This window comes from Cinclus cinclus, chromosome 6 (assembly GCF_963662255.1).
Source record: "Cinclus cinclus chromosome 6, bCinCin1.1, whole genome shotgun sequence".
Classification (NCBI taxonomy): Eukaryota; Metazoa; Chordata; class Aves; order Passeriformes; family Cinclidae; genus Cinclus; species Cinclus cinclus.
The window spans coordinates 59,861,112-60,104,904 of record NC_085051.1 but is presented as its reverse complement, the minus strand read 5'-3'; the positions used below and the strand labels follow the sequence as shown (position 1 = coordinate 60,104,904).

General features: G+C 49.4%; 16 protein-coding genes across 16 annotated transcripts; all 16 read right to left on the bottom strand.

The window, feature by feature from the left end:
* Nucleotides 1–24,557: 24,557 nt before the first annotated feature.
* LOC134045618 (inositol 1,4,5-trisphosphate receptor-interacting protein-like 1) lies at nucleotides 24,558–26,444 on the bottom strand. The gene is given in 3 exon segments (XM_062495441.1): nucleotides 24,558–26,306; nucleotides 26,308–26,358; nucleotides 26,361–26,444. Coding segments are annotated over 3 exon segments (1,884 nt in total).
* A 3,953-nt stretch (nucleotides 26,445–30,397) lies between these two features.
* LOC134045617 (inositol 1,4,5-trisphosphate receptor-interacting protein-like 1) lies at nucleotides 30,398–32,304 on the bottom strand. Its single transcript, XM_062495440.1, is given in 4 exon segments — nucleotides 30,398–31,647; nucleotides 31,650–32,142; nucleotides 32,144–32,195; nucleotides 32,228–32,304. Coding segments are annotated over 4 exon segments (1,872 nt in total).
* Nucleotides 32,305–36,258: 3,954 nt separating this feature from the next.
* Nucleotides 36,259–38,145, bottom strand: LOC134045616 (inositol 1,4,5-trisphosphate receptor-interacting protein-like 1). Its single transcript, XM_062495439.1, is given in 3 exon segments — nucleotides 36,259–38,007; nucleotides 38,009–38,059; nucleotides 38,062–38,145. Coding segments are annotated over 3 exon segments (1,884 nt in total).
* Nucleotides 38,146–42,098: 3,953 nt separating this feature from the next.
* On the bottom strand, nucleotides 42,099–44,005 carry LOC134045615 (inositol 1,4,5-trisphosphate receptor-interacting protein-like 1). Its single transcript, XM_062495438.1, is given in 4 exon segments — nucleotides 42,099–43,348; nucleotides 43,351–43,843; nucleotides 43,845–43,896; nucleotides 43,929–44,005. Coding segments are annotated over 4 exon segments (1,872 nt in total).
* Nucleotides 44,006–47,959: 3,954 nt separating this feature from the next.
* LOC134045614 (inositol 1,4,5-trisphosphate receptor-interacting protein-like 1) lies at nucleotides 47,960–49,846 on the bottom strand. The gene is given in 3 exon segments (XM_062495437.1): nucleotides 47,960–49,708; nucleotides 49,710–49,760; nucleotides 49,763–49,846. Coding segments are annotated over 3 exon segments (1,884 nt in total).
* Nucleotides 49,847–53,790: 3,944 nt separating this feature from the next.
* LOC134045613 (inositol 1,4,5-trisphosphate receptor-interacting protein-like 1) lies at nucleotides 53,791–55,455 on the bottom strand. Its single transcript, XM_062495436.1, has one exon. It carries the CDS (start codon nucleotides 55,453–55,455, stop codon nucleotides 53,791–53,793), a length of 1,665 nt encoding a protein of 554 aa, XP_062351420.1.
* A 4,199-nt stretch (nucleotides 55,456–59,654) lies between these two features.
* On the bottom strand, nucleotides 59,655–61,571 carry LOC134045612 (inositol 1,4,5-trisphosphate receptor-interacting protein-like 1). The gene is given in 3 exon segments (XM_062495434.1): nucleotides 59,655–61,403; nucleotides 61,405–61,456; nucleotides 61,495–61,571. Coding segments are annotated over 3 exon segments (1,878 nt in total).
* Nucleotides 61,572–65,524: 3,953 nt separating this feature from the next.
* On the bottom strand, nucleotides 65,525–67,440 carry LOC134045611 (inositol 1,4,5-trisphosphate receptor-interacting protein-like 1). The gene is given in 4 exon segments (XM_062495433.1): nucleotides 65,525–66,774; nucleotides 66,777–67,269; nucleotides 67,271–67,322; nucleotides 67,364–67,440. Coding segments are annotated over 4 exon segments (1,872 nt in total).
* A 3,952-nt stretch (nucleotides 67,441–71,392) lies between these two features.
* On the bottom strand, nucleotides 71,393–73,318 carry LOC134045610 (inositol 1,4,5-trisphosphate receptor-interacting protein-like 1). The gene is given in 3 exon segments (XM_062495432.1): nucleotides 71,393–73,141; nucleotides 73,143–73,194; nucleotides 73,242–73,318. Coding segments are annotated over 3 exon segments (1,878 nt in total).
* A 3,952-nt stretch (nucleotides 73,319–77,270) lies between these two features.
* LOC134045609 (inositol 1,4,5-trisphosphate receptor-interacting protein-like 1) lies at nucleotides 77,271–79,154 on the bottom strand. Its single transcript, XM_062495431.1, is given in 3 exon segments — nucleotides 77,271–79,019; nucleotides 79,021–79,071; nucleotides 79,074–79,154. Coding segments are annotated over 3 exon segments (1,881 nt in total).
* Nucleotides 79,155–83,118: 3,964 nt separating this feature from the next.
* LOC134045608 (inositol 1,4,5-trisphosphate receptor-interacting protein-like 1) lies at nucleotides 83,119–85,038 on the bottom strand. The gene is given in 3 exon segments (XM_062495430.1): nucleotides 83,119–84,867; nucleotides 84,869–84,920; nucleotides 84,962–85,038. Coding segments are annotated over 3 exon segments (1,878 nt in total).
* Nucleotides 85,039–88,992: 3,954 nt separating this feature from the next.
* Nucleotides 88,993–90,912, bottom strand: LOC134045607 (inositol 1,4,5-trisphosphate receptor-interacting protein-like 1). The gene is given in 3 exon segments (XM_062495429.1): nucleotides 88,993–90,741; nucleotides 90,743–90,794; nucleotides 90,836–90,912. Coding segments are annotated over 3 exon segments (1,878 nt in total).
* Nucleotides 90,913–94,866: 3,954 nt separating this feature from the next.
* On the bottom strand, nucleotides 94,867–96,531 carry LOC134045606 (inositol 1,4,5-trisphosphate receptor-interacting protein-like 1). The gene has a single exon (XM_062495428.1). The coding sequence runs from the start codon at nucleotides 96,529–96,531 to the stop codon at nucleotides 94,867–94,869; it is 1,665 nt and encodes a 554-aa protein (XP_062351412.1).
* A 4,224-nt stretch (nucleotides 96,532–100,755) lies between these two features.
* Nucleotides 100,756–102,416, bottom strand: LOC134045605 (inositol 1,4,5-trisphosphate receptor-interacting protein-like 1). The gene is given in 2 exon segments (XM_062495426.1): nucleotides 100,756–102,005; nucleotides 102,008–102,416. Coding segments are annotated over 2 exon segments (1,659 nt in total).
* A 4,195-nt stretch (nucleotides 102,417–106,611) lies between these two features.
* LOC134045604 (inositol 1,4,5-trisphosphate receptor-interacting protein-like 1) lies at nucleotides 106,612–108,272 on the bottom strand. The gene is given in 2 exon segments (XM_062495425.1): nucleotides 106,612–107,861; nucleotides 107,864–108,272. Coding segments are annotated over 2 exon segments (1,659 nt in total).
* A 4,176-nt stretch (nucleotides 108,273–112,448) lies between these two features.
* Nucleotides 112,449–114,335, bottom strand: LOC134045603 (inositol 1,4,5-trisphosphate receptor-interacting protein-like 1). Its single transcript, XM_062495424.1, is given in 3 exon segments — nucleotides 112,449–114,197; nucleotides 114,199–114,249; nucleotides 114,252–114,335. Coding segments are annotated over 3 exon segments (1,884 nt in total).
* Between the last annotated feature and the right edge of the window lie 129,458 nt (nucleotides 114,336–243,793).

The following is a 243,793-nucleotide window of genomic DNA, read 5'->3' as shown; positions in this document are numbered from 1 at the left end:
TCCCAGGATTTGCACCTGTGTGGAACAACTCCCCATCCCAACACAGCCTACAAGGGGCAGCCATGGATCAGCTCCAGGGTGCCAGTTCCCTCCCAGCACCCTTTCCCATGGGCTGAGGGTTGGTGTGGGAAGGAGAAGCTCCCAGAAACACACCCTGGCTTGCTGGGGTGGGGTCACCTGTTTATGAGACACCCCTCACCTCTTTTTGCAATGATCCCAGGAGGGAGGAGGGTAGAGTGATACTGCTGTCTTGGGGACAGCTGGATGGGCAGGGAGCTGATACCTGCACCTCTGCCAACACTGTGTGTGCAGCGTCCCCTCTGTGTGTGAAATGTGAAATGTCCCCACACAGCTGGGACAGGGTGCTGCTATGTGCCCACGAGCCAGATACACCCTACAGAACCATGGAATCGTTTAGGTTGGAAAAGACCTCCGAAACCGTCGAGTCCCCACCTTGTCACCTAGCCCAGAGAGCCATGTCCAGTCCTTCCTGGGACCTCTACAGGGATGGGGACACCAACATCTCCCTGGAGAGACCATTCCAATGCCTGACAAGCTTTTCTGTGAAAAAATTCTTCCTCATATCCAACCTAAGCCCTCTCTGGCACAATTTGTGGCCGTTTCCTCTTATACTGTCCCTGTTCCCTGGAGCAGATCCCAAATCCCCCCCGGCTGTCCCCTCCTGTCAGGGAGTTGTGCAGAGCCACAAGGTCCCCCCTGATCCTCCTTTGCTCCAGGCTCAGCCCCTTCCCAGCTCCCTCACCCTCTCCTGGTGCTCCAGCCCCTTCCCAGCTCTGTTCCCTTCCCTGGACACTCTCCAGCCCCTGAGTGTCTTGTTCTGAGTGACCCAAAACTGTCCCCAGGGCTGGAGGTGCCTCAGCAGTGCCAGCACAGGGGACAGTCACTGCCCTGCTCCTGTGGCCACACTGTGACTGGTACAAGCCAGGTGCCCTTGGCCTTCTTGCCTACCTGGGCATGCTCTGGCTCATGCTCAACCAGCACCTCCAGATCCTTTTCCAGTTTTCCAGCCTGGAGCAGTCCATGGGGTCGTTGTGACCAACAGCCAGACAGGGGCTGTAGCTGTGCTCTGTAGCCCCAGCCCCACCTGCACACCTTTCCCAGGGTAAAAACAGGGAAAAGGAGGTGACTGGATGTCACCTCTGCCTCTGACGTACCCTGTGCTGGCCTATGGTGGATGGGGGACTTTACCCCACCTAAAAAACAAGCTAGTGTGAGTGTCATGTACATTCTTGTGCACCCCTAAAAGTCTGTGTGTGTGTGATTCTCCTTTGGAATTTTCAGCAAAACCCCTCTCACAGCCCCACTGTCACTTATAGGGGGAGAAAAACCAGGGTACAGAGCATGTGTTCCCTAATTCCCGCTTCTCCCACACACCCTGCTTGTCTCCATCCTCCAGCCTGCAGTGACGAGGGGACTTCTGTGCATTGCATGGTGTTGGATGCCCAAAAATAGGTTTGTGCTCCACCTCCTACGTTCGCTTTCAGCCGGGGAATCCTGTTAATGGAGTGTGTTAAAACCCAGAGAGAGGCCAGACTGAGTTCAGGCTGCAAGGGGAGGTGAAGCTTTTAAAAATGTTCACTGCTGGCGTGGTGTTTCCCTGAGTCATTAAAATCCTGCTGAAATACTGCACGTGGATCCTTGGATGCATCAGCAGCGCTTTCCAACCCTGAAAGCTCCAAGAACATTGTGAAGTCAACCCAGGGAGTTCTGAGCATGCTTCTTCTACCTCTTCAAATGGAGAAAAGAGGGGAAAGAGAGGAGACAAACAAGGAGCAAGCAAGAAGCCAGGGAATGAGGCTGTGGAGTTTGACCCCATTGTTTTAGCAATGGGGACATGATCTGTTTGTTTAACTTATCTTTTGCATTTCTAATGAGCAGCACGAGGTAATCTCATGCTAAAGCCTTGTCCCAGATTTTTCTCCACAATGGGGAAGAAGGGAATATTCATTACATTGTAGATTGATTTTTAGACACAGATTGTAGGATTCTCATTTTTTATCCCCATTTCCATCAGTGCCAGTGTGATTTCAACATCTTTTCTCCTCTGACAAGTGTTTCACCCTACATGTCATCCTACTCAAATTCTCCCTCCTTTTTCTCCTTGTCTGAGATCAAGGGAAGATTTTTCCATATGAACAAGGGGCACTCCAAATGTTCTTTACCCATCTTATGTATTCTTTCAGATCATGGCATGGTTTGGGTTTGAAAGAACCTTAAAATCCATGCAGTTCCATCCCCTGCCGTGGGCAGGGACACCTTCCACTATCCCAACTTGCTCCAAGCTCCAGTGTTCAACCTGGCCTTGGACACTTCCAGGGATCCAGGGGCAGCCACAGATTCTCTGGGAATTCCATCCCAGCCCCTCCCCGCCCTCCCAGCCAGGAATTCCTTCCCAATATCCCACGCAAATCTCCCCTTTTCCAATTTGAAGCCATTCCCTGTATCCTGTCCCTCCATCCCTTGTCCCCAGGCCCTCTCCAGCTCTCCTGGAGCCCCTTTAGGTTCTGGAAGGGGCTCTGAGCTCTCCCTGAATCCTTCTCTTCTCCTGGATGAAGAACCTTAGACTTAACCGAGCACCAGATGTTCATCACAATCATCATCATCATCATCATCATCATCATCATCATCATCAAGCTGAACAACAGCACAGAGAGTTGTGATGTGACTGTTCTTCCCTGGAGACCTATGGGGACACATGGCCTCAAAACCCATTTATTAAAGGCAAATTAAGGGAACTCCAGAGCCTGGAGCCCCTTCTGAAGGATTTCTGATGGATTTCACTTTGATTTTGGGAGGTCTTGGCTGGGGTACAAATGATGTTGGAAGCCCAGACTTCTCTCATTTGAGCTAAAAAATGGACTATTTCCCCATTTTTCAGAGCTTCTGGCATCTCTGAGCTCACAGATGTGGAGGAGCTTGAAACTTTCTGGCATGACATGTGGCTCAGGTTCTGTCAGCACAGGGTTACATGAAATGAAAAATAAGACCAAAAGTATAAATTTCATTTACTATCAGGGGAGGAAATTTCCCTTTGAGTGGAATAAATGTGCAAGTTTTAAAGCCGAGTTACCTTTATTTTGAAAAGTCATTTAAAGAACACTGTGAATTTCCATGCAGGTCCCTTCCAACTCAGGATATTCTATCCTATGATTAAGAGTGGTGGATATTGGGATCCTTCTGTAATGAGACCTTCACAGAAGACTTCCATAGCTGTGTATATATATATCTATATATTATATATATATATATATATATATATATTTATATGCATCCATGTTTTCTCTCTGCAGAGTTTATACAGTTGTGAATTTCCTGGGAAAGAGGTAAGGAGGTCCATGAGAAGCTTCTCAGCATCTCCCTTTGTCCCAAGAGGAAAAGTAGTGAGAATGTGTGTAACTGAAAGAATAATGCACTGCACATCATCCCTGAATATCCACCAATTTTTAATGTTGCTTTTCAAAAAAAAAAAATATACAAGAAATGGACTCCTCCCTGGAGGGATTTAAAGTCCATATGGATGTGGCACTTGGGGACAGGGGTCAGTGGTGGCCTTGGCAGTGCTGGGGGAATGCTTGCACTCTGATCCCAGAGGGCTTTTCCAAACTTAGTGATTCCATGACTCTGAACTCATTTTGCCATCATTCTTCTCATTTTCCTCATCCCAGCACTTTGTTTACAAATAAACTGCTCTGCTAAGTGCAATTTTAAGTAGTGAAACTATTTACAGTTTGGGAACTCTCTCATGATGTGAGTCTTTTATTTTCCTGCAGCCCCTACGTAAAGCACAATGAATAGCACAAGAATATCTCATGAATAGCACAAGTGAAAGTGCTTGCAAGAGTCCATTAGGAACAGCCTCTATTCATTGATGAAGCCACTTTAAGATCTTTCCATTAGCTGTTTTTAAACCATTTGTTATGCACTCACATTGATTTTTTTCTATTTTTTTCCCCTCAAATCAGGGTTTCGCACAGCGCCGAGTCAACACCATTCCTGATAACAACTGTGCTTGTGAATTTATTAAAGAACAAGCTGAAGTTTGTTCTGTGACAACAGGAACCATTTGCAATGATAACTTCTGATTGCTGTTCCATTACTTCCCCACTCTCCATCTCCTTCTTAGCTGGTACAAACCACTTCATCATCCCAGGGTCAGGAGCAATGCTGGACGAGCCAGCCTGAAACTTTGTGGGCTTACCTGAGTCACGCTCTTCAAATATTGACTCAGTGATGTTATTCTTCTTGGAAATGGTTTCCTGGGCTGTTCATAAACTCTCACATTCCCACCTGGTGTGAGAACAAGAGCCAGCTCTGCAAAAGATGACACACATGTCCTTTAGACTCGCTGGCTTTGAAATGTTAGTTGTGCTTTTGATGTTCTTTTTTAAGTTGCTTGGGTAGAAAGAATTTCATCATCATTATATAATGTGGAAAGTACATTCAACTTTGTCCCAAATACAGGCAGGAAATATTTATAAAACACTTCTGCTTTTGTTTGTTTGTTTGTTTGTTTTGTTTTGTTTCACAGCTATCCAAATATATTTGGATACACAGAGAGTATTGGTAACTGGAATCTGCTAAAATATTGTTCATCAAATTAAGCAGAGGTCAAAACAATCTTTGCATACAATGTGATAATTTTCTGTGCAGAGAACAATTTACTGTGTGGCTGATTTAGAAGGGATGTTGGTCAACTGGTTTAAAAATCCCCTTTGTGAGTGTTTTCTTTGCTGCCAGACACGTGAGGCTTGTCTGTCTGTTTATTTTTTTCTTTTCCTTGAACACCAGCATTATTGGCACTGTTCTTAGGCCAAGGTCAAAGTGCCTTTTGCTGGCTCTGAAATGTTCTTCCAAAGACACAGATCTACATTGCTTTACTTCTGCTCCAAGCAGCAGCAGAATATCCCCCTTGATTTAAAGACAAGGATTAGGGGGCAAGGAGAGTGTCATTCCTGGGATATCAAATCCTGTCTTTCTCAGTGCAGCTTTGTTAAATTGTACAGGCTTTTTCTTCCTTCCTTCCCCACCCCCCACATTGTTCCAGGGCAAACAAAGGAAGAAAGCAATGATCCCTGACAGAAAATAATATTTACCCTTTCAGGCTTTGATCTGCTGAAATCCTGGTGTTAAGAGTTCACCTTTGTGTAGGTGAGGTTCATGGAAAGCCAGGCACAGAGAGATTCCTGGCAAAGGAAGGACTGAACTGGAGATGTGCTGCTGGTGTGGGCTCAGCCACCACTCCAGGCTCCTCCTTACCTCATCCTGGTTCTCCAGGGCTGTGGATTTTGTCCTTGGAGTAATGTAACCTGGCCAACATGACAAAATTGATGGGATAAAGGAAGAGTTTCTGACCATGAGCCCGGAAAATTATATTGTCAGAGAGATGTAGGATGTGAATTACTGCTCCCTCTTTTTCTTAAAAAAAAGTGGTCCTGCACTGTCCCACTGGAAAGAAGGGAACAGGGATGTGAAAAGTATAAAAGCTTCACGTGTGGGACTGCACTCAATCTTTTAGCTAGGACCCCTTGAGCATTTTTCTGAGGATTACTACAGAAAAGTTGGTTGCGAGGTAGGGTCACAGAGGTGGTTAAAATACCTCTCCCATAAATGGGATTGCAATCCAGATGCATGTCCTGCACCACGGGGTCACAGAATCCCAGACTGGTTCAGGTTGGAAGGGGCCACTGGAAATCCCCTGGTCCAAGCCCCCTGCTCAAGCAGGGCCACTCTTAGGATTCTGTCCAGGTGGCTCTTTGATATCTCCATGAGGGAGACTCCAGACCCTTTCTGGGCAACCTGTTCAGTGCTCTACCACTGCACAATAAAATTCTTCCTCGTATTCAGACGGAATTTTATGAGTACCATTCTCTTCAGCCTCTTGTCCTGTTGCTCAGCACCACTGAGAAGAGCCTGGTCCATCTCTGATCCCTTCAAACCCAGGCAGCTCTCTGCTCCTCCTCGCAGAGCACTGGGGTGTCCCATGTCCAGGGATGCCAGCAGCTGCTCTGTGATCAGGGTTAAGTGATCTCACTCCATCTCACTCCTAAGATATGTCCCTTCTTTCCAAACTGCTCTTCCAGGAGAGCTTTGTCACGTGTCTCTTGGCCCTGGGATTGGGGCAGTTGCCACGGTTAGAGGGGTTGCTATCACTGATTTATTTTCCTTGCTAGAGATGGTGAATAGATGGATGAAAATAATGAAGAAAAGGTGGTTCTGGTGTTTTCAACCAGTTGAAACAGGATGCAGAAATTCCTCAAAGCTTCACTTTTTTCAGGTCTTTCATTTAGCCAAAGCCCTTAAAATACAATCTGAAAGTAAACTTACTTATTTGCATTTTTGTTTCCCTTTTTGTTATTTTTATTTCCTGAGGAGATACTGAGAGTTTGGGCACAAAGGGGGCAAATAATTAGTTTTGTAGGTCCAAGAACAATTAATGAAGATGAAACAGATACTTTTTAAGGACAAAGGGAGAGGTGTTGTGTAACATTCCAGTCAGTTTGCTTGTGGACTTGAAGGGATCAAGGCTGGAAACAAAGGCTCTGTATTTTCAGTGCCAACCCCTAAGCCAGGAAACAAAGCACTGAGATCCTCCAGAGGAAACCATCCCAGAACTTTGGGAAAATGGGAAGCTGGCTCCCTTCTGTAGATGTTGAAGTGAAGAGTAAAAGCTCACTGTCTCTCCCACACATATTACTTGAAAAGGACACAACACCCACAGCAAGAGCTGGGAGCACCACAACGAAAAATAAAATCCCTTTTATTCTGCACAAAACCCTCTGTCTGAGGAGTGGCTGAGAAGCCACATGGTTACAAGTTGTGAAAAGCTCCTGCATGTAGAGATTAAAAAAGGAACAAATGAAAATTACTCCCTCATTCCCTAGGCACAGGGTTGGAATACACAGGGCCAGAGTGAGGAAGGTTTTGTAGGAGTGTGGGGCTATGTCAGAGTTCACAGCTGAGGCTCTTGAGAGAGGGGTCAGATGAAGAAAAATGACATTTTAATGCCCTCAGGGCCAAAGTCACAAGGTCTGGAAGGTTACACACAAATGGTTTGTGTCATAGTAACCCCCAAAAGCCCGTGCTGGAGTTGCAGGGCCATGGGAACACTTGGCATTAAAAGTGACTTTGAGGTCAGCGTGGTCACGTGTGAAATCCTGGCTTTGCTGCCCCTGGTGTGAGAATTTCCATTGATTTCAGCGAGGTTAAAAATTCACCTGCTCTCTGGGGTTCATCCTTTCCCTTCCCAAATGTTTATTATTGTCAATTGATCCCAATGCACTGGATGTATTTCTGGCTCAAACCTGCCATGACTGTTATGCACAATGAATCATAAGAGATATTAAATTTATCACCCAGCCCTCGTGGTACACTCTGTTCTAGGAAAGTATGGTAGCAATGCTCATCATCCCATCCTCGATGGAAGCACCGTGGGAAATATCTCCCAGCGTGAGACCAGCCCTGGAAATACTCTCATAAATCCAGGTATGACTTAAATACCGACTGAAATAGCCCCTGATTGAGAAGGCCTTTAAGTCTGCACGAATCTGCAGAGCTGAAGACATTTCAGTCTCTGTCAGGTGTCACCTGACAGCAGGTGAGTGACCCTGGATCATCTGGCACTGTCACACTGTCCCCAGGGAATGGCCTCGTGACTCCTGGTTTCAGAGCTGGAGTGGGAGCTTTGCTGCCTGTGGCTGCAGTTTGTCACTGTGCAGGAGGGTTGTGCAGCCAAAGCCACCGTGCTGTCATCTGTGCTGAGCTGCTGGATGGTCAGGTGTTGGCTGGGACTACATTGCAGATATAAATATTGTATCTGTTACATGGAGGTGTTTCCATCAAAAGCCTCCAACTCCTACAGGACACTCCAGTTTTGCTCTTTGATGAATATTCCAGCTGCTTTGTTCCACCTCCAGTGCCAATTTATTCACTTCTGTTCCACTGTTAAAAGGTCCCCTCTTTTATGTCATAGCTGGAAGATGGATTGAGCTGCAGTTTTGAGAGGGACTGAAGGCCAACTGTTCCCTCAGCCAGGCCAGTGGGGCAGGCAGGAGAGGTCATTTCTATTTATAGTAGAAGTTCTATTTTAGCAAGTAGTGAAGAGCCTGGCAAGGAAAGTCAGGAGAGGTGAGCTCCTTCCAGTTAAACTTATTTAACTTTCACATTTTCCAAGATCCTATGGGCTGAATTGAGGCAGTCTGTGCTCATATGGTATGCAGGGATGAAAAAGGAGAAAAAAAATTTAAAAAGAGAGAGAGCAAGCATCTGATGTGGAAAATCCTCCTGTGGTAGAAAGTCTGACTCTGGTAGGAAACCTGGTTGTGGTGGAAAACTTCCAAGGACTCAGATTATGGAAAAGGCCACTTGAGGAGATTTCCTCCCTGTTTCTTTGCAGAGGCAGACAATCATCTCACCACGGAACAAACCTTTTGCTTCCCATCAACTTGCATTCACTTCCATCTATGCACAGTCCCAGAATTTCTCATTTATATAATTGTGACATGCAAGAGTATTTCCAACACCTGCTGTCTATGAGGACATGCGTGGCCATTCAGAGGACTGAGTTCCTTCTGCTTCTGGCCCATGGATCTGTCCTGGGCTGGCATAAATGAAGTAAATAAAACCTTTCAGAGTATTTCCCTTCTTTAGTGGATTAAATCATACCCCAAAGTATCCCAAAGGCTTCCAAGGAAAGGCTGATTGTTGATTTAAACCCCAGGTCATGGTATCCCTCTCCCTGCAGGACTACATATGAGTTAGAAGCTTTCAGTCTTGTACATCATGTTTGTTCAGCAGGGTGGATCTGCAAACCAACGTTGTCTTTAATGATCATTTCCCTGCTCCCCAAAGAGGTGCTTGCTCAGGAAAACAGGCACCTGCCCTCTCAGATTGGCTCAGAACTGGTGTGGAATTTCAGGTGGGTGAGGGAGAAGCACGTGTTCAGTGTCACTCTCACTGCAGCCGATTTCACACCCTGATCTGAGGGTTTGTTTGTGCCACAGGACTTTTATCACTGGGTTGTTACCTGGGATTTGTGTTTCACGAGGGAGGTTCTGGTATCACAGTGCCACATCCAGAGCTGGTGTCAGCACTGCCATCAGCCTGATGAGGAGCAATGACAGATTTAGTGAAGTGAACGTCCTTATCCTGGCCATGGTGTCCTGTGCCTCGCTCTCTTTTCACACTGATTTTAAGCCAGCAGTTATTGGGGGGGGGGTGGGTGGGGGGAGAATAAAACCAAGATTACATTGTGTATTCCCAGCCCTCCTGGCCTGAGTGGGCAGCCAGGATCACAGGCTGTGATTTGGGGAGGTAAAGCAGAGTCAGACAAGGTGGATATGGTGCAGTTAGAGCTCTGTGGGCAGAGAAAACCCCAAGGAGAAAGGTCTACTTCTCCATCACTTTCTGTTCTTGTCCTCAAGAAAATGGGGAGAAGATTGGATCTTTCACTGCCTTGTACCTGATCCAGACCCCAGTAAGAGTCACTCAGCTAAAGGTTCTGCCCTTTCTGCCTTTTCTATGACCTGAACAAGGCTCAAAATGACACGCACAACTTCTCTTGCTCGAGGACAGCCCTTCCCCTCCTCAGGGGCAGTGCTGTGTCCAGCTCTGGGATCCCCAGCACAGGAAGGACATGGAGATATTGGAGTGAGTCCACCAAGGAGGACCAAAGGAATGGAGCAACTCTTCCACAAGGAAAGTCTGAGAGAATTTGGATTGTTCAGCCTGGAGAAGAGAAGGCTCCAGGGAGATCTTAGAGCCTCTTTCAGTGCCTAAAGTGGCTCCAGGAGAGCTGGAGATGGAACTTTGGACAAGAGCTTGAGGTGACAGGACACAGGGAATGAATTCCTACTGCCAGAGGGAAGAGATGGGATATTGGGAAGGAATTCTTCCCTGTGAGGGTGGGCAGGCCCTGGCACAGGGTGCCCAGAGCAGCTGTGGCTACTCCTGGATCCCTGGCATAGTCCGTGGCCAGGTTGGACACTGGGGCTTGGAGCAACCTGGGGTAATGGAAGGTGTCCCTGCCATGGCAGGGGATGGGACTGGATGGGCTTTAAGGTCCCTTCTAAGCCCCACCACTCTCAAATTCTAGGATTGCTACTGGTCTTGTGAATTTTTAAAAATTCTCCATCAATTCCATATGCTTCCCTTCTCTCCTTTCTCAAGGCCTAGGCAAAGCCAGCCAAGATTCTGCATTTTGCAACTGCGGTAACTTTTGTAATTGTTTTAGATGCTGGAAATGCAATACCCCAGGAAAGAGGCCAAAGCTAGCAGAAATGTGTCAGGTTTCAGGGCTGCTGATAAGATGGGGAAAGGATCTGTTTCCTTGGCAGCCAAATCATAAATGACAGCTGAAATCAAGCAGTGATTTCTATTTTTATTTATATATTCTCTTTACTTTATTGTACTTCCACCAAATCTTTTTTCTAGAAAAAAAGGAAGAGCCTATTGCAAGCATTGCCTGGGGAAAGGCAAGGATCTGGTCTTTTTCCATGGATTCTCTGTCAGTCACACACGGAAACTGCAAACACATTATTCCACCTCCTTTACTGGTCTCTTCATGGCAAACACTGGAGCAAAAGGCCTTTGACAATTTTTCCTCATTTTCTTGGTCTGCTCAAACTCATTTATTCCTAAACATTATTCATAAACATTATGCTTAGGGAAAACATCCCTCTGCCTTGTGACTTTCTCCAAGGGCTATGCTGCCTCCTTTTCCCTCACATCCATCTTTTCCTCACCTGTGGATGCTTCTGCTCATGGATGTTACTGGGGAACAAAAACCATCTCTGTGTCTCCTTGTCATCAACAAAGTACTCCCCTCAAAGCTCTGCTGCTCTTGGTTTTGGGGGTGGCCTCATCCCCTGATAAGAAGCTCAGCCCCTCTGGGGTCACACCATTTTGCTCACAGCAGACAGGGGAAGCTCTTTGTTACCACCTGTGCCTGTTATGAACTAGTCGATAGTGCTTGAAAGGAAAGATGCTTTGGCTTGAGGTGGATCCATTAGTGAACTTCTCTGAGGGTTTTATTCGGTCAAGGAAGCAGGAGCCTCTCCAGGAGCTTCTATGTGCTCTTGATTTATTTTATTTTACTCAGATGTTGGTACCTAAGGTGCCTCTGGCACCCTGAAGAGAGAATCACAGAATCCTAGAATTACAGAATCATAGAACCATGGAATTGTTTGGACTAGAAGAGACCTTAAAAAACATCTCGTTCCATCCCCTGCCATGGGGAGGGACACCTTCCACTAGCCCAGCTTGCTCCAGCCTGGTCTGGAACACTTCCAGGGATGGGAAGATGACATGGGAGATCTTTTTTCTTGCCTTCATCCAAGCTTGCTGTGGGTTTCCCTCCACCTTCACTGCAATAGTCAGAGCTGGCCCTTTGCAGTCATCCCTCATCCAGTGCCCTGGAGGCATGAAACTGGTGGAGGAAGGATTGCCCCACAAGCACCCAGCCCTCTCCTGCTCCCACTCCTGGAGGAGGGAGGGCTCCCCTGGGAGCTGGCAGGAACCAAGCTGGTCCTTGGAGCCAGGGACCAGAAGGACAGGGAAGTGCAAAGAGCAGACACAGCCACCTTGAAAACAGAGCAGCACAGATCACCCAAACCATCTCCATACAGCTTCCTCCTCCTTAACCCCACAGCAACCCACCATAACTACAAAGATGTCTCAAGGCAGTAAATTTTGGAAATTCAGCTTCCTTCAGGCTTGGTTTCAGCCTGGATTAACTCTTCTTTAAGATCTGAAATAGCTTTGTGTCAAATTTGATTTGTAAAGGTGGTGTTTATTTATTGCAGATCATTCTTTCCCCATTTTTTTGGCAACAACATAGCTGGTGATCCAGATATACCTGCTCAAATTATATCTAGAATGTTCAGAGGGCTTTAATAGCTCCTAATAAATATGATTATGTATGATTTAAAGGCCTTAACCAAGATAGAGAATCATTGTCCTGGGTGTGGTACCAAACAGAGAAGTGCAACCATTTTTGCTCCCCAAAATGTGCAAACTCCAAGGAGAAACTGGGAAAATCAAAGAAAATGAAGTGTTTAAACATAATGGAAAAGAATAAAGCAAAACACTAAATGATCATATGGTCTGTGGGAAGGCACATGGGGCTCTGACAGAGTCTGGATGTAAATCCAGATCAGAAGGCATCCCCAAGCCAAATAACAGCTGCTCCCTCTCCTACATCTGTCTTCAGGGCCTCTCTTATAGAAGGATTAGGGAAAAATCACCATGGTGAAAACACGGCTGCAAGAAAGGGCTGAGGAAAAGGGCTCGTGTCTCCTGCAGCTGTGCTCCTGCCTTGTCCTCTCCCCTCATGGCAGGAGGAGAACATTAATGCTGGGGAGGCAGGACATGGATGCACAGACCTTCCAACCAGCTCAGGCTGGAGGTTTGGTTGGTTTTGGTTGGAACTGTGTCCACGCTCCATGAAAAGCAAGCTCAGACACGTGTCAGTACAGCAGAGCTGGCTGCACTTCCATGGTAGATAAATAGTGATTGATAAAAAGCTGCCAATTGTTTAAATGACCGCCATAAGGAGTCTGTTCTATTTTTGTTTTATTTATTTGCGTTTTTTTTTAAATTGGAGTTTTCTAGTTTTTCTGCAGTAAGAGCATCCCAAGCATTTGGAACCCATCTGCAGCAACTGCACATCCAACATTGTCCAAAAGGATGGGATGGAGGGATCAGAGATTTAAGCTTCTTGTCCCCTGTGGCTCCTTACAATAGTCATTAAAAGCATGCTTTTCAAACTTATCCTGTGATGATGAGACACTGCTTTTTCCCCCATCCAATCTCCACATTTTCATTTCCAGATCTGCCCTTTGGCAGAAAGAACTACCCATGGAAAGACAGTCCTGCACCACTGTTGGTAAAATGCTGATTTTTTTCATGCCATGCAGCTTCTATGAAACAGGAAATATTACATCCTTTAGAAATCCATCTAGAAATTGTAGCAGTAGGGCTAATTATAAAAAATGGTCACTTTTCTGGGTCTCATATACAAATCTGCACTTTTTAGGGGTGCCTTTTTGTCTCTGCAGGAGTCTGACACTTTTAATGAAAGAAAAGAAATATACAAGCAATTAAAACCCTTCTTTTTGTGGAGTTTTTTCCCTAAAATAATCCATCCTAAAGAGACATCATGTACAGCATAAGATAATGAGAAATACACTGTAGTCCTGAGGAACTGGAATTGCACCTGAATCCTTGCTCTGCAAAGGGCAATGTAGATGTATTTCAGTGCAAAAATGGAATTTCTTGAAGGTCAATGACCATGGATAGAAATTATTTTATTAGGCAACGCTAATCAGGCTGAGGCTGGTCTAATCAAAGGTGTGAGGAGTCGGCTTTGGCTCTGCTTGGCAGCACAGAGTCCATTAATCCGAGCGCCAGAGATGCTGAAACATTCCTTCATACGTCATGAGCCAAGCCCTGCAGGTTGCCAAGAGCTGCCTCTGAATTTCATGGGAACTGGGGGTGTGTGGCACCTGGCAAGCCCCAGCTTGCTGTAAAAACCTCTTTGGAAAGGAAAGGGATTGCATCCCAGGGCCTGGTGCAGTAAACTGGCTGCGGCCTCGGCCAGCACGAGCCAGCACTGGGATCATGGTGTAGGGAAGCTCATAAAGCAGCATGGGGAACGTGCAGCTCGAGCTTTTACAGGCTGGAATTTCATTCACACAGCCCTGATCACATGGCTCTCTCTTCCATGGTTTTACAATCAAATTTTATGTCTCAGGAAAGTCTATTTTGCCCGGAGAAAGGAGGAGATTCCCCGCCACTGGTGCTGGAAAACATCCGTGCCTTTGCATATCCCTGCTGGGAAGCGGGCAGAGGTTCCCAGCAACTGCTGAGGCAGTGCCCAGACTTGGCATTGACTTGGAGAGCGCTGCAAGAGAGTTGAACTTGGTTAAGCTTTCACACCAAATCCAGAGAGAAAATGGGAAAAGGCAGATTTTCCCTCTGCCACCTGTTTAAGCTCTAAAGTCAAGATACACAAAGCCAAATATGCTGATGAGATGTGCACCCACATATTCCCACTGTGCTTGGTACTGCTGAGGTACCTCCAGTCTTGGGGCAGTTTTGGGTCCCTCATGACAGGACATTGAGGAGCTGGAGCATGTCTGGAGAAGGGAATGGAGCTGGGAAGAGTCTGGAGCCCCAGGAGAGGCTGAGGGAGCTGGGAAAGGGGCTCAGCCTGGAGAAAAGGAGGCTCAGGGGGGACCTTCTGGCTCTGTACAATTCCCTGACAGGAAGGGACAGCCAGGGGCTGTTGGACTCTACTCCCAGGGAACAGGGACAAGACAAGGGGAAACAACCCAAACTGCACCAGGGGAGGTTTAAATTCAATATCAGGAAAAATTTATTCATGGAAGGGTGTGTCCAGCCCTGGCAGAGGCTGCCCAGAGCAGTCGTGGTGTCTCCAACCATGGAAGGATTTAAAAGCTGTATGGATGTGGCATTTGGGGACATGGGTGAGTGGTGGCCTTTGCAGTGCTGGGGGGAATGGTTGGACTCCATGATCTCAGAGACCTTTTCCAACCCTAATAAGTCCATGATTTTGTCTTCCAAGAGGTTCCTCAGAGCTCACCAGCCCCTCAGCTCTGCAGGAGGGTAGCTCAGAAATTGCTGGAGCTGTTGTAGTGGCTGGAAATAAGCAGGAGAGGATGAGGTCTCATGGCCAAGACCAATGGTAGAACAAAAAAGCCAAAGGACAGAAATGCCCTTTGAAATCCTTTTGCTGGTATTTTGAGTTTTGAAGCTCATCCCTACAGGTGTTTTCCTGAAGCCAAATTCACTGGTGTTGTCATGAGGGTTTTTTCAGCCATTCCTGCAGCAAATCTTGCTTACCTGGCATCTGACCTCCTTTCTTAGCAGTGATTCTTATCTCTGGGTTGAGCAAAGCAGATGAAATATGATTTCATCTGCTTGGGAAGCAGGTAAGAAGGATAAGAAGAGATAAGAAGGAACTGGTTGGCCAGTGTGAGATGCAAAGGAGATTACAGGAACTTTGCATCACCCCTACACAAACAAGGTGGCTGATGAAGCCTGTGAGAAGCAATGATCAGGGCTCACCCCAGAATATCTGATGCACCTGATATGCATTTTGATGGGATCAAGTATCTGTGGGGTTTTTTTTGTTTGTTTGTTTGTTTATTTTTTGTTTTGTTTTGTTTTTGTGCGTGTGTGCATATTTTGATTATACACTAAAATATCAAAATAAAATCTTATTTGCCCTACTCTAGCCCCCATGAGCTGGACAATGACATTTCCTAGAACCACAGAGTGTCCTGACTTGGAAGGGACACACAAGGATCATTGAGTCCAACTCCTGGCCCTGCACAGGGCACACCAAGTGTCACACCATGTGCCTGAGAATGTTGTCCAAATGCAGAGAAGCTGTGGCAGCCTTGGGGCCATGACCACTTCCTCAGGGAGCCTGTTCAATGTCCAACCACCCTCTGTGTTGAGAAATTTGACCCAGTTCTGAAGACTTGTAACCCAGTCCAACTCTCTGGGGCATTAGAAGTCAGTTTAAGTGGCCTCTTCTTTCCTTACACATTTACTGCCCTATTTCAGCCAGTAGATCCCATTAATTTTATTGTTCTCACATCCCAGTTTTAAAGGGGAAAATGTTTGGAATTTATTGTTATCATATGATGTGAAGGTTTGACCCAAAATCTACTCGTATCAAGAATAAAAAGAAAGTGGCCTTTTCTGATCCGAGGACCTTGCACAACAAGCCATGAACATTTTGTAACAACAGCTGGTCCAGGGGTCCTGCCAGGACATGATCCTGGCTTGGCTTTTGAGAAGGAATTCTTGGCTCTGAGGCCCTGGTACAGATTGCCCAGAGAAGCCGTGGCTGCCCCTGGATCCCTGGAAGTGTGCCAGGCCAGGTTGGACAGGGCTTGGAGCAGCCTGGGACAGTGGAAGGTGTCCCTGCCCTTGGCAGGAGATGGGATGAGATGGGTTTAAAGATTCCTTGCAATCCAAGCCATTCTGTGATTCCATGACAAGGGAGCAGAGTATCGCGTGGTGTTTACTCACACTAGGTAATTTCTGGACCAGAGCAGTTTTTGGAACGTGCTTTGCTTTATGCCCAGAGCAGCTGTAGGTCCTGCTGACACTCTGAGTCACACTGAACAAGGCTGGGAAAATAAAAAAAATCTTGGTCCTGCTGCAAACCCAGCCAAACTCCCACCATCTTCCCCAGAGCCAGGATGTTACCCTGGGACTCTCTGTACTGCAAGCTGCTCCTTGCAGATGCACCTCTGATCTTCTTCAAAGCTCTGCTGGTTTTCCTGGGGCTGCAGATGGCTCTGGGATCTGCTGCTAGAGAATGGCTGGAGCAAGGGTTCAGAGGAAAGAGCCAACAAACAGAGAGGGGCTGCTGTGGCTACCCATTGTCTTTGCAGATCCTACATCCCTCCAGAGCCTCCCAGCCTGGGGGGTGGACAAGAGGGGAACCATCAGGAAGCAAGGGAAGACAGCAGCAAAATTCAAACCTGAGAGTGTTGCTGAACACTGCTTGAAATTCCCTGGAGATTTCAGGGATGATGAGGGATGTTAAACGCTCCCCCCTCCCTCGAAGTCCCCCTTTTAAAAACGTCACTATTTTCCACACAATGGAAAATAAAGTATCCTCTCTAATGCGTGGTGAAAAGGTCAAACCCACTGAAATTTGGGAATATAATGCTTCCGACCAGGGCTTGCCTGGGAAAAACATTTCCCAGAATTTTTTAACGTTACCAATCTTGGAAAAGTACTGCTTGAGCCATGAACGGCTGTAATCATGGGGTGGGGGGGGGAAGGAAGGCAGATTTCTTGTGTGACCACGAGATGGCAGCTGGAGCCTGGGAAGCCCTTTGCGGACACAGTAGCTGCTATGGAAAACCAAGTCATTTGCCAACCCCTTCCGCATCTGGGAATAAGCACCTGCACCGTGCTGGCTTTGAACGTTTTGTGTGGGTACTCCGAGCTCTGGAATATCTGATTACCCTTTTCATTTCCCTGCTCCTCTGAGCCTTCCTCAATTAGTCAGTATCAAATAAATGGTTTTAAGCAACATAATCCCTGCTGATATGAAACCAGCAGCGCATCTGGTCTAACACTGCTTTAGGATCCAGTCTGCTCTGACACCTAATTCACCAGAGCCAGACGTTCTGCCCGCCTCGTGCCATCACCACTCCTGCCTGCAATTTCTTCTGGAGCTGGACTTTAAATGGCTGATTATGTGTGACCACATCTTAGCAGCAGTTTAAGCAAGCCCTTGGATGCCCTTCATGCCTGCAATGCTATTTGCTTGGGCTCGGGCTCTGCAAAGCTCTGGAAGACATGCCCCACCAAGATTTGAGAGAGGATTCACAAGCAGTTGAAAAGCACCTTGATGAAAGCAGTGTGAAGCCTGAGGTTTCTCAGTCTTGTTAAGATCCTCACGGGGACGAGAGAAATGTGAACTGGAAAATGGCACTTTAGGGCAGAAATTAATTATCCTGGAGAAAGGAAGGAATGATCACTTACATAGGTGGATTTTAAGACTGTGGAAGAAACACATGGAGTGGTCAAGGTAGTAATTTGGAAATCCTGCTGTGAAGCCATTTGGTTTGGAGCCAGCCTACATGAGAAGTGTCAATGCACTTGGCTGCTTTCCCCAGAAGTGACAGATTGGTACGCTCCATCCCCACCTTCCCCAGCTGTTCTGCATATGCCAATGCTGCACGGGAATTCTGCCCTTTGCATAATGGAAAACATGCTAAAATGTCCAGATTTCTGCCTGTGGGAGATCTTCACATGGTGTTCAGCCATCACTGCCCATCTTTACTCCCTTCCAGCTCTGTAATTCCCCGTTGAGCTGTTGTTCTCCCAGCTGGGGAGTTGATAATCACAACAAAACTGAGCAATTTCTCAGCTGAGCCAGGTAACAGCACCTACCACTTCAGAACCACCTTAAAAAACAAAGGAAAATGGTATTCAGTTTGAAATTCCTGTTGTTGTGCTGGTTGGCACAACTGGAGCTAGAGGAAAATGGAATGATTGACGGAATGATCCCAAGCTAGGGCAGACCCACCCCCTAAAGCCTGGTACCCCCCCAAGATGGCCATGCTGCCCATGATATCTCCTGCTAGAAGAAAACATCCTTGCTCCTCTCCCCCTTTGCTTTCACATGCCATGAGGAGATATTCCCTAGGAACTCTCACGTTTTTCACAGCAGCAGGAGGGATTTCTTGGCAATTGGGAGGTGGTAGGAAGGAGTTGCAGGGGGAATGCTGAACAGAACAAGGAGGAAATTGTTACAGGCCATGGAAAAGGTGAAGAAACATCGCAATGATTTCTGCACTTTTCCAACAGTTTGGTTTGTGGGATGGGAGCTGCCACTGCTGCGGGTGAATTTTAGTGAGCTTTCCTCTTTTCGAAGAGCGTAAGCTGATTTTATAGGACAGGGGAACAAAGCCAGATCAGAGCTGTTCGACTCTCTTTTCCCTGACCCATTGTGAGTAATTTACAAAGGTTTAGACCAAGTTAAAGCAAAGATGAATTTCAGAGCCTGCGGGTTTATATTTTGCAGCTGCTTTTCTGAGGCCTGATCCAAGGACCAGCAACGTTACCAGAAACCTTCCCTCTGACATCAGAGGGCATTAGGATGGGATGTATGCATTTAGGAGAGGTTTTCTAATAATTTATTTAAATGCTGGAGAGAGAAGCAGTGATTCAAGTCAGGCTGAGAGTTCAAGATTAGCACTCAGGAAGAGTGCCAAGACCTGTGGATTTACATGTAGTTTGGAAATGGGGCACTAACCTTGGGAATGGTACAGTCCTCAGGAGGAAGGGACAATTCCATTCTCCCCTCATCTTCAAACCTTTTGTATCCCAATGACATCCCCTTGCTGTGCCTGGGGCTCTGTGGGCTCTCAGGAAGCAGATCATAGAATCATGGGATGTTTTGAGTTGGAAGGGACTTTAAAGACCCAACCCACTGCCATGGGCAGGGACACCTCCCACTGTCCCAGGTTGCTCCAGCCTGGCATTGAGCATTTCCAGGAATGGACAGACTCAGCTTCTCTGGGCACCCTGTGCCAGGGCCTCACCACCCTCACAGGGAAGAATTTCTTCCTAATCAGGTCTCACACTGATGGATTCATACTGTTCCAGTCCCACTGCTTTCAGAGCATTGTCCATAACCATCAACTGCCCATGGATGCAGACAAACTTCAGCCTCTGGAAATGGTTCACCTGTGCAACAGAATGCACTGGGTCTGTGTGTTTGATGTGAGACTGGTTTTGCAGCCAAGAGCTGGGATACCACTTGGTGTCCCATGCAGGAGAGGGAGGGAATTAAAAAACAGGAAAGTGGTCTTATAGATCACATCAGGGATCATGAACTGCAGAATTCGAAACCCAGGAAAGCTTTGATCTTAGAGTGTCTCCCTGCAGCAGAGCTGTTTGCAGGCTGCAGTGATGTCATTGGGAATGCCTGGCTTGCTGTGGGATGGGAAACTGGAAAGGGAACAGGTCTTTGTTGTGCTAAAATATACAGATCAAGTGACACTTTGGGGTCTCCCTCAGCAGCTCCTAAGCCTTCCTCCCCTGCTCAGTATGAGGCAAACCTGTTACATCACAGCAGCGCCTTTAGGTGAGAGCTCACAGGTGCACAGGGAGCTCCCAGCACAGCAAAACTGCTCCAGTTCTGCTCCTTCAGGGCAGATGCAGTGAGAGGATCAGTGGGAAGAGCTGTGGGCTGTAGCACCCCAATTATATGCTCTGCTAAAGAAGATCCAGTGTGAGACTGATGGAGTGCTTCATGGAAGTAGGCTTTGAACTAGGTGATCTTTAACATCTCTTCTAACCCAAACCATTCTGATTCTTTTTGCTTTCTTGTCCATGTAGTGTGGACAAAAACTTGGAAGATGTTCTGGCTTAAGACCAGGAGCAGGAAAAGAGTAGCTCCATCATTCAACCTGCTCTCTTGAGGCAGCTGAGATCTCTTCAGACATGAGTATCCATCTCTTCTTGGGATGTTGCTTCTGCAGCCTGGCTCAGGGAAGCACTTGCACAACGTGCCAGCCCATCCCTTGGCCCAGCTCACAGAATTTGGGCTGCTGTGGATCCTGTCTGACCAGGGTCAGGCTCACAGCTGTGCCACAGTTGTGCGGAGAACTTGGGATCATAAAAAGAGCTGAAAACTGGGACACCCCTGAGGGTTTGTTTCCACTGTCATCCCCAGCCATAAATTTGAGGGCTTTGATTTCTAAGTCCTATCCTCCAGATTTCTTTCTGGCAGATGTCTGGATCCTTTTCTCATTGCACTCTTTCAGTTTTGCAGTGCCTGGTCACAAATTCCTGTGCACGGCATGGGATGAGTTTGTAGATCTAGGGTTTGCACTGAGCACAAAGCAAGAGGCTGCTGAAACTGCACCAGTCAATTCCTTCTCTGAAGATGTGCCCATTGATGCCACTTCCCCATCTCTTTCCATGAGCAATAAATATAAAGATAAACCAGTGTTTTGTCTGCAGTGCCCACAGCCAGAGTGAGATTCTTGGTGTGGAAATGTCACCACTGTGACAGTCCTTCGACCTCCAGAGGACAGTGCACTCCTGCCATCTCATGGACACCTCATGAACAGGGCAGAATTCCTCAAAAGGAAGAGGGGATTATGATGATTTTTTCTTCAAATCTACTTCAACAGTTGAGAATTTAGCTAAGTATTAAACAGATTATTTTTTTTTCTTTTCTCCTTTTTGCAGGCTTTTGATTATGCAGTTTTCATAATGAACTCAGTGTGGTTGTTTCCGATTTGGCCCCGTAGCATCTGGCAGGGAGCCTCTGTCTGAATGTGAGACTTGCTGCATCCAGATTTGATTCCTTTTCCTTGGCACGGCTTTGCCTCCTGCTGATGGAAGCTTTAAAGAAAAAAAAAATACCATGACATCTGAAACACTGCCAAAAAACATCAACATGCTTTCTGGCTGCCATCTATTGTGCAATGCAAACCTCTTAAGATTTAATATTTCTAAAACCGTGGTGCACCTGTTTGCAAGAGAAACTACCTTGTCATATGATGACATGTTTTGCCAAATCACTTTAGTTTTTTTTTATTTATTAGCTTTAGAGTGTGAGTTCCCTCCCTTTCCTCTCTCTTTTTCCTCTCCACCCCAAATTTCTCCATGCAAAAATCCTTGTTCCAAGAATTGCTCTCTGTAAATATATGATGCATTTCTGCATTTCCCACCCTCTAGGTTTGACTATCCTTGTCTTCTACCTACAGTGAGAGCTGAAATGAGTGGGTGCATTTGTCTGGAAGACCCTGGTGCCTGCTGTACCCAATTTTGTACCAGATAAATCCTAGTTTGGCCCAACTGGGGGCTTGCCAGTGCCTGCAAGGTCACGTTGGTGCAATCAGCTCTTCACTACCCCTCACTGGACTGAAGAGGGCTCTGCTGTCTGGCCAAACCTCTCTGCCACAAAAAAAAGTTTCTTCTTCAGCCTGAGTTTATTTCAGTTGTTTTTCAAGGTAGATTTCAGCTCCATAGCTGTTTGGCTGGAATGGGAATCTGAGACAGAGCTGGATGTCACAGGTGGGCTTGGGTAAGCCAGGAGATCTTGGAGTGAAGGAGTCTCCTGAAAAACAAGTGGCATCACTTCATTTTGCTCCCACCTGATAGAACAAAGTATTGCTCAGTGATAATGTCTCACAAGTCGCCTTCCAGGTGTCACAGAAGTAAAGTGCTTTGCTCAGGTCACACTTGCTTGTTGCTGGTCTCGCTGTCACCAGAGCGAACACAGAGTGTGCTCACTTCAGAGATTATTCCTCAAAGACCTTCTCCTAGTTATCAGAAGAGTGGCAGAATGGTCTCACTTCTACCTCCCTTTGCCCAGTTGTTTTTCTGCTCTTCAGGGAGCAGAAGGGCTTGATTTCGAATCAGAACCATTTCAGCACAGTAGGTCTGGTTGCGTTCAGGAAGAACTTGCACAATCTAGATTTTGGAAGAGCACGTGTTATAGAAAGAGCAGCAAAGATGTTTTTCTCCTTCTCTGTGGTCTTTTTCTTGATCATTTGTCTAAAGTTTGCTGCCTTCTTCCTAATTTCCGGCGTATGCCCCCACATTTACACCCTATCTAGTTTGTGATTATTTAGCAAAATTCCTCCTGCCTCTCCTTCCTACCTGCCCCTGTAAGTCTCTGCGAGAGTTCTCATGTCATCTGCTTCAGCTCTCCTGGCCTTTTTTTCTCTTCTTCATTGCTTCTGTTGTGTAGATACTCCACAGCCCTGAGAGCAGGAGCAGGAACATCACTTCAGTAACAGTACAGAGGGGACACCCGTGCGCAGGAATACAGAACACCTTTCCAATCAGAAGGGATCTGCTGTGGCAAGGATCCCTCTGGTTTCTTCCTCCGTGGAGCAGTTCAGATACACAGTGTGGGCTAATGTAACCTCGGTATAATCGCCCTCATCCATCCTTGGGTTCCCCTTGAAGAGCTGCAGCCCCTGCATTCTGTCAGGGCCCCTGGGAAGGGGGATATTCCCAGAGGAGAGGTGCCTGCTGTGTCCCCATTGCCCCTGTGCCTTATGTCCTTATGTCCCTGCGTTCAGGGGGGCACAGACAGGATGGGGACGCCTGCCTGCCCCGTGTCCTGTCAGTCTGTCGGCTCTGTCCCAGGGCAGCTGGGCTGCGATTCTTGCCCTGTGTCCTCCTGTCTCTGCTCGCCCCGGGCTGTCCCTGCTGTGCCTGGGCAGCTGCCTCAGCCGTGAGGGATGCAGAGCTGCGGGAGCCCACGGCTCCGTGCCGGCCGCACTCCAGAGCTGCCTGCTCCTGCTGCCGGGGTCTGGGCGCCCGCCCTGTGCCCTCCCACCTCGAAGGCCGTGCCAGGCCCCTCTTGCTGCCCTCATGGTGGCGCTCCCGGCCCCAGGGCTGTCCCAGGGCTTCTCCAGGGATACCTTCCTGCGGCCATTCAGGGCCTGCGGGGCCCCAGCACAGGCCTGCAGTGGGGCTGTTTGCAAGGGCCTGCAGGGACAGCGCCGGAGCCGGCGGCTTCCCAGTGCCACAGGGAGGGCTTAGGCTGCAGATGAGGAGGACATTGTGGCCTCTGAGGCCGCTGAGGCCCTGGCCCACGCTGCCCAGGGAAGCTGCGGCTGCCCCATCCCTGGCAGTGCTCCAGGCCAGCCTGGCTGGGGCTTGGAGCAACCCGGCCCAGTGCAAGGTGTCCCTGTCCTTGGCAGCAGGGCTGAACAAGGCAATTTCTAAGGAGCCTTCCAAGCCAAGCCATTCAGTGACTGTGTGATGATCACAGGGGCCGGGGACAGCTGGGCTGCATTTCTGATTAGAACCAGTTCAGCACTGTCCGTTTGGTTGAGTTCAAGCCAAGAGCCCACGAGCCCAGATTCACTGTGAAAGGCTTTTACCAACACTGTGGGTTTGGCTGAGATCAAGAAAGATTTGCACAATCCTGATTCTACAACATTGTATTTTATTGAGACAAGATCCAAGCTGTTTCCAGGTTGCTGCTCATAAATGCACTAAGTAGAGAGCATTAATATGGGTCAGAACAGATAGCAACCCTAGATACGGCTTGACTTGTATGTCAAAATAAAATCCTATGTGTGATACATACGTATGATGTAGAATAGAAATTATATTGCTACAAGAATATGAAATGCCCACTGTATCTATATATTACACGTATGTTATATCTGTATGAATGCATCTGCTTGATGAAAACCCTTTCCGCCAAAAATATCGTGACACTTAATATGTGCTCTATTATTTTTATTATTATTATTTAAACTTAATTGTGGATTCAACTCTTTGGAATGATTTTTTATTGGGATAGAATAATTACGTATTTTCATGTGGGCTGTTGTTTATATTAGTATATGGTTTTGTTTTATTCTATTTTACTATATGTAATCATAAATAATGGAGCAACTCACTGGTATAAAATTTTTATTTATTATATAACTAGCTATGAAAAAATATCTAGATTCCTATATACAGAAAATTTCAGGTCAGCTCCAAGACACTTTGTCCATTGCTGGCCTAAATGTATCCTTTGTACAGACAAGGAGAGTCACGGTCCATTGACTGATGGCAGCCAAGCAGTGTTGATTTTTCCCCTTGGTCTTCTTCGCTCTGCTTCTTTTTCTGTCCCCCATTCCCGCTTCTTTCATACTGTAAATTTTGGCGCTTCCGAAAGGGCGGGAACAAGTGCGTGTTGCAGGTGGGGTTTGGTGACTTTGGCCCCGCAGGTACGGCATGTTCTGTGTTCACACGCATTCTTAGGAGTGGGGAAATTGCAGCAGGGCTGTATGTCAATGTGGGTGCCTTTTCTGGAGAATGAAATAATCCAAGGCGGCAGAATCAGCTGTCCTGTGGCTTTCCAGCTGTTGAGGAGGCAGGAGAGGCTGTGGGACCTTCAGCAGAGCCTTTGCAGCCTCTTCTCCTTACAGCACCAAATTAGTGCTATGAGGTGGCTCTGAGCTGCCAGCTGCGAGCAGCACGAGCACAGCTCTGTGCGTCAGTGCGTCCGTTCAGCGTTCAGCGAGAAGGATTCTTTGGAAGCACTTTCGCAGATCCCGGTACTCACTAACGGCCTGGGTGTGGGCGGCCGATTCCTCGGCCAGGCGATGGAAGAGATTGTATGTGTGACCCCTTTGAACATCTGGGGGTAAATGGATGTTGGGAGGCAGCCTCTGGTTCCCCACAATGAAGTGGTTGAGGTGTTTTGCTTGCACGCAAAAGCGCAGGCCCTCGTGGATATCCAGCAGGCGCCGCAGCAGATCTCTCCTGCGCCACTGCGACACGGGCACGACGTTGAGCAGGTGCATGACGATGGTCTTCATGCTGTAGGTGGAGAAGCTGAAGCCCAGCACAAGACGGGTGAAAAACTGCAGGCACTTGAGGTGCAAACTGTCAGGCGGGGCCTGCTTGGCGACGTGCTTGAAGAACTCAGTCTCTGCCACAGCATAGGTCTCGGGCCAGGTTGTGCTTTGGGTGTGGGCCTCTTTAGGCTGGCTGCTCACAAAGACGTCGGAGTCGCCTCTGCGCACCCCAAACAACACCTCAATCCTGAAGCTTTCCCTGCCATTGGTCACCTTGAATTGGCAGCAGCGTCTGGAGGGCAGCAGCGTTAAATGCCAATTGTGCGACTGCGGCAAAGCTGGCCAGATGGCTCTCACCAGCTGGTGGAACCAGCGGGCCGTTTTGTGCACATCGAGGTAGGAGTCGGTGCACAGGGTGTCTAGGAGGCTGGGATCCTGACTCCTCCTCAGCTCCTCCTCGGGCTGGTGCAGGAAGCACAGCACGTTCTCCCCCTGCTGCTCCTTGGTGCAGGTGCACTCCAGCTGCACGCGGACACGGAAGTTCCTCACCTGCCTGTGCTCTGCAGAGTCCAGCTCCAGGTGGAAGCTGTGGCCTCGGGGAGGAGTCATGGGTATGAGCACCTGGTACACAACATCCTGCTCACGGGGACTCCAACCTTCAAAGGCGCTGCCCACCCCGATGGCTTGGTGCAGGACTGGGTAGAAACTGTTTGATAAGACGTGTCCAAAGTAAACCGCATACTTATCCATCAGGTTCATTGTCCACTCGCAGCCAGCCTGCAGGTCCTGTACAGGCCACTGTATGCGTTGCATCACAGTTCTTCCAACGTTATCGTCCAAATCGTTGTCTCCTTCATAGGCCGCGATTGCAAGATCATTGTTTGCGGCATTTGCAGCCTCATTGACAACTGCGTTCTCAATATTATCTTCTCCATTTCCAGCAACGTTGCCGTCTTCCTGTACGTTACCATCACCATTGCCATCTTCCTCCCCATTCGCATCATCTTCTTCTTCTGCATTTCCAACATCCACTTCTTCATTTGCAAGCCCATTTCTGACCTCCTCTTTGTTTGCACCATTGTTTCCTTCTTCAGGCTCCTCTCTCCTCAGGCTCCTTTTGCACCCCATCAGCCACAGGACCAAGACAAGGAACAGGAGCACAGCAAGAGCCAAGAGCTGCAAGGACTGCTCCACTCCACTCTGCTTCAGGTCCAGCTGCTCCACCTGCCACTCCAGCCAAATCCTCTCCCATTCCATGTGCTTGGCATGCACTTCCATGCGCAGACGTGTTTCCTCATCTGGAACATCACCCACGAGCTGTGGGTACTGGATGAGGGTTTTCAAGAGCACGAAGAGCAATACCACGGAATTCATGGTCTGCGGGAGGATGGAGAGAAGGCCTTGAGTGGGGCTGTGAGGGAGGCAGCTAGCAGTGGGGGCAGCAGGGACGAGAATGCTCAGGGCTCTGGGGGCAGGAAGGACAGGGCCCCACACAGCTGGCAGGCAGCAAAAAGCCTGTCCCAATGCCCCAGCAGCAGCAGCAGCAGCAGCAGCATGACCTGCCCAAGGCTCTCCCATCAGGGGCTGTCCCTGCATGCAGGGGGAGAAGCCAGCCCCAGGTTCAGCGTTTCTGGCCTGGCCCTTGTGCCCAGCCCAGCCTCCCCACCATGTGTGCACTCACCGCTTGCTCAAGCAATGCAGGGCCAGCGTTGCCTGCTGCGGCCTTTTATAGCGGCCCCCATTGTGACACGTCCCGTGGTGTCACAGGTGTCACAGCACATCACAATCCAGCCAACCACACCCTTTGTCCCCGCCCTGGCTCAGCCACCCAGAGCGGCCCTGGTGTACTGCAAAAGGCTGCCTTTGACTCAATCTTTTTCAAAGAACTCCCACTGCTCTTTCCTTTGCATTGATTTTCATCTGCACTCCATTGGCATTCTCATAGATATCCATGTTTGAAGGCACCCATGAGGATCATTGAGTCTATGCTTTGGCACGTCATTGCTTGAGCTACACTTGAATCTTGGAGTCAGTGTGGTTGAAAAAGTCCCTGCAGATCATGCAGTCCACTGGCAAACTTAACACTGCCTACGCTCCAATCAGCCAGGAGCCCAGATGCCACATCCACATGCCATTTAAACATTTCTGAGCATGGGGACTCAGCCATTTCCCTAGGCAGCCTGTTCCCAAGCTTCATATTCTTTTGGTTGAAGGACTAATTTCCTAGAGATCCAATTGAAATCTGCCATGGCTCAACTTGAGGAAATTTTCCTCTGCTCATTTGGTGGCTTCCCTGGGCTAATACAACCACCCGCACGTAGCTAAAACCTCAATTCACGGCTCGTCTGCATTGTGTCAGGCCCTTGGGCTGAGAATCCAGCTCCTTTGAGAGGAGAGGAAGGTGGTGCATTTGCACTGGGCCTCCTTCCCACGGTCTCGTGGGACAAAATGGGTTGTTGGTGGGAGGAAGAGTTTCAGTTTGCCTGGAAGCATTTCCATGTGAGGAGAACCTTTGTGCCAAATCCATCAGCCAAGGGAATCCATGCCCTTGCAAGCAGAAGGGAAAATCAGTATTTTCCTGGTAGAAAATGGAAAGGTTTGGAGTGAAAGTCATTGCTGGAATGTCCCCTCCTGTGCGTGTGGGTTTTGCTAAGCTGCAAGGCCACACTGTGAAGAGGGGATCCCGGCAGACAAGAAATGCCCTCTTTGCTCTGGGGCTTTCCACGGCACCGGCAGCACAAGTGAGAGCCCTTCCTTGGCCTTTGCCTTTGGCAAGGCCCCAGTTTGTGCAAAGCCTGGATGGCCTGGGAAAGCAGCTCAGATTTACACTGCCCAGCCTGGAGGAGGGATGCCAGAGCAGACACAAGCTCCACAAGGTCCGAGTGCAGTCCAGCTTAGGCCGCAGCTTTCTGCCCTTGTGTCTCTGGAGCCTTGGAGGGGAAGGCTGCGTGGCTTGCAGTGACTTTGCCCAGCTCTCCTGCTCACAGCGCTGGGCACCCCAAGGCTGTTTGGTCTCAGCGCAGCCAAGAGCAGGAAGAAAGCCTCGCCTGGCTTTGCAGGCCCCTGAGATGAGCAAAGACGAGGAGTGTGCACAGAAGAGACCATCAGCACTGCACAGCCATGTCTCTCAGCCATCAGTCACAGAAAACTCAAACACTACTCTTTGGGTTTGAGGTTTGTCTTGTCCTTTTTTTTGCACCTTTTACCCCTCTAGGAAAACCTGTGGCGTGTATTCTGTGCTGGACACCTGGATTTGAACGGTCCCCTCTTGGTGCTGCCTAGATGGAACTCCAAATTGTGCCTTTGCTCCTCTCTTTGTTCTGTTACCAGGCGTCAGTCCGAGAGGTGGATGGGTTACATGATTTCCCTTTTCTCAGCTTGTGCTCAGGAGCTGGGAGAATCACTGCCCCCCCTCCCCTGCCCCAGCTTGACCCTAAAAGGGTTCTGCAGCAGGGGAAGGTGGCATGTTGCCAGTGGCTCAGCTGCCAGCACCGGTGCTAGCTGACATGGAAGGCTCTACTCTATTGCTTGAGCCAGTTTACAGCTGCCAGCACCTGGGCTGTGTGGTGCCCCACATTCATCGTGCCATCAAGTCAGAGTGCACAGACCCGACACTGGCAAGACCACCTGATCACCATGTCCCCAGGTGCCACATCTACACATTCCTGAAGCGTCTCAAGCAATGTCAATGGCACCAGTTCCATGGGCAGCCTGTGCCAGTGCTTGCCAACCCTTCTGGAGGAGAAATTTTTCCCTAATACCCAATCTAAGCCTCCCGTGGCGGAACTTGAGGCCATTCCCTCTTGTCGTGTCCCTTGTTTCCTGGGAGCAGAGCCTGAGCTGCACTAGCCCAGCCGTCGTGTCTGGGAGTTGCAGAGAGCGAGAAGGTTCCTCTCTGCTCCTGACAGTGACTGCGGCCACGTGTGTCCCTGCGGCCGTGCCCGGCACTGCTGTCCCTGCTGTCCCTGCTGTCCCTGGTGCCAGAGCCCTGCTGTCCCTGGGCAGGGCCGTTCCCTCCCCGGGCACAGCCCCATGAGGTGCTCCCTGCTGCGGCCCGGCCTGGCCCCAGGGAGGGCTTAGGCTGCAGATGGGGAGGACATTGTGGCCTCTGAGGCTGCTGAGGCCCTGGCCCACGCTGCCCAGGGAAGCTGCGGCTGCCCCATCCCTGGCAGTGCTCCAGGCCAGCCTGGCTGGGGCTTGGAGCAACCCGGCCCAGTGCAAGGTGTCCCTGTCCTTGGCAGCAGGGCTGAACAAGGCAATTTCTAAGGAGCCTTCCAAGCCAAGCCATTCAGTGACTGTGTGATGATCACAGGGGCCAGGGACAGCTGGGCTGCATTTCTGATTAGAACCAGTTCAGCACTGTCCGTTTGGTTGAGTTCAAGCCAAGAGCCCACGAGCCCAGATTCACTGTGAAAGGCTTTTACCAACACTGTGGGTCTGGCTGAGATCAAGAAAGATTTGCACAATCCTGATTCTGCAACATTGTATTTTATTGAGACAAGATCCAAGCTGTTTCCAGGTTGCTGCTCATAAATGCACTAAGTAGAGAGCATTAATATGGGTCAGAACAGATAGCAACCCTAGATACGGCTTGACTTGTATGTCAAAATAAAATCCTATGTGTGATACATACATATGATGTAGAATAGAAATTATATTGCTACAAGAATATGAAATGCCCACTGTATCTATATATTACACGTATGTTATATCTGTATGAATGCATCTGCTTGATGAAAACCCTTTCTGCCAAAAATATAGTGACACTTAATATGTGCTCTATTATTTTTATTATTATTATTTAAACTTAATTGTGGATTGAACTCTTTGGAATGATTTTTTATTGGGATAGAATAATTACGTATTTTCATGTGGGCTGTTGTTTATATTAGTATATGGTTTTGTTTTATTCTATTTTACTATATGTAATCATAAATAATGAAGCAACTCACTGGTATAAAATTTTTATTTATTATATAACTAGCTATGAAAAAATATCTAGATTCCTATATACAGAAAATTTCAGGTCAGCTCCAAGACACTTTGTCCATTGCTGGCCTAAATGTGTCCTTTGTACAGACAAGGAGAGTCACGGTCCATTGACTGATGGCAGCCAAGCAGTGTTGATTTTTCCCCTTGGTCTTCTTCGCTCTGCTTCTTTTTCTGTCCCCCATTCCCGCTTCTTTCATACTGTAAATTTTGGCGCTTCCGAAAGGGCGGGAACAAGTGCGTGTTGCAGGTGGGGTTTGGTGACTTTGGCCCCGCAGGTACGGCATGTTCTGTGTTCACACGCATTCTTAGGAGTGGGGAAATTGCAGCAGGGCTGTATGCCAATGTGGGTGCCTTTTCTGGAGAATGAAATAATCCAAGGCGGCAGAATCAGCTGTCCTGTGGCTTTCCAGCTGTTGAGGCGGCAGGAGAGGCTGTGGGACCTTCAGCAGAGCCTTTGCAGCCTCTTCTCCTTACAGCACCAAATTAGTGCCATGAGGTGGCTCTGTGCTGCCAGCTGCGAGCAGCACGAGCACAGCTCTGTGCGTCAGTGCGTCCGTTCAGCGTTCAGCGAGAAGGATTCTTTGGAAGCGCTTTTGCAGATCCCGGTACTCACTAACGGCCTGGGTGTGGGCGGCCGATTCCTCGGCCAGGCGATGGAAGAGATTGTATGTGTGACCCCTTTGAACATCTGGGGGTAAATGGATGTTGGGAGGCAGCCTCTGGTTCCCCACAATGAAGTGGTTGAGGTGTTTTGCTTGCACGCAAAAGCGCAGGCCCTCGTGGATATCCAGCAGGCGCCGCAGCAGATCTCTCCTGCGCCACTGCGACACGGGCACGACGTTGAGCAGGTGCATGACGATGGTCTTCATGCTGTAGGTGGAGAAGCTGAAGCCCAGCACAAGACGGGTGAAAAACTGCAGGCACTTGAGGTGCAAACTGTCAGGGGGGGCCTGCTTGGCGACGTGCTTGAAGAACTCAGTCTCTGCCACAGCATAGGTCTCGGGCCAGGTTGTGCTTTGGGTGTGGGCCTCTTTAGGCTGGCTGCTCACAAAGACGTCGGAGTCGCCTCTGCGCACCCCAAACAACACCTCAATCCTGAAGCTTTCCCTGCCATTGGTCACCTTGAATTGGCAGCAGCGTCTGGAGGGCAGCAGCGTTAAATGCCCATTGTGCGACTGCGGCAAAGCTGGCCAGATGGCTCTCACCAGCTGGTGGAACCAGCGGGCCGTTTTGTGCACATCGAGGTAGGAGTCGGTGCACAGGGTGTCTAGGAGGCTGGGATCCTGACTCCTCCTCAGCTCCTCCTCGGGCTGGTGCAGGAAGCACAGCACGTTCTCCCCCTGCTGCTCCTTGGTGCAGGTGCACTCCAGCTGCACGCGGACACGGAAGTTCCTCACCTGCCTGTGCTCTGCAGAGTCCAGCTCCAGGTGGAAGCTGTGGCCTCGGGGAGGAGTCATGGGTATGAGCACCTGGTACACAACATCCTGCTCACGGGGACTCCAACCTTCAAAGGCGCTGCCCACCCCGATGGCTTGGTGCAGGACTGGGTAGAAACTGTTTGATAAGACGTGTCCAAAGTAAACCGCATACTTATCCATCAGGTTCATTGTCCACTCGCAGCCAGCCTGCAGGTCCTGTACAGGCCACTGTATGCGTTGCATCACAGTTCTTCCAACGTTATCGTCCAAATCGTTGTCTTCTTCATAGGCCGCGATTGCAAGATCATTGTTTGCGGCATTTGCAGCCTCATTGACAACTGCGTTCTCAATATTATCTTCTCCATTTCCAGCAACGTTGCCGTCTTCCCATTACCATCACCATTGCCATCTTCCTCCCCATTCGCATCATCTTCTTCTTCTGCATTTCCAACATCCACTTCTTCATTTGCAAGCCCATTTCTGACCTCCTCTTTGTTTGCACCATTGTTTCCTTCTTCAGGCTCCTCTCTCCTCAGGCTCCTTTTGCACCCCATCAGCCACAGGACCAAGACAAGGAACAGGAGCACAGCAAGAGCCAAGAGCTGCAAGGACTGCTCCATTCCACTCTGCTTCAGGTCCAGCTGCTCCACCTGCCACTCCAGCCAAATCCTCTCCCATTCCATGTGCTTGGCATGCACTTCCATGTGCAGACGTGTTTCCTCATCTGGAACATCACCCACGAGCTGTGGGTACTGGATGAGGGTTTTCAAGAGCACGAAGAGCAATACCACGGAATTCATGGTCTGCGGGAGGATGGAGAGAAGGCCTTGAGTGGGGCTGTGAGGGAGGCAGCTAGCAGTGGGGGCAGCAGGGACGAGAATGCTCAGGGCTCCGGGGCCAGGAAGGACAGGGCCCCACACAGCTGGCAGGCAGCAAAAAGCCTGTCCCACTGCCCCAGCAGCAGAAGCAGCAGAAGCAGCAGCAGCAGCAGCAGCAGCAGCAGCATGACCTGCCCAAGGTTCTCCCATCAGGGGCTGTCCCTGCATGCAGGGGGAGAAGCCAGCCCCAGGTTCAGCGTTTCTGGCCTGGCCCTTGTGCCCAGCCCAGCCTCCCCACCACGTGTGCACTCACCGCTTGCTCAAGCAATGCAGGGCCAGCGTTGCCTGCTGCGGCCTTTTATAGCGGCCCCCATTGTGACACGTCCCGAGGTGTCACAGGTGTCACAGCACATCACAATCCAGCCAACCACACCCTTTGTCCCCGCCCTGGCTCAGCCACCCAGAGCGGCCCTGGTGTACTGCAAAAGGCTGCCTTTGACTCAATCTTTTTCAAAGAACTCCCACTGCTCTTTCCTTGGCATTGATTTTCATCTGCACTCCATTGGCATTCTCATAGATATCCATGTTAGAAGGCACCCATGAGGATCATTGAGTCTATGCTTTGGCACGACATTGCTTGAGCTACACTTGAATCTTGGAGTCAGTGTGGTTGAAAAAGTCCCTGCAGGTCACGCAGTCCACTGGCAAACTTAACACTGCCTACGCTCCAATCAGCCAGGTGCCCAGATGCCACATCCACATGCCATTTAAACATTTCTGAGCATGGGGACTCAGCCATTTCCCTAGGCAGCCTGTTCCCAAGCTTCATATTCTTTTGGTTGAAGGACTAATTTCCTAGAGATCCAATTGAAATCTGCCATGGCTCAACTTGAGGAAATTTTCCTCTGCTCATTTGGTGGCTTCCCTGGGCTAATACAACCACCCGCACGTAGCTAAAACCTCAATTCAGGGCTCGTCTGCATTGTGTCAGGCCCTTGGGCTGAGAATCCAGCTCCTTTGAGAGGAGAGAAAGGTGGTGCATTTGCACTGGGCCTCCTTCCCACGGTCTCGTGGGACAAAATGGGTTGTTGGTGGGAGGAAGAGTTTCAGTTTGCCTGGAAGCATTTCCATGTGAGGAGAACCTTTGTGCCAAATCCATCAGCCAAGGGAATCCATGCCCTTGCAAGCAGAAGGGAAAATCAGTATTTTCCTGGTAGAAAATGGAAAGGTTTGGAGTGAAAGTCATTGCTGGAATGTCCCCTCCTGTGCGTGTGGGTTTTGCTAAGCTGCAAGGCCAGACTGTGAAGAGGGGATCCCGGCAGACAAGAAATGCCCTCTTTGCTCTGGGGCTTTCCACGGCACCGGCAGCACAAGTGAGAGCCCTTCCTTGGCCTTTGCCTTTGGCAAGGCCCCAGTTTGTGCAAAGCCTGGATGGCCTGGGAAAGCAGCTCAGATTTACACTGCCCAGCCTGGAGGAGGGATGCCAGAGCAGACACAAGCTCCACAAGGTCCGAGTGCAGTCCAGCTTAGGCCGCAGCTTTCTGCCCTTGTGTCTCTGGAGCCTTGGAGGGGAAGGCTGCGTGGCTTGCAGTGACTTTGCCCAGCTCTCCTGCTCACAGCGCTGGGCACCCCAAGGCTGTTTGGTCTCAGCGCAGCCAAGAGCAGGAAGAAAGCCTCGCCTGGCTTTGCAGGCCCCTGAGATGAGCAAAGACGAGGAGTGTGCACAGAAGAGACCATCAGCACTGCACAGCCATGTCTCTCAGCCATCAGTCACAGAAAACTCAAACACTACTCTTTGGGTTTGAGGTTTGTCTTGTCCTTTTTTTTGCACCTTTTACCCCTCTAGGAAAACCTGTGGCGTGTATTCTGTGCTGGACACCTGGATTTGAACGGTCCCCTCTTGGTGCTGCCTAGATGGAACTCCAAATTGTGCCTTTGCTCCTCTCTTTGTTCTGTTGCCAGGCGTCAGTCCGAGAGGCAGATGGGTTACATGATTTCCCTTTTCTCAGCTTGTGCTCAGGAGCTGGGAGAATCACTGACCCCCCTCCCCTGCCCCAGCTTGACCCTAAAAGGGTTCTGCAGCAGGGGAAGGTGGCATGTTGCCAGTGGCTCAGCTGCCAGCACCGGTGCTAGCTGACATGGAAGGCTCTACTCTATGGCTTGAGCCAGTTTACAGCTGCCAGCACCTGGGCTGTGTGGTGCCCCACATTCATCGTGCCATCAAGTCAGAGTGCACAGACCTGACACTGGCAAGTCCACCTGATCACCATGTCCCCAAGTGCCACATCTACACATTCCTGAAGCGTCTCAAGCAATGTCAATGGCACCAGTTCCATGGGCAGCCTGTGCCAGTGCTTGCCAACCCTTCTGGAGGAGAAATTTTTCCCTAATACCCAATCTAAGCCTCCCGTGGCGGAACTTGAGGCCTTTCCCTCTTGTCGTGTCCCTTGTTTCCTGGGAGCAGAGCCTGAGCTGCACTAGCCCAGCCGTCGTGTCTGGGAGTTGCAGAGAGCGAGAAGGTTCCTCTCTGCTCCTGACAGTGACTGCGGCCACGTGTGTCCCTGCGGCCGTGCCCGGCACTGCTGTCCCTGCTGTCCCTGCTGTCCCTGGTGCCAGAGCCCTGCTGTCCCTGGGCAGGGCCGTTCCCTCCCCGGGCACAGCCCCATGAGGTGCTCCCTGCTGCGGCCCGGCCTGGCCCCAGGGAGGGCTTAGGCTGCAGATGGGGAGGACATTGTGGCCTCTGAGGCTGCTGAGGCCCTGGCCCACGCTGCCCAGGGAAGCTGCGGCTGCCCCATCCCTGGCAGTGCTCCAGGCCAGCCTGGCTGGGGCTTGGAGCAACCCGGCCCAGTGCAAGGTGTCCCTGTCCTTGGCAGCAGGGCTGAACAAGGCAATTTCTAAGGAGCCTTCCAAGCCAAGCCATTCAGTGACTGTGTGATGATCACAGGGGCCGGGGACAGCTGGGCTGCATTTCTGATTAGAACCAGTTCAGCACTGTCCGTTTGGTTGAGTTCAAGCCAAGAGCCCACGAGCCCAGATTCACTGTGAAAGGCTTTTACCAACACTGTGGGTCTGGCTGAGATCAAGAAAGATTTGCACAATCCTGATTCTGCAACATTGTATTTTATTGAGACAAGATCCAAGCTGTTTCCAGGTTGCTGCTCATAAATGCACTAAGTAGAGAGCATTAATATGGGTCAGAACAGATAGCAACCCTAGATACGGCTTGACTTGTATGTCAAAATAAAATCCTATGTGTGATACATACGTATGATGTAGAATAGAAATTATATTGCTACAAGAATATGAAATGCCCACTGTATCTATATATTACACGTATGTTATATCTGTATGAATGCATCTGCTTGATGAAAACCCTTTCCGCCAAAAATATCGTGACACTTAATATGTGCTCTATTATTTTTATTATTATTATTTAAACTTAATTGTGGATTCAACTCTTTGGAATGATTTTTTTATTGGGATAGAATAATTACGTATTTTCATGTGGGCTGTTGTTTATATTAGTATATGGTTTTGTTTTATTCTATTTTACTATATATAATCATAAATAATGAAGCAACTCACTGGTATAAAATTTTTATTTATTATATAACTAGCTATGAAAAAATATCTAGATTCCTATATACAGAAAATTTCAGGTCAGCTCCAAGACACTTTGTCCATTGCTGGCCTAAATGTGTCCTTTGTACAGACAAGGAGAGTCACGGTCCATTGACTGATGGCAGCCAAGCAGTGTTGATTTTTCCCCTTGGTCTTCTTCGCTCTGCTTCTTTTTCTGTCCCCCATTCCCGCTTCTTTCATACTGTAAATTTTGGCGCTTCCGAAAGGGCGGGAACAAGTGCGTGTTGCAGGTGGGGTTTGGTGACTTTGGCCCCGCAGGTACGGCATGTTCTGTGTTCACACGCATTCTTAGGAGTGGGGAAATTGCAGCAGGGCTGTATGCCAATGTGGGTGCCTTTTCTGGAGAATGAAATAATCCAAGGCGGCAGAATCAGCTGTCCTGTGGCTTTCCAGCTGTTGAGGCGGCAGGAGAGGCTGTGGGACCTTCAGCAGAGCCTTTGCAGCCTCTTCTCCTTACAGCACCAAATTAGTGCTATGAGGTGGCTCTGTGCTGCCAGCTGCGAGCAGCACGAGCACAGCTCTGTGCGTCAGTGCGTCCGTTCAGCGTTCAGGGAGAAGGATTCTTTGGAAGCCCTTTCGCAGATCCCGGTACTCACTAACGGCCTGGGTGTGGGCGGCCGATTCCTCGGCCAGGCGATGGAAGAGATTGTATGTGTGACCCCTTTGAACATCTGGGGGTAAATGGATGTTGGGAGGCAGCCTCTGGTTCCCCACAATGAAGTGGTTGAGGTGTTTTGCTTGCACGCAAAAGCGCAGGCCCTCGCGGATATCCAGCAGGCGCCGCAGCAGATCTCTCCTGCGCCACTGCGACACGGGCACGACGTTGAGCAGGTGCATGACGATGGTCTTCATGCTGTAGGTGGAGAAGCTGAAGCCCAGCACAAGACGGGTGAAAAACTGCAGGCACTTGAGGTGCAAACTGTCAGGCGGGGCCTGCTTGGCGACGTGCTTGAAGAACTCAGTCTCTGCCACAGCATAGGTCTCGGGCCAGGTTGTGCTTTGGGTGTGGGCCTCTTTAGGCTGGCTGCTCACAAAGACGTCGGAGTCGCCTCTGCGCACCCCAAACAACACCTCAATCCTGAAGCTTTCCCTGCCATTGGTCACCTGGAATTGGCAGCAGCGTCTGGAGGGCAGCAGCGTTAAATGCCAATTGTGTGACTGCGGCAAAGCTGGCCAGATGGCTCTCACCAGCTGGTGGAACCAGCGGGCCGTTTTGTGCACATCGAGGTAGGAGTCGGTGCACAGGGTGTCTAGGAGGCTGGGATCCTGACTCCTCCTCAGCTCCTCCTCGGGCTGGTGCAGGAAGCACAGCACGTTCTCCCCCTGCTGCTCCTTGGTGCAGGTGCACTCCAGCTGCACGCGGACACGGAAGTTCCTCACCTGCCTGTGCTCTGCAGAGTCCAGCTCCAGGTGGAAGCTGTGGCCTCGGGGAGGAGTCATGGGTATGAGCACCTGGTACACAACATCCTGCTCACGGGGACTCCAACCTTCAAAGGCGCTGCCCACCCCGATGGCTTGGTGCAGGACTGGGTAGAAACTGTTTGATAAGACGTGTCCAAAGTAAACCGCATACTTATCCATCAGGTTCATTGTCCACTCGCAGCCAGCCTGCAGGTCCTGTACAGGCCACTGTATGCGTTGCATCACAGTTCTTCCAACGTTATCGTCCAAATCGTTGTCTCCTTCATAGGCCGCGATTGCAAGATCATTGTTTGCGGCATTTGCAGCCTCATTGACAACTGCGTTCTCAATATTATCTTCTCCATTTCCAGCAACGTTGCCGTCTTCCTGTACGTTACCATCACCATTGCCATCTTCCTCCCCATTCGCATCATCTTCTTCTTCTGCATTTCCAACATCCACTTCTTCATTTGCAAGCCCATTTCTGACCTCCTCTTTGTTTGCACCATTGTTTCCTTCTTCAGGCTCCTCTCTCCTCAGGCTCCTTTTGCACCCCATCAGCCACAGGACCAAGACAAGGAACAGGAGCACAGCAAGAGCCAAGAGCTGCAAGGACTGCTCCACTCCACTCTGCTTCAGGTCCAGCTGCTCCACCTGCCACTCCAGCCAAATCCTCTCCCATTCCATGTGCTTGGCATGCACTTCCATGCGCAGACGTGTTTCCTCATCTGGAACATCACCCACGAGCTGTGGGTACTGGATGAGGGTTTTCAAGAGCACGAAGAGCAATACCACGGAATTCATGGTCTGCGGGAGGATGGAGAGAAGGCCTTGAGTGGGGCTGTGAGGGAGGCAGCTAGCAGTGGGGGCAGCAGGGACGAGAATGCTCAGGGCTCTGGGGGCAGGAAGGACAGGGCCCCACACAGCTGGCAGGCAGCAAAAAGCCTGTCCCAATGCCCCAGCAGCAGCAGCAGCAGCAGCAGCATGACCTGCCCAAGGCTCTCCCATCAGGGGCTGTCCCTGCATGCAGGGGGAGAAGCCAGCCCCAGGTTCAGCGTTTCTGGCCTGGCCCTTGTGCCCAGCCCAGCCTCCCCACCATGTGTGCACTCACCGCTTGCTCAAGCAATGCAGGGCCAGCGTTGCCTGCTGCGGCCTTTTATAGCGGCCCCCATTGTGACACGTCCCGTGGTGTCACAGGTGTCACAGCACATCACAATCCAGCCAACCACACCCTTTGTCCCCGCCCTGGCTCAGCCACCCAGAGCGGCCCTGGTGTACTGCAAAAGGCTGCCTTTGACTCAATCTTTTTCAAAGAACTCCCACTGCTCTTTCCTTTGCATTGATTTTCATCTGCACTCCATTGGCATTCTCATAGATATCCATGTTTGAAGGCACCCATGAGGATCATTGAGTCTATGCTTTGGCACGTCATTGCTTGAGCTACACTTGAATCTTGGAGTCAGTGTGGTTGAAAAAGTCCCTGCAGATCATGCAGTCCACTGGCAAACTTAACACTGCCTACGCTCCAATCAGCCAGGAGCCCAGATGCCACATCCACATGCCATTTAAACATTTCTGAGCATGGGGACTCAGCCATTTCCCTAGGCAGCCTGTTCCCAAGCTTCATATTCTTTTGGTTGAAGGACTAATTTCCTAGAGATCCAATTGAAATCTGCCATGGCTCAACTTGAGGAAATTTTCCTCTGCTCATTTGGTGGCTTCCCTGGGCTAATACAACCACCCGCACGTAGCTAAAACCTCAATTCACGGCTCGTCTGCATTGTGTCAGGCCCTTGGGCTGAGAATCCAGCTCCTTTGAGAGGAGAGAAAGGTGGTGCATTTGCACTGGGCCTCCTTCCCACGGTCTCGTGGGACAAAATGGGTTGTTGGTGGGAGGAAGAGTTTCAGTTTGCCTGGAAGCATTTCCATGTGAGGAGAACCTTTGTGCCAAATCCATCAGCCAAGGGAATCCATGCCCTTGCAAGCAGAAGGGAAAATCAGTATTTTCCTGGTAGAAAATGGAAAGGTTTGGAGTGAAAGTCATTGCTGGAATGTCCCCTCCTGTGCGTGTGGGTTTTGCTAAGCTGCAAGGCCACACTGTGAAGAGGGGATCCCGGCAGACAAGAAATGCCCTCTTTGCTCTGGGGCTTTCCACGGCACCGGCAGCACAAGTGAGAGCCCTTCCTTGGCCTTTGCCTTTGGCAAGGCCCCAGTTTGTGCAAAGCCTGGATGGCCTGGGAAAGCAGCTCAGATTTACACTGCCCAGCCTGGAGGAGGGATGCCAGAGCAGACACAAGCTCCACAAGGTCCGAGTGCAGTCCAGCTTAGGCCGCAGCTTTCTGCCCTTGTGTCTCTGGAGCCTTGGAGGGGAAGGCTGCGTGGCTTGCAGTGACTTTGCCCAGCTCTCCTGCTCACAGCGCTGGGCACCCCAAGGCTGTTTGGTCTCAGCGCAGCCAAGAGCAGGAAGAAAGCCTCGCCTGGCTTTGCAGGCCCCTGAGATGAGCAAAGACGAGGAGTGTGCACAGAAGAGACCATCAGCACTGCACAGCCATGTCTCTCAGCCATCAGTCACAGAAAACTCAAACACTACTCTTTGGGTTTGAGGTTTGTCTTGTCCTTTTTTTTGCACCTTTTACCCCTCTAGGAAAACCTGTGGCGTGTATTCTGTGCTGGACACCTGGATTTGAACGGTCCCCTCTTGGTGCTGCCTAGATGGAACTCCAAATTGTGCCTTTGCTCCTCTCTTTGTTCTGTTACCAGGCGTCAGTCCGAGAGGTGGATGGGTTACATGATTTCCCTTTTCTCAGCTTGTGCTCAGGAGCTGGGAGAATCACTGCCCCCCCTCCCCTGCCCCAGCTTGACCCTAAAAGGGTTCTGCAGCAGGGGAAGGTGGCATGTTGCCAGTGGCTCAGCTGCCAGCACCGGTGCTAGCTGACATGGAAGGCTCTACTCTATTGCTTGAGCCAGTTTACAGCTGCCAGCACCTGGGCTGTGTGGTGCCCCACATTCATCGTGCCATCAAGTCAGAGTGCACAGACCCGACACTGGCAAGACCACCTGATCACCATGTCCCCAGGTGCCACATCTACACATTCCTGAAGCGTCTCAAGCAATGTCAATGGCACCAGTTCCATGGGCAGCCTGTGCCAGTGCTTGCCAACCCTTCTGGAGGAGAAATTTTTCCCTAATACCCAATCTAAGCCTCCCGTGGCGGAACTTGAGGCCATTCCCTCTTGTCGTGTCCCTTGTTTCCTGGGAGCAGAGCCTGAGCTGCACTAGCCCAGCCGTCGTGTCTGGGAGTTGCAGAGAGCGAGAAGGTTCCTCTCTGCTCCTGACAGTGACTGCGGCCACGTGTGTCCCTGCGGCCGTGCCCGGCACTGCTGTCCCTGCTGTCCCTGCTGTCCCTGGTGCCAGAGCCCTGCTGTCCCTGGGCAGGGCCGTTCCCTCCCCGGGCACAGCCCCATGAGGTGCTCCCTGCTGCGGCCCGGCCTGGCCCCAGGGAGGGCTTAGGCTGCAGATGGGGAGGACATTGTGGCCTCTGAGGCTGCTGAGGCCCTGGCCCACGCTGCCCAGGGAAGCTGCGGCTGCCCCATCCCTGGCAGTGCTCCAGGCCAGCCTGGCTGGGGCTTGGAGCAACCCGGCCCAGTGCAAGGTGTCCCTGTCCTTGGCAGCAGGGCTGAACAAGGCAATTTCTAAGGAGCCTTCCAAGCCAAGCCATTCAGTGACTGTGTGATGATCACAGGGGCCAGGGACAGCTGGGCTGCATTTCTGATTAGAACCAGTTCAGCACTGTCCGTTTGGTTGAGTTCAAGCCAAGAGCCCACGAGCCCAGATTCACTGTGAAAGGCTTTTACCAACACTGTGGGTCTGGCTGAGATCAAGAAAGATTTGCACAATCCTGATTCTGCAACATTGTATTTTATTGAGACAAGATCCAAGCTGTTTCCAGGTTGCTGCTCATAAATGCACTAAGTAGAGAGCATTAATATGGGTCAGAACAGATAGCAACCCTAGATACGGCTTGACTTGTATGTCAAAATAAAATCCTATGTGTGATACATACATATGATGTAGAATAGAAATTATATTGCTACAAGAATATGAAATGCCCACTGTATCTATATATTACACGTATGTTATATCTGTATGAATGCATCTGCTTGATGAAAACCCTTTCTGCCAAAAATATAGTGACACTTAATATGTGCTCTATTATTTTTATTATTATTATTTAAACTTAATTGTGGATTGAACTCTTTGGAATGATTTTTTATTGGGATAGAATAATTACGTATTTTCATGTGGGCTGTTGTTTATATTAGTATATGGTTTTGTTTTATTCTATTTTACTATATGTAATCATAAATAATGAAGCAACTCACTGGTATAAAATTTTTATTTATTATATAACTAGCTATGAAAAAATATCTAGATTCCTATATACAGAAAATTTCAGGTCAGCTCCAAGACACTTTGTCCATTGCTGGCCTAAATGTGTCCTTTGTACAGACAAGGAGAGTCACGGTCCATTGACTGATGGCAGCCAAGCAGTGTTGATTTTTCCCCTTGGTCTTCTTCGCTCTGCTTCTTTTTCTGTCCCCCATTCCCGCTTCTTTCATACTGTAAATTTTGGCGCTTCCGAAAGGGCGGGAACAAGTGCGTGTTGCAGGTGGGGTTTGGTGACTTTGGCCCCGCAGGTACGGCATGTTCTGTGTTCACACGCATTCTTAGGAGTGGGGAAATTGCAGCAGGGCTGTATGCCAATGTGGGTGCCTTTTCTGGAGAATGAAATAATCCAAGGCGGCAGAATCAGCTGTCCTGTGGCTTTCCAGCTGTTGAGGCGGCAGGAGAGGCTGTGGGACCTTCAGCAGAGCCTTTGCAGCCTCTTCTCCTTACAGCACCAAATTAGTGCCATGAGGTGGCTCTGTGCTGCCAGCTGCGAGCAGCACGAGCACAGCTCTGTGCGTCAGTGCGTCCGTTCAGCGTTCAGCGAGAAGGATTCTTTGGAAGCGCTTTTGCAGATCCCGGTACTCACTAACGGCCTGGGTGTGGGCGGCCGATTCCTCGGCCAGGCGATGGAAGAGATTGTATGTGTGACCCCTTTGAACATCTGGGGGTAAATGGATGTTGGGAGGCAGCCTCTGGTTCCCCACAATGAAGTGGTTGAGGTGTTTTGCTTGCACGCAAAAGCGCAGGCCCTCGTGGATATCCAGCAGGCGCCGCAGCAGATCTCTCCTGCGCCACTGCGACACGGGCACGACGTTGAGCAGGTGCATGACGATGGTCTTCATGCTGTAGGTGGAGAAGCTGAAGCCCAGCACAAGACGGGTGAAAAACTGCAGGCACTTGAGGTGCAAACTGTCAGGGGGGGCCTGCTTGGCGACGTGCTTGAAGAACTCAGTCTCTGCCACAGCATAGGTCTCGGGCCAGGTTGTGCTTTGGGTGTGGGCCTCTTTAGGCTGGCTGCTCACAAAGACGTCGGAGTCGCCTCTGCGCACCCCAAACAACACCTCAATCCTGAAGCTTTCCCTGCCATTGGTCACCTTGAATTGGCAGCAGCGTCTGGAGGGCAGCAGCGTTAAATGCCCATTGTGCGACTGCGGCAAAGCTGGCCAGATGGCTCTCACCAGCTGGTGGAACCAGCGGGCCGTTTTGTGCACATCGAGGTAGGAGTCGGTGCACAGGGTGTCTAGGAGGCTGGGATCCTGACTCCTCCTCAGCTCCTCCTCGGGCTGGTGCAGGAAGCACAGCACGTTCTCCCCCTGCTGCTCCTTGGTGCAGGTGCACTCCAGCTGCACGCGGACACGGAAGTTCCTCACCTGCCTGTGCTCTGCAGAGTCCAGCTCCAGGTGGAAGCTGTGGCCTCGGGGAGGAGTCATGGGTATGAGCACCTGGTACACAACATCCTGCTCACGGGGACTCCAACCTTCAAAGGCGCTGCCCACCCCGATGGCTTGGTGCAGGACTGGGTAGAAACTGTTTGATAAGACGTGTCCAAAGTAAACCGCATACTTATCCATCAGGTTCATTGTCCACTCGCAGCCAGCCTGCAGGTCCTGTACAGGCCACTGTATGCGTTGCATCACAGTTCTTCCAACGTTATCGTCCAAATCGTTGTCTTCTTCATAGGCCGCGATTGCAAGATCATTGTTTGCGGCATTTGCAGCCTCATTGACAACTGCGTTCTCAATATTATCTTCTCCATTTCCAGCAACGTTGCCGTCTTCCCATTACCATCACCATTGCCATCTTCCTCCCCATTCGCATCATCTTCTTCTTCTGCATTTCCAACATCCACTTCTTCATTTGCAAGCCCATTTCTGACCTCCTCTTTGTTTGCACCATTGTTTCCTTCTTCAGGCTCCTCTCTCCTCAGGCTCCTTTTGCACCCCATCAGCCACAGGACCAAGACAAGGAACAGGAGCACAGCAAGAGCCAAGAGCTGCAAGGACTGCTCCATTCCACTCTGCTTCAGGTCCAGCTGCTCCACCTGCCACTCCAGCCAAATCCTCTCCCATTCCATGTGCTTGGCATGCACTTCCATGCGCAGACGTGTTTCCTCATCTGGAACATCACCCACGAGCTGTGGGTACTGGATGAGGGTTTTCAAGAGCACGAAGAGCAATACCACGGAATTCATGGTCTGCGGGAGGATGGAGAGAAGGCCTTGAGTGGGGCTGTGAGGGAGGCAGCTAGCAGTGGGGGCAGCAGGGACGAGAATGCTCAGGGCTCCGGGGCCAGGAAGGACAGGGCCCCACACAGCTGGCAGGCAGCAAAAAGCCTGTCCCACTGCCCCAGCAGCAGAAGCAGCAGAAGCAGCAGCAGCAGCAGCAGCAGCAGCAGCATGACCTGCCCAAGGTTCTCCCATCAGGGGCTGTCCCTGCATGCAGGGGGAGAAGCCAGCCCCAGGTTCAGCGTTTCTGGCCTGGCCCTTGTGCCCAGCCCAGCCTCCCCACCACGTGTGCACTCACCGCTTGCTCAAGCAATGCAGGGCCAGCGTTGCCTGCTGCGGCCTTTTATAGCGGCCCCCATTGTGACACGTCCCGAGGTGTCACAGGTGTCACAGCACATCACAATCCAGCCAACCACACCCTTTGTCCCCGCCCTGGCTCAGCCACCCAGAGCGGCCCTGGTGTACTGCAAAAGGCTGCCTTTGACTCAATCTTTTTCAAAGAACTCCCACTGCTCTTTCCTTTGCATTGATTTTCATCTGCACTCCATTGGCATTCTCATAGATATCCATGTTAGAAGGCACCCATGAGGATCATTGAGTCTATGCTTTGGCACGACATTGCTTGAGCTACACTTGAATCTTGGAGTCAGTGTGGTTGAAAAAGTCCCTGCAGGTCACGCAGTCCACTGGCAAACTTAACACTGCCTACGCTCCAATCAGCCAGGTGCCCAGATGCCACATCCACATGCCATTTAAACATTTCTGAGCATGGGGACTCAGCCATTTCCCTAGGCAGCCTGTTCCCAAGCTTCATATTCTTTTGGTTGAAGGACTAATTTCCTAGAGATCCAATTGAAATCTGCCATGGCTCAACTTGAGGAAATTTTCCTCTGCTCATTTGGTGGCTTCCCTGGGCTAATACAACCACCCGCACGTAGCTAAAACCTCAATTCAGGGCTCGTCTGCATTGTGTCAGGCCCTTGGGCTGAGAATCCAGCTCCTTTGAGAGGAGAGAAAGGTGGTGCATTTGCACTGGGCCTCCTTCCCACGGTCTCGTGGGACAAAATGGGTTGTTGGTGGGAGGAAGAGTTTCAGTTTGCCTGGAAGCATTTCCATGTGAGGAGAACCTTTGTGCCAAATCCATCAGCCAAGGGAATCCATGCCCTTGCAAGCAGAAGGGAAAATCAGTATTTTCCTGGTAGAAAATGGAAAGGTTTGGAGTGAAAGTCATTGCTGGAATGTCCCCTCCTGTGCGTGTGGGTTTTGCTAAGCTGCAAGGCCAGACTGTGAAGAGGGGATCCCGGCAGACAAGAAATGCCCTCTTTGCTCTGGGGCTTTCCACGGCACCGGCAGCACAAGTGAGAGCCCTTCCTTGGCCTTTGCCTTTGGCAAGGCCCCAGTTTGTGCAAAGCCTGGATGGCCTGGGAAAGCAGCTCAGATTTACACTGCCCAGCCTGGAGGAGGGATGCCAGAGCAGACACAAGCTCCACAAGGTCCGAGTGCAGTCCAGCTTAGGCCGCAGCTTTCTGCCCTTGTGTCTCTGGAGCCTTGGAGGGGAAGGCTGCGTGGCTTGCAGTGACTTTGCCCAGCTCTCCTGCTCACAGCGCTGGGCACCCCAAGGCTGTTTGGTCTCAGCGCAGCCAAGAGCAGGAAGAAAGCCTCGCCTGGCTTTGCAGGCCCCTGAGATGAGCAAAGACGAGGAGTGTGCACAGAAGAGACCATCAGCACTGCACAGCCATGTCTCTCAGCCATCAGTCACAGAAAACTCAAACACTACTCTTTGGGTTTGAGGTTTGTCTTGTCCTTTTTTTTGCACCTTTTACCCCTCTAGGAAAACCTGTGGCGTGTATTCTGTGCTGGACACCTGGATTTGAACGGTCCCCTCTTGGTGCTGCCTAGATGGAACTCCAAATTGTGCCTTTGCTCCTCTCTTTGTTCTGTTGCCAGGCGTCAGTCCGAGAGGCCGATGGGTTACATGATTTCCCTTTTCTCAGCTTGTGCTCAGGAGCTGGGAGAATCACTGACCCCCCTCCCCTGCCCCAGCTTGACCCTAAAAGGGTTCTGCAGCAGGGGAAGGTGGCATGTTGCCAGTGGCTCAGCTGCCAGCACCGGTGCTAGCTGACATGGAAGGCTCTACTCTATGGCTTGAGCCAGTTTACAGCTGCCAGCACCTGGGCTGTGTGGTGCCCCACATTCATCGTGCCATCAAGTCAGAGTGCACAGACCTGACACTGGCAAGTCCACCTGATCACCATGTCCCCAAGTGCCACATCTACACATTCCTGAAGCGTCTCAAGCAATGTCAATGGCACCAGTTCCATGGGCAGCCTGTGCCAGTGCTTGCCAACCCTTCTGGAGGAGAAATTTTTCCCTAATACCCAATCTAAGCCTCCCGTGGCGGAACTTGAGGCCTTTCCCTCTTGTCGTGTCCCTTGTTTCCTGGGAGCAGAGCCTGAGCTGCACTAGCCCAGCCGTCGTGTCTGGGAGTTGCAGAGAGCGAGAAGGTTCCTCTCTGCTCCTGACAGTGACTGCGGCCACGTGTGTCCCTGCGGCCGTGCCCGGCACTGCTGTCCCTGCTGTCCCTGCTGTCCCTGGTGCCAGAGCCCTGCTGTCCCTGGGCAGGGCCGTTCCCTCCCCGGGCACAGCCCCATGAGGTGCTCCCTGCTGCGGCCCGGCCTGGCCCCAGGGAGGGCTTAGGCTGCAGATGGGGAGGACATTGTGGCCTCTGAGGCTGCTGAGGCCCTGGCCCACGCTGCCCAGGGAAGCTGCGGCTGCCCCATCCCTGGCAGTGCTCCAGGCCAGCCTGGCTGGGGCTTGGAGCAACCCGGCCCAGTGCAAGGTGTCCCTGTCCTTGGCAGCAGGGCTGAACAAGGCAATTTCTAAGGAGCCTTCCAAGCCAAGCCATTCAGTGACTGTGTGATGATCACAGGGGCCGGGGACAGCTGGGCTGCATTTCTGATTAGAACCAGTTCAGCACTGTCCGTTTGGTTGAGTTCAAGCCAAGAGCCCACGAGCCCAGATTCACTGTGAAAGGCTTTTACCAACACTGTGGGTCTGGCTGAGATCAAGAAAGATTTGCACAATCCTGATTCTGCAACATTGTATTTTATTGAGACAAGATCCAAGCTGTTTCCAGGTTGCTGCTCATAAATGCACTAAGTAGAGAGCATTAATATGGGTCAGAACAGATAGCAACCCTAGATACGGCTTGACTTGTATGTCAAAATAAAATCCTATGTGTGATACATACGTATGATGTAGAATAGAAATTATATTGCTACAAGAATATGAAATGCCCACTGTATCTATATATTACACGTATGTTATATCTGTATGAATGCATCTGCTTGATGAAAACCCTTTCCGCCAAAAATATCGTGACACTTAATATGTGCTCTATTATTTTTATTATTATTATTTAAACTTAATTGTGGATTCAACTCTTTGGAATGATTTTTTTATTGGGATAGAATAATTACGTATTTTCATGTGGGCTGTTGTTTATATTAGTATATGGTTTTGTTTTATTCTATTTTACTATATATAATCATAAATAATGAAGCAACTCACTGGTATAAAATTTTTATTTATTATATAACTAGCTATGAAAAAATATCTAGATTCCTATATACAGAAAATTTCAGGTCAGCTCCAAGACACTTTGTCCATTGCTGGCCTAAATGTGTCCTTTGTACAGACAAGGAGAGTCACGGTCCATTGACTGATGGCAGCCAAGCAGTGTTGATTTTTCCCCTTGGTCTTCTTCGCTCTGCTTCTTTTTCTGTCCCCCATTCCCGCTTCTTTCATACTGTAAATTTTGGCGCTTCCGAAAGGGCGGGAACAAGTGCGTGTTGCAGGTGGGGTTTGGTGACTTTGGCCCCGCAGGTACGGCATGTTCTGTGTTCACACGCATTCTTAGGAGTGGGGAAATTGCAGCAGGGCTGTATGCCAATGTGGGTGCCTTTTCTGGAGAATGAAATAATCCAAGGCGGCAGAATCAGCTGTCCTGTGGCTTTCCAGCTGTTGAGGCGGCAGGAGAGGCTGTGGGACCTTCAGCAGAGCCTTTGCAGCCTCTTCTCCTTACAGCACCAAATTAGTGCCATGAGGTGGCTCTGTGCTGCCAGCTGCGAGCAGCACGAGCACAGCTCTGTGCGTCAGTGCGTCCGTTCAGCGTTCAGGGAGAAGGATTCTTTGGAAGCCCTTTCGCAGATCCCGGTACTCACTAACGGCCTGGGTGTGGGCGGCCGATTCCTCGGCCAGGCGATGGAAGAGATTGTATGTGTGACCCCTTTGAACATCTGGGGGTAAATGGATGTTGGGAGGCAGCCTCTGGTTCCCCACAATGAAGTGGTTGAGGTGTTTTGCTTGCACGCAAAAGCGCAGGCCCTCGCGGATATCCAGCAGGCGCCGCAGCAGATCTCTCCTGCGCCACTGCGACACGGGCACGACGTTGAGCAGGTGCATGACGATGGTCTTCATGCTGTAGGTGGAGAAGCTGAAGCCCAGCACAAGACGGGTGAAAAACTGCAGGCACTTGAGGTGCAAACTGTCAGGCGGGGCCTGCTTGGCGACGTGCTTGAAGAACTCAGTCTCTGCCACAGCATAGGTCTCGGGCCAGGTTGTGCTTTGGGTGTGGGCCTCTTTAGGCTGGCTGCTCACAAAGACGTCGGAGTCGCCTCTGCGCACCCCAAACAACACCTCAATCCTGAAGCTTTCCCTGCCATTGGTCACCTGGAATTGGCAGCAGCGTCTGGAGGGCAGCAGCGTTAAATGCCAATTGTGCGACTGCGGCAAAGCTGGCCAGATGGCTCTCACCAGCTGGTGGAACCAGCGGGCCGTTTTGTGCACATCGAGGTAGGAGTCGGTGCACAGGGTGTCTAGGAGGCTGGGATCCTGACTCCTCCTCAGCTCCTCCTCGGGCTGGTGCAGGAAGCACAGCACGTTCTCCCCCTGCTGCTCCTTGGTGCAGGTGCACTCCAGCTGCACGCGGACACGGAAGTTCCTCACCTGCCTGTGCTCTGCAGAGTCCAGCTCCAGGTGGAAGCTGTGGCCTCGGGGAGGAGTCATGGGTATGAGCACCTGGTACACAACATCCTGCTCACGGGGACTCCAACCTTCAAAGGCGCTGCCCACCCCGATGGCTTGGTGCAGGACTGGGTAGAAACTGTTTGATAAGACGTGTCCAAAGTAAACCGCATACTTATCCATCAGGTTCATTGTCCACTCGCAGCCAGCCTGCAGGTCCTGTACAGGCCACTGTATGCGTTGCATCACAGTTCTTCCAACGTTATCGTCCAAATCGTTGTCTCCTTCATAGGCCGCGATTGCAAGATCATTGTTTGCGGCATTTGCAGCCTCATTGACAACTGCGTTCTCAATATTATCTTCTCCATTTCCAGCAACGTTGCCGTCTTCCTGTACGTTACCATCACCATTGCCATCTTCCTCCCCATTCGCATCATCTTCTTCTTCTGCATTTCCAACATCCACTTCTTCATTTGCAAGCCCATTTCTGACCTCCTCTTTGTTTGCACCATTGTTTCCTTCTTCAGGCTCCTCTCTCCTCAGGCTCCTTTTGCACCCCATCAGCCACAGGACCAAGACAAGGAACAGGAGCACAGCAAGAGCCAAGAGCTGCAAGGACTGCTCCACTCCACTCTGCTTCAGGTCCAGCTGCTCCACCTGCCACTCCAGCCAAATCCTCTCCCATTCCATGTGCTTGGCATGCACTTCCATGCGCAGACGTGTTTCCTCATCTGGAACATCACCCACGAGCTGTAGGTACTGGATGAGGGTTTTCAAGAGCACGAAGAGCAATACCACGGAATTCATGGTCTGCAGGAGGATGGAGAGAAGGCCTTGAGTGGGGCTGTGAGGGAGGCAGCTAGCAGTGGGGGCAGCAGGGACGAGAATGCTCAGGGCTCTGGGGGCAGGAAGGACAGGGCCCCACACAGCTAGCAGGCAGCAAAAAGCCTGTCCCAATGCCCCAGCAGCAGCAGCAGCAGCAGCAGCATGACCTGCCCAAGGCTCTCCCATCAGGGGCTGTCCCTGCATGCAGGGGGAGAAGCCAGCCCCAGGTTCAGCGTTTCTGGCCTGGCCCTTGTGCCCAGCCCAGCCTCCCCACCATGTGTGCACTCACCGCTTGCTCAAGCAATGCAGGGCCAGCGTTGCCTGCTGCGGCCTTTTATAGCGGCCCCCATTGTGACACGTCCCGTGGTGTCACAGGTGTCACAGCACATCACAATCCAGCCAACCACACCCTTTGTCCCCGCCCTGGCTCAGCCACCCAGAGCGGCCCTGGTGTACTGCAAAAGGCTGCCTTTGACTCAATCTTTTTCAAAGAACTCCCACTGCTCTTTCCTTTGCATTGATTTTCATCTGCACTCCATTGGCATTCTCATAGATATCCATGTTTGAAGGCACCCATGAGGATCATTGAGTCTATGCTTTGGCACGTCATTGCTTGAGCTACACTTGAATCTTGGAGTCAGTGTGGTTGAAAAAGTCCCTGCAGATCATGCAGTCCACTGGCAAACTTAACACTGCCTACGCTCCAATCAGCCAGGAGCCCAGATGCCACATCCACATGCCATTTAAACATTTCTGAGCATGGGGACTCAGCCATTTCCCTAGGCAGCCTGTTCCCAAGCTTCATATTCTTTTGGTTGAAGGACTAATTTCCTAGAGATCCAATTGAAATCTGCCATGGCTCAACTTGAGGAAATTTTCCTCTGCTCATTTGGTGGCTTCCCTGGGCTAATACAACCACCCGCACGTAGCTAAAACCTCAATTCAGGGCTCGTCTGCATTGTGTCAGGCCCTTGGGCTGAGAATCCAGCTCCTTTGAGAGGAGAGAAAGGTGGTGCATTTGCACTGGGCCTCCTTCCCACGGTCTCGTGGGACAAAATGGGTTGTTGGTGGGAGGAAGAGTTTCAGTTTGCCTGGAAGCATTTCCATGTGAGGAGAACCTTTGTGCCAAATCCATCAGCCAAGGGAATCCATGCCCTTGCAAGCAGAAGGGAAAATCAGTATTTTCCTGGTAGAAAATGGAAAGGTTTGGAGTGAAAGTCATTGCTGGAATGTCCCCTCCTGTGCGTGTGGGTTTTGCTAAGCTGCAAGGCCAGACTGTGAAGAGGGGATCCCGGCAGACAAGAAATGCCCTCTTTGCTCTGGGGCTTTCCACGGCACCGGCAGCACAAGTGAGAGCCCTTCCTTGGCCTTTGCCTTTGGCAAGGCCCCAGTTTGTGCAAAGCCTGGATGGCCTGGGAAAGCAGCTCAGATTTACACTGCCCAGCCTGGAGGAGGGATGCCAGAGCAGACACAAGCTCCACAAGGTCCGAGTGCAGTCCAGCTTAGGCCGCAGCTTTCTGCCCTTGTGTCTCTGGAGCCTTGGAGGGGAAGGCTGCGTGGCTTGCAGTGACTTTGCCCAGCTCTCCTGCTCACAGCGCTGGGCACCCCAAGGCTGTTTGGTCTCAGCGCAGCCAAGAGCAGGAAGAAAGCCTCGCCTGGCTTTGCAGGCCCCTGAGATGAGCAAAGACGAGGAGTGTGCACAGAAGAGACCATCAGCACTGCACAGCCATGTCTCTCAGCCATCAGTCACAGAAAACTCAAACACTACTCTTTGGGTTTGAGGTTTGTCTTGTCCTTTTTTTTGCACCTTTTACCCCTCTAGGAAAACCTGTGGTGTGTATTCTGTGCTGGACACCTGGATTTGAACGATCCCCTCTTGGTGCTGCCTAGATGGAACTCCAAATTGTGCCTTTGCTCCTCTCTTTGTTCTGTTACCAGGCGTCAGTCCGAGAGGTGGATGGGTTACATGATTTCCCTTTTCTCAGCTTGTGCTCAGGAGCTGGGAGAATCACTGCCCCCCCTCCCCTGCCCCAGCTTGACCCTAAAAGGGTTCTGCAGCAGGGGAAGGTGGCATGTTGCCAGTGGCTCAGCTGCCAGCACCGGTGCTAGCTGACATGGAAGGCTCTACTCTATTGCTTGAGCCAGTTTACAGCTGCCAGCACCTGGGCTGTGTGGTGCCCCACATTCATCGTGCCATCAAGTCAGAGTGCACAGACCCGACACTGGCAAGACCACCTGATCACCATGTCCCCAGGTGCCACATCTACACATTCCTGAAGCGTCTCAAGCAATGTCAATGGCACCAGTTCCATGGGCAGCCTGTGCCAGTGCTTGCCAACCCTTCTGGAGGAGAAATTTTTCCCTAATACCCAATCTAAGCCTCCCGTGGCGGAACTTGAGGCCATTCCCTCTTGTCGTGTCCCTTGTTTCCTGGGAGCAGAGCCTGAGCTGCACTAGCCCAGCCGTCGTGTCTGGGAGTTGCAGAGAGCGAGAAGGTTCCTCTCTGCTCCTGACAGTGACTGCGGCCACGTGTGTCCCTGCGGCCGTGCCCGGCACTGCTGTCCCTGCTGTCCCTGGTGCCAGAGCCCTGCTGTCCCTGGGCAGGGCCGTTCCCTCCCCGGGCACAGCCCCATGAGGTGCTCCCTGCTGCGGCCCGGCCTGGCCCCAGGGAGGGCTTAGGCTGCAGATGGGGAGGACATTGTGGCCTCTGAGGCTGCTGAGGCCCTGGCCCACGCTGCCCAGGGAAGCTGCGGCTGCCCCATCCCTGGCAGTGCTCCAGGCCAGCCTGGCTGGGGCTTGGAGCAACCCGGCCCAGTGCAAGGTGTCCCTGTCCTTGGCAGCAGGGCTGAACAAGGCAATTTCTAAGGAGCCTTCCAAGCCAAGCCATTCAGTGACTGTGTGATGATCACAGGGGCCGGGGACAGCTGGGCTGCATTTCTGATTAGAACCAGTTCAGCACTGTCCGTTTGGTTGAGTTCAAGCCAAGAGCCCACGAGCCCAGATTCACTGTGAAAGGCTTTTACCAACACTGTGGGTCTGGCTGAGATCAAGAAAGATTTGCACAATCCTGATTCTGCAACATTGTATTTTATTGAGACAAGATCCAAGCTGTTTCCAGGTTGCTGCTCATAAATGCACTAAGTAGAGAGCATTAATATGGGTCAGAACAGATAGCAACCCTAGATACGGCTTGACTTGTATGTCAAAATAAAATCCTATGTGTGATACATACATATGATGTAGAATAGAAATTATATTGCTACAAGAATATGAAATGCCCACTGTATCTATATATTACACGTATGTTATATCTGTATGAATGCATCTGCTTGATGAAAACCCTTTCTGCCAAAAATATAGTGACACTTAATATGTGCTCTATTATTTTTATTATTATTATTTAAACTTAATTGTGGATTGAACTCTTTGGAATGATTTTTTATTGGGATAGAATAATTACGTATTTTCATGTGGGCTGTTGTTTATATTAGTATATGGTTTTGTTTTATTCTATTTTACTATATATAATCATAAATAATGAAGCAACTCACTGGTATAAAATTTTTATTTATTATATAACTAGCTATGAAAAAATATCTAGATTCCTATATACAGAAAATTTCAGGTCAGCTCCAAGACACTTTGTCCATTGCTGGCCTAAATGTGTCCTTTGTACAGACAAGGAGAGTCACGGTCCATTGACTGATGGCAGCCAAGCAGTGTTGATTTTTCCCCTTGGTCTTCTTCGCTCTGCTTCTTTTTCTGTCCCCCATTCCCGCTTCTTTCATACTGTAAATTTTGGCGCTTCCGAAAGGGCGGGAACAAGTGCGTGTTGCAGGTGGGGTTTGGTGACTTTGGCCCCGCAGGTACGGCATGTTCTGTGTTCACACGCATTCTTAGGAGTGGGGAAATTGCAGCAGGGCTGTATGCCAATGTGGGTGCCTTTTCTGGAGAATGAAATAATCCAAGGCGGCAGAATCAGCTGTCCTGTGGCTTTCCAGCTGTTGAGGCGGCAGGAGAGGCTGTGGGACCTTCAGCAGAGCCTTTGCAGCCTCTTCTCCTTACAGCACCAAATTAGTGCCATGAGGTGGCTCTGTGCTGCCAGCTGCGAGCAGCACGAGCACAGCTCTGTGCGTCAGTGCGTCCGTTCAGCGTTCAGCGAGAAGGATTCTTTGGAAGCGCTTTTGCAGATCCCGGTACTCACTAACGGCCTGGGTGTGGGCGGCCGATTCCTCGGCCAGGCGATGGAAGAGATTGTATGTGTGACCCCTTTGAACATCTGGGGGTAAATGGATGTTGGGAGGCAGCCTCTGGTTCCCCACAATGAAGTGGTTGAGGTGTTTTGCTTGCACGCAAAAGCGCAGGCCCTCGTGGATATCCAGCAGGCGCCGCAGCAGATCTCTCCTGCGCCACTGCGACACGGGCACGACGTTGAGCAGGTGCATGACGATGGTCTTCATGCTGTAGGTGGAGAAGCTGAAGCCCAGCACAAGACGGGTGAAAAACTGCAGGCACTTGAGGTGCAAACTGTCAGGGGGGGCCTGCTTGGCGACGTGCTTGAAGAACTCAGTCTCTGCCACAGCATAGGTCTCGGGCCAGGTTGTGCTTTGGGTGTGGGCCTCTTTAGGCTGGCTGCTCACAAAGACGTCGGAGTCGCCTCTGCGCACCCCAAACAACACCTCAATCCTGAAGCTTTCCCTGCCATTGGTCACCTTGAATTGGCAGCAGCGTCTGGAGGGCAGCAGCGTTAAATGCCCATTGTGCGACTGCGGCAAAGCTGGCCAGATGGCTCTCACCAGCTGGTGGAACCAGCGGGCCGTTTTGTGCACATCGAGGTAGGAGTCGGTGCACAGGGTGTCTAGGAGGCTGGGATCCTGACTCCTCCTCAGCTCCTCCTCGGGCTGGTGCAGGAAGCACAGCACGTTCTCCCCCTGCTGCTCCTTGGTGCAGGTGCACTCCAGCTGCACGCGGACACGGAAGTTCCTCACCTGCCTGTGCTCTGCAGAGTCCAGCTCCAGGTGGAAGCTGTGGCCTCGGGGAGGAGTCATGGGTATGAGCACCTGGTACACAACATCCTGCTCACGGGGACTCCAACCTTCAAAGGCGCTGCCCACCCCGATGGCTTGGTGCAGGACTGGGTAGAAACTGTTTGATAAGACGTGTCCAAAGTAAACCGCATACTTATCCATCAGGTTCATTGTCCACTCGCAGCCAGCCTGCAGGTCCTGTACAGGCCACTGTATGCGTTGCATCACAGTTCTTCCAACGTTATCGTCCAAATCGTTGTCTCCTTCATAGGCCGCGATTGCAAGATCATTGTTTGCGGCATTTGCAGCCTCATTGACAACTGCGTTCTCAATATTATCTTCTCCATTTCCAGCAACGTTGCCGTTTTCCTGTACGTTACCATCACCATTGCCATCTTCCTCCCCATTCGCATCATCTTCTTCTTCTGCATTTCCAACATCCACTTCTTCATTTGCAAGCCCATTTCTGACCTCCTCTTTGTTTGCACCATTGTTTCCTTCTTCAGGCTCCTCTCTCCTCAGGCTCTTTTTGCACCCCATCAGCCACAGGACCAAGACAAGGAACAGGAGCACAGCAAGAGCCAAGAGCTGCAAGGACTGCTCCACTCCACTCTGCTTCAGGTCCAGCTGCTCCACCTGCCACTCCAGCCAAATCCTCTCCCATTCCATGTGCTTGGCATGCACTTCCATGCGCAGACGTGTTTCCTCATCTGGAACATCACCCACGAGCTGTGGGTACTGGATGAGGGTTTTCAAGAGCACGAAGAGCAATACCACGGAATTCATGGTCTGCGGGAGGATGGAGAGAAGGCCTTGAGTGGGGCTGTGAGGGAGGTAGCTAGCAGTGGGGGCAGCAGGGACGAGAATGCTCAGGGCTCTGGGGGCAGGAAGGACAGGGCCCCACACAGCTGGCAGGCAGCAAAAAGCCTGTCCCACTGCCCCAGCAGCAGAAGCAGCAGAAGCAGCAGCAGCAGCAGCAGCAGCAGCAGCATGACCTGCCCAAGGTTCTCCCATCAGGGGCTGTCCCTGCATGCAGGGGGAGAAGCCAGCCCCAGGTTCAGCGTTTCTGGCCTGGCCCTTGTGCCCAGCCCAGCCTCCCCACCACGTGTGCACTCACCGCTTGCTCAAGCAATGCAGGGCCAGCGTTGCCTGCTGCGGCCTTTTATAGCGGCCCCCATTGTGACACGTCCCGAGGTGTCACAGGTGTCACAGCACATCACAATCCAGCCAACCACACCCTTTGTCCCCGCCCTGGCTCAGCCACCCAGAGCGGCCCTGGTGTACTGCAAATGCTCCCTTTGACTCAATCTTTTTCAAAGAACTCCCACTGCTCTTTCCTTGGCATTGATTTTCATCTGCACTTCATTGGCATTCTCATAGATATCCATGTTAGAAGGCACCCATGAGGATCATTGAGTCTATGCTTTGGCACGACATTGCTTGAGCTACACTTGAATCTTGGAGTCAGTGTGGTTGAAAAAGTCCCTGCAGATCATGCAGTCCACTGGCAAACTTAACACTGCCTGCGCTCCAATCAGCCAGGTGCCCAGATGCCACATCCACATGCCAATTCAACATTTCTGAGCATGGAGACTCAGCCATTTCCCTAGGCAGCCTGTTCCCAAGCTTCATATTCTTTTGGTTGAAGGACTAATTTCCTAGAGATCCAATTGAAATCTGCCATGGCTCAACTTGAGGAAATTTTCCTCTGCTCATTTGGTGGCTTCCCTGGGCTAATACAACCACCCGCACGTAGCTAAAACCTCAATTCAGGGCTCGTCTGCATTGTGTCAGGCCCTTGGGCTGAGAATCCAGCTCCTTTGAGAGGAGAGGAAGGTGGTGCATTTGCACTGGGCCTCCTTCCCACGGTCTCGTGGGACAAAATGGGTTGTTGGTGGGAGGAAGAGTTTCAGTTTGCCTGGAAGCATTTCCATGTGAGGAGAACCTTTGTGCCAAATCCATCAGCCAAGGGAATCCATGCCCTTGCAAGCAGAAGGGAAAATCAGTATTTTCCTGGTAGAAAATGGAAAGGTTTGGAGTGAAAGTCATTGCTGGAATGTCCCCTCCTGTGCGTGTGGGTTTTGCTAAGCTGCAAGGCCAGACTGTGAAGAGGGGATCCCGGCAGACAAGAAATGCCCTCTTTGCTCTGGGGCTTTCCACGGCACCGGCAGCACAAGTGAGAGCCCTTCCTTGGCCTTTGCCTTTGGCAAGGCCCCAGTTTGTGCAAAGCCTGGATGGCCTGGGAAAGCAGCTCAGATTTACACTGCCCAGCCTGGAGGAGGGATGCCAGAGCAGACACAAGCTCCACAAGGTCCGAGTGCAGTCCAGCTTAGGCCGCAGCTTTCTGCCCTTGTGTCTCTGGAGCCTTGGAGGGGAAGGCTGCGTGGCTTGCAGTGACTTTGCCCAGCTCTCCTGCTCACAGCGCTGGGCACCCCAAGGCTGTTTGGTCTCAGCGCAGCCAAGAGCAGGAAGAAAGCCTCGCCTGGCTTTGCAGGCCCCTGAGATGAGCAAAGACGAGGAGTGTGCACAGAAGAGACCATCAGCACTGCACAGCCATGTCTCTCAGCCATCAGTCACAGAAAACTCAAACACTACTCTTTGGGTTTGAGGTTTGTCTTGTCCTTTTTTTTGCACCTTTTACCCCTCTAGGAAAGCCTGTGGCGTGTATTCTGTGCTGGACACCTGGATTTGAACGGTCCCCTCTTGGTGCTGCCTAGATGGAACTCCAAATTGTGCCTTTGCTCCTCTCTTTGTTCTGTTGCCAGGCGTCAGTCCGAGAGGCGGATGGGTTACATGATTTCCCTTTTCTCAGCTTGTGCTCAGGAGCTGGGAGAATCACTGCCCCCCCTCCCCTGCCCCAGCTTGACCCTAAAAGGGTTCTGCAGCAGGGGAAGGTGGCATGTTGCCAGTGGCTCAGCTGCCAGCACCGGTGCTAGCTGACATGGAAGGCTCTACTCTATGGCTTGAGCCAGTTTACAGCTGCCAGCACCTGGGCTGTGTGGTGCCCCACATTCATCGTGCCATCAAGTCAGAGTGCACAGACCTGACACTGGCAAGTCCACCTGATCACCATGTCCCCAAGTGCCACATCTACACATTCCTGAAGCGTCTCAAGCAATGTCAATGGCACCAGTTCCATGGGCAGCCTGTGCCAGTGCTTGCCAACCCTTCTGGAGGAGAAATTTTTCCCTAATACCCAATCTAAGCCTCCCGTGGCGGAACTTGAGGCCTTTCCCTCTTGTCGTGTCCCTTGTTTCCTGGGAGCAGAGCCTGAGCTGCACTAGCCCAGCCGTCGTGTCTGGGAGTTGCAGAGAGCGAGAAGGTTCCTCTCTGCTCCTGACAGTGACTGCGGCCACGTGTGTCCCTGCGGCCGTGCCCGGCACTGCTGTCCCTGCTGTCCCTGCTGTCCCTGGTGCCAGAGCCCTGCTGTCCCTGGGCAGGGCCGTTCCCTCCCCGGGCACAGCCCCATGAGGTGCTCCCTGCTGCGGCCCGGCCTGGCCCCAGGGAGGGCTTAGGCTGCAGATGGGGAGGACATTGTGGCCTCTGAGGCTGCTGAGGCCCTGGCCCACGCTGCCCAGGGAAGCTGCGGCTGCCCCATCCCTGGCAGTGCTCCAGGCCAGCCTGGCTGGGGCTTGGAGCAACCCGGCCCAGTGCAAGGTGTCCCTGTCCTTGGCAGCAGGGCTGAACAAGGCAATTTCTAAGGAGCCTTCCAAGCCAAGCCATTCAGTGACTGTGTGATGATCACAGGGGCCGGGGACAGCTGGGCTGCATTTCTGATTAGAACCAGTTCAGCACTGTCCGTTTGGTTGAGTTCAAGCCAAGAGCCCACGAGCCCAGATTCACTGTGAAAGGCTTTTACCAACACTGTGGGTCTGGCTGAGATCAAGAAAGATTTGCACAATCCTGATTCTGCAACATTGTATTTTATTGAGACAAGATCCAAGCTGTTTCCAGGTTGCTGCTCATAAATGCACTAAGTAGAGAGCATTAATATGGGTCAGAACAGATAGCAACCCTAGATACGGCTTGACTTGTATGTCAAAATAAAATCCTATGTGTGATACATACGTATGATGTAGAATAGAAATTATATTGCTACAAGAATATGAAATGCCCACTGTATCTATATATTACACGTATGTTATATCTGTATGAATGCATCTGCTTGATGAAAACCCTTTCCGCCAAAAATATCGTGACACTTAATATGTGCTCTATTATTTTTATTATTATTATTTAAACTTAATTGTGGATTCAACTCTTTGGAATGATTTTTTTATTGGGATAGAATAATTACGTATTTTCATGTGGGCTGTTGTTTATATTAGTATATGGTTTTGTTTTATTCTATTTTACTATATATAATCATAAATAATGAAGCAACTCACTGGTATAAAATTTTTATTTATTATATAACTAGCTATGAAAAAATATCTAGATTCCTATATACAGAAAATTTCAGGTCAGCTCCAAGACACTTTGTCCATTGCTGGCCTAAATGTGTCCTTTGTACAGACAAGGAGAGTCACGGTCCATTGACTGATGGCAGCCAAGCAGTGTTGATTTTTCCCCTTGGTCTTCTTCGCTCTGCTTCTTTTTCTGTCCCCCATTCCCGCTTCTTTCATACTGTAAATTTTGGCGCTTCCGAAAGGGCGGGAACAAGTGCGTGTTGCAGGTGGGGTTTGGTGACTTTGGCCCCGCAGGTACGGCATGTTCTGTGTTCACACGCATTCTTAGGAGTGGGGAAATTGCAGCAGGGCTGTATGCCAATGTGGGTGCCTTTTCTGGAGAATGAAATAATCCAAGGCGGCAGAATCAGCTGTCCTGTGGCTTTCCAGCTGTTGAGGCGGCAGGAGAGGCTGTGGGACCTTCAGCAGAGCCTTTGCAGCCTCTTCTCCTTACAGCACCAAATTAGTGCCATGAGGTGGCTCTGTGCTGCCAGCTGCGAGCAGCACGAGCACAGCTCTGTGCGTCAGTGCGTCCGTTCAGCGTTCAGGGAGAAGGATTCTTTGGAAGCCCTTTCGCAGATCCCGGTACTCACTAACGGCCTGGGTGTGGGCGGCCGATTCCTCGGCCAGGCGATGGAAGAGATTGTATGTGTGACCCCTTTGAACATCTGGGGGTAAATGGATGTTGGGAGGCAGCCTCTGGTTCCCCACAATGAAGTGGTTGAGGTGTTTTGCTTGCACGCAAAAGCGCAGGCCCTCGCGGATATCCAGCAGGCGCCGCAGCAGATCTCTCCTGCGCCACTGCGACACGGGCACGACGTTGAGCAGGTGCATGACGATGGTCTTCATGCTGTAGGTGGAGAAGCTGAAGCCCAGCACAAGACGGGTGAAAAACTGCAGGCACTTGAGGTGCAAACTGTCAGGCGGGGCCTGCTTGGCGACGTGCTTGAAGAACTCAGTCTCTGCCACAGCATAGGTCTCGGGCCAGGTTGTGCTTTGGGTGTGGGCCTCTTTAGGCTGGCTGCTCACAAAGACGTCGGAGTCGCCTCTGCGCACCCCAAACAACACCTCAATCCTGAAGCTTTCCCTGCCATTGGTCACCTGGAATTGGCAGCAGCGTCTGGAGGGCAGCAGCGTTAAATGCCAATTGTGCGACTGCGGCAAAGCTGGCCAGATGGCTCTCACCAGCTGGTGGAACCAGCGGGCCGTTTTGTGCACATCGAGGTAGGAGTCGGTGCACAGGGTGTCTAGGAGGCTGGGATCCTGACTCCTCCTCAGCTCCTCCTCGGGCTGGTGCAGGAAGCACAGCACGTTCTCCCCCTGCTGCTCCTTGGTGCAGGTGCACTCCAGCTGCACGCGGACACGGAAGTTCCTCACCTGCCTGTGCTCTGCAGAGTCCAGCTCCAGGTGGAAGCTGTGGCCTCGGGGAGGAGTCATGGGTATGAGCACCTGGTACACAACATCCTGCTCACGGGGACTCCAACCTTCAAAGGCGCTGCCCACCCCGATGGCTTGGTGCAGGACTGGGTAGAAACTGTTTGATAAGACGTGTCCAAAGTAAACCGCATACTTATCCATCAGGTTCATTGTCCACTCGCAGCCAGCCTGCAGGTCCTGTACAGGCCACTGTATGCGTTGCATCACAGTTCTTCCAACGTTATCGTCCAAATCGTTGTCTTCTTCATAGGCTGCGATTGCAAGATCATTGTTTGCGGCATTTGCAGCCTCATTGACAACTGCGTTCTCAATATTATCTTCTCCATTTCCAGCAACGTTGCCGTCTTCCTGTACGTTACCATCACCATTGCCATCTTCCTCCCCATTCGCATCATCTTCTTCTTCTGCATTTCCAACATCCACTTCTTCATTTGCAAGCCCATTTCTGACCTCCTCTTTGTTTGCGCCATTCTTTCCTTCTTCAGGCTCCTCTCTCCTCAGGCTCCTTTTGCACCCCATCAGCCACAGGACCAAGACAAGGAACAGGAGCACAGCAAGAGCCAAGAGCTGCAAGGACTGCTCCACTCCACTCTGCTTCAGGTCCAGCTGCTCCACCTGCCACTCCAGCCGAATCCTCTCCCATTCCATGTGCTTGGCATGCACTTCCATGCGCAGACGTGTTTCCTCATCTGGAACATCACCCACGAGCTGTGGGTACTGGATGAGGGTTTTCAAGAGCACGAAGAGCAATACCACGGAATTCATGGTCTGCAGGAGGATGGAGAGAAGGCCTTGAGTGGGGCTGTGAGGGAGGCAGCTAGCAGTGGGGGCAGCAGGGACGAGAATGCTCAGGGCTCCGGGGCCAGGAAGGACAGGACCCCACACAGCTGGCAGGCAGCAAAAAGCCTGTCCCACTGCCCCAGCAGCAGCAGCAGCAGCAGCAGCAGCAGCAGCAGCAGCAGCAGCAGCAGCAGCATGACCTGCCCAAGGCTCTCCCATCAGGGGCTGTCCCTGCATGCAGGGGGAGAAGCCAGCCCCAGGTTCAGCGTTTCTGGCCTGGCCCTTGTGCCCAGCCCAGCCTCCCCACCACGTGTGCACTCACCGCTTGCTCAAGCAATGCAGGGCCAGCGTTGCCTGCTGCGGCCTTTTATAGCAGCCCCCATTGTGACACGTCCCGAGGTGTCACAGGTGTCACAGCACATCACAATCCAGCCAACCACACCCTTTGTCCCCGCCCTGGCTCAGCCACCCAGAGCGGCCCTGCTGTACTGCAAAAGGCTGCCTTTGTCTCAATCTTTTTCAAAGAACTCCCACTGCTCTTTCCTTGGCATTGATTTTCATCTGCACTTCATTGGCATTCTCATAGATATCCATGTTAGAAGGCACCCATGAGGATCATTGAGTCTATGCTTTGGCACGACATTGCTTGAGCTACACTTGAATCTTGGAGTCAGTGAGGTCGAAAAAGTCCCTGCAGATCACGCAGTCCACTGGCAAACTTAACACTGCCTGCGCTCCAATCAGCCAGGTGCCCAGATGCCACATCCACATGCCAATTCAACATTTCTGAGCATGGAGACTCAGCCATTTCCCTAGGCAGCCTGTTCCCAAGCTTCATATTCTTTTGGTTGAAGGACTAATTTCCTAGAGATCCAATTGAAATCTGCCATGGCTCAACTTGAGGAAATTTTCCTCTGCTCATTTGGTGGCTTCCCTGGGCTAATACAACCACCCGCACGTAGCTAAAACCTCAATTCAGGGCTCGTCTGCATTGTGTCAGGCCCTTGGGCTGAGAATCCAGCTCCTTTGAGAGGAGAGGAAGGTGGTGCATTTGCACTGGGCCTCCTTCCCACGGTCTCGTGGGACAAAATGGGTTGTTGGTGGGAGGAAGAGTTTCAGTTTGCCTGGAAGCATTTCCATGTGAGGAGAACCTTTGTGCCAAATCCATCAGCCAAGGGAATCCATGCCCTTGCAAGCAGAAGGGAAAATCAGTATTTTCCTGGTAGAAAATGGAAAGGTTTGGAGTGAAAGTCATTGCTGGAATGTCCCCTCCTGTGCGTGTGGGTTTTGCTAAGCTGCAAGGCCAGACTGTGAAGAGGGGATCCCGGCAGACAAGAAATGCCCTCTTTGCTCTGGGGCTTTCCACGGCACCGGCAGCACAAGTGAGAGCCCTTCCTTGGCCTTTGCCTTTGGCAAGGCCCCAGTTTGTGCAAAGCCTGGATGGCCTGGGAAAGCAGCTCAGATTTACACTGCCCAGCCTGGAGGAGGGATGCCAGAGCAGACACAAGCTCCACAAGGTCCGAGTGCAGTCCAGCTTAGGCCGCAGCTTTCTGCCCTTGTGTCTCTGGAGCCTTGGAGGGGAAGGCTGCGTGGCTTGCAGTGACTTTGCCCAGCTCTCCTGCTCACAGCTCTGGGCACCCCAAGGCTGTTTGGTCTCAGCGCAGCCAAGAGCAGGAAGAAAGCCTCGCCTGGCTTTGCAGGCCCCTGAGATGAGCAAAGACGAGGAGTGTGCACAGAAGAGACCATCAGCACTGCACAGCCATGTCTCTCAGCCATCAGTCACAGAAAACTCAAACACTACTCTTTGGGTTTGAGGTTTGTCTTGTCCTTTTTTTTGCACCTTTTACCCCTCTAGGAAAACCTGTGGTGTGTATTCTGTGCTGGACACCTGGATTTGAACGATCCCCTCTTGGTGCTGCCTAGATGGAACTCCAAATTGTGCCTTTGCTCCTCTCTTTGTTCTGTTACCAGGCGTCAGTCCGAGAGGCCGATGGGTTACATGATTTCCCTTTTCTCAGCTTGTGCTCAGGAGCTGGGAGAATCACTGCCCCCCCTCCCCTGCCCCAGCTTGACCCTAAAAGGGTTCTGCAGCAGGGGAAGGTGGCATGTTGCCAGTGGCTCAGCTGCCAGCACCGGTGCTAGCTGACATGGAAGGCTCTACTCTATGGCTTGAGCCAGTTTACAGCTGCCAGCACCTGGGCTGTGTGGTGCCCCACATTCATCGTGCCATCAAGTCAGAGTGCACAGACCTGACACTGGCAAGTCCACCTGATCACCATGTCCCCAAGTGCCACATCTACACATTCCTGAAGCGTCTCAAGCAATGTCAATGGCACCAGTTCCATGGGCAGCCTGTGCCAGTGCTTGCCAACCCTTCTGGAGGAGAAATTTTTCCCTAATACCCAATCTAAGCCTCCCGTGGCGGAACTTGAGGCCTTTCCCTCTTGTCGTGTCCCTTGTTTCCTGGGAGCAGAGCCTGAGCTGCACTAGCCCAGCCGTCGTGTCTGGGAGTTGCAGAGAGCGAGAAGGTTCCTCTCTGCTCCTGACAGTGACTGCGGCCACGTGTGTCCCTGCGGCCGTGCCCGGCACTGCTGTCCCTGCTGTCCCTGCTGTCCCTGGTGCCAGAGCCCTGCTGTCCCTGGGCAGGGCCGTTCCCTCCCCGGGCACAGCCCCATGAGGTGCTCCCTGCTGCGGCCCGGCCTGGCCCCAGGGAGGGCTTAGGCTGCAGATGGGGAGGACATTGTGGCCTCTGAGGCTGCTGAGGCCCTGGCCCACGCTGCCCAGGGAAGCTGCGGCTGCCCCATCCCTGGCAGTGCTCCAGGCCAGCCTGGCTGGGGCTTGGAGCAACCCGGCCCAGTGCAAGGTGTCCCTGTCCTTGGCAGCCGGGCTGAACAAGGCAATTTCTAAGGAGCCTTCCAAGCCAAGCCATTCAGTGACTGTGTGATGATCACAGGGGCCGGGGACAGCTGGGCTGCATTTCTGATTAGAACCAGTTCAGCACTGTCCGTTTGGTTGAGTTCAAGCCAAGAGCCCACGAGCCCCGATTCACTGTGAAAGGCTTTTACCAACACTGTGGGTTTGGCTGAGATCAAGAAAGATTTGCACAATCCTGATTCTGCAACATTGTATTTTATTGAGACAAGATCCAAGCTGTTTCCAGGTTGCTGCTCATAAATGCACTAAGTAGAGAGCATTAATATGGGTCAGAACAGATAGCAACCCTAGATACGGCTTGACTTGTATGTCAAAATAAAATCCTATGTGTGATACATACGTATGATGTAGAATAGAAATTATATTGCTACAAGAATATGAAATGCCCACTGTATCTATATATTACACGTATGTTATATCTGTATGAATGCATCTGCTTGATGAAAACCCTTTCCGCCAAAAATATCGTGACACTTAATATGTGCTCTATTATTTTTATTATTATTATTTAAACTTAATTGTGGATTGAACTCTTTGGAATGATTTTTTATTGGGATAGAATAATTACGTATTTTCATGTGGGCTGTTGTTTATATTAGTATATGGTTTTGTTTTATTCTATTTTACTATATATAATCATAAATAATGGAGCAACTCACTGGTATAAAATTTTTATTTATTATATAACTAGCTATGAAAAAATATCTAGATTCCTATATACAGAAAATTTCAGGTCAGCTCCAAGACACTTTGTCCATTGCTGGCCTAAATGTGTCCTTTGTACAGACAAGGAGAGTCACGGTCCATTGACTGATGGCAGCCAAGCAGTGTTGATTTTTCCCCTTGGTCTTCTTCGCTCTGCTTCTTTTTCTGTCCCCCATTCCCGCTTCTTTCATACTGTAAATTTTGGCGCTTCCGAAAGGGCGGGAACAAGTGCGTGTTGCAGGTGGGGTTTGGTGACTTTGGCCCCGCAGGTACGGCATGTTCTGTGTTCACACGCATTCTTAGGAGTGGGGAAATTGCAGCAGGGCTGTATGCCAATGTGGGTGCCTTTTCTGGAGAATGAAATAATCCAAGGCGGCAGAATCAGCTGTCCTGTGGCTTTCCAGCTGTTGAGGCGGCAGGAGAGGCTGTGGGACCTTCAGCAGAGCCTTTGCAGCCTCTTCTCCTTACAGCACCAAATTAGTGCTATGAGGTGGCTCTGTGCTGCCAGCTGCGAGCAGCACGAGCACAGCTCTGTGCGTCAGTGCGTCCGTTCAGCGTTCAGCGAGAAGGATTCTTTGGAAGCGCTTTCGCAGATCCCGGTACTCACTAACGGCCTGGGTGTGGGCGGCCGATTCCTCGGCCAGGCGATGGAAGAGATTGTATGTGTGACCCCTTTGAACATCTGGGGGTAAATGGATGTTGGGAGGCAGCCTCTGGTTCCCCACAATGAAGTGGTTGAGGTGTTTTGCTTGCACGCAAAAGCGCAGGCCCTCGTGGATATCCAGCAGGCGCCGCAGCAGATCTCTCCTGCGCCACTGCGACACGGGCACGACGTTGAGCAGGTGCATGACGATGGTCTTCATGCTGTAGGTGGAGAAGCTGAAGCCCAGCACAAGACGGGTGAAAAACTGCAGGCACTTGAGGTGCAAACTGTCAGGGGGGGCCTGCTTGGCGACGTGCTTGAAGAACTCAGTCTCTGCCACAGCATAGGTCTCGGGCCAGGTTGTGCTTTGGGTGTGGGCCTCTTTAGGCTGGCTGCTCACAAAGACGTCGGAGTCGCCTCTGCGCACCCCAAACAACACCTCAATCCTGAAGCTTTCCCTGCCATTGGTCACCTTGAATTGGCAGCAGCGTCTGGAGGGCAGCAGCGTTAAATGCCAATTGTGCGACTGCGGCAAAGCTGGCCAGATGGCTCTCACCAGCTGGTGGAACCAGCGGGCCGTTTTGTGCACATCGAGGTAGGAGTCGGTGCACAGGGTGTCTAGGAGGCTGGGATCCTGACTCCTCCTCAGCTCCTCCTCGGGCTGGTGCAGGAAGCACAGCACGTTCTCCCCCTGCTGCTCCTTGGTGCAGGTGCACTCCAGCTGCACGCGGACACGGAAGTTCCTCACCTGCCTGTGCTCTGCAGAGTCCAGCTCCAGGTGGAAGCTGTGGCCTCGGGGAGGAGTCATGGGTATGAGCACCTGGTACACAACATCCTGCTCACGGGGACTCCAACCTTCAAAGGCGCTGCCCACCCCGATGGCTTGGTGCAGGACTGGGTAGAAACTGTTTGATAAGACGTGTCCAAAGTAAACCGCATACTTATCCATCAGGTTCATTGTCCACTCGCAGCCAGCCTGCAGGTCCTGTACAGGCCACTGTATGCGTTGCATCAGAGTTCTTCCAACGTTATCGTCCAAATCGTTGTCTCCTTCATAGGCCGCGATTGCAAGATCATTGTTTGCGGCATTTGCAGCCTCATTGACAACTGCGTTCTCAATATTATCTTCTCCATTTCCTGCAACATTGCCATCTTCCCATTACCATAACCATTGCCATCTTCCTCCCCATTCGCATCATCTTCTTCTTCTGCATTTCCAACATCCACTTCTTCATTTGCAAGCCCATTTCTGACCTCCTCTTTGTTTGCACCATTGTTTCCTTCTTCAGGCTCCTCTCTCCTCAGGCTCCTTTTGCACCCCATCAGCCACAGGACCAAGACAAGGAACAGGAGCACAGCAAGAGCCAAGAGCTGCAAGGACTGCTCCACTCCACTCTGCTTCAGGTCCAGCTGCTCCACCTGCCACTCCAGCCGAATCCTCTCCCATTCCATGTGCTTGGCATGCACTTCCATGCGCAGACGTGTTTCCTCATCTGGAACATCACCCACGAGCTGTGGGTACTGGATGAGGGTTTTCAAGAGCACGAAGAGCAATACCACGGAATTCATGGTCTGCGGGAGGATGGAGAGAAGGCCTTGAGTGGGGCTGTGAGGGAGGCAGCTAGCAGTGGGGGCAGCAGGGACGAGAATGCTCAGGGCTCCGGGGCCAGGAAGGACAGGACCCCACACAGCTGGCAGGCAGCAAAAAGCCTGTCCCACTGCCCCAGCAGCAGCAGCAGCAGCAGCAGCAGAAGCAGCAGCAGCAGCAGCAGCAGCAGCAGTATGACCTGCCCAAGGTTCTCCCATCAGGGGCTGTCCCTGCATGCAGGGGGAGAAGCCAGCCCCAGGTTCAGCGTTTCTGGCCTGGCCCTTGTGCCCAGCCCAGCCTCCCCACCACGTGTGCACTCACCGCTTGCTCAAGCAATGCAGGGCCAGCGTTGCCTGCTGCGGCCTTTTATAGCGGCCCCCATTGTGACACGTCCCGTGGTGTCACAGGTGTCACAGCACATCACAATCCAGCCAGCCACACCCTTTGTCCCCGCCCTGGCTCAGCCACCCAGAGCGGCCCTGGTGTACTGCAAAAGGCTGCCTTTGACTCAATCTTTTTCAAAGAACTCCCACTGCTCTTTCCTTGGCATTGATTTTCATCTGCACTTCATTGGCATTCTCATAGATATCCATGTTAGAAGGCACCCATGAGGATCATTGAGTCTATGCTTTGGCACGACATTGCTTGAGCTACACTTGAATCTTGGAGTCAGTGAGGTTGAAAAAGTCCCTGCAGATCATGCAGTCCACTGGCAAACTTAACACTGCCTGCGCTCCAATCAGCCAGGTGCCCAGATGCCACATCCACATGCCAATTCAACATTTCTGAGCATGGAGACTCAGCCATTTCCCTAGGCAGCCTGTTCCCAAGCTTCATATTCTTTTGGTTGAAGGACTAATTTCCTAGAGATCCAATTGAAATCTGCCATGGCTCAACTTGAGGAAATTTTCCTCTGCTCATTTGGTGGCTTCCCTGGGCTAATACAACCACCCGCACGTAGCTAAAACCTCAATTCAGGGCTCGTCTGCATTGTGTCAGGCCCTTGGGCTGAGAATCCAGCTCCTTTGAGAGGAGAGAAAGGTGGTGCATTTGCACTGGGCCTCCTTCCCACGGTCTCGTGGGACAAAATGGGTTGTTGGTGGGAGGAAGAGTTTCAGTTTGCCTGGAAGCATTTCCATGTGAGGAGAACCTTTGTGCCAAATCCATCAGCCAAGGGAATCCATGCCCTTGCAAGCAGAAGGGAAAATCAGTATTTTCCTGGTAGAAAATGGAAAGGTTTGGAGTGAAAGTCATTGCTGGAATGTCCCCTCCTGTGCGTGTGGGTTTTGCTAAGCTGCAAGGCCAGACTGTGAAGAGGGGATCCCGGCAGACAAGAAATGCCCTCTTTGCTCTGGGGCTTTCCATGGCACCGGCAGCACAAGTGAGAGCCCTTCCTTGGCCTTTGCCTTCAGCAAGGCCTCAGTTTGTGCAAAGCCTGGATGGCCTGGGAAAGCAGCTCAGATTTACACTGCCCAGCCTGGAGGAGGGATGCCAGAGCAGACACAAGCTCCACAAGGTCCGAGTGCAGTCCAGCTTAGGCCGCAGCTTTCTGCCCTTGTGTCTCTGGAGCCTTGGAGGGGAAGGCTGCGTGGCTTGCAGTGACTTTGCCCAGCTCTCCTGCTCACAGCGCTGGGCACCCCAAGGCTGTTTGGTCTCAGCGCAGCCAAGAGCAGGAAGAAAGCCTCGCCTGGCTTTGCAGGCCCCTGAGATGAGCAAAGACGAGGAGTGTGCACAGAAGAGACCATCAGCACTGCACAGCCATGTCTCTCAGCCATCAGTCACAGAAAACTCAAACACTACTCTTTGGGTTTGAGGTTTGTCTTGTCCTTTTTTTGCACCTTTTACCCCTCTAGGAAAACCTGTGGCGTGTATTCTGTGCTGGACACCTGGATTTGAACGGTCCCCTCTTGGTGCTGCCTAGATGGAACTCCAAATTGTGCCTTTGCTCCTCTCTTTCCTCTGTTACCAGGCGTCAGTCCGAGAGGCCGATGGGTTACATGATTTCCCTTTTCTCAGCTTGTGCTCAGGAGCTGGGAGAATCACTGCCCCCCCTCCCCTGCCCCAGCTTGACCCTAAAAGGGTTCTGCAGCAGGGGAAGGTGGCATGTTGCCAGTGGCTCAGCTGCCAGCACCGGTGCTAGCTGACATGGAAGGCTCTACTCTATTGCTTGAGCCAGTTTACAGCTGCCAGCACCTGGGCTGTGTGGTGCCCCACATTCATCGTGCCATCAAGTCAGAGTGCACAGACCCGACACTGGCAAGACCACCTGATCACCATGTCCCCAGGTGCCACATCTACACATTCCTGAAGCGTCTCAAGCAATGTCAATGGCACCAGTTCCATGGGCAGCCTGTGCCAGTGCTTGCCAACCCTTCTGGAGGAGAAATTTTTCCCTAATACCCAATCTAAGCCTCCCGTGGCGGAACTTGAGGCCATTCCCTCTTGTCGTGTCCCTTGTTTCCTGGGAGCAGAGCCTGAGCTGCACTAGCCCAGCCGTCGTGTCTGGGAGTTGCAGAGAGCGAGAAGGTTCCTCTCTGCTCCTGACAGTGACTGCGGCCACGTGTGTCCCTGCGGCCGTGCCCGGCACTGCTGTCCCTGCTGTCCCTGCTGTCCCTGGTGCCAGAGCCCTGCTGTCCCTGGGCAGGGCCGTTCCCTCCCCGGGCACAGCCCCATGAGGTGCTCCCTGCTGCGGCCCGGCCTGGCCCCAGGGAGGGCTTAGGCTGCAGATGGGGAGGACATTGTGGCCTCTGAGGCTGCTGAGGCCCTGGCCCACGCTGCCCAGGGAAGCTGCGGCTGCCCCATCCCTGGCAGTGCTCCAGGCCAGCCTGGCTGGGGCTTGGAGCAACCCGGCCCAGTGCAAGGTGTCCCTGTCCTTGGCAGCAGGGCTGAACAAGGCAATTTCTAAGGAGCCTTCCAAGCCAAGCCATTCAGTGACTGTGTGATGATCACAGGGGCCGGGGACAGCTGGGCTGCATTTCTGATTAGAACCAGTTCAGCACTGTCCGTTTGGTTGAGTTCAAGCCAAGAGCCCACGAGCCCCGATTCACTGTGAAAGGCTTTTACCAACACTGTGGGTTTGGCTGAGATCAAGAAAGATTTGCACAATCCTGATTCTGCAACATTGTATTTTATTGAGACAAGATCCAAGCTGTTTCCAGGTTGCTGCTCATAAATGCACTAAGTAGAGAGCATTAATATGGGTCAGAACAGATAGCAACCCTAGATACGGCTTGACTTGTATGTCAAAATAAAATCCTATGTGTGATACATACGTATGATGTAGAATAGAAATTATATTGCTACAAGAATATGAAATGCCCACTGTATCTATATATTACACGTATGTTATATCTGTATGAATGCATCTGCTTGATGAAAACCCTTTCCGCCAAAAATATCGTGACACTTAATATGTGCTCTATTATTTTTATTATTATTATTTAAACTTAATTGTGGATTCAACTCTTTGGAATGATTTTTTATTGGGATAGAATAATTACGTATTTTCATGTGGGCTGTTGTTTATATTAGTATATGGTTTTGTTTTATTCTATTTTACTATATATAATCATAAATAATGGAGCAACTCACTGGTATAAAATTTTTATTTATTATATAACTAGCTATGAAAAAATATCTAGATTCCTATATACAGAAAATTTCAGGTCAGCTCCAAGACACTTTGTCCATTGCTGGCCTAAATGTGTCCTTTGTACAGACAAGGAGAGTCACGGTCCATTGACTGATGGCAGCCAAGCAGTGTTGATTTTTCCCCTTGGTCTTCTTCGCTCTGCTTCTTTTTCTGTCCCCCATTCCCGCTTCTTTCATACTGTAAATTTTGGCGCTTCCGAAAGGGCGGGAACAAGTGCGTGTTGCAGGTGGGGTTTGGTGACTTTGGCCCCGCAGGTACGGCATGTTCTGTGTTCACACGCATTCTTAGGAGTGGGGAAATTGCAGCAGGGCTGTATGCCAATGTGGGTGCCTTTTCTGGAGAATGAAATAATCCAAGGCGGCAGAATCAGCTGTCCTGTGGCTTTCCAGCTGTTGAGGCGGCAGGAGAGGCTGTGGGACCTTCAGCAGAGCCTTTGCAGCCTCTTCTCCTTACAGCACCAAATTAGTGCTATGAGGTGGCTCTGTGCTGCCAGCTGCGAGCAGCACGAGCACAGCTCTGTGCGTCAGTGCGTCCGTTCAGCGTTCAGGGAGAAGGATTCTTTGGAAGCGCTTTCGCAGATCCCGGTACTCACTAACGGCCTGGGTGTGGGCGGCCGATTCCTCGGCCAGGCGATGGAAGAGATTGTATGTGTGACCCCTTTGAACATCTGGGGGTAAATGGATGTTGGGAGGCAGCCTCTGGTTCCCCACAATGAAGTGGTTGAGGTGTTTTGCTTGCACGCAAAAGCGCAGGCCCTCGCGGATATCCAGCAGGCGCCGCAGCAGATCTCTCCTGCGCCACTGCGACACGGGCACGACGTTGAGCAGGTGCATGACGATGGTCTTCATGCTGTAGGTGGAGAAGCTGAAGCCCAGCACAAGACGGGTGAAAAACTGCAGGCACTTGAGGTGCAAACTGTCAGGGGGGGCCTGCTTGGCGACGTGCTTGAAGAACTCAGTCTCTGCCACAGCATAGGTCTCGGGCCAGGTTGTGCTTTGGGTGTGGGCCTCTTTAGGCTGGCTGCTCACAAAGACGTCGGAGTCGCCTCTGCGCACCCCAAACAACACCTCAATCCTGAAGCTTTCCCTGCCATTGGTCACCTGGAATTGGCAGCAGCGTCTGGAGGGCAGCAGCGTTAAATGCCAATTGTGCGACTGCGGCAAAGCTGGCCAGATGGCTCTCACCAGCTGGTGGAACCAGCGGGCCGTTTTGTGCACATCGAGGTAGGAGTCGGTGCACAGGGTGTCTAGGAGGCTGGGATCCTGACTCCTCCTCAGCTCCTCCTCGGGCTGGTGCAGGAAGCACAGCACGTTCTCCCCCTGCTGCTCCTTGGTGCAGGTGCACTCCAGCTGCACGCGGACACGGAAGTTCCTCACCTGCCTGTGCTCTGCAGAGTCCAGCTCCAGGTGGAAGCTGTGGCCTCGGGGAGGAGTCATGGGTATGAGCACCTGGTACACAACATCCTGCTCACGGGGACTCCAACCTTCAAAGGCGCTGCCCACCCCGATGGCTTGGTGCAGGACTGGGTAGAAACTGTTTGATAAGACGTGTCCAAAGTAAACCGCATACTTATCCATCAGGTTCATTGTCCACTCGCAGCCAGCCTGCAGGTCCTGTACAGGCCACTGTATGCGTTGCATCAGAGTTCTTCCAACGTTATCGTCCAAATCGTTGTCTCCTTCATAGGCCGCGATTGCAAGATCATTGTTTGCGGCATTTGCAGCCTCATTGACAACTGCGTTCTCAATATTATCTTCTCCATTTCCAGCAACGTTGCCGTTTTCCTGTACGTTACCATCACCATTGCCATCTTCCTCCCCATTCGCATCATCTTCTTCTTCTGCATTTCCAACATCCACTTCTTCATTTGCAAGCCCATTTCTGACCTCCTCTTTGTTTGCACCATTGTTTCCTTCTTCAGGCTCCTCTCTCCTCAGGCTCTTTTTGCACCCCATCAGCCACAGGACCAAGACAAGGAACAGGAGCACAGCAAGAGCCAAGAGCTGCAAGGACTGCTCCACTCCACTCTGCTTCAGGTCCAGCTGCTCCACCTGCCACTCCAGCCGAATCCTCTCCCATTCCATGTGCTTGGCATGCACTTCCATGCGCAGACGTGTTTCCTCATCTGGAACATCACCCACGAGCTGTGGGTACTGGATGAGGGTTTTCAAGAGCACGAAGAGCAATACCACGGAATTCATGGTCTGCGGGAGGATGGAGAGAAGGCCTTGAGTGGGGCTGTGAGGGAGGCAGCTAGCAGTGGGGGCAGCAGGGACGAGAATGCTCAGGGCTCCGGGGCCAGGAAGGACAGGACCCCACACAGCTGGCAGGCAGCAAAAAGCCTGTCCCACTGCCCCAGCAGCAGCAGCAGCAGCAGCAGCAGAAGCAGCAGCAGCAGCAGCAGCAGCAGCAGCAGCAGTATGACCTGCCCAAGGTTCTCCCATCAGGGGCTGTCCCTGCATGCAGGGGGAGAAGCCAGCCCCAGGTTCAGCGTTTCTGGCCTGGCCCTTGTGCCCAGCCCAGCCTCCCCACCACGTGTGCACTCACCGCTTGCTCAAGCAATGCAGGGCCAGCGTTGCCTGCTGCGGCCTTTTATAGCGGCCCCCATTGTGACACGTCCCGTGGTGTCACAGGTGTCACAGCACATCACAATCCAGCCAGCCACACCCTTTGTCCCCGCCCTGGCTCAGCCACCCAGAGCGGCCCTGGTGTACTGCAAAAGGCTGCCTTTGACTCAATCTTTTTCAAAGAACTCCCACTGCTCTTTCCTTGGCATTGATTTTCATCTGCACTTCATTGGCATTCTCATAGATATCCATGTTAGAAGGCACCCATGAGGATCATTGAGTCTATGCTTTGGCACGACATTGCTTGAGCTACACTTGAATCTTGGAGTCAGTGAGGTTGAAAAAGTCCCTGCAGATCATGCAGTCCACTGGCAAACTTAACACTGCCTGCGCTCCAATCAGCCAGGTGCCCAGATGCCACATCCACATGCCAATTCAACATTTCTGAGCATGGAGACTCAGCCATTTCCCTAGGCAGCCTGTTCCCAAGCTTCATATTCTTTTGGTTGAAGGACTAATTTCCTAGAGATCCAATTGAAATCTGCCATGGCTCAACTTGAGGAAATTTTCCTCTGCTCATTTGGTGGCTTCCCTGGGCTAATACAACCACCCGCACGTAGCTAAAACCTCAATTCAGGGCTCGTCTGCATTGTGTCAGGCCCTTGGGCTGAGAATCCAGCTCCTTTGAGAGGAGAGGAAGGTGGTGCATTTGCACTGGGCCTCCTTCCCACGGTCTCGTGGGACAAAATGGGTTGTTGGTGGGAGGAAGAGTTTCAGTTTGCCTGGAAGCATTTCCATGTGAGGAGAACCTTTGTGCCAAATCCATCAGCCAAGGGAATCCATGCCCTTGCAAGCAGAAGGGAAAATCAGTATTTTCCTGGTAGAAAATGGAAAGGTTTGGAGTGAAAGTCATTGCTGGAATGTCCCCTCCTGTGCGTGTGGGTTTTGCTAAGCTGCAAGGCCAGACTGTGAAGAGGGGATCCCGGCAGACAAGAAATGCCCTCTTTGCTCTGGGGCTTTCCACGGCACCGGCAGCACAAGTGAGAGCCCTTCCTTGGCCTTTGCCTTCAGCAAGGCCTCAGTTTGTGCAAAGCCTGGATGGCCTGGGAAAGCAGCTCAGATTTACACTGCCCAGCCTGGAGGAGGGATGCCAGAGCAGACACAAGCTCCACAAGGTCCGAGTGCAGTCCAGCTTAGGCCGCAGCTTTCTGCCCTTGTGTCTCTGGAGCCTTGGAGGGGAAGGCTGCGTGGCTTGCAGTGACTTTGCCCAGCTCTCCTGCTCACAGCGCTGGGCACCCCAAGGCTGTTTGGTCTCAGCGCAGCCAAGAGCAGGAAGAAAGCCTCGCCTGGCTTTGCAGGCCCCTGAGATGAGCAAAGACGAGGAGTGTGCACAGAAGAGACCATCAGCACTGCACAGCCATGTCTCTCAGCCATCAGTCACAGAAAACTCAAACACTACTCTTTGGGTTTGAGGTTTGTCTTGTCCTTTTTTTGCACCTTTTACCCCTCTAGGAAAACCTGTGGTGTGTATTCTGTGCTGGACACCTGGATTTGAACGATCCCCTCTTGGTGCTGCCTAGATGGAACTCCAAATTGTGCCTTTGCTCCTCTCTTTCCTCTGTTACCAGGCGTCAGTCCGAGAGGCGGATGGGTTACATGATTTCCCTTTTCTCAGCTTGTGCTCAGGAGCTGGGAGAATCACTGCCCCCCCTCCCCTGCCCCAGCTTGACCCTAAAAGGGTTCTGCAGCAGGGGAAGGTGGCATGTTGCCAGTGGCTCAGCTGCCAGCACCGGTGCTAGCTGACATGGAAGGCTCTACTCTATGGCTTGAGCCAGTTTACAGCTGCCAGCACCTGGGCTGTGTGGTGCCCCACATTCATCGTGCCATCAAGTCAGAGTGCACAGACCCGACACTGGCAAGACCACCTGATCACCATGTCCCCAGGTGCCACATCTACACATTCCTGAAGCGTCTCAAGCAATGTCAATGGCACCAGTTCCATGGGCAGCCTGTGCCAGTGCTTGCCAACCCTTCTGGAGGAGAAATTTTTCCCTAATACCCAATCTAAGCCTCCCGTGGCGGAACTTGAGGCCATTCCCTCTTGTCGTGTCCCTTGTTTCCTGGGAGCAGAGCCTGAGCTGCACTAGCCCAGCCGTCGTGTCTGGGAGTTGCAGAGAGCGAGAAGGTTCCTCTCTGCTCCTGACAGTGACTGCGGCCACGTGTGTCCCTGCGGCCGTGCCCGGCACTGCTGTCCCTGCTGTCCCTGCTGTCCCTGGTGCCAGAGCCCTGCTGTCCCTGGGCAGGGCCGTTCCCTCCCCGGGCACAGCCCCATGAGGTGCTCCCTGCTGCGGCCCGGCCTGGCCCCAGGGAGGGCTTAGGCTGCAGATGGGGAGGACATTGTGGCCTCTGAGGCTGCTGAGGCCCTGGCCCACGCTGCCCAGGGAAGCTGCGGCTGCCCCATCCCTGGCAGTGCTCCAGGCCAGCCTGGCTGGGGCTTGGAGCAACCCGGCCCAGTGCAAGGTGTCCCTGTCCTTGGCAGCAGGGCTGAACAAGGCAATTTCTAAGGAGCCTTCCAAGCCAAGCCATTCAGTGACTGTGTGATGATCACAGGGGCCGGGGACAGCTGGGCTGCATTTCTGATTAGAACCAGTTCAGCACTGTCCGTTTGGTTGAGTTCAAGCCAAGAGCCCACGAGCCCCGATTCACTGTGAAAGGCTTTTACCAACACTGTGGGTTTGGCTGAGATCAAGAAAGATTTGCACAATCCTGATTCTGCAACATTGTATTTTATTGAGACAAGATCCAAGCTGTTTCCAGGTTGCTGCTCATAAATGCACTAAGTAGAGAGCATTAATATGGGTCAGAACAGATAGCAACCCTAGATACGGCTTGACTTGTATGTCAAAATAAAATCCTATGTGTGATACATACGTATGATGTAGAATAGAAATTATATTGCTACAAGAATATGAAATGCCCACTGTATCTATATATTACACGTATGTTATATCTGTATGAATGCATCTGCTTGATGAAAACCCTTTCCGCCAAAAATATCGTGACACTTAATATGTGCTCTATTATTTTTATTATTATTATTTAAACTTAATTGTGGATTCAACTCTTTGGAATGATTTTTTATTGGGATAGAATAATTACGTATTTTCATGTGGGCTGTTGTTTATATTAGTATATGGTTTTGTTTTATTCTATTTTACTATATATAATCATAAATAATGGAGCAACTCACTGGTATAAAATTTTTATTTATTATATAACTAGCTATGAAAAAATATCTAGATTCCTATATACAGAAAATTTCAGGTCAGCTCCAAGACACTTTGTCCATTGCTGGCCTAAATGTGTCCTTTGTACAGACAAGGAGAGTCACGGTCCATTGACTGATGGCAGCCAAGCAGTGTTGATTTTTCCCCTTGGTCTTCTTCGCTCTGCTTCTTTTTCTGTCCCCCATTCCCGCTTCTTTCATACTGTAAATTTTGGCGCTTCCGAAAGGGCGGGAACAAGTGCGTGTTGCAGGTGGGGTTTGGTGACTTTGGCCCCGCAGGTACGGCATGTTCTGTGTTCACACGCATTCTTAGGAGTGGGGAAATTGCAGCAGGGCTGTATGCCAATGTGGGTGCCTTTTCTGGAGAATGAAATAATCCAAGGCGGCAGAATCAGCTGTCCTGTGGCTTTCCAGCTGTTGAGGCGGCAGGAGAGGCTGTGGGACCTTCAGCAGAGCCTTTGCAGCCTCTTCTCCTTACAGCACCAAATTAGTGCTATGAGGTGGCTCTGTGCTGCCAGCTGCGAGCAGCACGAGCACAGCTCTGTGCGTCAGTGCGTCCGTTCAGCGTTCAGCGAGAAGGATTCTTTGGAAGCGCTTTCGCAGATCCCGGTACTCACTAACGGCCTGGGTGTGGGCGGCCGATTCCTCGGCCAGGCGATGGAAGAGATTGTATGTGTGACCCCTTTGAACATCTGGGGGTAAATGGATGTTGGGAGGCAGCCTCTGGTTCCCCACAATGAAGTGGTTGAGGTGTTTTGCTTGCACGCAAAAGCGCAGGCCCTCGCGGATATCCAGCAGGCGCCGCAGCAGATCTCTCCTGCGCCACTGCGACACGGGCACGACGTTGAGCAGGTGCATGACGATGGTCTTCATGCTGTAGGTGGAGAAGCTGAAGCCCAGCACAAGACGGGTGAAAAACTGCAGGCACTTGAGGTGCAAACTGTCAGGGGGGGCCTGCTTGGCGACGTGCTTGAAGAACTCAGTCTCTGCCACAGCATAGGTCTCGGGCCAGGTTGTGCTTTGGGTGTGGGCCTCTTTAGGCTGGCTGCTCACAAAGACGTCGGAGTCGCCTCTGCGCACCCCAAACAACACCTCAATCCTGAAGCTTTCCCTGCCATTGGTCACCTGGAATTGGCAGCAGCGTCTGGAGGGCAGCAGCGTTAAATGCCAATTGTGCGACTGCGGCAAAGCTGGCCAGATGGCTCTCACCAGCTGGTGGAACCAGCGGGCCGTTTTGTGCACATCGAGGTAGGAGTCGGTGCACAGGGTGTCTAGGAGGCTGGGATCCTGACTCCTCCTCAGCTCCTCCTCGGGCTGGTGCAGGAAGCACAGCACGTTCTCCCCCTGCTGCTCCTTGGTGCAGGTGCACTCCAGCTGCACGCGGACACGGAAGTTCCTCACCTGCCTGTGCTCTGCAGAGTCCAGCTCCAGGTGGAAGCTGTGGCCTCGGGGAGGAGTCATGGGTATGAGCACCTGGTACACAACATCCTGCTCACGGGGACTCCAACCTTCAAAGGCGCTGCCCACCCCGATGGCTTGGTGCAGGACTGGGTAGAAACTGTTTGATAAGACGTGTCCAAAGTAAACCGCATACTTATCCATCAGGTTCATTGTCCACTCGCAGCCAGCCTGCAGGTCCTGTACAGGCCACTGTATGCGTTGCATCAGAGTTCTTCCAACGTTATCGTCCAAATCGTTGTCTCCTTCATAGGCCGCGATTGCAAGATCATTGTTTGCGGCATTTGCAGCCTCATTGACAACTGCGTTCTCAATATTATCTTCTCCATTTCCAGCAACGTTGCCGTTTTCCTGTACGTTACCATCACCATTGCCATCTTCCTCCCCATTCGCATCATCTTCTTCTTCTGCATTTCCAACATCCACTTCTTCATTTGCAAGCCCATTTCTGACCTCCTCTTTGTTTGCACCATTGTTTCCTTCTTCAGGCTCCTCTCTCCTCAGGCTCTTTTTGCACCCCATCAGCCACAGGACCAAGACAAGGAACAGGAGCACAGCAAGAGCCAAGAGCTGCAAGGACTGCTCCACTCCACTCTGCTTCAGGTCCAGCTGCTCCACCTGCCACTCCAGCCAAATCCTCTCCCATTCCATGTGCTTGGCATGCACTTCCATGCGCAGACGTGTTTCCTCATCTGGAACATCACCCACGAGCTGTGGGTACTGGATGAGGGTTTTCAAGAGCACGAAGAGCAATACCACGGAATTCATGGTCTGCGGGAGGATGGAGAGAAGGCCTTGAGTGGGGCTGTGAGGGAGGCAGCTAGCAGTGGGGGCAGCAGGGACGAGAATGCTCAGGGCTCTGGGGGCAGGAAGGACAGGGCCCCACACAGCTGGCAGGCAGCAAAAAGCCTGTCCCAATGCCCCAGCAGCAGCAGCAGCAGCAGCATGACCTGCCCAAGGCTCTCCCATCAGGGGCTGTCCCTGCATGCAGGGGGAGAAGCCAGCCCCAGGTTCAGCGTTTCTGGCCTGGCCCTTGTGCCCAGCCCAGCCTCCCCACCACGTGTGCACTCACCGCTTGCTCAAGCAATGCAGGGCCAGCGTTGCCTGCTGCGGCCTTTTATAGCAGCCCCCATTGTGACACGTCCCGTGGTGTCACAGGTGTCACAGCACATCACAATCCAGCCAACCACACCCTTTGTCCCCGCCCTGGCTCAGCCACCCAGAGCGGCCCTGGTGTACTGCAAAAGGCTGCCTTTGACTCAATCTTTTTCAAAGAACTCCCACTGCTCTTTCCTTGGCATTGATTTTCATCTGCACTCCATTGGCATTCTCATAGATATCCATGTTAGAAGGCACCCATGAGGATCATTGAGTCTATGCTTTGGCACGACATTGCTTGAGCTACACTTGAATCTTGGAGTCAGTGTGGTTGAAAAAAGTCCCTGCAGATCATGCAGTCCACTGGCAAACTTAACACTGCCTACGCTCCAATCAGCCAGGAGCCCAGATGCCACATCCACATGCCATTTAAACATTTCTGAGCATGGGGACTCAGCCATTTCCCTAGGCAGCCTGTTCCCAAGCTTCATATTCTTTTGGTTGAAGGACTAATTTCCTAGAGATCCAATTGAAATCTGCCATGGCTCAAGTTGAGGAAATTTTCCTCTGCTCATTTGGTGGCTTCCCTGGGCTAATACAACCACCCGCACGTAGCTAAAACCTCAATTCAGGGCTCGTCTGCATTGTGTCAGGCCCTTGGGCTGAGAATCCAGCTCCTTTGAGAGGAGAGGAAGGTGGTGCATTTGCACTGGGCCTCCTTCCCACGGTCTCGTGGGACAAAATGGGTTGTTGGTGGGAGGAAGAGTTTCAGTTTGCCTGGAAGCATTTCCATGTGAGGAGAACCTTTGTGCCAAATCCATCAGCCAAGGGAATCCATGCCCTTGCAAGCAGAAGGGAAAATCAGTATTTTCCTGGTAGAAAATGGAAAGGTTTGGAGTGAAAGTCATTGCTGGAATGTCCCCTCCTGTGCGTGTGGGTTTTGCTAAGCTGCAAGGCCAGACTGTGAAGAGGGGATCCCGGCAGACAAGAAATGCCCTCTTTGCTCTGGGGCTTTCCACGGCACCGGCAGCACAAGTGAGAGCCCTTCCTTGGCCTTTGCCTTTGGCAAGGCCCCAGTTTGTGCAAAGCCTGGATGGCCTGGGAAAGCAGCTCAGATTTACACTGCCCAGCCTGGAGGAGGGATGCCAGAGCAGACACAAGCTCCACAAGGTCCGAGTGCAGTCCAGCTTAGGCCGCAGCTTTCTGCCCTTGTGTCTCTGGAGCCTTGGAGGGGAAGGCTGCGTGGCTTGCAGTGACTTTGCCCAGCTCTCCTGCTCACAGCGCTGGGCACCCCAAGGCTGTTTGGTCTCAGCGCAGCCAAGAGCAGGAAGAAAGCCTCGCCTGGCTTTGCAGGCCCCTGAGATGAGCAAAGACGAGGAGTGTGCACAGAAGAGACCATCAGCACTGCACAGCCATGTCTCTCAGCCATCAGTCACAGAAAACTCAAACACTACTCTTTGGGTTTGAGGTTTGTCTTGTCCTTTTTTTTGCACCTTTTACCCCTCTAGGAAAACCTGTGGTGTGTATTCTGTGCTGGACACCTGGATTTGAACGATCCCCTCTTGGTGCTGCCTAGATGGAACTCCAAATTGTGCCTTTGCTCCTCTCTTTGTTCTGTTACCAGGCGTCAGTCCGAGAGGCCGATGGGTTACATGATTTCCCTTTTCTCAGCTTGTGCTCAGGAGCTGGGAGAATCACTGACCCCCCTCCCCTGCCCCAGCTTGACCCTAAAAGGGTTCTGCAGCAGGGGAAGGTGGCATGTTGCCAGTGGCTCAGCTGCCAGAACCGGTGCTAGCTGACATGGAAGGCTCTACTCTATTGCTTGAGCCAGTTTACAGCTGCCAGCACCTGGGCTGTGTGGTGCCCCACATTCATCGTGCCATCAAGTCAGAGTGCACAGACCTGACACTGGCAAGTCCACCTGATCACCATGTCCCCAAGTGCCACATCTACACATTCCTGAAGCGTCTCAAGCAATGTCAATGGCACCAGTTCCATGGGCAGCCTGTGCCAGTGCTTGCCAACCCTTCTGGAGGAGAAATTTTTCCCTAATACCCAATCTAAGCCTCCCGTGGCGGAACTTGAGGCCATTCCCTCTTGTCGTGTCCCTTGTTTCCTGGGAGCAGAGCCTGAGCTGCACTAGCCCAGCCGTCGTGTCTGGGAGTTGCAGAGAGCGAGAAGGTTCCTCTCTGCTCCTGACAGTGACTGCGGCCACGTGTGTCCCTGCGGCCGTGCCCGGCACTGCTGTCCCTGCTGTCCCTGCTGTCCCTGCTGTCCCTGGTGCCAGAGCCCTGCTGTCCCTGGGCAGGGCCGTTCCCTCCCCGGGCACAGCCCCATGAGGTGCTCCCTGCTGCGGCCCGGCCTGGCCCCAGGGAGGGCTTAGGCTGCAGATGGGGAGGACATTGTGGCCTCTGAGGCTGCTGAGGCCCTGGCCCACGCTGCCCAGGGAAGCTGCGGCTGCCCCATCCCTGGCAGTGCTCCAGGCCAGCCTGGCTGGGGCTTGGAGCAACCCGGCCCAGTGCAAGGTGTCCCTGTCCTTGGCAGCAGGGCTGAACAAGGCAATTTCTAAGGAGCCTTCCAAGCCAAGCCATTCAGTGACTGTGTGATGATCACAGGGGCCGGGGACAGCTGGGCTGCATTTCTGATTAGAACCAGTTCAGCACTGTCCGTTTGGTTGAGTTCAAGCCAAGAGCCCACGAGCCCAGATTCACTGTGAAAGGCTTTTACCAACACTGTGGGTCTGGCTGAGATCAAGAAAGATTTGCACAATCCTGATTCTGCAACATTGTATTTTATTGAGACAAGATCCAAGCTGTTTCCAGGTTGCTGCTCATAAATGCACTAAGTAGAGAGCATTAATATGGGTCAGAACAGATAGCAACCCTAGATACGGCTTGACTTGTATGTCAAAATAAAATCCTATGTGTGATACATACATATGATGTAGAATAGAAATTATATTGCTACAAGAATATGAAATGCCCACTGTATCTATATATTACACGTATGTTATATCTGTATGAATGCATCTGCTTGATGAAAACCCTTTCCGCCAAAAATATATTGACACTTAATATGTGCTCTATTATTTTTATTATTATTATTTAAACTTAATTGTGGATTCAACTCTTTGGAATGATTTTTTTATTGGGATAGAATAATTACGTATTTTCATGTGGGCTGTTGTTTATATTAGTATATGGTTTTGTTTTATTCTATTTTACTATATATAATCATAAATAATGAAGCAACTCACTGGTATAAAATTTTTATTTATTATATAACTAGCTATGAAAAAATATCTAGATTCCTATATACAGAAAATTTCAGGTCAGCTCCAAGACACTTTGTCCATTGCTGGCCTAAATGTGTCCTTTGTACAGACAAGGAGAGTCACAGTCCATTGACTGATGGCAGCCAAGCAGTGTTGATTTTTCCCCTTGCTCTTCTTCGCTCTGCTTCTTTTTCTGTCCCCCATTCCCGCTTCTTTCATACTGTAAATTTTGGCGCTTCCGAAAGGGCGGGAACAAGTGCGTGTTGCAGGTGGGGTTTGGTGACTTTGGCCCCGCAGGTACGGCATGTTCTGTGTTCACACGCATTCTTAGGAGTGGGGAAATTGCAGCAGGGCTGTATGCCAATGTGGGTGCCTTTTCTGGAGAACGAAATAATCCAAGGCGGCAGAATCAGCTGTCCTGTGGCTTTCCAGCTGTTGAGGTGGCAGGAGAGGCTGTGGGACCTTCAGCAGAGCCTTTGCAGCCTCTTCTCCTTACAGCACCAAATTAGTGCTATGAGGTGGCTCTGTGCTGCCAGCTGCGAGCAGCACGAGCACAGCTCTGTGCGTCAGTGCGTCCGTTCAGCGTTCAGCGAGAAGGATTCTTTGGAAGCGCTTTCGCAGATCCCGGTACTCACTAACGGCCTGGGTGTGGGCGGCCGATTCCTCGGCCAGGCGATGGAAGAGATTGTATGTGTGACCCCTTTGAACATCTGGGGGTAAATGGATGTTGGGAGGCAGCCTCTGGTTCCCCACAATGAAGTGGTTGAGGTGTTTTGCTTGCACGCAAAAGCGCAGGCCCTCGTGGATATCCAGCAGGCGCCGCAGCAGATCTCTCCTGCGCCACTGCGACACGGGCACGACGTTGAGCAGGTGCATGACGATGGTCTTCATGCTGTAGGTGGAGAAGCTGAAGCCCAGCACAAGACGGGTGAAAAACTGCAGGCACTTGAGGTGCAAACTGTCAGGGGGGGCCTGCTTGGCGACGTGCTTGAAGAACTCAGTCTCTGCCACAGCATAGGTCTCGGGCCAGGTTGTGCTTTGGGTGTGGGCCTCTTTAGGCTGGCTGCTCACAAAGACGTCGGAGTCGCCTCTGCGCACCCCAAACAACACCTCAATCCTGAAGCTTTCCCTGCCATTGGTCACCTTGAATTGGCAGCAGCGTCTGGAGGGCAGCAGCGTTAAATGCCAATTGTGCGACTGCGGCAAAGCTGGCCAGATGGCTCTCACCAGCTGGTGGAACCAGCGGGCCGTTTTGTGCACATCGAGGTAGGAGTCGGTGCACAGGGTGTCTAGGAGGCTGGGATCCTGACTCCTCCTCAGCTCCTCCTCGGGCTGGTGCAGGAAGCACAGCACGTTCTCCCCCTGCTGCTCCTTGGTGCAGGTGCACTCCAGCTGCACGCGGACACGGAAGTTCCTCACCTGCCTGTGCTCTGCAGAGTCCAGCTCCAGGTGGAAGCTGTGGCCTCGGGGAGGTGTCATGGGTATGAGCACCTGGTACACAACATCCTGCTCACGGGGACTCCAACCTTCAAAGGCGCTGCCCACCCCGATGGCTTGGTGCAGGACTGGGTAGAAACTGTTTGATAAGACGTGTCCAAAGTAAACCGCATACTTATCCATCAGGTTCATTGTCCACTCGCAGCCAGCCTGCAGGTCCTGTACAGGCCACTGTATGCGTTGCATCACAGTTCTTCCAACGTTATCGTCCAAATCGTTGTCTCCTTCATAGGCCGCGATTGCAAGATCATTGTTTGCGGCATTTGCAGCCTCATTGACAACTGCGTTCTCAATATTATCTTCTCCATTTCCAGCAACGTTGCCGTCTTCCTGTACGTTACCATCACCATTGCCATCTTCCTCCCCATTCGCATCATCTTCTTCTTCTGCATTTCCAACATCCACTTCTTCATTTGCAAGCCCATTTCTGACCTCCTCTTTGTTTGCACCATTGTTTCCTTCTTCAGGCTCCTCTCTCCTCAGGCTCCTTTTGCACCCCATCAGCCACAGGACCAAGACAAGGAACAGGAGCACAGCAAGAGCCAAGAGCTGCAAGGACTGCTCCACTCCACTCTGCTTCAGGTCCAGCTGCTCCACCTGCCACTCCAGCCGAATCCTCTCCCATTCCATGTGCTTGGCATGCACTTCCATGCGCAGACGTGTTTCCTCATCTGGAACATCACCCACGAGCTGTGGGTACTGGATGAGGGTTTTCAAGAGCACGAAGAGCAATACCACGGAATTCATGGTCTGCGGGAGGATGGAGAGAAGGCCTTGAGTGGGGCTGTGAGGGAGGCAGCTAGCAGTGGGGGCAGCAGGGACGAGAATGCTCAGGGCTCTGGGGGCAGGAAGGACAGGGCCCCACACAGCTGGCAGGCAGCAAAAAGCCTGTCCCACTGCCCCAGCAGCAGAAGCAGCAGCAGCAGCAGCAGCAGCAGAAGCAGCAGCAGCAGCAGCAGCATGACCTGCCCAAGGTTCTCCCATCAGGGGCTGTCCCTGCATGCAGGGGGAGAAGCCAGCCCCAGGTTCAGCGTTTCTGGCCTGGCCCTTGTGCCCAGCCCAGCCTCCCCACCACGTGTGCACTCACCGCTTGCTCAAGCAATGCAGGGCCAGCGTTGCCTGCTGCGGCCTATTATAGCGGCCCCCATTGTGACACGTCCCCGTGGCGTCACAGGTGTCACAGCACATCACAATCCAGCCAACCACACCCTTTGTCCCCGCCCTGGCTCAGCCACCCAGAGCGGCCCTGGTGTACTGCAAAAGGCTGCCTTTGACTCAATCTTTTTCAAAGAACTCCCACTGCTCTTTCCTTGGCATTGATTTTCATCTGCACTCCATTGGCATTCTCATAGATATCCATGTTAGGAGGCACCCATGAGGATCATTGAGTCTATGCTTTGGCACGACATTGCTTGAGCTACACTTGAATCTTGGAGTCAGTGTGGTTGAAAAAGTCCCTGCAGATCATGCAGTCCACTGGCAAACATAACACTGCCTACGCTCCAATCAGCCAGGTGCCCAGATGCCACATCCACATGCCATTTAAACATTTCTGAGCATGGGGACTCAGCCATTTCCCTAGGCAGCCTGTTCCCAAGCTTCATATTCTTTTGGTTGAAGGACTAATTTCCTAGAGATCCAATTGAAATCTGCCATGGCTCAAGTTGAGGAAATTTTCCTCTGCTCATTTGGTGGCTTCCCTGGGCTAATACAACCACCCGCACGTAGCTAAAACCTCAATTCAGGGCTCGTCTGCATTGTGTCAGGCCCTTGGGCTGAGAATCCAGCTCCTTTGAGAGGAGAGAAAGGTGGTGCATTTGCACTGGGCCTCCTTCCCACGGTCTCGTGGGACAAAATGGGTTGTTGGTGGGAGGAAGAGTTTCAGTTTGCCTGGAAGCATTTCCATGTGAGGAGAACCTTTGTGCCAAATCCATCAGCCAAGGGAATCCATGCCCTTGCAAGCAGAAGGGAAAATCAGTATTTTCCTGGTAGAAAATGGAAAGGTTTGGAGTGAAAGTCATTGCTGGAATGTCCCCTCCTGTGCGTGTGGGTTTTGCTAAGCTGCAAGGCCAGACTGTGAAGAGGGGATCCCGGCAGACAAGAAATGCCCTCTTTGCTCTGGGGCTTTCCACGGCACCGGCAGCACAAGTGAGAGCCCTTCCTTGGCCTTTGCCTTCGGCAAGGCCCCAGTTTGTGCAAAGCCTGGATGGCCTGGGAAAGCAGCTCAGATTTACACTGCCCAGCCTGGAGGAGGGATGCCAGAGCAGACACAAGCTCCACAAGGTCCGAGTGCAGTCCAGCTTAGGCCGCAGCTTTCTGCCCTTGTGTCTCTGGAGCCTTGGAGGGGAAGGCTGCGTGGCTTGCAGTGACTTTGCCCAGCTCTCCTGCTCACAGCGCTGGGCACCCCAAGGCTGTTTGGTCTCAGCGCAGCCAAGAGCAGGAAGAAAGCCTCGCCTGGCTTTGCAGGCCCCTGAGATGAGCAAAGACGAGGAGTGTGCACAGAAGAGACCATCAGCACTGCACAGCCATGTCTCTCAGCCATCAGTCACAGAAAACTCAAACACTACTCTTTGGGTTTGAGGTTTGTCTTGTCCTTTTTTTTGCACCTTTTACCCCTCTAGGAAAGCCTGTGGCGTGTATTCTGTGCTGGACACCTGGATTTGAACGGTCCCCTCTTGGTGCTGCCTAGATGGAACTCCAAATTGTGCCTTTGCTCCTCTCTTTCCTCTGTTACCAGGTGTCAGTCCGAGAGGTGGATGGGTTACATGATTTCCCTTTTCTCAGCTTGTGCTCAGGAGCTGGGAGAATCACTGCCCCCCCTCCCCTGCCCCAGCTTGACCCTAAAAGGGTTCTGCAGCAGGGGAAGGTGGCATGTTGCCAGTGGCTCAGCTGCCAGCACCGGTGCTAGCTGACATGGAAGGCTCTACTCTATGGCTTGAGCCAGTTTACAGCTGCCAGCACCTGGGCTGTGTGGTGCCCCACATTCATCGTGCCATCAAGTCAGAGTGCACAGACCTGACACTGGCAAGTCCACCTGATCACCATGTCCCCAAGTGCCACATCTACACATTCCTGAAGCGTCTCAAGCAATGTCAATGGCACCAGTTCCATGGGCAGCCTGTGCCAGTGCTTGCCAACCCTTCTGGAGGAGAAATTTTTCCCTAATACCCAATCTAAGCCTCCCGTGGCGGAACTTGAGGCCATTCCCTCTTGTCGTGTCCCTTGTTTCCTGGGAGCAGAGCCTGAGCTGCACTAGCCCAGCCGTCGTGTCTGGGAGTTGCAGAGAGCGAGAAGGTTCCTCTCTGCTCCTGACAGTGACTGCGGCCACGTGTGTCCCTGCGGCCGTGCCCGGCACTGCTGTCCCTGCTGTCCCTGCTGTCCCTGGTGCCAGAGCCCTGCTGTCCCTGGGCAGGGCCGTTCCCTCCCCGGGCACAGCCCCATGAGGTGCTCCCTGCTGCGGCCCGGCCTGGCCCCAGGGAGGGCTTAGGCTGCAGATGGGGAGGACATTGTGGCCTCTGAGGCTGCTGAGGCCCTGGCCCACGCTGCCCAGGGAAGCTGCGGCTGCCCCATCCCTGGCAGTGCTCCAGGCCAGCCTGGCTGGGGCTTGGAGCAACCCGGCCCAGTGCAAGGTGTCCCTGTCCTTGGCAGCAGGGCTGAACAAGGCAATTTCTAAGGAGCCTTCCAAGCCAAGCCATTCAGTGACTGTGTGATGATCACAGGGGCCGGGGACAGCTGGGCTGCATTTCTGATTAGAACCAGTTCAGCACTGTCCGTTTGGTTGAGTTCAAGCCAAGAGCCCACGAGCCCCGATTCACTGTGAAAGGCTTTTACCAACACTGTGGGTCTGGCTGAGATCAAGAAAGATTTGCACAATCCTGATTCTGCAACATTGTATTTTATTGAGACAAGATCCAAGCTGTTTCCAGGTTGCTGCTCATAAATGCACTAAGTAGAGAGCATTAATATGGGTCAGAACAGATAGCAACCCTAGATACGGCTTGACTTGTATGTCAAAATAAAATCCTATGTGTGATACATACATATGATGTAGAATAGAAATTATATTGCTACAAGAATATGAAATGCCCACTGTATCTATATATTACACGTATGTTATATCTGTATGAATGCATCTGCTTGATGAAAACCCTTTCCGCCAAAAATACAGTGACACTTAATATGTGCTCTATTATTTTTATTATTATTATTTAAACTTAATTGTGGATTCAACTCTTTGGAATGATTTTTTATTGGGATAGAATAATTACGTATTTTCATGTGGGCTGTTGTTTATATTAGTATATGGTTTTGTTTTATTCTATTTTACTATATGTAATCATAAATAATGAAGCAACTCACTGGTATAAAATTTTTATTTATTATATAACTAGCTATGAAAAAATATCTAGATTCCTATATACAGAAAATTTCAGGTCAGCTCCAAGACACTTTGTCCATTGCTGGCCTAAATATGTCCTTTGTACAGACAAGGAGAGTCACGGTCCATTGACTGATGGCAGCCAAGCAGTGTTGATTTTTCCCCTTGCTCTTCTTCGCTCTGCTTCTTTTTCTGTCCCCCATTCCCGCTTCTTTCATACTGTAAATTTTGGCGCTTCCGAAAGGGCGGGAACAAGTGCGTGTTGCAGGTGGGGTTTGGTGACTTTGGCCCCGCAGGTACGGCATGTTCTGTGTTCACACGCATTCTTAGGAGTGGGGAAATTGCAGCAGGGCTGTATGCCAATGTGGGTGCCTTTTCTGGAGAATGAAATAATCCAAGGCGGCAGAATCAGCTGTCCTGTGGCTTTCCAGCTGTTGAGGCGGCAGGAGAGGCTGTGGGACCTTCAGCAGAGCCTTTGCAGCCTCTTCTCCTTACAGCACCAAATTAGTGCCATGAGGTGGCTCTGTGCTGCCAGCTGCGAGCAGCACGAGCACAGCTCTGTGCGTCAGTGCGTCCGTTCAGCGTTCAGGGAGAAGGATTCTTTGGAAGCGCTTTTGCAGATCCCGGTACTCACTAACGGCCTGGGTGTGGGCGGCCGATTCCTCGGCCAGGCGATGGAAGAGATTGTATGTGTGACCCCTTTGAACATCTGGGGGTAAATGGATGTTGGGAGGCAGCCTCTGGTTCCCCACAATGAAGTGGTTGAGGTGTTTTGCTTGCACGCAAAAGCGCAGGCCCTCGTGGATATCCAGCAGGCGCCGCAGCAGATCTCTCCTGCGCCACTGCGACACGGGCACGACGTTGAGCAGGTGCATGACGATGGTCTTCATGCTGTAGGTGGAGAAGCTGAAGCCCAGCACATGACGGGTGAAAAACTGCAGGCACTTGAGGTGCAAACTGTCAGGGGGGGCCTGCTTGGCGACGTGCTTGAAGAACTCAGTCTCTGCCACAGCATAGGTCTCGGGCCAGGTTGTGTTTTGGGTGTGGGCCTCTTTAGGCTGGCTGCTCACAAAGACGTCGGAGTCGCCTCTGCGCACCCCAAACAACACCTCAATCCTGAAGCTTTCCCTGCCATTGGTCACCTGGAATTGGCAGCAGCGTCTGGAGGGCAGCAGCGTTAAATGCCAATTGTGCGACTGCGGCAAAGCTGGCCAGATGGCTCTCACCAGCTGGTGGAACCAGCGGGCCGTTTTGTGCACATCGAGGTAGGAGTCGGTGCACAGGGTGTCTAGGAGGCTGGGATCCTGACTCCTCCTCAGCTCCTCCTCGGGCTGGTGCAGGAAGCACAGCACGTTCTCCCCCTGCTGCTCCTTGGTGCAGGTGCACTCCAGCTGCACGCGGACACGGAAGTTCCTCACCTGCCTGTGCTCTGCAGAGTCCAGCTCCAGGTGGAAGCTGTGGCCTCGGGGAGGAGTCATGGGTATGAGCACCTGGTACACAACATCCTGCTCACGGGGACTCCAACCTTCAAAGGCGCTGCCCACCCCGATGGCTTGGTGCAGGACTGGGTAGAAACTGTTTGATAAGACGTGTCCAAAGTAAACCGCATACTTATCCATCAGGTTCATTGTCCACTCGCAGCCAGCCTGCAGGTCCTGTACAGGCCACTGTATGCGTTGCATCAGAGTTCTTCCAACGTTATCGTCCAAATCGTTGTCTCCTTCATAGGCCGCGATTGCAAGATCATTGTTTGCGGCATTTGCAGCCTCATTGACAACTGCGTTCTCAATATTATCTTCTCCATTTCCAGCAACGTTGCCGTCTTCCTGTACGTTACCATCACCATTGCCATCTTCCTCCCCATTCGCATCATCTTCTTCTTCTGCATTTCCAACATCCACTTCTTCATTTGCAAGCCCATTTCTGACCTCCTCTTTGTTTGCACCATTGTTTCCTTCTTCAGGCTCCTCTCTCCTCAGGCTCCTTTTGCACCCCATCAGCCACAGGACCAAGACAAGGAACAGGAGCACAGCAAGAGCCAAGAGCTGCAAGGACTGCTCCACTCCACTCTGCTTCAGGTCCAGCTGCTCCACCTGCCACTCCAGCCGAATCCTCTCCCATTCCATGTGCTTGGCATGCACTTCCATGCGCAGACGTGTTTCCTCATCTGGAACATCACCCACGAGCTGTGGGTACTGGATGAGGGTTTTCAAGAGCACGAAGAGCAATACCACGGAATTCATGGTCTGCGGGAGGATGGAGAGAAGGCCTTGAGTGGGGCTGTGAGGGAGGCAGCTAGCAGTGGGGGCAGCAGGGACGAGAATGCTCAGGGCTCTGGGGGCAGGAAGGACAGGGCCCCACACAGCTGGCAGGCAGCAAAAAGCCTGTCCCACTGCCCCAGCAGCAGAAGCAGCAGCAGCAGCAGCAGCAGCAGAAGCAGCAGCAGCAGCAGCAGCATGACCTGCCCAAGGTTCTCCCATCAGGGGCTGTCCCTGCATGCAGGGGGAGAAGCCAGCCCCAGGTTCAGCGTTTCTGGCCTGGCCCTTGTGCCCAGCCCAGCCTCCCCACCACGTGTGCACTCACCGCTTGCTCAAGCAATGCAGGGCCAGCGTTGCCTGCTGCGGCCTATTATAGCGGCCCCCATTGTGACACGTCCCCGTGGCGTCACAGGTGTCACAGCACATCACAATCCAGCCAACCACACCCTTTGTCCCCGCCCTGGCTCAGCCACCCAGAGCGGCCCTGGTGTACTGCAAAAGGCTGCCTTTGACTCAATCTTTTTCAAAGAACTCCCACTGCTCTTTCCTTGGCATTGATTTTCATCTGCACTCCATTGGCATTCTCATAGATATCCATGTTAGGAGGCACCCATGAGGATCATTGAGTCTATGCTTTGGCACGACATTGCTTGAGCTACACTTGAATCTTGGAGTCAGTGTGGTTGAAAAAGTCCCTGCAGATCATGCAGTCCACTGGCAAACATAACACTGCCTACGCTCCAATCAGCCAGGTGCCCAGATGCCACATCCACATGCCATTTAAACATTTCTGAGCATGGGGACTCAGCCATTTCCCTAGGCAGCCTGTTCCCAAGCTTCATATTCTTTTGGTTGAAGGACTAATTTCCTAGAGATCCAATTGAAATCTGCCATGGCTCAACTTGAGGAAATTTTCCTCTGCTCATTTGGTGGCTTCCCTGGGCTAATACAACCACCCGCACGTAGCTAAAACCTCAATTCAGGGCTCGTCTGCATTGTGTCAGGCCCTTGGGCTGAGAATCCAGCTCCTTTGAGAGGAGAGAAAGGTGGTGCATTTGCACTGGGCCTCCTTCCCACGGTCTCGTGGGACAAAATGGGTTGTTGGTGGGAGGAAGAGTTTCAGTTTGCCTGGAAGCATTTCCATGTGAGGAGAACCTTTGTGCCAAATCCATCAGCCAAGGGAATCCATGCCCTTGCAAGCAGAAGGGAAAATCAGTATTTTCCTGGTAGAAAATGGAAAGGTTTGGAGTGAAAGTCATTGCTGGAATGTCCCCTCCTGTGCGTGTGGGTTTTGCTAAGCTGCAAGGCCAGACTGTGAAGAGGGGATCCCGGCAGACAAGAAATGCCCTCTTTGCTCTGGGGCTTTCCACGGCACCGGCAGCACAAGTGAGAGCCCTTCCTTGGCCTTTGCCTTCGGCAAGGCCCCAGTTTGTGCAAAGCCTGGATGGCCTGGGAAAGCAGCTCAGATTTACACTGCCCAGCCTGGAGGAGGGATGCCAGAGCAGACACAAGCTCCACAAGGTCCGAGTGCAGTCCAGCTTAGGCCGCAGCTTTCTGCCCTTGTGTCTCTGGAGCCTTGGAGGGGAAGGCTGCGTGGCTTGCAGTGACTTTGCCCAGCTCTCCTGCTCACAGCGCTGGGCACCCCAAGGCTGTTTGGTCTCAGCGCAGCCAAGAGCAGGAAGAAAGCCTCGCCTGGCTTTGCAGGCCCCTGAGATGAGCAAAGACGAGGAGTGTGCACAGAAGAGACCATCAGCACTGCACAGCCATGTCTCTCAGCCATCAGTCACAGAAAACTCAAACACTACTCTTTGGGTTTGAGGTTTGTCTTGTCCTTTTTTTTGCACCTTTTACCCCTCTAGGAAAGCCTGTGGCGTGTATTCTGTGCTGGACACCTGGATTTGAACGGTCCCCTCTTGGTGCTGCCTAGATGGAACTCCAAATTGTGCCTTTGCTCCTCTCTTTCCTCTGTTACCAGGTGTCAGTCCGAGAGGTGGATGGGTTACATGATTTCCCTTTTCTCAGCTTGTGCTCAGGAGCTGGGAGAATCACTGCCCCCCCTCCCCTGCCCCAGCTTGACCCTAAAAGGGTTCTGCAGCAGGGGAAGGTGGCATGTTGCCAGTGGCTCAGCTGCCAGCACCGGTGCTAGCTGACATGGAAGGCTCTACTCTATTGCTTGAGCCAGTTTACAGCTGCCAGCACCTGGGCTGTGTGGTGCCCCACATTCATCGTGCCATCAAGTCAGAGTGCACAGACCTGACACTGGCAAGTCCACCTGATCACCATGTCCCCAAGTGCCACATCTACACATTCCTGAAGCGTCTCAAGCAATGTCAATGGCACCAGTTCCATGGGCAGCCTGTGCCAGTGCTTGCCAACCCTTCTGGAGGAGAAATTTTTCCCTAATACCCAATCTAAGCCTCCCGTGGCGGAACTTGAGGCCATTCCCTCTTGTCGTGTCCCTTGTTTCCTGGGAGCAGAGCCTGAGCTGCACTAGCCCAGCCGTCGTGTCTGGGAGTTGCAGAGAGCGAGAAGGTTCCTCTCTGCTCCTGACAGTGACTGCGGCCACGTGTGTCCCTGCGGCCGTGCCCGGCACTGCTGTCCCTGCTGTCCCTGCTGTCCCTGGTGCCAGAGCCCTGCTGTCCCTGGGCAGGGCCGTTCCCTCCCCGGGCACAGCCCCATGAGGTGCTCCCTGCTGCGGCCCGGCCTGGCCCCAGGGAGGGCTTAGGCTGCAGATGGGGAGGACATTGTGGCCTCTGAGGCTGCTGAGGCCCTGGCCCACGCTGCCCAGGGAAGCTGCGGCTGCCCCATCCCTGGCAGTGCTCCAGGCCAGCCTGGCTGGGGCTTGGAGCAACCCGGCCCAGTGCAAGGTGTCCCTGTCCTTGGCAGCAGGGCTGAACAAGGCAATTTCTAAGGAGCCTTCCAAGCCAAGCCATTCAGTGACTGTGTGATGATCACAGGGGCCGGGGACAGCTGGGCTGCATTTCTGATTAGAACCAGTTCAGCACTGTCCGTTTGGTTGAGTTCAAGCCAAGAGCCCACGAGCCCCGATTCACTGTGAAAGGCTTTTACCAACACTGTGGGTCTGGCTGAGATCAAGAAAGATTTGCACAATCCTGATTCTGCAACATTGTATTTTATTGAGACAAGATCCAAGCTGTTTCCAGGTTGCTGCTCATAAATGCACTAAGTAGAGAGCATTAATATGGGTCAGAACAGATAGCAACCCTAGATACGGCTTGACTTGTATGTCAAAATAAAATCCTATGTGTGATACATACATATGATGTAGAATAGAAATTATATTGCTACAAGAATATGAAATGCCCACTGTATCTATATATTACACGTATGTTATATCTGTATGAATGCATCTGCTTGATGAAAACCCTTTCCGCCAAAAATACAGTGACACTTAATATGTGCTCTATTATTTTTATTATTATTATTTAAACTTAATTGTGGATTCAACTCTTTGGAATGATTTTTTATTGGGATAGAATAATTACGTATTTTCATGTGGGCTGTTGTTTATATTAGTATATGGTTTTGTTTTATTCTATTTTACTATATGTAATCATAAATAATGAAGCAACTCACTGGTATAAAATTTTTATTTATTATATAACTAGCTATGAAAAAATATCTAGATTCCTATATACAGAAAATTTCAGGTCAGCTCCAAGACACTTTGTCCATTGCTGGCCTAAATATGTCCTTTGTACAGACAAGGAGAGTCACGGTCCATTGACTGATGGCAGCCAAGCAGTGTTGATTTTTCCCCTTGCTCTTCTTCGCTCTGCTTCTTTTTCTGTCCCCCATTCCCGCTTCTTTCATACTGTAAATTTTGGCGCTTCCGAAAGGGCGGGAACAAGTGCGTGTTGCAGGTGGGGTTTGGTGACTTTGGCCCCGCAGGTACGGCATGTTCTGTGTTCACACGCATTCTTAGGAGTGGGGAAATTGCAGCAGGGCTGTATGCCAATGTGGGTGCCTTTTCTGGAGAATGAAATAATCCAAGGCGGCAGAATCAGCTGTCCTGTGGCTTTCCAGCTGTTGAGGCGGCAGGAGAGGCTGTGGGACCTTCAGCAGAGCCTTTGCAGCCTCTTCTCCTTACAGCACCAAATTAGTGCCATGAGGTGGCTCTGTGCTGCCAGCTGCGAGCAGCACGAGCACAGCTCTGTGCGTCAGTGCGTCCGTTCAGCGTTCAGGGAGAAGGATTCTTTGGAAGCGCTTTTGCAGATCCCGGTACTCACTAATGGCCTGGGTGTGGGCGGCCGATTCCTCGGCCAGGCGATGGAAGAGATTGTATGTGTGACCCCTTTGAACATCTGGGGGTAAATGGATGTTGGGAGGCAGCCTCTGGTTCCCCACAATGAAGTGGTTGAGGTGTTTTGCTTGCACGCAAAAGCGCAGGCCCTCGTGGATATCCAGCAGGCGCCGCAGCAGATCTCTCCTGCGCCACTGCGACACGGGCACGACGTTGAGCAGGTGCATGACGATGGTCTTCATGCTGTAGGTGGAGAAGCTGAAGCCCAGCACATGACGGGTGAAAAACTGCAGGCACTTGAGGTGCAAACTGTCAGGGGGGGCCTGCTTGGCGACGTGCTTGAAGAACTCAGTCTCTGCCACAGCATAGGTCTCGGGCCAGGTTGTGTTTTGGGTGTGGGCCTCTTTAGGCTGGCTGCTCACAAAGACGTCGGAGTCGCCTCTGCGCACCCCAAACAACACCTCAATCCTGAAGCTTTCCCTGCCATTGGTCACCTGGAATTGGCAGCAGCGTCTGGAGGGCAGCAGCGTTAAATGCCAATTGTGCGACTGCGGCAAAGCTGGCCAGATGGCTCTCACCAGCTGGTGGAACCAGCGGGCCGTTTTGTGCACATCGAGGTAGGAGTCGGTGCACAGGGTGTCTAGGAGGCTGGGATCCTGACTCCTCCTCAGCTCCTCCTCGGGCTGGTGCAGGAAGCACAGCACGTTCTCCCCCTGCTGCTCCTTGGTGCAGGTGCACTCCAGCTGCACGCGGACACGGAAGTTCCTCACCTGCCTGTGCTCTGCAGAGTCCAGCTCCAGGTGGAAGCTGTGGCCTCGGGGAGGAGTCATGGGTATGAGCACCTGGTACACAACATCCTGCTCACGGGGACTCCAACCTTCAAAGGCGCTGCCCACCCCGATGGCTTGGTGCAGGACTGGGTAGAAACTGTTTGATAAGACGTGTCCAAAGTAAACCGCATACTTATCCATCAGGTTCATTGTCCACTCGCAGCCAGCCTGCAGGTCCTGTACAGGCCACTGTATGCGTTGCATCAGAGTTCTTCCAACGTTATCGTCCAAATCGTTGTCTCCTTCATAGGCCGCGATTGCAAGATCATTGTTTGCGGCATTTGCAGCCTCATTGACAACTGCGTTCTCAATATTATCTTCTCCATTTCCAGCAACGTTGCCGTTTTCCTGTACGTTACCATCACCATTGCCATCTTCCTCCCCATTCGCATCATCTTCTTCTTCTGCATTTCCAACATCCACTTCTTCATTTGCAAGCCCATTTCTGACCTCCTCTTTGTTTGCACCATTGTTTCCTTCTTCAGGCTCCTCTCTCCTCAGGCTCCTTTTGCACCCCATCAGCCACAGGACCAAGACAAGGAACAGGAGCACAGCAAGAGCCAAGAGCTGCAAGGACTGCTCCACTCCACTCTGCTTCAGGTCCAGCTGCTCCACCTGCCACTCCAGCCGAATCCTCTCCCATTCCATGTGCTTGGCATGCACTTCCATGCACAGACGTGTTTCCTCATCTGGAACATCACCCACGAGCTGTGGGTACTGGATGAGGGTTTTCAAGAGCACGAAGAGCAATACCACGGAATTCATGGTCTGCGGGAGGATGGAGAGAAGGCCTTGAGTGGGGCTGTGAGGGAGGCAGCTTGCAGTGGGGGCAGCGGGGACGAGAATGCTCAGGGCTCTGGGGGCAGGAAGGACAGGATCCCACACAGCTGGCAGGCAGCAAAGCCTGTCCCAGTGCCCCAGCAGCAGAAGCAGCAGCAGCAGCAGCAGCAGCAGCAGCAGCAGCAGCAGCAGCAGCAGCAGCAGCATGACCTGCCCAAGGCTCTCCCATCAGGGGCTGTCCCTGCATGCAGGGGGAGAAGCCAGCCCCAGGTTCAGCGTTTCTGGCCTGGCCCTTGTGCCCAGCCCAGCCTCCCCACCACGTGTGCACTCACCGCTTGCTCAAGCAATGCAGGGCCAGCGTTGCCTGCTGCGGCCTTTTATAGCAGCCCCCATTGTGACACGTCCCGTGGTGTCACAGGTGTCACAGCACATCACAATCCAGCCAACCACACCCTTTGTCCCCGCCCTGGCTCAGCCACCCAGAGCGGCCCTGGTGTACTGCAAAAGGCTGCCTTTGACTCAATCTTTTTCAAAGAACTCCCACTGCTCTTTCCTTGGCATTGATTTTCATCTGCACTCCATTGGCATTCTCATAGATATCCATGTTAGAAGGCACCCATGAGGATCATTGAGTCTATGCTTTGGCACGACATTGCTTGAGCTACACTTGAATCTTGGAGTCAGTGAGGTTGAAAAAGTCCCTGCAGATCACGCAGTCCACTGGCAAACTTAACACTGCCTACGCTCCAATCAGCCAGGTGCCCAGATGCCACATCCACATGCCAATTCAACATTTCTGAGCATGGGGACTCAGCCATTTCCCTAGGCAGCCTGTTCCCAAGCTTCATATTCTTTTGGTTGAAGGACTAATTTCCTAGAGATCCAATTGAAATCTGCCATGGCTCAACTTGAGGAAATTTTCCTCTGCTCATTTGGTGGCTTCCCTGGGCTAATACAACCACCCGCACGTAGCTAAAACCTCAATTCAGGGCTCGTCTGCATTGTGTCAGGCCCTTGGGCTGAGAATCCAGCTCCTTTGAGAGGAGAGAAAGGTGGTGCATTTGCACTGGGCCTCCTTCCCACGGTCTCGTGGGACAAAATGGGTTGTTGGTGGGAGGAAGAGTTTCAGTTTGCCTGGAAGCATTTCCATGTGAGGAGAACCTTTGTGCCAAATCCATCAGCCAAGGGAATCCATGCCCTTGCAAGCAGAAGGGAAAATCAGTATTTTCCTGGTAGAAAATGGAAAGGTTTGGAGTGAAAGTCATTGCTGGAATGTCCCCTCCTGTGCGTGTGGGTTTTGCTAAGCTGCAAGGCCAGACTGTGAAGAGGGGATCCCGGCAGACAAGAAATGCCCTCTTTGCTCTGGGGCTTTCCACGGCACCGGCAGCACAAGTGAGAGCCCTTCCTTGGCCTTTGCCTTCGGCAAGGCCCCAGTTTGTGCAAAGCCTGGATGGCCTGGGAAAGCAGCTCAGATTTACACTGCCCAGCCTGGAGGAGGGATGCCAGAGCAGACACAAGCTCCACAAGGTCCGAGTGCAGTCCAGCTTAGGCCGCAGCTTTCTGCCCTTGTGTCTCTGGAGCCTTGGAGGGGAAGGCTGCGTGGCTTGCAGTGACTTTGCCCAGCTCTCCTGCTCACAGCGCTGGGCACCCCAAGGCTGTTTGGTCTCAGCGCAGCCAAGAGCAGGAAGAAAGCCTCGCCTGGCTTTGCAGGCCCCTGTGATGAGCAAAGACGAGGAGTGTGCACAGAAGAGACCATCAGCACTGCACAGCCATGTCTCTCAGCCATCAGTCACAGAAAACTCAAACACTACTCTTTGGGTTTGAGGTTTGTCTTGTCCTTTTTTTTGCACCTTTTACCCCTCTAGGAAAGCCTGTGGCGTGTATTCTGTGCTGGACACCTGGATTTGAACGATCCCCTCTTGGTGCTGCCTAGATGGAACTCCAAATTGTGCCTTTGCTCCTCTCTTTGTTCTGTTACCAGGCGTCAGTCCGAGAGGCCGATGGGTTACATGATTTCCCTTTTCTCAGCTTGTGCTCAGGAGCTGGGAGAATCACTGACCCCCCTCCCCTGCCCCAGCTTGACCCTAAAAGGGTTCTGCAGCAGGGGAAGGTGGCATGTTGCCAGTGGCTCAGCTGCCAGCACCGGTGCTAGCTGACATGGAAGGCTCTACTCTATGGCTTGAGCCAGTTTACAGCTGCCAGCACCTGGGCTGTGTGGTGCCCCACATTCATCGTGCCATCAAGTCAGAGTGCACAGACCTGACACTGGCAAGTCCACCTGATCACCATGTCCCCAGGTGCCACATCTACACATTCCTGAAGCGTCTCAAGCAATGTCAATGGCACCAGTTCCATGGGCAGCCTGTGCCAGTGCTTGCCAACCCTTCTGGAGGAGAAATTTTTCCCTAATACCCAATCTAAGCCTCCCGTGGCGGAACTTGAGGCCATTCCCTCTTGTCGTGTCCCTTGTTTCCTGGGAGCAGAGCCTGAGCTGCACTAGCCCAGCCGTCGTGTCTGGGAGTTGCAGAGAGCGAGAAGGTTCCTCTCTGCTCCTGACAGTGACTGCGGCCACGTGTGTCCCTGCGGCCGTGCCCGGCACTGCTGTCCCTGCTGTCCCTGCTGTCCCTGCTGTCCCTGGTGCCAGAGCCCTGCTGTCCCTGGGCAGGGCCGTTCCCTCCCCGGGCACAGCCCCATGAGGTGCTCCCTGCTGCGGCCCGGCCTGGCCCCAGGGAGGGCTTAGGCTGCAGATGGGGAGGACATTGTGGCCTCTGAGGCTGCTGAGGCCCTGGCCCACGCTGCCCAGGGAAGCTGCGGCTGCCCCATCCCTGGCAGTGCTCCAGGCCAGCCTGGCTGGGGCTTGGAGCAACCCGGCCCAGTGCAAGGTGTCCCTGTCCTTGGCAGCAGGGCTGAACAAGGCAATTTCTAAGGAGCCTTCCAAGCCAAGCCATTCAGTGACTGTGTGATGATCACAGGGGCCGGGGACAGCTGGGCTGCATTTCTGATTAGAACCAGTTCAGCACTGTCCGTTTGGTTGAGTTCAAGCCAAGAGCCCACGAGCCCCGATTCACTGTGAAAGGCTTTTACCAACACTGTGGGTCTGGCTGAGATCAAGAAAGATTTGCACAATCCTGATTCTGCAACATTGTATTTTATTGAGACAAGATCCAAGCTGTTTCCAGGTTGCTGCTCATAAATGCACTAAGTAGAGAGCATTAATATGGGTCAGAACAGATAGCAACCCTAGATACGGCTTGACTTGTATGTCAAAATAAAATCCTATGTGTGATACATACATATGATGTAGAATAGAAATTATATTGCTACAAGAATATGAAATGCCCACTGTATCTATATATTACACGTATGTTGTATCTGTATGAATGCATCTGCTTGATGAAAACCCTTTCCGCCAAAAATATAGTGACACTTAATATGTGCTCTATTATTTTTATTATTATTATTTAAACTTAATTGTGGATTCAACTCTTTGGAATGATTTTTTATTGGGATAGAATAATTACGTATTTTCATGTGGGCTGTTGTTTATATTAGTATATGGTTTTGTTTTATTCTATTTTACTATATATAATCATAAATAATGGAGCAACTCACTGGTATAAACTTTTTATTTATTATATAACTAGCTATGAAAAAATATCTAGATTCCTATATACAGAAAATTTCAGGTCAGCTCCAAGACACTTTGTCCATTGCTGGCCTAAATGTGTCATTTGTACAGACAAGGAGAGTCACGGTCCATTGACTGATGGCAGCCAAGCAGTGTTGATTTTTCCCCTTGCTCTTCTTCGCTCTGCTTCTTTTTCTGTCCCCCATTCCCGCTTCTTTCATACTGTAAATTTTGGCGCTTCCGAAAGGGCGGGAACAAGTGCGTGTTGCAGGTGGGGTTTGGTGACTTTGGCCCCGCAGGTACGGCATGTTCTGTGTTCACACGCATTCTTAGGAGTGGGGAAATTGCAGCAGGTCTGTATGCCAATGTGGGTGCCTTTTCTGGAGAATGAAATAATCCAAGGCGGCAGAATCAGCTGTCCTGTGGCTTTCCAGCTGTTGAGGAGGCAGGAGAGGCTGTGGGACCTTCAGCAGAGCCTTTGCAGCCTCTTCTCCTTACAGCACCAAATTAGTGCTATGAGGTGGCTCTGAGCTGCCAGCTGCGAGCAGCACGAGCACAGCTCTGTGCGTCAGTGCGTCCGTTCAGCGTTCAGCGAGAAGGATTCTTTGGAAGCTCTTTCGCAGATCCCGGTACTCACTAACGGCCTGGGTGTGGGCGGCCGATTCCTCGGCCAGGTGATGGAAGAGATTGTATGTGTGACCCCTTTGAACATCTGGGGGTAAATGGATGTTGGGAGGCAGCCTCTGGTTCCCCACAATGAAGTGGTTGAGGTGTTTTGCTGGCACGCAAAAGCGCAGGCCCTCGTGGATATCCAGCAGGCGCCGCAGCAGATCTCTCCTGCGCCACTGCGACACGGGCACGACGTTGAGCAGGTGCATGACGATGGTCTTCATGCTGTAGGTGGAGAAGCTGAAGCCCAGCACAAGACGGGTGAAAAACTGCAGGCACTTGAGGTGCAAACTGTCAGGGGGGGCCTGCTTGGCGACGTGCTTGAAGAACTCAGTCTCTGCCACAGCATAGGTCTCGGGCCAGGTTGTGTTTTGGGTGTGGGCCTCTTTAGGCTGGCTGCTCACAAAGACGTCGGAGTCGCCTCTGCGCACCCCAAACAACACCTCAATCCTGAAGCTTTCCCTGCCATTGGTCACCTTGAATTGGCAGCAGCGTCTGGAGGGCAGCAGCGTTAAATGCCAATTGTGCGACTGCGGCAAAGCTGGCCAGATGGCTCTCACCAGCTGGTGGAACCAGCGGGCCGTTTTGTGCACATCGAGGTAGGAGTCGGTGCACAGGGTGTCTAGGAGGCTGGGATCCTGACTCCTCCTCAGCTCCTCCTCGGGCTGGTGCAGGAAGCACAGCACGTTCTCCCCCTGCTGCTCCTTGGTGCAGGTGCACTCCAGCTGCACGCGGACACGGAAGTTCCTCACCTGCCTGTGCTCTGCAGAGTCCAGCTCCAGGTGGAAGCTGTGGCCTCGGGGAGGAGTCATGGGTATGAGCACCTGGTACACAACATCCTGCTCACGGGGACTCCAACCTTCAAAGGCGCTGCCCACCCCGATGGCTTGGTGCAGGACTGGGTAGAAACTGTTTGATAAGACGTGTCCAAAGTAAACCGCATACTTATCCATCAGGTACATTGTCCACTCGCAGCCAGCCTGCAGGTCCTGTACAGGCCACTGTATGCGTTGCATCAGAGTTCTTCCAACGTTATCGTCCAAATCGTTGTCTCCTTCATAGGCCGCGATTGCAAGATCATTGTTTGCGGCATTTGCAGCCTCATTGACAACTGCGTTCTCAATATTATCTTCTCCATTTCCAGCAACGTTGCCGTATTCCCGTTATCATCACCATTGCGATCTTCCTCCCCATTCGCATCATCTTCTTCTTCTGCATCTCCAACATCCACTTCTTCATTTGCAAGCCCATTTCTGACCTCCTCTTTGTTTGCACCATTGTTTCCTTCTTCAGGCTCCTCTCTCCTCAGGCTCCTTTTGCACCCCATCAGCCACAGGACCAAGACAAGGAACAGGAGCACAGCAAGAGCCAAGAGCTGCAAGGACTGCTCCACTCCACTCTGCTTCAGGTCCAGCTGCTCCACCTGCCACTCCAGCCGAATCCTCTCCCATTCTATGTGCTTGGCATGCACTTCCATGCGCAGACGTGTTTCCTCATCTGGAACATCACCCACGAGCTGTGGGTACTGGATGAGGGTTTTCAAGAGCACGAAGAGCAATACCACGGAATTCATGGTCTGCGGGAGGATGGAGAGAAGGCCTTGAGTGGGGCTGTGAGGGAGGCAGCTAGCAGTGGGGCAGCGGGGACGGGAATGCTCAGGGCTCTGGGGGCAGGAAGGACAGGACCCCACACAGCTGGCAGGCAGCAAAAAGCCTGTCCCACTGCCCCAGCAGCAGAAGCAGCAGCAGCAGCAGCTGCAGCAGCAGCAGCAGCATGACCTGCCCAAGGCTCTCCCATCAGGGGCTGTCCCTGCATGCAGGGGGAGAAGCCAGCCCCAGGTTCAGCGTTTCTGGCCTGGCCCTTGTGCCCAGCCCAGCCTCCCCACCACGTGTGCACTCACCGCTTGCTCAAGCAATGCAGGGCCAGCGTTGCCTGCTGCGGCCTTTTATAGCGGCCCCCATTGTGACACGTCCCGAGGTGTCACAGGTGTCACAGCACATCACAATCCAGCCAACCACACCCTTTGTCCCCGCCCTGGCTCAGCCACCCAGAGCGGCCCTGGTGTACTGCAAAAGGCTGCCTTTGACTCAATCTTTTTCAAAGAACTCCCACTGCTCTTTCCTTGGCATTGATTTTCATCTGCACTTCATTGGCATTCTCATAGATATCCATGTTAGAAGGCACCCATGAGGATCATTGAGTCTATGCTTTGGCACGACATTGCTTGAGCTACACTTGAATCTTGGAGTCAGTGAGGTCGAAAAAGTCCCTGCAGATCATGCAGTCCACTGGCAAACTTAACACTGCCTACGCTCCAATCAGCCAGGTGCCCAGATGCCACATCCACATGCCATTTAAACATTTCTGAGCATGGGGACTCAGCCATTTCCCTAGGCAGCCTGTTCCCAAGCTTCATATTCTTTTGGTTGAAGGACTAATTTCCTAGAGATCCAATTGAAATCTGCCATGGCTCAACTTGAGGAAATTTTCCTCTGCTCATTTGGTGGCTTCCCTGGGCTAATACAACCACCCGCACGTAGCTAAAACCTCAATTCAGGGCTCGTCTGCATTGTGTCAGGCCCTTGGGCTGAGAATCCAGCTCCTTTGAGAGGAGAGAAAGGTGGTGCATTTGCACTGGGCCTCCTTCCCACGGTCTCGTGGGACAAAATGGGTTGTTGGTGGGAGGAAGAGTTTCAGTTTGCCTGGAAGCATTTCCATGTGAGGAGAACCTTTGTGCCAAATCCATCAGCCAAGGGAATCCATGCCCTTGCAAGCAGAAGGGAAAATCAGTATTTTCCTGGTAGAAAATGGAAAGGTTTGGAGTGAAAGTCATTGCTGGAATGTCCCCTCCTGTGCGTGTGGGTTTTGCTAAGCTGCAAGGCCAGACTGTGAAGAGGGGATCCCGGCAGACAAGAAATGCCCTCTTTGCTCTGCGGCTTTCCACGGCACCGGCAGCACAAGTGAGAGCCCTTCCTTGGCCTTTGCCTTCGGCAAGGCCCCAGTTTGTGCAAAGCCTGGATGGCCTGGGAAAGCAGCTCAGATTTACACTGCCCAGCCTGGAGGAGGGATGCCAGAGCAGACACAAGCTCCACAAGGTCCGAGTGCAGTCCAGCTTAGGCCGCAGCTTTCTGCCCTTGTGTCTCTGGAGCCTTGGAGGGGAAGGCTGCGTGGCTTGCAGTGACTTTGCCCAGCTCTCCTGCTCACAGCGCTGGGCACCCCAAGGCTGTTTGGTCTCAGCGCAGCCAAGAGCAGGAAGAAAGCCTCGCCTGGCTTTGCAGGCCCCTGAGATGAGCAAAGACGAGGAGTGTGCACAGAAGAGACCATCAGCACTGCACAGCCATGTCTCTCAGCCATCAGTCACAGAAAACTCAAACACTACTCTTTGGGTTTGAGGTTTGTCTTGTCCTTTTTTTTGCACCTTTTACCCCTCTAGGAAAACCTGTGGTGTGTATTCTGTGCTGGACACCTGGATTTGAACGATCCCCTCTTGGTGCTGCCTAGATGGAACTCCAAATTGTGCCTTTGCTCCTCTCTTTGTTCTGTTACCAGGCGTCAGTCCGAGAGGCCGATGGGTTACATGATTTCCCTTTTCTCAGCTTGTGCTCAGGAGCTGGGAGAATCACTGACCCCCCTCCCCTGCCCCAGCTTGACCCTAAAAGGGTTCTGCAGCAGGGGAAGGTGGCATGTTGCCAGTGGCTCAGCTGCCAGAACCGGTGCTAGCTGACATGGAAGGCTCTACTCTATGGCTTGAGCCAGTTTACAGCTGCCAGCACCTGGGCTGTGTGGTGCCCCACATTCATCGTGCCATCAAGTCAGAGTGCACAGACCTGACACTGGCAAGTCCACCTGATCACCATGTCCCCAAGTGCCACATCTACACATTCCTGAAGCGTCTCAAGCAATGTCAATGGCACCAGTTCCATGGGCAGCCTGTGCCAGTGCTTGCCAACCCTTCTGGAGGAGAAATTTTTCCCTAATACCCAATCTAAGCCTCCCGTGGCGGAACTTGAGGCCATTCCCTCTTGTCGTGTCCCTTGTTTCCTGGGAGCAGAGCCTGAGCTGCACTAGCCCAGCCGTCGTGTCTGGGAGTTGCAGAGAGCGAGAAGGTTCCTCTCTGCTCCTGACAGTGACTGCGGCCACGTGTGTCCCTGCGGCCGTGCCCGGCACTGCTGTCCCTGCTGTCCCTGCTGTCCCTGGTGCCAGAGCCCTGCTGTCCCTGGGCAGGGCCGTTCCCTCCCCGGGCACAGCCCCATGAGGTGCTCCCTGCTGCGGCCCGGCCTGGCCCCAGGGAGGGCTTAGGCTGCAGATGGGGAGGACATTGTGGCCTCTGAGGCTGCTGAGGCCCTGGCCCACGCTGCCCAGGGAAGCTGCGGCTGCCCCATCCCTGGCAGTGCTCCAGGCCAGCCTGGCTGGGGCTTGGAGCAACCCGGCCCAGTGCAAGGTGTCCCTGTCCTTGGCAGCAGGGCTGAACAAGGCAATTTCTAAGGAGCCTTCCAAGCCAAGCCATTCAGTGACTGTGTGATGATCACAGGGGCCGGGGACAGCTGGGCTGCATTTCTGATTAGAACCAGTTCAGCACTGTCCGTTTGGTTGAGTTCAAGCCAAGAGCCCACGAGCCCAGATTCACTGTGAAAGGCTTTTACCAACACTGTGGGTTTGGCTGAGATCAAGAAAGATTTGCACAATCCTGATTCTGCAACATTGTATTTTATTGAGACAAGATCCAAGCTGTTTCCAGGTTGCTGCTCATAAATGCACTAAGTAGAGAGCATTAATATGGGTCAGAACAGATAGCAACCCTAGATACGGCTTGACTTGTATGTCAAAATAAAATCCTATGTGTGATACATACGTATGATGTAGAATAGAAATTATATTGCTACAAGAATATGAAATGCCCACTGTATCTATATATTACACGTATGTTATATCTGTATGAATGCATCTGCTTGATGAAAACCCTTTCCGCCAAAAATATCGTGACACTTAATATGTGCTCTATTATTTTTATTATTATTATTTAAACTTAATTGTGGATTGAACTCTTTGGAATGATTTTTTATTGGGATAGAATAATTACGTATTTTCATGTGGGCTGTTGTTTATATTAGTATATGGTTTTGTTTTATTCTATTTTACTATATGTAATCATAAATAATGAAGCAACTCACTGGTATAAACTTTTTATTTATTATATAACTAGCTATGAAAAAATATCTAGATTCCTATATACAGAAAATTTCAGGTCAGCTCCAAGACACTTTGTCCATTGCTGGCCTAAATGTGTCCTTTGTACAGACAAGGAGAGTCACGGTCCATTGACTGATGGCAGCCAAGCAGTGTTGATTTTTCCCCTTGGTCTTCTTCGCTCTGCTTCTTTTTCTGTCCCCCATTCCCGCTTCTTTCATACTGTAAATTTTGGCGCTTCCGAAAGGGCGGGAACAAGTGCGTGTTGCAGGTGGGGTTTGGTGACTTTGGCCCCGCAGGTACGGCATGTTCTGTGTTCACACGCATTCTTAGGAGTGGGGAAATTGCAGCAGGGCTGTATGCCAATGTGGGTGCCTTTTCTGGAGAATGAAATAATCCAAGGCGGCAGAATCAGCTGTCCTGTGGCTTTCCAGCTGTTGAGGCGGCAGGAGAGGCTGTGGGACCTTCAGCAGAGCCTTTGCAGCCTCTTCTCCTTACAGCACCAAATTAGTGCTATGAGGTGGCTCTGTGCTGCCAGCTGCGAGCAGCACGAGCACAGCTCTGTGCGTCAGTGCGTCCGTTCAGCGTTCAGCGAGAAGGATTCTTTGGAAGCGCTTTTGCAGATCCCGGTACTCACTAACGGCCTGGGTGTGGGCGGCCGATTCCTCGGCCAGGCGATGGAAGAGATTGTATGTGTGACCCCTTTGAACATCTGGGGGTAAATGGATGTTGGGAGGCAGCCTCTGGTTCCCCACAATGAAGTGGTTGAGGTGTTTTGCTTGCACGCAAAAGCGCAGGCCCTCGCGGATATCCAGCAGGCGCCGCAGCAGATCTCTCCTGCGCCACTGCGACACGGGCACGACGTTGAGCAGGTGCATGACGATGGTCTTCATGCTGTAGGTGGAGAAGCTGAAGCCCAGCACAAGACGGGTGAAAAACTGCAGGCACTTGAGGTGCAAACTGTCAGGCAGGGCCTGCTTGGCGACGTGCTTGAAGAACTCAGTCTCTGCCACAGCATAGGTCTCGGGCCAGGTTGTGCTTTGGGTGTGGGCCTCTTTAGGCTGGCTGCTCACAAAGACGTCGGAGTCGCCTCTGCGCACCCCAAACAACACCTCAATCCTGAAGCTTTCCCTGCCATTGGTCACCTTGAATTGGCAGCAGCGTCTGGAGGGCAGCAGCGTTAAATGCCAATTGTGCGACTGCGGCAAAGCTGGCCAGATGGCTCTCACCAGCTGGTGGAACCAGCGGGCCGTTTTGTGCACATCGAGGTAGGAGTCGGTGCACAGGGTGTCTAGGAGGCTGGGATCCTGACTCCTCCTCAGCTCCTCCTCGGGCTGGTGCAGGAAGCACAGCACGTTCTCCCCCTGCTGCTCCTTGGTGCAGGTGCACTCCAGCTGCACGCGGACACGGAAGTTCCTCACCTGCCTGTGCTCTGCAGAGTCCAGCTCCAGGTGGAAGCTGTGGCCTCGGGGAGGAGTCATGGGTATGAGCACCTGGTACACAACATCCTGCTCACGGGGACTCCAACCTTCAAAGGCGCTGCCCACCCCGATGGCTTGGTGCAGGACTGGGTAGAAACTGTTTGATAAGACGTGTCCAAAGTAAACCGCATACTTATCCATCAGGTTCATTGTCCACTCGCAGCCAGCCTGCAGGTCCTGTACAGGCCACTGTATGCGTTGCATCACAGTTCTTCCAACGTTATCGTCCAAATCGTTGTCCCCTTCATAGGCCGCGATTGCAAGATCATTGTTTGCGGCATTTGCAGCCTCATTGACAACTGCGTTCTCAATATTATCTTCTCCATTTCCTGCAACATTGCCATCTTCCCATTACCATCACCATTGCCATCTTCCTCCCCATTCGCATCATCTTCTTCTTCTGCATTTCCAACATCCACTTCTTCATTTGCAAGCCCATTTCTGACCTCCTCTTTGTTTGCACCATTGTTTCCTTCTTCAGGCTCCTCTCTCCTCAGGCTCCTTTTGCACCCCATCAGCCACAGGACCAAGACAAGGAACAGGAGCACAGCAAGAGCCAAGAGCTGCAAGGACTGCTCCACTCCACTCTGCTTCAGGTCCAGCTGCTCCACCTGCCACTCCAGCCGAATCCTCTCCCATTCCATGTGCTTGGCATGCACTTCCATGCGCAGACGTGTTTCCTCATCTGGAACATCACCCATGAGCTGTGGGTACTGGATGAGGGTTTTCAAGAGCACGAAGAGCAATACCACGGAATTCATGGTCTGCGGGAGGATGGAGAGAAGGCCTTGAGTGGGGCTGTGAGGGAGGCAGCTAGCAGTGGGGGCAGCAGGGACGAGAATGCTCAGGGCTCTGGGGGCAGGAAGGACAGGGCCCCACACAGCTGGCAGGCAGCAAAAAGCCTGTCCCAATGCCCCAGCAGCAGCAGCAGCAGCAGCAGCATGACCTGCCCAAGGCTCTCCCATCAGGGGCTGTCCCTGCATGCAGGGGGAGAAGCCAGCCCCAGGTTCAGCGTTTCTGGCCTGGCCCTTGTGCCCAGCCCAGCCTCCCCACCACGTGTGCACTCACCGCTTGCTCAAGCAATGCAGGGCCAGCGTTGCCTGCTGCGGCCTTTTATAGCGGCCCCCATTGTGACACGTCCCGTGGTGTCACAGGTGTCACAGCACATCACAATCCAGCCAACCACACCCTTTGTCCCCGCCCTGGCTCAGCCACCCAGAGCGGCCCTGGTGTACTGCAAAAGGCTGCCTTTGACTCAATCTTTTTCAAAGAACTCCCACTGCTCTTTCCTTTGCATTGATTTTCATCTGCACTCCATTGGCATTCTCATAGATATCCATGTTAGGAGGCACCCATGAGGATCATTGAGTCTATGCTTTGGCACGACATTGCTTGAGCTACACTTGAATCTTGGAGTCAGTGAGGTTGAAAAAAGTCCCTGCAGATCACGCAGTCCACTGGCAAACTTAACACTGCCTACGCTCCAATCAGCCAGGAGCCCAGATGCCACATCCACATGCCATTTAAACATTTCTGAGCATGGGGACTCAGCCATTTCCCTAGGCAGCCTGTTCCCAAGCTTCATATTCTTTTGGTTGAAGGACTAATTTCCTAGAGATCCAATTGAAATCTGCCATGGCTCAAGTTGAGGAAATTTTCCTCTGCTCATTTGGTGGCTTCCCTGGGCTAATACAACCACCCGCACGTAGCTAAAACCTCAATTTAGGGCTCGTCTGCATTGTGTCAGGCCCTTGGGCTGAGAATCCAGCTCCTTTGAGAGGAGAGAAAGGTGGTGCATTTGCACTGGGCCTCCTTCCCACGGTCTCGTGGGACAAAATGGGTTGTTGGTGGGAGGAAGAGTTTCAGTTTGCCTGGAAGCATTTCCATGTGAGGAGAACCTTTGTGCCAAATCCATCAGCCAAGGGAATCCATGCCCTTGCAAGCAGAAGGGAAAATCAGTATTTTCCTGGTAGAAAATGGAAAGGTTTGGAGTGAAAGTCATTGCTGGAATGTCCCCTCCTGTGCGTGTGGGTTTTGCTAAGCTGCAAGGCCAGACTGTGAAGAGGGGATCCCGGCAGACAAGAAATGCCCTCTTTGCTCTGCGGCTTTCCACGGCACCGGCAGCACAAGTGAGAGCCCTTCCTTGGCCTTTGCCTTCGGCAAGGCCCCAGTTTGTGCAAAGCCTGGATGGCCTGGGAAAGCAGCTCAGATTTACACTGCCCAGCCTGGAGGAGGGATGCCAGAGCAGACACAAGCTCCACAAGGTCCGAGTGCAGTCCAGCTTAGGCCGCAGCTTTCTGCCCTTGTGTCTCTGGAGCCTTGGAGGGGAAGGCTGCGTGGCTTGCAGTGACTTTGCCCAGCTCTCCTGCTCACAGCGCTGGGCACCCCAAGGCTGTTTGGTCTCAGCGCAGCCAAGAGCAGGAAGAAAGCCTCGCCTGGCTTTGCAGGCCCCTGAGATGAGCAAAGACGAGGAGTGTGCACAGAAGAGACCATCAGCACTGCACAGCCATGTCTCTCAGCCATCAGTCACAGAAAACTCAAACACTACTCTTTGGGTTTGAGGTTTGTCTTGTCCTTTTTTTTGCACCTTTTACCCCTCTAGGAAAACCTGTGGCGTGTATTCTGTGCTGGACACCTGGATTTGAACGGTCCCCTCTTGGTGCTGCCTAGATGGAACTCCAAATTGTGCCTTTGCTCCTCTCTTTGTTCTGTTACCAGGCGTCAGTCCGAGAGGTGGATGGGTTACATGATTTCCCTTTTCTCAGCTTGTGCTCAGGAGCTGGGAGAATCACTGCCCCCCCTCCCCTGCCCCAGCTTGACCCTAAAAGGGTTCTGCAGCAGGGGAAGGTGGCATGTTGCCAGTGGCTCAGCTGCCAGCACCGGTGCTAGCTGACATGGAAGGCTCTACTCTATGGCTTGAGCCAGTTTACAGCTGCCAGCACCTGGGCTGTGTGGTGCCCCACATTCATCGTGCCATCAAGTCAGAGTGCACAGACCTGACACTGGCAAGTCCACCTGATCACCATGTCCCCAGGTGCCACATCTACACATTCCTGAAGCGTCTCAAGCAATGTCAATGGCACCAGTTCCATGGGCAGCCTGTGCCAGTGCTTGCCAACCCTTCTGGAGGAGAAATTTTTCCCTAATACCCAATCTAAGCCTCCCGTGGCGGAACTTGAGGCCTTTCCCTCTTGTCGTGTCCCTTGTTTCCTGGGAGCAGAGCCTGAGCTGCACTAGCCCAGCCGTCGTGTCTGGGAGTTGCAGAGAGCGAGAAGGTTCCTCTCTGCTCCTGACAGTGACTGCGGCCACGTGTGTCCCTGCGGCCGTGCCCGGCACTGCTGTCCCTGCTGTCCCTGCTGTCCCTGGTGCCAGAGCCCTGCTGTCCCTGGGCAGGGCCGTTCCCTCCCCGGGCACAGCCCCATGAGGTGCTCCCTGCTGCGGCCCGGCCTGGCCCCAGGGAGGGCTTAGGCTGCAGATGGGGAGGACATTGTGGCCTCTGAGGCTGCTGAGGCCCTGGCCCACGCTGCCCAGGGAAGCTGCGGCTGCCCCATCCCTGGCAGTGCTCCAGGCCAGCCTGGCTGGGGCTTGGAGCAACCCGGCCCAGTGCAAGGTGTCCCTGTCCTTGGCAGCAGGGCTGAACAAGGCAATTTCTAAGGAGCCTTCCAAGCCAAGCCATTCAGTGACTGTGTGATGATCACAGGGGCCGGGGACAGCTGGGCTGCATTTCTGATTAGAACCAGTTCAGCACTGTCCGTTTGGTTGAGTTCAAGCCAAGAGCCCACGAGCCCAGATTCACTGTGAAAGGCTTTTACCAACACTGTGGGTCTGGCTGAGAGCAAGAAAGATTTGCACAATCCTGATTCTGCAACATTGTATTTTATTGAGACAAGATCCAAGCTGTTTCCAGGTTGCTGCTCATAAATGCACTAAGTAGAGAGCATTAATATGGGTCAGAACAGATAGCAACCCTAGATACGGATTGACTTGTATGTCAAAATAAAATCCTATGTGTGATACATACGTATGATGTAGAATAGAAATTATATTGCTACAAGAATATGAAATGCCCACTGTATCTATATATTACACGTATGTTATATCTGTATGAATGCATCTGCTTGATGAAAACCCTTTCCGCCAAAAATATCGTGACACTTAATATGTGCTCTATTATTTTTATTATTATTATTTAAACTTAATTGTGGATTCAACTCTTTGGAATGATTTTTTATTGGGATAGAATAATTACGTATTTTCATGTGGGCTGTTGTTTATATTAGTATATGGTTTTGTTTTATTCTATTTTACTATATATAATCATAAATAATGAAGCAACTCACTGGTATAAAATTTTTATTTATTATATAACTAGCTATGAAAAAATATCTAGATTCCTATATACAGAAAATTTCAGGTCAGCTCCAAGACACTTTGTCCATTGCTGGCCTAAATGTGTCCTTTGTACAGACAAGGAGAGTCACGGTCCATTGACTGATGGCAGCCAAGCAGTGTTGATTTTTCCCCTTGCTCTTCTTCGCTCTGCTTCTTTTTCTGTCCCCCATTCCCGCTTCTTTCATACTGTAAATTTTGGCGCTTCCGAAAGGGCGGGAACAAGTGCGTGTTGCAGGTGGGGTTTGGTGACTTTGGCCCCGCAGGTACGGCATGTTCTGTGTTCACACGCATTCTTAGGAGTGGGGAAATTGCAGCAGGGCTGTATGCCAATGTGGGTGCCTTTTCTGGAGAATGAAATAATCCAAGGCGGCAGAATCAGCTGTCCTGTGGCTTTCCAGCTGTTGAGGTGGCAGGAGAGGCTGTGGGACCTTCAGCAGAGCCTTTGCAGCCTCTTCTCCTTACAGCACCAAATTAGTGCTATGAGGTGGCTCTGTGCTGCCAGCTGCGAGCAGCACGAGCACAGCTCTGTGCGTCAGTGCGTCCGTTCAGCGTTCAGCGAGAAGGATTCTTTGGAAGCGCTTTCGCAGATCCCGGTACTCACTAACGGCCTGGGTGTGGGCGGCCGATTCCTCGGCCAGGCGATGGAAGAGATTGTATGTGTGACCCCTTTGAACATCTGGGGGTAAATGGATGTTGGGAGGCAGCCTCTGGTTCCCCACAATGAAGTGGTTGAGGTGTTTTGCTTGCACGCAAAAGCGCAGGCCCTCGTGGATATCCAGCAGGCGCCGCAGCAGATCTCTCCTGCGCCACTGCGACACGGGCACGACGTTGAGCAGGTGCATGACGATGGTCTTCATGCTGTAGGTGGAGAAGCTGAAGCCCAGCACAAGACGGGTGAAAAACTGCAGGCACTTGAGGTGCAAACTGTCAGGCGGGGCCTGCTTGGCGACGTGCTTGAAGAACTCAGTCTCTGCCACAGCATAGGTCTCGGGCCAGGTTGTGCTTTGGGTGTGGGCCTCTTTAGGCTGGCTGCTCACAAAGACGTCGGAGTCGCCTCTGCGCACCCCAAACAACACCTCAATCCTGAAGCTTTCCCTGCCATTGGTCACCTGGAATTGGCAGCAGCGTCTGGAGGGCAGCAGCGTTAAATGCCAATTGTGCGACTGCGGCAAAGCTGGCCAGATGGCTCTCACCAGCTGGTGGAACCAGCGGGCCGTTTTGTGCACATCGAGGTAGGAGTCGGTGCACAGGGTGTCTAGGAGGCTGGGATCCTGACTCCTCCTCAGCTCCTCCTCGGGCTGGTGCAGGAAGCACAGCACGTTCTCCCCCTGCTGCTCCTTGGTGCAGGTGCACTCCAGCTGCACGCGGACACGGAAGTTCCTCACCTGCCTGTGCTCTGCAGAGTCCAGCTCCAGGTGGAAGCTGTGGCCTCGGGGAGGAGTCATGGGTATGAGCACCTGGTACACAACATCCTGCTCACGGGGACTCCAACCTTCAAAGGCGCTGCCCACCCCGATGGCTTGGTGCAGGACTGGGTAGAAACTGTTTGATAAGACGTGTCCAAAGTAAACCGCATACTTATCCATCAGGTTCATTGTCCACTCGCAGCCAGCCTGCAGGTCCTGTACAGGCCACTGTATGCGTTGCATCAGAGTTCTTCCAACGTTATCGTCCAAATCGTTGTCTCCTTCATAGGCCGCGATTGCAAGATCATTGTTTGCGGCATTTGCAGCCTCATTGACAACTGCGTTCTCAATATTATCTTCTCCATTTCCAGCAACGTTGCCGTCTTCCTGTACGTTACCATCACCATTGCCATCTTCCTCCCCATTCGCATCATCTTCTTCTTCTGCATTTCCAACATCCACTTCTTCATTTGCAAGCCCATTTCTGACCTCCTCTTTGTTTGCACCATTGTTTCCTTCTTCAGGCTCCTCTCTCCTCAGGCTCCTTTTGCACCCCATCAGCCACAGGACCAAGACAAGGAACAGGAGCACAGCAAGAGCCAAGAGCTGCAAGGACTGCTCCACTCCACTCTGCTTCAGGTCCAGCTGCTCCACCTGCCACTCCAGCCGAATCCTCTCCCATTCCATGTGCTTGGCATGCACTTCCATGCGCAGACGTGTTTCCTCATCTGGAACATCACCCACGAGCTGTGGGTACTGGATGAGGGTTTTCAAGAGCACGAAGAGCAATACCACGGAATTCATGGTCTGCGGGAGGATGGAGAGAAGGCCTTGAGTGGGGCTGTGAGGGAGGCAGCTAGCAGTGGGGGCAGCAGGGACGAGAATGCTCAGGGCTCTGGGGGCAGGAAGGACAGGGCCCCACACAGCTGGCAGGCAGCAAAAAGCCTGTCCCAATGCCCCAGCAGCAGCAGCAGCAGCAGCAGCATGACCTGCCCAAGGCTCTCCCATCAGGGGCTGTCCCTGCATGCAGGGGGAGAAGCCAGCCCCAGGTTCAGCGTTTCTGGCCTGGCCCTTGTGCCCAGCCCAGCCTCCCCACCACGTGTGCACTCACCGCTTGCTCAAGCAATGCAGGGCCAGCGTTGCCTGCTGCGGCCTTTTATAGCGGCCCCCATTGTGACACGTCCCGTGGTGTCACAGGTGTCACAGCACATCACAATCCAGCCAACCACACCCTTTGTCCCCGCCCTGGCTCAGCCACCCAGAGCGGCCCTGGTGTACTGCAAAAGGCTGCCTTTGACTCAATCTTTTTCAAAGAACTCCCACTGCTCTTTCCTTTGCATTGATTTTCATCTGCACTCCATTGGCATTCTCATAGATATCCATGTTAGGAGGCACCCATGAGGATCATTGAGTCTATGCTTTGGCACGACATTGCTTGAGCTACACTTGAATCTTGGAGTCAGTGTGGTTGAAAAAAGTCCCTGCAGATCACGCAGTCCACTGGCAAACTTAACACTGCCTACGCTCCAATCAGCCAGGTGCCCAGATGCCACATCCACATGCCATTTAAACATTTCTGAGCATGGGGACTCAGCCATTTCCCTAGGCAGCCTGTTCCCAAGCTTCATATTCTTTTGGTTGAAGGACTAATTTCCTAGAGATCCAATTGAAATCTGCCATGGCTCAAGTTGAGGAAATTTTCCTCTGCTCATTTGGTGGCTTCCCTGGGCTAATACAACCACCCGCACGTAGCTAAAACCTCAATTCAGGGCTCGTCTGCATTGTGTCAGGCCCTTGGGCTGAGAATCCAGCTCCTTTGAGAGGAGAGGAAGGTGGTGCATTTGCACTGGGCCTCCTTCCCACGGTCTCGTGGGACAAAATGGGTTGTTGGTGGGAGGAAGAGTTTCAGTTTGCCTGGAAGCATTTCCATGTGAGGAGAACCTTTGTGCCAAATCCATCAGCCAAGGGAATCCATGCCCTTGCAAGCAGAAGGGAAAATCAGTATTTTCCTGGTAGAAAATGGAAAGGTTTGGAGTGAAAGTCATTGCTGGAATGTCCCCTCCTGTGCGTGTGGGTTTTGCTAAGCTGCAAGGCCAGACTGTGAAGAGGGGATCCCGGCAGACAAGAAATGCCCTCTTTGCTCTGCGGCTTTCCACGGCACCGGCAGCACAAGTGAGAGCCCTTCCTTGGCCTTTGCCTTCGGCAAGGCCCCAGTTTGTGCAAAGCCTGGATGGCCTGGGAAAGCAGCTCAGATTTACACTGCCCAGCCTGGAGGAGGGATGCCAGAGCAGACACAAGCTCCACAAGGTCCGAGTGCAGTCCAGCTTAGGCCGCAGCTTTCTGCCCTTGTGTCTCTGGAGCCTTGGAGGGGAAGGCTGCGTGGCTTGCAGTGACTTTGCCCAGCTCTCCTGCTCACAGCGCTGGGCACCCCAAGGCTGTTTGGTCTCAGCGCAGCCAAGAGCAGGAAGAAAGCCTCGCCTGGCTTTGCAGGCCCCTGAGATGAGCAAAGACGAGGAGTGTGCACAGAAGAGACCATCAGCACTGCACAGCCATGTCTCTCAGCCATCAGTCACAGAAAACTCAAACACTACTCTTTGGGTTTGAGGTTTGTCTTGTCCTTTTTTTTGCACCTTTTACCCCTCTAGGAAAACCTGTGGCGTGTATTCTGTGCTGGACACCTGGATTTGAACGGTCCCCTCTTGGTGCTGCCTAGATGGAACTCCAAATTGTGCCTTTGCTCCTCTCTTTGTTCTGTTACCAGGCGTCAGTCCGAGAGGCCGATGGGTTACATGATTTCCCTTTTCTCAGCTTGTGCTCAGGAGCTGGGAGAATCACTGACCCCCCTCCCCTGCCCCAGCTTGACCCTAAAAGGGTTCTGCAGCAGGGGAAGGTGGCATGTTGCCAGTGGCTCAGCTGCCAGCACCGGTGCTAGCTGACATGGAAGGCTCTACTCTATGGCTTGAGCCAGTTTACAGCTGCCAGCACCTGGGCTGTGTGGTGCCCCACATTCATCGTGCCATCAAGTCAGAGTGCACAGACCTGACACTGGCAAGTCCACCTGATCACCATGTCCCCAGGTGCCACATCTACACATTCCTGAAGCGTCTCAAGCAATGTCAATGGCACCAGTTCCATGGGCAGCCTGTGCCAGTGCTTGCCAACCCTTCTGGAGGAGAAATTTTTCCCTAATACCCAATCTAAGCCTCCCGTGGCGGAACTTGAGGCCATTCCCTCTTGTCGTGTCCCTTGTTTCCTGGGAGCAGAGCCTGAGCTGCACTAGCCCAGCCGTCGTGTCTGGGAGTTGCAGAGAGCGAGAAGGTTCCTCTCTGCTCCTGACAGTGACTGCGGCCACGTGTGTCCCTGCGGCCGTGCCCGGCACTGCTGTCCCTGCTGTCCCTGCTGTCCCTGCTGTCCCTGGTGCCAGAGCCCTGCTGTCCCTGGGCAGGGCCGTTCCCTCCCCGGGCACAGCCCCATGAGGTGCTCCCTGCTGCGGCCCGGCCTGGCCCCAGAGCAGGTTCCCCCTTCGGGTTGCCCCGGGGTGGCCGCGTGTCCCCAGCCGGCTGTGCCTGGGCAGCTGCCTCAGCCGTGAGGGATGCAGAGCTGCGGGAGCCCACGGCTCCGTGCCGGCCGCACTCCAGAGCTCCCTGCTCCTGCTGCCGGGGCCTGGGTGCCCGCCCTGTGCCCTCCCACCTCGAAGGCCGTGCCAGGCCCCTCTTGCTGCCCTCATGGTGGCGCTCCCGGCCCCAGGGCTGTCCCAGGGCTTCTCCAGGGACACCTTCCTGCGGCCATTCATTGCCTGCGGGGGCCCAGCACAGACCTGCAGTGGGTCTGTTTGCAAGGGGCTGCACTGACAGCGCCGGGGCCGCTGGCTTCCCAGTGCCACAGGGCAGGCTGAGATGTGCTATGGGGAAGGGAGTCTTGGCTCTGAGGGCCGTGAGGCCCCGGCACAGGTTGCCCAGGGAAGCTGTGGCTGCCCCGTCCCTGGGAGTGCTCCAGTCCAGCCTGGCTGGGGCTCAGAGCAACCTGGCCTAGCCAGAGGTGTCCCAGCCCATGGCACTGGGGTAGAACTGGACGGCCTTGGAGATCACTCTGGACACTCACAGACACAGCGTTTGTGCAAGCAATGCCTTTATTGGAACTTTGCACTGACTGTTGCCCCCAGCGGGAGAACACTCTTCCAGACAGGAGGGCAGTCACTGTCATTTTCAAAGAACCATCACTTATTTTAGACATTTTAAATACTAATAATAATTAAGGTCATTCTTATATTAACAATTCTCTTCCATACTATTACACATACTATGATATATAATACAATGATGAAGTGTTATAATACTGAAGATTATATAAAATTACTTCATTATGATAAAAATACTCCTATAGTGGCTTTTTCATATAATACATAGGAATTATTGCTATGAATAATAATATATGCATATAAGAATATATAGTTGTTCTAATAAAACTAGTATTTTACTCTTATTGTAATTACTATTATAATCCAGAATAGTACTACTATGATTTGGACTGACTTTTAGATGAATAGTTAAAAATATCTAAATTGGTTTTAAACTAATTAATAATTTTAAATGAAGACTATAAATCTATCTCCATCCATGCACTCCAATCCTCCTTCAAATGATGCCATCCTCGTGCTAGTGAGAGACCTCTGCATGGAAAAGCATTGATAGATAGTGTTAATGCAGATGGAGTTAAGAGGTGCAGTGAGGAGGGGCAGGGTCTGGCAGGAGCCCAGAGCCTCTTCCCCAGCACAGCTCTGTGTGCTGGCTGCTGACAGGGATGTGCAGCTGGCCTTGGCCAGCCCAAAGATCACCGCCAGCAGGAAGCTTTTCTTCACACGGGCCACTGTCTGTGCTCCTCCAAGAGCCTGCCCAGCTCACCTACAGCCTCCTGCGCAGATTCCTATCCATTCTAACAAGTCTGGCCATTTCCTTCCTTATCATTTTCATGGTCCTCCACATTTCCTTCAGGTCTTTGAAGGCCTTAATCCGAGGCTTCATCCGCTTAAATTCCATCCTGCACCTTCTCACCTCTGCCTCAGCTCTGGCGGCCTCTGCTCTGTCCCTCATGGCTGCCCTTCTGTGTCTGTTCCACAGCCCTAAAGGCAGAAGCAGCAGCTCAGCAGCAGCCCAGAAGGGCCCGTGCTGCAAGGCACCTGCAAGCAGGGATCCCCAGCCAGGGTCACTTGGCTCTGGGGTAGCCTGCTCCAGCTCCTCCGTGCTCAGCTGCTGATCCTCATCCAAGCCATTGGCCACGGGCTGTGGCAACTAGAAGAGGAGCAGTGCAACCAGGGCAAGGACATATTTGCACGCCATGGTGTTCAGGAGGAGAGAGACAAGGCTTTCAGTGGGGCCACCGAGGCAGCTTGTGGTGGCCAAAGGGAGGCCTGGGAGCACAGGGGTGTGAGGGCAGGAAGCGGAGGGCCCCAGACAGCTGGCAGGCAGCAGGGCCTGTCCCAGTGGGCCAGCAGCAGCCCCATGCCCTGCCCGAGGTGCTGGCACCAGGGGCCGGCCCTGGATGCAGGGGGACAAGGCAGCCCTGGGTGCAGCGCTTGCGCCCCAGCCCTGGCCCAGCCCAGCCCCACCACTGCTTCTCCAAGGTAGATGAAGAGACATGGAATCCAAAACCTCGAGTATCCCCTGAGCAGTGAGTCATTCTGCTGTTCAGTTTGTCCCAACCTATGTCAGGGGTTGGAACAAGAGGGTTTTGAAGATTCCTTCTGACCCAAGCCATTCTAGGATTCTGTGATTTCCCCATGACTGACTTCGGTCCCTTCAAAAGACATCCTGCCTCCTCTCTTCCCCCCACCTGTGGAGAGCACATTCTGGTGCTGCTGGTGGTGTTGGAACAGGTTGCTGGATACTATTCCTGCCATGCCGTGGCTATAAGCCTGACTCCTCTCTGAAGTCTTTGTTCCTGAACCAGTGCCTTCAAATGACAGTCATCTCCCCTCCTTCCTTTTCCATTCAGCACTTGAGTAGACACAACATTTCTCATCGTTTTCCACAGTACAGCACAGGTCCCAGTTCCCATATTGTGGAGCCCTCTGCCATAAATCAGCCTGATAGGTTTATTCTCTACGTAATGGGAAATTATGACAAATGCAGCTGTATAATCTAGTTAGTAACTCACCATAATGACTGCTTCTGGGGTGATTTATGGGTTTTGTCATATGTGAGCTTTCAGAACTTTAGAGATTACATTTTTCACACTTTTAGTTGGAATCTCAGTTTATTAGACTTTACTGCAGCATTAATCACTTGCAGTACAACCCTGGACTTCACAAATGTATCACATCAGCATGAAAAAGGCAGAGAAAACAAGAACTGTTGTGAATTAATGAGCCGGGTAACATGTGTCTCACAACCAGTGATGAAACAACCTGTGTTCTTCTTCAAGCCGCAACAGAAAGCCCCTAAGTCTGGCTTTTAAATTTTTTCTTCTTTTTTTTTTCTTTCACAAAATACAGGCAGCAGCAAAGAACAGAAACAACACAGCCAGGCTTGAAACCTGAAAGATCTGCAAGGCTGAGTCTATCCTAGTTAATGGTGAAATGATGTGTGAATCTGTCCTAGATGTTCAAATAAAGAAGATTGATTCACAGTTACAATGTGACTTATAAGCAAAACACTGGGATTATATAGGAGAAATGCATGTGCCATGAAACAACCAATAAATCAGAGAGGCAGTTCCAAGCTCTACTGTGAAGGTCTGGGAAATGTTCAGAGTTGCCATCTATAGAGTTTGGTGCAGGATAAACTGGAACAAAAGGCCATCATTACCCAAATTGCTTTGGTTTGGGCTGTATTTTTTTTTTTTGTCAGCTAATATTTTATAATGCTCCAAGAAATATGTTGAAAAGGTCACTATGATCCATCAGACAAGCAGGGGGGCTGGGGTTGATGGAACACATTCCTTGCACTGGGAGGGTGGACAGAGAGAAGGCCTGTTTTGGGGTAAATCAGCATGGATCAGGGACCTGGCTCAAACCTGGGCTGGCCAAAGCCTTAGAATCACAAAATATCCTAGGTTGGGAAGGACACACAAGGATCATCAAGTCCAACTCCTGGCCCTGCAGAGAACCCCTCCTCACGAATCATACCCTGTGCTGGTGGGCAGGAGCACAAAACTGGCTGTGGTTTTGGGTGGATGGGTAAGATGATCTACAGGTGCTGAGGAGCATTCCTGTTCCCTGAGCTCCTGGAGAGCTGCAGACACTGATAACTGGTAAGGACACCCATGAGGGGTGTGACCTGGGGCTGCTGATCTGGTGTCTCCTTTCTGTTGCTGCTTTCTGCTAAAGATAGCAGCCTGTTGCCAATTCCTTGTTGCTGAGGTGATAAATGGCTGGCGAGAATCCCTCTGTGTTTTTTGTCTGCACAACTTTTTATGCTCAGCACCAGGAAGGACTGGACCAGAATGGAGGGATTTGGGGTAACAGTGCTGAGACTAAGATGGACAGCCAGGCAGAGCAGCTCCTTCTGGCTGGTGCAAAAATTAGCCTTGTGCTTTCAATGATCCATAGTTAGGGTATTGCTGGGTATTCACTGGGAGAAGAGGAGGTGTAAAATGAAGCTCCTGAAGCTGGTTGGTATCCTGGAAGTTGGTCAGACCCCACCTGACCTCAGTGGTTGTTTGGCCAGCTGAGGTGATGGAATTTATTGGGCTGTGCAAGGATAGTTGTCTGTGGAAACATGAAGGACCCTTCACGGGGGGATGAAATGCAGCCTCATGGTAGAAACAGCTGGGCTAAATACGCATTATTCCAGCAAAGAATCTTTGCTCTCAGGAGCAACAGATTCCACCTTTCATTAAACCAATACTTGGTTTCTAAAATTATTATTATTTTGAGGAACATAAAGGACTTTCTTTTTTATTTTATTAGCCTTTTAAAATCATCTTGTTTGGGTAGTGCAGGACACCCATTGCATGAGAAGCATGAAACATTAGATGTTACCAGAGTGTGGCACCTGCAACGAGATGTAAATGCTGAATCTCCTTTTGGAGATGTGGGAGTCACAGGCTCAGATTCTTCAGTGACCAGCAGGAGATGGGAGACACAGAAGGTAATAGAGGTCATGGCCAGAGCTTCCCTGTTGGGTAAAAGCAACTCTGCTTGTACGTGTTTTGATTTTAAAAGCACAAAACGAACCATGCTCCTGTGTTTTCTACCTTTGTCTTGACACAGGCTGGGACAGACTGTTTCCATGAATATGTAGCGCCCATTCCAGACTTCAGGCACTGGTCCTCAGCAGATAAAACTCTGCTTTGTAGGAGGTATTACCATCTGGGATGGAATGTGGAGCAGAATTGTTTGGTTTTGATGCCTAGGCAGACACAGCTCTGCTGGGCAGTCAAGGGCTGGAGGCAGAGCTGGGAGAATCACCTGTGTCCTGCTGGGAAAATGTGGTGGCAAGAGGGTGAAGGCAAGTATGGAAACAAATCCAGTTTTGGAGAATGCTTTGGCCATTGGGATTGAGGTGGTCAATACAGAGAAAGTAGAGACTTCAGTGATAAACCCCAGCAAGTGCCACTCTCTACAGGTCTTGGATGAAAGGAATTTCTGTGGAAACCCAGGGATGAGGCAAGCAAGGAAAGCATCCCAGTGACTACAAAGCTGCAGGTGCTCACTGCAGTATCACCTAGAGCCCAGGGGCCCAGAACGCCCCAGCAAAGCCTCACCTGTGCCTGCTCCTGTGCACAGTCAGAGGCAGGGGCTGGAAAAGTCCTGCACTAGCTCAGCCCTGCTCTGTCTAACCCAGCTGTACCTGGCCAAGAATAGGGTCTAACCCCAGGCTCAGCCTATGTGACATGGAAGAAGTTTTAGCCTTGATCATCACAAACACACTTTACGCTTTACATTCAGAAATGACCTATGGATGAAGGATGAAGGACATAGACATGGGAGAAAACCCAAAAAATCCACCATGCAGCACCAGACCTTTGGGTCTAAGCAGTGTGGCAAGGGACAAATCCAGCTCAGAGCTTCTCAATCGGTGCCTGTTGGTCTTCAGGAGGAGAGTCAGGGCGAGGAAGGGAAGTAGGAGAAGATCTTGGTGTGCTGCCCTGGTGGCTGCTGGTGTAGGAAGTGATGGATGCTCATTCCCAGCCCTCCCTCAGTGGCAGGAGCCCAGCGGTGTTCCAGCACTCCAGCACAGGCAGGGAGGCCCTGGATGCTTTGGGCAGCTGGCTGATTTCCCTGTGCCTTGAGCTGTCCCGGCTGGATGCTCTCAGCTCTGACATGGTCTGGAGGAGAGAAAACAAGAGACATTCCTGCTGTGTGAGGGGAGCACAGGGAGCAGAGCTGTCCCACGGCGCCGTACGTCACGTCCCGCTGACAGATCCTGGCTGCAGCAAAGAGGCTGCAATCCAAAAATAGCCCCTTTCCTCACACATAAAATGAATAGATCGGAAGGCCTCTGTGCTGTGCCCCAGCAGAGGAGCTCAGCATCAGGAAAGGGGTGCTCCCTGTGGCCTCCCTGGAATGGGGTGGATGTGGCAAGGCTGGTGCAAAGATGCCAACATGGCCTGGTCCTGCATCTACCCACTGAATGCCCCAGCTCTTAGCCTGCAGCACCACGTGCATCTCCCATCTTCCACCACCTCTGGGGCCTGTCCCCATCATCTCAGAGAGCTTCTCCTCCTGGAACATGTTTATACTAAGTCCCGTGTGATGTTCTACCTGTATTTTTTGGCTTCACACTGACAGAGGGCAGGGTTAGATGAGACTTTAGGAAGAAATTCTTCCCTGTGAGGGTGGGGAGATCCTGGCACAGGCTGCCCAGATAAGATGTGGCTGCCCCATCTCTGTGAGTGTCTAAGGCCAGGTTGGACAGGGCTTGGAACAACCTGGGATAGTGGAAGGTGTCCCTGCCCATGGTAAGGGCTTGGATTGAGATGATCCTTCGGACCCAAATCATTCAATGATTATGATCTTAAGATTTTATGATTTTCTATTGTAGCACAGAGCAAAATGTCCCCATTAAGCTTGCTGCCATCTTCCTGTTGCTCTGCTGAGAGCCTGTTCCCACTCTGCTTCTTCCCTTCTACTTCTTTGGAGGAAAACTGTCTTTTATTTCCTGCTGGAGAAAATGGAGACCACTTTTGATTCCACTCCCTGAACACTGTGGAGTGAAACATAGGTGGTGGACTAATGCCATTAAAATTTCTTTGTCCCCATGCCCATATCTCCATGTCTGCTCCCAGCCCAGGGGTGCAGGGTTTCCTCCTGGGTAGCAGTGCCCAGAGGGTAGAAAACTGGGGATGAATTGTTGAAAAAGCTCCGTTTGCAGCTCAAGTTGACGGCTCAGCTCTGAGGTCAAGGACCTGCTGCTTTTGCCAGCAAAAAGAGCCCAGATGTTTTTCAATTTACACAGGCTAACTCGCTGAAGGCAGGTTAGCACTGTCATGCTGCACGTTTGGGAAGGACCCCTTCTTCTCCAAGTCGCTGGCATAAAATACACTCTGTGAAACAGGAGGTCAGAGTGCTGAAGTGATTTAAGAGCCTTTGCTCTGACTCAAGGATTTTGAAGGGGTCTTCGTGTTTGTTGTGTTTCTGGATTTTAATATCAATGAGAGAATTAAATCATTATATTAAAACATCAAAACACTAATGCTTTGTTTTCATTGGCATGAACCAAAATGATCTAACTCAAAAGCCATGAAATATCAGCCTTTTTTTTCGCCGATGAATAATAAGATCTCTGGCTGCATGTGATAGTAAATTTAATAATGTCAATGATTTGAAAGGTTTGAGTCTTAAACGTGAAGAAATGTGTTTTACCCCCTCCACCCTCTACCTTTTTTCTCCCTTCCCCCTGCACTACTGTCAGGATGTTTTGTGGTAAATAAGCCAAAATGTGTAGATTAGAGCCCATCTCATGTACCAGGTGAATGCCAAACTCCACATACCCTGTGCAAACCTCCATCTCCCAGGTGGTCTGAATTTGCTTATAGCTGGGTCCTGTAAGCAGATTTAATATTTCATAAGCACTGCTCCATCTCATGCCTATATTATTGACACCACATGGAAGTCAGGAAATTGGTTCTTTCTGGGAACAGTTTGCAGAAATATGCAGCCTGTCAGCTCCTTTCTCATGGGGTGCATTAACAGAGGGGCTCGCAATTACAAGTAATGAACCTTCTCCAGATGTCTGCAGTGACTCAGCTCCAACTTTATCTTCGATAGACAAGACGGACTTGACAAGATGGATTATTTGTGGATATAATGAAACAACCTTGCAAAACGTGGAATTCCCAATTATTGCAAGGCAAGGCAAAGTATTCGGTAGGAGCAAGAATGCCGAGGTTTATCCACTGGATAAACAACAACCCAACAGGAAAGAAGCTGTGCCATTTCCCCCCCTCTTGAAACCACCAGTGTTCCCATGCTGTTTTAATTCTTCCTCTTTATGATACCGTTTATGTTACACACATTAAAGTTAAGTCATGTCTTTAATAAGATGGAAACTGGAAGTGAGATTTTGAAGGAAAAAGAGCTTGGAGTCCTAAATTTACTCTGCACTTGGAGGGAACAGAAAAAACAACAGAAAGGATGGGATATACCAAAGAAAGCAATTTTAATTGTCATCTTCCATGGAAAATTGAATCCAGTTGTTCCCCACCGCTGTGAGTGCCAACATACTGTGCTATATATGGCTGGGTGCTTATTTTAGCAGTTCAGCTGCACAGAAAAAGTGCAACCAAAGTGAGATTTCTTGGGTAAAATTCTGACTGCAAATGATGCATGGGTTTTTCTGAGTTGTAAATTTAAAAGCAGGTATTTCAAGGCCTGCATCAGATAATTGGAACAAATCTCTTTCACTTTGGGTTTGACTAAGAATGATAATTTTATGCTAATGCTCTCTTAAGGAATACTTGTCAGGTGTGGATAAAGAGATGTTGCATTATATTTCTTTCAAATCTGAGGTCTCCTGGTACCCAAGTTGTAAGACTGGGGTCTCCTTGGGGAAGTATTTGTAGATCTTCTCGGGCTGAGCTGCAGGTTTGTTTGATGTGGATCTTCAAGATAAAATTACCGTGCTCCAGATGTTCCAGTTTAAATGTTTGTACATAGGGATTTCCTTGGTTGTTGAAGAGAGGAGACTCAAAACAGACTCGATCATTCATGCATCTATTCCTAGCACATGTTTTGCTATGTTTGAGGAGGCAAATGTCAAGAGGAGCTTTTATAAACAGGCCTTTCTTACTCAGAGCATGGTTTGTTTACCAGGTAATGTGCAGAGCAGGCTTCCGCAGTGCTAACAGCAAACGGTTGATTTAAACTATCACGCCTCTCCCACCAGCTCCCAGCAGCTCCCACCAGCTCCAAAAATCTTCCTTTCTAATAATGATGAGAAAATAAAAGGAGAAATTTTGCTCCCTACCTGTTGCCTGCCAAGGGTGAGATGTGTTCTGCCTGCGTTCCCACTGGTGGCTGTTGAATCTTCTGCAGTGCCTTTTTCCAGATGTGGGAAAGACTGAACTCTGGGGATGCTGTACCCAGCTTGGCCCCAGGTGTTGATCCGTGAAACCCTGCTCCCATCCCAGCTGCAATCAGGTTCTTTTTCACCCTCAGGGTCTCCTGGGGCTCAGGACATTAATGCTTTCTCAACAAGAACTCACTCAATATTGTTCCTGCAGGACACAAACTCTGTTGGCACTTGGGAATTTTGTCCCAACTCAGGAAGGAGCAGAGACCTTTCCCATGTGGTTTAGTGCCAGGGAGGAGGCAGTGGGTTTGCTTCCCTACTATAACTCTTTAAGGGTGTCCCCAGCAATTTGGGACAGTAATGTGTCTCCAGGCAGCAGCAAACATCTGTGGAGACAAATGACTTCAAAGGGTGGCTGATAATTATCAAAAGGAAAAGCGAGCTCTTTGTAAACAAGAAAAAACAACCCGCTGCAGGATGGGGGTCTATCCACAAGCCAGTTTTGGTGGCATTACATGCAGCAATGGGGGAGCAGGGCTGGTCCCCTCTTTTGGGTGTCTGCAGAAGCCAGTGTAGGGGGTTGCGCTGCTTAAGGGGAACCCAGGGGCTGGCTCAGCTGTTCTTATCTGGTCATTTGGGTTGGCCTTGACATCCCAAGTAATGGCTGCGTCAGCCTGAGATGCAGAAGAGGGGTTTAATTCTTCGCTTCCATGTATCCACAAACCCTGGTTTTCTGAACAATAATTCAGAAATCTGGGGAAGAACAGACAAATTAATTAAACAGTGTGGCAAAGCAGATGCAGGGACAGACAGGGAGATGAGCAACGGTGGTGGAAAGGAGCCCTGCTCTGAGGCTGGTCCAATCCTCTGTGCCCCTCGGCAAGGTGGGGAAGGGGCTGTAAAGCCCCGTTTGAGCTGCAAGCACGAAGCAACTGCAGTTCCCCCCATCGTCCGAGGGAAGAGGGAACTGAGCACCGCACGGAATTGCAAAACACACCCCTGCAGCAGCACACTCCCCTCTCCCTCCTTCTCCACGCGCGCAGCCCAGCGGTGGCCACAGGGCAAGGTGACCCTGCTGCCTGCAGCCCCCCTGCACCCACGACACACGTGGCGGTCTCCAGCCGGAGCATCTGGGGCTCAGGCTGCCTCTTTCCGGGCACCTCATCCCTCTCCATCCATGGTGGTGGTCTGGGATGAGCCTGCGGCCGCGCAGCGCAGCATCTGCCGGCGACAGGAGCAGCGCTGCCGGCCCCGGGCTGCGAGCGGGCGGCCTCGGCGGATGCTTCCCGAGCGGCTCGAGGCGTTTGTAGTGAGAAAGGAATGTTCTTCCTGTCCCGCCCCATCCCCTTTCAAAGCCCTGTGTTTCCCAGCCAGCCATATGATTCCCTTCCCAATATATTCTTCCCCTCAGCTGCAGTTCACTATTTTAGGGGTTTCTCTAGCCTGTAATAACATAGGCAGTCTTTATGCTGTCCTTGGGGAAATATTTCCCTGCAAAACTCACCGGGGAAGAGCTCATCTCCTTGCCCAAGTGAGAGATTCAACTGCAAAGTGCACATGGACACCTCTGTGACCTTTCTGGATACAGCTCTTGGAGGAGGTTTTCCAGAAGAGCTGTGGCTGCCCCTGGATCCCTGGAAGTGTCCAAGGCCAGGCTGGAAGGAGCTGGAGCACCCTGGGACAGTGGAAGGTGTCCCTGCCCATGTCAGGGGTGAAATGAGATGATCTTTAAGACCCCTTCCCACCAAAACCATCCTGGGATTCTGTGATTAATCCCCTCTTGGGCAAGTCCATGTGGACACACCTGATACCTGGGCTTTCATTCCACATTTCCCACTGGAATGGAAGGAAATGTGCTGTCTTGGTGGTCTTTTAAGTGCTGCTGAAATGCAGATGCAGCAGCCCTCATCCTGAAGAAAGGCAAGACTGTTCCATTCTCTTTTTCCTGCTGCCAATATTTGGATGCTCATTTTCTGCAGCCAGAAGAAGAAACACATCACCCAGCTGAGTGGCCAGCACGGAAAGAAGCAGAGCAGCTGTGTGCTGGTGCCTGTCCTCTGCAAGGTGATGGACAGCCCTGCCCCAGAGTCTGTCCCTGGAGAGCTGCTCTGGGCATTGCCACAAGCTCCTGGGGTTTGGTCCAAGGTTTGTGGCAGTGCTTTGGATGTCAAATCTTGCTTGGTTAGATGATGGCTTGATAAACTGAAGATCTGAGGAAAATAAAAAAAAGAAAAAAAAAAAGAAAAAAAGAAAAAGGAAGAAATAATGATACAAGAAGCACAGGAAGGGTTTTAGCACAGAGATGGGATCTTTCCAAAGCTGGGCAAGGAAAGATTATTGATGCTGCAGGATCTTAGACTCACCTGTGGATCATAATATGCATTTTTATTTGGTTTAATTCTGACTTTTGCTTTCAGCATGTGATGATATTTAAACAAAAAATATGTTAGGAACTGAGCTGCACTTTTACTATCCTGCATAGGTTCTCCCCATATCCTCTCTACAATATCAGCAGCTCTCAGTAGTGTTGTTTCAGGCGCAGAAACATTTGGTGAGTGCAGGTGCTGACAAAAACAGTGGGAAAGTCACAAGTTTAGGCTCCAAAAAACTTGAAAGCTCTGTTTTACAGTGGATACAATGACCTTACATGGGTAAGAGAGAGGAGATTTGAACCTTTTCATGATATCCACTCCAACTGCAGTTTCCCAAAGAGGAGGATCTTCCCTGGGAGACTCCCACAGGGTGAAATACGCTTGCTGCAGCTGAGGGCAGAGGTTGTGTTTAAACAGAAGGGTGAGGAGCAGGCTCACTCAGCCATCCCATGTGCATGAAAAACAGTTTCAGACCTTCTTGCCTGATTTTTTCAGCAACTCACAGGGCCATGGAGTTGCTGGATGTGTTTTTGTGATCCCCCCCCACCCAGAGGTGATGAACATGAGGCCATGAAAAAGAAAAACTTGCAGAGAAAGCAAGTGACCAAGTTATCTGGTGGATCTTCAGGGTGAGCTTTGAGAGCAAAGCCCTTGGACACAGACACACACACACACACACAAATAGTGTCTGCCAGCAAAAACCTTGGATATTTTTTGGTACAGGAAAATACATCTCAGGATTGCCTCATTCCCACAGCCTCAGCACAAACTCAGCACACCCCAGAGCAACACGGGAGTGCTCTGAAAAGAACTGGCTTGGCATTTTTGACATCTTTCAAAGCTCATGTAAAGGATTCCCTGGGGAATGTACTCCTGGCTCCATCCATACTGACTGCACAGTCACTCCTGGCATTGCCACAGCTTGCTTTGTCCAAGTGTGGATGTCTGTGGCTTTTATGTCCCAAAGGGGACAGTCCTCCACTCCATAGCTGTGTTTTCTTCATTGAGTGGATTATTTCCTTCACTCCTGAAAACCAGGCAAAATTGGTTTGGGACATAAAATAAGCCAAGGAATGATGGGGTCGGAAAAAAGCATAAATAAAGGGAGTATAAATGGCAGTATAAATGTAATTCTTAGGGCTAAGAACCAGCAGGTGACAAACAGGTGAAATTTTTCCAGGATAAAAAGATCTGCCCCACTTCAAACAGTGTTAAGAAAACAACTTGCCTGTGGTTGGGTCTCCGTGGGCTGTGCCTCTCTCCCTTTAAGCCACCCGTGTGGGAGACTGACACCACGAAGGATGGTCCCAGGTGTCCATATGCCTCGTGTCACTGTCTTTGGCTGTTCAGAGGTCCCCTTTGTTGCCTGGCGTGTGGCACAGGGGTCTCAGACCCTGGCACGGCCGCGCAGCCGGAGCAGCAGGACTCCCACCTCCCTGTCCCAGAACACTTTGTCCTTGGATGCCGCTCTCGGTGCGAGGACAAAGACCTACGAGCCAACATAAATCATCGTTTGAAGTCTGCAGTGACAGCATGGAGAAACACTAATGGGATGCTTTAATAAAATCCACATTGTTTCCATCGGGAAGCTGTATAAACAGTGCTATCAGGAGCTGCCTCAGCCGGCCCTTGAAGGCCAGCAGTGCGTGCTGTTCGGATCGTGCTCCTTGCACGCGGAGGGAGGCAGGGAGCTGCATCGAAGGGCTGATTAATCAAACAGTAGTTTGGCTCTGGGATGGTCCACATGGAAGCTGGGATGTTGCACAAACACACCCTTCCCTTCAGCGGCGAGCTGGCCACCGCCTTGGGCCCAGCTGTAGGTGAGGGATGCACAGAGGAATGTGTGACACCTCTTGTTTGCATTCACCCTGTCATCCAGGGAGGACCCTCTGTCCCTCTGTGGCTGGTCCTGGCTGAGACCCCCCCTCGCTGCTCTTTCTGGGAAAAGCAGCTCAGATAATCTGTGCCAGCTTCATCTCTTCCTGCTCTCTGTTGTTTGTGGACTGCCAACCAACCCCCCTGTCCCTACCTGACAGGTTTGAAGTAAGGTTGGGTGTGGACATGTTCATGGAATCACAGAATGCCAGAGTGGTTCAGATTGGAATTGGCCTTAAAGCTCATCCAGTCCCATCCCCTGCCATGGGCAGGGACACCTTCCATTATCACAGGTTGATCCAAGCCCCATCCAACCTGGCACCGCACATTTCCAGGGATGGGGCAGCCGCAACATCCACACCCACAAATATCATCAAATTTTGGCCCTGAGCCGGCACCTAAATCCCTTCCTCCTTTATTAATCTGATCGTATCAGAGATCATCTCATCTCTGATTCCAGAGGAATCAAGGAGTTCTCAATGCCTACCCTTATATCTCAGTTTTGGGGTCATGTGACTGAGAATTTCAGTGTTTGTTTAAAAACTTTTCTCAGATAAGGTGTGAAGCCTAAGATCACCTTCAAGACTCAACATTTTGCCATCAAGATCGGAAAATTGGCTTTTAAAAAATATTTCAGTTTGAGTGAGTGTCACAGTTTCAGGGAGTTTCAGGTGAGGAGTCCACAGGCCCATCAGTGCCAAGCCTTCCCTCCTTCTGAGGGCATCCTCTGCTTTCCACCTTTCCCACCTTAAAGAAGTGGCTGAGAAAGCTGGAGCCAGTGCTGCTGTTGCCATCACCTCTCCTGGAATTTCTTTGGCAAGTACAGCTTTTTTTTCCCATTTCTGTACCTGCTGACTTCATCCTTTCAGCCCCTCTCCTATTTCTAGAGGTCTTGGTGAACTCCATCCTCCAAAACCTCAACTGGACTTACAGGAAATCTAAAGGAAATCTAACATTTCTTCCTGTGAGTGCTCAATTGAAACCTTGTGGCAATTGGACTTTTCAGTGAGACCAAAAACCTCAATTTATATCACTTCAACTTATTTCTGACTCCCATAATTTGTTTATCTTGTATTGATGACTTCCCATTCTGAATCATGGATCTATTGCTGTGACATTCAGTGCATTAAGCTACACTCTGATTCCCAAGGGGTTTCCTGACTTTCCTTAGTGTAAGTGTTTGGACTCTGTCCTGGTGCAGTTTTCATCAGATTTGCACCAGAGGGTGTTGGGCACTGGAACAGACTCCCCAGGGAATGGTCACAGCCCCAAGGCTGATGGAATTCAAACAGTTTTTGGACAAGGTTCTCAGACATATGGTGGGATGTCCTGTGCAGGGCCATGAGTCAGACTCATGATCCTTGTGAGTCCCTTCCAGCTCAGGATATTCTTGGATTTGTTGGAGTCAGTCATGGATATGGACAGGACACCTCAGGGTGGATCCCTTTCTCTGCTCTCTGGTATTCTGCTGTTTCCTGGCTATCTTCAAGAAAATTGCTCTGCACTAATTTTTTTTATCAATTGCAGCAGCTTGCTGGGTTTTCTTCTAAATCTTCCAGATGTCTTTGATCAGCCATGCAAAACACTTCTTATTTTCTCCTGAACTTTGCTTTTCTCCTGAATAAACAGTGCAGCCACACTTGCTCAAGAGGCTTTCTTGAGACAGTACCACTGTCCTTTTTTTCCTATGGACCCTGTTTTGCCTTTTAATTTCCCCAAGGTGAGACCTTGGTCAGGCAGGTCAGGTGATTTCTGCATTTGGATCCAGTGGGGCTGGGATTTCCAGCCTTAAGCTCCTTGGACTCTGGTACCAAAAATGGATCATAACATCATATAGCAGAAAAAAAAAAAAAGCAATTCACGTCCTGTGTCCGTCATTAACCCCACACACAAATCCAGGGGATTTAGACAATGCTGTCAGCAAGGTGAAGGTTGTTCCTGCCCTGCTCCACCTCCCAAGAGCTCTGGGAACAGCACATGGCAGAATAAGCTGATCTTTATGAGAATTTGCTTGTTGGTTTATTAACTGTTTGGCAGCCTTCATCTGCCCAAAATGACACTGTAACTTAGAAAAGCATAAAGGAAAACAGAAGAGAGAAAGAAAAATCTTTGTTGAATCTAATTAGTTGAATCTAATCAAGAGCTACAAACACAACCATGCTCAAATTATAATTGCGTCATTATTTCTTGACTGTAGGGCAGAGTTAAAGAAAGAATATCCTGAATGAACACACCCTGGACTGGTTTGGATTTCTTTCCCATTGCAATTTAATTCTGATTTTTCTGACCCTAGCTCCTAGGGCTTGGGATGAGTCCAACATCTCTGTAATGGTGCTACTCCACCTGCAGCTTCCACTTCAGCCTGGATCTCTGTTTAAGACTGCTTATATTTCAAAATTGCAACAAAATTATGGAGTCACAGAACAGTTTGGCTTGGAAGGGACCATAAAAGTCGTCTTGTTACAATCTCCCTACCATGGTCAAGGGTGCCAAGAGTGCACTTAATCAGGTTGCTCAGGGCCCCAAAATCCAAAGATGCCCTCCAGGACCAGACCCTACTCTGGAAGAATGGGCACACCTGCTCCTTTCAGTGGCCTCTCTTTGCTTCATCCTTCTGCTGTCCTTGTGACATGGATCCCACTGCACCATACATATCCCCACCTGTCACTAAATCCCTCTTTGTGCCTCTGCTCTGGATAAAAGTGACAGCAGAAGGGTCAGCAGAGTTAAAACTCAGGTCTTAGGATTCGTTTAGGCCTGTGCCTATGTTTGAGGACTGAATAAATCACACAGAGAATACACTGTGATCCTAAAATACAGTTTTTGATGCAGAGAAGAGCCTTCTTCATGATGAGGAGTGTCAATCATTGGAGCGAATAAGCCAAAGAGGTTGCGCAGTCTCCAACCTCGGAAGTTTTTGAGGCTGACTGATTAAAAGTCTGGGTTGAGTGCAGAGGTCAGATTAGGGACCTCATGATGCTCCTTTCAGCCCAAGTGGACTTGTTTTTATCAGATAATGGGTTGGACTTAATGATCTTCAAGTATTTTCCAAACTAAAAGATATTGCAGTTCTTTTATTTTCCAGACCATGTGGTCACCTACAGTTGATGTGCCCTGAGACACCTTCAGCTTGGTCCCTGAATGTGGTGGAGTCCAGCATAACAAGTGCATGAGCTTCATCTTGTGCCTTGGTCCCAGCTGGGAACTTCCCTGGGCATCTGGGGCTAGAGACCAGAGTTCCCACCTGATGGTGGCTATCCCACCACTCCTCATTCACAGGCCTGAAGGGAAGAACAGACAGAATCCGAGGGGTCTCCACATCCCAGGGCTGAAGGTAGTCCTTAAGATGTGTTGGCATGGCATGGAAAACATGGACTGGATGAGCATAGCCTCAAAAACCAAGCCAGCATCCATAACATCTCTCTGGAATTTGGGTACAGCTGCACTAGGGAAGGAAACAAAGCTGGAAGAACTCTTACTCTCTTGGGACCAAATCTTTTTGGGTTTTGAAACAAAAAACTGCTTTGAGTTGGAAGGGACATGGAGACTATCTTGTTCCAACTCCCTGCCACTAAACCAAGTTGCTCCAAGGAATGTTTGATGGGAACCCATGACATTGTACTTAAAGGCTATCTTCCTCCCTCAGCAGGAGCATGGCCCTGGGACACTCCAGCCTCCAGGGATTGCTCCCACATTGCTGAAAGTGCTAAAGCTCAGCACGAGAAGCAAAAAGAGCCAAAAACCCTTCAATCAGAGAGGACCCTGCTGATAAGAACAGACCCTTTCTGGGGCTGGAGTGCACTGGAGGAATGAATAGAGTATCCTGGGCTGAAGAGGAACCGGCAGTGCTCTGCCTTTTGTGAGCAAAACACACATCAGGCTTGCAGGAAGACTTGCAAAGTTATCCATCTGCTCTGCACAGCTCCAGGAAGACCTCGGCTGGATATTGAATCCAACTTTTGGCACCACACTTGAGAAAAGATGCGGAGTCCTTGGAGAGGATCCAGAGGGGAAGAACAAAGGGGAACAGAGCTCTAGAAAACATGATCTGCAAGGAGACACTGAGAAATTTGGGGTTGTTTAGTCTAGAGAGGAGAAAACTGAGGGAAAATATGATAACAGCCTTCAAGTACTTTGGATTTCCCCTCTGGATGGGAGATAGGAAGCAGTTCCTCTGTCTGCTGGGGCCAGCAGATAAAGTGATTAGGCTAAGGGCAAGGGTGACCAAGGTCAGACTTTGGGAAACATTTTCCAAGGGTGAGAACCAGGATTCCTGGTGTGGGAGGAGGTGGAAACTCCATCACTGGAGGTTCTCAAGAACAAGTTATTTAGCCATGTGTCTAGACAGACTTGTGGATGAGAAGACCTGCAGGGATTTGGCCTCTTGAAGTGTCTCTAGCCAACCCTGTCCCACATGAATTCCCTCTTGCTTTGTCCATGGGGACTTCTAAAAATTCTGGGAAATCATCCTATCCTCTGGAAATCAACATCAACACCTTCTTCCACTTCTCACATAAGTGCTATCTGGGCAGCTCTGAAGAAGAAGTGAGAGCTTCCCGAAGCATCAATCCTTGGGCCACCTGCAGTCAACATCTCCAGGCAGGAATTCTGAGGCTCGCAGGGAAGCTGGATGCTGCCACTGCAGAGCCTGGTGTTGGAGGAAAACAGTCATGTCAGGGCTGGGAGGTGCTGTGGGTGGTTTCATTGTAGTTGTATTTGTAATTTATGGCTGGTGAGCCTGGAGTCTGGGAGGAGTGTTCTTTTTTATGCTCTTTTGAATAAATCCAAATAAATAAATTCAGGGAGAATCTCTTAGGCAACCAGGGCCCAGCCAGCATATAGCTGTTAAGATTAATATCTGCCTCTTGGACTGTGCCAGAAGACCAGAGAGGGAGCTGGCAGTAATCTCAAAGCACTTTGTAGAATGTGTTGGAAATTCTGGCGAGTTAAATGGTGCTCCGGTGGGAACTGAGGCATTGGGCAAAACCGGTCCCGACAGAGGGTGAAATACGGGATGTTCCAGAGTGTTTACCTTGAGCAAAAGTTATGAGCATTTTTAAAAAGAGAGGACATCCCAGCTGGGAAAGTCACTCTGCTTTGCTCAGCCCTTGAAATGCCACCATTATGTGGGCAGAGGGGGAACATCATCCCCCTCTGTCCCTTTGGATGTGCTGGGAAGTGAGAGATAAACCAGGTGGTCCCAGGCTCACTGCATCCCCACCATGGTTTTAGCAGATGGAGGAGGACACCAAGGGTTGAGCAGAACAGCCAAAAGACCAAATTCTTTTGGAGGGGAACAGCGTGCCGCCAGTAAAATGTCACCGCCCAGCTGAAGCAGTGACAGAATAATGGATAAGGGTGAGCCCCGAGGAAATTTTGGATCCTGAACGCTCTCAGACGCTGTGTTCAATAATTTTATGACACGGGTGTTCAGGGGAGTTTCTCCCGGAAACATTTGTTTTATAAATGGCTCATTTTCTAATTACATTCTGCAGGGCTGAGCAGCAACAAGAAAAAGGAAGGGGAAAAAAAAATTAAAAATAAAGGGAGGGCCATGAGTCCTGCCAAAGCTGACTTGACGCACCCTTGCTGCAGCTTTCACTTTGATGTGAATCAGAAACATCCCCTGAACACAAGTGATAGCCCTGGAGGGAGATCTCCCACACAGGGAACCCTGCACCTGTGGGACCAGGAGCAGTGGGGTGGCCGAGATGACTTTAACAGGGAGTGCCCATGGTAGGGGGCCCTCGCTGCAGGCGGTCACAGCCGCTCTCCACAGGCTTCCCGGCGAGCCTGCTTCCCTCCCACACAAACCATCTCTGTGGTCGCCTTGCTCTTCATTGAAGAGGGCATTTGCAAATGAATTCCATCGTGGGGAGGTGAAGGAAGAGTTAACCACTTCCTTTCAAAAAAACCAAGGAAAAGGCCACTGTTTCCTGACACGGGGCACGACAAGTCAAGCTGAGCAGCAGGGGATGGTGGGGAGACCCTCGGCCAAACCCTTCAAAGGAGCAGGGAGAGGTTAGAGCTGTGCTGGCCCCAACCACCTCCTTCCAGCCCTTAATAGAGTAGTTTTTGGCTCAGTGCTGTGAGCCCAGGTATCCCGCAAAGCTGGGAAAGAGCAGCTTGAAAGGCTGGGGGAAAGAAGGGAGGTGAAGGACGCGGCCCGTCTTCCCGCTGGAAGGGAATCTGGCCGCCACATGTATCCGCGTCCTCCGGCTTGATGATGATGATGAAAGATGTCATGCTAGGAAACTCTGGAGATCAGAGGCACGCGGACCACATACCGGCATTTCAACACGAGAACACAGCTCCCAGCGCCTGCCCAACCTCGGAATTTGCACCTTGTAACACTAGGAATGGACATCTGTAGACGAAAGGAAACCCCTGGTGTACACACGGGTTTTTATGGAGAAAAGGGGGGGGGGGGCTCTTTCATCCCTCCAATGCTGCCCTGCTGCCAGTTCTTCCTTGCTGGATGAGAAATCCAAGTTCTAGCAGCGCTGGTGTGAGTGTTTGTGTGTGTGGCTACGTGCATGGGTGCACGCGTGTGTTATTCTGGGATTAGGAATCTTTTCCAGGCTCAACAACAAAGGGTGGCACATGGCAGCTATTGTCCTTGCTCAGCCAGTGTGAAGTCGGGGGAGGTCACAGATGTTCTGACCATATTTAGCTCTCAGAACAGGATTCATTTAGTTTAGCTGATTTTTTTTATTCTTCTTATTTTCTTTTCTTTTTCTTTTCTTTTTTTTTTTTTTTCTCTCTAAGGAAGAAATTGCTGGATGGCTGACAGGGAATACAAGTCACAAGTTTCAGGGCCAGTAAAGTTGTTGCTCATCCTGGAGAAAGTCTCAAGAAATGTCTGCTTCTCAAGGGAATGGCAATATCCTGGTGCTCACTGGAGTCAGTCTGGTTCACTGGTCACCTCTGAGAATGAGGGAACTGTTTCATACAAAATCAGGAATTTTGGATGGACCCTTTCTGAGTAAGCACTGCCATCTTCTCCTGAGCCTCCATTCATGTGGAGGGATAGCATTTCCCAGAGCAATTCATTCTACCAACTGTGTGCAAGCCTGCCCCCTTAATGAAAAGATGAGGGAGGAACAAATAATCCCCACCCCAGTGACCCTCCTTCTCCTTGCCAGATGAGCTATTCCTCAGAAACACCTGTCTGCTAAATTAGAGTGGGAATTGTAAACGCCAAGCACAGCATATTTTCCTTCGCCACCAATATATTGAAGTTGCATATGGTGCCCTGGGGGAAAGGGGATTGTTTCAAGTCAGATTTTCAAATCGAGAGCAAATCCTTGGGAGAGAGATTCACTGATTTACAGTGGAGTTTGAGACCATATCACTATCCCATGCTTCCAGTGAGGAAAACACAGAGAAGGAGCTGGGGGTACTCACCAGGACCAGGACCAGGACCAGGACCAGGACCAGGACCAGGGTCAGGACCACCTCTCTGGCCAGGTCAGTGCAGAGGAGGGTGGTACCAAAGAAGCAGAGGTTGGTATTAAAACCAGGGTGATTTCCAACTCAAACACATGTGAATTTTAATAATTATAAATTAAAAACAAGGAGGGATCCCCTCTGCATTCAGATGTTTGGGTTTAAGGCCAGGGAATGGTTTCAGCCACATGCAAATTGCCAGCTCTGGGGGGAAGAGAAGTAGCAGAGAAACCAAGGGGTGGTTTAATGTCCCCTTTTTTGTCCCTTTTTCCTGTCCCCAGAAGTGATGAGTCTGATCAACTCCACCATCCCACAGATGGGAACTCCCACCCAGGAGCTGTGCAGGAACCCTTAACACACACACACACACACACACACACACACACACAGATGCAGAAAGGCAAAGTGACTGAGGCTTTTGGATCATTCCTGAATAAATGTTAATGCAAATAAAAAGCATTTAGGTAAGTGTTTTGTCGTTGGGTCCCTTCCTGGCTGGAGTAAGTGATTGTTCCAGATTTATGCACTATGTGTTGTTTTTCTTGGCACTTTGTGCAGCAACGTGGTCTCCAAAGGCTTGCAATATTAGGGATACTTTTTTGATATTTAAAGAGAGACTTTTGGCTGTATTCCACACGCTGCCTACAGTCACAGATGCTAAAACTTCTTTCCAGTGACTGCCACTAATCAGGCAACACCTTTGTGCTTAACATCTTGCCCTCGAGTTGACCCAGGGACCAATGGATCTCCATTCCTGCACGCTAAGGTTGTGGCTTCCCCCAAAAATGGTGTGTGGATAAGACCAGTGAAGCTGGAACAGTTGGAAAGCCACTGCCTCTAACAGGTACTAGCTGCAAGAATTCAATAAAGATTAATAATTATTCAATAAAGAAAAAGAATTAATATAGGTTATTCAGTGAAAAAGAGAATAAATACCTATATATGTATTTATATATATAAAATGAAAATAATAACTTCTTTCTGACTATGGGACATTAGCAGAGTTCAGTGGAAGGGAATAATTGAAAGGCAGCGTGGAATTGTAGAATCATAGAGTCATCTAAGTTGGAAGACCCCTCAAAGGTTAAGTCTGACAATTAACTCAGCATGGCCAAGCCCACCACTAACCATATCCCTAAGTAGTAGTAGTAGTAGTAATAATAATAATAATAATAATAATAATAATAATAATAATAACAATACAATTTATTGGAAAGTATTATAATAGTGCAGAATAATATAAAATAAAATAATATGTACAGTATAATAAAGGTAGAGAGGAATCAAGGGAAGGACAGGTATTTTCAGTTAACTACCAAAAATGGTGTAGCAGATTATTTTTCAGATTTTAGTTTGTTAAAAGCACTTTGTCTGTCAAGTTCAAGCATTTATACCCTTGCCAAAGCCCCCAAGGGGGAGGAGCAAACATGCATGTTGCTCCCACCTATCCCAGCTCCCAGGGCCAGGCCACACTGCTCCATCCTCTCATTACCAACCCTGCTAATTTTATTCCTGATTATTTATGTTTTTTCATGGGCGGCCATTAAATGTTCATTTGTTAAAGGCTTAACACATTCCATTACACCACAAAATTTATATTTGTAACAAAACGATGTCTCAGAGTGATTCAGAATTAAATTAATGTGACATGGACTATTTATCAATATGGCAGCTGGGCTGCTTGGGAATGAGGGATGATTTAGTGGCCTGGATGTGTGCAAACCTATGGGCTCTGCCCTGGTATTTCTCTCATACTGCAGAGAAACTGATAAAATAATCCTCCAAAGTGCCTCGACATATGGTTTAGATCATCAAAGAAAAAAATACTTGTAAAAGCACAAAGAAGGAAACCAATAAACATGTACATCTTACCAGTTAACTCCCTCTGTAGGAAATGTAAACCATGAAGTATGGTGGGGTTTGAGTCAAATTCTGTCATTTGTGTATTTTTTTAATTACAGGAACATGCTGGCTTAAATTACAGCGTGTCCATGCAGACAATGGCAGTGCAGGGAGGAGGCAGGAGCTGGTGCAGATCAGCAGCTGATTTACACCAGCAAATGTTCCAGCCACTGCCCCTCCGGACCTGGAACAGAATGGTTTGGGTTGGGAAGCACTTTTAGAGGTCATCTGGTCCAATCATGCATGGGCTTGCCACTCTCCCAGGCCTCACTGGGTTGGTTTTACTAAAAAGAAGAAATTCACGCCACAGTGCTAAGTTTTGCAGAGTTTTTATATTTTTAAGTAAGTAGGGTTTCCTTTTATGTGAGATTTAATGTTTCTTTTTTAGAGGGGAGAGAGGCTAAATTCAACCTGTGTAGTGGAAGATTCACATCAACACTTGTCATGTGTTTTATCAATTTCCTATTTTATAAAAGAAATTGGAAATCTTCATATTCTTGTGATTTGCTCTACCATGTACCAGACTTTAAGTAGTGATATAGACTAAGCATATTAAGGTTATTTTTAAGAAATAGATCCATTTTGGCTACGCAGCATTAAGTCAGCAACCTGTTTTCAAATGTGCTATGAAGTAAAAATAAAACTCTCCTTGCATTTATTCACATATTCTAGACCCAAATTAAAGCGGGAAATTAAGTGAAGCACACCAAGACACCCGAGGCACTACCACAGCACATTTGAATTAATAATCTCTAGAATTTTCCAAAATAAACAGGATGGTTGCCAAACATGTACCAAATTTCAGGTGTCAGAAAATGTTCATAGTACAGGTGAGTTCAGGAACACACAGATCTTTCTTCTGGTGGAATTCTCTTTATTTCCCCTTAACCTTTTAGCTACATGGAAATGATTCTCACTTTTGAATTTCAATGTGTGTGAAGATCATCTTTGCCACGACATGTTTCAAATACTTTTTATTCTTTTGAAGAAGTATCCAGAATTCTTCGTGGGTAAATCAGCCATTTCCCAATGACTTTTCTCCGGATTCTTTTATATTTTTCATGTCAAACTTTGTGTATCCACACAGCAGTGCAGGAGTTATTTACAGCATCCCGGGACACCCTCCATTTCCTGGAAGACAATGTCTGTCACCTGCAGCAAGCAGGGAAATTTATGGAGGGCATCCCAAGCTCCATTTGTGATGATGTCACTCTCTCTAAATGGAATGACTCCTCCACTTATTGTCAATATTTCAAATGGGAAGTACCAAGCTCAACCTTAAATGGATGCCACTTGGCTTTCTTTCTCATCGATCACATAGATAAGCTCCATCATTTTGTTATCCCACAGTCTCAGTCTTCTAGAATAAAGAAATGGGAGTTCTTCCAGCTCTGTTCTGCACATCAGTCTGAGCTCAGCCAAGAAATTCCTCCTTTGTACCCCTCCATCGCACCCCAAATACCAGCACGGATCCAGGATGTGAGCCCAGACCTCATAGGGACCCCACCACACATTTTAGCCTGGAGAAAAGGAGGATCAGGGGAGATCTTCTGGCTCTGCACAATTCCCTGACAGGAGGGGACAGCCCAGGAGGGGGAACAGGCTCTGCTCCCAGGGAAGAGGGACAGGACAAGGGGAAACGACCACAAGTGGGCCAGGGAAAATTTAGATTAACTATTAGGAAAAAAAATTGTCATGGAAAGGGTTGTAAAACATTAAAACAGACTGGGCAGTGTTGCAGTCACTGTCCCTGGAAGCGTTCAAAACACATGTGGATGTGGCACTTGAGGACATGGTTTAATTGTGAGCATGGGGGTGGTGCTGAACTAATGGCTGGACTTGATTATCCTAGAGGTCTTTTCCAACCTTAGCAGTTCTATGAGTCTGTCTCTTGCCTGCTCGTTTTCAGCAGGTTTAATTGTATGTGGTAATTAAAGACGCTGCTTTTACATCAACCTTGTGATCAAGGATTTTATCATGGAATCCCAGAATGGTTTGGGTTGGAAAGGACCTTAGAGCCCATCCAGTGCCACCCCTGTAATGGGCAGGGACACCTTCCACTGTCTCAGGGTGCTCCAAGCCCTGTCCAACCTGGCCTTGGACACTTCCAGGGGAGGCAGATCCTGTGCCAGGGCCTTCCCACTCTCACAGGGAAGTAGTTGTAACCTGCAGGTTTCTGAAGGAGATGTGAAATTCTTGGGCAATGAAAGGAAATATGACAGAAAAAAGTTTTTTAAGCAGGAACATACAGATTTGCCATCAAATCTACTGAAAATCACAGCTTTTATTTACGTGGGATAACATTTAGAGACCCCAAACCAAGGCATATAGCCAAGTCTGGCAGCACAGTTTCTGTGCTTATTGATTTCACACCAAAATGAGGAAAATCCATTAGCAGCTGGAAATCCTCCTGACCCAGGGATTTCACCTACAATTAGAAAAAGCCGACAACTGTGTTAACCATCTGCTATTTCTGTTCTAAGGACGATCAAACACTTGAGAAAAATGCTCCTTTTGTAAAATGTTGTTGGGGGAACAAGTGCATGACATGGGTCCGTATTTATCTAGGAAAGCAAATAAACCACTAGTCTTGCAAAGGGAATTAGCTGGAAACTCCCAAGGACAGGAATCGTGGCAAATTCAGCTGCAAGCCCCGTTTTGGGGTGTTCATGGCCTCAGTGTGTTGCTGTTGTGTTTTTCTTCAGCGCACACCTGATGGGACCGACGTCATTCAAAAGCTCTGCAGTTGCTTGTTCTCCAGCCAGGCCCCCACGTCAAGACGTGCACCTTGAGGTTTTTAAATCCTCAGTGCCTTCTTGTGTTTTAATTTTAATTTTTGCTTTCTGCTCTTATCTTGGGGCAGCTTCCTTTAGAAACGTGTTTTTCAGAACAAAATTCATGCAGTATTCCATGGCTGCCAGTGCTTAACCTTGGTGCTGTAAGAAAACTGGTGAACTCTTGCTGGAAGAAAAAGGGGAGCATATGGGGTTTTTTTACCCCAAACACCAGATTTTTTTTTCTTTCTTTCTTTTTTTTTTCTTTTTTTAATTGAAGGTGTTTATTTGTTCTCCTCTCCTCCTGTCTGCCCTCACCTGCCTGATGTTCCAGGCAACGCCAGCTTCCAACAATGCAGTTGTACATCTTTTGTGTTCTCAGTTTGCTGTAGATAAAGTCCTTGTGGTGGTGGCTGAGGTCATTTTGGCTAATTTTTTTTCCATGAAATGAGGCCTTTGGACTGAGGTTCCTTCCATTTTGGGTCCCTTTTGTGAAGACACCTTCCCTGGGTCAGAGATGGAAGGTGGTTGTTCTGCCCTCAGATTTGCAAAAAGGCTGATTTCCTGCTAATGTGAGCTTTTTTGGTTTGCCTGGAAAACCAGCAGGCATCACAAACTTCCATACCCAACCCCAAGCCAGGAGCTCTTGCCGTGCAGGCTGGTGCCATCTCCAGACATCAGGAATTGCTTGAGCAGTGGGAATCTCTCTCTTCCACAGCTCAGACTCGGGCTGCCTTCGTGGGACATCACATCTCCTCAAAGAAGGACCTGAGAACCCAAACACGTCCCACTGTGGGCAACAGGAGAGCGGGTGGGGTGCTGGACTGGTGGAAGCCATGGGCAGATGGCCAAGGGACACCCCATGGTACCCCAGCTGTGTCCACACCACGTGGAGGTGAGTCTGGGTGTGTGTCTGGCCAAGCCAGAGGAGCACAGATGAAACCTCTTTCCAATACATAATAAAAGGAGAGTGAAGCCAGCTGGAATATCCTGTACATTAAGTGTGATGACTAACTGTAGCAGATGTTGGTGCATTTGTTAAAGTTTCCACCAGAGAAGGAGGGACTGGAATATGAGCGTTTGAAAATCAAAGGTAGCCCATGAGGGAGGAGAAATGGGAGATGAAAGGGGAACAGAGCTGAAGGGAGGGGCAGAAAGATGATGGAGAAATTGTGGTGTGGGGTGAGGGGCCAGGGGGAGCCTGTGGGGCTGAGGCTGTGTGTAGGGCTCCTTCCCCAGGAGGGAAGAGCTGCAGAGCCTCCTGCAGCAGGAGGATAAATGGCTGCATTCCCAAGGGTGGAAGAGATGGAAAATCAGACACATGGCTCTGGGTAGACGTGGAAAGCAGTGCTGGGGATCTGTGCAGGCATCACCCACCCTGAGCCACCCCCAGGGGAAATTCTGAGGTCCCTTGTCACACCTGGAGCCCAGTTATGCTGCACCAAGATGCCACAAACCAAGAACTACCCTGGCAGAGAATCTCCTTTGCCTGCTGTGGAATTTCAGGTCTATCCTCCTTAATGGGGATATTAATCTTGGTGGAGTTACACTGTTCCTAAATGTGAGCCCCAAAGTCACATCCCATTTACATAAGAAAGGATAAAGTCATTTAGTTCGTTTTATCACTATTTAAAGGTCATTAATGTCCTTTCTTGTCTGTACAGTTCTCTGAGTAGAATCCATCCAGGAATTCGGATCCAACTTCTTAAAACACAACATGAGTTTTCCTGACTGTTCTCTCTTTTTGACAAAAAAAAGTGGAATGTAGAGCTGCTCAAAAAAAGTAAAACCTGTTTCAAAGAAGTGCTAAAAGACATATTTTTTGTGTCTTAAAAGAGACCTACATGATGTTGTTTTACCTGTTTTGTTATTTCCCCAATTCGGTCATAGAATCAATGTTCTGCTTCCAGAAAAAAAGAAAATTGTCTTACAGAAAAATCAATTTCCAGTGAGCAATATTAGCCATGTAAAGAAAATCACAGTTTTATGGAGAGATTTGCAAACTCTTTATTTCTTCAAATTCTGTTTGTAATTTTTTAAAAAGCTATAAGTGACTTTTAAAATTGCTAAAAAGCATAACTAGTTCTTGACTTCCCCCTTCCCTTTCACCAGTCAAATACTTTGCAAGCATAGGTGTGCTGGACAATATTTCAGCAAAATTCAAAGAGAAATCTTATCCCCTGAGGAAAGGCTAATGCAAATGGAGCGGGAAGCACCCAAAAATAATTTATTAATACGGCTGCACACCTATCCAAACTGATCTTTCCCCCTTTAATGTTAAAATAATTACAACATGATGTATCGACTGATGTATGAAGCAATTTCCCTCAATAATTAGTAATTGCCTGTTGCGGGTCTGATGTAACACTTTGTCAGGTTTATTCAGCCAAGTGTTCCCCTCCACACAGGGCTGCAAACTCTGAGTTAAAATTCTTTATACACAAAATTATAAATGGCAACGAGTAGAGAATGCATGTAACTGATCTATGTGTTCCTGAAAAAAAGACCTGGTTATTCCACAAAAAGTAGATTTGTCTGTGTTACATGACACTGCTGGTGCTTATATATGAGTAGTAACAGCAAGACCAAAAACCCCCAAATCTCTCAATTTATTATTTTTTTCTTTTTTAAAAAGAAACTAACTAGATCCAGCAGTTTCAGTTCTTATGTCACAGTTACCAAAGTTAAAAGGCAAAGGGGGTTCAGCTCTGGTTAAGACAAGTTCTTCTCTTAGCCCAGTGCACTGCACTAATAAAATAATTTTCACTTGGAATATAATGCAGTATTGCCTTAGCCTTTCCTTGGCAAATGAGATGAACATCAGGGGAATAAAAAAACCAGCACCAAGGTTCTGCTTGGAAAAATGGAATTTCTGGAAGAAAGATTAAAATAAATGAAATATCACTGGCTTGGCGAGCAGCAACTGGGGGAGAATGAAGCAAATATTGGAATGACATAAATCCTGAGGAATTACAGTGTTATAAGGAAGGACTGAAAGTGAAGAAGGTAAAATTTTGGCTGTCTAGCCACAGAAGTTTCCTGGTGCAGATATCCATTAGAGAAGTGGTCTTACAAGGAAATGGTGAAGGATATATAATGTATGACATTTATAACCAGACTAAACAAAAACTGCACAGTCCTTCCTTCACAGACAAGTGGCCCACAAATCCACCTCTACATCCCATGGATCCCATGCTCTGCATGAGTAGCCGCATTCCACAGGAAGCACAACATGGAGAGGGAACTTTTTATTTTGAACCACAGCCCAGTCAAACCTGGGCTTTAAACAATGCTGGGCTCTGATTTGAGCTTGAACTTAAGTCAGAACCAGTCCTGAAGCTAAATATCCCCTGGCTCAACTCCCTGGTACCAAGCCAGGGTTTGAGAAGAGGTCGATAATAGACAAAGGATGATTCCACCCCATCTTGCAGCAAAGATCTTTGATCACGTGTTGGGATTGCCCTGGGTTTGGGCTGCACTGGAAAACCCTGTAAACTTTGGGATTTAGAAAAGTCTTCCTCTGTCTCTGGCAAAGATTTAGGTTCTTCCACATCTAGGGTCTCATTAGACCCCATCACTACCAGAGCTGAGTGTGCTCCAAGAACTCAGCTCTTGGGTGACCTTCCTTCCCCCACCCTCTGGACTCAGGAGGTCACTGGTGTGACACCATTTGGGTCAAGGTGGGATCCTTCCCCTGCAGCAAAAGTAAGAAATCTACTTAATTCAGGTTCATCCTTGTTTCCTTCTCCTTTCCAAGGCCTGGAGAAGGTTTTATCCAAGGAGAACAACAGTACTGCAATGTCCTCCTCACTGAACACCTAAGAGATCAGCTGGGAGAGGTTCCTGCAGGGATAACCCAGCTCTCAGTCCCACATCCCTGGTGCTGGTGGTCTTCTACAAGTCTGCTCCTTGTTAAACATCCTGGAGCAGCTTTTATTGTACCTCAAGACCTGAAATTTCTTTTTGTCCAGAATTTAGAAGTAACTCTCCTCATTTTATCCTGCTTCTTGGAGGTTTTCTTTACTTTAGAAACCAGAGACACACTTGCAGAGCAGGATGAAGCTCTTAGGAGATATTTTTCTCTTCAGTTTTTCTGGCCTGTATGAAGCAAACTTGGCAAAAAGCTGAAAGGGCAATGTGCATAGTGTGACCACTTGGGAGAGGGATGCAAGTATGCAACCAGCTGGAACGGCTCATCTGGGACTATTTGGATACCAGGACAGTGTCATCTTGTGGTTATTGTGCAAGGCCAGTGACTGAGACTGAGAAGGTGGGAAGGACAGAATTATAAAATTGTTAAGGTTGGAAAAGACCTCTGAGATGGAGTCCATCAAGTCCAGAGCTGCCAAACCCACCACTAGGCTGGCAAACCTTCATCATCAGCAGCAGCTTCGTTTCCTTTCTCCTTTGTCAATGACTTTTCCGTGAGGGAGAAAAATTCTGTCACTGACAACCAAACCAGATAAGCACCCAGCAGTACAGCAAGCTGACCTTCACAGATTGTTCATGGCTAAAGTGAGGTTTCAGCCTCCAAAATCATGCCTGGACACAAAGCAGAGGAGAAGCCAGCTCTCTGTGACACTGCCAGTTCAGTGTGCAGCAGGAGAAGCCTCACACATCTCCCACACATGTCTCCTGAAAGCGAGGGGAGACAATTGGGGCCCTGCTATTGTCTTGCAGTTGTTCAGGATTTTTTTTTTTTTCCCCAGCCAGAAAATAATTGCATTTTGTATGGTGACTCCTCTGCATCCCGAGGGGCAGCAGTGGGAGAAATGTTCTAATTCCTGGAACACTATTGTACTGAGATTCCCTCTGCATCCTGTGCTCATAAGCTGGTGGGACATCTCTCCATGACACTGGCAGTTCCACCTCCTCCAAGAATGGATGGGAAAAGATCTGTGCTGCTCCTCTTCACAGAAGTATTGTTAAATAAGAGTTAAATACAGATCCAAGCTTATTGACCTCTGGAGGAAACCCTGACAGAGTTTTCAGACATCAGATGTGTATCATATTCCCTCTGTGACACAGGATCCTCAACCAGCATCTCTTAGAGCTGGTGGGGACAACAGAGAGGTGTGATTTGGTTGAGTCCAGTTTCCATGTTCAGGAAAGCTCCTCATGGACTGAATTTTAGAAATCCAGTGTGTTTGTGTAGAGAAAAAGTGTTTGCATTAACGTAGGATGTACCTCAAATAAAATGTCAGTGGAAATTCTGTTCTTGGTCAGCCACACAAGCTAGAACTGGTGAGCTTATCCTCCCTCTTGTTCCTACTCCAAAATGTCCCTTTTTTGGGATCTCTTGCCACCACTTTAGCAGAGGTCACCAGTACTGTGGCACAAAACATAATCCCCCACCTGGGCTGGTCACCTCCCCAAAAGCCACTCTCCTGGAGACTCCACATATGATCACTGAATCCATCATCCAGGATGGAAAATGCTAGGAAGAAAACCATAATTCCCCTGTGGATATTGCCCAGGAGAGATTTAGTCTGGGGCTGTGGTATTCTCATAAACGTGAAAAACAGATCTTCCTAAAATTTATGGTTTTCTGGCCTCTCTGAGCTGAGTGACCACCAGCCTGAAGGTAGATACTGGGATAAGAGTGATTCTGGTCCCAGGAAGAAGCCCCTGCTGTCAGGATCTCCAGGATATTAGTTTAATGGGTGACCATTTTTTTTTCCTTCAAGGTTTCTTCCAGTGTGACAGAGAATTGCCAAGAATTAATGCCAGTGTTTGTCAGAGATGACTCAGGGCCAACTGTCACCCTCTCTGTTACTGCTGTTGCTGGGATGATGGCAGGATCCCAAAAGTCTGTCCTGCTCATCTGGGAAGTCCAAGGCAAAATGATCAAATCATAGAATCACAGAATGGTTGGATTGGAAGGAACCTTAAAGCTCATCTTGTTCCAAATCCCTGCCATAGGCAGGGACCCCTTCCACTATTCCATATTGCTCCAAGCCCTGTCCAGCTTGGCCTTGGACACTTCCAGGGATGGGACAACAACAAATGATGTAAAATCACCTTCCTAACACCAAATCTTTTCCACCTATCTACAAATTATCCCATGGCTGGCACCATTCTCAACCCTTCCACTGCAGGGAGAGGGAAGCATCCTGTGGCCTGGCATTCCCTGGAGTGTAGAGGGACAGGGAATTTAGCTGTTGGCATGGTTAGAGTGACAAACCCTTCCCTGTTTTCATTAGGCATCTGAATTGCTGACATTCCTGTCAAATGCTAAGTGGGGACCTTTTCAAGACTTGCAGCTGGGTCAAGATGTGCAGCCTTAATGAGTTAATGCAATTTGGTCCTCAGCAAGGAAATTACATCTCTGTGGGGAGGTCTCTGGTGTGAGGAATGCTTTGGGTTGTTTCTCCAGAAAACAGAAGGTGGATCCAGCTGGGTGGGATGAGCATGGGAAGAGTGTGAGGCAGCTGAAAATCTTATGGCCACAGTGTGTCACCTTCCCAAAGGAGATGGCTGGGGGAAAGAACAAGGACACTGATGGCAAACATGGGGGTCTACCTAATCCTCATGCAGTGGATGGATAGACTTTGGTGAAAAGTGAAATTAAACAGGCCGGGAACGCAGTTCCCAAGAGGACTTCTGCAGTTGTAGCTAAAAGACCGAGTGGTGGGTCAGGTCCTTGGGTTATGTTATGGCAGGGTGGCCCTGGGGCACGGTGATGCCAGAGGTGCCTCACAGATGGCACACAGGCCAGGTGTGAGCTCCTGATGATTTCCAGCTCTTTTTTCACCAGCCAGAACATTTGCTTTGGGGTTTTTTTCTTTTTTAATTATTTTTTCTTTCTGTCTTGACAATATCAGTATCTCCTAAGAGCAGAACACTTTCTTTTCCTGGTAATCCTCCTTCTTGTAGTAATAGATTCAGCAAGGACTAGAGGGACAGGGGGAGCAGCTCCCAGCTGACTCTCAGGGATGCAAAAGGTGATGGCAACTCAGGTGTTGATGGCAGAGAGATCATGGATACAGTGATGGGTGTCCTGGCCAACAAGATAATCTCATTGCACTGAGTCTCAATAGCTGTAGCATGAATAGAAGGAGGTACATACCAAATCCCTTTGTTATCCTTGTTTTCTTCCAGGAAATACAGGAGAACAGCACTGATGTCTGCAAAGCCCAAGCTGACCTGGGCATCAGCTGAGAGACAGGTTAAGGGTGAGGAGGTTTGGGGCTTTTCCACCATTATCTGGATTGGGACCTGGAAGAGTAGAGCTTAACAGGGGAGTTTTAAAGGGCTCTAAACCCCAGGATTTAAGCTGGAACAGCAATAAAACCCACTGGAGTCTATGTTATAGAGGCAGCTAATACACACCTCGGGTGGTGAGACGCAGTCAGGCCATTGCTGTGTGGATTAATGTCCCCATAAAACACGTCCCGTGGTGTGACATTGTTGTGAGGAGAATGGAGCAATAACTCTGCCCCAGCCCCAGCTCCGTGCCGGCACATGGATCCCCACCATGGGGCTGGAGGCTCTCAGGGCTAACACAAAACATTTGTCATGAAGCTGCCCCTGTTCTCCCATTGGAACAGCCCAGCCCAGGGCCCCTTCTCCTCCGGCTGCTCTTCCATCCATTCCTGCTGCACCACCAGCATCGCTGGCTCTCAGGTCCCCACCTGGGGCTGCCTGTATGGCCAGCTCCAGGCAATCCTTCAGCAGCCGGGTATGTCCCTGGACAAGCCCAAGCAATGGCAAACAACAGGTTTGGCAGGGCTGAGGGTGTAAATAAAAGAGCCTGACTCAGCCAGGGCTGCTGAGCGGCCGCCACCGAGAGCCTTGAAAACTGGAAAGTATTATTTCATTTATTAATAGGCATTTCTGTTACACTCCCCACCAGAGTGTGCGTGTCCCTGATGACAGAAGTGCTTACTGGTGCTAATGAGGCAGAACGGAGAGGAAAAAATGGCCCTGTGGGTCGGGGACTGGCTGGGGAGCCGGGAGATGTGAGCTCAGCTCCTGGCGCTGCCGCCGCCTCCCCCGATGACCTTCCCTGGCTGCCTGAGCCAGCCCTCCCTGCCAGCTGCAGAATGGGGATGCTCTGCCTTTACCTGTGGGCTCCATAATTAACGAAGGGGAATGATTCCTGCTGATTTGCCCACGAGCTGTGCTCTCTTCCCTCTCGCTTCTTTTGTAAGTATTTCTGGGACCAAAGTCTTCTCTGTCTTCTTCCTTGGGCTTTGCACCTCCTCGGGTTTTGCACCACTGTGGAATGGGTTTTTCTGGGAAGGTGAAGATGCAAAGTGCAAAGGGGAGACATGTATAGGGATTGGAAAAGGCAGATACTGTTCCTCAGCCATCCACCCTTTGGATGCTCCCAGCTAACACAGGTTGATGGCGCACCCTCACCTCAGGTATTTGCCTTTTCTTCCCAGGTACCATTTCATAGAACAGATACCAAACTATCCCCTGGAAATACCCATCACCTCTTCAGAGCTCCAGACCTGAACTGTGCCCAGGATGTGTTCAGGGCATGCTAAGGAACACTGACTCATGCACCTGGAGAGCTGGGAGGGAATAATTGTTTTCTGGATGGAGTTGATCGCAGATGTCTGTGGGGGATTTGTGGGTGCTATTTCAAGGCCTGGCCCCAAGGCAACTTTTAGAATCAACAGAGAGCCCATGAGGATGGGATGAGATACTCCACATTGTTTGGAAAAGCAGTGGGCTGGGCTGTGTTTGTCCCACAGTCCCTGCTCAGCCAGGTGTAGGGATTTCCTTGCAGAGGGATGCTCCAAGACACCTACTCCAACCCATCCCAGGGCTCTTTCCTCTCCATCCCTCTGCACCAGAGCTTCCCTTGGTGGGAGCCAAGTTAGGCTGGGACAGAGAACCTGGTGGGAAGTGGAACTTTCACCCCTTGGACAAAATCCTTGTGCAGTGCCCTGGGGAAGGCTGCAAGTGATGTGTGCAGGGTCTTAAAGAACCACAGCACAGTTCCTTTGTAGCTGACCCACCCTGGCAAGCTCCAGAACCACACAAGAAGATATAAAGGCTTATTCCACAGCCACTGGAGATATCCAGAGGCCAGGCTGGCACAGGCAGGCATGAAACTCATGTATTACATGCTGGGAAAGTCAAATAATGAGAAGACTGCAGTGAATTTCCACATCTTTAATTTTCTCCCCTTCCTCAGAGTGGCAATGTCTGCTCAGCACATCTTGTGAGCAGAAAGCAGCTGAAGTAGAGCAAAAATAAACTGGAGAGCTGAAACAGGAGAAGAGAGCACAGCTACAGCACAGCTTTGTGTAAAACCTCATTCCTTACTGGTAGTAAATAAAAATAGTTTTGTTTTGTTTTGTTTTTTTTTTTTTCCCTCAGTGACTCACAGCACAGACATTGCATGGAAAGGGCACTAGAATCAACAGCCAGGGGAAAAAAAATAGAGAAATGGAAAAATCATCATCACAGTGCATTTTTCCCATTCCCCTTTCATCTCTTACACCTGTGTTTGACTTCAGCCAACCTTACATAAATCCTTTAAACATCTGTCTAAGTCACTTATGAAATAAGCTGGAATGGCCTCAGCCAGGCCAACAGCTCATTCTGCTGGATATCAGAGTGTCTAGTCCCAAACAGGGCTGTGGGGTTTGCCAAGCCAGGAGGGCAGCAGGCTCTTCCCATCAAACTCTGCTCATTCAGAGTGTTCCACACTGTTTGTGCCAGGACTTGGGCAGGCAGTGCCTTGTGAGAGCCCCTATTTATAGCTGTGAACTCCAGATGGAGTGCAGCACCTGACCTCTGTGAAATCACACAGGCTGAATGGACCTAGCAGGGGATGGGGTGGCCAAACAGGAGTCTGGGATAATCTTGGGAAGATGAAATCCTGCCCAAGGGGTCGAGTATCAGTGTCAGTGGTCACATCCTCTGCGGGGCAGGGGGTGGGACGGATGTGGCCCCGTGGGAGGTCAGGGCACAGGGTTGTGACCATGGTGGGGGCTTTGTGCTGTTGCTCTTCCCCTTCTGTGCTTCAGGGGTGATTCTTTCCTGGAATCACAGAATCGTTGAGGTTGGAAAAGGCCTCCAAGATCACAGAGTAGAATTTCTGGACAATCTCCACCTTCTCATCCAGCCCAGAGCACTGAGTGCCACATCCAGTCATTCCTTGGACACCTCCAGGGGTGGTGACACCACCACCTCCCTGACAGCCCAATCCAGTGCTTGACCACCCTTTCAGGGAAGAAATTCTTCCTGATGTCCAACCTAAACCTCCCCTAGCCCAGCCTGAGACCATTCCCTCTGCTCCTGTCCCTGATCCCTAGGAGCAGATCCCAAATCCCCCGGACTGTCCCCTCCTGTCAGGGAGTTGTGCAGAGCCACAAGGTCCCCCCTGAGCCTCCTTTTCTCTTCCCAGCTCCCTCAGCCACTCCTAGTGCTCCAGCCCCTTCCCCAGATCCTTTCCCTTCTCCGGACACACTCCAGCTCCTCAAATGACATTCTATGATTCTGGAATTTCTTTCTTTCAGTGAGGACCCTAGGACTGACCCCATTATTCAAGGTTCCTCATCAGTGGCCAGAACAGGGGGACAGTCACTGCCCTGGCCCTGCTTTCACATTATTCCTGATCTAGGCCAGAGGTGATTCAGATCATTTGTGTGACCATATCCAAAAATGTCTTTGCAGCCACCAGTTCTGCTGCCTGGAGAAATTCACTGATTCTGCAAAGATGATTCCCTTCCATTCCAGATTCTTGGCACTCTACTGAATGAGTCTCCACAGTGGAAGACAAGGAGTAACAGTCTGAGTTTGTATTTTGGGTCTTCACTGACCTTTTGGGCTCTTTGAGTTGAGAGAACTTCTGTTCTGGCATGGAGCTTGATTTGGGACTAGTCTGTCTCCTTGCCAGAGTGTCACAGTCTATCCAGAGACTGATTTTATTTTAAAATACATTGAAATCTGTTGCTGAGAAAGGTTACTCCCTGGCTGTTGGGTGCTGGTGCTGCCCTGCTGGAGTCAGTGGGACCACAGGCAGCGTGGGGAGAGAGGGTCCTGGCCATGGCACCCACTTTGGGACTTTGGGCAGTGCCAGTCTGCTCCTCAAAGCACTCCTGCACTGCATTGGCCTTGTGCAGAGCTGGTCCTGCTGCTTTGCACAAGCACAGCCCCCCCAAAAGCTGAGACCCCCCCCCTCAGCTGAGCAAACAGAACGAAGACCAGCAGCTGCCAAGTTGAGATCTCCGGCTCGTCTTGATTTACTGGGGAGTTTAGAAGGAACTGTAAGAGTTTTCTTTCAGGGACAAAATATATTTTCCCCTTGACACAAGTCAGGAATCGCCGAAGGGATTTGTTTAAACACATTTGATAAAAGTCTTCCTTGGGTTGTGATCGAGGCAGGTCAAGCTCTGTGTTGGGTTTATCTCAGCTCGTGAATTTGAGCTGTCTGCTTGCCTCTGGATTGGTTTCTGCTTCTGCACAAGTACCTGCTTCTCTCCAGTATTTATTGGTTGTTTGTCACATGGGTTTTGCTGGCCCCTTTGCTTTACTGTGTATATTCACACTTCAGAAGCTGAGGATGTTTCTCTTCCCCTGAGTCAAGATGCTTTCCTGACCCACAATCCTAACAGGAGTATCTCACACACCTTAACTGTTGGGAAACAGGTCCTTAAAACTGTAGGATTCTTGTTCTAGAAATCAGAAAAAATTCAAATTGTTTGCCTGATGCTAGGAAGAGAAAGCTGCCAGCCAGCTGAGGGTTCAGGTGGGATCTCCAAAAGATCTTCAGCCAACAAGGAGAGCTGCAGCATGAGCCACTGATGGAAGATGCATAAAATGGGTTGGGTTGGAAGGGACCTTAAAGCTCATCTCATTCCACCTCCTGCCATGGGCAAGGACACCTTCCACCATCCCAGGCTGCTCCAAGCCCCATCCAGCCTGGCCTTGGACATTTCCAGGGATCCAGGAGCAGCCACAGCTTCTCTGGGCACCCTGTGCCAGGGGATCAGCACTCTCACAGGGAAGAATTCCTAATTCCCAATATCTCGTCCATCCCTGCCCTCTGGCAGCCTGAAGTCATTACCCTTCATTTTATCCCTACACACCCCCTGAAGGTCTGAGTATTCCTATGTGTCCACTCCAGCACTTGGCTTTCCCAAGCTTTGCCTGTGGAACACCACAGCAGAAGTTGAGGTGGGGATCAGAGTCTGCAGGCAGTGAGTTTGGTTATTGACTAGGTCACCATGGGCTCAGGGTTTGCTGATCTACCTCATAAATCTTTTGTAGTCCCTTCTGAAGCCAGCAGCACCTGCTCTGTGTGTCCCTGTAGAGGAGGTGATTGGGTATTACCTGTTTTCTCTCTGGGGGAAGACTCCACTCAGGTCTCCTGTGCTCCCAGATACATGGGAGAGCTGGCATGTACCAATAATCAATTAATTAGCCAGACTTTTACCAGCAGGATATTTCTCTTTGCTGGCATGTGATGCTCACCTTCCCTGAATGGCCAGAGTTATGAAGGAATCTGAACATGATGAAAACACACAAAGCCTCAGCATCCTGAAAGGAAAGGAAAGGAAAGGAAAGGAAAGGAAAGGAAAGGAAAGGAAAGGAAAGGAAAGGAAAGGAAAGGAAAGGAAAGGAAAGGAAAGGAAAGGAAAGGAAAGGAAAGGAAAGGAAAGGAAAGGAAAGGAAAGGAAAGGAAAGGAAAGGAAAGGAAAGGAAAGGAAAGGAAAGGAAAGGAAAGGAAAGGAGAAAGGAATGGAATTTTGGCCCAAAATTACCCAAAATCACTTGAACTGAGGTGCCTTCTGTTGTGTTGGGGGTGGGGATTAGCTTTGATTTTAGGAAAATATGAAATATTTGGAAAAAGCTCTTTTCTCCAGATGGTGGTTAGGTGCTGGAACAGGCTCCCCAGGGAAGTGGCCACAGCTCAGGGCAGAGGTCAAGGAGCATTTGGACATTCACGCACCTGCACATCATTAAATGGGACATGGAATGGCAAAACCCCACCAGACAGAGCAGTTATTCCTCAAGAGTTTTTTCATATTTTCCATGGGACCACCACAATGGCAGATCCCAGGAAGAGATGTGACACTGCAGGTGAAACGCAGTCTGGTGTGGCTGCTCCTGCAGGAGCATGTGGAGATGTCTGGATGATCAGGAAGAGCTGCAAAGTTGGATAAGAAGCTGCAGGAAAATACAAAAATCTGTACAAAAATCAGAATTCTTTTTTTGAGACATCAGTAAATAGACTCCAGGGGAGAACAATGTCACTGTGGAACAACATCTGTTCCAGCTTTGCTGAGAACTCCCTGGTTTCCTTGTTTTACCAAGCATCTGTTCCCAGCCACTTATCCTTTCTGTGCCTCTAAGAAGGATGTTGCATTCCTTGGGGATTAGATCACTCCAGGACTGGTCCAAGGGAAAGATGAAGGATGCAGAGGTTCAGAGATGTTTTGCTCTCAAGTCCTAGAGCAACTCAAGGTGAGGCACCACATCCTTCAGCATCCTTCAGAACCTTGTCTTTCCCTGGTAGAGCAGAGATAGACTTTTTTGACTTCTCTATGTTTTTGAGGTTTTGGGGGTTTTCTTTGGGTTTTTTTTTCTGCACTTTGCACAGTGAAGAGATGGATTATAGCTGGGAATACAGTAAATAAAAGAATAAAATAAGAAGCTCCTGAGGGAAAGAAAGGGAAATTTAGCAAACATGAGCTTGGGCATTTAGAGATACTCACTGGACTGGAGATTTTCAAACTGGCATTGCTATCAAAAGCAATAACAGTAGCAAAAGCTCCAATTGGTGATGATTTCTTTATTCTTGAATTAGAATAATTCAAGGGGCTGCTGGAACGTGCCATAAAATTAAACGGGACAGAAACCTGCAGTGCCACCAAGTGTAAACTGGTGCATTGAACAGGTCACTTTAATATGTCTGTGCCAGTTGGGGGCATGGAAAAAAAAAGAAACCAAACCTCTGGACAACAAATAATGGGCAAAACCGTGGTGTAAAACCACAGTCACTGCCAAAATATCCCATCTCTATGGAATGACACCACAGACAAGGCAGTCACCAACTGTCTGCCACCTTCTCCTGGGGTGCAGGAGAATTTTGTGTCAGCTCTTCAGGGATGTGCACTTCAGGAAAAGGGAGACAGACCTGTCTGCTGGCTCAGCTGGGCCCCAGACAAGGCAGCCCTCTGGAAAAACTCTGAATGAACATCCAGGGCCTTGCTTTAGGAATATGCTTCTCCTTGCAGCCCATCCATATCACAAAGTGATTTTTCAGCCCATCTGTTTAGGGATTAGGCATGGCTGCTGATACAAAGGGCTCTGCCAAAACCATGAACTGAGTGCCTCGGTGTGGACAGACCTCTTCTGAATTCCACCACCATTTCCTTCTGTCCTAAAGCTCCCTTGATTGAATTACTTGGTGGCTCCAGGAAGGTGCAGACTGCACTGCAGCATCACCAGATGTGAGTTTCCAAGGTGTGACAGAGCTGGGCAGACTGCGGGGACACAAAAACCATTCCCTTCCCTGTGTGCTCAGGTGTCTGCCCGTGAACTTGCCAGAGGTGGTGAGAGAATGATGTCCCTGAGACATCAGCTGTGTCCTGCTGCAGGAGAAGGGACCACATGCTCTCTGCTTTTCAGGGAGCAAAGGGAATAGAGAATCCCGTGAGGGAGAAGGAGCAGATTCCCCAGAGACATTCCCTGAAAAGGTTCAGCTGACAATGACCATGGCCTGTCCCTGTCAGGAAAGCTTCTGCAGGGTTGGGAGGATGCCTGCTTAGGGCAAACAGTTCATAACAAAGTGTCAGTAGCTCACATCCATGGATCCTGGGGTTTGCAGCATGAAGAGCACTTCATTCCCTCCATGCTGATCTTTTCCATCTGCTCTTTACTGCCTGCAAGGTATTCCCATGTGGAAAGCAGCTCGAGCCTGCTGTTTCCAAGCCTCTTCCAAAAATTATGTCAAGCACGAGCATTTTATCATTAAGGGCACTAATACTTTGTGCATACACAAAATTTGTCTTCTGATTATCCCCAGCTTGTATTACAATGCATTTTGTAGGCATTTAGCCAAACATTTTACCTTCAGTCAGATATATGACCTGCTGTTTTGGAGGGGCTGGAGGCTGGTCCAAAGCCTAGTAGACCAGGGCAAACCTCTGTGCTGGTTTAGCAGAATTTGGATCAGTCCCTAAAGGCATCACAGATGATCTGAATTATCAGAAGTGATCCCAGGCAGTCACAAGTAGGTAGAGATCAGCTTGCCAAGGTATCTGAAGAAGCTGGATCGGGTTGTTTTCAAATCATCTGATGAGAATTAGCTCAACTTAATCAAATCACAAGGCAGTTGGAAATTCAGTCTAGACTAGATGGAACAGGGTTATGGGCTAGATGGAAAGCTAAATGCATTAGAAGAAAAACAAGCAAACACAAACAAACAAAAAAGAAGATTCATTTGCTGGAAAATGCAACCAAACAAATTTCTGACCAGAAACCAGGTGTGTATTTTTTCCCTTTGCTTAAAGTGACGTCTTTTCAGCTATGCAGAGTTTTTATTCGACACTGAATAAAGGAGTTATTGTCCTTTAAATGAAGATCCTTTACACATTCATTCTGTCCTTGCTGGCTTTACAATCTCTGCTTTGCATAATGACCACGTACTTGATCACGATTGTTTCTCTTTAGGTTAAAAAGTTGAACTTAGAAAAATATGAAGACAGTGAGCATGAAACAGGTAAAGCTTCTATTTTTAGAAGACCAAAGCTTTCCTGGTAGCAGCCAAGTGCATGCAGAACCTTGACATGGCACAAGCTGAGCCAGTCACTTTGTCAGATGAAATCATTGATGAGTCTCACTCCAGTTACAGCTTGTAAGAACCCTCATCCAATTAATATTTCCCCTAGAAATTTAGCCCATATAAAGGGCAGGCTATTGCCTAGAAGAGTTCATTGTATCTGGATCATCCTACCTCAGTGTAATTCCCTTTTAATCCAAAGGACTGTGATTACTGCTGTGTCTTTCATCTTGCCTGCTCCAGCTTTGCTCTCTGTGTCACCAGATATCTGTTGGAAAAGGGTGGCTTGCCATGCATTCCTGCCCTTTTTATAGGGAATTTGAAAGAATTACAGCAAGGTCATCTCTACCCTGAAGCAATATTTTAAAAGGTATCAGGTTTTAATTCCTTCGTCTTCCCACCTTCCTCGACCCTGAATGCCAGACCCAAATTTCCTGTGTAATTTGTGGCCCACTGATTTATTCTGCACAAGTACATCTCTGGTATACCAGTTAAATCAGCTCACCTCTTGCCAAGTTAAATATGAGAGTTTTCCCATGTTTGGTGGTGAACTCCTGGAATTAGCACAGCACCATGTGGCATTTGATGGCTGGTGGATGCTTTGCTCCTTGTCCCACTCTGGTGAAGCCCTACATGGAGAGGTGGCTCTCTCTACTTATTCTTTATTGTTCTGGCCACCATTCAATACTTCCTCACAAATCCTTCTCATCCTCCCAAACCTTACAGCCACCTACAGTGCTTGTGGTATGAAATAAATCCTCACATGTTTTCCTGGGCAGCCACTGGTTTCTGTACTACAACTGCATTCCCTCCAAAGGGAGGCTGAGGTGATCAAGGCAGGGAAATGACAGGGAGCAGGACTTCAGGAGCAATCCTTTGGGTCATGCCATCAAATATCCTGCCTCTGGCAGTGACCAAAGGCTCTACAGGTCTGGGCAAGGGTATGAGAATTGTACAACCTCCCCTAAGAATCACAGAATATTAAGGGTTGGAAGGGAACTTATAGATCATCCCTCCCTGCTGTGGGCAGGGACACCTCTCCCTAGACCAGGCTGAACCTATTCAGCTCCCAAATATTTGCAGATCAGGGACTTTCTGAGCCAGACATGGCTGCCTGTAGTTCCCTTTGGAGGGTTTCTGTTCCTGTGATCCTCCGGCACCCCATCTGCAACCTGGTCTTGGGACAGGAGTGCCCCTCTGCAGGCTGGCAATGGTGAGAGTTGGAAGAGTTTTTCACCATTGCGCTCTTCATTTACAGATTGGCCAAAATTTGTGCCCTTTCCATCAATCCTCCTTTCCACAGCAAATTCCTGAGTGTCTAATAAAGTTAATCACATCCATTCTTCACCACCAGGCATCGACAGTCACTGGCAGCCCCCCTGCATTTCAGAGGGAGCTGCTATAAATGGCCCTTCCCTTCCCTTCCCTTCCCTTCCCTTCCCTTCCCTTCCCTTCCCTTCCCTTCCCTTCCCTTCCCTTCCCTCTTCCCTCTTCCCTCTTCCCTCTTCCCTCTTCCCTCTTCCCTCTTCCCTCTTCCCTCTCCCCATCCCTCTCCCCATCCCTCTCCCCATCCCTCTCCCCATCCCTCTCCCCATCCCTTCCCTCTCCCCATCCCTTCCACTATCCAGCCCTACAGCCATGCCCCATATCAGCCCCATCCCTGCAGGCTTTTTGCAGGAAATCCGAGCTCCCTGAGCTCCCTGTGCAGGGCCTGAGGCTCTTCTCTCTCCCCTGCCTTTTGACCATCTGTGTGCATCCAGCAGCAGAAGTGCCACGCACTCACTCCCTCGCTCTCCCACCAACTCACCCTCAGCCCCTACCATCTGGAGATGATCTGTTTGTCTATTTAGACTCCAAGCTCTCCAGGGCAGGAACTGTCTCTAATTGCATGTTTGTACCGTACCTACAGCTGTGTTGGACTGAATACACCCACTGTCATCTTCTCTTGGAAGCTTGGCTCCTCCTGGGAGTGTCCAGCACTGAAAAGTAAGGCCACTTGGAAATCCAAGTTGCTGGAGGCACATGCCAGAGTTCCTTGGTTGCACTTATATTAGACCACAGAAAAATTCTTCCAGTGGCTGCAATAATCATCCATCCCAATTTTTACTGCCAAGCTGACAAAAAGGACTTAAAAGCAATGAAAATGTTGCTTAGCGTGGTGGAGCTCACATCTGGCTCAAACTCCAAATCTGCCTAAAAAGTACTGTATTTCACCAGAGAAATGCCTGAGGAGCCCAGATTTACCTGTGCCTTGTTTGGTGACCTTTGGTAGAGACAACAGGAGCCTCCCAGCCAGATTTTGCAGCCTGAATTTATTTTATCCTCACTCCAGCACAACAGGATGACCTCATGGGTGCATACCTGCTGCTCACTGCCTCTCTGATTAGGATGGAGACCTAAGGTGATTTTGTTAGCAAAACGTACAAAAATTAATTGTTTTTCTCCCCTTGCTATTTAACACCTTTAATTAAAAACCCTCTGTAAATGAGTTTAAGCCTCTGAGCTCCAGTCTTTTCATAGCACCCCTTATAACACATTTTTCAAGCTCTGTGTTTTCACTGAAACAGGGCAGGTGGTAGAAAACAGAGGTGTTATCACAAAATGCAAAAAAAAATAGGTTAAGAACAAAGAAAATAAAAAAGCTTATTAAAGTTTCCAGTCTGCTCCAAGAAAAAGAATGAATGTATCACCACAGCAAGCCTCCTGCAGATGGTGGAAAGTATCTCAATTCAATAATACAATAAAAAGTGCATCTATATATTTTTTCCCATTTGGTTAACTCTGGAACACCACTTCTGCTTGTTTTGGCTGGTTTTTATTCCTGCCTTTGAGTGTAAAGGAATGGTAAGGAAGTTTATGAATGAGGTCCTGCTCACATTCCAGACTCTGCTATGTACTCGGGGTTGTTTTCTGCCGGGATCCTGGGATGAGGTCATCCCAAAACCACCTAGTTTGCCCAGTGTGCTCACTCAAAAAAGATTCAAATGGACAGATTTGCACTTTCTGCAATGCAAACACACATACAGTAGTCTTCCTGCATGCCAGCATCTGCCAAACTCCTGGAATAAATGGAAAAAAAAAAAGAAAGGAAAAAAAAAAACCAGACCTTTTTCCACTAGGAAAAGTTGTTTATAAAATCAGTTTGATCAGTTCAGGAATGAGCTGAGATAATGTTTATCCACACAAACACTGAAGATCATGCAACTATCTTGACATGCCAAGCTAAAATAACTACTCAGCTGAAAAAAAAAAAAAAAGAGGTTAGAACAACAGGAAATTACTCATTTACTACCAGTTGCTCAGGTATTTTAAAAAGCTCCCAGAACATTTGCTTTTGTGTACCTAAGAGGAAAAAAAAAAAAAAAAGCCGGTGATGGTGGGGGAAGCCCAGATAGGTAACATAAAAGTGACTTTCCTTGCTGAAAGAGCAAAGGCAGGAGAAGGGGGTTGTGACAAGAGGATATAAAATACCCTGCAATTCATCAGCAAGGAGAATCAAACTCTGCCGGAGCGATCGGCATTCCTGGGGATTATGGAAAGGATTACGGTGAGTTGTTAGCAGGGCGAGGGAGCCACTGAAAGATGGGCTTTCCTACTGCCCTGAAATAAATGGGACAATTAAGGCTTTGGGAAAGTTAATTAGTTTTTTTTTTTATTTTGTTTTTTTTTTTCCTTGAGTTTTCAGAGCAGCTGGCTAGCCCTTGTGGAGGAAAAGCCATTTATTGAGGAGGGAAGAAAAATAGGCAGTGAAAATAAAAATGTTTGCATTCCCTAAAAATACACTTCAAGCCTTCTGAGGGGGAAATCAATTATTCACGAGGCCATCCTGCTGTCGGGGGAGAAAAATCTAAGGCATTTTCCAGCTTGGCTGCCCTGGGTTAGCTGATCTCTCTGTCAGATGGGTCTCATCACCGCGGCATTCGGTGCCTCCCAGTCTTTCATGTGTTTAATCTCACAACCCACCTGTGAGAAGAGGAATTACAGTGAAGGAGCTGAGGAAAGGGCCCAGACTTTTAAAGGGATTTAGCTGCCCAATTACCTGGCTCAGGGTTAGGCTGGAAATCCCCAGGAGAGAAGGATGCTGCACCTGGATGTGCCAAGCCCAGGGTCAGTGCAGTTCTCAGTAGCAATGCCCACTTGGACCTAGGACAAGGGACAGCTCAGTGCCCCTGTCAATGGGCCATTGTTTCTCCCTCGATTATTGTTGAGAAATATTTTGAGCCTGAAAGGAAATAAATAAATAACAGAGTTCTGAGTTCAGAGCCTGAAGAGCAGCTCTTTCTCCTGAGGCTGAGCAGGGTCTCACAGCATTGATGCTTGTGTTTATTCTCAGGGAAAGGATTTACAATTAACATCCAAGTGCCATGAAGAAGTAGAGCTCCTTTCCTGGGTCACGATTTTGCTGCCTCCTCACGCCCCAACACTGCTCACTACTCACCCACCCCAGACTTTGGCAGAATCCTGCTAAGAGGGCCAGAAAACATGTGCGAAAAAAAAAAAAATCTTTCTCCATTGGTGAATCTCTATTTGGCACATGCAAAAAGCCACCACGGTCAGTTCTGGCTTCAGCAGAGGAATTTCAGCTGTGTGACAGCCCAGGGTCACAGGAGTCTCTGCAGGGCTGGCCCCTGGCAGGGGGTAGGGCAGGTGGACATTCTCTGTGATTTCTCCTTTTGTAGGGTGATTATGGTAGAAGATGCAAGCACAAAAGGACAGATGAAAAATAACAGAGATGACAAATAGCAGAGAGATGTGTGCCCTTGGTTGAGTGTGAAGATGCATGTTTGATTTTGATCATTATAAATCATCATTAGTTCATCTCAGAGTCTCCATACTTTTTTCTCTGTCATGTCTTAATTCATAAAATGCATTTCATCCTTCCGGAGTTCTGAGGCAAAATCACAGCACTCTCTAGATCCTGTTTTATAAGCCAGTTCTCCCTGTGAAGGGCTGCTGGGGGTGGTGCATTTTGACTTTCTGCTGCAGCATTGCTATCAGTTTCTGGTGAGCCATAAACCCCCTCCAAATTCCCCCAGTCTGCAAATCTGCCTGACACAGAGCAGTCAGTGCCTTATCAATCCACACTGGTACTGAGGCAGCTCCCTGCCCGTGCCCTGTTTCATATTAAAGAGATATCCATCAGCTGCTCACACACGCTGCGTTCCACAGCCACGTATCCAGGCAAATTATCCAAAACTTGCTTGAGTCAGTGGACAGAGTCTGCAATCCCTGTACCACCATGGGCTTTAAAATGAGGTTGAACTCTTTGTTAGGAACCATCAGGATTCTCCATGCTGTGCCAGCGCTTTGCAGATGCATGGAGCAGGGACTGGAGAGGAAAAGCATCGAGAAAGGATGGAATGAGGGGGAATGGTTTTAAACTGAAAGAGGGGAGATTCAGCTAGGTAAAAGGTAGAAAAATTTTTGCCATGAGGGTGGTGAGGCCCTGGCACAAAGGGGTGGTGGATGCCCCATCGCTGGAAATTAAACATTCCGTGTCAGCCTGGACTGGGCTCTGAGGAGCTTGGCCTAGTGGAAGAGCTCCCTGCTCACTGTGGATGAGAATGCCTTCAAAGGTCCCTTCCAACCCCATTCCATGATCCCACAGCTTGAAAACTCCAGCATGTCGGAGTAGCCAGCCTACCTGAGTGCACGTGGCTGCTGTGACCATTCCCAGTGGGATGTGTCCCACTTTGCCCGTCCTGAGTGGATCCGATCCGCAGCGGGGCCGGGCGCGGCCGAGAGGTGGAGTTTGAAACAATCGGCACCCGCCCGCCAGCTGAAGTACAAAGCCTAATTGAAGAAAGCTGTTCTTTCATCCCCACAAAGCATAAACAGGCAGTGTTATGGTGACAAACTTTCCAGCAGCTCCGTGGCTGCCGCTCCGAGCGCTCGCGTACGTCGATGCTGAAAGCGCAGACAAAAGGAAAGGAGACGTCCTCGTGTTTGTAAATCTCCTCTGGCTGGTTCCAGAATGGGTTTGGGAGCTCACACCCAAAATCTACACATCTGCAATGGTCCTAAATCATGTACCAGATAATTCCTGCTTGGGAACTGTGGAAATGTTGCTGTTTTACATAAACTCTTTATTTCCCACCCTTATTAGATAAGGTCTGGGGCTGCTTTTTTTGTTTTGGTTTGGGTTTTTTTCCAAATTTCTGCTGCTTTCTCCTCTTTCCTGATAGCCCCACGGACACTGTGCCTTGGCCAAAGCAATTCTCTGTCACAGACTGTCCCCTCAACAGGGAGGGTTTCCCCAAACTCTCCCAGGGGCATGACAGTACCGTTTCCCCATTAAACAGATCAGACACGGCGAGGATCTGCTTCGACACTGGAACCAAGCAGGAACCAAGATGAGGGGCTTTGTGTGACTGTCCAAGATTCTGTTTTTGGGTTTGGTGAGTGCTGGGAGGAGTGGCAGGAGGTTAGGCTTTTCCCATCACCTTCCTGCCAGAGATAGGTCCAGCCCCGACACTCGGTGCTGTTGGCTGCTCATCACAAGGCCCCCTGTCAAAACTAGGATGGCTGATGAGCTACGAACAAGCTCACAGTTAGATAATAGATGAAAGAGCCTCAAGATAAATTAGGTGCCTCCAGAAAACCTGGCCAAATGTGTTTAAAACAGGAGATCCAACACCATTAATTCTCATCAAGCAGCTTTAAAAAAAGGCAACCCGGCACTTGACTTATGCTTAGAAAATGTTATCTTCCCTTTTAACAGGGGTTTTATAATGTATTTTGTGAAGATGACAAACAATAGGGTTATTTTGAAGTCATGCCAAACACTACATTCGCTGGAGGAAAAGAACAATGTTACCTCCTATCTGTCAACTGACCCTGCAGCCATTAAGCCATTTCACCAACAAACAGTATTAATAAAAAAAGAGGGAAAGTGCTGTTCTTAACTTCCTTACAGCCAGAGCTTGGGAGATGTCTTTGAATAAGATATTTGTTCCTTTCAGGAAAGATAATTTCGTAGAAAGTGAAACTTTTTAGAAGAGAGCTGGAAGAGGGGACTTTAGAAAAGGGCCTGGAGTGACAGGACACAGGGAATGGATTCCCACTGCCAGAGGGCAGGGATGGATGGGATATTGGGAAGGAATTCTTGGCTGTGAGGGTGGTAAAGCTGTGGCACAAGGTGCCCAGAGAAGCTGTGGCTGCCTCATCTCTGGAATATTCTAGACCAGATCAGATGGAGCTTGGAGCAACCTGGGATAGTGGAAGGTGTCCCTGCCCATGGCAGGGAGTTTAAATAAGATGATCTTTAATGTCTCTTCCAACCCAAACAATTCTATTAAAGTGTTGGTTTCATTGCTTCTCAGGTAAAAAAAATAAATCCAAAAGATGTGTTTCCATAATTCCCATGGACTGCATTGCAAAGGTCAAGGTTTCATTTGGGTTTTTCCCCCCCTACAATATTACAATAAAAAACTTAAATGAAATGGGTGAACTCTGAGCCACCATTCAATGTTTGGGGAGTTGGGATAATTTAAGGCTTTTGGAGCAGGGACCATATTTTTGCTTTGTGTCAGTTCAGACCCTCTGAATTGCTACTGTCACACAAATAAATTTATAGCAAATAATAACAATAAATACATAACATGTTTTCACCAGTGGCAACCTTTCCCAAACTGTCCCCAGTCACAAACAGAGGAAAAAATGTAAAGAGGACAGAAACAGCTATTTTACTTGAACAACTGGCAAAATGATCACCTGCTCACAAAGAATCCAGCCAGCAGGACTGAGGGGGGGGGGGGGAGAGGGGGGGGTGCCTTATCACTAAAAATGCTCTATAAACCCTTTCAGAATATATCAACACATTCATCTGAATATTTTCAAGGAGCAAATTCCTTGTGTTCTCTCATAATTGGAATAAGCTTGTTCTCACCTAACACCTCTGGGTGTATTTGGGCTGCACTCACCGAAAAATGGCAAAGAACAAGGTCCAAAAGTGAAAGGAGATGCTGGAACTGTGAAACTGGAGGCACCTGAGGCAGCGGAATTAGGAGCTGGTAACTCCCACCACTCCTAAACAGCGACCAAACCGCACTTTTAGTGCGAATTTGGGTGATAACTATACTGTTTTCTTCATCTGCGCTCGTCCTTTTGGGTGCTCAGACCGCAAACCCGCACACGTGGTGAAGATGGGGGTAAAAACCAACTTCTCCTGGCCCTGACCCGCTGTGTTTTCCCCAGTGCCATCCCTGCTGAGCCCCGGGCAGGTGCAGAGCTCGGTGCCTCTGCAACCCGATCCTGCTGCGGGCAGGAGCCGCTTTCATCTGCGCGTTCGGGCAGGTCCGTGTCCCGCTGCCGGCACAAAGAAATCCACCCTAAGAAAATAATTGGATGTTAATTTCCTCCGGCTTTGCCTTCATTAAGCACAATTTGAGAAAATAGCACCGCGCCAGGGGAGAGCGCTTGTCTTCTAAAGGTGCGCTTTGCTTGGGTACCTGCGGCGGTGGCTTTGCAGCAACCCGTGGGAGCAAAACTGCGGCCAGGGTGCCCAAATTCCTTGGAAAAACTGAGTGGGAGACATCACAACCCCCCCCCCCCCCCCCCCCCCCCGGGGAGGTGCTCGACGGGTTCTGTCCCCACCCTCACTTGGCAAGACCCCGCACGGATGGCAGCTCCCGTGCTGCTCCTGCTGGGGTTGGGAGGGGATTACTTCATTAACAATGCAGGAGTGCCAGGTGAAAGTTTATCTATCCAGAGGGAACGTGCCCCGGTTCCTCGGCGTTGTACACATGTGGTATCGTTTTTCCATTATTTGGAACATACAGGACTAAATTAATAACAGTTCCTACAAGGCCCTGGGGCTCTCCGTGGAAGAATTTTGATCTCCTTAGGAAAGGCTCACCATTTCTCATAGGAGAGATGCACTTGACTCCTGACCTCTTTTCAAAGGCACCTGTGTGAGCTTTTAAAATCCACTACCACCAATTATCCACTTTTAACCTGAAGTGTTTAAACCTCGGACCACATTAACTGAGCTTAGCACATAGCCATGTCATTGCAGACTTCCTGATGTGAGGAGATGCCTTGACACGGCTGAAAGAGAGTTTAGGGATGAGGCATGAGATTATCAGCTTCTCCTCCTGACAGCTTCAAACAAAGGAGCCTTTTAGCCACCTGGTTTGTGTCTCCCACACCTGCATTAAGATTGGGAGACAAACCTTTGTACTGCTGCCTTGATCCTATTATTTGCATGTACCTGTCCACAGTCACCCTGCATCACTTAATAGCCTTCAGAGAGACCAAAGGGAAGAAGATGCACATCTACTATTTCTCTTTCAGGTTTAATACCTTTTCTTTTCTTTCTTTTTTTCCCCCCCTCTCTCCAAGGCTGCAAGACTTTTAGGACACTGTGGCATTTATTTAAACTCTAAGGAGATTTATTTGGCATGGGGGATGGAGGGGGGGGAGGCTGTGAGAAGGCTGAGGATGTGGATGAGGGATGAAAAGGGAGAGGAGGCCGTTTTAAGGGTTTCTGGCTGGGCTGCAGAAAGCAAAGCCCAGTCCCTGCTCCCAGCACCAGGCAGTGTTGGCTTTGGGACTCCTCTGCTCCCCGCTTTGGTTTGACACTGAGGCCACCTCTGTCCCCTTGTGCCTGTGAAGAGTCACCTGCAGCTCTCCTTGCTTGCTCCTCCAAGTCCAGACAGCGAGGGATGCTAGCAGGAGAGTGCTTCACCTTCACCCCAGGCACCTGCTCCCCTTCTCGGCCCCTCATTCCTCCCCCCAAAAACGGCCCTGCTTCCTTACACCTATGGGCTCAAGTGTCCCAGGAAATCAGCTCCAAGGCCACACTCAGCCTGGATGCAGAGTTCAGGATGTGCCCCGCTTTCATCTCCCTCTGCCTGTTGGTGAAATTAGCTTTGTGTTCTCTGTTCCAGAGCTGAAGGCATGTCTAGATTTTAAATTAAATTCCTATTCTCTTTTCCAGGAAGGACAGAACATTATTAACCTCCTGGATCCAGCCCTGGCTGACAAGGTGTCCATGCAAGAGGTGGTTTCATCAATAGCCTGTGCATATACATTACTGCATTTCAGCCTCAGCCAGCTCCTTGACTCATCAATGTAACTCAGGAAGGTAGAAATATTAGAGTTGCATTCATATTCCAGGCCTGGTTTAAATCACCAGCATTGTGGAAAACTCTGGATCCAAATAGGTCCAAAAAAAACCAAACAAACAAAAAAAAAAAAAAAAAAAAAAAAAAGAAGAAAGTTTTCTGGTTCTAGTTTTTCACATTTTCTTTCCTTTTTGCCTCTGAAAAGTGAAACCCTCCAGCTGCCCAGCATTGCACAATGGCCCAAATGCTGTGAGTTCCAGCCCTAATCCCAGCCCGCTCTGCACGCCAGGCCCAGCAGGGCTCGGCAAAGTGCCCCACTGCCACCCTGCCTCCCAAGCCCACCCCTCCCAGAAGTGTCCCTTCTTCCTGGGGTCACAAAAAGGGGCTTGTCCCCATCACCAGGGGATGTGCATTTGACCTCTGACCTTGTCCAGCAGCTGTGAGAAATGCAGGAGGACATAGAGCAGGGTCAGCTCCCTTGGCCATCCTCTGATTTGTGCTGCCACAGGAAGCAAAGTGAGGGGAAATCTCCAGATTTTGGCCATGTGTTAGACATGCTTTCCATTATGGGCAGAGGAGTGCTGCCAGTATTCCACCAGCATGCCAGGTGGGAGGAAACCAAGCCCAAATGTCTTCCCCAGCTACCAAATGATGGATAAACTCCTTGTTCTCCTTCTGTCTCTGCAGAGGCAGCACTGCCAGGGATGCTCTGAACCACTGCAGGATCTGCCCAGTCCTGTGTGCAGCTTCCAGGCATCCAAGGAAAGCCCCTGAGATTCAGGTCGGATTTTGGCATTGTTGTTTTTATCACTAATATCATTATTATTATTATTATTACTATTATTATTACTGTATCAGTGACCAAGCCTAAGATCTCTGCCAGCATTGCCTACACTGACACAGAGAAAAATTTCATCAGGACTCTGGGTCTCTCCAAGAGGGATTGATAGGAAAAGAAGGCATCATGCATTATGCCCATGTGCCTGGTGATGATCTGGATGAATCAGCCAAAACCCACTCCAATAAGGGGCCTGATCCTCAGCAAATAAGCCTGCACCAAGTGCCATCCCCAAATGAAGAGCAAAGATTCGGCCAAAAGTCAGCAAAACCAGAGGGAAAGGATGGTCTGTGGTTAAAGCTATGTGCTGAGCCTTCCAAGAGGGATGGATTTAGTTCCTCTTTTTGGCTTAATGTTCCCATGATCCTGACGTCAAACAAATCACTTCATCTTTTGCCACCTCAATGCCCCATCTGTTAAGCGTATTTTTAGTATTTTTCTTTTTTCTCTTGCCCTTTGTCTTTTCTGTTCTGAAGTCCTCAGAGCAAGGTTGTATTCTGCTGCACAAGAAGAGGCCTCTGACCTGAGTTCTTGGTGCTGAAACACAAATTTTATCTAGATCATAATTCAGTGCCTACCATGTTTATGACACTGGTTGAGAAATCTTCATTACTATCAGTGGAAAACTTTGATTTGAATGAAAATGTTGAGTGGTTTGTTTGCAGAAGGAGAACCCTGAGCACGGTTTCCATTTTTCCCAGAAAAATCTCTGAAGAAAGTTTACAAACCCCAGAAATTCTTGTGAAATCAAAAAGGCATTCATTAATCAGCGTTGCACAGTCAAACAAAAGACAATATCGTCTGTCCCACGGGCGGATTTCCTTCCTCTCTGCAAGGAGCTGGAAACCCTTCTCTGCTGCCCAGCCTTGGTCAGGGCTCTCATTCCAGAGGAATCTTCTGTGCTTGTGTGTCAAGGGAAAATCTGTTTCCAATAGGCGTGGAAAGTCTGTGCATCATGCTCCTGTTTCACACAGAACACCCCCAGCCCTGCACTGGCAGAGCCTCCGAGGGTGTTTCACACTGTTTCACCACCTCCAGAGCTGTGCCAGGTCTGGATTGCCCAGTGTGGCCCAGCCCCAGCCTGTCCCAGGATTTGTCCATCAGCACCATGCTCTGCCCCTCTTGAGCCAGCCCTTCCTGGAGCTCCCCCTCTCCTCCCAGGGGCTGCTGGGGATGGAGATGGACAAATCAAGTGGTTTTTACCTTGCTTTGTCTCATTTGAGAAGCTGAAGTTTCCCACCAGCTCATCCAGCAGGTCCTTGGGAAGGGCTAAAGCTGCCCACATGCAATCTTTCCTTTCTGCATTTCTAAATCTGAAATTCCAAAGAACACTCCAGTGTGCAAATTAATAACCTGGTACTTGTAGGTGGCAAAACTGAAAACAGTTCAGGGACCATCAGCCAGTCTGTCTTAAATTCAGCTACAGGACAGGACTGCAGAGGAGGTGGGTTTGTGTGGAAAACATGCCCACAGGTTTCTCCCCATCACAGACTGTGGTCTTACCTGTCGCCCCCAAGGGAAGGAGCACAGCAAGGATTTGTGCTGGAGATGGTCCTGCTGTCCCCATGAGGCAGATCTTCAGAAGTGATGGGGGAGATCCTGAGTGCTTTCTCCTCCAGCTTTGTGCCCCATTTCCCCCAGGATGTGCTGCTCACAGCATTGCCTTGTCCCCATCCCACCTCCTGCAGGGCTGTCCACCAGGCAAGACCTCATTTGCGAGGACCCGGGAGTTTTTTCATCACCCGGTGTTGTAAAGTTCCTCAAGTCTGGGCAAGAATTTGTTCCATGTCTCCATCCTCAGGAAGCCAGAGCATCACCAGAGGAGGTCGGGGCAGATTCCCAGAAATGTGACCCATCCTTTCAGCAATGTGAGCATAATTCAGAGCGTGCCATGGGCTCACCAGCAGCTCTGGGGGTTTCTGCCATGACTCCACAAAATGCTGCCCTTCCCCAGGAAGAGCAATCCAAAGAGGAGGAGCACAGTGGTGCCTCTGCTACCCTCAGACAGCAGGGGCTTGTGGTTGTGCAATGTTTACAAGAGCACAGAGCTCACCATGGCTACACAGAGCGGCTCCAGGCTCAGAGGAGAACAGCCCAACTCCCCTGGAGCCAGAGGAGCCTGTGCTGGCCTGGAAAAGGAGCTGAGTGCTACAGGGGGAGCTGGAGAAGTGTCATACACCCTTACATTGGTGTTGTCCATCTCAGAGCTACAACTTCCAAAGAGGTTATTTGTGCAACTGGACTTTCTGCAGTGGTCTCGTTCTTCCCCCAGATCCTTCCCTCTCATCCCAGCTGTATGCTGGGAGGCTGCTGGGGTGTGCATGTTCTCTGAGCCCTCTGCTTCACAGCAGAACCAACAGCAAGCAGAGGAGGAGGGACAGGAGCTGCTGATGTGGCCACCTGCAAATGGCAGGTGCCAAAGGTTCACACACTCTGCGCAGCACTGCAAAGGAACGTTGCAATCACACAGGGTGTGCATCATGGATGATTTGTGTTGGAAGGGACCTCAAAGATCATCTCATTCCACCCCCTGCTACGGGCAGGGACACCTTCCACTACCCCAGGTTGCTCCAAGCCCTGTCCAAGCTGGCCTTGGACACTTCCAGGGATCCAGGGGCAGCCACAGCTTGTCTGGGCAATCCAGTGTGGGTTCAGGACTTTAAGGGACAACCTTATGAGGTTCTTACTTAGCTCCAGAGTCCAGCTTGCTCTTGACACAGTCATGTCTCTCCTCCATATTCCAGCAAACAATATATTTTTCCCCACCTGCTTATTGAGCTTCCTTTTCTCCCTTCCTATCCTCCAAGCTCCCCTTTTTGCAGTCAGCCTTGCCCAGTTTCTCTTACCAAGGTGGCACAGCAGTGATCTAGGAGTGCTTTAGGATGCATCCACCCATCCTGGTGTCACAGGTGATACTCTTTGAGACAGGTCAGGTGGACTCCTGGCTGTGGAATGGATAAGGAGGGTAGATCCAGGCTTTGCAAAGGGTGAGCCAGAGCTGAAGCATCTGTTATGCAGAGGGAGCCTGGAGACACCTGGTTCCTTGTAGGATGGAGGCCTAAAAAGCAACTTAGGTATGTTCTAGAATTTTTCATGCATTTCTTAAACCCATCCTAATTACCTGCCACCACATCTCCACCATTGCAATGCGTTATTCCCATTTGGAATGCGGAAATGTGGCTCTGTATGGATAAGGTGACATGAAGAAGCAGCTTTCAGAAGGTTATGGGCCTGGGCAGATTTCCTGGTTGTCCAGGCAGACGAAGCTCCACATCCAGCCATGCCTTAGCAGCTGCCCAGGTGCCCACAAGCTTAGGCATTCCAGCCAGGAAAAGGACAGAGCTGTATCCAAACTCCCCAGCCAGAGCATCACTGGTGCTCGTGCAGACAAGCTCCTGAGAGACCTCTATCCAGTGGAGATTATGGACTTGACTTGAAGGAGAACAACTTCTGACGGCGAACTTGGGAGTGGGGTGTGTTGGCCAGTTGGAAGTTGTTTCCTTTGGTTTGTTTGTAATTGTTTTTTTTTTTTGGTGAAGATTTTTCTCAAAGCGTTTAGCGCTGGTACCTTTTTGAGCTCCAAATTTGGATGAATAAATGTCCTGGTGAATAAACCCCAAGTCTTTGCCAAACCACATCTTCTGGGAAGGAAGGGGATCAGCCCCTGAGACAATCCCTGGGGAGCCTTATGGGGACAAGTTGTACAAGCTGGCATCCAGAGGCCCTTTTCTCTAATTCCCTTAAACTCAAAATCTCACAGAACCTTCCTCTTTATCACAGGGTCTTTTTTTTATATAGAGTTAGGAGAGGACTTGAAAGCTAATAGTACTTTCCAGGGTCTCCCAATCCCTCAGACCTGAAGGCACAGTGGTCTTCCTGATGGGCCCTGACTGGACTTTTCAGGGTGTTTAACTCTGGTGCACAACAGCCCAGGCTCTGGTGGTGATGGGGTTGTGTGGCCATTTCCCTTCTTCCAAGTGGCACAGTTTGGGGAGAAAAAAAAAAGCAATATGAAGGATTTGGAGAAGTTTTCAATGACTGAAGATCACACAGGTGAAGGGTAGGTGCCAGAGATGGAGTTCAAAGAAAATAAGTTTTGTCTACGTGGCTTTCCCATGGAGCAGGGAATCACCCAGAACAATTTATTCCTGAGACAACATTGGGAATTTTGCTGGCTGAGGCAGCTTAAATCAGGAAGAAGATTCCTTGGGATGACTGTTCAAAGCCTCTGGGCTTTTTTTCACTCTTAAAAGCCCAAACTAGGCTGATAAAAACTCACACAGAGCCATGGAGAGCCCTGAGTATCACTCCATGCTGGTTACACTGGTCAGACTCTTCACCTGGCACTCAGGGCATGAAAACAAAGATGGAAAGCACATTTAAAAAAAAAAAAAAAGAAGAAAAAAGTGCCATGGGGACCACGCACCACCCACATGGAGAGCTCCAGATGTTCCCAGCACCAGCCCAGCAGCCACCAGCCCATTAGACACTCATTAACAAGTGTAGACGTTGGCAGCAGCAAATCTGGGGGCCCACAGTCTGCAAAAATGCCTCTCTCTTCCCTCCCCAACCCTTGCTTTGAAGATCCCCAACCTCCTGCTGACACACATCTTGAGGAGAAGCCTCTAAGTGAGAGGTTCCTCAGCACCACCTGGTGCACTGAGGGTACAGCCTCTGAGGATGGATGGTATCCAAATGTTTGGCAGAAATTCTAACTTTCCTTACTTTTAGGCGTATCTGTGGCTTTTTGATATTGTAAACAACTGACATAGGCATGGAAGAATAGTGTATCTGAAACAGTTTATACAAAAGAATTCCATCTGTCAGTCTGTTTACAGTTCACATGTGAAAAGGCAAAAATCTTTAAAAGGAAAACCCCGAGGGGAAAAATATTTATATATATAAATATGTGTATATATACCCCATGCATATATATAGGATATGCTACAAATAATTGTTGAAGTGGAACAGTATCAGTGTAGATTTTCTTTTTCTCTTGACTGCAGTAATTTTTTTTTTTCCTGGTGTAAATTAAATTTTCCCAGTTTGCTTTCTAACTTATTCAAAACAGCACAAAGAAGGCAGACTGGAATTAACAGGGTGGTTTGAATATTTTTTTTTCTTTTCTTTTTTTCACAACAAAACACTTTCCAGTCTTAAAGTTGTCCTGAAGCTTCTTGAAACTGTGCACAAGAGCATGGTATTGCAGTAAAGAAGAAATACTGCTATTACACCCTCGAGAATAACCTTGAAACCTGGCTGCTGTGTTATCTGAAAGGGGATTTTAGAAATTGCTGTGATAGATTTAACTTCTCCTTGGACAGACACCAAGGAAAGCCAGAAACGATCCAGGTTTTGTGTCTTTTCTCAAGGGAAGGAAAAATCCTGCATAATTATCCACCTCGGTCCAAAATGCCAAAAGGCAGAACCCTGGATACAAACATGGCAAAGGCCTGATTTTGTAATATTTGTGCTGAGCTGAACCAAACCTGGATACTGCACAAGACTCATGCTTAGGTGTCACACAGGTTATAGGCACAAGCAAACAGACCTGATTTTAGCTATTTTCCCCCTCTCTGGATCCAATCCCGTGGGTGCAAACTGCATTAAAATAATTTGGTGCTTTGTGTGAGGGATTTGTCCTTGTCTGAGAGGATCCCTGTACAGAATCACAGAATCCCCTGAACTGGAAGGGACCCACAGGGATCATAACCCACTGCTGGTAGCAGACACGTGCTGAGGACCAGGGCTCTGGATGCATCACCAGGGAGGACGTTTCAGAATCCGAACATGGGTTTTCCACCTCTGGAGCACGAATTTTCCGTGGACATGTGTGACAGTCCCTTTGACATCACGCTCAGGGAAGCTGGGAAGGTTGTGGGAGAAGTCTGTTCTCACAGGGACAGCCCCGAGGGCAGGACCAGCACAATTCCATGAGCACTGTGTTCATCCAAAATCCAGCAAAAGTCCCATCCTAGGCTCCCCTTGCCCTCCTGGCCTTGCTGGCTTGGTTGGTGCACATCCCAGGCCCTGCTCTAATGGCCAGGGCTGTGTTTTGCTGTTTGTTTTTCAGAACCCCACAGATGAAGCGAGATGGGTAACAACACAAATATTTACATGTGGCAACCGTTTGTTTTAATTGCATGGGATGAAATCAAGGTTTTCTGTTGCCCTCGCAGCAAGGGGAGGAAGTGGGGGGTGTTTTTATGGGCATTCCAGAGCCCAGCCAGCCTTGGGAGGTGAAGGAACAATGTTGCCCACCAGCTTGACCAAACATGTGCTCCTCATATTCCTCCACCATGAAACAGCTCTTTTTTATTGTGTCTTGGCAGGGCTATGAGCCTGCAGTCCTGGTACCATAATATCCCACTCCTGCAAAATTCCGTGGGGCCAAATTCCGCCTGTGGTGTCCCCCAGGGAGTAGGAACAAGTGTGGAGCAGGAACACACCTGTGCCCACCCTCCTGCAGATGTTATGAGCTCTGGGAGACCCTCTCTCTGCTCCATCTCACACACGGGGCAGCTCCAAAGAGTAGGAGAAATAATAAATACAACGAGGTTTCTAATGGGAGGTTGTTGCCAGTATGTTGAAGCATTATGGGGCAGTTGGGGCTGCTACTGGCTGGAATTTTCCCCAAGATATTTGCCCAAGCTGAAAACCCAGAGCAGAAAAAGGTCACCTTTTTGGAATGTCGTGTTTGCCAAATCACTTCCTATCTCCTTACCCAAGCTGTGTATGATCAAAACTGTTCAGTTGCTAAGAGACAACCAAAAAATTGAAGGGAAGATGCTGATTTTTTTAACATTAAGAAAGAAGATAAGAAAGAAAAAAACCCCAGAATGACCAGAAACAAACATTTTTAGGGAGAAGTTCATCATAATTATGTTCCCACTGTTTGCCTTATTTTACGTTCTGTGAAGAGTTGTGTTGAAATGATATCACAGAATCTTCAAAACCAGAGATATTTCTTAGAGAAAAAGGTATATTTCAGAAATATGGTTAGGTGTGTTTTTCTCTTCCTGTTTAGGGAGATGCTGTCACAGTCTCACATGCTATATGATGGGAGCAGCCAAAGGCAGGACATGGAAATTAAACTTTTAAACTGATATTTTCAATTTTTATTAGTTTAACCTGGAGAGGGGAGAAAGTGGTTTTCATCAGAGAAATCCTTCCTGGGTAGAGCTACTGAAACAAGTTCAGCTTAATTTTAGGAGAAGCCTAGTCTTGGACTACCCTATGCTGCCATCCCCGAGGTGGCCTGGCTTGTGCCACCACCATGTCTGGACATCTGATGGGTCAGATGGGTGCCTTTGTGCACAAAAAGTTCCACCAGAATTTCCTGAGGCAACCTGGCTTCATCCAAAGACCAGCTGGGAGCCAGTCTTGCTGCTCATTAGAGAGTGGCAGTTTTATTTGTCTTTTTAATTTATTTGGCACTTAAAGGCTCAATTCCCTTTCTTTTGCCATCCAGCCCCTGCTTGAGGGTATCTTCTGTGCAGCTATCCCTATTTTTTAATATGGTGTTGGGACCTGGTGATTTATGTGTCATTTACTTTTGCTTAAACAGTGGTCCCAGGATTTCAAGGGCTTCATGGTACCTGTGTTTTGGGAAAAAGGGTCCAGGGAGGTAATGTGGGACCTCAATTAGTACTGCAGGACCAAAGAGAGGGATGCTCCACCCGTGGTGTAGACACCCAGACAGAGGCCGAGGTCAGCCTGTGAAGTATTTTGGGTGTTTATGGCTCCTGTCTGAGACTAACAGAGAGCTTTGAAACACCATTTGGCATGAGGCAAAGCCAATGGGTGAAGCTGGGTTTTTGCCTAGTCAGAATTCCCATGGAAATGGGTGACAAAATCCCCAGAGTAAAAGAAGCCACAGACCCCCTAATCTTGGCCACATGGGGATGTCACACTGGCTGTCAGATAAAACCGTGGGGCAGGACAAGCAAAGCAGGTAAATTCCTTTTAATTTAATTGTTTAAATTCCGATTCTTTTCCTTGTGAATTAGAAAGGTATTATTTAACAGCATGGAGAAACCTTGATCAAAGACAGATGAAAAATGTAGATAAATTTAACTTGCCTTTTTTGCTGGCATCATGGGATGGAGTCATCCCATAGAGCTGTAGGTATTTCTGTGAGACACAGGAGTCAGGAGGGTTGGATGAATCAGCATTAGCACCTCAGCCAGTGGGTACTTCAGATCTAGAACAGTCATATGGTTAGAAAATGAGCGATTACCATGATCAGCCTGGCTGTGCTGGCACATCCCCCATCTTTCCATCAATGAAGGCACAAACCACCTGTCCAGGAGAATTAACACCAGTCATCTCTTCCCAGTTTTCCAGCAGTGTCAGCATTTCCCTTCCAGGTGTCCCATCCTACTTGTGGTCGGGTGTGCTCTCACCTGCAGTGATCTCCTCCCAGTTTTCCAGCAGTGTCAACATCACCCTTCCAGTTCTCCCATCCTACTTGTGGTCGGATGCGCTCTCACCTGCAGCCAGGTGAGAGCAGGTGAAGGCCCGTGAGTCCCCCAAGCCCAGCTGGGGTCCTGTCCTTGGGCAGGGGACAGGTTGTGCACTGAGATGGCTCTACAGGGACAGACAGCATGGAAGGCAAGGACTGAGAGGGAATGCCAAGAATCTGCAGCGTGGAAGCAGGAGCTCAAAGCCTTCAAATTTCCCTGCACTGCCGACATCCCCTCCCTCTTTGCTGTGGAGGAGCTTTGCCGTCCTGGCTTGGGATGGCCGGACACACGCACGCCTTGGTGATCTCCACAAACACAGGCGGGCCATTACATCAGCCCTGGGTGGGGTGGCCCGGCCGGAACGGGCTCCAGACAGTGCAGGATGTGACCCGCTCCTCCAGCCCGGGCTCTGCACGCCGGCATCGCACACAGACAGCTTCTGGCCTCCAGTCCCCCTCCCTCTGTTCTTTTAACCTCTTGTTTCTAAAGTGGTTTCTAAAATAAGCCCAAGCCTCGGCAGCTGGGAAAGGCGTTTGCTGTCAGAATTGGCCCCTGTGCAGACAGACTGGATACTGCAGGCGCTTGTTTTGTGTTTTAAGCTTAAACATTCCCCCTCCCCCCTTCATTGCTTTTTGCAGTTCAACTCTTAGTTTTTAATAGGCCTTGTCATGATGGAAAGTGCCAGACTCCAGCTGCTCTTCCCAAACCTCTGGGAGAGGCCTGGTTACATCTAGTTCTCATAAATCTTGAATCCAGTTCTAGCAAGTCTTTAAGCCTGACCACTACACTGCCCGGGCAGTCTGTGATTGAAAACAGGAGCAGGGGAAGAAAAGAGGAAAGTGGATAAATAGAGAAAACACTTCACACTTGTAGACTGTTTCAGGAAAAGCCACCAAAAGGCACAGCATGTAAGTCATACTGAGATGAAATTGAGGGTGTTCTCTACAGCCACCTGATAAAAAACTTGTGGCATCAGAGAAAAGGATGGTGGAGACAGATTGCTTGCAAAAACGTGGCAGGATTCACCTGACTTCCACAAAAGAGGGCTGGGAAAATGTTCTTGTGTCAGGAACTTTGAGGACCTGCATAAATGAGATGCAGAGATCCTAAAGATCTCTCAAGGATCTTCAACTGGGACAAACTGGTCTGGGCTCAGCACATCTGACTTATGTCTGTTGTGCAGCTGGTCTTCAGGGTTGAGAAAGAACAAAAGAGAAAAAGGAAAGGAAAAGAATGCAAGAGCACACTGTCATTTAGGAGATAAGGTAAATCCTTCCTTAGTGTAAACCCATCTTCCCCAGTGCCTGGTGAGCAGTGAGGGAGTTTCATCACACAGAGCACTGGCATCTCTGAGCTGGGTTATTCCTTCATCTGTGAAGCCCTGGAAGTCCTGTGGGATCCAGGCACTCACCATGCTCCCTCGTGGCTTGGAGCCACCAGTGCTGGTGGGGGACCTGCAAAAGGCTCCTCTTGAGTCTGAAGAAGGAGCTTGTTAAATCTGCAGATGGGATTATGTTTTAAATCCCTTCTTGGTGCTCTGAGAAGATGTTCCAGGCCTCTGCAGTATTTGCCACAGATGTGTCAAGAGGCAAGGGACAATAAAGGTGTTGCTAAGTGCCCTTCCCTCGCCTTGGCATGGAAGAAGAAAAAAGGAACTGTACATTTCTTGGGGAAATACCCAATGGATATAAAATATCCAGGACAGGACTGGATTTCTTATGGTGGGAAGGGTTGAAATCCTGGCCAAATTCTTCATCATCATCATCATCATCATTATCATTTTTTTTAATGAAATGAAAATGGGAACTTTACTGTTTGCATCCACGTGTGAGACTTCAGGAACCATCACAGAGAGAACCACAAGGAAAAAAAGAAGTTACAATAAAATGAACATAAACACACAGCCTTCAACCTTCTCTTTGTTGCTTGACAGAGATCCCTTCCAGCAAGGAGCAGAGAGATCAGCCAGTAGCATGGAAACAGGCACGTGTTGGGATCATGGAAAACCAGTAGCTCGGGGGAAATGTGGAAGTCAAGTGCCCTGTGATGGATGGGATGGATGGAAGGGCAATGGCTTTTTAAATATCTGAATTTCAAAGCAGCATAAACACCAGATTCTGCAAGTGCAGCTTAACCTTACCTGACTCCAGGGACACCTTTCCATTGCCTCCAGTAACTGTTGGATGGGGCCTGCCAGAGGCACAAGTTTCCACAGAGAAGCCATGCACTTAAGCAGCTACATATTTAAATACTCTAGGAGAGCCTCCTTCCTGGATTTCCCAACATCTGTGCTTCCTCGCCTTGGAAGCCATCCCCCTCTTGGACCTGGACACTCGGAGTGTGTGGAAATGAGAGGGAGCAGCTAAGGACAGCATTTGTGCAGGGGAGCAGAGCTGTAGGCAACGATACGGGAGAGCACCTGCGGGTGCCCCGCGAGAGCTGCGGCTGAAATTCCGTATATCCATCGGTTGGGGCATCCCTCCACATGGCAGGAGGGATGTTGGGAGCTCACAGGATGAAGCAGAATGCTCTTTTTCTCTTGTCCCTCCTGTCTGTAGCCTGTGCTAGGGCTGTCTTGCCCCTTGTGGAAGAGCCAGGCTTGTGCCAAACGTGGTTTTGCTGCGTGGCTCATTTCTTACCACAGACACGTTTCCAGTGCTGTTATAAAGCTTATCTCCTCCTGTTATTTCCCAATATCAAATCACAGTAAGAAAACAGATTTCCCTTTGCTGAACACAGGTAGTATTACACTAGGGAGTGTTAATGGCTTAAGCAAAGATTTTTCCACCTACAGGCAAGTGACTGATAGTTTATCCATCTGCTGCATAAAACCAACGCTTAAATCCCAGCTTTAATGGGTCATATCACCTGTGGTTTCAAAATAACTCTGGATTTTCCCCTGAAGGAAGATGCAGAATAATGAAAATTAGTACTTGGAAGTGAAAGGAATTATTTTTTTTCAGTTCAACAAACAACTGGGAGCCCATCACTTTTTCAAGTTAAATTGTCTTGAGTGATTGTGTCGTAGGTCAGAGGGAGGTCAGACAAGTTAGGTTTGGTCTTTTTCCTGCGTTGTCATCTCTCAGCAGGAGGAGGAAGTTCACCTCAGCAGGTGTCATAAACACCAATTTCCCAAAATTTCATAATCATTTAGATCTAATTACAAGACACACATGGTTTTTGACTTTCCCCAGGAAGGCTTTGGGGAGTGTCCACCACTAAACCAAATAAGAAGGAATTTGCAGTGATCTTGCTGCATTCAATGGTTTTGCATTTTTAATCTGGGAAATTCACTTTAATTCCAGAAACTTATTTTAACTGGCAGAGTTGGTCCACGTCAGTTCATTTACTGCAGCACCATAGAGACAGGGAAGGAGATGGATTTTGCACTTTTTTTCAGTGTCCATCAGGAAAAGACACACCAGTAAATTGGGTTGTGGACAGAGTGGACACTAGTGCTGCTGCCTAATCTCTGCCTCCTAGAGCAGAATTTCCCCTGCTCAATAGCAATTTGACCCAAATCTAAAAAGCTGAAAGAAACCCCAGTGGTGCCAACTTTGAGTTCTCAGCTCGTTTTAAGAAGGTAAAAGGTGTCAGGAAGCCAAGAATTCTGTTTTCTCTGGAGGTTACCAAAAGTGCCATCAGTGACAGCACCATTCTCAGCCACAGGTGTCTCGTGGAAGACTCCTCATGACACTGCCTGAGCTGTTTATGGCCTTCAGGGGTGATTAAGACTTGGTCACCTGGTTAAAAATCCCATTTTGAATATTGGCTGGTGGTGTTGGTCTCTCTACACTCCACCCTCCAGAGATGCAGCTCTGTGCTGGTGCTGCCTGTCCCTCTCGAGGAGGGTCATGGACCTCCATGGTCCCCCTCTGCTCTTCAGCCTGAGGGGACAATTCACTGCCTTCAACCCTCAGGTGGGTGCTGGTGAGTAAGTAAAGAGCAATTTGCCTTAATGGAGGGGCACAGGACAGGGACACCTGATTTACTTCATCTCTGGCACCATGATTTACTTCATCTCTGGCTGCCCCTTCCAAAGGAGCTAAGCCAGCACAGAGAAGCAGCACTGCTAATGTGGACACTACAGTTATCCTTATCTCAGCTTTCTGTCTTTGCTGATCATTAAATTATCCCACAGCCCATCACAGACAGGCCTGCAACATTCACAGCTCTATTAATAAAACTTCTGCAGCAGTAAATCCCTGGCCCTGACTGCAGACTGTCAGTACCTCCTCTGATTTATTCCCCGTTTACCAACCATTTGCTTCAGGGATGAAATGGAGTGGCCGCCAGCTCTGCTCGCTCCATGGCCCCTCAGGGACAGCAGTGACAGCCTTGGGGAGAAGGTGCTGAGGCCCCTCATGGTTTGTCACCATTTGCCACCAAAAAAAAAAAAAAAAAAAAAAAAAGAAATTAAAAAATCCTCGTGTGGGGATGCCTAAATGCAGGCTATGCTTCTCACCTGGCATCTGTGGGCCCAGACCTACCTGCCAGCCTAGAACGGGGGAAGAAAATGATTCCTGATCCTTTTTAAAGTTCACGAATCATCTTTGCCACAAACATGGCCAAATCCATCATGAATGTGGGCAAGGCTGCTGCAAGCATGGCCATGAGGACATCCAGCTGTGCCACAGGCATGACCTCCATGAGCAGGGAGAGTCCAGGACAGCTCTCGACCAGGGTGTGTGCAGGTGGGATTTCCTCCAGGGAAATCCAGGGAGATTGCAGAGAAGTTGGACATGAGCCCAGGTTTGCCCAGGTGGGCAAGAGGCCAGTGGCCCTTGGCCTGTGTCAGCAGTGGTGTGGCCACAGGATCAGGGCAGGGATTGTCGCTCTGTGCTGGGCACTGCTGAGGCCACCAAGTGCTCTGTGTGTGTGTGCCCAGTTCTGGGCTCCTCGGTGTGAGAGAGACACCGAGGGGCTGGAGAGTGTCCGGAGAAAAGAATGGAGCCCCAGGAGAGGCTGAGGGAGCTGGAAAGGGGCTCAGCCTGGACAAAAGGAGGCTCAGGGGGGACCTTGTGGCTCTGCACAACTCCCTGGGTCGGGCTCTGCTCCCAGGGAACAGGGACAGGACAAAGAGGAAAGAGCTTCAGGTTGTACCAGGGGAGGTTCAGGTTGGACATCAGGAAGAACTTCTTCCCTGAAAGTGTTGTTAAGCACTGGAAAGAGCTGCCCAGGGATATGATGGAGGCTCCATCCCTGGAAGTATCCAAGGAATGCCTGGATGTGGCACTCAGTGCTCTGGGCTGGTGATGAGGTAGGGAATCAATCACAGGTTGGAACTCGCTGATCCTGGAAGTCTTTTCCAACCCCAGAGGTTCTGGGCCTCAATGATTAAAAGGACTGTGAAAGTCAAAGAGAGTTTAAGGAGGGATGATCATGGCCAGGAGGTGACTCTATCCCTGAGCTCCAGATGTGCATCCTGGGCCTCTAGGGCTTCCCAAGGGAAACTGGGCAAGCAGGAGGCTGCTGACCTGTGCTCTGGGCTCCTGACCATGGCAAGGCAGAATGGCCCCACTTTCTGCTGCTCACAACTGACTTGTCCCTGTGGGGGGAAGCTTAATTGCCTGTCTTGGCCTGGACAATACTTAAACTCATTTTCTGGACTCCAGAGGGATTGTGGTTGGCCTGTAACAGCCCCAAACACACTTTGATTAATTTTATTTCCTGGACTCCTAAAGGGATCCTTTTTTTTTTTTGGCCTTTTTTGGCCCCAAGCCCTGTTTGATTCACTAATTTCCTAGACTCCCAAGGGAGTGTGGTTGGCCTGCTTTGGCCCTGTTTTGCTGTCACTTTTCCATGCTGGTATGCAGTGCATCTGCACGCTTTAGATTCCTCTACTGCTTGTGCTTTCACTGTAGGCCAAGGCTGGATGTATTTTGCAATATTTCGGGAAATATTAACACATTTGGTCTGTCTCCATGCATCCACCTTGCTGAGATTTTCCTGCAGCCTTTCACTGCCTTGTCTTTGCCACGGTTGTTGCATGGCAAGAGGCACTATGAACTCAGTATCCCTCCCTCTTGTTGGAGAGGGAATGTTCCCTGTGGGATTTGCAGCAGGGAGCACCCTGAGAGAGAAAGGGAAAGACCCAAAGAAGGGGAAGATAGAGAAGAGTGACAACCTGTGTGGCTACTGTCCCTATTAAAGGTGATTTCATGGCTGTGTAGCTTTGTCACTGAGTCTGCCAGCTGCTTTCCCACCACAGGGAAACCACAGCTCTGAGGAGTTGTCTCTGGTCACGTCAATCCAGGTACCATGGGTGACACTCGGGGCAAGCCAAGGTGTGGGACTGGCTCTGTCATCATCTCACAGGTGACCTTACTACACAACCATCCCTCCAGAGCCATGAACTAAGGAGCTGCCACAGCTGATGGCCCCTGCTCAGCACACACAGAGCATAAAGAATAATCCCCACCCCTGCTCTGGCACCACCATTGCCCTCTGTTACCTTGTACAGCACCTCAATGGCCATGGGCTGATCCCTGCTCAGTCCCTCTTGTGATGGAGCACAAATCCTTCCTCTCCACACAATTACAACTGAGCAGGAAGCTAAGATGCAGATGTCGTCCACTCCATGGAGAAAATGTGCAGAGAAAAAGTTCTTCGTACTGTCTTTGAGGAAAAAAAAAAGTTTTTTCCTGATGATTTCACTTACCTCCACTGCAACAAGTTGAATGGTGACTTCCCAGTCCCAAACCAGTCTGACAGTGGGAATAGTGGCAGAACAAGCTGAAGAGGTGATGGATATAGCTACTGTCCCACCTTTCCCTGAACACCTCTTGGACTTCTCCAGCCACCTCTTGATCTGTGTCTGCTCAGCCTGAGCTCAGCCTGTACCAGTCTCCCTTGTCCTGGCAGAATGTGCTCCCAGCACACCCAATGTGAGCGCTGGGAGAAAAAACAGCTGGAGCTCTGCCTTCCCAGTTAGAAGCCCAGCTCTGCTTTGGAGAGCCTGTGACAGTGTCCAACACTGACATCTGTAACTCTGCAATAGCTCTTTGCTCCTGAAATTTCAAAGGAATTTGTCAGAATATGGATAGGTTTGTTCCCCATGAAAATCCTGAAGTGTAAAGTTGCCTGGGCAGAGCCCCAGGCCAGACCCATGCCATCCAGAGCACATGTGAGAATAAAGTCTTGATTTCAGTAACTATATTGTCCCAGCACTGCAACAACAGACCTATTTAATTTCTTTTATAATTTACAAATATCACCACAGTGCAAACTCATTCTGTATCCCACCAGAACAGTGTTGCTTTCCATATAGACTGTCTGGAGATAAATGTTTCATCAGAGAATTTATTGTTTACAGAGCTTACTCATTAACTGTGCAACTCCTTTTTATCAGGATCTCATTTCAGAGCCCAAGCAAGAAAGAAATCCAATAAATCCAAGAGCCTGTTAATGCTGTGAGGAGAAAGCAGCTCTTTACTGAGCGAGCAAGTTTCATTGTCCAATTGTCCCAGGAAATTTAAAGCAGAATGTGTTTTTGACAGCTTCGTTAATGGGACTTTTTTTCCCCCCTTGCCAGAAATTCAGGCATAATTGAGACATAGTGTTGAACTTCAAATGTTTCCCTGAAACTGGAATAGGGGACTTGATGAGGCATGTAATATGGCATAACCTCCCAATTATTCACACGTTTAGATAACCATAATCACACAACACCCATCACAGCCAGGAGGTTATTCCAGGCAGATATTGGCAGGGGCTAATGGACAGCATATTGTGAGGGCAAGGAGGCTTTGGAAGGAAACATTAATCAGAATTTGGTAGCAAAGTCATCAATCACAGCTTAACAAAGCTGTCAGTCACCGCTGCAGTCCTGGGACCTTGATCAACTCATAGTTCAACTCATCAGAGTCCAAGAGCAGAACTCAGCAAGGGAGAATGGTGTTGCCTCAGTGTGACTGTCCCCAGGACACCCAGCCCTTGGCAGCATGTCTTCTCCAGGGAAGAAGCAAAAGAAAACATCGCCAGGATTTGTAATAATTGGGTTGTGTATTTTTCAGTCAAACGATGTCGCTTTTGATTATCATTATTTGATGTTTTCTTGCTCTGGGTTTGAGAAACACAACTGCATTCTGCAATTGGAAATTATTCCAACCAGGAGCTTTTCTAACTGCTTGCTGAGACACCCATAGCAAATTGTGACATGTGAGAAATGTACAGCAGGAGCACAGCAAGCAGACGAGAGGTTGTGACTATTCCTGTTTCCCAGGGACCATTAGATCTTGTCTGGGATGCAGTGTCCAGGTTTGTGTCCACAGCCACAAGCAAAACGCCAATAAATTGGACTGAGTTTAGCAGATGGCCACCGTGATGGGCTGGATGGTCCTACAGGGAGGTGCAGAAGGATCAGATCTTGTTCAGCCTGGGAAGTTCACAAGGGGACTTAATGCCAGTCAGGAATTTGGAGTGTGAAAAACTGGAGGTTTTCTAGATGTGATTAAAAAAGCCCTGAGCACACTGATCTGACCTCTGACCCTGAGTTCCAAACCTGCCAAGTCCCTCCCAGCATGAGCAGTGTTGCATTTCCATGGCTGAAGGAAAAATTCTCTGTTGTCCGTGCTTTCAGGATGTGGAACATGGGCCAAGTGTCCTAATAGCATCACAGAAGACTGAACTTGGGGATCAGTACATGCAACACCTTTGCCCAAGACCTGGCTGGGAGGTTGCACCATGTCTCATTCATAGACTCCAGAGCAAAGGAGTGCTGTTGCCTTTGTCCAGGTACCTTCCCCAGTTTTTTAGTCAAGTCCCTCATCCTAGATTAAGGATGGCCAGCACTAATTCTGACACTGCTCCTGCACAAAGGCAATTTTCCTCAGAGAGGATATTTGCACTTCACCTTTTGCCACAAACCTTTCATGAAGAGTCACAGAATCACAGAATATTCTGAGTTGGAAGGGACCTACAAGGATCATTGAGTCCAACTCTCAGCCCTGCACAGGACACCCCAGGAATCACCACATGAGCCCACACAGCTTCTTTCCAAACATGACTTTCTTATCATCTGCTCATCTGCTTTCAGGCCCTGCCTCTTGCACTGTTTTACCTAAGTCCGCTCTCAATTTTGTCACATTTTGTACCCACCATCCTGCCAATTTCAGTTGTTAGGGGGTACCTCTATCCTTACCTCTGTCCAGGCCTTCCCCCAGGGCACAGCTGCAAAGCAGTGCAGGAATGGGGCTTTTCTTTCATTCCCCCAGAGCTGCTTCAGTCTGCACTCCGTGCATTAAAGGGCAGGAGGTGAGAGGTCTCTGAGTGCCTAGGGAATGAGGGAGCTGCTGCAAATCAGTTCCTGAAGACTCAAACTTTCTGTGCCCTCCTTGCACCGTCCCATGTTGGCTGAGATACTGCTTTTTGACAGCTCTGGAGCACATGGAAACCTTGATCCACCCAACACATTATGCTGAAAAACTTCATGCTTTGGGTGTATAAAGTTTTCCACATAAACAGGTGGGAGTCTGGCATGGCCGGCACGATTTGAGGCCAGTGCATGGTGTTTTTAACACTGTGTGGAAAACTTTTGGGTGCTGGCTGTCTTGTGAGGGGTCAAGTGAGTCATTATTTTTGTTGGCTTTCCGCTGGCCAGGGTGTCCCTAAGAGGTTTGTACAAGGTTCCCCTTGCTCCTCTGGCAGATCTGAGGAACTCCCTCCTGATGCTGCTGTGCAAAGATGATGAGAGACATTTCCAGAGGAGAGGGGGATTCCAGCAGTGCAAGTCTCCTCTGGAAGATGGACTAGGAGCAGAAAATTTTCTATTGTGGTTGCTTTGGTCCATCACCAAATTGCCAAGATATGTTGTTACATATTTCTTAGAAACTGGGACCCTCAGTGGTACTTGAGTGGCCCTTAAAGAGAAACCCGGGATGATGGTGAGCCTCTACCTGTCCTGGCTGGGCTGAAGGGTGGTTTGAAGAACTGAGACATCATTGCTGACACATGATGGGAAACAAAAAACCCACTTTTTTTTTTTTATTAATATCCCACTTCAGCCATCTATCTTGCGTGCTACAGAGTGTCCTCCCACAAAATAAGGTAAAATCAAAATCTCCTGAGAGGAGGCTGCACATATTCCATTTTCTTTCAGGATGGACCAATGACTTCAGGGCTGTCTCTTGCTTGTACCTGTCAGCCTGTGGTGAGAGGAAAGCTACCTGAGGAGCTCTGGAGACAGACAGCCTGCAGTTGGTGACATTGCCATGAGGAACAAACAGTCTTTTTTGGCTGAGGTTTTGTGTTCAGGTAGAAGGGGAACCTCACAGCACCTGAAGGCACTCCAGAGAGGAGCAATAATGATATGGGACACATCACCCACAGGGAAAGGTGGAAAAACCCAGGGTCATTTGCAAGTCCAAGTGCCTAAATCTCTCTCTGGGGCTTCAGTGAGTGCTTTGAACATGGCCCAAAGCCTGCTCTGTGCTGTGGTTGGATGGGAGCTGCCAGGATTCCGGCTGGATGTGGAGCTGTCCCGGTGGCCTGGAGCCAAGAGGCACTCAGTGTGCCCAGAGAAGGATGCAGCAAAGACTTCCCAGCCTGAGGCTTGCCAGGTTGTGTGACCAGCAACATCCAAGGGAGGGACCTGGTCATGATCCCATTCAGTCTCCTTGAAGCTCGCCGGGCCAAAGGGACAGATACCACTGGCAGCCAGGTCAAGTGGGGACAGCTTTTGCCAGGAGCCAAAGCTCCTCCTTACACCTTCTTGAGTGGAAATGAGACTGTTCTCCCACCACACCCACGAGGGGAAGGGAGGGGACAGGGTGGGGAATCGTTATTTTAGTCATTAGCTGATGGGGAATTTACCAAGGAAGACTGACCTCAAAATCCCACGGTTTTCTCATTGAAGAAGTAGCCAGCGTGAGGAAAATGTCACGTACTCCAGGACTGGGACAGAGAGGAGAAATCCCTCTGCTTTGGAGATTCTGCCAGGATGAGCTCCTATGTCCCATGAACAGATTGTGTTCCCATCCTCTGGACTTTTTTTTTTTTTTTTTGTCATCACCTGCAGACCTTGGCTGAATTCTGTCACTATGGCTGGTGGACCTAAATCATCTCCCTTGAGGAAAGAAACGAAAACCTGGGCAGGAGGCTGCATCACAGCCTCAGGGGTGCAAAAGGAGAGTGCTTGCAAGCCCATTTTTTGGGGCTGATCCCCTCCATTGTCTTAGCAGCAGTAAGCATCAGACACTTTAACCTCAAATCTGTGGAATGAATGTTCAAGTGTACTTTTGCTTGGAACTTACTTTGGGCCTGAAGAATCTTCCACCCAGAGCATTTTTATTTGGTGCTTTACAGGTGGTGGCCGTGGAAAGCCCTTTTGCTCATCTGGTGGCAGACTGGGGACACGTCCCATCCAACCTGCATGTACCCAACTCTCCTGTTTGTTGATCCATCCCAGAAGAGTCACATGAGTGGCTCCTGCTCTGTTATTGTTCCAGGGCTCCTGATGGAGTGTAACATTACACGGAACCTGGGCTGTTTATTTAAACAGAGCGGGACCCACCAGGGTCACAAAGCGACATCACGTTTCCCACCCGCCTGATGGAGCTTTGGGGAGACCAGAGGGATTGTGTTTGGGATGCTTTCATATCCCACACAGTAGGCAGAGAGGAAAAGCTGATTTAAAGGAGGTTATTTAGAAAGAACAAAGTCAAGCCATTCTTCTTATGTCAGGCCCATCTTGGGAAAATGACTCCTGATGGTATAAGCTGCAGATCAAGGCACTTATATGGAGAAAGTGAGTGTGAAAAGCTATTAAAACCCTTTCAAAATCTGTCATAAAATAGTAATAAAAAGCCTTTGGCCAACATTTTAGCTAACACACTGATCTAGACTCTTGGAGGTCACATGTGCTAGCTGATTTACCCCAAAGGAGGGTCTGCTCCATCTCCTGGCCTTAGGATTAAATAATGAATTTCCTCTCCTAAAGCACCCTCAGAGGAAGTCTTGAGCTGTGCAAGATACATAAAAAAGGGGGCCAAACATCTGTCATACATTCATTTGGGTTGGAAAAGGACCTTTAAGGTCATTGAATCCAAAGAGTTAAAGCAGCACTGTCAAGCCTGCAACTAAACCACACCAGTGACCAGTTCCTGCATGGCAAGCTGTGATCCCAAAGCAGAGCATTTGCCCTGGGAATTAAAATGGTGGAGATTCACTGGGGTGCTCCCACTGCAGTGCAGGGCTGTGTCCCAGTGACAGAGACACTCCAGCTCCTCCTTGGGTGACCCCACCACTGCATCCAACCCACTCCTGTGACCTGCCATGCTCCATCTGCATGGAAGACCTCCCAAGAGACACCATGAAAAAAGGCATAGAGAAAATTCTTCCCTGTGAGGATGGTGAGGCTATGGCATAAATTGCCCAGAGAAGCTGTGGCTGCTCCTGGATCCCTGGAAGTGTCCAAGGCCAGGTTGGATGAGACTTGGAGCACCCTGGGATAGTGGAAGGTGTCCCTGCCCATGGCAAGGGGTTAGAATTAAGTGGTCTCTAAGGTCCATTCCAAACCAAACCATTCCATGATTCTCTGTGTCCAAGAGAAGGAAATGTTCATCAGCAGGTGGCCACGGGCCAGACCTTGAGCAGGATGCTATCTGAGGCTCTGCCTTGGATATGTTTGAGCTTGGATGTGATGACTCCTGATCCCTGTGTCTCCCTCACCCCTTGCCCTGCTGTGGATGTTTTTGGAGCAGCCTTTCCCTGGCTGGCTGTTTGTACAGTGACTTGCATAACTAGAGGATGATGATTTTAGCTCAGGGCGCTCGATCCCATGATACAGCCCATGGTAATTGAATGCAGCAAGTGCTGTGACAGAAACCAAACAGGAGTATAAAAAGGAGAGCTGCCTGCTCAAGGGAAGGAAGGAAAAGCCTCCTGATTTTCTTGTCATGAAGTTTATCCTGGGTTTGCATAGAGGAAAGGCAGGGAAAGGTGACCTGTCAGCAGAGGTTGCATTGCTGGCTCATGCAGGGAGGGGAGAACTGTGCTTTGTGTGTGTCTGGGTTCAACAAGCAAATAAAGCAAAGATGTCTTTAAAGATAGCAAGCCCAAGCACACCACAGCTGGGAAGCACACATGAGCAATAGCTTTCACATGCTAACAAATGAAAGAGCCTTGCAAAACAGATGCTGAGGTTTGTGGGGCTGGCACAGGCTCGCTGCTGGCAGGGAGTTAACTCACAGAAAGCTGAAAGGTTCAGGGATGGAAGAGCATCCAGAGACTGTTTGTTCATAAACACAGCTGAGGGCCAGCAACCTGCTTTATCCCCTGCCCGAGCTGCACTGCCCCAGTCATTCCTTGCAGGGTTCCTGCAGGAGAGAAGGCAGATATGCAATTCTTCTGCAGCCCACGCTCTACAGAAATAATTAAACAGTTTTTCTTAACCTCTTGAACTTTTCATTTATTATTGCCATCCATTATGTCTACCTTCTCAAATAGCAGGATCCTGAAAGCCAGCACCAGGGGTCAAGGGTTTATTGTTTAATGGAGATAGAACATTCTGTAAATTGCACAAAGTCACAATGTTTAGAAGAGAAGCTTCTGGTGTACTGAATCTTTTCAATTTAACAAACAGTGAGCTTTGACATATGTTCTTCCTCCATAGCAGGAAATTTGGGATAAGTGCAGTACTGGCATGGACATGTTACCAAATCCTTCCTGTAAACCAAATGACATCTGCATTCAAATAAAAACATTCCTTGCACCAAATACCAGGAAATACTAAAAGTATCACTATTCTTCTAAGGTCATGCTAAAATGAAGTTTTTGGCTTTCAGAACACAAAGTAAGTTTGTACAGGGCCAAGACGTTTTGTTCAACACACATTTGCTGTTACAAATCCCAAGAGACATCCTTCTGGGTCAAATATGTGCATGTGTCTGTAGAATTTTGCAAGCATTTAATCTTCTTCATATGAAAAAAGAATAAATATTTTAGGAGCGTGGACTTACATTAACAAATATTGCTGTAGCCTTTGTTTTTACTAGTGCTCTCCTTTTCAAAGGCAGAAAAAAGATTTGCTTAAAACAAAGCAAGCATCCTCAAAACACACCATGCCAAAATAATCAAGGGAATAAATACCTGTGATTTACAAAATATGAATATTCTTTGGTAAATAAACTGAACCAAGAGCAGGCAGGGAGAGGAGGCTGCTGCAGTGATGGGGAGGGAGTGCTGAGTGTAAACACTTTCATCTCATAAATGGCAAATCAAGAACATTTAAAGAAAATAAATGTATGCAGAGCAGATTCTTCCTTCTCATGTTACTTTCAGGGGATTTTACTGTTGATAGTTAACGCCACATAAAACCTTTGGAATATTATGCCAGCAGATGAAAAACTACAATGGCAGAAATAGTTTCCCATGGATAATTAGCATAAATATCTGTTTAAAGCTGAGTAATTTGTTCACTGTGCAGGATGTACCTCAGCAGTTTTATGAGCAGAAAAACACAGGGAATGTTTTGAATGACTTACATATGAAAGCACAGGCGGATATCAGGGACTGTTCAGAGACTGCCACACACACAAGAAAAAAAAAAAGTCTGCTCTGTGTGAATGAATGCCCATTACCACCAAGCTCAGGACCAGACATCCCTAGGAGGCTTCACCCAGACACATCCCTGCAGCTTCCCACCCAAAGGAACATTTCTGTTTAATGAGAGGACTGGAGGATCCAGACTTTGGAAATGGAAAAGAAAAAAAAAAAAAAAAGAGAGAGAGAGAGAGATAATTAGAGGGAAAAAATTAAAGTGGAGGGGGAAAAATAAAATAAAAATCAGCATTTTCCAATGTCCTTATTGGGAAAAAAATAAAATAAAAAAAAAAATAAAACTGTTTCCAAAATGGTGATCTTTTCCAAAAGGTCGTTTGGAAAAAAGGTAATTTCTTTTAACAGACACTTTGTTTGACAAGTGTGGCTTGAGGAAGCTGCTGGAAAGATGGCACTGGCTCAGGGGAAGGTCCAGCAGTGTTCCTAGGTGTTGGTCACTCCCATCTCAAGCACTGCTTCAGGCTTCCTCAAATCACCCCTCTCCTCCAGGGCCAGAAGCTGGGGGTTGTATGGTCTGTGTTTCCGTTGGCACCTCCAACCTCCCCTGCTCCTGCCAAGACAAAAAAGAGAGTGAAAGAAGCAAAAATACTCCATGGGAGCAACCTGAAGGGGAGGTGGTGGATGGTCCTGTAAACCTAATGCGGTCCAAGACCTGGAAAAGATCCTGAAAAGGATCTGATGATTAAATTGTGAGTGGAAGAAAACCCAGCCTTGCAGCCCACAGGACAGTCCAGCTGAAAAGACACAAATAGTCAGATTTTAATGGTGACCCAAACCCACTAAGAATTCAGTGGATTCCCCACCTGGCCTTTAATTTGCTTGTGATGTTCCCAGGTTCGGCTGTGCTTTCTCTGAGTGATATCCCTGCCCTGGAATATCCCAGGCAGGGCATAATCAGAGCTGAAGCAATCAGAAATGAATATACCCTGTCCTCATACAGCATTCACTGATTTGCACTGGCCCCAGCTGCTGCTGAACTCACCAGGACCTTTATTTTCTGCTGATACCTGTGCAAGGCTGGACTTTAATCCTTGTGGTTTCCTGGACATCCTGGGATCCTGGACCCTATGGCAAGACCTGAGGGAGGGGAACTGTATATGCACAAATGGGGGGGTGGGGGGGGAAACCACTTCTGATCTCAAGGTTGTATTTTTCATTTATCTCTGATTATTTTTTTTTTAATTGTTGTTGTAATCCAAGCAGTGGGAAAGGAAACTAGAAATGCCCAATGTAGGCAGTAACACTGTCCCTTCACTGCTGCTTTAGAGCTGTCTATTAATCTTTTGGAGAAAATTGATAAGGATGTGAGTTGGCACCTTTGGGTCTCAAAATACATCCAGGTGGGGAACCCTTAAGGGTGGATCAGAGCTCAGTAGTGGTTGTTCACCTGGCTGCAGATCCCCTCAGTGCCCCAGTCCACCCAGACAAGGATCCCAGCTCCTGGCTGGTTCTGCTCCATTTGTTATCCCGACAAAAGTCTCCCTCTAGCTTGGATGCAGCACAAGGTGCTGCTGGAAGCCTGGGCTGGACCCACACGGTTGCCCATGGTATTTCAGCCCCGGTGGAGCAGCTCAGCTTCCCGGGAAAGCCTCCATCCAGGATGCAATCCTGAGGCACTGCCGGAGGCAATCATCCCCCTGCTGAGCTAAACCCCAGCCCAGGGCTGCAGCTTTCCTTCCAAGTGAGAGCTTGGAGCTGCTATTCAGACCTTATATTTAGAAAAATGTGGGAAAAGAACTAGATCCATTTCAGGGTTTGTATTTTTGTTGGCAGGATATCTGGTGTCATTATGGAGAGCAAACCCAGGGTTTTTCTCTTTTCTTTTCTTTTCTTTTCTTTTCTTTTCTTTTCTTTTCTTTTCTTTTCTTTTCTTTTCTTTTCTTTTCTTTTCTTTTCTTTTCTTTTCCTTTCCTTTCCTTTCCTTTCCTTTCCTTTCCTTTCCTTTTCTTTTCTTTTCTTTTCTTTTCTTTTCTTTTCTTTTCTTTTCTTTTCTTTTCTTTTCTTTTCTTTTCTTTTCTTTTCTTTTCTTTTCTTTTCTTTCCCTTTTTTTTCTTTTTAAATTTTTTTTCAAAGTATGTATTTTCTTGCCAGAATCATATAGAAGAAGTGGGATCTGATGAGGGGAATTTGTGGCTGAGAAGCCTGAGGGAGCAGCAAAATCATTTCATCATCACATCTTTTGCATGCACAGATGTGTGGGTCCCAGAGCTGGGAGCACCCCAGAGATTTCCTCCTCCATCCTCCTGCCCCATGGCAGAACCAGCTCAACCTGGTGATGGAGACATCACATCCTCCCCAGGTACCCTTATCCTGACTTTTTTATCCTGCCTGTTAGAAAGTTCCTTGAGTTTGCTGCAAGATACCTTGAGGATGGTTTGGATGGGTGCAGGGAGAGATGATTCCCTCCTTTTGCTGCCATGTGTGACCCCAGGCAGCTGAAGACCATGGTAGGGAACTCCTGAAGGATTTGCAGAGCAAACCAGACCTGCCTGAACACTTTGAGTGGGACAGTGAGGTGTGATTCATTCTGAGGGCTGGTTTTTGCAGCGGTGTGGTGTTTTATACATTCTGAGCAGCACAGGGGATGTCACCAGCAGCACATTTAAGGACAAACCCCTGGCAGGCTCTCTGACACACATCCTCTGGCAGACACGCTTGCGTGTCACTCTTGAGGAGCCTGCAGGACATCTGCTCTGCCAGAAGTCATGGCAGGGCAGATGGGTCAGCAGACGGCGGGGATGGAAAAACACAATGATCCCGAGAAAACGACACCCGCCCTTTTCCTCTCAAAAAACAAGTCACAAAATTGCCACCAAAATACAGGACCATGGACTTTAAAAGCAGGCTGGGAACCTCTGGGAAAAGCCTCCAGCAACAGGGACACGTCATGTGCTGCCTGCTCAGCTGTCAAGTTAAGGGCTTGTCCTGCTATCGCTCTGTCCTCAGAAGGTCAACAATTGGCTTTGCTTATCTCCCAAAGGCACTTTACTCTGGTTAATTGGCACCCCTGGTGACAGCGTGGATTGATGGGTTCCCAGCAGCCCTTCCACAGCCATCCTGGCAGGACAAAGCTTCTCCTCACCTCTACCTGCTCCTATTTTACAATGCTGCCTGTGGAAGTACACGGGAAGGACTCACTCGTGAGGAATGGATGGGTGGAATGGCATTAACGTCAAGGCTGAATGCTGTGAAAGCAGGATGGAAGAGCAGCCTCAAGTTTCTCTGTTCATTTGTCCATCCCTGGATGCCACTGTGCTGCCTGGAGATTGGGCTCATTGCCTTGTCCTGGCCCTGTAACACTGTGACAACCCCAAAACAGTATTTGCTCCTTTTAGGCAGCACTCTGTCACTTGAAGGCACCTCAAGTGCTTCCATGGGATACTGCTGTGTGGAACACAGATGGATTCAGTGTCCTCTAGGGTGATCAGGGACATATCTCCAGACCTGATGCCTTTCTCCTGCAGTGTGGAGATGTTGGGACCAGAAGGAGCCATCAAAGCAATGTCTCCAAAACTCACTTTCCTACTTGCATCTCCTGTTGTGCTGAAGGAAAGGCTTCTCTGGACACTTCCCTGTACAGAGAAAGCCTCTTTCTACTGGTTATCCCAGTAGAAAAGGACCAGGTGTTACCTTTTAGTTCTCTATTGGCTCTGATCTCCCTTCCTTCCTTGATCCCAAGTTTTCTTAAAAGGTACCCCATATTTATTTAGTTCCTCTTGGATGCTTCTTGGGGAGGGCTCAGCTATTTCTACCCTCTTTTTGATTTCCCAAGGCTCATGCCCAGTGGCATGGCAGGAGGAAAACAAGCCTTAACCCCTCCCGGGGCTGGGGGCAGGTTTCTGCAGCGGGGATTTGGTGAGTAAAATTGCTGTGCTGTGCTATCCTATGACTCCACTGGGGTGGGCAACCCCAACAGCTTCAAGGGCTCTTCTTTGCCCTCTATAAGCCATACTTCCTATTTCTGCCCAAAGCTTTCCCTTCTTTTCACAAACATCTTCACTTTTGCACTCTCAAAATCTGTTGTTTCCTGGAGAGGGCCAGTGGGTCTTTAGCTTGTACCCACTTTTCTTCAGACTTGGGACAAATCCCACATGTGTCCACCTCTTCCATGTTCATTCTGGCTTGGAGAGCCACCATTCCATGCCTGAGCCCTGATATCCCAAGCTCCCAGCTCACACGTGCTGTTGGTGACCAGGATCCACCATCTGTGCCGGCAGAGTGCCGCAAAGCCAGAGTCAGAACCTTGTTTTAAGCAAACAGAAATGTGCAGGACATACCAGACTCCTCGCTGGAAATCAGAGCCATATTCTTCAAAACTCTGACCCTTTGTTCAGACGCCCTTTGGAGACCTCCCGCAAATACCTCACTTGGACTTCCAGATGCAAGAAATTAATTTTATTTTTTTAATTCTGTGCCACAAATCCTTAATTTTGGAATGTGCACTTTTTCCTGTGCGGTCCCTGGCTCCAAGAGACTACAAATACATGTGAAATTGCAACAGACATTGATAACAAAAGTCTGAGGGTAACCTAACAGCTTTTCAAAGCCTTCTCTAGATAATTTATCCTAGACTGGCAAGTAGCCACAGACTCCATGGTGGGGAAGGAGGCTGCTTTTGATTTAGCTGATGTTTAGGTGTGAATGAGGAGGAGAGATATACGATTAATCACTGGAAGCAGGGAGATGGTATTATTTTGATTCATACTTGACAAGTTTTCTAGGAATGCTGAACTCGAGTAGAAGTGCATGGTGGACCCAGCTGTTCAAACAGTGTGATTAATTAAACTGATTCCATGTGAAAAACAACATTGACTCTCACTCTCAAATTGCAAATAATTTTCAATATATTGGGGAAGGGCCAGCCCGAGTTTTTATTAATTGCTCTGGAGGTGATGAATCAGGGTTGTCTACAGAGACCCACACAGGCGCACATTCCTGAGGCCGTACGTGATGGTGGGCTGGTTTCTCGGCTGCTTGGAGCAGCAAGAGTTGCTTTCCCGGAGATGCTGCCACTTGTACACGAGGCTGGGATGAATCCCCAGGGTGCACAACTTTGGATGAGCCTTCCCCTCCCAACCCTGCTCTGAGAGAGTTGCAAAACTGTAACGGAGACAGCGCTTGTGCTTCGACCAGCGCTAATAATAAACCCTCCTCTCCCCTCATTCACCTGCCAAACCACGGCTCTCTCAAAATATCAGCGCGCTGAGAGCGGGCCGTGCACTGTATGATTTGCCCAAGACCACACAGGAAGCCTGTGACCAAGCTGGAAATTGAGCCCAAGGCTCCCAGCTCCAGGACTGGGGCTTGGCTGCCCATCCTGGGACCCCTCCCCACGCTGTGTTGGGGCAACACAGGGAGATGAGTTGGACAAAAGCACCTTGCCTGTACATATCTGAGCCCAGCCTGGTGTTGGGATGCCCTTGCAGCAGGTGCTCAGTGGGATTTATGCACCCCCAGGTGAGCACGCCGGAGACTCGGCCCCATGAAAAGGTCTGGAAAAATCCTGCCCTGCAGTGGAGGCTTTTGATTTATATTTTCTCCGCCAGCTTGTCTGTTTTACTCATGCTGCTGACAAGCAGAGGGATATTTGATCCGTGCTGAGGGGCAGATGTTGAGCACCACAGAGCAGAAGGCAGGGCTGCTCCTCAGGTGTAAACCTTCTGATGGCCATAAAACGACTTACAGGGGGGTGGGAGGGAAAGAAATAGATTAATCTGCCTGGTGCTCACAGATGTGGAAAAATACTCTTGAAACAGCTCAACTGGATGTTTGTCACCTCAGCTGCCACAGAGGGAGAGTGACAGCCCAGCAGCAAGTGCACCTTTCAATTCCACCAAATCCTGCAGGGCACCCCTGGTACCAGGCAGTGACCCTGTGCTAACTGGTTTCAAATGTAAAGTTTGAAATACCTCACAAATACACATCTGAGCCAAGGTTTCCACCCTGAGCCTGGTGGGGAGGCTCTGAAAGCTTATTGCAAGCACCTGTCTGATCTTCAGAAGCATTGATCTCCTACTGAGGTCAACAAGAGGAATTAGAGGGGCTGGTGGTTGCCGTTCTTTCTGCAAAACCCTGATCGCCATCCCAAAATTCGCTCCCCAGGGAGCCCTGTTCTGACCCCTCGTGTTTGATCCCAGCAGGAGAAGTCATGTGCATTGCGATGTGTCTCAGACACCTCACGTTGGTAGAGCCCATGTGGCTCCAACCAGCCTTCCTCAGGGGCACGGCAGCTGGCTGACTCCGGGAAAATATTGCTTTGTCCATCCTCTTCAGACTTTGCAGGCTGCTGTTTCTCCAGAACAGCTGAGTGATAGTTAAAAAATGCTTGCCCTCTTTCCCCTCTCTCTGAAAGGAATGGGAGTCTCTACAGACCCATTTATATTGCTGGCTCAACTGAAGTTAATAGGAATATTCCCCTTCTTCTCCACAGGGGCCATATTTTTCCCTCGGGAGATCTGCAGGGCCATTTACTAATTTCACAGACATCTCAGCAATTCCCTCTTGTCAACCTGAGCTTCTTAGAAATGGGGAATGTGATCCCCCTCTGTCTCTGGGTGATTGTGACGCCCTTTCCTTCATGCTCGTGCTGCTCCAAACAACACACTTTCTGAGCACACTGTGTTTGTCTGAAAATACACCAGGAGGGCTGCCCAATTTGGAAATGACTTGAATTACAAAAAAAGCACAGCTGTCTTTAACAGCTCTCGAAGCTCATGCAACTAGTCTGCAATTTATTGACTAGGATTAGATGCTTATTGTCTATGACACTTTAAATACCATTACATTGAAGTTTATACAAGAAAGTCCAAGTTTTCAAACTGGAATCTTAGCAATAACAGCTGGACCATTTGTTTATATGATAGACAGAAAAGAATGACTTCTGTAATCTGTGTATTTGGCTTTAGGATTTTCTGCGACATGGGGAGACAGAAACCTACCCCATCTCTAATTGAGGATTGTGAGACAGAGCTGAGCAGCACTGGCTAATTTGTCCCTGATGTTGAGACTGCAGCCAAAGCTGGGGTTGAGTCCTTCCCTCACACCTGACAGAGAAGCACTTGAAACCCTCTAGCCCACCTCTGACAGGCAGGGCTAAGTCTCCCATCTCTCTCCCCCAGGCTGCTCACATTCCGCATTTTGTTTCTAGCATGAAAGACTTTGTTTTAAATCATAATAGTAACCAGGCTGTAATCACATTATAGCACACATGGAGAACTCGCAAAAAGTCATGTGCTTTGGATTTGACATTCTGATTTATGGTTGTGTGCTCCAGTTACACAGCTGCAATCTCATTTTCGACAAAGATGTTTTCTATTTTTCTATTACTTTGCTTCACCCTGTCTTTATGTCGAAGAAAATGAAAGCCACCAGGTGAAGCCGGCACAAGAGGACAAATGTTTGCATGTTCTGGATCAAAACCATGATCAAATATTTTATGCTCTCCTTTCATAAACAGCTTTCTACGGGCACATATGGAGGGGGTGTAGATTCTTCATTTTGAGCCATTTGGAGTTAAAAAAAAAAAATCCAGACTTTTATTTATTCAGAAACTAGATCAGCCTATGAAATTCACATCCCAGCCACTTGATCATGGTGACTTCACTGAAGAAGGACGAGGTTGCAGAATTACTCCTCAGATAGCTGAACAGCCTCTCTGCTTGCTGGGTCCCAAATCTGCTCCTTGAGTAAATTTTACTCCTGAGCAAAGCCCAGCAGAGGTGGCAAAGCCTTTCCCTGTTCATCTAATCGTAGATTGCCGTCATCAGCCCTTCCCTCTGTCAGTAACCCATTGGCTTTGCATTCCTAGGAAGAGTAGCAGCATTCCAGCTTAATTAAAAAAGTGAGCACTTTTGCAGTAAATTGCATTAACGTTGGAAAGAGGCCAGAGCTTATGTTTTACATGAACCTCTCTTGTCTAGAGAGGAGTAAAGAAAAGAAAATGTCATCAACATTCTTTTCACAATTTAAACACTGATGATCTATCTTTAGGGCCAATGCTGGCTGAGCATTACAGACAGCACAAAACCACCACTGAGTCCCTCACTAGGGGTAAATTATGCGTTGCAAACTCATAAACCTTCAAGTGTGGCGTAAAATTTTACTCAGGCCATCATTTTCAGTATAGTTCAGGAAGGGCCTAGATGGAAAACATATTTCTGGTGGTTCTAGAGCATGCGTTAAGGAGCTGAAAACACACATCAGTGGAGCTTCCATGGGTCAGACACTGACCACGAGTCCTCACTGCAACAAGGCTTTGACTGCCAAGGAGCCCTGTGATCACAACAATAAATTATTTTATCTGCTCTATAAATTCTGTAGGATCTAACTGAGGGAAGCTACTGTCTTCAGCACAGCACTACTCTAAGTTAATAACTAAACACTGAGCTGGGACTCAGCAAAGCTGAGCCTTGAAATGGAGAGTCAGGGTGTTGAAAACACCCCAAGGAAAACTCCAGAAATTCTGTGTACATCATGAACAACAGAATTTTGTTTAAAATCACTTTTTTTTTCCCTAGACCAGAAGTTCCTAAATATCAAGGGCTCAGTTCAACCACAGCCTTCAGCTGCTTCTGCAGGGACAGGAATGAGTGAAGCTGAGAGGAGACACTGCCCTGAGCCACGGTCTAAAAGGGACCTTTGTGACAATACCTGCTGCTCAGCTTTCCATCAGAAGTAACTCATCTCTAGGGATAATGAAGCTGCTCAGTGCTGGACCTACTGGGTGGCAAGAAAATGAAGAGTTCAAAAACCTTGGGTTTTTCACGTGAAAACTACGCAGTGGAAACTTCCCCTCTTGCTCTACAGAACTTTGATGGGGAAAAAAATCCAAAATTTGAGAAAGGGAGAGACATTTGTTTATCACTATTGGCTAAATCCCAATATTCTGGCTGTGCCGATAAGATTGATCTGTTGATCAAAGTACCAGGTCTGAATGTGCCTGAAATGGGCAGGGACACATTGGAGTGCAAGATCTGCTGCCCCTAAGCCAAGCAGAGCAGAAGAGCACCAGAATTTCTTTTACCAGAGGTGGGATAATCACAGACGGTCTCTGGGTTACTGAAAGGGTTGGTCCCTCAGCAGAGTGAAGAGCAGAGGGGGCCAGTGGGGCTCTGTAACTCTGTAAGGGAGTGTTCCTGGCTGTGTTTCACTGTTCATGTCCCAGCTCCACTCCTGTCCCACAGATCCTGAGATGGATGGAGTAGGGCTGAGGAGAATGACTCAAACAGAAATGCACAGCAGTTCCTTCTCCTGTGCTCACCCTCCATTTCCGTCCCTGGCACAGCCAGTCAAAATATTTTTGACCAAGAGGTTTTCCACTGGAAAATGCTGTTCCTTCTGAAATCAAGCAGGAACTTGTTCAAATGTCAGTGGCACTCTTTGGTCAGGAAAAAGTCGAAACATTGCATTTTGATAGTGTTGTTTCAATTTGCGACATTTTGACTTTTCTATCATAATACAATCCTGTTCTATTAGAGCAGATAATGTAGTTCTACATGTTCACTACACTTAACAGTTGATACAATGTAAAAGTCAAAACAAATTACTTCCTTCAACACAATCTAACAAAACATCCTAATCCCCTTTCATTTTTTTTTATCCTGGAGGCAATTGTGACTTCTCTATAATTCTAAATGAGAATAATTCTCATTTTACAAAACAATGGAAGCCCTGGCAGAGTAGAGATCCTGCTTCTGGCCAGTACTGAGCATATGCATGATGGTTGGTACTCCAGAATCATCTTTTAAAACTCAATTAAATGATGGAATTAATTATAGAGTGCCACCACAGCACTCACAGTCACTTGTCCATCTGTGCTGGAAGATATTTGACCAACTTTAAAAGTGTTATCTTTTAATTTTGTTGTCAATGACACGGGATTCTTCACATGAGCAATTCATCCCAAGATTTTCTTTATATTGGGTGGGACAAAAGGTCACCTTTAAGATGGGATTTTCCTGGCAAAATGTGGGCTTTACTTTAGTTTGAGGGGGCTGGATATTCCCACGGCCATCCATGTGGTCTAAACACTGTATTGATCAGACCTCTGTTGCCTGTAGAGGAATGTAGGATTGTTAGCTCAGATGGAGACTTTGATTTGTTGAACCATCAGGTGAACTCTGTCCCTGGTGCCTCCAGTAAACACATATTTTATTTTCTCTCCATGATATCTCTGGTTAGTGCCATTGGGAACTCTCTCACCATGTGCTTCTTGGAAGTGGCCAAAGCTGGAGTGTCTTGGAGTGACACTCATACAGCTGCAGATTAACTAGAAAGAAAAATTTGGAAGCAATTTCAAAACAATTCCCCGGCCATCCTGTTTTTCTGTCTGCATGTTTATTTTTTGTTTTGTTTTTGTTTTGGGGGGTTTCTTTGCGGGGGGGGGAGGGGGGGGGTTGGTTTTTGTGATATTTTTTTTGCCTTTTTTTTTTTTCTTGTGATAAACATTTCCCTTGAGAAATTCTGTTCATTTGTTATACAGTAAAATTCTGAGTACTGTTGAAGTTCAAAGTTGCCTGTGTCTGGTGTGGTGCACTTAAAGATTTCCCTTCACCAGAAAGGCCTTGTTTCTACAACAAAATAACTGAGAAAAAAATTTCTAACCTCACTGAGACATCTCTGAAGCTCTACCATTTTTCCACAAACTATGTAAACAAAATCATGAGCTGAAATGATGTTTGCAATTCTCCATGTCACAGACAGCTGTTCAGCCATGCACTTGCTAAAGACAGGATTCCAAGCACATGATAATAGAAAAAAAAAAAAAAAAAGGAGAAGAAGTAAAAAAACCAACCTAAAAACTTCTGTGCATTTTTGAGGGAAAAAAATGTTTGTGGAAAAATAGCTAAAAATAATTGCCAGGAAAACGGGCCCAAACAATCCTTGCAAAGTGAAAACATTTGGGGTATTTTGCACAAAACCATCTTCCCACTTCCTTTGCCAGGGGTCGGTGCAGGTGCAGAGGGATTTGTCAGGGAAGAGGTGACTCATGGTTCCCTTGGGAAAACGACATCCGGGCCCTGGCCCTGCAAGCGGGTGGGACATCAGGGTCAGGCCCTGGGCAGATGGTGGAGCAGGATCCATAAGGCCATGCCAGGCTGTGCCAGGCCATGACAGGTCGTACCAGGCCATGCCAAGTCATGTCAGAACATGCCAGGCTGTGCCAGGCTGTGTCAGGCTGCACCAGGCCATGCCAGGCTGTGCCAGGCCATGCCAGGCCGCACCAGGCCATGCCAGGCTGTGTCAGGCCTTGCCAGGCTGTGCCAGGCCATGCCAGGCTGTGTCAGGCCTTGCCAGGCTGTGTCAGGCCATGCCAGGCCATGCCAGGCTGTGCCAGGCTGTGTCAGGCTGCACCAGGCCATACCAGGCTGTGTCAGGCCGTGCCAGGCTGTGTCAGGCCATGCCAGGCCATGCCAGGCTGTGCCAGGCTGTGTCAGGCTGCACCAGGCCATGCCAGGCTGTGTCAGGCCTTGCCAGGCTGTGTCAGGCCATGCCAGGCCATGCCAGGCTGTACCAGGCTGTGTCAGGCTGCACCAGGCCATACCAGGCTGTGCCAGGCCATGCCAGGCTGTGCCAGGCCATGCCAGGCTGTGTCAGGCTGCACCAGGCCACATCCAAAGGAGGGCAACGAGTCTGGTGAGGGGCTTGGAATATGAGCCCTATGAGGAATGGCTGAGGGAGCTGGGGTTGTTCAGCCTGGAGAAAAGGAGACTCCGGGGTGACTTCATCACTCTCCACAGCTCCCTGAAGGGTGGTTGTACTCAGGTGGGGTTGGGCTCTTTCTCCAGGCAGCACTGACAGAATGAGTGGACACAGTCTCAAGCTGTGTCAAGGGAAAATTAGGTTGGATATTAGGAACCTAATATTAGGAATATAGGAAAATGTTTTCACGGAAAGAGTGATAAAGTACTGGAATGGTCTGCCTGGGGAGGTGGTGGAGTCACCATCCCTGGATGTGGTTAAAAAAAGACTGGATGTGGCACTCAGTGCCATGGTTTGGTTGAGGTGTTAGGGCATGGGTTGGACTTGATGATCTTGAAGGTCTCTTCCAACATAGTAATTCTGTGAATTCTGTGCCAGGCCATACCAGACTGTGCCAGGCAGCTCCGTTCACCCTCACCAGGATGGGTGGCTCATCTCAGGAAGGCTGAGATGTGCCTCACACTCCTGGAGAGCACGAAGGCTTCCTTAAGAACCTTCACCTGCTCCAGCATTATTTTATTCCCCATTAGCTGGTACAAACCCTTGGAGAAAAGAGGCATTGGCTGTGATCACAGCAGTGCAAGGCCGGGCTGGAAGCCAGGGATGATATTGCACAACCTGGATAACACATTTCTTCCCAAGGCTAACCGGAGCCTGTCTGCCATGGGCAAAGGCTTTGCAGAGCTGCTGCACTCCATACCTTGCAAAAAGACCCTGGAAGGGAGATTATGTTTTCACATTGTTTCCCAAATTACTTTAAATGTCAACTTAAAAGGCTTTTAAGGTTTTTATTTCAAACGGAAGTATTAACTGGAACTGCCAGGGGCAGTTAGCTTGAGCAAAGCAATACCGTGCATCTTAAACAGGGTAGAACTTTTTATGACCCAAATTCTTCATTTATTATACACAGATGGTGGGAGAAGGCTGCTGTCCCCAGTGCCCAGCAGTGAAACAGGCCTGACCAAGCTCTCCTACAGACAAATGGTGCCTGCTCAGAGGTCCCTGAATGTCAAATGATGCTTTTCTCCTTGTTCCTTCTATGTGGGGTGACACAAAGACTGGCACAAGCCTGATTTGTAGGGCTGGTGAAACCCATCCCACTCCTTACTATTTAGGCATTATTTTTGTCTGAAGGTGTAGCAGAATGGGGCACAGCACTTCCCATTGCCAAGCATGAGTGTGGGTTCTGGCTGCCACGTCCCTGGAGGGTGGCCACTCACAGTGGTGGTCACATTGCACCATGTGGCTCTGAAGGTGCTCAAAGACTCCCACCTACCCCTACACTCACATTGGCTTTGTCTGAAAGGTTTGCGCAAGAGCCCAGTTAAACCTGGAGTGGAAACAAAGCTCCAGGGTGGCAGCCAGAGTCATCAGCAGAAAAGGTGTTAACAGGACATGAAAGAGATGGCCATGGAGAGAAAGATAATGAACAGTTCTGTTGCTTTATTTTGACATCCTGAGAAGGAATCTTTGCCAAAGCAGGTTGATGAATTAATCATTGAGCCAATGGATCAATCAAAGGCAGCTCCTGGGAGGGAGAGTGTGTTTATTTGACTTATTCTTCTCCTTCTGTTCTCACTGACACCACCTCATCAAAAAGAGTGTTCAATACCTTAAGATTGTTAGATCTTTGTTACATTCACAGTTACCACAGTGAAAACAGGTGAATAAACTCCTCCGCATAATGCAGCCAGTGCAGCAAAAAGTCATCCAAATAAAGTGCAAAAGTCATGCTGACCTGTGGACAGGTGAGCAATTTCTATTCACTGGTTCGGTTGTGTGATGCTTCTCCAGCCCAGGGGAGAGTGCTCACAGCTGATCTCTCCAGACATGAGTTTAGAAAGCCTCAAAAACTGCAATGTGGCACAGAAAGAAAACAGGAGAGCTCAAGCTTGGTCCATTCAGGAGTATAAATTATGCTGGGGGAAATGGAAGTGGCCCATGATGCATATTGTGAGAGAAGTAAGACTCCCAGCCAAAATTGACTAATTAAGTGGGAAGAAAATTTCTGCTTGAGCACAGATCTACTACTGCTTTTATAACAGAGGCTGTGGTCAATGCCCATCTGAGGAGCATTTTGATGTTGTGGTCACCAGCTCTGCCTGGGACCAGTCACTAGGCTTTAGGGAAAGGCAAGAAAACAAATCCAGGAGTGAGATTGCACAAGGAGCAGGAAAGGAGCTGTGGTGAGGAAATAATGCTCATCCCCTGCAATAGCCAGGAAGTTCCAAAGCCTGTGATTAATTTAATGTGCTGTAAACGCTCTATGACAAACATGGGCATCAGCTGTTCTTCTAATCCCACTTGGAAATTCCAGACAGTCAGACACCCAGCACATCATACACAAGCTTTCGTTTCCAATCCCAGGACTGTGCCTACCGGCGTGACACAAGAAGCTCTGGGCTCTTCGTGCCCTGAGTTTGGTGTGGTGTCCAGACTCCCATGTCTCTCAGGATCTAATTTCTCCTGATTTTCAGCCTAAACATGTCTGTGACCAACACGCCAGCTATTTTCATGCTGGTGGTCCTTAGCCCACAAAGGAGTGTATCCTTCTGTCCCATCTTCTGCACTTCCAAACCACTGCTGTCCAACTCAGGGAATGGTTCTGGCTTGTACTTGACCTTGCATTTGTGTGGCCAAGTGTCTTCCACTCCACCAAATTACTTTGGCTGCCTCTTTGGTATCACTCAGGTTTGACAGTATCTTGCAAAATTGTGGTGCTTTTATTTCTCACTCCTTCAAGTCGTTCTTCAGATGCCAGGTCAGTCTCCAAAAAAAAAAAAAAAGAAAAAGAATATTTTTCTTTGACTTGTTGCTCTGTTGAAGGTACAAGGTATTTCTATATTAAATTGCTTGGGGCCAGATTTGGAACATGAGTTCCCCTTTGCCAAAGGAATCAGATATCTTAATGAATATATCTGATTATATATTGAGTTAGAGCAACACAATCTGTCCTTAACAAAACCACGTGGGATTTTCTGCATCTCCCATGCTCCCACTGCCCCCTTGCATCAAACTCTGCTCTCAGACCCTCCAGAAAAATGCAGCCAGACAATGGACATCTGGTGGCCATGAGCATCCTGCCCTCCTTAGCTCACTTGTGTGAGTTTAGGCATCATTTTTTCCTTCTCCAGTCCCAGGACAGTGGCTTCCAGTTGACAGATTCATTATCCTTCCTTGCTACTGAAGCTGCAGTTTCATGTGCTGGTGCTTTTAAATACTCTCAGTGTTACCCATTCACTTTAATACCAGTTATTCCTGGGTTCAGCACAGGGCTAAGCAGGCAAAACTCTCCAGCCTGCATTATACAGGTCACAGTAGATGATCTAATGATCCCCTCGGCCTCAGGGACTCCAAATGTTAAAAGCATTATATGGCACATCCTTTAAAAGGCTAGATATTTTTGGCACTGTCCTCTTTCTCACTGTGATCTTATCAGCCCTCACAAGCTGAACGCTGTTGGAATTTATTGGTTACTTCACATGAGTGGAGGGCATCAAGAAATGCTCTGGGGAGTGTTGCAGATGATTCATTTGTGGGAAACCTTCCCCAAGCTGAAATTCTGTGCAGGATGTGGGAGACAAGCAGCTCCATGCAAAGAAGCCATGCTCCAAATAAACAAAAAGAGGCATTTCCCCCATGGTGGGGAAGGGACCACTGAAAATCGTTGCTTATGGGAGCTCTGGGCATGAAAATCTTACCTGGCATCCCAGAGAGATTGGACAAATACTTGGAGGAGCACTTCAGGTGGGATCATTGGGAAAATGGGTCGCACCAGGCTAAGGAAATCCTCTGAGCTGGAGCTGGTGGGATTTCTCGGAGAAACACCACATGTACACAAACCTTTGTGTCTTCTTCCTGTTGTGGACAGAACCTAGACTGAATAGACCAGGTTCAGAATATTATACTTAAAATGCAGCCTTGCAGCTGAAAAGGGAACCCAAGGAGATCCCAACCACATTCCCACTGAAGGTCCTACACCCTTGTGCAGAAGATGAGGGTCTGTCCATCTACCAGCACATAAATATGAAGGGTTTTTTTTAAACTTGTGGACTTACCTTCCCAGGGCACCTACTGTTTGGTATAACTTCACTGTTTACAAGTCAAAAACTTTTTTTCCAATGGAGAAAGTGAATAAAAAAATGTATAGGTACATTTTTGTTCTGCCAAATTTAAATTAGAAGAGAGGGCAAAAAATAATTTCATTTTTATCAAAAATTTACCAGAGCAATGGAGCCCCTCTGCTCTGCAGCCAGGCTGGGAGAGCTGGGAGTATTCAACCTGGAGGAGAGAAAGCTCCAGAGAGACCTTAAAGCCCCTTCCACTGCCTAAAGAGAGTTCAGGAGTGCTGGAGAGGGACTTGGCACAAAGGATGGAGGGACAGGACACAGGCAATGGCTTCCTACTGCCTGAGGGCAGGGATGGATGGGATATTGGGAAGGAATTCCTGGCTGTGAGGGTGGGCAGGCCCTGGCACAGGGTGCCCAAAGAAGCTGTGGCAGCCCCTGGATCCCTGGAAGTGTCCAAGGACAGGTTGGACATTTGGGCTTGGAGCAACCTGGGCCAGTGGAAGGTGTCCCTGCCATGGCAGGGGTGGGACTGGATGGTCTTTAAAGATCCCTTCCAACCCAAACCATTCCATGATTTTACAATTCTATTATGACAGGTCGTTTCCAGTGTTTGATGTTCAGGCAAGCATATTTCCATTTAAATAAATTTTGAAAATAACTTTTCTTTTAGGGAAACAGAAAAAACAAGAAAGGTTTTGTGGTTTTTTTTCACCAACTCTACTGATCTAATTCCAGGATGGATAATTGTATTCTGACTGATTATTGTAGGACGGGAGTTCCAGTCGGGTAGAACATTCTTTTTATTGGAAAGCATTATGTGATGCTGGTTTCCATTAAGGAGGCAACCCTAAGTCTCCACTTTTCCTGCCCTGCTTCTGCAAGAGAAACGTTTTCCATAATCCACTGAAAAACATACAGGAGAATGTTTTTTAAAATCGATAAATATTCTGAAAAAATAACATTTTTTATGCTGGTTGTATAGTTATTTTACCTTGCAGAGAGATTTTCCTAAGACCATATTTTGAAATCCTCATCACTTCTGAGCTGGGCAAAAATCTTACAAGTTTACTTAGATCAAATTGACTTCTTTTTCATTCTTTATTTACATGAATTTCCATTAATGGAAAAACAAAGGTTTAATTTTAAAAATACTATAAATCAATCGCTATGTAAACTTAAAAGCACAGGGTCTTAGTTAAGGATTTGTTCATGAATTGTTTTTTAAAGTCAGCCTGGAAAAAAAAAAAAGTATATGATGAAAAGGGTTACAGGATTTATTTTCCACATTTTAAAAGGAAAAAGAGAGGAAATAAGAAAAACTGATTTTTTTTCCGATAAAAACAAAATATATGTTTAAAAGTTTACTTTGTTCCTTACAGAACTGGCCAATTCTAGCCTTTCATTTGTGTGTTTCAAAGAGCTGTGTTTCTGTTAAAATATCTTCCTCAACAGAAAAATGAAACTGAATGATTTCAGTCCATGAGCAGAGCACAGGTCTGACTGTTCTGTGTTATGGATTGATCCTAATGAGCAAACGATGGCTGTGAAGGACCTCATCAGGCACCAAAGTGAGTAACCATTTGCAAAATGGCTTGTTAGATTTTTATTAACCCTTTATAAACTTCAGATATTATGTGTGACCAACATAATTCAGCTTTTCCTTCCATAAACCTTGGTGCACTTTATGGGTTGTGATCGGTGCCCTGGGGGAAGCTCAGTGATTCAGCTCTTTCTGCTGGGGAGTAAAAGCCCTGCAGGTGATAGCAACTGAGTGGGAAATGGGGTAATCTTCATGGCAAGTCCTCCAGATGTCCTTAAAGACTAGAAGTCACTCAGATATCACTCAGATATCACTTCTAGATGAAGGTTTGGCTGCTTGTTATTAAGTGTTTTTTGCTCTGCCAACAAACAGCAGCATAATCCCATTGCAGCAAATCTCTTAGGTCTCAGTGCTGAAACAAATCACTGGAACAGAGACATAAACCAGAGAATGGTTTGGGTTGGAAGGGACCATAAAGCTCATCTTGTTACAATCCCACCTCTGCCATGGCAGGGACACCTTCCACTATCCCAGACTGCTCCAAGCCCAAATGTCCAACCTGGCCTTGGACACTTCCAGGGATCCAGGGGTAGACACAGCTTCTCTGTGCCAGGACATCACAACCCTCCCATCCAGGAATTCCCTCCCACTACCCCACTTATCCCTGCCCTCTGGCAGTGGAAGCCATTCCCTGTCCCTCTGTCCCTTGTCCCCAGTCCCTCTCCAGCTCTCCTGGAGCCCCTTCAGGGTCTGGAAGGGGCTCTGAGCTCTCCCTGGTTCCTTCTCCTCTCCAGGTGAACATTCCCAGCTCTCTCAGCCTGGCTGCAGAGCAGAGGGGGTCCAGCCCTTGGAGCAGTTCCATGGCCCTTGATGAAATGCATGTTTGCATATCATCAGACAGCTGGGCAATTGGAGTTATTGGCCACTCAGGACTTAAATGATGCTATAGCACCCTGAAGGTACCAATTCAAATGGTTCCTCTCCTCCTCTGACCCCCTGATTATCTCTGATGGGGTTTTCCCCATAGATACATTCCCACTGTGGCCTTTTGGTTGATTAGCGAGAGCCAGGCTTTGCCAGAGCTGTCTCCCCAGACAGAAGACCCCAAGGGCAGATGGTTTGTATAACACTCAAAATTAATGCAGCATTTGCTGAGAGGCTGTTTTTTTGTCGTGATGTTTGAAGGTGCCCCCTCTAGAGGTGCCCCATGGCAGAGGGGTCTAACAGCCTCCCCCATGCTCCCCAGATCCTTCCAGCTCTACTTTGAAAAACAGGTTTATTTTCCTATGCAAGTACCACTTTTCCATATGCCAAACCCCAGCACCTGGAAAAGAGGCCAATTAACACAAAAATATAGAAGACCACATATTCTCCAATAGAAGCTGTTTGCTCACCTTCCCACAGAGTCTTTTACATGGGGTCCCAACCTGGCTTCTGCCTGGCAAGGACTCAGCATCATTCCCCAAACAGCAGTGAGATTTCTTGGAAAGCTCCATTCTTTCCTGCTGTTCTCCCTCCTCCTGCCCCCCAGTTCCCCTTTCCACCCGCCCTGGCAACTGCACCTCAAGCCATTCCCCTCCCTCCATACCCAGTCAGGAGATGCCACAATTTAACAGCACTCACACTGGCAGCAGGAGCTTTCAGAGCAGTTTCCCTGCTTCAGCACACATCTGCAAATGCAGGAGCATCCCGCATCCCCAATCAGAACCAGGGCCCCTTGGCATGAGGTGCAGAGCAGAGGCATGTGAAGACATGGTTTCCTGCCTCGGAGAAATTCCCTCCCCAGAAACGAGAGCCTGCAGAGCAAAACACAGCTGCAAATGGCACTCAGCCTCGGGAGGCCAGGCTTTAAGAATAAGCAGGCACCTTGGGCTGGGAAGGTCCTAGTACATTTTTGCAGCTATGTAAACAACAGTAAACTGCTCCTTTTGGCTGGGCAGGAGGCTGATGGCATAACAGGAAATTCTGGTGGATGATTTTCTTTTTTGGAAACCACATGAAAGTTAACCAAACTTTCCCAAAACAGATGAAAGATTCTGACCAGGAGCAGTCGGAGGATGAAGCGGGAGTTTTAAGGGTGGTTGTAATCCAATCTAGCCCCAGGCATGGCCGTGCCAGCAGATCCCTGCCATGGAAAACAGGCTACTGCTCCTCTGCTGCTCCAGGAAAATCCCTGTCCATCACTCCACGGTAAATGATGCAGCCAGAAGTGGGACAGCAAGGAAAGGCTGCTCTGGGTGTTACCAGGGTGAAGATGTCAGAACAGAAGTGGCTGTTCTTCTATCCAAGACTGGTGGTGTTGTTCCAAAGAAGCTGTGGATCTGAGGAGCAGCGAAATGTTTGAGTTTCAGGGACTGCATGTGGCTTTTCTTTTACAAGCTAGAGCCTTTTTGTGGGGACTCAATCCAGGTCTCCAAACCAGTTGATGTGGCAAGCCAAGGTGGCTCTGTTGTTACCTCCATTAATCCTCACCCTGCACAAAAGGCATCAGGATTTGCTCAGCCCTAAGCAGGCTCGTGGCTCCCAGGACTCCTCTTGGCCTGGTTAGAAGATCAACGAGGGGGAAAAAAATTAAAAAGAAAAAAGAAAAAAAGGGTTTTTTGCAAAACCAGTAGTGCCCAGCCAAGAGGCTTCCACACACAAGTGGCTTCTGAAACACGAACCAACCACAGAGGTCTCAGCTCTTCTCACAGCGCAAGTGTGTGGGCTCGGCTGGAAACCCTGCTCCAGGGAAGGCTCTGCCTGCTGAACTCTGGCCAGCAAGCGGAGCAGCCCGGCACTAGACCCTGGGAAGGAGGCACACCAGGTCTCCCAGGCCACTTCCCAGAGCCCCATGGCTTCATAGGGGGTCAGGGTGGGCAGGGAAAGGGAAGGGAGCCTCCGGGAAGGGAGCAGGCACCGCAGCTGCGAGCGAGGACGTCCTCTCCAGCTGCAGAGACCCTTGGACCCAGGAAGTTTCCATGGGTCAGGACTTTGCAGGCTGTTCCTTAGTGTTTATTTGGGTTGGCTCGGGAGCATGTGTGTTTACTGGGGTGGACACATGCCTGCAGGGCTGGAGAGGTGCCCTGGATGCCTCTGTCCCTGGGGTAGCTCGCCATTAGGAAGAGGGGGTCCCCACGATGCAGTCACATTTAACTGACGTTGATTGAAGTCTTAAACAAATCCAGCCACAACCCTGGAAACTTTCTTTGGAGGAGCAGATCCCGTCTCCAAAAATGCAGCATTCAGCAAGCTGAAGGGAATGGGCTAGGCTGGGTTGTAAGACATGAGCTAACTGCCAGCTTCTATTTCCATCTGGGAGGGCGGCGGAGCCAAAATCAATAAATCATCATCATTGCCACCAAGAGTTTGGTTTTATTGGATGATAATATATTTCCTACTGGTGAGACCATGTACCAGCAGCTGGAAGAGGAACAAATGACTATTTACATTGCAGAGCAGGGAAGACAGAGGAAAGAAATAAGTAAACATATCACATATGTTATATGGAGATTACTGCGGGGTTAGTCTCCCTTATGACATCTACCTCGGAGGGGAGGGGCAGAGGAAGGTGACTCATAAATGTCCTAATACTAAGTGAATTATTCCATCACTTCACTGCCCTGTATCTCCCATGTACACGGATTCCTTCTTCTCCCCTCCTCTGCAAACACAGCTCACGGGCCAAGTGTGTCACTAGCAGATTTTTGGTTGCTGCAGAGGCTTTGCTGAAGCACAGAGCTGTTGAGACCCCAGCAGCAGGGGGACTAAGGGCATTATGTTGTCCTTTGAGAAGCTCTTGCCTTCAGGAGTCCCTCATTCCCACTCCACAGAGATGGCATACCCAGAGAGGTGCTGCAAACAGCACGGGAGGCTGGTGGGAGGGGTGCCATGGTAAAGGCTTCAAAGCCACTGAGTCTGCAGGGAGTATCTCTTCTCAGCCCTGTGCTCACCACGTGCTCCAGGCCTCCAGATTGCTCCTTTTCATCTGTCAGGCTGAGGTTTCTCTTGCTCATCTTTGTTCTGCAGGGTCCACGCTGCCTTCTCCCCTAAGGCAAGATGTGTTGGGAGGCTGTCACTGAAGCATCTGTTACAGAAACCAAGCACTTCCCTGCTGGAATGGAATCTTTGTCTATACCAAAGTCTTCCAGGGGACAGGGAATTTTTGTTTGATAAAAATTGCCATTTCAATCAGCTCTTCTTTTTCCTGTCTTTTTTTTTAATAGAAAGCCTAATAAATATAATACAGTGTGAAGCCAAGACATCTCAATGCTTAAAATGTATTATTCACCCCTTTTAATACCAAGGTCTTCCCAGGAGATAACCCCATACTCCCCAAGTGCAGAAGCAAGATTCCTGTGCCACAAGAAGGACTGAGATCCACACAGTGGGGAGAGCTGGTGCTGGCTGCTCTGTACTTGCTGCACCAGGAATCCTTCCCATTTCCATTCCTGCATCTCCTGCTTCTGACCGTTAGGTTTTGGCCTCCTAAACAGGCTTTCATCACCCAATTAGAAACAGAGCAACCTCCTGCTACTCAGTTGTATTTGGCACAGTGAGTGCACACAGGGAAATAATCCATAGTGCTCTGCCTGGTCCAGCACATGCCCCAGAGCAGGGTTTGGCTGCCCAGCCCTCCAGCCATGTCCCCCTTCTGCACTCAGCCACCTCCACTGGTCACTGGCAACCAGCAGATCATCAGCCCCTAAAGCAGGACCAGCATCTGCCCTTGTCATCGCAGCTCCTGCTTGTTCAGAGCCAGGGCATGGCTGATGTCACCCATGGAATACCCTCCTGGTAAAGGAGGGGCTGGAAAAGGGTGCATGTCCCGCTGTGTGAAGTGCTGGGATGCAGGATACCAAAGGAAGAAAAGGAGTTGTTTTCTGAACATTTGTGGTGCCCCCCCAGTTGACATCCCAAAGTTTGCTGTCCCAGCATTGTGAAATCTCAGGTTTCTGCAGAGCTCCTCCAGCTCCAGCTGATGCTGCAGGATTGATGGGGTCCCAGGACACCTCCTCACACCTGGATAGGGACCAAGGCACAGCCAGATCTCTCTTTCCAGCTGTCACCAGGATGTGGTGGCATCTGCCAACTTCCCCCAGTGAGGAGACATGGATGTAGAGGGTCAGGCAGACCTGTCTGATGGGGAATTCCCACTCTGCACTGTGCTGGGGCTGTGGAGCATGTCTGGATCTGTCTGTGGTGAGACCACAAGGTTTGCTTCTCCTCAGATCCCTCGGAGCTGGTGTGACCAGACTCAGGGATGAAGATCCAGGCAAATCAACACGGACTGAGGAAAGTTGCTGGGCTCTATTCATACTCCCACTAGTCCTTGGAAAGAGCCAGAGCTGGCCACATCCACCCCCAAAGAAGCAGAACCCGAGGTTCAGCAGCCACCTGGACCCTGGAGAGCTGCCAGTCAGCTGCAGCTTGTGTGTCCCAGGGTGGAGGAGGCTGTGGCCATGAGGTGACAAGGACAGCAATGGCTCTGGCACTGTACTGCTCCACATCACACTCCCACAGTCATCTTGTCCCTTGTCCAGTGTAACATCTCCTGATTAAATCCAAAACACAGTGGGAAGCAGGGGGGGTGAGCGCAGGTTCCATCCCCACAGCAGGTGCAAGGCTGAGCCCGCTGAGCTGTATTGCATTGCTCTGGTTATTGGGGGAAAACAAAGCAGCAATTATAAAAATCTTCTGGAGAAAGCAGATCACAAGGCTCCAGGGACCCTGAGGAGCTGCAAGAAGGCAGGCAGTAAAAAAGCAGACCCGGGAATAACCCTTATTGAGGTGAAGCAGGTCATGGGGAACAGACCAGCTGCAGCACCTGATGGGCACAAAGGCATCCAGCATCTTGGGAGAATTCAAGAGCTCCTCTATGAGAGATTTTCGTGACTTGGGTACAAAATCTTGCCTAAATGTGACTTTAGGCACCTATGCCCATTTCTGGGCCTCATTCCCCCCAAACCCAGAATTTACATAGCTACTGTGCACAGGTGTATATAAATATAAATACACCACCAATCTAGTTTCTAACCCACTGATGATTTTGGCTCAATTTGGCAGAGGAGTAAAACTTTCAAAAATCATTTGTCTTCTGGAAGCTTTGTGGAAATGGTTGGAGGAGAAAGATATTATTTCTTGCCTGGGTGAGGGAAAGAGTCACCAGAGAGTCCACACTGCCACTGTTCAGGGCATTTGGGCTCTTATAACTACTGTCCCTTCCAGACCCACCTGAGCAGACACAGCAGCGAGGCGCAGGACAGGAGGGAACAGCAGCGAACAGCAGCATTGCATGTTAATGAAGTTGGGTAATAATAATTGTTTTATTTATAAGCATCCCCCACCCCTGTTGAATCGCTCGGGGCTCTGCACAACAACCACAAAAACAATTGCTCATTAATTAAAACCACACCAACCTCCCCGAGATTATAAACAGATGGATAAACACATCAGATGATATAATATCCCAGGAACTGGGAACAGAAGGGACCACCTGTACCAGCCAGCTTGGGCAGGCAGAGGTTTGGCCTCCCTGGAGTCCTGGCCTCAGAGCACTCACCAGGACACCAGAAAACCTCAGATCCTGCAGCCTGCAGTGTGTCCCCAGAAAAAGTCAGGAGAGCACTACTCATGTCCTAAAGCCCTGCAGTATTCCAGAAATACCCAGGGATCTTGGAGGAACAGTATCAGTTCTTCCCATAAAGACCAAAAAAAACCCAAAACCACTCTTCTTCCTACCAAGCCTTCTGTCTGAGCTGGGATAGAAATGCCCCTGCTTCAGCTCTGAGACCACCACCATCCTCATCCTCAGTGCTATCACCCTGGCATTGTCCACTCCAGGCTGGAGGGTCTCCAAGGCTGCTCTGGGGAGGGAAAGCCCAGAGGAGGACCACAGGTGAACTGTTCATTGTGGGGTCTGCTGGGTCCTGTAAGCGCCTCCAGCTCAGAGCTGAGAGAAATACAACACACGGACTTAACAAGTCCCTTCCCCACCCTTCCGCTCTACATGTGTTTTTCATCTCAGCATCTCCAGCCACTTGCAAGCACCATTTACCTCTGGATCACCTGCACTAAATAAGGAAAGCACCATTCAATCCATCCACCCCAATAAACCCAGGAATCACCAAGCCAGGCTTGGTTGGTTGTGATTTAATCAATGAGACAACAGTGGAATAAGAAACGTGTCTGGAAAATCCATGATCCCCAAAATCCATGGGGATACATCTCTCTCCCTGCAGAGCAGAGCCTCGTAGCGGCAAGGACTGAGCCTACCACCTGTCTTCCTTCCCCACACCTCATTTGAGAACACATTCCTGCAGCCGTGTCCCATGGGGGGCTGCCAATATTTCCAGAAAGGTGAGGATGGGCCAAATCTGTGCTCCTGACTCACGGAGGCAGCTGGAGACTCTCTCCAGCCAGCTGGAGGGTGGGAACAGCTCGTCAGAAGGATGGGGACACAGGGTGTGAACTGAGCATCACCAGGGATCAGCCACATGTGGGGAGGAGCCGTGGGGTTTCAGCTCACGCACGGCTCCTGGCAGCACCGGCCATAGGGAAGCGATGGGTGCCAAGCTCACATCCCTGGGAAGGTGCCTTTGAGAGGAGGGTGAGGAAAGGCCTCTGGCTGTACATGTGCTGCAGGGTTGCAGCCCAGCTGGGGCTCTAGAGGAGGATAATTTGTCAGGATTGTCCAGCCCAGCTTGGCCAGCCATGAGATTTCTCACCTCAAGGTGTCCAAGGAATGGCAGCGGGTGAGCCAAGGAAAGACCCCAGCCCCACACAGCCCACAAAAAATTATCTGGGCAGAGGGTCGGAACACTTCAGCCTTGATTTACATGGCATAAATTTAGTCCTTTTCTTCTCTACAGCCTATTTATCCCTCCGTGTTCTTACATGAGGGTGTTTTATTGAGCAATGAACTTAAGGAGTTGAGGGAAATGCTGAGGGTGCCACCTTGGGCATGTGTGTCTGCATCTTGGAGAAAATCCTGAAAGAGCACTGGGGATTGGTTTGCAGGGGGAAGACTTTGTCTGCCCATCCTTCCAGATGGTTTGGCAACATATTCCGGCCCTGCACCATTGCACAAGGCCACCTTGCCCCCATCCTTATCATTCAGGCTTTGTGTGTCCCATGAGCCCACAGACAGAGCTGGCACCAGCAGAACATTTCCAGGATGCTCCATGCTGACCATCACCTTCCACCCTGCAGCCAGGACACCTGGCAAATTCTCCATCTGGAAAAGTTCCTGTTAATGTGATTGACCTCGGTTTCACCTGGGTCCTTGTGGGAATACACCACATGCTTTGCCTGGGGTAGGGGATTTCTCTTCTGTTAAGCCTACGTATCCCTGTGAATGAATTCTGACCCATTGGGGCACTTTCTCACCCAATCTGAGTGGTCCCTCTTGGACTGGCACGGGACATCATATCCCTGGCTGGGTGGTCCTTGTCACACCTCTCTATTCCAGGTGCCAGGAGGAAGAGTGAGGCCACGCTCTGCACAGGAGCACACCCTTGGCATTCAGCTTGCTCTCCAATGCTACATCCTTGTATCCATCCACATGGATTTGCCTTGGAGAGGGACCAGATGTCCCCCACCTCCATTTAGAGTCTGTGGGAGACAAGGGGACCTGGGCTGTGGGAGGGCTGAGACGAGTCCCACGAGCTGCCAGGGATCTATGCCTGAATAGCAGAGGTCAGAGTCTGGCCCAGGGTTATTAATTCTCATTCCTCCAATGACATCGGCAGCTCTGTGAGGCCACAGCACAGCTGGGGAACTGCTGTCTTATCAGCTCTCACTCCTGGAAGGCTTCTCCAGCTCTTCTCCTCAAAGGCTGACTTTCTGACCCAACACAGAGCTCCATGCAACCTCTGAGAAGCCAGTGGCCTATCTCAGACCTGGATTTGTCCCCTCAGGAAATTACTGTGGGTCCTGACTGATCTCCAGCGGACCCATCCAAAAAAAGAATAATACAGCTTTTCTGCAGACAACTCTATCTTTGCTACATACCAATCCCATGACAAACCAGCTGGCACGAGAGCTCAAGCACGAAAGCAATTTGGCTTCCCTCCTCCTTATGTTGACAGCTTTAAAGCCGCTCTCTTTAAACTCACCTCCCGTAGGTGGTTCAGCAGCAGAGCCAAAGGCTGTGATTACACTTCCAGAATGTTTGTTAGCTGCAGGTCCCCAGGCACCGAGTTCTGGAAAATATTTTTCAAGCGATGTCCTCAGGGTCAGAGGCAGGTTCTCTGGCTTGTTCCTGGCTGACTTCACACTGGGCTATGCATGCTGCAGCCAGTGCGTTTTTTAGGGCTTTTTTTAGGACTTTTAGGCAGGCAGACTGATCTGAGAGTCTCTCTGGGTACCAGTTCCTTTAGATCCCATCCTGGGACCAGGAGGATCCTCTGGCTCCCACCACAAACAGCTGAGAACAAAGGGTCCATCAGACAAAGGGGACATGACTTTCTGAATTTCATTTCTACCCCTGCCCAGCTGTCAGGAGAGTCACAGCATCCACAGCAAGGTGGAAAGGTCTGGGGAAGTGTAGGGTGGGTAATAAAGGGGAAATTAAGTTGCAGCAGGTGGGAAACAGGGTGAAAGACCCTCCAGGCAGCCCCCAGCACCGAGCCTGTGTCACTGGCCTGGGTCACACATCTCCTCACACCAGAAACTCTCCAGCCATGCCTCCAACTTGCAGTTCACAGGGTAGATGCAAACACCCATGGGAACAATCAGGACCTCAACCTCGTGCCATCTGAAGTCTAATCAGCACCACACTATCAATCACAGCTTTCCCAGCAGGACACCTCTGCTCCTGGGTGAGAGGTGGGTTTGAAAGGTGGGAACCCAGCTCAGGCTCAGAATAAGGCTGACCTGGGTTGGCTCATCCTCTCTTACAAGCTGGATGTTTTTGTATCTTTAGGGCATCTTTATATTCCTGTCAAACTGAATCACTGAAGTTAAACTTGAGCTTTAGTGCTGAAACCTTGTATTCCCACAAACCATCCCCCCCCCCCCCCAAAAAAAAAATCCCCACAAACAAACCCTGGCAAAAATACCTCAAAGAGATTGTTTTCTTTAGAAAGAAGGGAAAGAGGTAAGGACGTGGCAGAGTAGCAAGCAGCCAAGCAGATGCAGAGGTCCATGGCAGGGACAAGGGGGTTTCTCCATGACATTAAAAGGTGGCACCCTCAAAACATATAAAAAAGAAAGACTTTTCTACCCAGCCTGTGCAACCATGCTCTTGAATTCCCAGCCTTGAAACTAAACAGTGTCTCATTTTACATACACCACCCAACCAGCCTCAGTGCTACCTCCCAAGCCTTAACTCCTATCACTGGTGGTGCTGGAGAAGGAATGAGAAAAAGGAAACAGGCTGACATATCTGATCCTCTGAAATCACACAAATGACTCAGCTGAGCAGCCAATTTAAAGGGGAACAGCTCTGCAGGAGCCACACGAGCTGTGGCTGTGCTGCCACAAGGTCTCTGCTCCTTCATTAAACGTGGATAAAAGAGGTCAGACTATTCCTTGCCATGGGTGTAGGGCCAGGCACCAACCAAAGGAGCATCCAGGGTATCTGAGTCATTTCCATTCAAATGAAAGGAGTCTTATGTAAAATGTGCTGTAAGATAAAATGATGGCCACACACCAGTGTCTGTTTGGGATCAAACCCCTTGGCTACTCCTTTGCAGCACTGAGACACACATATAGAAAAACCCAGTGTCCCATTTCTCTCCTCTTCCAGTTCCTACACAAAAAAAAATATAGGAGGGGGTTTTTTTCTTTATTTTTTTTTTTTAATTTTGATTTTTTTTTTTGTTTGGGTTTTTTTCTTTTGGTTTTGTTTTGCTTTTGTACTCTTTACTCTGTCAATTCTGATCACATTGTTATGCAAAGAAGAGCAGAAACTTGTCAACCAAATCAGAATTTATCTTGGCATCATGAAGTCTATCTTCTGCATTTTGCAGTTTGGTCTTACCAACACCGAGTCTCTGGCTGCATTTTTTAAAGTTCTGCTTTCAGCTTTTTTTTTTAAAGTTTGCTTTCAGCTCAGAATTATCTCTGGACAGGACCTGTGCACTGACATGTCACACTTGGCACTGGAGCATGAAGGAGATAGTTGGAAGTGGAAAAAGTATTGAGATTATAGTTAAAATGCTCAAAGTTAAAGGCAGAGGCAAACTCTGCCAGGAAAGGAAGCTTTCCTGCCCTGAAGGCGCTCTGACCACAACCCCCTAAGCCACACACTCCTGGTTCACCTCCCCCAGTTATCCAGTAATTGGGTGGGAGGGAGAATGGAATGAGATCTCCCAACAGCTTTGGGCACCTGGGGTTGCCTTGTATGCATGACTGACACATTCTGACACAAAAAAAACCTGTTTATAGGCAACCTGTGGCCTTCCAAAGATACTCAGGTGGATCAGCATGCAGTGTGCCATATCCTTTTTATTCCCTCCTCACTTATTTTCCACCTGTGTGTTTATTGAGCAAAGAAGCTCCATAAAGAGCTTGGATTTTATCTTCTGCACCAGGGGATTTGACAATCTGGTAGCTTGTAGCAGCCAGGAGTCCTCTGTCTCCATCCTTGAGTCCACCCGTGCATGAAAAGCACATCCAGGCTCTCCAGGAGCCACGTGAGTGCTTCCTCCTTACTGTAACTCACATTCAGAAGTTTTTTTTTGTTCACAGACTTTTCCTCTGGAGTCCCTCTCTTAAATACAGATTGCTGGTGATATTCCTGACATTTATTCATTGCATCTCTAATAACTATTAGTATTCAAGAGGTCACATTAAGAGCCTGGTGGGTTTCCAGCCGCAATTACCCTGCTTTGTTTTACTTGCTTGTCACAGAGCTGGTCTAGGGGGTTATGTTTGTTCTGCTGAAAGAAAGCTTTATGGCATGTTTCAGGCCTGACATTATGACACTGGTAGGCCAGACAATCTGTCGTTGGAAAGAATTTCTGCAAATCCCCAAAGTTTTTCTGCATTTCTATGTTGTCATCTAAAAAGCAGCATCTGCTCTGTAAGGCTGCCAAAAGAAGGTCATATTTTTATTTTTACCAATAAAAGGAAAGGACGAGCCTGCGGTTCAGGCACTGGACGAGCCTTTGGGCAGCCTGGGGTTTGCTTCCCAACTGAGCCAAGACTTGGGGCAGCTGGCCCAGTTGAGGATGGGTATCTATCCCTGTTGGGAAAGCAAGGAAGTGCTTTCCTTCAAGACCTCAGACAATCATAGAATTGTTAGGATTGGAAGGGGCCTTGAAGCTCATGTTGTCCAACCCCCTGCCATAGCAGGGGCACCTTCCACTGTCCCAGGTTGCTCCAAGCCCTGTCCAACCTGGTCTGGGACGCTTCCAGGGATGGGGCAGCCACAGCTTCTCTGGGCAACTGTTGCCAACATTTTTTTCAGATGGTTCCCCCATACCTCTCTGTGCCCTTAATATCCTTTTCTAGTGTGGCTTTGTGCTGGAGTCACCTTGCTTGGTGCATTGGCTGAGGGTTAAATGGTCCAAGATCACCACTACTGGTCCCTGCATCTCTCCCTCACCTTATTTGGTCCTGCTCCCTCTAGTTCCTCTTCATCTACCTGTTCCCAAACTGCAGCATCTCTCTTTTTCTTTTTCTTTTTCTTTTTCTTTTTTTTTTTCTTACCCCTGCAGCAGATGCCTTCCTCCTAAATTAGGTTTTTCCTCTTTACTTGGCTTTGCCACAGCTCTGGAAACAAACAACTCACATTAAAAGTGTTTCTAAGGGAGTGTTATTTTCATGCCATCTTTGCTAATGGCATCTCTGTTGGAAACTGTCAGTTGAATGCTGTTTGACACATCCCTGGCTGTCACACAGGGAGGAGAGCCAGAAAACGGGAAACCTTCTTTCCAAAGATGAGATTTCAATGGAAGTGTCAGTTTTTAACTTAAGTCTTCTCAAATGTTACATTCACAAAAAAGAATTCACCAACAGCTGCACTTCTAAGAGACCAAGGGACTGATTACATCTGTCATGTGGATAATATATTACTTTTTGAATGATAGGTGTGTACACGAACTTGCAGAGCCTCTATGACCAATGAAGGGACTTCAAAGGTGGTGGTGGGTGGCAGTGGTGGTGGTGGGCTGGGCTGGAGGCAGGGGAGAGCCCGGGGCATCCACTACCTCAGGTGTTTTCAATAAATCTCATGTACTTCACACAAAGATGCTTTAAAGCCCCTTGACAGCCTCAGCATTTTAACACCTATTTTCGATTATGCAACAGCCACTATTTGTAAACAGGTGGAGAAAATGGTATAAGGGAGTTGCATTCGTATTTTAAACAGAAAGCACAGCACTTCAAATGCAAATAGGAGACATCCTGTCTATGAGGACGTTTAGCCAATTGCTTGATGCATGTGGTTTCAAAGATGGTTGACTTCTATCCAAAAGACACAGATGGGATGACTTAGACACAAACAGCTTCTAATTTACCACTTATGTTGCTCTTTACTTTACCTGCTGCTCTTAGAGCAATAAGGCTGCAAATACAGACCTAGAAAGAGCATTCCTCGTTAGAGCTCCTGGTTAGACATGTGAGGAAACTGCCCTTGAAATAGCCCTGTTGCACTGAAATGCCACAGTTTCCACAGTCAAAAAACCACCACAGAAATCAAGCAGAGAAGACCAGGCCATCTGTGCAATGGACAACCCCTTGTTTAATTTAAAAAACAGCACAAAGGTTCAATATTTTAGCACTGAGGGACAGAGCTGTAGCTGAAATACCCTGCAGGATTCAGTGGGATATCCTTCTTCTGTTCTCTTCCCTCAAAACAGTGGCACAACTCTGTTGCAAAACCCATTAAGAAGCAGGGTGAAGTTTCACACCATTTAAGTATTAAGGCAGATGGGTAATTCATACTCAAGATATCCAGATACACGGAGGGGTGATCCAAAGTCTGCTCAGCTCCACGGAAACCTCTGTGATCTCTGGATTAAGCCCAGCAGGCATCTACCAGAAAGGGCAAAGAAAAAGCCAGTTTATTCAGGTGCACTAAAACAGACAAAATAGATAAAAATAAAACATACGAGTTACCAGTCCACGTGTCTACAAGGGGCATAAGTTTCCATCGACCTCTTTGCCTCAGGGACATGAAATAATTGTGATTCTTATGTGCCAAAAAAGCCCTGTGTAAATATTGCTCATTGCTAAACAAAACAAAAGGTTATTTGACCAAATCAGATGTGACAAAACAAAAAGAACACCACAAGGAAGTAAACATGTGAAGTCCACATTTTTCTGAGGAACTCTTGAAAAATGCTCTAAATGAATATTTTGGAGCTTGGTTTTGTGCAGGTGCTAGGAAGTTTTATACTCGGAATGCCTGGAATATTTTCTCCACTACAGGGAAATTAATAAATACTAGCGTGCCGGAGTTTTTGTGCCAATACTAACCATTAACTTTTGGCTTCAAGCCACAACTGTCTACTTTGCAGTGGATTCTGCCACCGAGGGAAAGGTCATTACAGGCCTGTGCTTTCTTCTCGTTAGTGTGTTCCAAAATAATTAACAGAAGTTGTTCAGCAGATGGTTGCCATTCTGTCAGCAAGTACCTACAGTTTAATGGGTTGTGCTGGATTCCTCACCGTCAGTGGGTGAGGTTGGAAGGAAAATTAAAATGTATCATCTTTGATCCACCCACTTGTAATTAGTTCTTGGGGTTTCACATAATAGCAAATATAAAGGAGGTGGGAGAGGGGAAATGAAATCATTACAAAGGCAGAGATGAGCAGCAGCCATGTAAATCTGTGATTACGTTATCCAGCGGCATCTCGCCGCTGCACAGCCACGGGGTTGTAATTGTTTCACATGGGGATTTGAAGATTTACTAATTGTATGTTTTTCAGTGTCCTAGTCTGGAGATTCAGCAGGAAACCACACAAAAAAAAAAAAAAAAAAAAAAGGAGATGCCTGAGTTTGTAAACTGACAGTGATGATCTCTTCGTGCCCTTGCAGCAGCCAGAGGCCCAGGCAGGAGAGGATGAGCAAGCAGCCAAACTCTGCTGCAATCTGGGGGGAAAAGTATCCTTGCCCCAGGAGTTTACATTGTCAGCAAACAAAGACTGGTCAGGAACTGGGATCACCAACTTCATTTACAAAAGGAAAACCAAAACTTCCCATCAAAGATTTAAGGGCTGCCTCTTCCAAAAGCCTGGAGCGTTTTCCATTCCGTTAGAAGTGCTGGGGTGTGGGCAGCTGCAAATCCCAAGGGATCAATCTCACCTGAGCTCAGCTGTGCAGTCCAGACCCCCCCCTGCTTCATCCAGAGGGTCTGAGTCACCCAGCACAGGCTGGGCCTCTCCATCTCCTCCGGCTGCACAAGACATCACACTGACGGAAACACTCTGGTTTCCATGGAAAAATAATAAAAATTAGCCCATCCTAATTATTATTGTCATCACTTCTTCTATTCATAGCTCCACTGTCATAGGGCATAGGAACATTCAATGTGACAAGCCAGGACCCCACTTCGGTGCATTTTTTCCTACTGCTGTCGCAAAAGAATTTTTAGAAGAGGTTTCTCAGGAGGTCCAGGATGCACCTCTGTACTTTGGTTACTTCTTGCAAGCATGGGAAAGAGCACAAATCCAGCTGGGACTGGAAGAATGAAGGAGATCATCAGTGACATGTGCAAAGTTTCTTGATACTGAGTGGGAAGTGGCAAGGGGCATAGGAACAGGAGAGAGGACAAAAGAGAGCTGTTAGGAATGGGTCTGGGAATTTTGGGAACCATCTAAAAATGCACTGTGGTATGACATGATGAATGCCACATGGTGGCACAGAAACCTTTACAAGAGCTTTCAAGGTGGGCAGCAGTACTTGTAAGAGACAGAGGTGATGCTGAGATAGGAAGTGTTTGAGCAAAGTCGTAGCTCCACTGGTGGGCAGAAGAAGCTACATCTTCAAGGAGTGGTGAAAAAATTTGTATTCATAGAATCACAGAATATTTTGGGTCAGGAGGGACATTTAAGAGCCATCTAGTCCATCCCCCTGCAATAAGCAGGGACATTGTCAGCTAGATCTGGTTGCTCAGTCCTTGAACACTTCCAGGGATGGGACATCCATCCCCTCTCTGGGCCACCTGCGCCAGTTCCTCACCACCCTCATTGCAATCTTTCTTCCTTATACACAGTATTCCTGTATTCTTAAAAATATGTTCTTAAAGTAGGGGAAGTCTGTTCACACTAGCTGCACTTTAAACATGAAAAGACTTACAGCTGCCTGAGTGCCTGTAATAGGACTGGGAATTGCAGGAAACCAAGGAAATCCAGAGGGACTTTGGGATCATTGCACCGAGGACCTAGTTAGCTAATGAGCATGTCTTCGATATTGTCCTATGTGGCTACAATTTGAAGACAATTATCTTCTTTTGTTTCTGTGAGAAAAAAAAATACATCCCTTAGGGACCTGTGGTGTTGTTTTTTTAAAAAATACAAAATTGAAAAGGGCTTTTTACTGAAAAAGTCAAACTAATCTAACTCTTCTGTTCATTAATTCAGAGGGAAGGATTTTGGGAATGATTGTGAGCTTGGTGAAGCTGCAGAAGTCACCACAGGACTTCATGATGAAGAGAAGAAGCAATCACACACAGGTATGGTTTCACCAAGCTAAGAAAGGAGAAACCCCAAAAAATCAGCTATATAGGGCAGGAAAGACAGGCAAATCAAAGCATGTATGGCGACAGAGCTTTAAAAACTCTGAAGAAATGCCTATTTTGGACAAAGCAGTGCTTACAAGAGGCTCTGCAAGCAAGAGGCTGTCTTATTTAATCCTGAGCATGTCCTGGGCTCTCCACACTCACAAGGAGCCCTTGCCTCCATTGCTTTCCCCTCCCAAAGCACAGGAGCTGTTTCTTCTCCAAATAAACTCATTTTTCCAGAAAAAGGGTCTCCTGAGATAACAGGTCTTGCAGCAGTGTCCCTTGTCCTGCCTGAGCCCAGTCCCTGGGCTGCTCTGGCTCAGTCCTCTGAGGCTGGAGATGACGGGAAGAGCCATCAACTTCCATATGGAGCCAAAGCCACTAGAGGGAGTCGATGTGTTTGCATGGTTCACACATCCATTCATCTTCCCTTCCTCACTCTCCCCTTGGAAGAGAGCAGAAAGGGAACAGAAAGGGAGGAAAACACACCGGGAAGCTGCTCAGGACATTGCTCAACTCCCACCGGTGAATGCTGCAGTAGCTCCACTGACTTCAGTGTTTCCAGCGAGTAGGATTGCTCTGGGTTTCCAGCTGTGTAACTCAGCAGAAAATGGTCTGTTGGAGTCCCCAGGAATATTTATGTAAGTCTCAAGATCCCACTAGGAGAAGAAAGGGAAAAATGAGAGTCCAAAGAAAAGTTGGATGGTGGAGGTGCTGGAAGAACTATGCAAACTGACAGGGAAAGGCAGTAGGAATTGTATGGGTTGGGCTTAAGGAGAAGGCTGAAGTAAGGGACGGGGCACCGGGGTTTTTATGAAGAAAAGGTTGTTGTAAAAACATCAGGCCATCCAGCACTGCTTGTTCTCCACGGGCAGTGTGGGAGGAAGGGCTGGTGGCTCACACCCTCCACCTCAGCATCCAGAAGGACTCGCCCTTGTGTCACTGCAGAGAGCAGAGATCCCCCAGCCCTGCACTTCCACCAGTCACTGCTCTGTGAATCACAGCCTAAAGGCAAGGGAAGTAGCAAAGGTGGAGATGTGCAGTTCTCTGGGATCGTCCATGCATCCAGCCTTTCAGTATTCCCTTTTGGAATGACCGCTGTGATTACCAAAGAAGCAAGAATGTCCTTTGGCACATGGAGTTCTCTGACAGCCACAGGGTCAGTTAGCCATCCTTTCCTCCATGCTTTAAGGCTGCCAAACTCCATCCTCTCCTGGGGGGAGCATGGACCATTGTCCAGTGCTGCTTCCCAAACTGTGACCTTCCCAGCAGGGAGGAGCTGCTCTGCCTGTTCTTTGCCTCCATGGCGCTGATAGAGAATCATGGAATATCCTGAGCTGGTCCCCCAGGGATCAAGTCGAGCTCCTGTCCCTGCACAGACACCCCAACAGTCCCACCCTGGGCAGCCCTGAAAGTGTTGTCAAACACTCCTGGAGCAGCCTCGGGGTTGTGTCCATTCCCTGGGGAGCCTGGGCAGTGCCCAGCACCCTCTGGGGGAAGAACCTTTTCCAAGTATCCAACCACAACTCTAAATGTGTTTTAAGCAGCAAGTGTTGCAGGCTCAAGCAAGACTTTCAGATAGAGAACCCGTCCTTAAACCCCACTCTGGGGTCTCAGGACATCAGAGTCCTCTGCAGGTTGTCTGCAGATGATGATGATGCTGATGATGATGAAAAGGTGTTGGCTGAAAATTGCATCTGTGAGCACCCAAAAAGAGGATCTGGAAGCACGACTGAAACTTTCCTTACTATAAATATTAAGTAATCTAATTGTTCTGCTTTTATGAAGGGAATTTAAGCTGTTCAGGGAAGAGATGTCAGAAATATCCTCCTGACAAATGGGATTTTCATCAGAATACGACAATTCCAAAGTTCCTGGAGGGGTGTACCAGTTTCAACCAGTTTCAAGATTTATTTTTTTTATCTTCAGCAAAGTGTCTTGGGTCCAGCTCATTATTCCTCATGAGTTCAAGGCTGTCCTGAGAAGCCCTTCAGAGGGACTCAAAGAAATGCTCTTTGCCTGGCATCTGGAGCCACATCCACTGCTCCCCTTGTCAAGGCTCAGCTGACGTACAGCAATTCTCAGCAACAAAAATGTGCATCTAAGTTCCTCTAAAAAACCTCTTCAAGTCTCCTTGCAAGTCACTCCTTGAGCCCTTTTTCAATGCATGCAATAATCAAGATGAGGAAAATACAACCAGTACGGCAAAGTTAGGAAAAAATAGGCAACTAAATTTGTTTCCATTCAAAATGAATGTTCCATCAAAACTGAGTGTCACAAACCTTTCAACACCAAGTAGCCTCATCTGTCTGTTCCCAGCAGTGGCCATGCTGAGGCTGGACCAAAATATTTGATTTGAAGTAATGCAGGACCTACCACTCTGAGCTGATCACCCTTGAATGCTCATTCCAGTTTTAACACAAATAAGTAAACCTGAAACGCTAATCCACCAGCTTCCCTCAGTGAGAGCTGTGCTTCCAGTTTGCTTAAGGAGATTTTCTTTTGAGAGACCTTTATCTTTCTATCTGAAAGCTTCCGTGTTTGCCGGGATGCTGGCACGACAGAGTGACTGCACTCGAGTTCCCCAAATAAAGTACTGACAAATTTATTGTCTGCAATAATATTTTCCTACCTCTGTGAGGTGGGTTGAACCTATTCCACTTTCCCCTCAGTAAAAAACAACACTGATGGCAGTAATTTATGTTTTGGTCAAGGCCAAGAGGACTAATTAGAGCATATTAAGCTGAACTGTGCAGGCAGTTCCTGCTCTTCTCCTGGGTATAGATCCCATATGCCACAGGCATCCTCCTATCCATGTCCATGAATGGCTGTTCACGGGCTGGAAAGAGCATTTTGCTAACAGACATTTGTGCAGCTCCTTAGTAGGAACTTCCACTGTTTCCGGGATTCCTTAATCATTTCCCTAACAACCACGGATAACAAACGTGACCTTCCTGTGAAAAATGAGGCTAGGTCTATAAACATGTTATTAAGAATAAATGAAGCTTTTAGGAGAAGGGGTTAGTTGGGGGTCTTTACTGGGCTGTTAGCCCCTGGAAACTTGAATGTAAATAGAAAACAATTAAAACCCCAGCCCCAAAGGATGCTGCGCTCAGCCAGGGAGGCTGTAATTAGGTTTCTGCTGCCGTTAATCGCTTCTAAAGTGAGTGATCATAAATTACACATGTGTGCAGGATCCTCCCAGAGCATGGCCTGAAAAGCTCCTCTGAGCTAGTTTGGGTAAGGGAGAGAAAGAGAGAGGAGAGGAGAGGAGAGGAGAGGAGAGGAGAGGAGAGGAGAGGAGAGGAGAGGAGAGGAGAGGAGAGGAGAGGAGAGGAGAGGAGAGGAGAGGAGAGGAGAGGAGAGGAGAGGAGAGGAGAGGAGAGGAGAGGAGAGGAGAGGAGAGGAGAGGAGAGGAGAGGAGAGGAGAGGAGAGGAGAGGAGAGGAGAGGAGAGGAGAGGAGAGGAGAGGAGAGGAGTTTTCCCTCTTGCTTTTTCCTATTCATCCACATGTATCAGTCAGGCTTCTAAATTAATGTTGGAATGGGAGGCTTAGGCTAAACCAAACCCCAGGCTTGCTCTTTTCCTTTAAATACACAGACATGTACGCACACATGCATGCATAGTTAGCTAAGTGAAGAAAATGTACCTCCAAACATCATATTTAATTTCATTAGCTACTGTTGCTTTCTTGGAATCCGCTTATAGCACATGAAGATAAACATTGTCCGAGTGATAAGGGTGTGTTTATAAACTTTGTTTGGGATGAAAGAAACCCTAACTGGTGTGTTTTTATAGTAGGGTTAATGGTGCTTTACTAATCCCTTGCCTGTGACTAAGAGACACAGACATCTTGACTTTCCTGGGAGATGTGGATGCATTTTCCTTCTTCCCGGGCCCTCAGCGTGCAGCTGGAAGACAATGAACCACCCCCAGCTCTGTGAGGGTGAATTGTGAAGCAGCAGCATCACATTCCTGGGACTTCACCACCAGCCGCTCAACATTCCCAGAGCACAGAAATTAATTCAACACATTGTTATTTTACAGTTTGGCTTTGTTTTGGGGGGCCTTTTCCTATTTTTTTTTCTTTTATTTTTTTGTTCCAGAGAAAACTACCCCAGCAAATGCTCTGCAGCTTCCTTGTGCACATACTGCCTGAGCACCCAGCACCTGGGACCCCTAGTCTGCTGGAGGATTTCAGCCCAATGTCAGACACATTGGACTGGGGAGGCTCCAACTTTATTTTTGTTGAATTGGCCGCTTCACCTACACCCCTCTCACACAACTCATCTCCTACGGCCGAGCTGCCCTCAGCTTCCTCAGCCACATCCTTTTGGCTGCTCTGCTCCAGCTCCTCGCTGCTCAGCTGAATTGGAGGCTTCCTCCCCCTGCCAGTCCCTCCATGCAGTGTAAAACCCAACCTTCCCAAAAGGTCAGGGCTCTGTGTTTACCCGACCTTCTGTTTCGAATTTGGGAGACAATGGCTCGCGGGGAGCCGAGCGGGGGTGATTTGCCGCAGTGCTGAGTCACGGGAGTCCAAGATGGATTTTCTGTTAACGCCGAGGCGCAGCACTAATTATGGCAGCATTCAGAATTATCCTCGGACCAGGGGATGCTGCAATGCTGAGAGAAACGGAATGCTCGTGCCCTCGTACATCCACCACATCACCTACATGCCACGGGCTAGGGAGGACTCCAGGATGGAATAGTGGTCATCACTGATTCTCTGTCCCTTCTGCCAACTTTCCAGCTGGATACAATCACAGAAATGTAGAATCAGGGATTCACACACTGGTTTGGGTCAGAAAGGACCTGAAAGCTCATCTCGTCATAATCCCTGTCATAGGCAGGGGCCCCTTCCACTATCCCAAGCCCAATCCAACCTGTCCTTGGACGTTTCCGTGGGTCCAGGGTCAGCCACAGCTTCTCTGAGCACCCTGTGCCAGGACCCCTCCACCCTCACAGGGGAAGATTTCTTCCCAATATTCCATCTCTTCCTGCCCTCTGGCAGTGGGAAGCCATTCCCCCTTGTTCTGTCACCCCAGGCCCTTGTAAAGCCTGAGGGCAGAAATTCTCTTTTGGGAGAAAGTTCAAGGAGGAGCAAAGGATTTATGGGGAGGCTAGAAAGGAGAACAACAAAGATAAAAAGCAATCCAAAGGCATGACTTTGGATCATTAATGTCCATTAGGAGCTGGTGGTGATGGGAGGACATTTCTGTAAATCAGTGTGGGTTTTGTCTCAAGCAAGGTGTTCTGCTTTCCTACCAAGCTGTTCTCAGCATCTGGATCCTGGGAAAGCAAAGATCTGTTGTAGCCCACAGTTCATTCTTGTCTTTCGCTGTTCCAAAATATAGTAGCCCAGGTTTGCCCCCTTTTATAAAATAACACTCAGTTTAACTAAAGGCTGCAATGAAGCAACCACTACTCTCTACAGGTGTTCTCCTCTAGCAAACTCTCAGCACAAAAATGTTTCTAAAATCAGCAGTGGATGGATGGATGGATGGATGGATGGATGGATGGATGGATGGATGGATGGATGAGGTGGTGTGATTCTCCCTCCATGATTTGTCAAAAGCAACTTCTGAGTGTCTCTAATGGGAAACCCTTGGGGTTGGGGGGGGGGGGGGGGGAACCAAATAAATATGAGGTGGAAGAAAGGGGAAAAAAACCCAGACCTAGAATCATAGAATCATTGAGATTGGAAAAGACCCTTAAGATCATCAAGTCCAACCATTCCTCAGCACTGTCAAGGCCACCACTGACACGTGTCCCCAAGTGCCACATCCACATGGCTTTTAAATCCCTCCAGAGATGGGGACTCCACCACTGCTCTTGGCAGCCTATTCCAGTGCTTGACAACCCTTTGCATAAAGAAATTGTTCTCAATGTCCAATCTGAACCTCCCCTGGTGTAAATTGAGGCCATTTCCTATTGTCCTGTGACCTGACAGAAGACACTGAACCTCACCTGGGCTACAAACTCCTTTCACGTAGTTGTAGAATGAGAGAATATTTTTCCTCATGCTCCTTTTCACCAGGCTAAACCCCATAAATCCAAGGACTTAATAGAAATGAAAAGGTTTTCAGCCACCTTACTTTATTTTAATTACTTTCCTGAGAAAGGTTTGAAACAAAGCATGGGATACTGCCCATGGCATCATTTCATAATGAATTCCAGCATGGAATTTTGAATGTGGCACTTGTTGCTGTGCAGTTGGAATCTCCTTCTCTCTGGAGGCCTCATGCTGCCTGTGGAACACAATAACCTTCAACTTTTCTCACCAGCTGGAGGCAATGCATGTTCATATTGCCATAGGCCCCAGAGCATCTAAAGCTTTTGCTTTGGAGCAAAGTCCTGCAGGAACACGGCCAGCCCAGAGGAGACTGTGAGAAATTCTGTCCTCTGGAGAGTCCTGTTTATTTTAAGCAAAACAGCTAGTTTACATGTTGGCCTTTTAAGCAAAATACTCCGGTTCATTCTGCCTTGGATTTAGTTATGTAACCAAATCGCTATGTTTTTTTAAATAATCTGAATGGAATTTGCAATGCTGCCTCCCAAGGGAAAGGGCCTGATTCTGATTTTCCATCTGATGCCCTCATACAGGTGAGACTTCACCTTCAGTGCACTTCTGCTTGGGGACTGCATTGCTCATCTCTGCCTTGCAGCCAGGACACCTGAGGCCTGGAGAAATGGAAGGGATAGACCAAAGATAATGAGAAAATAACATCAGAGGCAGGTCCTGCTGGAATACCCCTAACACACCTGGGTTGTCTGGTCACTGGCATTGCCTCCTGCCATGACACTGGGATGATCCAGGGTGACTTGAATGCTATGTCTGGCAGTGTGACATTCCCGGGAGGTGGTGGACTCAGCCTTGGAATGACGCAAGCCCTGGCCCATGGCTTCCTGCCTTCCACATCAGTGCCCTGTCCCTGCGCTGTGTCACCTGGCAGAAGGTGTCATGTGGCTTAGAAATGTGTCATGTCTGGTTTGAATCCTCAGTTATGGAAGGTCTGTGTTTGGGGTTGAGGCATCCTGGGGAGGAGTAGGTTGGACCCTGGTCACAGGAGTCCTTGGCTATGACTTTGGGGCTGATTCACACTCTGGTTGTGAGTCCTCTTCATGTATTATCTCCCTAAGTCACTATTTTGATCAAAAGTCATTATTTTGGTTACTACAGGATACCAATATCATATTTGTCAGCCTCTGTACTTTTTGCCAGCCCAGACCAAGGTCTGCTGTCACAACTGCCGCTGTCTGGGTAAAAGCAGAACACAGAGTTTCTGGAAAACTTGCTTTTATGAGATTTCCAACCCAAATTAATGAGTTGTGGAGAAGCACAGCCTTTGATGTATGTACAAACACCACCAAGCTGCCAGCCATCTTGAACTCAAAGAACTCCTAATCCTCAATCCCTTCCCTGCAATTACAGCAAGGACAGTTGGTGCTCTCCATGACCAGCAATGCAGTGTTTTGGCTCAGAATTGTCTCTGCCAGCAAGAGCTGCTGTGTAAGTTAGAAATCCACGTGTGGTTAGCTGCAGTTCTGGATTTTTGCAGTGCCTATTTATACAAATTGGATTGCCTTTGAATTCTACAGCTTAATTTCTTTTCTGTCAGAGTATCGTGTGAGGGATCAAAGCCTCAGTCTTTTAACCGATCCTTACACTGTCAGTGCATGATCCAGGGCTAAATTTCCTATGGATATATATGAATCCTGACATGGCGGATGGCTCTATCCTGTGTTGAATTATGGAGCTTATTACAACATACATAGTTCCTTGATAGACCTTAATTATACCAGAGGAGGGAGCCTGTAGGATTTAGGCTGAAAATATGCTCCAAACAAATTTCCAGACTCCAAAAATTATCAAACACCCATTAATGCTACCATAGAAGATGATCGACTTAGGTGATGTGCATAAAGAGGAAATAAATATAAAATTCTGGGGTGGAAAACAAGGGCCATGATTGTGATGGATCAGTTCCTCTTTGATGGCACCGTGGGGTTCTTCACCTCTTCCCCTGGGAGCCAAGATGAGTTGATGTCAACAAGCGGAATGCTGCTGCAAACCTTCCCTTCCCTCCATCTGCCCCCTTCCCTCTCGTGCATCTCTCTCTCTTCACCCTCCCTCTCATGCAGGGGTCGAAGGTCCTTGGCAGGTAAAAGTGGAACATTCTCTCCAGCCAACACCAGTGGTCACTTTGTTCTCCCTCCTTTCATGCTGTGTCTTCAAGGCTAGAACATTCCTAAAGCAACCCTCTGTCCTTGCTCCCACATCCATCACTGTGGTCAAGAACTCAGGAAATGAAGGATTTGGGGTGACCGCCCCAGAGCCTGGCCCTGTGACAGACCTGGCATCTCCTGTCCTCCTCCTGGGCAAGCCCAGCAGCCGGGCCTGTGCTTCCCTCGCCTTGCCTGGCCCTGTTCCTCCAGGCCAGTGTGCTTTGGCTGCTGCTCTCTGAGCACTCGGGTTCTCAACCCGGAGTTATTTCAGGCAGCGCTGCTCGGTTTCTCTTCCAAGGGCTTATGAAACGCTCTTCTGGGACTCTTCACCTGACTCATTGTTTCCTCTGCCACCCCACGCTGGGAAGCACCGCCTTGCCGATGACTTCTTTGGGAAGCTCCTAAGGAGAAGAGAGCAAGAGGCGCCAGGCAGAATCTTTAACCCCCGGGTTTATCTCATCAGTCTCAGAAATGTGGAGATTTTTCTGCTTTTTTCTTTTCTTCTCAGCAGTCCCCCTGCTGTAGCTCCTTCTCCCCTGGAGGAGATTTGCTGCCACTGAGCTGATACCCTTTGCACACACTTTGGCCACCTCGCAGGCCAGAATGCCACAATAGGGACCACTCCATACTTAGCAGGACACACCAGAATTGCTGAATGCTGTCTAACCACACCCTTCATCAAAGGCCCCAACGTTCCCATTGCATCCACTCAGTTACAAACCACAGAAGGACTTTGTTTCACTCAATGGCAAACAGTCGGACATGGAAGCCACCCACCTTCAAAGCCCTTCTGTTTGTTTGGTTGTTTGGTTGTTTGTTTGGTTGTTTGTTTGGTTGTTTATTTGTTTCCATTGTACCCGGGCCGGATTTTCCTGCCACCTTCCCTCGCCGCGTCTTGGAGCAGCCCCTCGTAAACGTGAACACTTTTCTCATTTCACATCTTTCCCCTGCAATTTCTGCCTTTCAGCTGGAAGCAAGGAAATGGCTGCTTGGTGCAGATAGAATTAACCCTTTTTCTTCCTTGTTGATGGTCTGAAGTTTTCCCCCATCCAATATTTTTATTTTAATAAGTTATTTTTCTCCTTGAGACTCTCCAACAAATTACTTCTCAGTTTTGAGGCCAGTGATTTCAAAGTAAGTGCAAACATAGTCCCAAATCTACAACTCTTTCGTGTCTAACATATTCTTCCTTCTCAATTCCTTCTCTTCTTATAGATCACGATACCTCTGATAAAGAGAACAACAAATTCTTCTGCAGGGAGACAGACAAGGACCCATCCATATATTAATAAACACAGGCTTCACAAAGATGTCTTATGACGTCCATCTACATGTTTTTAGCCCAGATTCTTTCAGGAACAAGGCCCTGTTTGATCAGATTACGTGTTCATCTGCCCATCACTCTTCACCAATTACCATGGAATTCCCTGCCATTTTCTGGTTGGGTTTGATGAGGTCTTCAAGATGTTAAGTTCCTTCAAGGTCAGTGAAAAAATAAAAGGGTGGCCAGAGAGAAAAGTTGAAACAGGAGATCAACTCTTATGAAACCTCATCAAATCCACATGGGTACTCACACTGAAATCACAAAGTCATAGGAAACCGAGGTTTATTAATCCCATTGCTGATGGAACAGCTCAGATTTTCTTTCTGTTTCTGTTTTTGTTTGTCTGCTTGTTTGTACATTTGCTAGAACAAATAACTCGCTCTTGTGGAGCACTACAGACTTCACAGATCCAACCCAAAAACAGTTCTGGCTACAAACACTCAGGAATTTGGGAGTCTTTCATCCGGACCCACATCCAAACCATCCCAGCTGAGACCCATAAGAAATAACATGGGCAAGGAAAAACTTGTCTGGGTCTGCTCTGACTTTTGGTGTCACTCTTCTGTGGGGAACCTGGCTATACCCTGATCCTGCTTTTCTGGTAGATCCCACTGGTCTGACAGTACAGCACAGATGATTCCATACCTGAGATATTGAGTCCAGTTTGGGGCATGCCCTCAGGATTTGAAGATCAAGTTGTTCTGATTCAACATTAATAGAAAAACCTTCGTTTGAAGGTGGTGCAGCACTGGGCCAGGTCACTCAGGAGGTGATGACAATCTCACTCCTTGGAGGTTTTAAAGGCTCAGCTAAAGCCATCACTGATCAGGACCCATCCAAGCAGAACCTACAGACCTTCAGAAAATCCTTCCCACCAATATTTCTATGATTCTGGAAATACATCTGATTTGTTTTCCTCTTTATCACACTCAGTCTTGGCTGGATTGGTTCAGTAAAACTCCCTACCCTACCTGCAAATTCTCTGTGACTGGACTTTCCAGGTTATAAAATAACTGTTCCCTGGATAAAGAAGATATCACAGGACAATTTCTACCTGCCCTTCCTTAGTACAATAGTGAATAATATCACTGGGGGGGGGGGTTTTGGTTTTTTTTTGTTCTTCATCCTATTTGAGTGTTTTCACAGCTCCATTTGTAAGTGTGTGCTCGGATTTCACAGCATAACAACTTGAGGCAATCAAGAGCTGAGTACACCACCCATACTAGCTCTCAAGAATTATTATTTTGAGAGAAATGAGGCTCCTGCTACTTTTTCTGTCACAGGCTGGTCCTTAGGACTGAATTTAAAGTGGAAGGAAAGGGCCAGCATCATCTTTCAGCTCCAAGAAGCATTTTCAGCTCATTAATCTAACTTTTCACAGCCCAGCTCCTCTCCCATCTCTGAGGCATAAGACCATGTGTCACAGAAATCTTTATGCTTAGTAGAAATGGAATCTTAAAAAGTGAAAATAATCATAAGCAGAGTATGCAAAAGTGCTCATGAAGACTGAACTTCTTTTTAGTATGACAACAAAACTATGTGGGAGTGTGGAAACGGGGAATACCCCACTGATCACATCTGTGTCCACCAGTGCCCACCTTTAGACAACCTGCCCCTAACTACATTTGGGAAGTCTTCCCATTTCAGCAGGTCAAGGGAAATAGTAAGGCTGTTGCTGACTCAAGGAGTATCTTAGAGAGAATGGAAATAGGGAACATAGCCCCAAATCTCTGCTTGCTACGTGGATACCGAGGCCTTCAGTTCTGATGAATAATCTGTATTTTTCTCTTTTACCTACTAAAATAAGCAAATAGCCCCAGGGTGAGCTATGAGCATTTACTCTGCCCAAATAATCCTGATTTGTGAGGCAGATAGGCAATGAATTTAAAATTAAAAAGGGCTAAATAGTCTCAGATTCAGAATATAAATTTCATTTAAAGTCAGTTTGCGATTGCTAAAGACTCCGATTCATTAACTAGCTTGTCTGAATATTGTCATGAAAACCTAAGCTTTATTGAGTGCTAAAAGCCTTAAAAAAGATGGAAACATATGAAAATAAGAACATAAATTCCCGGCCACCACCACCACCACTCCAAGTGCAAGAGAGAAACAAACCATAACAATGGGCTCGTTACAAATGCTCCATCATTTTGCAATAACCAAGCACTTAAAATGTTCTTGGTAGCTGCTCTGAGGATGCCATTTTTTTTCATTATGAGTCGTACTTAGTGCATAATTCATAGCTGGCAGGCCAGGGATAATCCTACAGTGTGAAAGTGCTGCGAGGCTGCTGTAATTACACCAGAGCTGTGGTTATGGGCCTCGTGGAACTGATACTTCTTTTTAATTATGGCAGTGATAAGATCAAATCCAACACCGTGTATCTCAGTGGAAGGGCTGTGGATGTAACCGTAGCTGCCAGCTGCCCTCCTGGGCATCTGCTCTCCCTCTGGGAGCCTGTGGATAAAGGGATGACTTTTTTCCCCAGGCTTGCATCCCCCAAACCATCAACCAGTTGGAGCCTGGCCTCACTGTAAACGGCGATAAAGCACGAGCAAGTTGAAGGGATAAAACCAAGGAAAACATCCAGATGTTTCTTTCCCGTTGCTTTTGGTCTGTGCTCCGTTTTCTCCAGTAAGTCACTAAAACACTTTGATGTGAGAATTTTATATTGGTGATGGTTTTGCAGCAGCCAAGCCACCAGACAATAATCCCTTGGTGTCGATGTTCATTGGCTTTGTCATCTTCTTAGGACAAAGGAAAAAAAGACCTAAAACTGTTCTCTACCAAAAATAACTTTAGAAAATAAATATTTTGGCCCCATCTTGCAAAAAGTCAGTGTGACATTTAGACAGAGCTAAGAAAAGGAGTCTTTCCTGCCTTAGGAAGAAACTTAGCTTAACTTGGGTCCTGTTAACTTCGTCATACTATTACTTGGGCACTGTTTGGTATTAGTCACTAGCTGCTCCCTCTCAGCTTTATCCAATTTAATTTCAAATATAGTGCAAACAGATGCCTTTATGTTTCATTTTTAAATCATTTATTGTTCTACATGTAGCAAAGAAGCTTAAAAAAGAATGTGAAAGAATTGCCAGAAAGGTTTCTTGGTTTTTTTAAAAGATATATATATATAATTGCAGTTGTGGTTGCTGTGGTTTCTTTTGGGTGGATCAGAAAAAAAATCAAGTCTTCCTTCCTCAGGGATATAAGGGGGGAAAAAAAAAGAAGAAAGGATGGAGAGGAAAACTCATTCCCATGTCTAGTGCTTTTTATCAGTAGTGGAATGAAGCAATCAGGTTTAAGGGCTTGTCTAGACGGAGGACTCTGGCACTGGTGTAACTCCCGTGGTGTAGTAAAGTCTGTGCAAGTCCCAAATGCTGCTCACAGCAGCAAAAGGAGGCGCAGGGATGCAAAGCCACCACTCAGAGTGAGGGAGCTCCAGGTCCTGCCCAATCCCAGCTTAGGCAATGCAAATTGTTTGGACAGAGGACAGCCAAACAAAATTGTTTTTTAAATTTATCAAAGTGCCCCAGAGCACATTACCAGCACAACAGAGCTGTTGATCAATTAATGTATTTTAGCATCTTGCTTCTTCTGGAGGGGAGGAGGTTGTAAATGAAGAAACATGAAGAACTGCTGGCCACAGTTCAATGAGTCCAGGTTTTAAAAGAGGCTTATTTTAGTGGAAAGCATAACACGGCTTTAAACTGACAAAGAATAGGTTTAGGTTAGACATAAGGAAGAAATTCCTGTCTGTGAGGGTGGGCAGGCCCTGGCACAGGGTGCCCAGAGCAGCTGTGGCTGCCCCTGCCCCTGGCAGTGTCCAAGGCCAGGCTGGACAGGGCTTGGAGCAGCCTGGGACAGTGAAAGGTGTCCCTGCCCACGGCAGGGGTTTTTAAGGTCCCTTCCAACACAAACTGTTCTGGGTTTCTATCAACAACAGATGGGCAAAATATTCTTTGAGAAGTTTTTGAACTGAGATACATAATAATAGAGGGATACCTTGGTTTTACTCTGTTCTGTTTGTCAACAAATCTCAGAGCACGTGGCAAAGCCACTCCGTGTCATTATCCCCATTTCACTGGCAGGGACACCCTGTGACTTCCAAAAGGCCTCGTGACAGCTCATGGCAGCATCAGCGAGAGCAGGAGCATCTCTTGAGCTTCTTTCCACATCCACGCCCTTGGGCAGTGCATCCTGCACTTGGGAACGGGGATGAATGGTGGCCTTGGCAGTGCTGAGGGAATGACTGGACACGAGGAGCTCAGAGGGCTTTTCCAACCTCAGTGACTCCAAGATTCCATGATTTGCACGTCCCGGAGAGGTGAAGCCTGGCTGGGTTAATTTGGCAGTGCATTTTTAGTAGGGAAGCTTTGCTCATGTATCTCTGTTGTGGTGTTCCCTTTAGCAATGGGACACTGGAAAATCCCAAAGAGCCCTAAATGCCACTCCATAAATATAAATTATCCATAGGTAATGGAGATGGAAAGAGCCTAGTTTCTCTGTAAGTCTGACAAACCAGGGGTAAAATCCTGCTCTCAACGCACATTCCCAGAGCTATCATGGTGTATTAAATTAAAACAGGTGAAGTCCAGGAGCCCCAGAACAAACAAAACTCCATTAAATATTTCAGCATTTATCAGCCAGGACTGGTGGAAGTCAGGGGAGAAACCAAACGCAGCTCAGATCTGCCCTATATTTCACCACCTTTAACAGGAAAAGGAAGGTTCCTGTTTAAAAAAAAAAAAAAAACAACAAAACCACCACAAAATCCCCACACAGAGTCAGAGGGCACACATGCAGGCACAGACAGGGAAATATAGGAGCACAGGAAACAGCCAGCCAGCCAACACTGTCCTGGAAAGGCTAATATTTGCGTAATACTGAAAAGCTTTTTTGCCTTTCGGATCCTTCCATGAGAAAAGGCTAAAATATTTGGTGTACACATTTCTCAAAAGGAGAACATACCATACATAGTTAAAGTAATGACTAGTGCTCTTAATCCCAGACACAAACTTTTCACTGAAGCCTTTTTTGGGCTGGGTCATGTGATTTATTTGGTTTTCAGCATCTATATATAAAGCTACTTTTCTTTTTTTTTTTTTTTTCTTCCTGGTTCATCCTTCCCCATGTTCTAAAACCTGCATGCTTCATAAGCTATTTTGGTTTACCACATGGCTTGGCACTTGGTATTTTTTCCTATGATGTGAAAACAAAATTTCAGCTTGGCTGTTGGTGGCCATGACCTGAGATGCAGATCTTCTCACTCAATTAGGGCTCTAACGAGTAGCTAATTACCCTTGCTGGTGGCCAGGTGTCCCTATTACTCAGAGACCTTAAATTGGGAAATACCAAACCCTCAAAGTGGGAGCTGTAGGTCTCTGGGGACTTCCACTTTCTGCGTGGACAGCTCTATGGCTTTTTTATTGCCAAAGCCTTGGTTTGGGGTAGAAAGCCTCAGGATTAGACAGAGCAGAGCAGGTCTGTACCCTGTAGACTCTTGATCTGCTGTACAGAGCTGCCCACCTTCTGGCACTAAAGCTTTTATTTGCTGTGCATAAATTAATACTAAATACATCCTCGAGCCTTACTTGTCCACTCAGAAAACTGTTCTGCTCAGTCACATGCATGACATCATCACCAAATTTAGTTGCAGCAAAATAAAACCAGGATTACCTGCATTTTTAGCACCAGGAGAGGGGAGGGAAGAAAATGATGTTGCCTCCTTCAGGGCTTGGTTTTAGAGTTTGGCTCCCTTTATTTTTATTTTTTTTAATAAATTCTGATCTCACTTTAGTTTTGTTTAGAATTAGAGACACTGAGGGGAGACTTTTAATGGAGAACAGAGAGACCTTTTGCATGGGGGCACATTAACTGGGGGCTCTCCAAGCTGCCTCTGAGAGATCACGTGAGGTTTTCTCCCATGGCAGACATATGTGGAGAACTTGGCAAAACCTCCCATGCTCCAAGCTCCAGGAGCCTGTCCAGGACTGTTCTCCATGGGGCATTACCTCCTTTTTCTCTCTCACCAGCTCAAGGACGCCTCAGGAGCATCCCCAGGGTCCCCCAGCTCCCCACAGAGGTCTGAGGATGCATTTGCTGGTACATCATTTAATGCCCTTTGGTTGGTCAGAGAAAATCACCTCAACATCTGCCTGACTTTGTTAAAGTGCAGTTTTTCCAGCTCTGGAGAAGCACATGCACCCAGCCACCATCTCCCAGAGCTTGTGTGTACTTTCCTGAGCTCAGCCCCTGCTGCCAGCCCCATTGTTCTGCCCCCCACCAAGTCCCTATTGTTTGTGTCCCTTGCTGGTGGCATCTGGCTCAGTCAAACTCCTCCTGAGTGGGGGCCCAGGCTGCAGGGTTTGCTCTGTTGTGTTTGGTTTGCTGGTGGTTTTTTTTGGTTTTTTTTTCCAGGAAATATTCTGAATGATCATTTTTTTGGGGGGCCAGTCTTAGGCACTGAAGATGGGGTTGATTTGCAAAAAGAGGGTATTGGGGTGAGGGGTCAGCAAACCAGGCATTTTGGGGGCAAGGTGGAAGCCTGAAGACTGAGAGTTCAAACTGACATTTGCTCTGAAAACTTGCAAATAACCCCAGGGTTTTTTTTCATTTCCAGTCTCTTACAGGTGCTGCCCCCCTGATCCCAAGGCGAGGAGTATCAGCAATGAGAAAGAGGAGCCAGGAATCTTGGGACAGACACGACACGGCTCAGCAAAGCTCTGGAAAAACCTAAACTCTCCTTAGGTGCTGGGCTGTACTGGGGGCTGGTTTAGGGCCATGCCATTCCCAGAGCAGAGGGAAATGAGCTGTCTCTCAGGACTATCATCCTGCTGACAGGCCCCACGGCGTGCAGAGCAGCATGGGAGCACATTTGTTTCCATCGGGAACCGCGCCGGATCAGCGCTCTGCATCCTGTTTATGTTAAAACATCAGCCTTCCATTTTTTATAGGGAAGCTGGGAGAACGGTGCAGCTGGGGCTTCTACTGAAGTGTCACCAATTAAGTCGCTTTTCAGCAGGATGATCACTGCTCCAGAGAGGTTCCCAAGCAAAGCATCTCCAGTTTCCAAGCTGCTCTCCTGGCCAGCAGATGTTGGCCAAAGCAGACGTTGGCCGAGGCACGGCGCCCCTTCAGCCACCCTGGGATACCTGGGAACCTGCTGCTCCCATGCCTGTCCCATGTCCCCTGGCCAAGACTGCACTTTCCCCCTCCCCAGTGTGATTTAGGGAGCAGAGGACGAGGCGAGGCACAGCCTGTTGCAATTAGAACAGCACCACTTGGACCCCATGGTAACCCGACTGTTTGTTTCCCTGTTGCATAAATGAGAAGGGCAGGATCCCAGCCCTGCAGAGCTCCTGGGGAGCTGCGTTGCTCAAGCCATGGGATGAGAAAGGGTCATTTGGTGGGGTTTTGCTGTAGATCCCAAGGGGAGATTTAGTAACCCCCCCCCCCATGCAGGGCCTTGGCATAGCTCCTGGGATCATTCCAGGCTGATCCGTGGGATAGATTCCCCTTGGAGAGGGGTCCCTGCAGCTGTGCAGTGCTGACGTGGTGATCCCCAGTCCTGGCCATGCAGGAGAAGCTCTCCAGGGCTGTGCCAGGAGCACTCTGCCCACTGCAGGCAGATAAAAGCAAAGCAGTTTTGCTCCTACCCACACCAGCATCAGTCCCAAGGGTGATTTATTGCCCTGGGATTCCCTCCTCACCCACAAGCAGAGCACAAAAGAGAGAGTGGCACTGTGCTCAACCCCCAAAATAAGGCTAAGAAAAATCACTCTGAGGCAATTCTAGTGTCAGACTGAGATCACCCTCCACCCATGGGAGCTGAAGGGGTCAGAACGGGTCCCTTAGATCTGCAGGTTGGAACCAGCAGGGTCTGGTATTTTTAAGACCACCTTTCAGCAAAGCACCTCTTCTCCCATGGCTAGTGAAATCTCTGCTAAATAACAGCCCTGCAGACACATCCTAGCAGAGAAGTTTTACCTTTTTACTGATGTTTGCCTACAGCCACAGAGCTCCAAAACCCCGGCCAGCTCAGTAATACTGGCTTGGCTCCTTAATCATACATAAACCATTTAAATACACAACAAATAAATAGACACGTTCTGTGTTTCTCCAGGAGGGCTTAACACCTTTACAAAGGGATTTCTTTGATACTTAAGCAATAATAGATTGGCTTTCATTTTGCTAAGACCTTCCTTATATCAACATATCTCTTCAAGTACTACACTTCCTTTTATGAAATGCTGGAATTCTTTCATGTTGAAAATGCTTTTACAGCCAAGTCCTCAGTTGTGCTGGCATTTCTCGTGTCTTGAACTCCAAACTGGCTAACCGCAGTCTCAGAATTCCCAAAGGAAATAATGAAAATTCCTAAAATCCTTGGCAAGGAAACAGTTGAAATTTTAAATTGAGTTAATCGTTTTAGCGAAAATGCTTGTAATAAAATAAATATGGGGAGCTGGG

Excerpts from the sequence above, each read along its gene's own strand:
- LOC134045613 (XM_062495436.1), bottom strand. The coding sequence starts at position 55,455 with ATGAATTCCGTGGTATTGCTCTTCGTGCTCTTGAAAACCCTCATCCAG.
- LOC134045606 (XM_062495428.1), bottom strand. The coding sequence starts at position 96,531 with ATGAATTCCGTGGTATTGCTCTTCGTGCTCTTGAAAACCCTCATCCAG.